Here is a 288,358-nt window from a genome sequence, read left to right as displayed (position 1 = left end):
CTATCTTTCACATACAGGGCCACCCCTCCCCCCTTCTTGCCTTCTCTGTCTTTCCTGTATAGAGAGAACCCTGGTATTGATATATCCCAGTCATTACTCCCCTTGAACCACGTCTCAGTAACAGCCACTACATCTATATTCTCAGATGCCATTATAGCCTCAAGTTCATTGATCTTATTCCCTAGACTGCGAGCATTTGTAGACAAGACTTTGAGCTTGTCATTTCTTAACCTTTGTGCTACTGGCCTCTTCTGGTATTGTTCCGGGGGGCAGTTGGACTGCTGGATAATCACTCTTCCCCCCCCCCCCTTTCCTAGTTTAAATGCTTCTTAGCAAATACTTGGAACTGTTCACCGAGGACATTCGTTCCCTTGAGAGAAAGATGCAAACCATCTTTCTTGTACAGTTATTTTCCATTCCAACAAGAGCTAACATGAGACACAAAGCCAAACCCTTGGTTCAGACACCATTCACCAAGCCATACATTGAATGCCTTAATGCGCATCATCCTGTCATGCTGAAGGTTATGCACAGGCAAAATTGCAGAGAATGAAACAGTTGATGCAACCTCCCGTATATCCTTTCCAAGTGTGTGAAAAGCTTCTTTCACCTTTGAAACCTCATTGCAAGCCAGATCATTTGTCCCAAGATGGAGAATAACATCCACTTCCCTTTCCTGCTTTGCTTGCCTAACAATATTAAGGATCCGTCGTCTATCCCTGCTAGCGGTAGCACCAGGGAGACATCTCACAACACCATTCTCCTCAAACTTCACACCTCTTATGATGGAATCGTACACCAACAGCTGCTTACTATCAATCCTCACCTTCTCCTTTTTGGTTTTGGCTGCAATCTTACATACTTTAGGCATGGGAGATGATTGTTTCTCACCCACTGTGCTTGAGCCATCCTCCATGTTGCTCTTGCACTCTGAAAGTGCTGCAAATGAATTATGGAGAGCCACCGACTGTGGGACATGCCTTCTATCCACAACTCTCAGTCTACCAGAACCTACAGTAACCCATCTTCCATTTCTAGGGGGCCTATGTGGCAGTGGCATTGCAATGTTCTCAGCCTGAGTTTGTTTAGTGGTTAATTTAAAAATCTCATATTTCAAAAAGGTAATTTCCTGCTGCATTATGGAGAGCTGTCTACAGATCAGACAGTATCCAAACCTCTGAAGAGTGGAACCTGAAATAAAAGCACAACAATTCCTGCACAGAACCAGGTCTGCCATTGTAAAGAGGGGAAAGATTTTAAACAAACAAATCTTACTTGTTTAGATTGTATCCACCTCCAAATTACCTCCTGAGTATCTCCAATGCTCTTGTAGATCAGCTCTTGGTAAAGCAGTCTTGGAAAAGCAGCAAGCTATAATTAGCAAGCTAATACTGTGTGGATATATATACACACACTCCCACAAAGGCTCCTCCCCCAACAGCAAATTAACACCTTACTCGCCTATGCTCATTTGCAATCAGACAATAGAGATACCGTGTCTAGCAAATTCCTTACCTCTTTTGAAACACAGTGTCTGAGTATCCACAAGAAACACCATTGAAGTTCTGCTACAGTGGAAAACCTCTGAGTTAGACTAAGTTAGTCTCCTGAATATCTCAATGCTCTTGTAGATCAGCTCTTGGTAAAGCAGTCTTGGAAAAGCAGCAAGCTACACGTCTACAGAGGAAGCTACACGTCTACTGATGGACACTCACATGGAGCCTCCAGCTCTCACTTACAATGAGGAACCAGCCGCATCTATGAAGAACAAGCCTGAAGCGGACCTCCTCAATAAGAGACTGCCATCAAATTATGAACAAGGATCACCATCGTCATCAACAAAAGAATTGGGTTGACAAACCGACTATTCAAGCTAATGGGTCAATAAGTATCTTTTTATAGCCCACAGGGTGGAGATAGTTATATGTTACTGTCATAGACAAGTTAATCTTACACTTATGATGATAGTCTATCTATTGTTAGAGGGATCCTCTAGGTTGTTGAAATTATGAGGGTGTTAAATGCTCTTAATTAGCGAGAGAGGGGGGTAATAATGATACTAGTCGATTGGTGGAACAAGGCAGATCTTTCTAAACATGTTAAGTTTTATATGTTCAACGGTGCAATGCGGGGGACGGAGTCTTTCGCTTTTGGATCATGACTTCCTCTCAGTTGGAAAAAAAAGAAGTCAGAACCATTAAGGTTAAAGGGATTCCTCCAGTAGTTGGTGTTAAAACTGGGGAAAGTTTGGGGATTTTGGGGGAATTAGGTGCTCTATTGCTCCTGTTTGCAGATTCTTACAACTTAACACAAGTCTTCCTTAATGGCTAGCCGGATAAAAATAGTGTCCTTTAATATCAAAGGTTTACGATCCCCCAACAAACGCAGGATGGTTCTAAAACACCTGAAACGGCTAGGGGTAGATATAGCTCTCCTACAGGAAACTCACCTGTACAATAAAAAGAAAACTGTTAAACAAAAAATAGCTAGCTTAAGCAAGAAGCTGAGAGAAGCTTATACGGCATTTCAAGTAACTCCTCTTTTGTTACAACAAAAATGGAGACAAGCTAAACAGGACTAAGAGATATGGCTGCAGAAAGGGGAAGCTCTTGCCCAATCGCTTTGGGAATCACACTTATATAGACATGGAAATAAAGCAGGTAAATTATTGGCTAGATTAGCTAAGGGACAAAGACCTCTTACCAATATTTTAGCACTTAAAGGGACACTGACAGGCCCAATAAGCATAAATATCTATATATATGCATGCACAGGTATTCTAATGTGTATTAAAAACATATAAGTATAACCCCTGTCCACCTTATAAATACAGCAAACTCATGTTTTATAACCTGATGTAATAGCTCTTCTTTCTGCCCAAGGGGTGGCGTTTCAGCTTCACTTGTGCCCAGCCAGCCGCGCCCCAACCGCCGTTTTGAAGCGCCGCCCAGCTCATCAATATTCACTTTTATGGGCGACTTCTGCTGTCCCCGACGTTCCGAGATCCCGCGCATGCCCAGTAGACAGCTATAGGATCTCGGAATGTCGGGAACAGCAGAAGCTGCTTCTGCTGTCCCCGATGTTCCGAGATCCCACGCATGCCCAGTAGAAAACTATAGGATCTCGGAAGAAGCCAATTGTTAAAAATGATGAGCATTTCAAAGCTTCTTTATCCCATGCAAACCATCCCTGTCCTACTAAGACATTCTGACATAGCAGCTTTAGAGACAGCATTTAGGTCCTTTCTATGGGGAGGAAAAAAAGTCAGGATCTCGCTAACCAAGCTTCAATTGCCAAAAAATATGGGGGGGGGGGGCTAAATTTCTCAGACTTCAGATGTTATAATCTGGCCAGCCTTATGAGGCACTGCTCGGATTGGATATTTGGAACGGAGTACTATTCAAATAGCACCTTTGAAGCGCAGTTGGTACATCCTTGGAGACTATCTGCTTTGCTACATACCAAAAATAGTTTAATTCCCCCTCCTGTAAAGCATAGTCTATTGGTTAAAGATACTATCGCCGCTTGGAAGGCGACACGTAAAATCTTTGATCTTCCTTTTATGCTTTCAAAGTATATGGACATTTGGGGAGTTCCCACCAGGTATAGACACTAAACACTTTACACATTGGAAAAACAGGAAGATTAAAACTGTGAGGGATATGTGGAACACACAGGACAAAAGATATTACTCTTGGGGTACTTTCACACTAGCATTTTTCTTTTCCGGCACTGAGTTCCGTCACAGGGACTCTATACCGGAAAAGAACTGATCAGGCATATCCCCATGCATTCTGAATGGAAAGTAATCCGTTCAGGATGCATCAGGATGTCTTCAGTTCAGTCGTTTTGACTGATCAGGCAAAAGATAAAACCGTAGCATGCTACGGTTTTATCGCCGGCGAAAAAAACTGAAGACTTGCCTGAATGCCAGATCCGGCATTTTTGCCCATAGGAATGTATTAGTGCTAGATCCGGCATTCAAAATACCGGCATGCCAGATCAGTCCTTCCGGCCTACGCAGACCGGTAAAAATGTGGAAAAAAAATACAAGACGGATCCGATGACAAGCGGAGAAACAGATCCGTTCTTGCAATGCATTTGTGAGACAGATTTCCGTCACATCCAAATTGGTGGATCCGGCAGGCAGTTCCGACAACGGAACTGCCTGCCGGATTACACTGCCGCAAGTGTGAAAGTAGCCTAACACGGAGATCACAGAAAAATACCATCTGCGAAAGGCAGATTTACAAACATTTACTGGCATATTTTCAGGTCCAGAGGTTTCTTAATCAAAGGGTGTTAAATCTTTCTGAAGAGATGAACAACATTGATTTTGACTATCTAATAGGCCACGATAGGAGGAAAAAAATCTCTATCAGAGTTCTATTTGGGAATTAGAGACAAAAAACATGCTCACTCTGAAGAACAATTATTTTCCCAATGAAGGAAGGATTTCCCATCCATAGATATTAGGAATACGATCCTACAGGGGTGGAATAAAATAAGACAAGTAACTCCTAATGAGACGTGGAAGGAAACTCATTTTAGGATGATACACAAAGCTATTTATAGGTTCCAATTTACTCCACACACTTTATCACAGGGCAGATTAAACAAATGTCCTAAATGTCACCTAAAGGGCTCTGATTTATTACACAGCATTTGGTCTTGTCCAGAAACTGAGAAATATTGGAGGATGATCAGACACCAAATTAAATACCATTTTTAGGTGTCGGTAGCACCGAATCCTGATTTACTATTATTGCATGTGGCTCCAGAGGGTTCCAAAATTTCTCCTCTAATACATATACTGATTCTGGCAGCCAAGAGGTGCCTCTTTAGAGAATGGCTAAACTCAGGTCAAATTATGTTTTGAAATGGAGAAAACAGAAGCGGAACGATTAAAAGGAAAACACATCAACACATTCTTTCACAGATGGGAAGATTTTATTAGAATTGTTTTTGCACACAATGAAATGAAGGAAGTAATGACGCCATTTATAAACTCAGAATGGTACCTGAAGAGAAAGATCGCAAACCAGCTAGGAAGGCTACAGGTTGACTAAGGGAAATTAGAGAACGAGCAGACAGGATAGGCACCTAAGGTAGGGAGGGAAGTTTCCTTGTTGCTTAATGGGTATAACCAGTTTGTATGTTAATTTTTGTATAGCACTTAACAAACTGTACTAAATAACATGTGCTGCATTGTACAGGAAATCATTGTAACACATTGCTATTATATACAAATATAAATGTATAAACTCCAATAAAGAGTATGTAAAAATAAAAAAAAGATTAAAACAGACAAATCGCCAGGATCGGATGGCATACACCCCCGTATCCTAAGGTAATTAAGTAATGTCATAGTGAGACCCTTATTTCTGATATTTGCGGACTCTATACTGACAGGGAATGTCCCACAGGATTGGCACATAGCAAATCTGGTGCCAATATTCAAAAAGGGTCCAAAAACAGAGCCTGGAAACTTTAGGCTGGTAAGTTTAACATCTGTCATGGGTAAACTGTTTGAAGGTTTTCTAAGAGATGCTATCTTAGAGTAGGCATCCTCAAACTGCGGCCCTCCAGCTGTTGCAAAACTACAACTCCCAGTATGCCCGAACAGCTTACAGGTATCTGCCTACAGCAGGGCATTTTGGAAGTTGTAGTTTTACAACAGCTAGAGGGCCGCAGTTTCAGGATGCCTGTCTTAGAGCATCTCAACGGAAAAAAGCAAATAACGCCATATCAGCATGGCTTCATGAGGGATCGGTCATGTCAAACTAATTTAATCAGTTTCTATGAGGAGGTAAGTTCTAGACTTCACAGTGGCGAATCAATGGATGTTGTATATCTGGACTTCTCCAAAGCATTTGACACTGTACCACATAAAAGGTTAGTATATAAAATGAGAATGCTCGGACTGGGAGAAAACGTCTGTAAGTGGGTAAGTAACTGGCTGAGTGATAGAAAACAGAGGGTGGTTATTAGTGGTACATACTCAGATTGGATCACTGTCACTAGTGGGGTACCTCAGGGGTCAGTATTGGGCCCTATTCTCTTCAATATATTTATTAATGATCTTGTAGAAGGCTTGCGCAGTAAAATATCAATTTTCACAGATGACACTAAACTGTGTAAAGTAATTTACACTGATGAAGACAGTATACTACTACAGAGGGATCTGGATAGATTGGAGGCTTGGGCAGATAAGTGGCAGATGAGGTTTAACACTGACAAATGTAAGGTTATTCACATGGGAAGGAATAATGCAAGTCACCCGTACATTACGATAACACTGACATGGAAAAGGATCTAGGAATTTTAATAAACAGCAAACTAAGCTGCAAAAAACAGTGTCAGGCAGCTGCTGTCAAGGCCAATAAGATAATGGTTTGCATCAAAAGGGGTATAGATGCCCATGATAAGAACATAGTCCTACCACTTTACAAATCGCTGTCATCAGACCGCACATGGAGTACTGTGTACAGTTCTGGGCTCCTCTGAACAAGGCAGACATAGCAGAGCTGGAGAGGGTCCAGAGGAGGGCAACTAAATTAATAACGAATGGGACAACTACAGTACTCTGAAAGATTATCAAAATTAGGGTTATTCACTTTAGAAAAAGACGACTGAGGGGAGATCTAATTACTATGTATAAATATATCAGGGGTCAGTACAGAGATCTATCCCATCATCTATTTATCCCCAGTACTGTGACTATGACGAGGGGGCATCCTCTGCGTCTGGAGGAAAGAAGGTTTGTACACAAACATAGAAGAGGATTCTTTACGGTAAGAGCAGTGAGACTATGGAACGCTCTGCCTGAGGAGGTGGTGATGGTGAGTACAATAAAGGAATTCAAGAGGGGCCTGGATGTATTTCTGGAGTGTAATAATATTACAGGCTATAGCTACTAGAGAGGGGTCATTGATCCAGGGAGTTATTCTGATTGCCTGATTGGAGTCGGGAAGGAATCTTTTATTCCCCTAAAGTGGGGAAAATTGGCTTCTACCTCACAGGGATTTTTTATTTTTTTTCCCTCTGGATCAACTTGCAGGATGACAGGCCGAACTAGATGGACAAATATCTTTTTTCGGTCTTATGTACTATGTTACTAGTTGAAGTGACCAAAAATTTCAAATTGGCTGTTTTTAATTTTTTTCCCGATACGCCATTTGCAGTAAGCCCTTAATATTGTTATATTTAATAGTATGGGCATTTGTGCAATTGGCGATGCCCATGATGTTTATTTTTTTATTGATTAAGTATTTTTATTTTAAGGAAAAGGGGGTGATTTGAACTTATGTTTTAAAAAAATAAAATGTATATTTGTAAAAATTTTGTTAAACTTTTTTTTTTTTTTACTTTTCTTAATTCACCTTGGGTGACAATAACTGGGAATCATTAAAAACAATCATTGAACACTTTAGTGGCCTGTATTGGTATATTTCTGAAATAGTCACTGAATCCTGCTTGAGGCTTCAGTGTATTTCAGTGAAGTAACAGGTTGTCACGACGGGGAGTGGGGAAAACCCCCCACCGTGCAATAGCTGAGGCTGCAACGCCAGATAGCAAGGAACAGGGAGCAGGTCACCTCCTAATGTAACCCTGAGCTCTCCCTAGACTCCTAGCGCATGAGCCGCCTCAGAAGGTAAGGGGGCTCATGCTCACCAACCTAGGACCCTGCTATCCCTGCTATGCCCTAGGCCTGATGACAGGGCAGAGAATACCTGTGCATCCACGACACGGATGGCAGGCATCTCCAGAGGCCCAGCACCTGACAGGATGCAAGGCTATGGGTGAAGCAGTACCGCAGGTAAGTCACACAGCAACATAACAATGCTATCTACACTTACCTGCCGCATCTGAGATGGACGGAGGCTCCAGGCTGGGAAACCCACAGTCTTGCCTTCCCTTAACCCCTCCCCTTCCGGAGCAGTCACACACCACAATCAAACCTCCAAGCAAAACCCACACCATAACTGCATACACCAGGTGGGGGGAGGAATGACAGAAACACACCAGAGGGGACAACAGACACAGCAAAGGAAATAGAATAATAAATAAGGGTGACTCACACAGACAATCACAAACAGCCCAGGAGCAGAGCTCCACACCAAGCTGACAACCAAAATCAAACTGACCTTCAGGCTCCACCACACCAACATATAAGGAGGCCTGAGGACACACCCACCACACCTACCAGACACCTTAACCCCGTGCATACCAAAATGGGGAAACACCACATCCAAGGAAGAGTGCCTCACATGCAAACCACGTTGCCAAAGGCAACCGCATGTGAAGACAGTCACGACTTAACCACGGGTCATGACACAGGTTCCCCGATCTCAGCCGGGGAACGCTGTTACCGGACCGGAAGTGCAACTTGCGCTTCCAGACTGATCACATGCCGTGGTCACATTTAACCACTGCATCTGAGGGGTAAAATGTATGCGATCAGCCTTATGGCTGATCGCATATATGTGCTGCGGGTCTCTGCAATTTAAAATTGAAGAAACCCTGCGGCTACTGCGCACGCGATCAGGTGCCATGTTTAAAGAGTGGACCGATGACGTACATGTGAAGGGATTAAAACACTGTTCTGGGATCCTCAGTGCTGCCTCCCATTGAAATGAAAGGGATGCAGGTGCCACACGGCTGCCAATGATATTTCTGCTGTGGATCTTGATGTGGATTTGCATGTTGGATAAATTGTATGTCACGGGTAGAGTCACGGGAATCAAGATAGAGCGGAGGTGCACCCTCTGAGCTGCCACCCGGTCCCTGCCTACTTGCACCATCCGCCCTAAGTGACAGAGCGGAACTGGGCGACAGTCCCTAATCTACTAAGTGCAAGCAGAGAGAAAGAGACAGCAGGGAAGAGGACAGCCACTGAGAAGTTACAATAAGCGGACAAGAGGTAGAACAAAAACGGAAGGCGAGGAGGGTCAACTAGCCGAGGTCAGTCCAGGAGGTCACGTCAGAACAAGGGAAGAGGCAAAGACAAATACGTAAACAAGCCAAGGTCAAAATCCGAGAAGTAGCGTCAAGGTACAGGGAGCAGGCGGAGGAGGTGTCAAGAGGCAGATCGAGGTTCAATTCCAGAGGTAGCTTAATAACAATAAAGTACACAGCCTATAGGACAAAAAACACAGGCAACCTGTAGCCAGCAGGCCGTTTGTATTTATAGTGGCGAGTGAGGGTCATGTGACGTGGCCAGCGTCACATGACCGACAGACAAGTCGAGCACCGAGTGATCAGCTCGGCGCTCAAGGCAGACCTAGGAGCAGGGAGCCTCCCAGCTAGCAAAGCTGCCCCGGGAACGAGGCCAAACACAGATCCTTGCTCCCAAAGCTAAGCAGCAGGTCTGCGGCTGATGGGAGACAGAGTGCGCCTTTGGCTCCCCGTTACCGTACCCCCCCATTTACAAGGGGCCACCGGACCCAATGTCATGGAACCATGAACCAGACGTACAACAAGAGATAAGTGGAAATAAGAAGGCTTTATTGAAAATCAAGCGGTCAGGCAAAAGTCCAAACGGATGGCTAAACCGAAGCAGGGTCTTGCGAAGCCAGAGGTCAGGAACCAGAAGGGTAGTCAGACGAAGCCTGGATCAGGAACCAGCAGGGTAGTCAGACGAAGCCAGGATCAGGAACCAGAAACAGCAGCAGTCTTAGAAGCATGTGAACACAGGAGGACCAAGCAAGGAACTAAAGCCACAGACCTCCTATATATATGAGCTAGGCATCCAGCTCCTCCCAGTGGGAAGGAGAAGCCGCAGGGTGGGAGGCTACAAGAAACCCAGAAACCAAGATGGCCGCCAGCACATGTCAAACGAAGGAGAACAGCAAGAAGGTAAGACCATGACACCCAAGCATTGTGGACGAGGTTTCTCAGGGTGTTCCTGGTGAAATTTAGTAATTAACCTGGAAGCATGCATCCTAGACATAGGTATCCAGGACCTCTCAGGTCCAAAACCTTTCCAGTGGACCAGGTATTGAAAGGAATTTCTAATCTTTCTGACATCTATTATTTTAGAAATAATGAATTCCTCCTGACCCTCAACCTCCACAGGTGGAGTTTTTTTTTTTAACCGGAACCACTGGTGACACATATTTCTTAAGTAACGACTTATGGAACACATCATGTATACGGAGGGAGTCGGGTAGCTTAAGTCTAAAAGATACTGGGTTAATAAGCTCAATAATATTGTATGGTCCAATGAAACGCGGCGAGAATTTCTTAGAACATTATTTCAAAGCTTTTTAGTCGACAAAAGATTTTTAGTCGACAACCACACCTTATCGCCGAGTACAAAATTTATCCCCTTGGAACGTCCCTTATTGGCATGCTTACACTGGGTTTCCTGGGCCTTTTCCAGGTTTGATTGAACCTGTGACCAGACTGTGCACACTCTAGAGGTAAAAGAATCTGTGGGTTGAGTGAGGATACAGAGGAATTAGAATTCTGCCAATAGGAGTTGAATATGCGATACATAGCACCTTAGAAAAAGCTCCACTGCCTGATTAAGGCTACTTTCACACTTGCGTTTGGGGTTCCGCTTGTGAGATCCGTTTGAGGGCTCTCACAAGCTGGCCCGAACGGATCCGTTCATCCCCAATGCATTCTGAATGGATAAAGATCCGTTCAGAATGCATCAGTTTGGCTCCGTTCCGCCTCCTTCCGCTCTGGAGGTGGACACCAAAACGCTGCTTGCAGCGGCCGTGCGGAATTAAACGGATCCGTCCTGACTTACAATGCAAGTCAATGGGGACGGATCCGTTTGACGTTGACACAATATGGTGCAATTGCAAACTGATCCGTCTCCCATTGACTTTCAATGTAAAGTCAGGAGTCCCTATTAATGTACCATCGGATCAGAGTTTTCTCCAATCCGATGGTATATTTTAACTTGAAGCTTTCCCCATCACCATGGGAACGCCTCTATGTTAGAATATACCATCGGATTTGACTTAGATCGTGAAAACTCTGCTCCGCCGAGCAGACAGCGCAGGTAAGTATAAGCTAAGTAACCATGGCAGCCAGGACTGCAGTAGCGTCCTGGCTGCCATGGTAACCGATCGGAGCCCCCGCGATTAAACTGGGACTCCGATCGAAAATGCCGCTCCGCTGCCACCAATGATGGGGGGGAGGGGGGTTGTTAGCCTGTGGCCACTGCCACCAATGCTTTTAATACTGGGGAGGGAGGGGGGGCACACTGGCCACCAATGCTTTTAATACTGGGGAGGAAGGGGGGCCGCACTGGCCACCGAAGCTTTTAATACTGGGGAAGGAGGGGGGTCTGGTCCCTGCTGCCCGGCAGCACCCGATCAGGGGGCTGAGATCCGCACAATTAACCCCTCAGGTGCCGCACATGAGGGGTTAATTGTGCGGATCACAGCCCCCTGTAAGAGATCGGGTGGTGCCAGGCAGCAGGGGGCAGTTATGTACACAGTTCTTAGTATATTCTAACTTGAAGCGTCCCCATCACCATGGGAACGCCTCTGTGTTAGAATATACTGTCGGGTCTGAGTTTTCACAACTGTGAAAACTCAGATCTGAAAAAGATGTTATGCAGACGGATCCGCACTGAACGGATACCATTGTTTGCATTTATAGGTGCGGATCCGTCTGTGCAGATACCAGACGGATCCGCACCTAGCGCCAGTGTGAAAATAGCCTTAACCGTTCCGTCTGCCCATTGGTCTGTGGAAGGAAAGCAGACGAAAAGGACAAAGAGATGTTGCATCTTCTACAAAAAGCCCTACAAAAGCTAGAAACAAACTGAACGCCTCTATCGGAGACGATATTCTCAGGGACACCATGCAGAAGTACTACATGTTCAATGAACAAGGACGCTAAGATCTTTGCGTTAGGGAGCTTACTTAAAGCGAACCTTTCACCTCATTTTCACTTTTTAAACTATCAACAGTACGTTATACTCCCGTCTTTCTTGCGGACACAAGCGCGACCATGTAAGAGAATAGCGCGTGCGCCGTACGCGATTCCTGCCTGCTTCTCTTCTCTACCTCCCGTGCTTCATGCTCCAAGTGCCCCACGTGATCACTGTAGACTTGTAACCAGATTGCAAGCCAGTGATCATCTGGAGCGGAGCTTGTGTCCGCAAGAAAGACGGGAGCGAGCGGCGAATGAGGAGGACGGCGCATGCGCAGGATTCAGAAGCGCCGTCCCTGCGAGTGAGCCTGCTGTCAATTACATGGCATAGAGGCGGCGTTAGGGCAGGGGCGGTACGGCCAGAGGAGAGGAAAGGGCTACCCCCTTGACTTGTTGCTTGACTGTTACAGCACAAAATTTGAACTTTATAAGCCGATTTCTGGATGAATAAAGAGCGCAGGAAAGCGCACCTAACATGGATAACAACACACTAAAGGTAATCTATAACGTACTGTTGATAGTTTAAAAAGTGAAAATGAGGTGAAAGGTTCGCTTTAAAGGAACAAAGTACACCATCTTGCTAAAACGGTCAACCACTACCCACACCACTGACTTGCCCTCAGAGAGGGGCAGAGCAGAAGTAAAATCCATGGAAATGTGAGATCATGGCTTACAGGGAATGGGTAGTGGTTGTAGTTCACCAGCGGTATGTGTTCTTGGGGTCTTAGACTGGGCACAAACATCACAAGCTAAAACATAAGACCGTACATCTTTAGACAAAGTGGGCCACCAGAAAGACCTTAGCAGCAATTCCTTAGTGGCAGCAATACCTGGATGACCACAGAGCATGAAGTCATGACATTCACCCAATAATTGAACACGAAAGCATTCAGGAACAAACCACTTATCTGCCGGTGTTTGTGGAGGAGCAAGTTGCTGACCCTGTTGAATCTCAGAGGAAAGATCTGCAGAAACTGCTGCCACAAAGATGTTTGTCGGCAAGATGGATTCCGGGGGGGAATCAGGAGGTTGGACGGCATTAAAACACTGGGACAAGACACTGCTTTAACATTTATACTTCCTGGTCTGAAAGTAACAGAAAAGTTAAAACGAGTAAAAAACAGGGCCCATCTGGCTTGTCTAGGATTAAGGCGTTTGGCCGCTTCAAGAAACACTAAGTTCTTATGATCAGTGAGAACATTAATACGGTGTCTAGCCCCTTCTAAAAAATGCCTCCACTCCTCAAATGCCCATTTAATGACCAGTAACTCGCTGTTTCCAATATCGTAATTTCTCTACGAAGGAGAGAACTTGCCAAAGAAGAAGGCGCATGGCCTTAAATTAGTGAGGTAAGAGGACCCCTGTGAAAGGACAGCCCCCACACCATCCTCTGAGGCATCAACCTCCACCACAAAAGGTTCCTCTGTATCTGGCTGAACCAAGACTGGAGCCATTTGAAAACAATTTTTTAGGGTATCAAAGGCTCGACAGGCCTGGACCAGTTAACCAGATCCGAACCTTTTTTAGTTTGATCCGTGAGGGGTTTGGCAATAACAGAAAAATTCTTTATGAATTTATGGTAAAAATTGGCGAATCCTAAAAAACGTTGGAGTGCCTTTAAGGAGGATGGTCTTACCCAGTATTAGATAGCCTGAACCTTACTGGGATCCATTTTAAATGAATGAGGAGTAAGAATATAACTAAGATAGGGGATATCTTGAACGCCAAATGCACATTTCTCTAATTTAACAGACAAATGGTTCTCCCTGAAGATTTTAAGAACCAGTCTGATGTGAGACACATGACAATCCCAGGCAGGTAAAAATACAAGAATATCATCGAGATAAACAATCATAACTTTGCCAATAAGTTCTCTAAAAATATCATTCATGAAATTCTGAAACACAGGTGGGGCATTTCAAAGACCGAATGGCATAACCAGATACTCAAAGTGTCCCTCTGGAGTATTAAAAGCAGATTTCCACTCATCTCCCTCCTTAATATGAACTAGGTTATAAGCTCCTCTAATCAAATTTATAAAACCAAAAAGCACCCAAAATCTGGTTAAACAAATCAGGAATCAACGGGATGAAATACTGATTCCTAATAGTAATTTAATTCAAATTTCTGTAGTCAATGGAGGGCCTGAGACCACCGTCTTTCTTTTTAACGAAAAAGCGAAAAAGAATCCTGCTCCCAGGGGAGAGGTGGAGGGCCTAATATGTCCCTTCTTGAGACTCTCCTGGATGTAGTCTTTCATGGACTTGCGCTCAGGACCGGATAGATTATAAATCCGTCCTTTAGGAAATTTGGACTCAGGTATCAAGTCAATAACACAGTCATAAGACCTATGGGGAGGGAGAGTATCTGTCTCAGTGGTGGAAAAAACATCTGAATAATCAGCAATAAAATGAGGAATATCTGATGAGACCCCAGCTTGAACCACGGTTATGCAAGAATTACAGTTAGGCCCCCACCTCTCTAACTCGCCCAAACTCAAGTTATTGACCGGATTGTGTTGCTGAAGCCAGGGCATATTAAGGACTACCTGAACCGGAAGATTCTCTAAAACATAAAAGGAACATTTCTCAGAGTGGCAGATCCCTACAGATAGGGTAACCTCCGGAGTACGGAATTTTACTGTGCCCCCTAGCAGGGGGGTAGAATCGATGGCGACAACCTGGATCGGGGTGGGTAATTCTAGTATAGGAATTCCCATCTGATCAACGAATTTGTAATCAATAAAACTAAAAGCTGACCCTGAATCCACAAAGGCATTTCCTGACCCTTTTAAGACCCCAAAGGTAATAGAAACCGGCAGCAATAGTTTACTTTTTACCACCCCCGGGAGTACCTTGTCCTTGAATCCGTCAGACTTGGATGATTTTCCAGAAGGCGGAGCTTTAGGACACTGACGGATCCAGTGTTCGGGATCCCCACAATAAAAACAAGAGCCGCGACGACGACATAGTTCTCTTCACGTCATCCCGAGTTGCATGGGCTCATCCGAGTGGGCTTCCATCCTGGGTTCAAGGCGGGAAGTCTCAGGTTGAAGAAGGGTATAAGGAGAAAACAAATGCTCCTGCTGTCTCTCTCTGATCCGTCTATCTAGTCTGATGGATAGCGTCATGGTCTCCTCTAAAGAGTCAGGACAGGGATAACAAACCAACATATCCTCTAACTTTTCAGTCAATCCTGCCCTAAATTTACATTTGAGCGCTGGTTCGTTCCAGCCCGAAGGAACGCACCACTTGCGCACCACGGGGCGATTTCCCTGAGTGCCTTAAGATTGGATTCTGCCACAGAGGCTCGGTCAGGTTCATTATAAAGAACCCCTAGCGCCTGGAAAAAGAGGTCCACAGAGCTAAGACAAGGGGAACCTGGTGGTAAAAAAAGGCCCATTCCTGGGTGTCCCCTTGAAGCAAGGAAATGATAATACTAATCCTCTGTGGGTCAGGGCCGGAGGAGTGGGGTCATAGTCGAAAATAAAGTTTACAGCTTTCCTTCAAAGCTAAAAAACGGGCGATTTAATGTGAGGTTCCACCTGAACGGTGGCAGGAGCAAGAATAGGGGGAGTTCGGACGGTCTCTTGAACTTGTAGTCTCTCCCCAAGTTCCTGTACTATTTGAGCAAGACCCTGCACATGTTCGGTGAGGTTCTGTATAGGGTCTATGCTGAATTTAGGCCTGTGATTCTGTCACGGGTAGAGTCACGGGAATCAAGATAGAGCGGAGGTGCACCCCCTGAGCTGCCACCTGATCCCCTGTCCCTGCCTACTTGCACCATCCGCCCTAGGTGACAGAGCGCAACTGGGCGACAGTCCCTAACCTACTAAGTGCAAGCAGAGAGAAAGAGACAGCAGGGAAGAGGACAGCCACTGAGAAGTTACAATAAGCGGACAAGAGGAAGACCAAAATCGGAAGGCGAGGAGGGTCAACTAGCCGAGGTCAGTCCAGGAGGTCACGTCAGAGCAAGGGAAGAGGCAAAGACAAATCCGTAAACAAGCCGAGGTCCAAATCCGAGAGGTAGCGTCAAGGTACAGGGAACAGGCAGAAGAGGTGTCAAGAGGCGGTTCGAGGTTCAATTCCAGAGGTAGCTTAATAACAATAAAGTACAGAGTCTATATAACGAAAATCACAGGCAACCTGTAGCCAGCAGGCCGCCTGTATTTATAGTGGGGAGTGAGGGTCATGTGACGTGGCCAGCGTCACATGACCGACAGACAGACAAGTCGAGTACCGAGTGATCAGCTCGGCGTTCGAGGCAGACCTAAGAGCAGGGAGCCTCCCAGCTAGCAAAGCCGTCTCGGGAACGTAGCCAAAAACAGATCCTCGCTCCCAAAGCTAAGCAGCAGGTCTGCGGCTGATGGGAGACCGAGTGCGCCTTTGGCTCCCAGTTACATTGTAAGTGTAAATTAACATACAGATCTAAAATCTATATCACATGTCAATTTATACTTCAATTATTATTTTTTTCACATTGGTTCACATTGGATTAGATTACAAGTACTGTAAAAGAGTGGATTTGCAGCATGCAATCCACAGTAGCAAATATGCAGCATATCCATCGTGAGTGGATAGACTGTAACAGTGAGCTGGCTATAATGTGATGGATATCAGATTTTATATTGCAAATCCCACACATTATATGATAAGATCTGTGGCTGTGCCGCAGGTGTGCGCAAGGATTTGCCACCTTAGGGCTCATGCACATGGCCATTGTCGCGCCGTTGTTGTATTGCGGCCCGCGGAAGCACGGATCGGAACCCCACGGAAGAACTACGGGTGCTTCTGTGGTGTTTCTGGCTATGGCTATGCCTCTGCACCGCTACTTTTTTGCAGTGCAGACTGTCGGATGCAGATCGCGGACCCCAGCACACGGTCGTGTGCATTAGCCCTTACCCTTCAGTTAACCACATTAGATCCTCTGCAGTTTCTTGTGAACATAGAACACTACTGATTTCTAGAGCACAGCTAATTATTTTCACAGACATTTTCTGTTGGAGGCAACATAGAAACTTGGTTTATAAGGCTGAAAAATACATAAAATGAGAATTCTTGGACTGGGGGAAAATGTCTGTATGTGGGTAAGTAACTGGCTCAGTGATAGAAAACAGAGGGTGTGTAATGCTGCAGAACCCCAAGCAACCAGGCAAAGATTTGTTGTGGATTTATTGAAAACACAGCAGTAAAGTCCAAGCCAGAAATCATACAGAAATAACGTAGTCCAAATAATAACCTCTGTGGGAAAACGTCAAAGAAAAGCCAGACCAGGCTAAAGTTCATACAGAAGAGTCAGAGAAACCAGGTACCTAAGGATGAGATGGTGAAGTATCCAGGGTCCTATCCTAAGCCATACATGGTGCAACTATTGAGCAGAGACGAGGTTTCCAGAGGCATTAACCCTTTCACGTCTGCAATCTGTATATATACGTGATAGCTGCACATACCCCGTGCAGCTACCACGTATATATACGTTCTGGCAGCTCTTTAATCCAAGCGCTGCAAAGCGCTTGGATTAAAGCTTCTGCCCCTGCCCTGTATGCTGTCACGGACAGCATACAGTGCAGTAATGCCGGCAAGGGACCAATCAGAGTGGCCCCTTGCCGGCAATCGATCCGATTGGTTAGTCTGTGCAGACTAACCAATCGGATCGCGGCAGCGTTAAAATGCCGGTTTCTGGCTCTGATCTGCGCTCTGCAGATCAGAGCCTGAAATCGGTAAGGTGTCCTCGTGCCCCCCGATCCTCCAAGCCTTTGGTGCCCCTCTGTGGTCCCCCCCATCTGTGCCCCGCTGACCTGTGCCACCTCTGCCACGCCGATCTGTGCCTGCTGCGCGCCGCTGATGTCCTTCCTGCCCGGATGCGGTCCGCCCCTTCCCCGCCCCCTGCATTAATTTTCTGGACGCCCCCCCCCCCCCCCCCCCCCCCCCCCCCAGCGCTGCCCCCGATTCCCCATTCTGTGTGCGATGGCGGCGGCTCCATTCCTGAGCCGCCGCCATCAGCAGAGAGTGTCAGCTCTATGCTGACACTCTCCTGTAACCCGATAGATGCTGCGGTTGCGGCATCCATCGGGTTAACAGAGGGAGGGGGCTCCCTCTCTCCACCATCGGGGCTGCAGCGCTGTGATTGCAGCACCCGATGGTTGCCATGGCAACCGGACGCTTTGCAAAAGCGTCCAGTTGCCATGGCAAAGGCGTCCAGTGCTGCCACCTACAGGCAGTCTGGAAGTATTATACTTTGCAATGCAAGAGCATTGCAAAGTATAGTACAACTATCAGCCCCACTGGATCTTCAAGATCCAAGAGGGAACTGATAAAAAAAAGTGAAAATAATAAAAGTAAAAATAAATCAATAAAAATGTAAATAAAAAAAAGACATTGCCTTTTCCTATAAAAAAATGAAAAAATAAAATAAAATACACATATTAGGTGTCACCGCGTCCGTAACGACCGTCTCTATAAATATATCACGTGATGGACCCCGTCCGATAAACACCATAAAAATTAATTTAAAAAAAAACAGTGCCAAAAAAGCTATTTTTGTCACCTTACATCACAAAAAGTGCAACAGCAAGCGATCAAAAAGGCTTATGACCCCCAAAATAGTACCAATCAAACCATCACTTCGTCCCGCAAAAAATGATACCCTATTTAAGACAATCGCCCAGAAAATAAAAAAGCTATGGCTCTCAGACTATATAGACACTAAAACATCATTTTTTTTGTTTCAGAAATGCTATTATTGTGTAAAACTTAAATAAATAAGAAAAAGTATACATATTAGGTATTGCCACGTCCGTAACGATCTTCTCTATAAAACTATCACATGACCTAACTCCTCAGATGAACGCTGTGAAAATAAATAAATGAAAACTATTCCAAAACAGCCAATTTTTGGGTCACCTTGCCCCATAAAGTGTAATAAAGAATGATCAAAAAATCCTATGTACCCAAAAATGATACCAATAAAAACCTCAACACTTTCTGCAAAAAACGAGCCCCTGCACAAGACGATCGGCAGAAAAATAAAAAACATATGGCGTTCAGAAAACCAATCCAGCACAATCTGCCTTCCAAAAACCGTATGGCATTCCTTTCCTTCTGCGCCCTGCCGTGTGCCCGTACAGCAGTTTACGACCACATGTGGGGTGTTTCTGTAAACCGCGGAATCAGGGTAATAAATATTGAGTTTTGTTTGGCTGTTAACCCTCAATGTGTTAAAGAAAAAAAATATATAAAATGGAAAATCTGCCAAAAAAGTGAAATTTTTAAATTTCATCTCCATTTTCCTTTAATTCTTGTGGAACGCCTAAAGGGTTAACAAAGTTTGTAAAATCAGTTTTGAGTAACTTGAGGGGTGTAGTTTCTATAATGGGGTCATTTATGGGGGTTTCCACTATGTAAGCCCCACAAAGGGACTTCAGACCTGAACTGGTCCTTGAAAAGTGGGTTTTGGAAATTTTCTTAAAAATTGTAAGAATTGCTTCTAAACTTCTAAGCCTTCTAACGCCCTAAAAAAATAAAATTACATTTCCAAAATGATGCCAACATAAAGTAGACATATGGGGAATGTTAAGTAATAAATATTTTATTAGGTATCACTTTCTGTTTTAGACGCAGAGAAATGGAAATTTGGAAAATTGAGAATTTTTCCTAATTTTTGGTAAATTTGGGATTTTTTCATAAATAAAGGTGAAATATATTGACTCAAATATATGACTATCATGAAGTACAATGTGTCACGAGAAAACAATCTCAGAATGGCGTGGATAAGTAAAAGTGTTCCAAAGCTATTACCACATAAAGTGACACATGTCAGATTTGTAAATTTTGACCTGGACACTGGGGCATCAATGACCCTTGGTCATGAAAGGGTTAACTAGATGAAGACACACAGAGTTCATGCATGGATCAAACTTAGTGAATATAAACCAGCATATTCCCAGGTTGTAGAGACAACAGTGAGAATTAATCAGCCAGGGAGATCACAGCCAGGGAGATCACCTTTTAAACACCTGCTGGCCAATCAAAGAGTGCTGCTTGTCAGAACCTTATAGGTCATGCGATGATCCTACTCATTAGTACCTGTGCAGCAAATCCATAATCAACTTTGAATTTGTGCACAGGTGCTTTACCTGCCAGTGGCCGATGTAGCGCATGAGATGCACGCACACTCGGACGTGCATTCCTTTGCGAATCCCCTTTCGGGCATGCAACCACGGACACCCAACCGACTCGGCACGGAATTGCGCCAGCATGGACACTGGAACGGAACCCTCAGGAGACACCGGAGGCAGGACTGGCCGCGATGTATTGCCATCAGCCGGCAAGTCTGCCTCCGGGATCCCCACGGCCCTTCCCTCCCGCGCCCATGCGGACTCTCCACCATATCTGCCTGCAAGGAAACCGGAACCAGGGTGGTTATTAATTGTACTGTACACACTCAGATTGGGTCATTGTCACTAGTGGGGTACCACAGGGGTCCACAGTATTGGGCCCTATTCTCTTTACTATATTTATTAACGATCTTGTAGAAGGCTTGCACAGTAAAATATCAATGTTTGCAGATGACACTAAACAGTGTAAAGTAATTAACACGGAAGAGGACAGTATACTACTACAGAGGGATCTGGATAGATTGGAGGTTTGGGCAGATAAGTGGCGGATGAGGTTTAACACTGACAAATGTAAGAATGGGAAGGAATAATGCAAGTCACCAGTACATACTAAATGGTAAAACACTGGGTAACACTGACATGGAAAAGTATCTAGGAATTTTCGTGAACAGCTAACTAAGCTGTAGAAACCAGTGTTAGGCAGCTGCTGCCAAGCTGCTACCACTTTACAAATCATTAGTCAGATCACACATGGAGTACGGTGTACATAGCAGAGCTGGAGAGGGTTCAGAGGAGGGAAACTAAAGTCATAACTGGAATGGGTGGACTACAGTACCCTGAAAGATTATCAAGATTAGGGCTATTCACTTTAGAAAAAAGACGACCAAGGGGAGATCTAATAACTATGTATAAATATATCAGGGGTCAGTAAAGAGATCTATCCCATCATCTATTTATCCCCAGGACTGTGACGAAGGGACATCCTCTGCGTCTGGAGGAAGGAAAGTTTCTACACAAACATAGAAGAGGATTCTTTACGGTAAGAGCGGTGAGAATATGGAACTCTCTGCCTGAGGAGGTGGTAATGGTAAGTTCACTAAAAGAGTTCAAGAGGGACCTGGATGTGTTTCTGGAGTGTAATAATATTACAGGCTATAGCTACTAGAGAGGGATCGTTGATTCAGGGAACTATTCTGATTGCCTGATTACCTGCGCTCCCTGGACTTTGTGTGGCTGTCATGGCCCATAAAAGGTAGGAACTAGTGTTAGGGACCACTCATTAAGGCGACCTTGACGTGGTGAGTGGCTTATTACGCTTTGGCCAAAATGTACACCAATGCCTTATTCAACATCCAGCATAAAGGCAGGGCAGAGTGCTGGTTTGCAGAGTGCGATTGCATTTTGTGTTTTTGCGTTTGTATCTGTATTTCGCCATAGCAATCTGCACCTGCTAGGGGTTGTGCGGGCTGAATCCCCCATATTTTTTCTTTGTAGTATGTATTGGAGGCGTGGCGATCTCCAAGCAGTCAAGCACACCTGACCAGCTAGTATACCCTGGAGGCTGGTTTTAAAGTCAGTATAAAACTGAGTCTGCTTATACAGCACCTACCAGTAGCCATTAGGCTCCAGGAGAAGTATATAGTGGGCTCAGCATGCATGTTGGTACTTGCATCCCTGGATCCGATGAAAGCTGTAATGGCACCGGACGGGGTTAAAAGCAGAGTGTGCTTGGCGTGCATGCTGTACCTGCACTCCCTGGACTTTGTGTGGCTGTCATGGCCCATAAAAGGTAGGAACTAGTGTTAGGAACCACTCATTAAGGCGACCTTGACGTGGTGAGTGGCTTATTACGCTTTGGCCAAAATGTACACCAATGCCTTATTCAACATCCAGCATAAAGGCAGGGCAGAGTGCTGGTTGCAGAGTGCGATTGCATTTGTGTTTTTGTGTTTGTATCTGTATTATCAAAATTAGGGCTATTCACTTTAGAAAAAAGACGACCAAGGGGAGATCTAATAACTATGTATAAATATATCAGGGGTCAGTACAGAGATCTCTCCCATCATCTATTTATCCCCAGAACTGTGACGAAGGGACATCCTCTGCGTCTGGAGGAAGTAAAGTTTGTACACAAACATAGAAGAGGATTCTTTACGGTAAGAGCAGTGAGACTATGGAACTCTCTGCCTGAGGAGGTGGTGATGGTGAGTTCACTAAAAGAGTTCAAAAGGGACCTGGATGTATTTCTGGAGTGTAATAATATTACAGGCTATAGTTACTAGAGAGGGATCGTTGATTCAGGGAGTTATTGTGATTGCCTGATTGGAGTCGGGAAGGAATTTTTTTCCCCTACAGTGGGGAAAATTGGCTTGTACCTCACATTTTTTATTTTTTTTTGCCTTGCTCAGTATCAACTTGCAGGATAACAGGCTGAACTGGATGGACAGATGTCTTTTTTCAGCCTTATAAACTATGTTACTATGTTTATTAGTGCCAATGATATCATCGGTCTCACTACTGGGCAGAAGCCTCTGCCTAGCAGTCCCTAGTGGTGAGCCCGGTACGTCACTGGATCTTAAAAAAATGCCTTTGCCCAGCACGATTCAGAACAGGGCAAAGGAGAGCATCATATTAGGAGGGTCGGTGGGGTGAAAATGGGGATATGTCTGGGTTCAGCTCTGAACCTGGACAACCCCTTTAACCACTTCAACCTCGCTAGCTGAAACCCCCTTCATGACCAGAGCATTTTTTACACTTCGGCACTACACTACTTTCACTGTTTATTGCTCGGTCATGCAACTTACCACCCAAATGAATTTTACCTCCTTTTCTTCTCACTAATAGAGCTTTCATTTGGTGGTGTTTTATTGCTGCTGACATTTTTACTTTTTTTGTTATTAATCAAAATGTAACGATTTTTTTGCAAAAAAATGACATTTTTCACTTTCAGCTGTAAAATTTTGCAAAAAAAACGACATCCATATATAAATTTTTCACCAAATTTATTGTTCTACATGTCTTTGATAAAAAAAAAATGTTTGGGCAAAAAAAAATGGTTTGGGTAAAAGTTATAGCGTTTACACACTATGGTACAAAAATGTGAATTTCCGCTTTTTGAAGCAGCTCTGACTTTCTGAGCACCTGTCATGATTCCTGAGGTTCTATAATGCCCAAACAGTAGAAAAACCCCACAAATGACCCCAATTCGGAAAGTAGACACCCTAAGGTATTCGCTGATGGGCATAGTGAGTTCATAGAACTTTTTATTTTTTGTCACAAGTTAGCGGAAAATGATGATGATTTTTATTTTTTATTTTTTTCTTACAAAGTCTCATATTCCACTAACTTGCGACAAAAAATAAAAAATTCTAGGAACTCACCATGCCCCTCACAGAATACCTTGGGGTGTCTTCTTTCCAAAATGGGGTCACTTGTGGCGTAGTTATACTGCCCTGGCAATTTAGGGGCCCATATGTGTGAGAAGTACTTTGCAATCAAAATGTGTAAAAAATGACCGGTGAAATCCGAAAGGTGCACTTTGGAATATGTGCCCCTTTGCCCACCTTGGCTGCAAAAAAGTGTGACACATCTGGTATCGCCGTACTCAGGAGAAGTTGGGGAATGTGTTTTGGGGTGTCATTTTACATATACCCATGCTGGGTGAGAGAAATATCTTGGCAAAAGACAACTTTTCCCATTTTTTTATACAAAGTTGGAATTTGACCAAGATATTTTTCTCACCCAGCATGGGTATATGTAAAATGACACCCCAAAACACATTCCCCAACTTCTCCTGAGTACGGCGATACCAGATGTGTCACACTTTTTTGCTGCCAAGGTGGGCAAAGGGGCACATATTCCAAAGTGCACCTTTCGGATTTTGCAGGCCATTTTTTACACATTTTGATTGCAAGGTACTTCTCACACATATGGGCCCCTAAATTGCCAGGGCAGTATAACTACGCCACAAGTGACCCCATTTTGGAAAGAAGACACCCCAAGGTATTCCGTGAGGGGCACGGCGAGTTCCTAGAATGTATTTTTTTTTGTCACAAGTTAGCGGAAAATGTTTTTTTTTTTTTTTTTTTCTCTTTTTTCCTTACAAAGTCTCATATTCCACTAACTTGCGACAAAAAATAAAAAATTCTAGGAACTCGCCATGCCCCTCACGGAATACCTTGGGGTGTCTTCTTTCCAAAATGTGGTCACTTGTGGCGTAGTTATACTGCCCTGGCAATTTAGGGGCCCATATGTGTGAGAAGTACTTTGCAATCAAAATCTGTAAAAAATGACCGGTGAAATCCGAAAGGTGCACTTTGGAATATGTGCCCCTTTGCCCACCTTGGCAGCAAAAAAGTGTCACACATCTGGTATCGCCGTACTCAGGAGAAGTTGGGGAATGTGTTTTGGGGTGTCATTTTACATATACCCATGCTGGGTGAGAGAAATATCTTGGCAAAAGACAACTTTTCCCATTTTTTTTTATACAAAGTTGGCATTTGACCAAGATATTTTTCTCACCCAGCATGGGTATATGTAAAATGACACCCCAAAACACATTCCCCAACTTCTCCTGAGTACGGCGATACCAGATGTATGACACTTTTTTTCAGCCTAGATGCGCAAAGGTGCCCAAATTCCTTTTAGGAGGGCATTTTTAGACATTTGGATCCCAGACTTCTTCTCACGCTTTCGGGCCCCTAAAAAGCCAGGGCAGTATAAATACCCCACATGTGACCCCACTTTGGAAAGAAGACACCCCAAGGTATCCAATGAGGGGCCTGGCAAGTTCATAGAATTTTTTTTTTTCGCATAAGTTAGTGGAAATTGATTTTTTATTTTATTTTTCTCACAAAGTCTCACTTTCCGCTAACTTAGGACAAAAATTTAAATCTTTCATGGACTCAATATGCCCCTCAGCAAATACCTTGGGGTGTCTTCTTTCCAAAATGGGGTCAGTTGTGGGGTGTTTGTACTGCCCTGGCATTTGAGGGTCTCCGCAATCATTACATGTATGGCCAGCATTAGGAGTTTCTGCTATTCTCCTTATATTGAGCATACAGGTAATGAGATTTTTTTTTCCGTTCAGCTTCTGGGCTGAAAGAAAAAAATGAACGGCACAGATTTCTTCATTCGCATCGATCAATGTGGATGAAAAAATCTCTGCCCAAAAAAAAAAATGGAGGGGAAAGGCGTCTGCCAGGACATAGGAGCTCCGCCCTACATCCATACCCACTTAGCTCGTATGCCCTGGCAAACCAGATTTCTCCATTCACATCAATCGATGTGGATGAATAAATCATTGCCGAGATTTTTATTTTTTTTATATATATACAGTGTTTGCCAAAGCATAGGAACACCGCCTCCTCCTCAGCTCGTATGCCTTGGCAAACGTATCTGTTACTGCAGAGTAGAAATCTCGTCTTGCAGCGCCGCATACACGACTTGCGTGTAATCTGACAGCAGCGCAATGCTTCTGTCAGAATGCACATCGGTGCTGCAGCTAATCGATCGGTTGGTCCACCTGGAAGGTAAAAAAAAAAAAAATGAAAAAACCAGGCCGCAACGCAATAATTTTATTAACTTTGGAACAGAATATATAAACTTTAACTTTTTTAACTGAACATTAACCTTTTTGCTTACTGGTGTTTTATTTTATTTTTTATTTTTACCTTTATAGAACAAACCTCTCCTTCCCCATGGGTCAATGTGCAAAGCGCAAATCGCCCAAAGATGTGGCAAAGTGCGTTATGCACTTTGTCCCAGGTGAAAGGAGACGTTTGCAGCAGCTGTGTGAGTGAATGGGCCCTAATAGCCCTGTGTGCCTGTCCTGGTGAGATGATCCCTATGCTAATAGTGTACCTGTGAGTGGTACTTCCGGAAACACTCTCCAAAGCATAGGGCAGGGTGGTCAGGACAGTCAGGACAGAAATAGCGGGTGTCACGCCTTATTCCACTCCTGCTACAGACACGACATCTTTTTCGGGGTGACGGTTGGGTTGAGGTACCAGGAACGACATTGGGGAAATGTCGCTCGTGTAGACGGCTAACTACACTGGTGGATGGGGCCACGGAACCTCCTGGGTACAGGAGGTTCTCGATGATCTCTTCCTGAAATTTGAGGAAGGATCCAGTTCTCCCAGCCTTACTGTAGAGAACAAAACTATTATACAGAGCCAATTGAATTAAATATACAGACACCTTCTTATACCAGCGTCTGGTTCTGCGGGAAACTAAATACGGAGACAACATCTGGTCATTAAAGTCCACCCCTCCCATGAGCAAATTATAGTCGTGGACTGAGAGGGGCTTTTCAATGACACGGGTTGCTCGCTCAATTTGTATTGTCGTGTCTGCGTGAATGGAGGAGAGCATGTAAACGTCACGCTTGTCTCTCCATTTCACCGCGAGCAGTTCTTCGTTACACAGTGCGGCCCTCTGCCCCCTTGCAAGACGGGTGGTAACGGGCGGGACTAGTTCGCGCGGTACCACAGGCGCCAATCCGTTCTAGAAACAAATGCCTAAAGAGGGCCACACTTGTGTAAAAATTGTCCACATAAAGATGGTACCCCTTACCGAATAAGGGTGACACCAAGTCCCAAACTGTCTTCCCACTGCTCCCCAGGTAGTCAGGGCAACCGACCGGCTCCAGGGTCTGATCTTTTCCCTCATAGATCTGAAATTTGTGGGTATAGCCTGTGGCCCTTTCACAGAGCTTATACAATTTGACCCCATACCGGGCGCGCTTGCTTGGGATGTATTGTTTGAAGCCAAGGCGCCCGGTAAAATGTATCAGGGACTCGTCTACGCAGATGTTTTGCTCTGGGGTATACAAATCTGCAAATTTCAGGTTGAAATGGTCTATGAGGGGCCGAATTTTGTGGAGCCGGTCAAAAGCAGGGTGGCCTCTGGGACGGGAGGCGGTGTTGTCACTAAAGTGCAGGAAACGCAGGATGGCCTCAAAACGTGCCCTGGACATAGCAGCAGAGAACATGGGCATGTGATGAATTGGGTTCGTGGACCAATATGACCGCAATTCATGCTTTTTAGTTAGACCCATGTTGAGGAGGAGGCCCAGAAAAGTTTTAATTTCGGAAACTTGGACTGGTTTCCACCGGAAAGGCTGGGCATAAAAGCTTCCCGGGTTAGCGGTGATAAATTGTGTGGCATACCTGTTTGTTTCGGCCACAACTATGTCTAAGAGCTCCGCAGTCAAGAACAGCTCAAAAAATCCCAGGGCCGAACCGATCTGAGCTGTCTCAACCCGAACTCCAGACTGGGCAGTGAAAGGGAAAACTACAGGTGCGGCTGAAGTTGGGGACTGCCAATCAGGGTTTGCCAGCACCTCAGGGATTCTAGGGGCTCTACGGGCACGTCTTTGCGGTGGCTGCGACGGGGTCACTACTGCACGTGCCACCGTACCAGCTTCAACTGCCCTTCTGGTGCTCGCTACTTCACCAGGTTGTACGGCAGTGCTGGTACTAGGTCCAGGGAGGGCTGGGCTGCTGGTGTATGCCTCACCACGTAATCCGACAGCACCAGCCCCACTCTGCTGCTCTTGAAGCGGATCCTGCGCAACCTGTGGTCTAGCAACACGGGGCCGGGTATGCCTGGTGCTATCAGGGACCTCAGCCTCCTCGTCCGAACTTTGGGTCAGAGAGCCACTGCTTTCTACAGGTTCGTATTCTGACCCGCTGGATTCATCAGATGAGGGTTCCCACTCCTCATCCGACTGGGTCAGAAGCCTGTAGGCCTCTTCAGAGGAATACCCCCTGTTTGACATTTTGGGCAACTAAATTTAGGGGTATTCCCTGAGACTACCCAAGAAAAAAAAAGCAAGCCTGTCTTACAAAGGGGAGGCTAGCGAAGTACCGGAGGCCGCTGCGGTTGATAAAAAATATCAAAACAGATTTTTTTATCGCCGCAGTGCATGTAAAGTGAATGTGCAGTGATCGAAAAAAAAATTTTTTTTGTCACTGCGGTGGGGCGGGCGTGGGTGAACGCACGTGTGGGCGACCGATCAGGCCTGATCGGGCAAACACTGCGTTTTGGGTGGAGGGCGAACTAAAGTGACACTAATACTATTATAGATCTGACCGTGATCAGTTTTGATCACTTCCAGATACTATAAAAGTACAAATGCTGATTAGCGATACGCTAATCAGCGAATAACGGACTGCGGTGCGGTGGGCTGGGCGCTAACTGATCGCTAACTACCTAACCAAGGGGCCTAAACTATACCTAAAACCTAACGGTCAATACCAGTGAAAAAAAAAAGTGACAGTTTACACTGATCACTTTTTTCCTTTCACTAGTGATTGACAAAGGGGTGATCAAAGGGTTAATTGGGGTTCAGGGGGGAGATCTGGGGCTAAAGTGTGCTGTTTGGTGTACTCACTGTGTAGCCTGCTCCTCTGCTGGATCCAACCGACGAAAAGAACCAGCAGAGGAGCAGGCAGCCATATAACAGATCATATTTACAAATATGATCTGTTATCTGGCTCTCTGATTGGATTTTTTGAAAATCATCAGCTTGCCAGCCGCGATCATTGGCTGGCAAGCTGATGACGAAATGGTCCTCTACGAAATGCCGGCCCAAACTGCGCATACGCGGGCCGCATAGCGCGTCATCTCGCGTCTCGCGAGATGACGCGTATATGCGTCGTTGTGCGCAGCGCTGCCGCCTCCGGACCGCACATCTGCGTTAGGCGGTCCGGAGGCGGTTAAAGGGGTTGTCCGGGTTCAGAGCTGAACCCGGACATACCCTTATTTTCACCCCGGCAGCCCCCCTGAGCCTAGCTCTTTTGTTTTCAATAATACACTGCCGGGCGGTAACTTCTGCCCGGCAGTGTGTTCGGTGACGTCACCGGCTCTGAGGGGCGGGCTTTAGCTCTGCCCTAGCCGTTTTACTGGCTAGGGCAGAGCCAAATACCGCCCATCAGTGCCGGTGACGTCACCGGGGTTCCTGTCAGCCCCATGGAGAGCCCCGGTACGTCACCGGAACTCTGAAAAATGCCTTTGCCCTGTGCAATTTAACGCAGGGCAAAGGAGAGCATCGGAGCATGAACTGCTCCGATGCTCATGTCAGGGGGGCTGCCAGGGTGAAAATGGGGATATGTCTGGGTTCAGCTCTGAACCTGGACAACCCCTTTAACTCTTTTCTTCCTGGACTGTTTTTCACAATAGCGAGTGAAGTTAAAGGTGATTGTTTAACCCCTTTGCAAATCTGACATGTCACTTTATGTGGTAATAACTTTGGAACACTTTTACTTATTCAAGCCATTCTGAGAATGTTTTCTCGTGACACATTTGGAAACATTTTCAATTTTAAAAATTTCAATTTCTCTGTTTTTAATACCGAAAGTGATTACTTAATATTTCACAAATGTCACATTTTAAAGGACCAATTCAGCTATGAAGTCACTTTGGGAGGATTACATAGTAGAAACCACCCATAAATTACCCCATTTTAGAAACTACACCCCTGAAGTAATTCAAAAGGGATTTTACAAACTTTGTTAACCCTCTAGGTCTTCCACAAGGAAAATGGAGATGACATTTTAAAATTTCACTTTTCTGTATTTTCCATTTTTAACTATTTTTTTCTGTAACACATCAAGGGTTAACAGCCAAATGAAACTCAATATCTATTACACCAATTCTGCAGTTTACAGAAACATCCCACATGTGGTGGTACACTACTGTATGTGCACATGACAGGGTGCAGAAGACAAGGAGCGTCATATGATTTCTGGAGGCAGATGTTGCTGGACTGGTTTTTAGACACTATGTCCCATCTGAAGCCCCCATAATGCATCCTACAGTAGAAACCCCCAAAAAGTGACCCCATTTTGCAAACTACAGGATAAGGTGACAGTTTTATTGATGCTATTATGGGGTACATATGATTTTTGGTCGGTCTATATTATTCTTTTTGTGAGGCAAAGTAACAAAAAAATGGCTGTTCTGTCACAGTTTTTATTTTTTGCTTTTTACAATTTTCATCTGACAGGTTAGATCATGTGCTATTTGTATAGAGCAGTTTGTTACGGACATGACAGTATCAAATATGTCTTTATTTGTTTTGGGTTTTTTCAGTTTTACATAAAGCATTTTTGAAAAACTATTATGTTTTTGTGTCTCTATTTTCTAAATGCCATTTTTTTTTCTGCCGATTCTCTTGTGCAGGGGCTTGTTTTTTTTGCAGGAAGAGTTGATGTTTTTATTTGTACCATTTTTGGGTACATGTGATTTTTTGATCATTCAATATTGCACTTTATGGGGCAAGGTGATCAAAAAATTGGTTGTTTTGGCACAGTTTTTATTTATCTTTTTTTACGGTGTTCACTTGAGGGGATAGATAATGTGATATTTTTATAGAGCAGATCATTATGGACATGGCAATACCTAATATGTGTACTTTTTAAAATTTAAGATTAAGACAGTAAAAGCATTTTTGAAACATAAAAAATGATGTTTTAGTGTCTCTATATTCTGAGAGCCATATTTTTTTGGGGCCGATTGTTTTATGTAGGGGTTCATTTTTTGCAGGATAAGGTGATGGTTAGATTGGTACTGTTTTGGGAGCATATAACTTTTTGATCGCTTGATATTACACTTTTTGTGAAGCACCTGAGGGGGGTAGGTAATGTGATATTTTTATAGAGGTGGTTGTTACGGATGAGGCGATACCTGATATGACTACTTTTTATTTATTTCACTTTAACATAATAAAAGCATTTTTTAAGCAAAAAAAAATCATGTTTTAGTATCTCTATTATCTGAAAGCCTTATTTTTATTATTTTTGGATGATTGTCTTATGTAGGGTCTAATTTTTTGCAGGATGACCTGATGGTTTGATTGGTACTATTTTAGGGTACATATAACTTTTTTTGCGCTTGTTATTGTACTTTTGATGTAATGTGAAAAACAATTGCTTTTTTTCCTTTCAAAGTTCTTTTTTTATCATCGTAAACAATATAAAAACCACGACTAGATAGAGGTTACAAAAAATTAGATATGCAGGTACAGAGGACAAATTAACCATATACAGTTAGGCCAAGGAAACAGTGAACTTCTCCAAATGAGAACAATCAATTGTTGTATAACATAGCAAGTAAAACCAGTTAGGTGGATGAGGCATAGGTCTAGTAAAAACAATAGCCTACTTAATTATTATTAGATTGTAATGGTAACCATAACCCAGTAATAGGCGAGAGGGATCGGGTACGTTAGGAAAGAAGGTGAGGGGGTAATGGCATGTCAGTATCTCAATATAGCAGCATATTTATGCTAATGCTAGATTTGTAGTCTAATAAAGGACGAGGAGTTAAGAGGTAAGTGTGAGAGGGCCAAAACTTTAAACTAAAACAACAATACGGGACCCCATATATATATACCTATAAGTGTATACAATGGAAGCTTCTAGGATTCAAAATGTCTATATTTTACACAGGGGGACCAAGCAATCTAAAAGAGGGTATGGAATCATGATTCCCAACCTGCCAGTTCTTATAGATGATATAAAGAGTCAACTTTCTATGTCCACTGCAGAAGTGTAGGTGGAGAGTCCGACTTCCAGAATGTGGGGATCATTATTCTAGCGGCTGCTAGAAGGTGTCTAGCTAGCTTTAGCTTACATTTGGGGATTTTGTTCAGGAATAAATGTAATAGGCAGAGCTCCGGGGTCAGAGGCAGTTGTAGGCCAGTGACTAAATTGATCTGAGATAGAACAGACCTCCAATATGGGATAATAATGGGACTAGTCCACCATAGGGTAAAGTAAGTGCCTGGATATTTTTTGCATCTCCAGCAGATAGGGTCATGATTAGGATTATATTTATGCAGTAGTACTAGAATGAGATGCCACCTGGTCAAAATTTTATAACCGCTCTCCTGCATCCTCATGCATCTAGAGGTCTGCCTGGGTATAAGGAATATTTTTTGTAAATCCTCTTTTGAGAATGTCTTCTCAAGATCATGTTCCCAGGCTTTAATGAAAGAATGCTCAATGTCTGAGGATGTGGAGAGAAGCAGTTTGCATAAAGTCGAGACCACTTTCTTAGGTGTTTTTGATTGAGTGAGAAAGGATTCAAACTGCGTTACTGTTCTGTTTAGGTCATTTGATGAAAATATCTGTTTGAAAGAGTGAATGAACTTATACAGTAGCTGTGAAAGTGCTGTGCATTTAAACAGTTTAGAGAGTGTATCTAGGGAAGGGATTAGTCCAGCTGAGATTAAGGAGTTGATAGTCGAGATGTCATTTTTGATTTCAATCGAAACAGTATTATTGTGGGTTCGGTCAGAGGTAAACAGTAAGTCTCTGACTTGTAGTAACGGAGATGGGGAGGGGGGACATTTTAAACAAACCTCACAGAGGATTCCAGATTCGTCCAGTGTCAGTTGTGAGCGGGTTGTGTGTTTTAATAGTTACAAAGCTGGGGTGGTCAGAGAACACAAAGGATCTGAGTATCCTTCCAGTTCCTCTTCCATGTCAACCCAGAGCTTGTCAGGTGGGCGCCTAATCCAGTCTACAATTCTGTTTAGGTGAACTGATCTAACAAACGTCTGCGGAGCGGGTATATCGATTCCTCCAAATTTAGATAGAAGTTGTAGCATTGAATATTTGATTCTGGGTTTCTTGTGGTCCCAAATGTATTTAGAGAAGATCTTATTGAGAGTAGAGTAGAAGACTTTGGGTATGTGTACGGGGAGAGCTTGTAAGATATATGTTATTTTGGGCCATATGAGGCATTTAGCTATGTTTTTACATCCGAACCATGAAATATACGGGGTAGGCCACGAGGATAGGATTTTGGTGATTTCCTCGGACCCTGCCCATCTATTTTTATATAGATGGGCAGGGTCCGAGGAGATTTTAATCCCTAAGAATTTTATTGTGGGTTGGGACCAGTCAAAGGGGGAATTAGAGGAAAGAGTTGTGCTAATATGTTTGGGTAGGGAGATGTTAAGAACTTGCGATTTACTCATATTCACTTTGAAGTTTGAGATCTGGCTGAATTCTTGAAAAAGTTTTCCTTTGATGGTTTTGGCGATTTCCTGTAAGAGTGGATGGAAGTAATTTTTATATGGATGGGCAGGGTCCGAGCAGATTTTAATCCCTAAGAATTTTATTGTGGGTTGGGACCAGTCAAAGGGGGAATTAGAGGAAAGAGTAGTGCTAATATGTTTGGGTAGGGAGATGTTAAGAACTTGCGATTTGCTCATATTCACTTTGAAGTTTGAGATCTTGCCGAATTCTTGAAAAAGTTTTCCTATGATGGAGAGAGAGACAGAAGGGTTGGTCAACATCAACAGAAGGTCGTCTGTATACGCCGTATCCTTGTGTTGCCTTCCGCCACAGTGAAAACCCTGTATATGTTTATCTAGTCAAATTTTTTGTAACAATGTTTCCATTGTGAGCACGAAAAGTAGAGGGGATAGAGGACATCCTTGGCGGGTACCATTTGAGATGGGGAACACAGGTGACAACGTATCATTGACCATCACTCCAGCGGTGGGGTCTGTGTACATTGTGAAGATAGCTTCTATGAATATTTGCGGGACTCCGAAGGCCGCTGGTGAGACTTTAAGATAACTCCAGTTCACTCGGTCGAATGCCTTTTCGACGTCTGTGCTTAGCAATATTAATGTCACCGCCAGTTCTGTGAGAAGGTCTGGCAGACGTTCTTCTCTACCTCTTGTATGATGTTCTTTGTTTTGGTTTTACTTTCTCATCTCCTTTCCCTCTGCCAGGTGTCACTTATTTCAACTAATCGTCTTCATTTATATTCCCTCCCATACTGCCTCACTTTGTGGTTTATACTACTTCCTGGATGAAGAGTTCACTGCTGGAGGCTGCTTCTGCTGTTTTTCAGATCTTTTACTTTATTGTGTTTCCTTGCTGGCTTGATTCTAGGTGACCCTGACTCCCTCTGTATTAAGTGCAGGGAGCCGGTGGTTGTGTCCCCTCACTATTATAGGGTTTTCAGGTGTCACACATTCTTAGGTACATGGGCATGCAATTGTCTACCATACAGACCCTTGCATGTGCATAGCAGTCAGGGAGAGCTCTTAGGGTTTTATAGGGCTCCCCTATAAGCTCCTTAGTTTGGGATTAAGCCAGTCGCTCGTTTATTTATATGTTCCAGCTATCTGCTAACTTCATCCGTGACAATTAAAGGTTTAGCCATGGATTTTGCATAGGTGGTAAGTTGTATGACTATATATTATCTTTCTCTTCCCTACCAGGCACAAATCCCACTTGGTCTGGAGAGATAAGAAAAGGAAGAATGTTTTGTAGTCTTTGGGCTAAAATCTTTGCAAAGAACTTGCAGTACATTGGGTCTTTGCCTTCTTTATAAATAATGGAGATCTGTGCCGCAAGTGTTTGTCTATGGAATGGGGTTCTAGATAACGCTGAATAATAAAGTTTGCAGAGGTATGGGAGTAAGATTTCTAAGCAAGTGGAATAATAGAAAGAGGACAGGCCATCAGGACCGGGACATTTATTTTTTGGCGAAGATTTTATTGCCTCTTTAATCTCCTGATCTGAGATAGGTGAGCAGAACTTCTGAGATTGGGTAGGGGTTAGTTGTGGGAGGGAGAAGAAAGAAAGGAAGTCAGATGTTAGGTTTGTGTGTCCCTGAGGATCAGAATCTGCATGGGGTGATTGTAGGTTATATAGTTGAGTATAAAAGGTGGTAAATTCTTTAACTATGTCTTCTGTTGTATTAAGCAAATTACCAGCAGAGTCCTTAAAGGGAACCTGTCACCTGCAAAACACATATTAAACCGACCACAGTACCTTACAGTATCCCCCAGTGTGTTGCTAATCATGTTTTTCTTTCCTCTTTGTGTTTCTTCATGCTTGTTAAAAACGCTGTTTTAATGTCGGTTGACGCCGTCTCCGAGTCAGGCTTGAAGTCAAGGGGGCAGTGGCCTCCTTGCTTCAAGTAAAGCTAAGCCCGCCCCTTACCCCTCCTCTCTACAATTAGATGGACATGCTGCCGTGATCACGCTCTTCTAGCGCATGCGCGGTACGCTGCCTGTTACAGCGTGACGGTCGGGTGCGCGTGCAATCGAACTGTCCGTCGCATCCGCAGTCAGCAAAATTCAGGCGGGTGAGTGAGGATCACTCTGTAACAGGCAGCGTACCGCACATGCGCTAGAAGAGCGCGATCCCGGCTTCACGGCAGCGCGATCCCGATACTGACGCCTTTCGCCGCACCGCTGTCTGAACCAAAAGCCATTAGAAAGCCTCTTAGACGGGAAGGTGTCACATATAGTATGTGGCATCATTATGTGGGAGACCCAACTAGTGTATAGTCATGGTATAAGAGTGTAAAAGGAGGAAAAGGAAGGGAGTATGTAAGAGGATAGTGATGCATGAAATAAAGTACTACAAGAGAGTAGATACAGTTAGAGATAGTTAAGGATTAGAGATATTATGGAGTTAGGGAACAGTGCCTAGCTAATAGAATAAAGAAAGCAATAGTTAAAGACGACCGTTTGATTCGAGGAACCTAGTGGAAGAAGGATACCTCCATCGGGTAAATTGATGATAGGATGGAGATGGAAGGAAAAGGTGAGAAGGGGATAGAAGGATAGTCTGGAGAGAATAAAAAGTACTACAAGAGAGTAGCGGAAAAATAGGAAAGTCGAGGGGAAGAAGGAGGAGTAGAAGAACTGTAAACCTTCAGTGTAAAAGGATTGTGACATAACATCATGTTGAACATATTATGAGAAAGAACCTCAGAGAGTAAGAGGAGGTTTAGACCTCCTCAAGGTTGGCTGAACATAACACAAAGTCTCTTTGTTACCAAGTGGATGAATTCAGGTATTGTCTGAGATTCCTAGGAGTCGGTCGTCCTGCCTTTTTCTTTTGCTTTGCACTGCGGTTGGAGTGGACCTATTCCTAGGGAGTTGGAGCATGGATGCGCGGTAGATTATCCAAGTCTTTCACTACTGCCCAGTCCAGAATTTGGAGGTCAGGTAGATCTAGCGCCATGTAGACTTCAGGGAGATCTGTTACTGAACGGATCAGAAATCACTTTCCTCCTGTTGAGAACATTAGGCCAAATGGGAACCTCCAGCTATACTGAATGTCCTTGGCTCTGAGAGCATCTGTTAGCGGTTTAAAGGTTCTTCTCTTCTGGAGTGTTTGGGGTGAGAGATCTTGGAAGATATGTAATCAAGCGTCTTCATATTCTATGTCGGTTGAAGACCTGGTGAGATGTAGGCTTTCCTCCTTAACTTTATAGTTCAGGAGGCGGCATATTACATCTCATGGTGATTCATTGTCTTTTGGTTTCCTCCTCAAGGCCCTATGAACACGTTCAATAATGACATTATCTGAAATAGAGTCTCCAAGGATGGATTGGAAAATTTGCTGGATGGTAGAATGTAAAGACGCGGGTAAGGGTACATTCAGATGACCGTATAATTTTATCCGCGTCCGATCCGCATCCGTTCCATATTTTGCGTAATAGATGCGGATCCATTCATTCCTATGGGTGAGTAAAATGTGCGAACAATGTTTAGCATGTTGTCAGCATCCATGTTTCTGCATTTATAGTCCGCAAAAATATAAAGCTTGTACTACTATTGTCCGCACAGATCGGTCCGCAGCCCCATTCAAGTCAATGGATCCGCAAATTGCGGATAACATAATGAATTGTTTCCGTATGTCATCTGTTTTTTGCGGATCCGTTTCCGTATTATTGAAGGCCATAATAATAATAATTTTTTTTTCCTCTTTCTCTTTTTTTTCTTCCATTTTTTTGCGGACTGTAAAAAACAGAAGACACACGGAACAAAAACGGAAGTCAATCGTCGATAAAATGCGGACACGCGATTCTGTTATTTGCAGAATGCAAAACGGAAAGGATTACACACGGTCGTATGAATGTACCCTAAAACACATTCAGGAAGACCTTTTATTCTCAGGTTATTTCTGCGGCCTCTGTTTTCTTGGTCTTCGACTGCATCAATGGCAGCATTAAGGTATTTCTGACATGGGGACATGTTTTCTGTTACTGCTGTGCTATATTCACAAATGGCTGCCTGAGTATTTTCTAGTTGCTCCACACGTGACCCTATTTGTTTCACATATGTTTTATGTCATGTAGATCTCTGGAAAGGGGGCTTAAAGCTTTGGCAAGAGCTTTATCTAAAGATTTTTGCAAAAAGGAGCGGGAGCTTGGGAGAGATTCGGTTTGAATAGAGGTATCAGCGTCACTGTCCGTCTCTTCTCCAGTGTCCACTTGGGCCATGGGGAAAGAATCTTTGGATGGTGATTTCATCTCGGAGATGACGGGGTTGGAGTTCTTTTTAGTCATATATTTATCAATTTCTCCTCGGGCAGAATTGGATTTTTGAGTGATTTTTGATGGAATTTCCTTTTTTTTTTTTAAATCAGATAATTTTTATTAAAGATTTTCCAATTTAACAACAGACAGAATACTGCCTACCAATCCCCCCCCCCCCCCCCCCCAACAGAACCCCTTGGGGCAAGAGCATTTGGATGAAGTCTCATCTTAAAGTCTGACATATCACCACATTAATCATATAAAGCATGATGCAGTAAGTCATATTAGTACACATTTGAACAATGGGGTACATCATTCAGGAATATACATTCACGTATCCAGGATATTAATTAATCTCAGGGGTAAACAATCCCCTTATATTTCTTTGCTCCCCCTTCCACCCCCTCCTACACATCCCCCATACACACACTCATTCATTCCCTTACACCTGCAGATTATAGTGTTGAATCCAGAGCGACCATATCTTTTCAAATTTTTTAAGACAGTTTCTTTTTTGGTAGACATATTTTTCAAGGCTTATCAGCATATGCACTTTATTCTCTAGTTCACACACCGATGGCGGTTGTCTATCCAACCAGTAAGATGCTATCGCCTTTCTTGCCTGGTATAGTACCCTAAGGATAGCCAATCGTTTCTCAGGCGTCAATTCTGGTATTTCCACACATCCCAATATACACGTCACAATCTCCACACTGAGCTCAACATCAAAGACAGTTCTCACTATCCCTACTACTCCCATCCAATACCTTCTCAGTCTGGGACAGTTCCACATTAAGTGTATGAGATCTGCATTCGCCACATCACACCTCGGACCGCAGTCATCTGTTCTTTACCCTATTTTTTTCAATAGGACCAGTGTTTTGTATACTCGGTGTAATAACAGGAGTTGAGACACCCTGTGAGCTTCGCTTACCGCTACCTGAGTAAATTCCTCTAGGACAGTGTCCCATTGCTCCTCAGTTAAATCAGGGGCATCCTTCCTCCATTTATCATATAGTGGGAACTCCTGCTTTTTAAACTGTGCTTCCATAAGACAGGTATAATTTAAAGATATCACTCCCGCTGTACCTCCACTAGACTTCACCAAGTCTATTACTAAGTGCTTCTGCGCAGGACATACTGCAGCTACCTGACCTTGAGCACGTAAAGCATGTCTGAGTTGCAAATATAAATAGAATTGGGACTTCTGCAACCCGAATTCCTGCTGTAACTGAGAGAATTATTTAAGGACAGAATTATCAAACAACTGACTCATATATTTAAGCCCAGAAGCTTCCCACACCTGAACTCCACTTTGTTCACCTCCGTGTACATAAAATTCGGCCAGATAGGAGTAAGATCAGAATATCCCTGTATAACCATGATTTCCCTGACTTTCCACCACGTGTTGTGAATGGAATGCAGTATCCGATGTGTACTGCCCATTGTATGGAATGTGCCCTCCTCCAGAGCCGTCCTCAAGTTTTGACCCCCCACCAGTTATTGAATAAGTCTTCTGGCAGTGCCCAAGCCATCTGTCGACTCCTATCCTCTCATATGCTGCAATTGTGCCTCCAGGTAATACATCCACGGATCCGGGACCCCCAGACCCCCATTGGTCTTAGGTCTACACAGAGTCGCCAACTTAATGCGAGGTGCGCCTTTCTTCCAGATAAGATCCCCGAATATTGCATTAACTACATAGAAGATCCTCAGGGGAAGTCATACAGGAGCATTGTGTAACAGATAAAGAAGCTGGGGCATCAATATAATTTAATCAGATTTGTCCTTCCTATAATAGATAATGGTAATTTTATCCAGGCGTTGACCTTCTGTTTGAACTTTTGCAGCAGAAATCTAGATCATTGCAGGAAATCTTAATGCCCAGGTATTTGAAAGAGTGGACAACCTGTAAGCCCTCCACACATGAGCTGATATTAGTAGTATCTCCCTTCAATGGCATCAGCACAGACTTAGTCCAATTGATGTGTAGACCCGACATTTTTCTGAACCTATTAATCACTTCCATTGCCGCCGGGAGGGACACCTTCCAATCATCCAGAAATAATAACAGGTCATCTGCATACAATGCTACTTTCTCCACCAGGGAGCCATATATGAAGCCTCTAATCCCCTCAGTGATCTGATAGCCCCCGCTAGAGGTTCGATTGCGATCGCAAATAGCAGAGGTGACAGAGGGCAGCCCTGCCTCGTCCCCCTGTGTAGTGCAAAGCTATCTGACAGTTTGCCATTTACTCTAATCCTAGCTGATGGGCCATCATACAGGAGTTGAATCCAGCCTATACAAGTTTGGCCAAACCCCAACTTCTGCAGTATCTTCCACAAGTATCTCCATTCCACATTATCAAATGCTTTGGCCGCATCAAGAGATGCGACCGCTGCATTCGGGGTGCGGACCTGGCCTTGAATATTTAGGAAGAGGCGTCTGATGTTAACTGCCGTTGACATATTCGGCATAAAGCCGGCCTGATCCGGGTGTATAAGCTTAGATATAATCGAGTTCAGACAATTAGCTAAGACTTTAGCAACTATTTTAATGTCTACCTGGAGTAGTGAAATAGGCCTATAAGACTCAGCCTCCAAAATATCTTTACCCGGCTTCAGAAGAACCACAATCGTCGCCTCAGTTATACTGGGTGGGCAGTTTTTTCTGTGTCTTTGCCTCCTTAAAAACCTCTAACAATTGGGGCAGCATCACTGAGGCAAATCGTCTGTAGATCTCCGCCGGTAATCCATCACTACCTGGGGCTTTATTGTTAGACATACTCGACAGCGCCGTCTCCATCTCGGTGACAGTTATAGGGGAGTTGAACTTAGCACGCTGATCAGTAGTGAGTATCGGCATGTGCAGACCCTTAAGGAAGGAATCTATTTCTTCGTCCGAAGCGAATAGTCGAGAGGCATACAGATTTGAATAAAATCCCATCATAATCTCCGCTCCGGAGCACTACATTGAACCCCAGATGTATCCCTTGCTACAGTTGCAAGAAAAAGTATGTGAACCCTTCGGAATGATATGGATTTCTGCACAAATTGGTCATAAAATGTGATCTGATCTTCATCTAAGTCACAACAATAGACAATCACAGTCTGATTAAACTAATAACACACAAAGAATTTAATTTTGCCATGTTTTTATTGAACACACCATGTAAACATTCACAGTGCAGGTGGAAAAAGTATGTGAACCCATAGACTAATGACATCTCCAAGAGCTAATTTGAGTGAGGTGTCAGCCAACTGGAGTCCAATCAATGAGATGAGATTGGAGGTGTGGGTTACAGCTGCCCTTCTCTATATAAAACACACACCAGTTCTGGGTTTGCATTTTACAAGAAGCAGTGCCTGATGTGAATGATGCCTCACACAAAAGAGCTCTCAAAGACCTACGATTAAGAATTGTTGACTTGCATAAAGCTGGAAAGGGTTATAAAAGTATCTCCAAAAGCCTTGCTGTTCATTGGTCCACAGTCCACAAATTGTCTATAAATGGAGAAAGTTCAGCACTGCTGCTACTCTCCCTAGTAGTAAACCTTTACACTACCTGTAAAGATGACTGCAAGAGCACAGCACAGCCTGTTCAATGAGGTGAAGAAGAATCCTAGAGTATCAGCTAAAGACTTACAAAAGTCTCTGGCATATGCTAACATCCCTGTTAGCGAATCTACGATATGTAAAACACTAAACAAGAATGGATTTCATGGGAGGATACCACAGAGGAAGCCACTGCTGTCCAAAAAAAAACATTGCTGCACGTTTACAGTTTGCACAAGTGCACCTGGATGTTCCACAGCAGTACTGGCAAAATATTCTTTGGACAGATGAAACCAAAGTTGAGTTGTTTGGAAGAAACACACAACACTATGTGTGGAGAAAAAGAGGCACAGCACACCAACATCAAAACCTCATCCCAACTGTGAAGTATTGTGGTGGGGGCATCATGGTTTGGGGCTGCATTGCTGCATCAGGGCCTGGATAGATTGCTATCATCGAAGGAAAAATGAATTCCCAAGTTTATCAAGACATTTTGCAGGAGAACTTAAGGCCATCTGTCCACCAGCTGAAGCTCAACAGAAGATGGGACCCAAAGCATAGAAGTAAATCAACAACAGAATGGCATAAACAGAAGAAAATACGCCTTCTGGAGTGGCCCAGTCAGAGTCCTGACCTCAACCCGATTGAGATGCTGTGGCATGACCTCAAGAAAGCGATTCACACAGACATCCCAAGAATATTGCTGAACTGAAACAGTTCTGTAAAGAGGAATGGTCAAGAATTACTCTGCAACTACAGGAAACATTTGGTTGAAGTTATTGCTGCCAAAGGAGGTTCAACCAGTTATTAAATCCAAGGGTTCACATACTTCTTCCACCTGCACTGTAAATGTTCACATGGTGTGTTCAATAAAAACATGGTCACATTTAATTATTTGTGTTATCAGTTTAAGCAGACTGTGATTGTCTATTGTTGTGACTTAGATGAAGATCAGATCACATTTTATGACCAATTTGCGCAGAAATCCATATCATTCCAAAGGGTTCACATACTTTTTCTTGCAACTGTATATAACTGGAGGATCGCTGTGCCCTAGATACCAAGGCCAGCATTCTTCCTGTCTTCTCTCCCTCTTCATGATAAACTTGTTTTTGGAAAAATTGTTTGTTCCTGGCGTTAAGCAATAGCCTATCATTTAACTCCTTTTGTGCCCCCTTTCATCTCTCTCTATGCCTATCAATTGGCTGTTCCACATAGTTAGCTTCAGCCGCTTCCACTGCCCGCCTTAAAGCCTGTACCTTAGCTCTAGTTTCACTTTTTTTCCTATTCACCTGTGCTATAAGCAACCCTCGCATGAAGGCTTTCATGGTATCCCAAACTATCAACCGTGAAACTGCGGGTAGGTTGATCCGAAAAAACTCTTCCAGTTGCCCCTTAATACTATCAGCATCAGGTAAAATAGATAACCAAAAGGGATTAAATGTCCACATCTTGCCTTTACCTACTCTAAGGGACCTAAAGCAGCGGAAACCAATAATGGGGAATGATCCGTCAGCTGTCGAGGAAGGTATGTAGCTTCTTGTATTAACCTGCCCATCTCCATATTCACTAGCGCTAAGTCAATTCTGGACAGCGAGCCAAACGTACTAGAGCAACATGAATATTGTTTCACTTGCGGGTTTCTTTCCCTCCATATGTCTATGAGCGATACCTCCTGTAAGAGTCTCCCAAATGTAGTATAGTCTCCCGATGGGTCCCTCACAGTCATCCCCATCCTATCAATGTTAGGGCTTATCACTTTATTGAAATCCCCAAGTATGAGAGCTGGCACCCCAGAGAAATCCGCCATGAAGGATAGAATCTTCCTAACCACAAGAGGGGAGTATGGTGGAGTATGGTGGTGGGATATACACTCCACATATAACACAAGACTGATTGTAAAGAGTACCATATAGGCACACATAACATCCACCTTGCTAGAGATACAACAAAACTGTATATCTTTATGTATCAAAATACTGACCCCACTAGCATATGTAGAATACGTGGAGTGAAACCCCACCCCCACCCACGATAGTCTGAGTAAGTGTACCTGCTCCAGCAACAAGTGTGTCTCCTGAAGGCAGCATATGAGAGGATGTAATGGTCGAATGCTTTCCAGAATCGCTCTCCTTTTGGTTGTTTCCTTGATCCCTCGCACATTCCAGCTAAGGAATTTAATGCAATTAGCCATTAATAACGGGAAAACATCTCCTGCACAGCACATGAGCCTTACCTAGTTCACTGACCATTCTTTCCCCTTGCTCTGGAGGACGGCACACCCCATTCCATTCCATACTCATCCAACCACACGTCCACACATAACAGAGACTGCTCTGCCCCACAACACACCCCAAAACCCCCCTAGTCCCCCCTAGTCTGAAACCTTGCCATTAATTGGCAAAAACTATAGAAAACTACAGTATACTGGGCTGACCGACTGGCCCCACACCACTCCCATACACTAGGCCTGTGGGAATATACTATACCCGTCGGTAAGGCCAGCAGTGATCCTCAGCTAACAAACGGTGTTAGCGAGAGGAACACAGCCAGAACCAAATTATAAAAACTCAATGTGAGAACGGGTAACTGTTAAACACACTACAATTGTAGCTGATCGCCAGTTAGTGTCCCGCACCTTACCCGGGAATATAGAATATATCGAGAACAAATATATCACCCTCTGTAAATGTAAGAGACATAGTGATCTATACGTAACATCTTAACCATCAGTCGATTTTTAACATGTTAAAGCCCCCATGTCTGCGCCTGTAACCCATATTAGCTCATGTGTATTCAATGTTATATACAGGACCCTCAGCATAACATAATAATTCCTCCCTCCTCTGTTAAACATCCAACAGGGACAAACAAGAGAGATTAAACGGGAGAGAATAATAAACATGAAAGGCATTCAAGCAGACAACTGTATAAGAGAGATTGTCCTCTTAAGCTGGAGGTTGATGTTCCATCCTGATCTGTCGTTCATTTCTGTCCAGCCACTTAGTCGCCTCCCTAGGATCCTCAAAGAAGCTGGTGGTGTTCAGAGCCACTACACGCAGCCTGGCTGGATATAACATAGAATAAGGGACTCCCAAACCTCTCAGCCGTTTTTTAACTTCCAGAAATCGGGCTCTCCTTTTCTGAACCTCCATAGAATAGTCCGGGAACAGCGAGATTCTGTGATCATCTATGGAGAGATCAGGCAGCTCTCTAGCCTTGCGAAGAAGAATATCCCGGTCTCTATAATGTAATAGCTTAGCCAGGACCGTTCTCGGAGGGGCTCCTGGAGGTAGAGGCCTTGTTGGCACCCTATGGGCAAACAGTGGAGTCAGAGTATCCTGTCCAACCTGCTCTTTCAGCCATGCTTCGAAGAATTCAGTGGGATTTCTTCCTTCCACTTTCTCAGGTACTCCAACTATGCGCACATTATTGCGGCGCAGACGGTTCTCCATATCGTCTTGCTTAGCCGTCAGTACACTCAGCATTCTGGCATGTTCTACTGCATCCCTCTTTAGAGGTTGTACCTCGTCCTCCACCTCTCCCACTCTGTCCTCTAGGGCAGTGGTACGCTCCGCCAGCTTTTTGAAATGGTGCCTTATAATAGAAATGTCCTCTTTAATGGCGCCTACCTGGACTGTTAGAGCATTTAGGGACTTGCCACATTTGGAGATGGCGTGCAGCACATCTTTGAGGGTGGGTTCCCTAGATTCAGAGTCACAGGTTTCACGATCCAACTCATCACCACTCGACTGCAGGGCCGCAAATCTGTTGGCGCTCCGACGAGTGGTTGCAGCGGGTTCCGGCCCTTCAGGTTCCGATTCGTCTCCTTGGTCCAAGGACACCGTGCCGTGAATCTCCTGATGCCGCCTGTTACTGGAAGCCTGCGAGTATTGTACAAACTGGCATAATTTCGCTGCCACTTCCTTCTGCATCTCTGCAGCGCGGTCCCGCCGCTTCGGCGTGCCCATCCCGGCGCTGCAGAGGAATCTTGGGATTCCTTGTCGGCACCTCTGCCGTCTCTTTTTCTCGACATGGCCACCTGTTTCACTTGCCGGAGCCTCAGCCTCGATTTAGTCGACTATCCCCAACTGCTTAGGCTGTATATTTTTGCAGAATCGAGGGTAAAACAGGATAAATAACCGGGTAAGTGCGGGAGCTCTCTCAGCGTGCGACCGCTCACATGCCTAGCTAGCCAGGCCCTTCGGAATTTCCTATTTTGACCATAGCGGTTATTTTTTTAATGAAGTAGTTGGGTCTCTTATGCATCGTATGCTGATTACATTAGAGACTGTAGCTTAGAGTGTGTTGAAGACTGAAGGCAGCGGGTGAAGTTAGGGGTATAGCAAGTACACCAGCAACAGTCCTGAAAAATTGTGGTATTATTTCCCCAGGGAGTAGCCCAGCAGATGAGAGGTGCTTGCTTGGTAGCACTAGAGAGCAGGGATCTGAGGCGTCTGACAGTTTATAACAGTGTAACTTTTAGGCCTGTAAGCCTACCTTATGCTGCAATATATAATACTTCTGCAGGTCCTGGAAGGTCACGTCAGGGCTACTGGTTCGCAGTGTTAAGGTCCAGATGAGTGTGTGGACCGCTGGCCCAAAAATCGGATGGGCTCCCTTTAGGCCTATGTTCTACGCGCCAGTGGGCCAAACGCAAATGCGGGTATTCAGAGAGCCGGACGGGCCTCGTGATCAACTCCATGCGGTCGCGACTAGGGCTCGCACTGATTTGTTCTTACTGTGTCTCCCGACACTATTCTCCATCCTAGTCGGTTCTGAAGAACACGCCAAAGTTCTGTAGCTTCTTAGAGAGCCCAGGTAGTAAGATGGCAGAATGGCGGCACGAGCTCCGCGTCTCTGTAGGCCTTGGCTGGAGTCCCGGAGAGGCCGCAATAAAGGCCCAGGGGTGGAATAAACTGTGGCTGGAACAGAATCCACCAAGTTTGGGTCAGATCCGAGCTAAATCTGTGCTGATGGCCAAGGATATAGCAGGTTTTATCAGAGAGCACTCTGAGGCATGTCTTGGCTGCTCAGCAGTAGGCCACACACCAAAAAACAATTACTTTTTGTGCATCATTTGTATTTATCTTTTTTTACGGCGTGCACCTGACGTGGTGGATTATGATATATTTTTATAAAGTCAATCGTTACAGATGCTGCAATACAAAATATGGCAACTTTTTTTATTTATTTCACTTTAACACAATAAAAACATTTTTGAAACAAAAAGAATCATGTTTTAGTGTTTCCATTTTCAGATTCTTTTGACCGATTGTCTTATGTAGGAGCACATTTTTTGTGGGATGAGGTGATGGTTTGATTGGTACTATTTTGGGGTACATAAGACTTTTTGATCGTCTGGTATTGCACTTTTCGTGGTGTAAGGTGACAAAAGATAAAATTTTAGGCTTTTTTTTTTTTTTTTTACAGTGTTTATCTAACAGGGTTGAATATGTGCTATATTTATAGAGCCGGTCATTACAGACACAGTGATACATAATATGTGTTTTGTTTTGTTTTCTATTTTTTATTCATTAAAATCAGGGGAAAGGGGCATTTTTTGTTTTTTACTTGAAACTGTATTTTTTTTATTACTACACTTTTTTTACTTTTCTTTTTTACTTTCTTTTTGTCCCACTCTGGGACTTCAACTTTTGCAATGCATTACAATACACCAGCCAGGTTAATACCCATTTTCCTGCTGACAGAAACCCTTTAAGGTCATGTGAGTTACATTAGCCTCTACAGCAACGTTGCCTATAGCAACCAATCAGAGCTCATATTATTGACCTGTAGCAAAATAGAAGCTGAGCTGTGATTGGTTTCTATACAGTGATGGTCAATTCGCAGTATTCGCCAGCATATGATATGATATGCATATGATCCACAGTGACTCAGTGGTTACTACTGGTACCTTGCAGTGCTGGTGTCCTAGGTTTGAAAACGACCAAGGACAACATCTGCATAGAGTTTGTATGTTCTCCACATGTTTGCATAGGTTTCCGTCGGGTCCTCTGTTTTTTTTCCCACACTCTAAAAACATACTGATAGGGAACTTAGAGTATGAGCCCCATTGGGGACAGCTTGATGCTAATGTCTGTAAAGCATTGTGGAATATGTCAGCGCTATATGAGTGCATAAAATAAATCCAGTCCGTGTGTTTTGTAATTTCCAATGATGTATGCTTATTGGCTGTCCCTGACTATATCTTTCTTTACCTCCAGAAAGAAATTATCCCACGTGGCCTAAGACTGCAGTTATTCCCTGCATTTGAGGTGGATGATCCATCATTTGTAGGAAAGTGGGAGGATACCCTTACCCGATGCTCTTGTACTTTTATTGAGCTCCTGATTGGGGCAGATCGAAAGTCACTTGAAGCAGTGGAAAAGGAAATCGATAACATACGTGAACAGATTCAGCAGGCGGTACCAAGGTCTTAAGGTGAAAAAATTCCATAGAGATTTAGTAGACTTCCAAAATAATAAGGTCTATCGCTGGCATATGACAAGAAGCCGTACACGTAACACATCTCTCTCTCTGTCTACATCTTTCACTAACAGCCAAGGATGTGGAGAGCATTTTTTAGACGAGCGCAGGGGATCCGGAGAGGGAGGCGGCGAGGAGAATTCGAGCTCCCGCCTAAGAACACCATCCACAAAGCGATAAACAAGGCAGAACTACTCCCTGGGGAAACGAGCAAAGAAGTATTAAAGGTAATAAACCTTTCAGATATTACTCTCACACAACCCCAATTATCTGTCTTGCGGAGGGGTCTGACTTTCTCACCGACGGGAAAATTAGATTTTTTCCTGTCGGTGAGGGACTTGGAACTCTTCGCAAGAAAGCTGTGTTTTAAGAAGTATTTTAGTAGGGGCGATGATCATTCTGACCTCTCCCCCCTAGAAATACACACCCTGAATGATCTCCAATCGCTATTAGACGAACAAGAATCGGATACGTCTAGATTCCCTATACATTTGAACCGCCGGTCCCAACATTGGCCCCCCACGACATCTTGTCCAGCAGTTGACATATTTGTTAAGTTGGTCAAACAAGACCTAGAAAAACTGTGATATCAGATCTCATGACAATTTAAGTAAAGGGTTACTGCTTGCATTGAAAGAACATAAGAACATGAAACTGTCATTATTAAACCTGCAGACAAGGGGGGCAATGTTGTGGTCTGGCCGGTGTGAATGTATGGAAAGGAGGTGTTCCGCCAATTAGGGGATGGGTCTTGCTACCGGAAATTGGACTGCAACCCTACGATACAATACAAACTGGAATTGGACGGAATACTTAGGAGTGCATATGAGAGTGGCATAATCAGTGTTAAAATGTGGGAGGGCCTGATTACAGATTTTCCAGTGCTCCCCACATTTGACTTACCACCTAAGGTACACAAAGACTAGAGTACCACCAGGAAGACCTATAGTATCCGGGATTGGGGGTTTGTGTGAGACTATCTGCCGCTTTGTGGATTTTTATCTACAGAGATGTGTAGAGACCTTACCCTTCTTTGTGCGTGACACCACCGATGTCCTTAAGAGTAGGATGCATTTGGACAGTGATATGCTCTTGGTCACGTGCGACGGCGAGTCCCTGTATATGTCTATCTGCCACGACCACGGACTACGGGCATCGCAATTCTTTTTGGAAACAACAAATTTGGATAGAGATTTAATTGATTTGGTCATGACATTATTAGAATTCGCATTGAAACATAATGCGTTCACGTTTAAAGATCCCTATTTCCTACAGCTCCAGGGAACGGCTATGGGGGCGACTTGTGCACCCTCATATGCACCCTCATATGTCTCTCGTGCTATACCCATTGGCCAATTTTGTAGGACTAGGCGGATATGCTCCAGTGAGGCCAATTTTGAGCGAGAGGCAGAGGATCTATCGAGAAGAATCCTGGAGAGGGGTTATAGTAAGAAAGTGATTAGGAAGGGATATATTAGGGCTAAGAACTCTTCCAGGGATAACCTGTTAAATCACTCTCCCCGCAAAAAAGAAAGAGATCATGGTTTCCCTAGATTCATTACCAACTTTAATGCTCAATGGAGACAATTGCAGGATATTCTCCAAATACACTGGCAGGTCCTTCGAACTGACAGGGACCTAAAAAAAAGTTATCTCTGAGAGACCACTGGTCACTTGGAAGAGAGCAAAAAATCTTAAGGATATGGTGACCAGGAGCCACTATGTGGCCCCCCAAAAAGCTGGTCTCTTTGGGGATAAGGGTCCACAGTGGGGATTTTTCCCATGTGGTGACTGCACTGCATGTCAGTATATGGCGAGAACGGACAAGTTTACTAACACAAGTAGGGAGAAGGAGTACAAAATTGTACATCATATTTCCTGTAAAACAGAGGCAGTGGTTTATCATGCTGAATGCCCTTGTGGTCTGATCTACATTGGGATGACCACAAGGGCACTCAAGACGAGAGTTTTGGAGCATATTCGTGATATTAAGGCGGCCGCTGAGATCACTGAATATGACAAACTTAAAAAACTGAAACCAGTGGCGAAACACTTTAGGGAAGCCCACAACTGTAATCCTAGAGGCATCTCCTTTAAAGGGATAGACCGTGTACGACTGGGGATTAGGGGGGGGGGGGGGCAACATAAAATGTTGTCTCCTCCAAAAAGAAACAAAATGGATGGTTCTGCTCAACACTGTGACTCTTCACAGATTGAATGAGGCATTGAGTTTCAAATCCTTTATTTAGTTAAGTTTTACTTTAATCCAGGATGCCCGCCCGCACCCCTCACCGTCTGGTGCCCAGCGCCGCCTTCCTCACCTCAGCGCCACCTCCGCAATCCTCCCGTCCCTCTGCCAGATCCAGGGCCTGCGCACTAGGCTCAGCCTGATGCGCCGAGGACCCCTGGCATCGGCTTCATCGAGCAAAGTGCGCATGCGCCGGCCTGATGCGCATGCGCACTTTGCTCAACTAAGCCGCTGCCAGGAGTCCGCGGCGCATCAGGTTGAGCCTAGTGCGCAGGCGCCGGATCTGGCAGAGGGAGGGGAGGATTGCGGAGGTGGCGAGGGCAGTTTAGGATTATAGGGCTCAAATCTCATGACAGAATTCCTTTAAATGATTAAGGAGAATTATTTTTGTATTTTTGTTGTTAATTATTATCTATGCACGTAGCACTTTATATGGGAGAATATATACTGCCGATCTAGGCAGGTTGACCACTTTGTTTTTGTTAATTCGGTTATGCTCTGCACCAAAATTATGAATTATGACATTTTCACTATGATATTAATCAAAAAGATTGTCTGTACTAGATCTTCATGTATTAAGTAATTAATCACTTCTGTTTGTTATGGGAAATATTATGCATTTTCTATTTTTCTATATTGGGGCTTGAGGATAGTAGGATACAATCATGATATGTGTGATTATATAGTGTATATTATGTATTTTTCACGCCACTGGTGCTCTTGATGATCATGTATGGTATTTATTCATATAACTTTTTGTATCATGATTATATTAATATGATATCATGTCTCTCGGCTAAATTATGTGATATTTATAGTGCTGATTGATATGTTAAGATAATTGTGATATTATGTACTTACTCTCTTTTAATAGTATTTATGCTTAGCTGTATTCAGATGTATTCAGCTCCGCAATAACCGCAATGTTGTATATCCATTCTCTCCTAATTGTATTTATGCCTAAATGTATTCAGATGTATTCAGCTTTCCACTTAGGCCCTCTGAACAATTGATATCCCCTATGTAGATTCTCCATACAGGGCCCCCCAGTGCGAAAGACTGTGGCTAATATATTAGATATAGTTCAGACACCTCTGTGATCGAATTGGCTGATACAGCGCTGTGCTGTGATGCGCTGTGCGCAGATTCATGTGGGAACACCGCTACATCTCCTTGGGAGGCGGGCTGGAGCGCATAGCTTGCGTTCCACCCCTCCTCCTGACGAGTGCGGAATCGCCATGATGTACTCGGCATGCATCATCAGGCATGGAGCGCTCGATAGTAAGTATCAGCTGTTGTAATTACCTATCACGATCATATGCCCTGGAGCTACATGGTTGATACAAAGAGGGGGTTATGGTCCCACTCTCACTTACCTCCTGACGAAGCTGAGGCGAAACACGCGTTGAGGTTCCTAGCCTGTCCAGTGCCTGCTGCATTTACCCTCCATCATGTCTTGGTATGCCTTAATCTTCTATCTGTTGTCCACAGATGAGCTTCCTCATATCCTTTATAATAAGGCTTGGTGTGTGTGGTCTCACTTATGTGAGGGCTCTACATATATTTTTATTCTTTACCTTTGCATTGCTAAACTCTAGTGGCTGAGATTCATCTGGCGGCTATGCACCAGAGTGACGATCACATTTACTAACATTAGAATAGTCATATTTTATGTGCTATTGTATTGTGAATCACCCTGCTGCATATTATTGGTATACTTGACATGTGTTCCATCTGTTGGCGGGTAGCAGAGACACTGGCCAGTGTATTGCGGCATCCGTTTTTTCTGCCCACTCTTCATATTCTTTTCTTGTTATCTCTAATATTTTAATAATCATGATATGTTTATTATAATTAAATAAAGTATATATTTTTTTTAATACATTGGGCATTCATTTGTTGTTTGTTTAACAACATTATAGGTTTATATATATGTATGTTGTTTAACTTTTTTTAAGGTCCCCCAAGTGGACAGTCGATAGGAATATTATCCATTGCCCTATACAAAGATCGATTAAATTACAATTCAGTCGGGCCACCTGCTGACCTGAATTGTAATGTAAAAGTAATAAGCCCAGAAGCTAAGAACAGACTCTGGCTAATTACTACAACAGAACGCCTTCACTCAATCTACACCTGGGGGTAGGCACTCCTACCTGGCAACCTCGTGTTTCTAGGTTTTTCGGCCTCTCAGATTCAGTGGTCGCATTTGACCACACTATCTGAGGGGTGAAAAGTCCTTGATCGGGATAACTGGTTTGCTTTGGCGCTCTCTACACACCGGAGCAGACGCCATCTTTACAGACCCTATATCTGCCATATTATTATGGCAGATGTCAGAAAAGGGTAAATGCTAGGGTTGAGCGAACCCGAACTGTAAAGTCCCCGGACCCGAACATTTCCGGAAAAGTTCAGGTTCGGTGTTCGGCGCTTTCTTGGCGCTTTTTGAAAGGCTGCGGAGCAGCCAATCAACAGGCGGTTAACTGTCTGACCTTAGAAGCCATCACAGCCATGCCTACTAATGGCATGGCTGTGATTAGCCAGCGCTGCACGTCACTCTGCTGTTAGAAGTGTAGGGAGAGGATGGTGCTGGACTTGTGATTTCAGGGAGAGAATAGAAGAGAGTCTAACTCAGCGATCTACAGACAAATAGTTGTGTGGGTGCAGGGCACTATCGTTTTACCCTGCCCTGAGCTCATTGACCAAAAATAAACAACTTTTATAATTCTGTTAGTTAGGTGGGCGGCAGTGGCGGCAATTTTATGCAAGCTCAGTGCACCAGCACTGCATCTAAGCTTTTGGGACATTGCAAATCACCATTTTTTTGCCAAACTACAACATCTTGATTTTTCAGTGTGCAATTTAAGCTAGAAATACACCCATCATTTTCTAGGGTTTAAAAAACACACTTTTTTCCTTCAAAAAACAGTATTTTCCTTATCTAGGCCCTGTGAGATACCCCCTCTAGAGACAGGGGTTTGATTCAGGCATTTGAAATACAGCCATTTTGGGCAAAGAAATATTTAATTTAGGCCTACACTGGTTCAGGCCCTGTGAGATACCCCCTCTACATACAGGGGTTTGATTCAGGCATTTGAAATACAGCCATTTGAAATACAGTCATTTTGGGCAAATAAAAATTTAATTTAGGCCTACACTGGTTAAGGCCCTGTGAGATACCCCCTCTACATAGAGGGGTTTGATTCAGGTATTTGAAATACAGTCATTTGAAATACAGCCATTTTAGGCAAAGAAATATTTAATTTAAAAAAAGTGTAATAGGAATAGCTTACTCCTATGCAAAATAAGGACCAGGTGCTCTAGGCCAGAAAAACTGTATCACCCATACAGACGAGTATTAAAAATAAATGGAAGTATTGGACTGGCACTCTGTATGTGTGGTAATATGGAATAAAATGGGCTAAATTACAATATAAAGTGATCACACTAATTTAATTTCAAGAACTCAAAATACAATAAAATACACACAATTGGATAAAATTTATACAATGACACAAAAAATTTATAGCAGCACTGTCGTATGTTGGTTAATTTGGTATTTCATAATATAAAGTTCATTTCATGTAGGAAACCAAACATAACTAGGATATCCTTTCTCTCACAAATAGCTGTATGGAGGGTGCAAAAGCGCTTGGTTTTAAACTAGTTTGTCCTGTGCGCAATTTGAACACAGATGCAATGTCTCTTAAATAGCAGTTTGCTTCAATCAAAGAAGTATTGTGTGTTCCGAGGTAAGAGATAATGGGTCTTACCTTAACCCGGCTAATAGTTGAAAGTCAGAGTAACTCACGCTTACTTGGCTTCTATGGTGCGCGTGGTCCCACGTTTGATGAGGATAGACGCCGGAATGATGCGGTCTGTGGCGTACTTCTGATTTGGTTGCATGTATCACAGAGTACGCGGCGTCTCATATAGTCTATGACGTATCTCTGGTCCGAGACTGTGGCAAGGTATCGTGAGACCTGGCGTGTTTCGGATCTGTAATCAGTGATGAAGAAAGACTCGAGAGCTATGCTCGGCAGATCTTAAATGAAGAAGATTTTCACTGGAGCGCTCCAGATTTTGACACAAAATGTTCACAGACTTTTATGTCATCTGTATCATCTAAAAAGGCCTTAGTCACAATAGGAGTATGTCAGCTGGTTACGCCAGACGCGTTTCGGGGACCTCTTACCCCTTCCTCAGTGGCAGCTGATCTCCCAAAGTTTGGACTGACTTTATATAGACCACACAGAGAGACCCAAAAAGCGGTTTGGATTTCAAATTCCAGTTTTTTGTTCTTTGTTTTATTTTCATTAGATACTCCTCTGTGCGGTTTTAATGCGTTATTTTCAACATTCTTGCATTTTTGTTAGATCGGATATAATATTTGATTAAAATTTGCTGGTGAAGGATAATAAATACTGCAAATATTTTTTGAAAAAGCGGCAATAGACCAATTAACGACATAAGATAAATATATGGACAAACAGAAAAACAAATAAAATTATCAAATGTTGCATTCAGTACATGACTAAAAACATTAAATCAATCAAACATATATAAGATATAAAATATATATGAATATAAATAATTAAAATGATGAAAGCATAATGTCGATACAACATAATCGATGTCTGAGTTAGTTTTAATATTTGGCGCTTTTGCACCCTCCATACAGCTATTTGTGAGAGAAAGGATATCCTAGTTATGTTTGGTTTCCTACATGAAATGAACTTTATATTATGAAATACCAAATGAACCAACAACAATAAATTGTTAGTGTCATTTTATACATTTTATCCAATTGTGTGTATTTTATTGTATTTTGAGTTCTTGAAATTAAATTAGTGTGATCACTTTATATTGTAATTTAGCCCCTTTTATTCCATATTACCACACATACAGAGTGCCAGTCCAATACTTCCATTTATTTTTAAATATTTAATTTAGGCCTACACTGGTTCAGGCCCTGTGAGATACCCTCTCTACATACAGGGTTTGATTCAGGCATTTGAAATACAGCCATTTGAAATACATCCATTTTGTGCAAAGAAATGTTTAATTTAGGCCTACACTGGTTCAGACCCTGTGAGATACCCCCTCTAGATACAGGGGTTTGATTCAAGCATTTGAAATACAGCCATTTGAAATACATCCATTTTGGGCAAATAAATATTTAATTTAGGCCTACACTGGTTCAGGCCCTGTGAGATACCCCCTCTACATACAGGGGTTTGATTTAGGCATTTGAAATACAGCCATTTGCAATACATCCATTTTGTGCAAATAAATATTTAATTTAGGCCTACACTGGTTCAGGCCCTGTGAGATACCCCCTCTAGATACAGGGGTTTGATTCAGCCATTTGAAATACAGCCATTTGAAATACAGCCATTTTGGGCAAAGAAATATTTAATTTAGGCCTATCTGGTTCAGGCCCTGTGAGATACCCCTCTACATACAGGGGTTTGATTCAGGCATTTGAAATACAGCCATTTGAAATACAGCCATTTTGGGCAAAGACATATTTAATTTAGGCCTATCTGGTTCAGGCCCTGTGAGATACCCCCTCTACATACAGGGGTTTGATTCAGCCATTTGAAATACAGCCATTTGAAATAAATCCATTTTGTGCAAATAAATATTTAATTTAGGCCTACACTGGTTCAGGCCCTGTGAGATATCCCCTCTACATACAGGGGTTTGATTCAGGCATTTGAAATACAGCCATTTTGGGCAAATAAATCTTTAATTGAGTCCTAGTCTGGTTCAGGCTGTGTGAGATACACCCTTTACATACTGTTGTTCTATTCTACTATTAATTAAACACCCATTTAGGGCAAGATCCTAAAGTTGAGAGAGCGGCAAATAAGGGACGTGGCCCAGGTCGTGGTGCTGATGGTGGAGCTCATGTTGCAGGGAGAGGACGTGGTCGATCTGTGCCAGCTACACGCACAAGTGAAACCCCTTCCTCAGGTGCGAGTAGGTGACAAAACCTGCAGCGGTATTTGGTCGGGCCTAATGCTGCTCTACGAATGGTGAGGCCTGAACAAGTACAGGCGATAGTAGATTGGGTTGCTGACAGTGGATCGAGTTCCTTCACATTGTCTCCCACCCAGCCGATGTCCATCAGTCTTTCACATCACCCCCTTGCAAATCAGCCAAGCAGTCTGAGCCCCAAGTGTCACCACCAGATCTTCAAGAAGTTCTGTTAGACGTTCTTCAGTACCTTCTGCATGATCTTCTTTTGTTTTGCTTTCGTTTTGAAATCTCTCCTCCCTCTCCCAGCTGTCATCTATTAGCAGTGATTGCCTCCCTATATATCTCCTCCCCATACTGCCTTACCTTGCAACTTATACAACTTCCTGGAGTGTGGTGATGCTAGAAGCTGTTACTGCTGCATCCACAAGATAAGTCTGTTTCTTTATTTTCCTGTGGGCTTGATCCTAGGTGACCCTGACTCCCTCCGTATTAAGTATAAGGAGCCGGTGGTCGTGTCCCCTCACTATTATAGGGTGTTCAGGTGTCATACAGTCGAGGAACGAGGGAGCTAGGGCTGTTACAGGGCTTACCCTTTTGTTCCTTAGTTTTGGATAAAGTCAGTCGGATCTTCATTTGTGTCTTCTAGTTTTCTGTAACACCATCCGTGACACCAAGTCATGCAGCAGTCTCTTCTGCTTTTTGATGACTCTGTTAGCAGGGTTTCCCAGGGCCATCCACCTAGCCCTGCCCCAGAAGTGGAAGAGATTGAGTACACCGATGCCCAAGCACTTATCTTTCAAGATAAGTACATGGGAGGACTATCGCAGCATGTCTCGGATGATGATGAAACACAGGTGTCAATTGCTGGGGCTTTCAAAAGTGTGCAGACCAACAAGGAAGGCAGGGGTGAAGACTGGGTGGAAGATGATGTGGAGGACGATGAGGTCCTCGACCCCACATGGAATCAAGGTCATGTGAGTGACCTATGTAGTTCGGAGAAAGAGGCGGTGGTCGCACAGAGCCACCAGCACAGCAGAAGAGGGAGCAGGGTGCAAAAGAGGAGCGGCCATCCTCTAGACAGTACGCCTCCTACTGCCCACCGCAGCAAGTGACTGAGCACACCAAAGTCAGCTCCAAGGAGTTCCCTGGCGTGGCAGTTCTTCAGACAATGTGCTCACGACAAGACACGAGTGGTTTGCACGCTGTGCAATCAGAGCCTGAAGCGAGGCATAAAGGTTCTCAACCTGACCACAACCTGCATGACCAGGCATTTAAGTGCAAAGCATGAGCTGCAGTGGGGTAGACACCTCAAAAACCAAGAAGGGTCTCTGGCTCCTCCTGCTTCCTCTTCTGCTGCAGTCTCGGCCTCTTCATCCACCTCTGGAGTGACAGTGCCACCTGCCACCCCGCAAACAGAGGATCTGCCAGCAACACCCACATCTGGGTCACCAAGCATCTCCACAATGTCCCACAGAAGCATTCAGCTCTCCATCTCCCAAATGCTGGAGAGGAAGAGGAAGTACCCCCCTACCCACCTGTGATCCCTAGCCCTCAGTGCCAGCATTTCTAAATTACTGGCCTTTGAAATGCTGTTATTCTGTCTGCTGGAGACGGATAGTTTTAAAGGCCTTATGGCAGTGGCTGTCCCACAGTACGTCATGCCCAGCCGCCACTACTTTTCCAGGCGAGCCATCCCTTCCCTGCACAACCAAGTAGGGGACAGAATCAGGTGTGCACTGCGCAACGCCATCTGTGGGAAGGTGCACCTGAATATGGATACGTGGACCAGTAAGCACTGTCAGGGCCGTTATATCTCCATAACAGCACACTGGGTAAATGCAGTGGTGGCTGGGCCTGAGGCGGATAGCAGTTTGGCACATGTCCTTTAACCACCGAGGATTGCAGGGCGCTTCAGATTGCCTCCTGTTGCTTCCTCATCCTCTACCAGCTCCTCATCCGGTCAGCGTAACACCTTCACCACCAACTTCAGCACAGCCAGGGGTAAATGACAGCAGGCAGTTTAAAACGTATCTGTTTGGGGGACAGACCCCACACCGCGCAGGAGCTGTGGACGGGCCTTGAACAACAGACCGATGAGTGGTTTGTGCCAGTCAGCCTCAAGCCTGGCCTGGTGGTGTGCGATAATGGGCGAAATCTCGTAGCAGCTCTGGGACTAGCCTGTTTGACGCACATCCCTTGCCTGGCGCATGTGCTGAATTTGGTGGTGCAGAGATTCCTTAAAAATTACCCCGATATTTCAGAGCTGCTGCATAAAGTGTTGGCCGTCTGTGCACGCTTTTGGCGTTCTCACCCTGCTGCTTGCCTGTCAGCGCTGCAGCGTAACTTCGGCCTTCCCGCTCACTGCCTCATATGCGACGTGCCCACAAGGTGGAATTCCACCTTACACATGCTGGCCAGACTGTGCGAGCAGCAGCAAGCGATAGTGGAGTTTCAGCTGCAGCACGCACGGGTGAGTCGCTCGGCGCAACAGCACCACTTCACCACCAATGACTGGGTCTCCATGCGAGACCTGTGTTCCTTGTTGCGCTGTTTCGAGTACTCCACCAACATGGCCAGTGCCAATAACGTCGTTGTCTGGGTTACTATCCTACTTCTATGTCTCCTTGAAAAAACGCTCCTGGCGATGATGGAAGCGGATGTGGCACAGGAGGAGGAGGAAGAGGGATCATTTTGTAGGGTTTCCGACCTGTCATTACCAAGTGTCTCTGAGGGTGGGTTCCTGCACCCACAAACCCAAGATCCCCGTTACAAGGACAACGTACAGTCCTTAATTCTGTCACTGGAGCGTGATCGTAAGATGCAGTGGGGGCACAGTGGAAGCACAAGGCGAAGACAGAGGATGAGGTAGAGGTCGCCAACGCAGGTGGTGCACAGCCAGCACCTCAGAAGGCAGAGTTAGCATGGCCGAAATGTGGAAAAGCTTTGTCAGCACGCCACAACAACCAGCACCACCAGCTGATATGGAACGTCTTAGCAGGAGGCAGCATTTCACCAACATGGTGGAGCAGTATGTGTACACACCTACACGTACTAAATGACGGGTCTGCCCCCTTCAACTTCTGGGTCTCCAAATTGGGCACATGGCCTGAGCTTGCCCTTTACGCCTTGGAGGTGCTGGCCTGCCATGCAGCCAGTGTATTATCTGAACGTGTGTTTAGCACGGCAGGGGGCATCATCACAGACAAGTGCAGCCGCCTGTCCACAGCCAATGTGGACAAGCTCACGTTCATTAAAATGAACCAGGCATGGATCCCACAGGACTTGTCTGTACCTCTTGCAGAATAGACATGTATACCGGCCTTAACCAGCCATTGTTTTACTACAGCGCAATTGCTCATTCTTGTATTTTGGATATTTCACACTCTTTTGGAGTGTACCCTAATAAAAAAAAAATAATTAAAACCAAAAACCAGTGTTGGCTACCTCGTCCTCCTCCACCGCCGATTCCACCTACACCGCTACGTCCACCGCCTCCTCAAACTCCTACTCCATATGGACCTCCACCTCATAAATCAAGTTTTTTTTATTTATTTGTACATATTTTATGTCATTTCACTACTTTTGGCTGTGATATACCACTACTATACCTAGTAGACAGGTAAAAAAAATCCCTAATTTGTCTGTTACATTTTCGGGTGAAATTCCCTAATTTTTGGCTGTGATATACAACTGCTATACATAGTAGACAGGTAAAAAAAAAATAATAAAAAAAAAATTTGGCTGTAATATACCCCTTCTCTATCTAGTTTTACAGCTTAATACATTTCACAAATTTTTCTGTTACATTCTTGGGTTGACATGTTACAATTTTGGACATTAATAAACCCCTTCTCTGCATAGGTGACAGGGACAGATTTTTTTTTAAATAATCTGTTCCATTGGTGGGTGACATTAACCTATTTCTGGTGATGAAAAAACCCTACTCTGCATAGGTGACAGGGACTTAAATTTCTAAAATTCGTCTTTAATTGGCCCTTTCATTCGATCCTTCTGCTTTAATAATTTGTCCCACATTTCCGCTTCATCCTATTGCAGCCATTGACCTCCCTTGGATGAGGTCTCCCTTTCTCACGTTCCCTCTCCCAGCGTGGAACCCTGATTCGCCGATAACCGTGATCAACATGGTAGGCTCAGAAAAGAACATCGAAAGTTGATAGAGAAGATATCTTAAATGGATGGTGGACATCACCTCTGCATAGGTGACAGGAACATAAATTTCAAAAAAATCGTCTGTTACATTGTCAGGTGACATTTTACTAATTTTGCCGGATAGAAACCCCTGCTCTGCATAGGTGACAGGGAATAAAATTTCAGAAATGCGCGCCACCTCCTTTCATTCAATGCTTAAACTTTAACAAGTTGTCCCACATTTGCTCTTCAATAATTTTTCCCACATTTCCACTCTAACATATTTAATTTGAAACAATTAACCTCCCTTGGATGTGGTCTCTCTATCTCACGCTCCCTCACCGGCGTGGAACCCTGATTCGCCGATAACCGTGATCAACATGGTAGGCTCAGAAAAGAACATCGAAAGTTGATAGAGAAGATATCCAAATGGATGGTGGAAGTCACAGGGACGTGCGATCAGGCAGAAGTTATCTAGAGTCAACAAAGCGGCAGCAAGGCCTCTCCTGGCTAACGTTTCCAAATCTAAAATACCCCAGTGACATTCCCTATAATTTTTTATTAATCATTCCAATAACAGGGCATTAAGAGTCCTCTATTGTTATTTATCGTCACTACCTCCCCGAGTTGGGAGTGGGTAATTGCCACGCGCCCCCTCCTTTCCTTCAATTCTTCAGTTTTAATAGCTTCTCCCACATTTCCGCTCGATCACAATTACATTTCATGCATTGATCTCCCTTGGATGGGATCTCTCTTTCTCATGCTCCCTGTCCGGGGTGGAACCCTGATTCGCCGCTAACCGTGATCAAGATGGTAGGCGCAACATCGAAAAGAACATTAAAAGTTGATAGAGCAGATATCCAATTGGATCGTGCACATCCCCGTCACACGCTTACACAAACTGACTAATGGTTCTGCCCCCTGCAGCTTCTGGGTCTCCAAATTGGGCACATGGCCTGAGCTTGCCCTTTACGGCTTGGAGGTGCTGGCCTGCCCTGCATCCAGTGTAATGTCTGAACGTGTGTTTAGCACGACTGGAGGGGTTTATCACAGGTTATATTTCCTAATGTTTTGGGGTGTACCCTAATTTAAAAAAATAAAAATACATTTTAAAACAAAAAGCAGTGTAGGCTACCTCCTCCTCCACCGCCGCTTCCACCTACACCCCACATCCACCGCCTCCTCAACCTCCTACTCCATATGGACCTCATCCTCCTAGATCAAGATTATTATTTTTTATGTATTTTATGTTATTTAAAGTCATTTCCCTATCCACTTTTGTTTGCAGAGCACTTGCCATGCTCTTAACCACATTTTGCTGTCATTTGCTGCCCTCTAGCCCTTTCCATGACATTTTTACAGCCATTTTAGTGCTCAAAAGTTCGGGTCCCCATTGACTTCAATAGGGTTTGGGGTCAAGTTCAGGCCCCGAACTCGAACTTTTTTGTGAAGTTTGGCCGAACCCGAACATCCAGGTGTCCGCTCAACTCTAGTTACATAGCATCATAAATAAATATGCTATGCGATCCAGTCAGTGCTGGGAGGTTAGGACGGGAGTTGTGCTGTGAGTCCGGAACATAACATTTGCTTGTCTGAAAGCGGCCTTAGGTGGCCAAGGCCCTTCAAAATGGATGACTCCAGCTCTAAGGTGTACTTAATCTAGTCACAGGACTGCCAATAGACGAGAGGGTGAAGAGATTCCACCTTACAGTGGCCAAGTGCCTTTGCAGTCAGTGATAAATCTACTTATTGCTAAATCTACTCATTGCTAAAATCTAGAGTTGAGCGAACACCTGGATGTTCGGGTTCGAGAAGTTCGGCCGAACATCCCGGAAATGTTCGGGTTCGGGATCCTAACCCGATCCGAACTTCGTCCCGAACCCGAACCCCATTGAAGTCAATGGGGACCCGAACTTTTCGGCACTAAAACGGCTGTAAAACAGCCCAGGAAATGGCTAGAGGGCTGCAAAAGGCAGCAACATGTAGGTAAATCCCCTGCAAACAAATGTGGATAGGGAAATTAATTAAAATAAAAATTAAATAAATAAAAATTAACCAAAATCAATTGGAGAGAGGTTCCATAGCAGAGAATCTGGCTTCCCGTCACCCACCACTGGAACAGTCCATTCTCAGATATTTAGGCCCAGCACCCAGGCAGAGGAGAGAGGTCCCGTAACAGAGGATCTGGCTTCATGTCAGCAGAGAATCAGTCTGCATGTCATAGCAGAGAATCAGGCTTCACGTCAGCCACCACTGCAACAGTCCATTGTCATAAATTTAGGCCCAGCACCCAGGCAGAGGAGAGAGGTCCCGTAACAGAGGATCTGGCTTCATGTCAGCAGAGAATCAGTCTGCATGTCATAGCAGAGAATCAGGCTTCACGTCAGCCACCACTGCAACAGTCCATTGTCATAAATTTAGGCCCAGCACCCAGGCAGAGGAGAGAGGTCCCGTAACAGACAATCTGGCTTCATGTCAGCAGAGAATTAGTCTGCATGTCATAGCAGAGAATGAGGCTTCACGTCAGCCACCACTGCAACAGTCCATTGGCATATATTTAGGCCTAGCACACAGGCAGAGGAGAGAGGTCCCGTAACAGACAATCTGGCTTCATGTCAGCAGAGAATCAGTCTGCATGTCATAGCAGAGAATGAGGCTTCACGTCACCCACCACTGCAACAGTCCATTGGCATATATTTAGGCCTAGCACACAGGCAGAGCAGAGAGGTCCCGTAACAGACAATCTGGCTTCATGACAGCAGAGAATCAGTCTGCATGTCATAGCAGAGAATGAGGCTTCACGTCACCCACCACTGCAACAGTCCATTGGCATATATTTAGGCCTAGCACACAGGCAGAGCAGAGAGGTCCCGTAACAGACAATCTGGCTTCATGTCAGCAGAGAATCAGTCTGCATGTCATAGCAGAGAATGAGGCTTCACGTCACCCACCACTGCAACAGTCCATTGGCATATATTTAGGCCTAGCACACAGGCAGAGCAGAGAGGTCCCGTAACAGACGATCTGGCTTCATGTCAGCAGAGAATCAGTCTGCATGTCATAGCAGAGAATGAGGCTTCACGTCACCCACCACTGCAACAGTCCATTGGCATATATTTAGGCCTAGCACACAGGCAGAGCAGAGAGGTCCCGTAACAGACAATCTGGCTTCATGACAGCAGAGAATCAGTCTGCATGTCATAGCAGAGAATGAGGCTTCACGTCACCCACCATGTCCGACCATGTCCACGACCATGTCCACGTCCGCGTCCCTTACTAGATGTTTTTCTCATTGTTATGGTTCACCACAACAACAAATATATTATTTGGCCCAATGTATTGTATTCAAATTCAGCGGGATATAAATTTGAGGCCTAGTATTTAGGCGCTGGGTGACCGGTATGGATTTAGTGACAGAATTAGACTTGGAAATGCACAGAAGCGTGTGTGTGTGAAGTTATTCTGAATGACCCAATGTGCACCTTGAATATTATATACCCTTTTAGGGATAGATTTCAAATAGCTCTGATATAGCAGAAACCACTAAATTATGAAATTGCTAAATTGGGAATTGTATTTCAACCCAGAACAAAAAATGTGCTTTGACGGACACTAAATAACTTTCCCAGCCACAACAGGACAGCGTTAACGAGAGATTTAGCAGGATATAAATTTGAGGCCTAGTATTTAGGCGCTGGGTGACAGGTATGGGTTTAGTGACAGAATTAGACTTGGAAATACACAGTAGCGGGTGTGTGTGAAGTTATTCTGAATGACCCAATGTGCACCTTGAATATTATATACCCTTTTAGGGATAGATTTCAAATAGCTCTGATATAGCAGAAACCACTAAATTATGAAATTGTTAAATTGGGAATTGTATTTAAACCCAGAACAAAAAATGTGCTTTGACGGACACTAAATAACTTTCCCAGCCACAACAGGACAGCGTTAACGAGAGATTTAGCAGGATATAAATTTGAGGCCTAGTATTTAGGCGCTGGGTGACAGGTATGGGTTTAGTGACAGAATTAGACTTAGAAATACACAGTAGCGGGTGTGTGTGAAGTTATTCTGAATGACCCAATGTGCACCTTGAATATTATATACCCTTTTAGGGATAGATTTCAAATAGCTCTGATATAGCAGAAACCACTAAATTATGAAATTGCTAAATTGGGAATTGTATTTCAACCCAGAACAAAAAATGTGCTTTGACGGACACTAAATAACTTTCCCAGCCACAACAGGACAGCGGTAACGAGAGATTTAGCAGGATATAAATTTGAGGCCTAGTATTTAGGCGCTGGGTGACAGGTATGGGTTTAGTGACAGAATTAGACTTGGAAATACACAGTAGCGGGTGTGTGTGAAGTTATTCTGAATGACCCAATGTGCACCTTGAATATTATATACCCTTTTAGGGATAGATTTCAAATAGCTCTGATATAGCAGAAACCACTAAATTATGAAATTGCTAAATTGGGAATTGTATTTCAACCCAGAACAAAAAATGTGCTTTGACGGACACTAAATAACTTTCCCAGCCACAACAGGACAGCGGTAACGAGAGATTTAGCAGGATATAAATTTGAGGCCTAGTATTTAGGCGCTGGGTGACAGGTATGGGTTTAGTGACAGAATTAGACTTGGAAATACACAGTAGCGGGTGTGTGTGAAGTTATTCTGAATGACCCAATGTGCACCTTGAATATTATATACCCTTTTAGGGATAGATTTCAAATAGCTCTGATATAGCAGAAACCACTAAATTATGAAATTGTTAAATTGGGAATTGTATTTCAACCCAGAACAAAAAATGTGCTTTGACGGACACTAAATAACTTTCCCAGCCACAACAGGACAGCGTTAACGAGAGATTTAGCAGGATATAAATTTGAGGCCTAGTATTTAGGCGCTGGGTGACAGGTATGGGTTTAGTGACAGAATTAGACTTGGAAATACACAGTAGCGGGTGTGTGTGAAGTTATTCTGAATGACCCAATGTGCACCTTGAATATTATATACCCTTTTAGGGATAGATTTCAAATAGCTCTGATATAGCAGAAACCACTAAATTATGAAATTGCTAAATTGGGAATTGTATTTCAACCCAGAACAAAAAATGTGCTTTGACGGACACTAAATAACTTTCCCAGCCACAACAGGACAGCGTTAACGAGAGATTTAGCAGGATATAAATTTGAGGCCTAGTATTTAGGCGCTGGGTGACAGGTATGGGTTTAGTGACAGAATTATACCACTAAATTATGAAATTGCTAAATTGGGAATTGTACTTCAACCCAGAACAAAAAATGTGCTTTGACGGACACTAAATAACTTTCCCAGCCACAACAGGACAGCGGTAACGAGAGATTTAGCGGGATATAAATTTGAGGCCTAGTATTTAGGCGCTGGGTGACCGGTATGGATTTAGTGACAGAATTAGACTGGGATATGGCCAAAAAATAACCACACTATTGCTGGTTAAATGCACTTGGTGACGGGCGCAGCTTGCCCCTGATTTAGTATATGGCCAAAAAATGAACAGACTATTGCTGGTTAAATGCACTTGGTGTCACAGCTTGACGCACCACACTACTGAGGGTTAAATGCACTTGGTGACGGGCGCAGCTTGCCCCTGATGTAGTATATGGCCAAAAAATGAACAGACTATTGCTGGTTAAATGCACTTGGTGTGACAGCTTCACCCTGATGTAGGCTTTAGCCAAAAAACAACCACACCATTGAGGGTTAAATGCACTTGGTGACAGGCGCAGCTTGCCCCTGATTTAGTATATGGCCAAAAAAATGAACAGACTATTGCTGGTTAAATGCACTTGGTGTGACAGCTTCACCCTGATGTAGGCTTTAGCCAAAAAACAACCACACCATTGAGGGTTAAATGCACTTGGTCGCAGCTTGGATGCACTTGGTCGCAGCACCGCACAAGACACAAAATGGCCGCCGATCACCCCAGAAAAAAGTGACTGACAAACAGTCTGGGCAGCCTAAAAACAGTGAGTGAGCATTTGAATTTCAGCAGCTCAATGATGCACAGCTGCAGATCGATCGATTAATCAAGTGAAGTCCTTTGGAGGAGTTAATCTGCCTAATCTCGCCCTACTGTCGCATCCGCAACCTCTCCCTACGCTAATCAGAGCAGAGTGACGGGCGGCGCTATGTGACTCCAGCTTAAATAGAGGCTGGGTCACATGGTGCTCTGGCCAATCACAGCCATGCCAATAGTAGGCATGGCTGTGACGGCCTCTTGGGGCAAGTAGTATGACGCTTGTTGATTGGCTGCTTTGCAGCCTTTCAAAAAGCGCCAAGAAAGCGTCACAAAAGCACCAAGAAAGCGACGAACACCGAACCCGAACCCGGACTTTTACGAAAATGTCCGGGTTCGGGTCCGTGTCACGGACACCCCAAAATTCGGTACGAACCCGAACTATACAGTTCGAGTTCGCTCATCCCTACTAAAATCTACTTAATCCAGTCAGTTGACTTGGGAAAAGGCCACAGTATGAACTGATGAGGTCCTTCCAGGGAAACTCAATGTTCTGGCCAACAGCCTAAGCAGATGCTTAACGGTGTGGGAGGAGAGGCCCCTTCACACTCCAAAGACATACTGTACAGATAGGGACCTTAGATTGTAAGACCCATTGAGGACAGTTGGATGCTAATGTCTGTAAAGCTCTGCGGAATATAGTAGCGCTATATAAGTGCATAAAATAAAAATCACTGAGAAGTAGGGAGTTCCAGTGGTGGATTTTATAGTGATTTGCAACAATGCCAAGCTTCTAGTCCTTCTGCTCCCTGTATAATGAACACGATTCCATAGAATTTTTCACTAGCATACACATTTCTGCTGGTAGCAATGTAGTCGAGGGTGATACTAAAACCCTTCAAAATCGGGCTTCTCTCATCACCATATTGCAAATAATACTACCAACCACACAACTCCCTGCCCTGGGTTTGGTATTATTATTATACTATTGCACTATATTTCATATTTATATATATTATATATGGTGAAGCAACAGCGTCCTAAGCAACAGGATGCAATGTTCTTTCTCCTCACAGTGGGTGTGTGCTGGAGGAGACTAGCAGTTGGCTGATTGCTCAGATGTTCTATTCCTGTGTGCTAGTGTTCTGACTAATAGAATGGCGAGTCATGACCTATCAGGTTCTGATCCTGGGACTCGGTGCTCTGTTTAGACCCCTTCCTGGCCATATACCACTGCCAGTGATAATCTTGTTTGAGCTCCTTAGCTAGGTTCCTAGTTCTTTGGTTAATTTGGATTTTTTCGTGATTTTGACCTTGGTTTGTCTTTTGACCACTCTGTCTCACGTGATTTGTATTGGGCATCTCGTCTGGTATTTGATCTTGGCTTGTCTTTTGACTACTCTCTATCTATCGTTTCTGTGTTGTCTGCCTGGTTCTGTCCCATTTTTGTATGACTACCCGTGTGTTGTTTTTGTCTCTGAACTTTAGTAGCATAGGGATTGTCGACCAGTTGCGGTCTTTTAAACTAGGGCTTGAATTGGAAGTAGGCAGAGAAAGAAGGCTAGGTTATAGGTTAAGGCTCACTGTCCATGTCTGTCATCTACCTACAGGCATTACAAACCATAATTGTACAGGCCTGCAGAATAAGCATGTCATGTCATTTTTAGCGCACAGTGAATGTCATAAAAACAAAACCATAAAAACATGGCGGAAATGCATTTTTTTTAATCTCACCCATTTTCAATACCAGATATAGTGAATCCACCCCGTCCAGCAAAAGCCAGTTTGGACTGAATGCTGAAGCCCTGTTTTTCAAATCTGACATGTCACTTCATTTGGTTACAATTCTGAAAGCTTTTACTAATCCAAGCGATTCTAAGAATGTTTTCGTGACACATCATACTTGTGTATTTGTACTCGTGAATTTGAGTTCATATGTTTTACTTTAATGAATTTGAAAAAAATATATACAGAAAATGTGGAAAAATTTTCTGAATTTTAATTTGTCAGATTTTAAGACAAATAGTGATACCTTGCAAAATGTCTACTTTATGTTGGCATCATTTTGTAAATTTATGTTTTTAGGATGTTTGAAGGCTTATAATTTTGGAAGCAAGTTTTGACATTTTCAAGAACCTCTTGACCAAACCCGGAATACAACAGCCACGATGGGACCGCAGATCCACAGCAGTCCAAGGAACAGTAATAAATGGCAAGGATCACAGCAGCATATCCAGTGCGTCTTTTTATTGGAAGCCTTGAATGCACACACAAGCAAAGTACGACGTTTCGGCTACGCAGTAGCCTTTATCAAGTATACTGCGTAGGCGAAACGTCGTACTTTGCTTGTGTGTGCACTCAAGGCTTCCAATAAAAAGACGCACTGGATATGCTGCTGTGATCCTTGCCATTTATTACTGTTCCTTGGACTGCTGTGGATCTGCGGTCCCATCGCGGCTGTTGCATTCCGAGTTTGGTCAAGAGGTTCGGTTGTGCTGCTCTACTACTTTTCTTTTGTGCAATTTAGTCCTGAAGTGACTTTAACCCCTTAAGGACGCAGGGCGTATCGGTACGCCCTATTTCCCGAGTCCTTAAGGACTCAGGGCGTACCGGTACGTCCTAACTTTAAATGCAGATTCCGGCGCCGCGGGGGTTAATGGAAACGGGATGCCGGCTGAAATCATTCAATCATTCAGCCGGCATCCTGTGACAACGCCAGGGGGGGTCATGTGACCCCCCCCCTATCGGCGATCGCCGCAAACCGCAGGTCAATTCAGACCTGCGGTTTGCTGCGCTTTTTGCAGTTTCTGATCCCCGCGGTCCCTGACCGCGGGGATCAGAAACTTTAGTGTACCTCAAATATAGATTTTACATCCCCCCTGCACCCCTGCATGATTTTTTTTGCCGGCGGGTGGTGCAGGGGGGGGAGTTGTGGGCGGTGCGGGAGGCGGGCGGTGCGGCAGGCGGGATCGCGATCCCCCGCCCGCCTCCCCTTGAAAATTCGTTGGTGTAGAGTGGGTATACCAGGGTGCCAGCACATTGCTGGCACCCTGGTATAAACGGCTGACATCGGTGATGCGATGTCAGCCGTTTAACCCTTTCCATACAGCAGTCCGTACGGACCGCTGTATGGAAAGAGTTAACAGTAAGAAGTAGCTCACTCCCTCTCCCATCGGGGGGCTGCAGTGCCTTTGCAGCCCCCCGAATGGAGAGGGAGAGAGCTCCCAGGCAGCCCCCCGAAGCCCCGTCCTTACCCTTCCCCGTCTGCGCAGTTCTGACCACTACTGAGCAGGCGGGGAAGGTTCCCATGGCAACAGGACGCCTTCTCAGGCATCCTGCTGTCCATGGTGCTGAACAGATCTGTGCTGAAGGCAGAGATCTGTTCAGACAAAGTGTAAGGTATATACAGTACTGTACAATATATATTGTACTGTACTGTATTATACAGACATCAGACCCACTGGATCTTCAAGAACCAAGTGGGTCTGGGTCAAAAAAAAGTGAAAAAAACAGTAAAAATAAAAAAACCACATTTATCACTGAATAAAAATGAAAAAAATAAAATTCCCTACACATGTTTGGTATCGCCGCGTCCGTAATGACCTGATCTATAAAACGGTCATGTTACTTTCCCCGCACGGTGAACGCCATAAAAAAAAAAAAAAAACTATTAGGAAATTGAAATTTTGCCCACCTTACTTCCCAAAAAAGGTAATAAAAGTGATCAAAAAAGTCGCATGTACGCCAAAATAGTACCAATCAAACCGTCATCTCATCCCACAAAAATCATACCCTACCCAAAATAATTGCCAAAAAACTGAAAAAACTATGGCTCTCAGACTATGGAAACACTAAAACATGATTTTTTTTGTTTCAAAAATAAAATCATTGTGTAAAACTTAAATAAATAAAACAAAGTATACATATTAGGTATCGCCGCGTCTGTATCGACCGGCTCTATAAAAATATGACATGACCTAACCCCTCAGGTGACCACCGTAAAAAAATAAAAATAAAAACGGTGTAAAAAAAGCCATTTTGTCATCTTACGTCACAATAAAGTGTAATAGCAAGCGATTAAAAAGTCATGTGCACCCCAAAATAGGGCCAATCAAACCGTCATCTCATCCCGCAAAAAATGAGACCCTACTTAAAATAATCGCCCAAAAACTGAAAAAACTATGGTTCTTAGACTATGGAGACACTAAAACATTTTTTTTGTTTTAAAAATGAAATCATTGTGTAAAACTTACATAAATAAAAAAAATTGTATACATATTAGGTATCGCCGCGTCCGTGACAACCTGCTCTATAAAATTACCACATGATCTAACCTGTCAGATGAATGTTGTAAATAACAAAAAAAAAAACGTGCCAAAAAATCTATTTCTTGTTACCTTGCCACACAAAAAAGTGTAATATAGAGCAACCAAAAATCATATGTACCCTAAACTAGTACCAACAAAACTGCCACCCTATCCCCTAGTTTCTAAAATGGGGTCACTTTTTTGGAGTTTCTACTCTAGGGGTGCATCAGGGGGGCTTCAAATGGGACTTGGTGTAAAAAAAAACAGTCCAGCAAAATCTGCCTTCCAAAAACCGTATGGCATTCCTTTCCTTCTGTGCCCTGCCGTGTGCCCGTACAGTTGTTTATGACCACATATGGGGTGTTTCTGTAAACTACAGAATCAGCGCCATAAATAATGAGTTTTGTTTGGCTGTTAACCCTTGCTTTGTAATTGGAAAAAAAATATTAAAATGGAAAATCTTCCAAAAAAGTGAAATTTTGAAATTGTATCTCTATTTTCCATTAAATCTTGTGCAACACCTAAAGGGTTAACAAAGTTTGTAAAATCAGTTTTGAATACCTTGAGGGGTGTAGTTTCTTAGATGGGGTCACTTTTATGGAGTTTCTACTCTAGGGGTGCATCAGGGGGGCTTCAAATGGGACATGGTGTCAAAAAACCAGTCCAGCAAAATCTGACTTCCAAAAACCATACGGCGCACCTCTCACTCTACGCCCCGCTGTGTGGCCGTACAGCAGTTTACGGCCACATATGGGGTGTTTCTGTAAACTACAGAATCCGGGCCATAAATAATGAGTTTTGTTTGGCTGTTAACCCTTGCTTTGTCACTGGAAAAAAAATATTAAAATAGAAAATCTGCCAAAAAAGTGAAATTTTGAAATTGTATCTCTATTTTCCATTAAATCTTGTGCAACATCTAAAGGGTTAACAAAGTTTCTAAAATCAGTTTTGAATACCTTGAGGGGTGTACTTTCTTAGATGGGGTCACTTTTATGGAGTTTCTACTCTAGGGGTGCATCAGGGGGCTTCAAATGGGACATGGTGTCAAAAAAACAGTCCAGCAAAATCTGCCTTCCAAAAACCATACGGCGCACCTTTCACTCTACGCCCCGCTGTGTGGCCGTACAGTAGTTTACAGCCACATATGGGGTGTTTCTGTAAACGGCAGAGTCAGGGCAATAAAGATACAGTCTTGTTTGGCTGTTAACCCTTGCTTTGTTAGTGGAAAAAATGGGTTAAAATGGAAAATTAGGCAAAAAATTAAATTCTCAAATTTCATCCCCATTTGCCAATAACTCTTGTGCAACACCTAAAGGGTTAACAAAGTTTGTAAAATCAGTTTTGAATACCTTGAGGGGTGTAGTTCATAGAATGGGGTCATTTTTGGGCGGTTTCTATTATGTAAGCCTCGCAAAGTGACTTCAGAGCTGTAGTGGTCCCTAAAAATTGGGTTTTTGTAAATTTCAGAAAAATTTCAAGATTTGCTACTAAACTTCTAAGCCTTGTAACATCCCCCAAAAATAAAATATCATTCCCAAAATGCTACAAACATGAAGTAGACATATGGGGAATGTAAAGTCATCACTATTTTTGGGGGTATTACTATGTATTACAGAAGTAGAGAAACTGAAACTTTGAAATTTGCTAATTTTTCTAAATTTTTGGTAAATATGGTATTTTTTTATGCAAAAAAATTTACTTTTTTGACCCAATTTTAGCAGTGTCATGAAGTACAATATGTGACGAAAAAACTATCTCAGAACGGCCTGGGTAAGTCAAAGCATTTTAAAGTTATCAGCACTTAAAGTGACACTGGTCAGATTTGCAAAAAATGGCCAAGTCCTTAAGGTGAAATAGGGCTGAGTCCTTAAGGGGTTAAGGAGCACACATAAAATAGAAACCACCCCAAAATGAACCCATTTTAGAAACTACACCGCTCAATTTATTCAAGACTGATTTTACAAACTTTGGTAACCCTTTAGGTGTTCCACAGGAATAAAAGCAAAATAGAGGTAAAATGAAAAAAATCATACTTTTTTTTACCAATGTAGCTGTGTGAAGGCTTGTTTTTTGTGGGAAGGGCTGTAGTTTTTATTGTTACCATTTTGCTGTACATATTGCCTTTTTGATCACTTAGGGCAACAACAGCTTCAAATTTGTCACTGGGCTCGGCGCATGCAGTCGCGCAGGCAGTCCATGGTACTGCGCCTGCTTGAGATTTCACCTAGCGGAGGGGGACGGCGGCAAAGAGTTCAGATGAGGGCAGTTACTTATGCTGGAAGAGGCGTGCTTGGGCTCTAAAGGAAGGCGGGCTGGGCACTGTACGGGGTAGGTTACTGGGCTCCAGAGAAGGATAATAACGCCCCTCTGGGCACCTTGGACACTCATTTGCATAACATAAAAAGTGGATTTTATCGCTAATGAAACCATGAAACAAAGAATGAAGACTACAGCAAGAAATAAGGTATTTTATTGTACATGGCAGTAGTAACACCTTAATATGCTCAAACCAGGTGACAGATTCCCTTTAAGGGGTTAATATTTGCTACAACCATTGAATTTCTATTTAGAATAATAATATAATACTTTACCTGGAAAAAAAAATCTAAACCAAATATTTAAACTTTCTGATACATTACTCTTGTAATTATCTTCTCCACATGTGAGTTGCAGCTGAATTTACAATGCTGCTTCCTACCACTGGAAATCCTTTAGTGCACTGGGACAGATTATGCTACATTGGGTTACTGTACAATGCACTGGCCCTTCTCAAAATGAAGCTAGGAAGCAATGCTTGGAGCTTTCACCTCTGAAGGCTACAAAGATTTGTCTCTGGAGTATGAGACGTGTAAAATATTTTCAAAGGTAGGCCTCTTGGACACGACTGCAAAAAACAGATCCGCACAAAATACGGATGACATCTGCATGGATTCCGTATTTTGCAGAACGAAACAGCTGGCTCCTAAATAGAACAGTACTATCCTTGTCCGTAATGCGGACAATAATAGGACATGTTCTATTTCTTTGCGGAACGGAAATGGAATGCACCTTCCGTTTTCTTTTGCGGACCCACTGAAATGAATGGTTCTGTATATGGTGCACAAAAAAAACGGAACGGAAAGCATATACTTTTGTGTGCAAGAGGGCGTACTCAACTTTTTTTTATTGTATTTATATTCAAACGTAGACGGGGCTCTATCAATGTAGTCAGCAGAAAAAAAATAGGGCTGGCATTTATGTTCGTTTTGTGGCTTAAAAAAGTCACGTTATGGCAACTGTGCCATTTTCTGTGATAGTTTGTCAATTTTTGCAACATTTGATTTTCCTTACCACTTTTTAATGTGGTCTATGTTTAAGAGCTAAACGTGAGATTACAAATGGATTATGGCACATTTACTATGTGAGACTTTTTCAAAAGTCCCAAAAAAGTAGCAACCTACGCCAGGCGACCTCCTGGTCTACTTTTACACATATAACTGTAAACCACATTGCACTCACACCAATTATTGCTGTGTGCCATTTCACAAATTTGGTGCAACCACACAATGCAAAACCAGACTTAAACGTGATATGAAATGTCCCCCAAAGTGTCTAAAAATTTTGATGTTTTTGTGAACAATTTATATCAAGTTGATGTATTTGCTATCGTCCTTGTGGGTAAATACATGCACCAGTGGCTAAAAGCATACAATCAAACATTTTCTTTGCTTGGGTTCTTTATTTCATAACAACCAGACTTCTTCATTCAGTCATCTATCAAATGAAAAATACATAAGCCATGATTTGCAAACCCATATTTAGAATAGCAATTACAAAACACACACTTGTTCTCTGTGTTCGTAGTAAATAACTAAAGGAGTTATTAAAATACCAAATCATTAAACAGCATAGTTTTCAGTTAAACAAGGTAACGTATGTGAAACATGATTAAGAAAATCTTTAGGGAAAAATGTGAATGTTTGTAATTTTATGTGTATTTAGCTAACTTAGTGTAACTTCTGTTATACCCTTTACATGGTAGCCTGTAGGATTTAAAATTAAGACTAGATTTGAACTACTACAAATATAGAAATAAATGTTTATTCAGTTGGTGTGGTCCTCACAAAAGGAATAACATATTTATACCGTTTATTGTTCTAATTTACACAGTTATGCCTGGCCGTACCGAGCAGCGGTTTCCAGTTCTGCTTCAAACACCTGTAAGACTGGAGCCATCAATCTTGAGATGAAGTTTCCTCCAAACCAAGCAACTCTCGAACGAGTCTGTCGCCAAAATGAGCACGACTATAGCGTTTATCACGGTAAGCATCAGACATTTTGTAGAGGATGTATGCATTATTTATTGCAATGCTTAAAGAATACCAAAATACTTGCTGCCATGTTTTGTTTGCCTTGTGTGAAATAAAGTATCTAAAAGAGAATAAAAAATGAATGACATTAATATATACTGGTATTATTCATATATTTTACATTAATATATACTGGTATTATTCATATATTTTACATTAATATATACTGGTATTATTCATATATTTTACATTAATATATACTGGTATTATTCATATATTTTACATTAATATATACTGGTATTATTCATATATTTTACATTTTAACTATAACCATAGCAACCATTTGTTTCTAAATATAACATTATATAATTGATTACAGATAACTACATTTTGATTCTGAGACAGTAACAGCTTCTAATTCATATGTAGTGTTACAACATGGTCAGATATCATAGTCAAATCAGAATCATGTCTTTTTGAGGCAAAATGCTCTCCCTGACCCCTGAATCTGATTCTGACAACAGACTTCGCCTTCTGACTCTGAGGTCTGAGTTTGACTTTGATGTCTGACTTTCTTCACGGGTCGGGGTCAAAGTCAGAATGAATAGGACGGCCCGTGTCTCTTAGCCCTTTACGGTCTCTGTTACACAGAGGGATGGCGCTGCCTTCAAAGAGAGCCAAGCACTGTTATCCTGTCTGTGTTTACAAGACTCTACATCTGAACGCCTATGTTTCCCAAATAACACCAATCACTAACAGTGGCGTCTCTAGCTTTCAAATTTTGGGGGGGCACACTGGGGGCCAGGACAAAAGTAGGGGGGGCAGCTATAACAACGATACATTTACACAAGTACACTTAGAAATGCTGCGATACTTTACCCAATACCTAAAACCGCAACAGGGAAGAAAAGTCCAGCTGTCTGTGGATGACACTGCTATGGGGGGGATCTGTGGATGCCACATACCGTGTAATGTATAGCATCTTATGCTATATGTGTCATCCACAGATCCACCCCATGACAGTGTCATCCCCATTTCCCCCTCCATAACAGTGTCATCCACAGATCCCCCTCCCTATAACAGTGTCATCCACAGATCCCCCTCCCCGCCACTCACAGGAGTGTACATTTGACATTTCTAAACCGTAATCCATATCCTGCAGTAACTTTAACTTTAAATCAGGATTAAGCGGCCGCTCATCTCTACTAGTACCTTAACCTTACACCACTCGGCTAGCTTCGGAAACAGGGCCAGGCTACAGCCTACAGGTACTGCCTGTTAGTTCTTATCGAGCGAGTGCTGATTTCTGCAGGTCAGAGGATACGGATTACAGTTTAGAACAGGCATGTCCAAACTGCGGCCCTCCAGCTGTTGCAAAACTACAACTCCCAGCATGCCCTAATAGCTGTAAGCTATCCAGGCATGCTGGGAGTTGTAGTTTTGCAACAGCTGGAGGGCCGCAGTTTGGACATGCCTGGTTTAGAAGAAATGTACACTCCTGGGAGCGGTCCAGACCAGTGGCGGATCCAGAGCCTGGTCTCGAGAGGGGCACTTCCAGATTATTTTCAGTCCACCGCCACAGAACAAGGGTGCTTATAGAACAGACTCCACAGTGTACCGGTATACTATATATTGTGGGGCACAGCGTGGCGGTATACTGTATATTGTGGGGCACAGTGTAGGCTATATGTGTATAACAAACATATTTGACATGAAGACTTACAGTTACTTGGCTTGGCCCTTGGGGGTCTCGGACGCCACTTCCACACTTTGGCCGGGGGCTCGGCGGAGCTGATGTGTTTTATCCTAATGAGAAAGATTTCATAATAAGGATTTGGAGAAGAGGCAGAGGAATAGCAGAGCAGGGAGAGGCTGGTGCTGCTACTAGGGGTCATACCATGTGGGAGTAATAAAGCCCACCATAATGCCCCCCGGTAGTAATAATTCTCCTTATAATGTGACAATGCAAAAAATACCCCCTTATGCCCCCAGTTGAGCTAATGTCCCCCATAATGTGCCAGTATAAAATACCCCTATATAGTGCCCCCAGTAAATGCCCCATAGTGCTCCTCTCCCCCTTCCTCCTAGTGCCCCCATAATGTACCAGTATAAAATGCCCCAGTAGATGCCCTCAATGTCCCCCATAATTTTGCAAGTATAAATTACCCCTTCTTAGTGCCCCCGTAGATGACTCCACGTGCCAGTAATAAGACCCACATTACGTGCCAGTAATAAGCCCCCCCATCATGTGCCAGTAATAAGCCCCCCATCATGTGCCAGTATTAGGTCCCCCCATCATGTGCCAGTATTAGGTCCCCCCCATCATGTGCCAGTATTAAGCCCCCCCATCATGTGCCAGTATTAAGGCCCCCCCATCATGTGCCATTATTAAGTAAGTACCCCCCCTTCATGTGCCATTATTAAGTAAGTCCCCCCCAATGTGCCATCATTAAGTAAGTCCCCCCCAATGTGCCATTATTAAGTAAGCCCCCCCATCATGTGCCATTATTAGGTAAGTCCCCCCCCCCCCCCAAGTATCACTATTGTAAAAAAAAAAAAATTATACTTACCTCAGTGTCAGCGATGCGATGCAGGCCTCTTCTGGCCTGTGTCCCACGCTGTATGGCTCAGGCGGCGCGATGACGTCATCGCGCGCCTGCGCCGGCCTCTGATAGGCTGCCGGTCTAGTGCCTGCAGCCTATCAGAGCAAGGGGAAGGGACACGCCTCTCCCTCCCCTGCACCGCCGCATTAGTGATGGGAAGTTCGGATCTTTTAGGTGAATCGGTTCATTTGAATCAGCTCATTCAAATGAACCAATTCATGAATCGGATATTCGGTTCACTTGGTGAGTCAGACTGCTGAGCTGACTCGCAAGTGAACCGAAGACTCTAGGTGCCGGTGCGCATGCGCAGATGCTTGATACATTCGATTCACTCACTACTTGCTGCGCTGCTGACTCAGTGCAGTCGGCCCGTCTTCTTCAGCTCTCTCTGAACTCTGATTACTAGTATTGAGTGAGTCAGGAAGAGTGATTTATTATAGTAAAGGGAAGCTGAGGCTGACGCCGGACAGGAGGAGTCAGGAGTCAGACAGGAGTCAGAAGCTGTCACTGTGGTGTGCAATGTGAATTGTTGTCTGTTGTGCATTGTTACCCACAGTGACAACAGTCTGACACTGACAGTACAATCCATAAAGGTGATGTGAACCCACCCTTAGGCCCCTTTCACACTTGCGTTGTCCGGATCCGGCATAGAGTTCCGTCGTCGGGGCTCTATGCCGGAAGAATCCTGATCAGGATTATACCCATGCATTCTGAATGGAGAGAAATCCATTCAGGATGCATCAGGAGGTCTTCCGTTCCGGAACGGAACGTTTTTTGGCTGGAGAAAATACCGCAGCATGCAGTACTTTTTGCTCCGGCCAAAAATCCTGAAGACTTGCTGCAAGGCCGGATCCGGAATTAATGCCCATTGAAAGGCATTGATCCGGATCCGGCCTTAAGCTAAACGTCGTTTCGGCGCATTGCCGGATACGACGTTTAGCTTTTTCTGAATGGTTACCATGGATGCCGGGACGCTAAAGTCCTGGCAGCCATGGTAAAGTGCAGCGGGGAGCGGCATACTTACCGTCCGTGCAGCTCCCGGGGCGCTCCAGAGTGACGTCAGGGCGCCCCAGGCGCATGGATGACGTGATCGCATGTACACATCATCCATGCGCATGGGGCGCTCTGACGTCATTCTGGAGCGCCCCGGGAGCCGCACGGACTGTAAGTATACCGCTCCCCCGCTCCTCACTACTACTATGGCAACCGGGACTTTAATAGCGTCCTGGCTGCCATAGTAACACTGAAAGCATTTTGAAGACGGATCCGTCTTCAAATGCTTTCAGCACACTTGCGTTTTTCCGGATCCGGCGTGTACCTCCGGCAAGTGGAGTACACGCCGGATCCGGACAACGCAAGTGTGAAAGGGCCCTTAGTTATATAGCTACTGAATGAGATGCCTTTAACATATATATCTCCTGAGAAGCCAATTTGATTCTAAAGGGTTAATTTAATTCAACCTGTAATCTAAACTCTTGTGTCATCTGTCACTTCTCCTGTCCCTTAATCTTATCACTGCTGCAACAAAAGCAGCCTCAGCCTCAGTGTAAGGCTACTTTCACACTAGCGTTCGTCGGTCCGCTCGTGAGCTCCGTTTGAAGGGGCTCACGAGCGGACCCGAACGCCTCCGTCCAGCCCTGATGCAGTCTGAATGGAGCGGATCCGCTCAGACTGCATCAGTCTGGCGGCGTTCAGCCTCCGCTCCGCTCGCCTCCGCACGGACAGGCGGACAGCTGAACGCTGCTTGCAGCGCTCAGCTGTCCGCCTGGCCGTGCGGAGGCGAGCGGATCCGTTCAGACTTACAATGTAAGTCAATGGGAACGGATCCGCTTGAAGAGGTCACCATATGGCTCAATCTTCAAGCGGATCCGTCCCCCATTGACTTTACATTGAAAGTCTGAACGGATCCGCTCAGGCTGCTTTCACACTTAGAATTTTTTCTAAGTTATTAATGCAGACGGATCCGTACTGAACGGAGCCTCCGTCTGCATTAATATGATCGGATCCGTTCAGAACGGATCCGATCAAGCGCAAGTGTGAAAGTAGCCTTAGGCTACTTTCACACTAGCGTTCGATCGGATCCGTTCTGAACGGATCCGATCGTAATAATGCAGACGGAGGCTCCGTTCAGAACGGATCCGTCTGCATTATATTAGCTAAAAAAAGCTAAGTGTGAAAATAGCCTGGGACGGATCCGTCCAGACTTTCAATGTAAAGTCAATGGGGGACGGATCCGCTTGAAGATTGAGCCATATTGTGGCATCTTCAAACGGATCCGTCCCCATTGACTTACATTGTAAGTCTGGACGGATCCGCACGCCTCCGCACGGCCAGGCGGACACCCGAACGCTGCAAGCAGCGTTCAGCTGTCCGCCTGTCCGTGCGGAGGCGAGCGGAGCGGAGGCTGAACGCCGCCAGACTGATGCAGTCTGAGCGGATCCGCTCCATTCAGACTGCATCAGGGCTGGACGGCTGCGTTCGGGTCCGCTCGTGAGCTCCTTCAAACGGAGCTCACGAGCGGACCAGCGAACGCTAGTGTGAAAGGAGCCTTACCTGTTCTACAGCTTGACTCACTGCGCATTTTAGTTGGGGGGGCACATGGGGGGGCCCAGCATGATGTTGGGGGGGCCGTGGCCCCCTCTGGCCCCCCCCTGGCGACGCCACTGATCACTAAGAATTACTAAAGCTGTGATGGTCTCTCCTGACGCTTGGTAAATGATAGGAGAATTTAAAGACAATCTGTCACCTATTTTGAGCCTATAAAAGCGTTAACATAGCAATGTGCAATAAAGTGTCTTCTTTCTTTTATTCAACTTTTCATTCAGATGAAAATACGATTTTTTTGATATGCAAATTAAGTCTCAAGGTGCCCAAAGGGGCGTTTATTACTCTCCTCTAGTGCCCGGTAACGCCCCGCTGCAGTGCCCAGCCTGCCTTTCTTCCAAGCCCAGCACGCCTCCTACGTCATACAGCGCTCTGATTACGTCACTGGGCTAGGCGCATGCCCAGTGACACTATTGAGGCTGTTGCCCTCAGGAGCAGGAGTATCGTACAGACGCAGGCACTCAGCGATACTGTGCCTGCGCGGGATTTTGGAGGCCAAGAGAGGAGGAAGTAAGGATGGTGCAGTGAATAAATTAAATGACGCAGTGGAGGGGGTGGCGCCGTTTGGCAAGGATGTAGGAGTACATTTATTTCTTAGGAGGCGTGCTGGGCTTGGAAGAAAGGCGGGCTGCAGGGGGGCGTTACTGGGCACTAGAGCAGAGTAATAACGCCCCTCTGGGCACCTTGGGGCTTAATTTGCATATCAGAAAAATCGCTTTTTCATCTGAATGAAAAGTTGAATAAAAGAAAGAGGACACATGCAGGAATGAAGGTACTTTATTGTACATTGCTATGTTAACGGTTTTATAGGCTCAAAATAGGTGACAGATTCCCTTTAAGGGAAAATAAATAAATCCTATATACTAGGACAGGTGCCTAGAGGTGGTTCAGACGTGGCATTATTAATAACTCTTCACACATGGGTGTTCTTTGTCTTGCCTATTTTAATTGATTAATGAAGACTTTGTTTTCAATCTCATGGCGTCATCTGCCACCGTGAGTTTGTTTTTACTTTGATGCAAACTACATCAACAGTCCTTCTGTCAAACAGTTTTTAATCAAAGTTCTAGATATACTGTGTATTTGCATGCTAATCACACATCCAAAGACAATCCCTATCTAAGAGTTCCTTAGCCCATAGCTCAATGGTAAGGTCCTGTCTCACAAGCAGTACCATTTGGGCTCAAGACCCAATAGCACACATAAAGGAATTACATTTTTAAAACCCTAACTAGGAGACAAATTCAGATGATGTTGGACTTTGAGGTCTTACTTTCCTTACAGGTCAGGGTCAAAGTCAGAATGAGTTTTAGTATGCTAGATGTATTTGTGTGCTAGATCACACAGCTAAATAAAATCCACAGCTAACAATGACTGAGCCCATAGCTCAATGATAAGGGTTCTGGCTCACAGACAGAAGCTTTTGTATTCAAGACCCAATAGAAACCTTTAACAAAATGAATAGTTGGGGCCATTTATCAAACTGGTGTGAAGTAGAACTGGCTTAGTTGCCCATAGCAACCATTCAGATTTCACTTTTTACAGGAGCTGTCAAAATGAAAGGTGAAATTTGATTGGTTGCTATTGGCCACTAAAGAAAATATAAAAAAGAGGATTAGGGAACAAAATATATAATATGGGTGGGTGACCCAGAATATATGAAGAAGTAGGTGACGGGCGCCAAGAGGGTGGAATGTATAAACAAGAAGAGTGTAGCGTTAGCTAACACACAACTATAAAAGGAAAAATACTTTGCCTCTATTGGAGTGTCTTTGGGCTGAAAAGAGAACAATAAAACTCCAGTAGACCAAAAAAAGATGACTCACAATCAGGCGCCACTCTTTAGCAGGTCAGATGTGGTAAAAATGATTGTCAAGATATTAGCAATTAAAACCAATGGTGGATTGTATTAGATAAATTAACTCAATGGTCAATAAATAGAAATAAAAACATATATTCAAATCATAACAAGAAGATGCATATTGGCAACTAAGGCAACTTTCACACTGGCGTTTTGGCTTTCCGTTTCTGAGATCCGTTTAGGGTTCTCACAAGCGGTCCGAAACTGATCAGTTTTGCCCTAATGCATTCTGAATGCAAAAGGATCCGCTCAGAATGCATCAGTTTGCCTCCGTTCCGTCTCCATTACGCTTTGGAGGCGGACACCAAAGCTCTGCCTGCAGTCTGACGAAACTGAGCCAAACGGATCCGTTCTGACACACAATGCAAGTCAATGGGGACGGATTCGTTTTCTATGACACAATCTGGCACAACAGAAAACGGATCCGTCCTCCATTGACTTTCAATGGTGTTCAAGACGGATCCGTCTTGGCTATGTTAAAGATAATACAAACGGATCCGTTCTGAACGGATGCAGACGGTTGTGTTATCTGAACGGATCCGTCTGTGCAGATCCATGAAGGATCCGCATCAAACGCCAGTGTAAAAGTAGCCTTAGCCAGTTCTACTTTACACCAGTTTGATAAATGACCCCAAGTATTTTTAAACCCTAGGTAGGATACATATTCTGATGTCTGACTTTCCTCACTGGTCAGAGTCAAATGAGTTTCAGATACACTGTATTTGCTGCCAAATTACAGCCAAAGATAAGCCCTAATGTAAGTAAACCCACTTTGCACCTTAAAGTATTTGCACTGCCAATATACCCTAAAGCAGTGATGGTGAACCTTTTAGAAACCGAGTGCCCAAACTGCAACCAAATACCCACTTATTTATCGCAAAGTGCCAGCACGGCAATTTAACCTGAATACCAATATAGCATATCTTCCATGAACTTTATCATTTAGCTAAAATAGCTTAATAGCCTACATTCAGTGCGCTGCCTGTGCTGTTCATAGTGCGTCCTGTGCTGATGAATGGCAGGAAAAGTCTAAGGCATATTGGTACGCCATAGACTTTTTCCAAGGCGCGGGTGCCCACAGAAAGGGCTCTGAGTGCCGCCTCTGGCACCCGTGCCATAGGTTCGCCATCACTGCCCTAAAGTAACTGAACCCATTTTGCACCTTTACGTGAACCTCTTTTTGCACCCTCAAGTAAGTAAATATCTTATGACACCCTAAAGTATTTGAACTCCATATTGCAACCTAAAAAAATGCTTTGCGCCCTAAAGTTAATCCCCTTTGCAGCCTAAATATATGAGGATAGAAGAAAATGCAGATCAAGGGGTGCTAATACCTATGATTTATTAAAGGAACTGATAGGAAAATTAAAACATTGCAACTCGTGCAATGCGTTTCGTCGGCATATGGCCACATTTTTCAGGCACACACTGTCTGTTTTATATACAGTTGCAAGAAAAAGTATGTGAACCCTTTGGAATTATATGGATTTCTGCACAAATTAGTCATAAAATGTGATCTGATCTTCATCTAAGTCACAACAATAGACAATCAGTCTGCTTAAACTAATAACACAAAGAATTAAATGTTACCATGCTTTTATTGAACACACCATGTAAACATTCACAGTGCAGGTGGAAAAAGTATGTGAACCCTTGGATTTAATAACTGGTTGAACCTCCTTTGGCAGCAATAACTTCAACCAAACATTTCCTGTAGTTGCAGATCGGACGTGCACAACGGTCAGGAGTAATTCTTGACCATTCCTCTTTACAGAACTGTTTCAGTTCAGCAATATTCTTGGGATGTCTGGTGTGAATCGCTTTCTTGAGGTCATGCCACAGCATCTCAATCAGGTTGAGGTCAGGACTCTGACTGGGCCACTCCAGAAGGCGTATTTTCTTCTGTTTAAGCCATTCTGTTGTTGATTTACTTCTATGCTTTGGGTCGTTGTCCTGTTGCAACACCCATCTTCTGTTGAGCTTCAGCTGGTGGACAGATGGCTTATGGCCACATTTTTCAGGCACATACTGTCCGATTCATATACAGTAGAATGCTATATGGCTTACAAACGGATGCTGAGTATGTGCCTGAAGAAGTTTAGGGTACTGACTTAAATGAGGATGCTGATACAGTATGGGGGGAGATTTATCATCTCCTTTGTGCCAAAAAAGTAACATGAAAAAGTTACAAAATGCTTGTTTGCGAGTTTTGAAAAAATATCACAAGTGGTGTATTTTATGCTGCCCTTACCACTTTTCTGAAAGGGGGCACGACAAGGGCAGGAAGGGGGCATGGTCAACAGCCGCAAAAAATTATCTTTATTTACACTAGTTTTCTGGGGCAAATGAAGCCAGAAGAAGTCAGCAATACGCTGATGATAACAAATTGAACGAGTTGCAATTTCTTAGGCTACTATCACACTAGCGTTTCTATTATCCGGTATTGAGATCCGTTATAGGGTCTCAATACCGGAAAAAAATGCTTCCGTTTTGTCCCCATTCATTGTCAATGGGGACAAAATGTAACTGAACAGAACGTAATGCTCCAAAATGCATTCCGTTCTCATACAGGAGAGCAAACCGCAGCATGCTGCGATTTGCTTTCCGTCCTGGGATGCGGAGCAAAACGGGTCCGTCATGACCCACAATGCAAGGCAATAGAAAACGGATCAGTCCCCCATTGACTTTCAATGGACTTCATGAAGTATCCGTCTTGGCTATGTTAAAGATAATACAACCAGATCTGTTCATAACTGATGCAGATGGTTATATTATCAGTAATGGAAGCATTTTTGCTGAACGCTGCCGGATCCAGCAAATAGGCAAATTAAGGCTACTTTCACACTAGCCTATCAGTTTTTAAATAAATTATTAGAGATTAGCACCCCTCAAGCTGCATTTTTGTCATGAACCAGCGAGTGTGAACCCACTGTGCCATGTGTCCTATCTTCACTAAGGGCGTAGTCTAAGTGAGCCCCTCGTTCTTCCAACTAACCCTGATGGTGGGGATAGACTTTCCCAAGGGGAACACCAGGTCACTCACTACCTCTTGAGGAGGATTGGCACACAAGGCATCTGGTCCAGACGGATCAGGAGTTACCTGAGCAATGTACCAGAGGTAAAGACATAGTCAGCAGGCTGAGTTGTAACCAGGAGAAACAGTGCAGGACCAAAGGATGAGGCACAGGCAAAGTCAAACAAGCAATAGGTCAGATCAGGAGGCACAGGTACAGGCCAAGCAATCACTGTCGGCAACCGGAGAGTCAAGACAAGCAGGCAGGGATTAAACACAAGGAGCTTGACGCTCAGGCACCGGGAAGAGGACTGAGCCACTTATGTACAAGAGGGCTAGGATTGTTCAAGCACATGAGCTAACCCATAGAGAGAACAAGCTGGAAGCATGCTGTGCTCAGGGCTGGAAGTAAACAGCGGAGCGGAGTCCAGGACAGATAATGCCTGTAAGGACAGAGCCCAGGACTAGTGTTGAGGGAAGTGAGCTTTGATGCTTCAAAAATCACTTTATATTTTGAAACCGAACTCGCGCGAATTTTAAAATAACTTACTTTGGCTCATCGGAGCCCATACATTCTAATACTGTACAGAGACGAATCTCTGTACAGTATTACTCTGACGTTTGGAACAAAGCGACTTCGGATGAAGCATCCGAAGCTCACTTCGCTCAACACTACCCAGGACTGAAGCGGTGAGTGGGGAAACACCAGCAGCAGATCACTGCTGAACACAGAGCCCAAAACAGCGGTGGTAAGCAGGGGAACATTGGAGAACAGCAGCCGATGTTACAATTTTTTCTATCCTTATGCATTATCTATGCAGGATCCTTCCAGGGCAGAAGGGAGCTGCAGTGATTTCCAGAGTCCTTTGTGTCTACATGCCTGAAACAGCACAACGTCCTCCGATGAGCGGCCCTAACCTGGGGGAAATCTTTTACATTTTAGTTGGATTTCACACATGAGAAGTGGCCCTCTGTTCTTTTATTACAACCTAAAGTAAATGAGCCCAATTTGCACCTAAAGTATGCAAACTATTTATTTCAAACTAAAGTATGTGAGCAGCTAATGCACCCTAAAATGAACCGACTTTGCACTCTAAAGTGTGTGAACCCCCTAGTGCACTCTAATGTATGTGAAACCCAATTGCAATCTAAAGTGATCCCACTTTACACTCTAAAGAATGTGAACCCCTTATTGCACCTTAAAGTATGTCAACCGCCGATACACTCAAAGTAGGTGAATCCACTTTGTACCCTAAAGTAAGTGAACCCACTACTTTACCCTTAAAGGTTTTGTCTCATCACAGAGAATGGGGGCATATCACTAGGATCGCACCTAGGGGCGTAACGATCGCGGTCGTGACGGTGCCCGGTGGGGGGAGTGCGCCGGCTGTGCTCTCATGTAATGGGAGCGCAGAGGCAAGGAGGGGAGGGGGCGGAGAGGCAAGGAGGGGAGGGGGGTGCACTCACCCGGCCCGGAAGTTCTTGTCACTACCGGGCTGTTCGTTTTCAGAGTGAAGCAGGGAGAGCTCTCCGCTCCCTACTTCACTGCTTCAGAGCTCAGGCGCTCCCCCTGCTGGCTGCACAGAGGAGCCAGAAGCGCGATGTGAGTGTGGGAGCGCGTCATCAGGGAAGAACGTGTTTATTTTTAATTTTTTTCATAAAGCAGTAAGGGATGGTGCACGCAGAGGCTGTGGCCCGGGGCGCGTTGAAACTGTGCCTGCTGCCAGAGCACAAGAAAAACAATCATCCATGATACCTAGCTTCATGTCCCAGTTTGCAGGGCGGCGCAGAACAACGCTCTTGAAGTCAGACCAGTGCGACCAGGTGGTCGGTTGGATTGCAGCAGATAATGCTTCCAGTCGGTTAAGCACCACCCTGTCTTCCACAAAGTCCAGTCTCAGTAGCCAAGAGTCTGGTCAACACAATTCTCACCCTGATCCTCCTTCCTCCCACCATAGAGAGTCTTGCCAAACAAGTGATCCCACACTCGGATATTCCGAGGAGCTCTTTTCAGCGCCATTCCTTCATTTCGGCCTCTCAACAAGCCTGCTTGACATGAGATCTTGTGCCCTGATTCCCAAACTCTTGAGCATCCACAGTCACAAGAAGAGGACGATGGGGAACGGCAATTAGTGTTTCACGAGGTGGTGAATGATGATGAGACACAGTTGCCAATAAATCAACGGTAATTAGTGTCTCAAGAGGTCGATGATGAGGATGAGACACAGTTGTCAATAATGGAGGTGGTTGTTAGGTAAACAAATTAGGAGGATGAGCAGAGTGCGGAAGTGGAAGAGGAGGTGGTGGACGAGGAAGTCACTGACCCAACCTGGGAAGGTGGCAAGCCGAGCAAGGACAGCAGTACAGAGGGGGAGGGATCTGCAGCAGCGCAACAGGCTGGATGAGGCAATGGGGTGGCAAAAGGGAGAAGGCGGGCCACACCAAACAGGCCCGCAACTGTTCCCCGGACCACACCCTTGCGGAAATCTCCCTTGCCAAGGGGTAGGTGTTCTGCAGTCTGGCGCTTTTTTGAGGAAAGGTCGGACAACAAAAGAATTGTAATGTGCAACCTGTGCCATACAAAAATGAGCAGGGGCATGAACACTAGCAACCTCACCACCACCAGCATGATCTGTCACATGGCATCCAAGCATAGGTGGGCCGAACGCCTGGGTCCACAATCTGTGTCTGTGGGTCACACCACTGCCTCCTCTTCCCGTGCTTTACGTGCTGGCCAATCCCCTGTCGAAGGCGCAGGACCGGATGCCTCCCACCCTGCACCTGGACCTTCGCAAGCACTATCAGCGACCACATCCACTTCCGTGTCCCAGTGCAGCATACAAATGTCCTTACCCCAGGTATTTTAACGCAAGTGCAAATACCCAGCCACCCACCCACAAGCCATAGCACGAAATGCGCAACTTTTCAAATTACTGGCCCTGGAAATGTTGCCATTTAGGTTTGTGGACACAGGCCTTCCGCAGCCTGATGTCGACGGCCGTCCCTCGTTACGCAGAACCCAACCGCCACTATTTTTCACAGTGTGCAGTGCCCGCCTTACACCAGCATGTGTCCCTTAACATCATGCGTGCCCTGACCAACGCAGTTACTAGGAAGGTCCACTTAACCACCGACACATGGACTAGTGCTTTCGGCCAGGGACGCTACATTTCCCCGGCGGCATACTGTGTGAACATTGTGGAGGCCGCGAGCGAGTCGTACCCTGGGAAGGCACAGGTGCTACCGACGCCAAGGATTGCGGGCCACAATTCCATCAGTGTTTTCGCCACCACTTACGTTAGTGACTCCAACCCCCACTTCTCCACCATCTCAGAAATATCCTCTTGCAGCACCATTTAGCCAACACCGATTGGTTGTTCACCCTTCTCGACCCCCGCTACAAAGAGAACCTCTCATGTCTCATTCCTGTGGTGGAGAGGATAAGCAAAATGGGCAATACCAGAAGGTCCTTGTTGAAAAATTGCTCCAAAAATTTCCAGCTGACAGCGCTAGCGGCAGAGTACTTAGTTCCTTGGGCAACCGAGGAGGGGAGACGAGGGGAACACACAGCAGTTCCAACAGAGGCAAGGCAACACTCTCCAAAGCCGGGGACAGTTTCATGACGCCCCAACTGCACCCTCACACTGATGCGCGGCCTATTGTTACAAGGAGGAAATATTTTGGAAGATGGTGAAGGAGTATGTAGCAGACTGTATCAGCATCCTCAATGATCCCTCTGTGCCTTACAACTATTGGGTATCCAAGCTGGACACGTGGCACGAACTGGCGCACTACACCTTGGAGGTGCTGGCCTGCCCTGTCGCAAGCGTTTTGTCAGAGCGGGTATTTAGTGCTGCTGGGGTCACAATAACTGATAAGCGCATCCGCCTGTCAACTGAAAATGCTGACAGGTTGACTCTTATAAAAATGAACAAGGCCTGGATTGCCCCGGAGTTCTCTACTCCACCAGAGGAAAGTGGCTGAACATAAAGGCACTTTAAATGTGTTTTTTATAATGTACGGAATACACTGTATTCCCATGCACCCCTTCCACCACAAAAAAGGGTATATGGTTCAATATTCCATTTCTCGTCCTCCTCCTGTTCCATTATATCAACATGCTTATTATTCTGCCCTCGCTCCTAATGTTGTAGAGGGTCAGCTCACCTGCAGGCCCTCGTGTATAATGTTTTAGGGGGTCAGCTCACCAGCAGGCCATCACCTACAATCTTTTAGAGGGTCAGCTCACCTGCAGGCCCTCGCATATAATGTTTTAGAGGGTCAGCTCACCAGCAGGCCCTCACCTACAATCTTTTAGAGAGTCAGCTCCCCTGCAGGCCCTCGCATATAATGTTTTTGAGGGTCAGCTCACCAGCAGGCCCTTAACTAGGGCTGCACGATATGGGAATTTTGTGCGATTACGATTAGGGCCCTAAAAATTGCAATAACGATATGCGATATGATATTTTAAGGGAATTGTGCTAGAGGTCTATTTGCTTGGCTTTTCAAGGCAAAATCACACACAAATTACTGATAATGCTGAAATGTAGTTATGCTTAACTCCAGAACTGAAATGCACAGTGTTTTTCAAAATAAAACATCTTTTACTAAATTAAATACCATATTTGCATTACTGCAAAAGTACAAAATACAAAACTTGTCATTTTCTTAATAGCACTGCACAGAACAGATAAATAAAATAGAATAAATAGAAGAACATTTGTTCATTAAAATAACGACCTGCCTCCAGCCCCTCCTCCCTCCCCGCACTGTAACTCATGTATCGCCGGCTGCGCTGTGCAGCATAGCAGCCGCCGATACATCTGTGTCAGCCACATAAAAAGTCAACCATCGCTTTTTTGGGGAAAAAGTTTGTCTTATAAAGCGAAAAATATGGTAAAATAATTGCAGCATTTATGGGTCGGCCAATTGGCGATTGCGATATGGCGATTTATTGCGATTGCTTTGGCGATATATTGTGCAGGCCTACCCTTAACCATACTGTTTTACAGGGTCAGCTCACCAGCAGGGATCAGCTAACCAGCAGGCCCTCGCCCATAATTTTTTCAATGGTCAGCTCAGCAGCAGCAGGCACTCGCCCCCTAATGTTTTAGAGAGTCAGCTCTGCAGCAGACCCTCACCCCTAATGTTTTAGATGGTCAGCCTAGAAGCAGGCCCTCGCCCGTAATGTTTTAGAAGGTCACCAGCAGGCCCTTGCTCCTAATGTTTTTGAGGGTCACCAGCAGGCCATCAATCATAATTTTTCAAGGGTGTATGATGCCATCCTTTAGGTGTAATAAAGGGTCTATTGTAGTGCCGGTTCCTTGTAATTTTTTGCAGCCCTTTCACTTAATGTATAGGCTTTATGAGTGTAGGAGTCCCACTACCTGAACAATTGTACCACAATGCTAATGAGGCCCTCCTTTATGTGATATACAGGTTGTATCGGAGAGCCTCCTTCCTTGTAAGTTTTGGCAGCACTTGCACTTTATATACAAGTAAATATACAGGAAAGCATGTTTCCTAAAAAAATTTCCTCTAAAATCTTTATCTTCGTTTTTTGTGTATTAGTGTCAGTCTGTATAAGTGGCGTACTACTTGGACAACATCGTTCCCAGCAGCGACCTGGGAGTCCAAGATGCATCCAGACATCTCTATGCTGTTCCTGAACCATTTCGGTGGTGTTTCCATCAATTTCTGACCTTTTCCTATGAACTAGACACCCTCCCCTCTTCAGAGCAGGGGGTGCCTGGTTTAATGCTTGGGTTCTCCCATTGACCTCCACTGTGCTTGCGTGCTCGGTAGAGCCCCCAAGCATCCCAAGATGTTTGACCCGAGCACTTTGGTGCTCAATCAACACTAGTTCTCTTAAAAACAGACATATATCAAGGGGAGAAAACAGAACTGGATCGCACATCCACAATGCTATGCTTAGATCAAATGAAACTCACTTCTCAGTGCAATATTAAGTGTACAGCCCCCATACTGCATGCTGTACAAGAGGCATTAGTGTACATTTTGATCAAAAGGCATAAGCCCACTCAACACGTCAAGGTTGCCTCTTAGAGTGAGACCTACTCTGACAAATGGGCGCAGCACAGTGCGGTGACAACGCGGCACTGCCCTAGTAGGCAGCAGGACCCAGGAGTCGAACAGAAAACCTGCTATCAGACAATGCCACCCACAGCACTGGGTCCCACTGACCCACCAGCACAGCACCACAAAAACAAAGGCCACCACGCAGTACTGCACCATATAAACAGTTGTCTAACACAACATGTCCTTTGCTATCAGGAACTGCAGGTCAATACCCACTTATCTGTAGACTTCTGCTAAATTAAAATCACCTGTGCCAAATGGGAGGAGTGTTGATACCAGTTATAAAGAAGGAAGATTCAACCTACATATATCAAGGGAAGAAAAACAGAACTGGATCGCACATCCACAATGCTATGCTTGGATCTAATTAAACTCACTTTTCAGCACAATATTAAGTGTACAACCCCCTATACTGCATGCTGTACAAGAGGCATTAGTGTACATTTTGATCAAAAGGCATAAGCCCACTTCACCATGTCAAGGTTGCCTCTTAGGCTTCTTTCACACGGGTGCGTCGTGGGAAATGCATATGCGTGACTTTTCCACACGAGTGCAAAGCGTTTTAATGCTTTTTGCATGCGTGTGAGAAATCTGCATGTTTGGTACCCAGACCCGAACTTCTGTGAAGATGTTGTGTAGATTTTATTATTTTCCTTTATAACATGTGTAACAGTCACGTACACACACACACACACACACACACACAGGGGGAAGGATAGTGAGCCCTGGGAATGAGGTCAAACACAGATCCTCGCTCCCGAAGCTAAGCAGCAGGTCTGCAGCTGATGGGAGACCGAGTGCGCCTTCGGCACCCCGTTACAGTACCCCCCCTTTTACGAGGGGCCACCGGACCCAAGACTTCAGGCGATGGCCTTTCAGGGTGTGAAATTTTCGAACAGGTCTAGGAGCATGAACCTCCCTGGCAGGTACCCAAGATCTCTCTTCAGGTCCATACCCCTTCCAGTGAATCAGGTACTGCAAGGAATTACGCACCATCCACTATTTTAGACACCACATACTCAACAGCATCATTAACAAGAACCGGCAGAGGCAAGGCTTTCGATGGTACTACCGATTCAAAATATTTTTTAAGTATAGATTTATGGAACGAATTATGAATGTGGAATGACTCGGGCAGCTCCAACCTAAATGATACCGGGTTAATTACCTCCGTGATCTTATATGGTCCAATAAAACGAGAAGCAAGTTTTCTAGAAGCTACCTTGAGAGATAGATTCTTGGAGGACAACCATACTTTATCCCCAACCTGAAAGTTCACCCCCTTTGAACGTCTCCTATCGGCCTTGAGTTTTTGAGAACTTTGAGCCTTTTCTAGGTTCGATTGAACCCGTGCCCAAACTGTGCACAGTTCGGAGGAGAGTTTATCCGCTTCAGGGTTAGAGGAGGAGACGGACGACCCAGAATGAAAACGGGGATGAAAACCATGGTTACAAAAGAAAGGGGAGACCCCAGCAGAAGAATTGACACGGTAATTCAAAGCAAATTCAGCCAACGGAAGGAATTTGACCCATAATTGCTGGTCATCAGCAACATACAACCTCAAGAATTGTTCCACAGACTGATTAAGGCGTTCAGTCTGCCCATTACTCTCAGGATGGTAGGCGGAAGAAAAAGACAATGAACTTTTACATCTTTGACAGAAGGCCCTCCAGAATTTGGACACAAACTGCACAAACTGTCAGAAACAAACTGCACAAACTGTCAGAAACAATATTTTCCGGGATGCCATGTAAACGAACAATCTCTCTCACAAAAATAGACGCCAGGGTTTTAGCATTCGGAAGTTTAGACAGGGGAATGAAATGAACCATCTTGCTAAACCTATCGACCACTACCCAAACCACAGTCTTACCCTCCGCCAGTGGTAGTTCAGTTATAAAGTCCATCGAGATATGGGACCAGGGTCTACTGGGAATGGGTAGGGGTCGTAGGTTACCAGCAGGGCGAGTCCTAGGTGTCTTAGACCTGGCACAAACCTCACAGGCTGACACGTAGGACTTGAAATCCCTGGTCAGAGTGGGCCACCAATAAGATCTAGAAACCAGATCCTCAAAACCCGGATGTCCACAAAAGGCAGACTCGTGACACTCCCCCAACAGCTGGAGTTGAAATTGTACGGGAACAAACAACTAATCTGTTGGGGTGGATGCCGGTGCCAGATGTTGTTCAGCCTTAATGCGAGCCGAGATATCCTGGGTTAGAGCCGCTAAGAAGATGTTTGCTGGTAGGATAGATTCAGGTGGTGCCTCAGTGGGTTGAAAAGCATGGAAGCTCCGAGATAATGCGTCTGCCTTCACATTTTTACTTCCTGGCCTGCACGTAATGGAGAAATCAAAATGGGTAAAAAACAGAGCCCATCGGGCTTGTCGGGGATTCAACCTCTTAGCAGACTCGAGAAACATTAGGTTTTTATGATCAGTGACAACAGTTACCCGATGCCTTGCCCCCTCCAAAAAATGCCTCCACTCCTCAAATGCCCATTTAATAGCCAGCAGCTCCCTATTCCCTATGTTGTAGTTTCTCTCCGTGGGAGAGAATTTCCTGGAGAAGAAGGCACACGGTCTTAGGTTAGTGAGGCTAGCAGGACCTTGTGAAAGGACTGCTCCTGTGCCATCCTCGGACGCATCCACCTCCACAATAAAGGGTCTCTCCTGATCAGGCTGGATCAGAATGGGAGCGCTACTAAATGCCTTTTTTAATGTTTCAAATGAAGAAATGGCCTTGGTAGACCAATTCTCCAAATCCGCCCCTTTCTTAGTAAGGTCGGTCAATGGTTTAGCAATTACAGAAAAATTCATGATAAATTTACAATAGTAATTAGCTCTCCTTAAAGGAGAGAAACCTCTTCCGGTCTCCAGAAAAGGGTTCTGGGAGCTTGATCTGGGGCTCAAAATGTGGACTGGAGGACTGAGGAGTGGAAGAACCTTGCCCTAACTCAAAAGAATGGAGTTTCTCTCCTAGCTCCTGCACCATCTCTGTCAGGTTAGAGACATGGTTAGGGGTACATCAGGGGGCATAAAGTGATAAAAAAAATTATATGTACCCCAATAGTACCAATCAAATCGTCACCTCTTTCAAAAAAAGACACAAGACAATCACCCCAAAAAAATAATCTGAAAATGGAGACACAAACATGATTTTCTTTTCAAAAATGCTTTTATTGTGTAAAACCAAAATAAAAAAAATACATATTGGGTATTGTCATGTCCGTAACAACCTGCTCTATAAAAATAGCACATGATTGAACCTGTCAGGTGAACATTTAAAAAACAAAATAAAAACTGTGCCAGAACATTTTGGGTTACCCTGCCTCACAAAAAGCGTAAAATAGAGTGCTAAAAAATCATATGTATCTCAAAATAGTACCAATAAAACTGGGGTCACTTTTGGGGATTTTCTACTATAGGGGTACATCAGGGGGCATTCAAATATGAAATGGGGCCTAAAATCTAGTCTAGCAAAATCTGCCTTTCAAAAATAATATGGCGCTTGTTTTCTTCTGAGCCCTGCTCTATGTCCAAACAGCAGTTTATGACCACATATAGGGTGTTTCTGTAAACTGCAGAATCAGGGTAATAAATAAATCTATATATATATATATATATATATATATATATATTAAGTTTAATTTGGCTGCAAACCCTTGCTGTGTTACAGGAAAAATGGTTAAAAAGGGAAAATCTAACAAAAAAAGGTGAAATTTGGAAATTTCAACTCCATTTTCTTTTAATTCTTGTGGAACACAAAGAGTTAACAAAGTTTGTAAAATCAGTTTTGAATAACTTGAGGGGTGTAATTTCTAAAATGGGGTCATTTATGGGTGGATTCTACTATGTAAGCCCCACAAAGTAATTTCAGAACTAAACTGGTCCTAAAAAAATTGGGTTTTGGAAAGTTTCTTAAACATTTTAAGAATTGCTTCTAAAATTCTAAGCCTTCTAATGTAATTATAAAATAAAACGATATTTACAAAATGATTCCAACATAAAGTAGACATATGTGAAATGTAAATTTAATAACTAATGTTGTTAGGTATCACTATCTGCCTTAAAAGCAGAAAAATTCAAATTTTGAAAATTACAAATTTTCTGTAAATTTAGGATGTTTTTATAAATAAAGGTGGTTTATATCGACTCAAATTTACCACTAACATGAAATACAATGTGTCACAAGAAAACAGTCTCAGAAAGGCTTGGATAAATAAAAGCATTCAAAAGTTATTATCACATAAAGTGACGTCCAGTGATTTCCAAAAATCAGTCTGGTCGCAAAGGTGCAAAATGACCCAGTCACACGCTGTCAGTTTTTCTTAGGCCCCTTTCACACGGGCGAGATTTCCGTGCGGGTGCGATGCGTGAGTTGAACGCATTGCACCCGCACTGAATCCTGACCCATTCATTTCTATGGGGCTGTTCACATGAGCGGTGATTTTCACGCAACACTTATGCGTTGCGTGAAAATCGCAGCATGTTCTATATTCTGCGTTTTTCACGTAACGCAGGTCCCATAGAAATGAATGGGGTTGCGTGAAAATCGCAAGCATCCGCAAGCAAGTGCGGATGCGGTGCGATTTTCACGCATGGGTTCTAGGTGACAGTCTATTCACTGTATTATTTTCCCTTATAACATGGTTATAAGGGAAAATAATAGCATTCTGACTACAGAATGCATAGTATAATAGTGCTGGGAGGGTTAAAAAAAAATAAAAAAGTTAACTCACCTTCTGCCCATGATCGCCTAGTTCCCGGTCGGTCTCTTCTTTAGCTGTGACTAAAGGACCTGTGGTGACGTCAGATCACATGCTCCATCACCATGGTGATGGACCATGTGATTGGAGCATGTGATCTGACATCACCAAAGGTCATTCAGCCCAAGCCCACAGCTAAAGAAGAGACCGACCGGGAACTAGGCGATCATGGGGATAAGGTGAGTTAACGTTTTTATTTTTTTTTAACCCTTCCAGCGCTATTATACTAAGCATTCTGTATTCAGAATGCTATTATTTTCCCTTATAACCATGTTATAAGGGAAAATAATAGAATCTTCAGAACATCAATCCCAAGCCCGAACTTCTATGAAGAAGTTCGGGTTTGGGTACCAAACATGCGCGATTTTTCTCACGCGAGTGCAAAACGCATGACAATGTTTTGCACTCGCGCGGAAAAATCGCGGGTGTTTCCGCAACGCACCCGCACATTTTTCCGCAACGCCCGTGTGAAACCAGCCTTAGCCATTTTGCATCCATTTTCTGGCTATCCATTTATAACAGCCATTTTACATCTGTTTTAATGGCCATTAAATGATTGGAGATTGGACTTCAAGGCTATGTACACCTTTTACAAAGGGGAAAAGAAGAAAGGGGACCACACAATTTGTTACCCATTTTCTCCTGAATACGGCAACACCCCATATGTAGTTGTACACGGCTGTTTTAGCACGCTGCAGAGTCCAGAACAGAAAGAGCACCATGTGTATTTGAGGTGTAGATTGAGGATTTATACATCACTGGTCGACAACTGCAGAGCCTATAGTTATCTATAACCCCCAAGAAGTGACCCCATTTTAGAAACCACATTCCTCACAGTATTTATGAAGGGGTGTAGTATACATTTTGACCAAATGTTTAGCAAAAATAATTTAAAAGCACGATGTGCAAACTGAAAATGGCATTTTTTAAAAACAGATATGCCATTTCCATGCCCATTTCATATTGTGCCTAGTGTATGCCACTGTGAAAAGCAAGCACTTCCTGGTTTTATAAACACCCTACATGTGGCCCCAATCTTTTGCCTGGACATACCAGAAGTAAAATAACACCAGGCACATTGAAGGCTCAATGTGGTGATTTACGCATCTTGTGCTGACAAGGGTTGGGTTGAAAAAAATTTATGGAACCCCAGAGAAGTGACCCTATATCGGAAAAAACACCGCAAGGTATTTATTAAGGGGTGTGCCTGCGCCGAAGGAAGGAAGCCGGCACCAGGAGCGCGTCCTTCACTCAGTGCGCCTTTGCCGAATACTAAAACGGGACGGCGCAGGATTTACGGGACTATGAGGAGAATTCAACAGTCAATCAATGGGACCTGGGCGTCCCAAAGGGTGAGTAAACCGAGCCTCTAGGTGCTGAAGAAACGCCCCAGTAGCACCTAGAGGCTCATTAGCATATTTTAAACATCTTTATTTTAAGAGAATTGCGGCAGGCAGGACGTTATAAAGCATACTGTTATGTACTGCTGACATTAGCACATCGCTAATGTCAGTCAGCTACATAAGGTTATTTCATATTGCTATTGAACAGCCTCTGGGGACGAGTACAGACATTTTCTGACAACCATACTTTTTTTTCCTGAACAGAGCTGCGTCAGGACTTTTTGCGGGATAAGTTGTCATCATCATTGGTTCTATTTTGGGGTACATACAACTGTTTGATAACTTTTTATTTAGCTTTTTGCGAAGCAGGATAAATAAATGGCAACAATTTAGCCATTGCTTTTTGGGTTTTATTAATGTGGCGTACACTGTAGGAAAAATGGCACATTATCTTTATTCTGCTGTTCAGTATGATTACAGAGATACCAATTTTACATTGGTTATTTTACATTTATAACAGAAAAGGCGGCTCTCGACTGGTTTTTCTGGTAGCAGGTGCTCTTGCCCAATTTGACTCACCCTCGTCAATAAGAAGTAGATTTAAAATATATATAAAAATAGCGGACAGGCACTCTATTTATGGGTTCATGGAAAGGCAGTTTTATTTAATAAATTTATAATAGATAAAAGCAATATAACAACAATTAATATCTATAGAATCTCAATATAGCAGCAATTAATAACAATATAACAGCAGTTAGTTAATAGCAGTTGATGAATATAGCAGCAATTAATAACAATATAACAGCAGTTAGTTAATAGCAGTTGATGAATATAGCAGCAATTAATAACAATGTAGCAGCAGTTAATGAATAACAGCAATGTTCGTATAGTTGCAATAAAGGGTGGATAGCAAAAAAGTTTTTATGTAGTCTCCCCTTATGTAGACCACTGATTAGTGGAAATATTGCAACAATCTTCTTAGTGGTTACAAAATTGCATTTGATCGTTTGGGTATAGCAACAATGTTCTTAGTAACAATGTTCTTGGTAGTTACAAAAATGCGTTTGATCATTAAATGTCTTATCTTTCTTTCATATATCGTGCAGGTAATCAAGTTTCGTTTTTATAAAGTCTCTATTATATGCATTCAATATTTCACTCACGATTAAACTGTTTTTCTGGTGCGGCGTCCCGCTCCTATTTTGAGAAACAGACTGACCTTTGTGATTCGGATCCTTCAGTTTCAGCTTGTTCAGAGGTCGGCGTGCCACATGCTATGGCGGCGTCTCTCTTAGTTGTTAGTTCCGCCCCTTCAATGTTCAGGTCGCCTTCTGACTTCTTTATTTCAGCTGTCCGGGTTCCGCTTTATAGGTAACAGGTCAGTTTCCGTGAGTGTCTTGAGTTCAATTCCTCTTAGAGCGCTCCAGTGATATAAATCCGTTCAGAGTATGCTTTTTCATTGTTATATATTGTTATTAATTGCTGCTATATTCATCAACTGCTATTAACTAACTGCTGTTATATTGTTATTAATTGCTGCTATATTGAGATTCTATAGATATTTATTGTTGTTATATTGCTTTTATCTATTATAAATTTATTAAATAAAACTGCCTTTCCATGAACCCATAAATAGAGTGCCTGTCCGCTATTTTTATATATATTTTAAATCTATTTTACATTTAACCACTTTAACACAAAGCATTTTTGTAAAGAAAAATCATGTTTTTGCATCACCATTTTATGAAAGCCATAATTTTTTTTATTTTTATGGCTGGATGAGATGACGATTTGATTTGAACCATTTTGAGGTACATACTCTTTTTTGTGATCGCTCAATACTACCCATTTTGTGAGGCGAGGTGACCAAAAATTGTCTGTTCTGGCCATGCTTTTTTTTTTTTTCTTTTTTTAACTGTGTTCACCTGACAGGGTAAATCATATGATATTCCTATAGAGCAGGTCATTACGGACATGACGATACCTAATGTGTATTCTTTTAGTTTTACACAGTAAAAGCATTTTTGAAAAGAAAAAAAATATTTTGTGCTATTTTCTGAAAGCCATATTTTTTTTAAATGTTTTGGCGATTGTCTTGTGTGGGGGCTTATTTTTTGCAGGATGAGGTTATTTTTTATTGGCACCATTTTGGGGTACATTGTACTTTTATATCGCACGCTACTATACTTTGTTAGGCAAGTTGAATTTTTTTTTTATATTTACGGCACATGTGACATTTTATATAGAGCCAGTTGGCAATACTTAACATGTCTGTTCTTTATTTTTATTTTCTATTCTACATGTGTAAGGGTTAAAGGGTGCTTTTTTCCTTGAAACTTAATTTTTTTTATTTAAAAAAACAAACACTTTTTCACTGTTTATTCTTATCCCACTATGGGACTTCAACTTTTCAGGGTTTGATCCCTGTTTCAATGCAGTACAATATATGCTGTATTGTGCTGCAATGACTGTCAGTGTAACACACTGACCATTGCCTAGGAAGCCCCCTGCCTCTGGAAACCCTGCACATGCCGCAGTCAATGCTGACTGCGGCATCTGAAGGGTTAATCCACCGGCATCTGCTTTTTCAGCGATGCTGGTGGATACAGCAGGGACCCACCTGTCAGTAACCACTAATCCCGTCCTGCTGATTAAGAGGCGCAGCTCCTGCACCCGGCTGATCAGAACATGTACATTTACATAGGGATGCGGAAAAAGACCACATTTCCCCACGTACATGTATGTGAGAATGCGTGAAGGGATTAATAAAGACCCGTTTAAAAACATGGAGGGTGGATCTGCTGAAGTTCCACGGGGGTGGACCTGCTGTGTCAGCACACTTTAGTCCTGGACTGGCACGCTGGTCAGATCCTACGTTGGGGACCCTCTGTTGATTCACCTGCTTATCGGAAGTCCGGCCTACTTCCTCGCCGCCAGTACCCGAAGACCTGCCTGGGCTTTCTCCTAAGCATGCCAGCTTCGCAGATGTCTTCAGCAAGCAGGCCAAGACCTTGCCTCCTCACCGTTCTTATCTTATGATTGTGCAACTAAGCTACCTGATGTCACTCTATCACGGTCGAATCTACCCACTATCGCTCCCTGAGATTGATGCAATGTCAGAGTACGTCAAGGGGTGTTTTTCTGGAAATCTACATCGCCATCCGGTGCTCGGTTCTTCTTTGTACAGATAAAAGATGGTTCCTTACGGCCCTGTATCGACTATCGAGGTCTGAATAAGGTCACAGTCAAGAATCGATACCCTCTACCGCTAATTTCTTACTCTTTGACAGGATCTAGGGAGCTAAGGTATGCTCTATGTCTGCGTGATAGTGTATCTTGACGATATTCTTATTTCTCACAGAAAACATGTGCGGTTAAGTGTTACAGCGACTAAGGTTGAAAAATGCATGTTTAAAGGGGTTGTCCAGGTTCAGAGCTGAACCTGGACATACCTCCATTTTCCCCCCGCCAGCCCCCCTGACATGAGCATCGGAGCAGTTCATGCTCCGATGCTCTCCTTTGCCCTGCGCTAAATCGCGCAGGGCAAAGGCATTTTTCTGAGTTCCGGTGACGTACCGGGCTCTCTATGGGGCTGACAGGCAGCCCGGTGACGTCACCAGCACTGATGGGCGGGATTTGGCTCTGCCCTAGCCAGTAAAACGGCTAGGGCAGAGCTAAAGCCCGCCCCTCAGAGCCGGTGACGTCACCGAACACACTGCTGGGCGGAAGTTACCGCCCGGCAGTGTGTTATTGAAAACAAAAGAGCCCGTGCCCTGCGCGATCTAGCGCAGGGCACTGGAGCGCATCGGAGCATGAGATGCTCCGATGCCAGGCTCAGGAGGGCTGCCGGGGTGAAAATAAGGGTATGTCCGGGTTCAGCTCTGAACCCGGACAACCCCTTTAAGAAATCATCTGTACTATTCCCGGGGTCATCTCTGATACTAGTTTGCAAATGGATACAGAGAAGATGAATGCAGTATTGAAGGGGCCCCACCCTTAGGGTCTTCGTACTATACAGTGATTACTGTTTTTTTCAAATTTTTATCTCCAGTTCATTCTAAATTTTTCATTCCTTTAAAGTCACACTCTCTGCTCTTACCAAAAAAGGGCAGAACGCCCGAGCCAGCACTACTGAGGTGGAAGCTGCCTTTATCCAATTTAAAAAATTATTTACATCTGCTACTATTGACCATCCTGACGTATCCAGACAGTTCTTCATACTGTATAAACTTCTGGCCATTAAACTGGTCCTGGAGGAGTGCCGTTATTTATTGGAAGGTGCCAAACATCATTTTAGGCATGAGCGAATCGACTTCAGATGAAACATGATTCGCTTAAAACTTTGAATGTATTGGCTCAGATGAGCCAAAGTTATTACTTCGCAAAGTCTCGAGAGACTTCGGGTAATAACTTCAAAAATGTATTTCTACTGTTAAAAACCCTTTTTCCGAACTCGGGTTAGGTTCGTACAGTATTCAAACAAAGTTTTATGCAAATCGACTTCGAATGTTTTATCTGAAGTCGATTCGCTCATCCCTAGTCATTTTCACTGACCTCAAGAATCTTACATATCTGCAAACAGCACAGCATCTAAATCCTCGCCAAGCCAGATGGGCACTCTTCTTGTTTTAATTTTGAGTTACGCTTCCATCCAGCCGACAAAAATATTCTCTATACTGGTCGTTGGATTCCTTGGACCAGCAAGAGGACGGCAATATAGTGTCGAGCCTGCTCACCTTAACACTGTTGCTCCTGTCTAGGTGAATGACATACTTCGCAGGAGGACCTCCTGCCAAAAAGAGATGCATACTAGCCTAGGGGCACGACTCCAAACTGGTCGGTCATCCAGCGATCCACAAGACTTTAGAACTTTTATCATGACACTACTGGTGGTCCACACTTCCAAAAAAATGTGCGTGATTATGTGTCTGCACTGTCTGTGCTCAGAGTAAAATCTCCAAGACCAAACCACCCGGGCTGTTGTTACCTCTTTCTGTCCCTGATGCCCAGTGGCAACACATTGCCATGGATTTTGTCACCAAGCTTTCACCCAGATGTACAGCTATTTGGGTGGTTGTGGACTGGTTCTCCAAGATGGCTCACTTAGTCCCTCAATCCGGATTGCCCTCAGCCTTGCCAAATTGTTCGTAAAGCACATATTCCGGTTACAAGGACTACCTTTGCACAGTTTTCGATTGTGGAATCCAGTTTACCTCCAAGCAATGGAGATCTCTTTGCCGGATGCTCAACATTGAATTATACTTCTCTTCGTGATATCATCCCCAGACCAACAGGCAGGTAGAGTAGGTCAATCAGATCAGAGAACTATCTCTGGCATTTTGTCCCGGTTCAACATGACAACTGGGTACAATTGTCCGTGTCTAGCTGAATTGTGGGGCAGGTACAGTATCTCACAAATCTGAGTACACCCCACACAGTTTTGTAAATATTTTATTATATCTTTTCATGGGATAACACTGTCGACATAACACTTTGATACAATGTAAAGTGGTCGGTGTACAGCTTGTATAACAGTGTAAATTTGGTGTGGCCAAAAAATAACTCAACACGCAGCCATTAATGTCTAAAACGCTGGCAATAAAAGTAAGTACAACCCTAAGTGAAAATGGCCAAATTTTGCCCAATTAGCCATTTTCCCTCCCCGGTGTCATGTGACTCGTTAGTATTACACGGCCTCAGGTGTGAATGGGGAGCAGGTGTTTTAAATTTGGTGTTATCGCTCTCACACTCTCTAATACTGGTCACTGGAAGTTCAACTTGGCACCTCATGGCAAAGAACTCTCTGAGGATCTGAAAAAAAGAATTGTTGCTCTACATAAAGATGGCCTAGGTCAGAGAAGGCGAACCTTTTGCAGAACGAGTGCCCGAACTGCAATCCAAAACCCACTTATTTATCACAAAGTGCCAACACGGCAATTTACCCTGAATATCAATACAGTATATCTTCCATGTACTTTATCATTTAGCTATAACATTTAATGCGCTGCCTGTGCTGTTCATAGTGCGCCCTGCGCTGATAAATGGCAGGATAAGTCTAAGGCATATTGGTACACCATAGACTTTTTCCAGGGTGTGGGTGCTGTGACACAGTGAGAGGTTTGGTCTGGAAAACAGATATTTTCCTCCCAGCATGTGCTGCTAGGCTGATTTACAGCCAGGTGATGTCAAATACCAGACCGGATTTTAAGTGCCGGTCTGGGTTTTGGCACTTGTTATTGCCTCTATACTGCGTCCGCTAATCCTGTCTACCAGAGCGAAACCCCACAATTAGTGGAGGATGCGGGTAAGAGCAGAATGCCGATATTTTAGGTTTCTGCATTTTTCAGGCACGGTTGTATGTCGTACATTAAACCAATTGTATTACAACCAGTTCCCCACGACAAAATGGAGGCTGTTGTGAAGGCCCTCATGGAGGCAAACCTGCAGCAACGCAAGGCTAATAAGCAGCGGCAGGAGACTAACCAGTTGCTATGTGATGGCTTTGCAGACAGCAGGAGTAACCCTGAGCATCCATGATGCTCGTAAAGCAATCCGTGCCGTGATTCCTAAGATGACCCCCGCAGATGACATCGAAACCTACCTGGTAATGTACGAGAAAGTGGCCATCAGAGAAAAGCTACCCCATGACCAGTGGGCTGAGGTTGTTGCTCCGTTCCTGGCTACAGCCTGACGTGCTGAGTCCCACTGCTATGCTGGATCGTCTGTTAGCTGATATGTTCTGGAGGGTTTTGCCATACCATCTCCAGCACTGGATCGGTCAGGTGTCTCCTGGGAATGCCCTTGAGATGGTGGACCTGGTGGAATGCTATGAAGCTACCAGGAATCTAAAGGAGGGTTCTGTCAGGAGGGGGGGTTGGCAAACCCTGGAAATCTCCACCCCAGGCCCAGAGATTTGAGCCGATAAAACCGCCTGGGATGTACCCACGGCGGACCTGGCTCCGATAGCCTGCTGCGGTGTCAGGAGCCTGGCCATGTAAGGGCTGACTGTCCTCATCGGGCTGAGCCCATGGACACTAACTATGGCTACCATCAGTCACTATACGCCAGGAGGCTGTGTGCAACAGGTACCCCAGAGTCTCTAGATCACTTGTGCCAGGTGGAAGTGGGAGACACTCCGGCGGAGGCTCTGTTGGGAGTCTGGTGACCCTAGTAAGGGCTACCCTGCTGCAATCCACTGAGTATACTGGCTGGAAAGTCGGGGTGATGTGCATCAATGGAGACGTAAAAGACTACCCCACCACGCTGGTGTCTCTAACCACAGTGGCTGGTAGATAGACGCATGAGGTTGCTGTCGCCACATATCTACATTATGAACTCATAAAAGGGAGAGACTTCCCGGCACTGTGGCCTGCTATGAGAGTGACTGATACCCATAAACAGGGGTAACCCTAGCAGAGTGGCCCGGCTCAGGGGGGAGAACAGAACGCTGGGAACCTGAGACCGAAGGGCCAGCGGTAGGGGTGACCGCCACTTCGGCGGAAGAGGGGGAGACAACCCAGCTAAGTGTGATGGTGGGAGACGTGGAGGACTTGCCGCCAGACCTCAATGTCTCCGGGGATAATTTTGGTACCACTCAATGTCAGGACCCAACCTTATCCCACGCCTGGGAAAATATGTTAATAGTAGACCGTGAACCATAACAACCTGGGGCAGAGTCAGTGTTTCCCCATTTTGTGGTTCATCAGGGTATGTTGTATCGGGTAAACCAACTGAGGGGTGGGCCTATTGAACAGTTGGTGGTCCCCAAGGTTTATCGCAAGCTTGTTTTAGATCTAGCCCACCAACACATTCTCGGGGGTCACCTGGGGATGCAGAAAACTCAGGATCATATTCTACAGCTGTTTTACTGGCCCAGCATATTAAAAGAAGTGGAAAAGTTTTGTAAGTCTTGCAAGACTTGCCAGATAACTAGCCCCCAGACACATTTTTCTGTAGTCCCCTAGTACCTCTCCCGATGATCAAAGTACCATTTGACCGAATAGCTATGGACCTCATAGGCCCAGTACCGAAGTCCGCCAGAGGGCATTAACACATCTTAGTCATTCTAGACTACGCCACTCGGTACCCAGAGGCGGTGCCACTGCGACATACCTCAGCCAAACTCATAGCTAAGGCGTTAATGGAGATGGTTTCGCCGAGTGGTACTACCTAAAGTTGTTCTGACTGACCAAGGGACCCCTTTTATGTCCAAGGTGATGAGGGAACTCTAAGTTGATGCGCATAAAACAACTACGGAGGTCTGTTTACCATCCGAAAACAGACGGTCTGATAGAATGGTTTAACCAAACATTAAACAATATGTTGAAAAAGTGTCTAAAGATGGTAAGGACTGGGACCTCCTTCTGCCCTATCTCATGTTCGCAGTGCGAGTGGTACCCCAGGCCTCTACTGGGTTCTCGCCCCTCAAACTGCTATATGGCAGACACCCTCACGGTCTCTTGGATGTGGCCAAAGAGGCGTGGGAACAACAACCCACTCCACATAAAAGTGTCATTGAGTACCTTACCCAGATGCAAGATCGGATAGAGACAATGTTTCCTCGTTAGGGAGCATATGGAGGCAGCTCAGCGAGCCCAGAGTCGGGTCTATAATCGGCAGGCTCTTTAACCCGGGTGACCGGGTTTTGGTTCTGGTGCCGACCGTGGACAGTAGGCTCCTGGCTAGGTGGCAGGGGCCCTACAAGGTACTCGAGAAAATTGGAGATGTAAACTACAAGGTGCACCAGCCAGGGTGGCAAAAGCCGGACAGGTTTACCATGTGAATTTACTCAAACCGTGTAAACATGAAGAAACCTGTACAGTAGACTGCCCACGGCCGGGTTTTCTAGGAGAAGAGGTACCGCCCCCTCTATCTGATGCAAGAGAGGCGGCTGCCACAGTAAAAATTGCTGACATTCTCTCCTCTAAACACACTCAGGAGACCAGGGATTTCGTTAGTTTGAACACGGATGTGTTCTCGGACCTCCCTGGACGCACTTCCATAATCCAGCATGACATTGTCACTGAGCCTCAGGCAGAAGTCTGATTAAAACGATACCGGGTACCCAAGGCTCAGCGACAAGCCATATCGGAGGAGGTACAGCTAATGTTGCAGCTAGACGTCATTGAGTCGTCAAAAAGTGAGTGGGCCGGGGGCGTGGCCGACTACCGGCATGTGAGTACGCATCTGAGAGCTGCTCGGATTCCCCGTCTCAATCCTGCCTAATCCTAGCAACCTGCCGACTCCTATCACCGAGTGGACGGTGTGCAAGCACAAGAGGAAACCCCGCACACCGAAAATGAGTCCCAACAAAGCGCAAACCGCAGCTGAAAAGCTCAAAGAATATGCAAAACAAGAGGCCCAACATGGCGCCACCGCGCCTTCACTATTAACCGTGGTCAGGCAGCGCAGCAAATGTAAGCAGAGAGCCCAAAGGAACTGTAGTTCACCCTGAAGACAGTCTATATACAGCTTATGTTGGCGATCTTACCTTATTGTGCATGCCTTGTCACTATTTGTGAACACATGTTTGTTGCTCATAATAATATGGGGTGGGAGCACTACCTGAATAGGTATTCCATCTAATTGCACTATGCAGGTCCCTGAAATATGAGCCCATATACTAGTTGGATCAGATTCCAATGACCATCTACTCACCTTGCTACTTAAATGTACTAAGTTATGTTCCTTTAGGATTAGTTTTTTTCAGGTATGGGTTTTTCTTCCAGCAGGGCTAGATAGTGGGATGACAGGACATTGGTGTCTAGTAACGGTTCGCATCTCTCCAGTGGAAAGAGTAGGAAGACCTATAAGATCAGAGATAAACCCAAAATGACCTCCATGAAAATCTTGTCGTGGAATGTAAGGGGATTGGGGGACCCAAAGAAAAAGATTGTGGTATTCTCACACATACGCTCCTTTAACCACTTCAGCCCCGCTAGGTGAAACCCCCTTCATGACCAGGCCACTTTTTACACTTCGGCACTACACTACTTTCACCGTTTATCGCTCGGTCATGCAACTTACCACCCAAATGAATTTTACCTCCTTTTCTTCTCACTAATGGAGCTTTCATTTGGTGGTATTTTATTGCTGCTGACATTTTTACTTTTTTTGTTATTAATCAAAATGTAACGATTTTTTTGCAAAAAAATGACATTTTTCACTTTCAGCTGTGAAATTTTGCAAAAAAAAAACGACATCCATATATAAATTTTTCACTAAATTTATAGTTCTACATGTCTTTGATAAAAAAAAAATGTTTGGGCAAAAAAAAAAATGGTTTGGGTAAAAGTTATAGCATTTACAAACTATGGTACAAAAATGTGAATTTCCGCTTTTTGAAACGGCTCTGATTTTCTGAGCACCTGTCATGTTTCCTGAGGTTCTACAATGCCCAAACAGTAGAAAAACCCCACAAATGACCCCATTTCGGAAAGTAGACACCCTAAGGTATTCGCTGATGGGCATAGTGAGTTCCTAGAATTTTTTATTTTTTGTCACAAGTTAGCGGAAAATGATGATTTTTTTTTCTTCTCTTTTTTCCTTACAAAGTCTCATATTCCACTAACTTGCGACAAAAAATAAAAAATTCTAGGAACTCGCCATGCCCCTCACGGAATACCTTGGGGTGTCTTCTTTCCAAAATGGGGTCACTTGTGGCGTAGTTATACTGCCCTGGCAATTTAGGGGCCCAAATGTGTGAGAAGTACTTTGCAATCAAAATCTGTAAAAAATGACCGGTGAAATCCGAAAGGTGCACTTTGGAATATGTGCCCCTTTGCCCACCTTGGCATCAAAAAAGTGTCACACATCTGGTATCGCCGTACTCAGGAGAAGTTGGGGAATGTGTTTTGGGCTGTCATTTTACATATACCCATGCTGGGTGAGAGAAATATCTTGGCAAAAGACAACTTTTCCCATTTTTTTATACAAAGTTGGCATTTGACCAAGATATTTTTCTCACCCAGCATGGGTATATGTAAAATGACACCCCAAAACACATTGCCCAACTTCTCCTGAGTACGGCGATACCAGATGTGTCACACTTTTTTGCTGCCAAGGTGGGCAAAGGGGCACATATTCCAAAGTGCACCTTTCGGATTTTGCAGGGCATTTTTTACACATTTTGATTGCAAAGTTCTTCTCACACATTTGGGCCCCTAAATTGCCAGGGCAGTATAAGTACCCCACAAGTGACCCCATTTTGGAAAGAAGACACCCTAAGGTATTCCGTGAGGGGCATGGCGAGTTCCTAGAATTTTTTCTTTTTTGTCGCAATTTTTTCTTTTTTGTCGCAAGTTAGTCTGTCAGCATAAGTTAGCGGATATTGATTTTTTTAGTTTTTTTTCTCACAAAGTCTCACTTTCCGCTAACTTAGGACGAAAATTTCAATCTTTCATGGACTCAATATGCCCCTCACGGAATACCTTGGGGTGTCTTCTTTCCGAAATGGGGTCACATGTGGGGTATTTATACTGCCCTGGCTTTTTAGGGGCCCTAAAGCGTGAGAAGAAGTCTGGAATATAAATGTCTAAAAATGTTTACGCATTTGGATTCCGTGAGGGGTATGGTGCGTCCATGTGAGATTTTATTTTTTGACACAAGTTAGTGGAATATGAGACTTTGTAAGAAAAAACAAAAACAAACAAAAAATGTCCGCTAACTTGTGCCAAAAAAAATGGCTGAATGGAGCCTTACCAGGGGGGGAGTGATCAATGACAGGGGGGTGATCAATGACAGGGGGGTGATCACCCATATAGACTCCCTGATCACCCCCCTGTCATTGATCACCCCCCCTGTAAGGCTCCATTCAGACGTCCGCATGATTTTTACGGATACATGGATACATGGATCGGATCCACAGAACGCATGCGGACGTCTGAATGGAGCCTTACAGGGGGGTTATCAATGACAGGGGGTGATCAGGGTAATCAGGGTGATCACCCCCCTGTCACTGATCACCCCCCCTGTAAGGCTCCATTCAGACATCCGCATGATTTTTTACGGATCCATGGATACATGGATCGGATCCACAAAACGCATGCGGACGTCTGAATGGAGCCTTACAGGGGGGTTATCAATGACAGGGGGTGATCAGGGTAATCAGGGTGATCACCCCCCTGTCACTGATCACCCCCCCTGTAAGGCTCCATTCAGACATCCGCATGATTTTTTACGGATCCATGGATACATGGATCGGATCCACAGAACGCATGCGGACGTCTGAATGGAGCCTTACAGGGGGGTTATCAATGACAGGGGGTGATCAGGGTAATCAGGGTGATCACCCCCCTGTCACTGATCACCCCCCCTGTAAGGCTCCATTCAGACGTCCGCATGATTTTTACGGATCCATGGATACATGGATCGGATCCACAGAACGCATGCGGACGTCTGAATGGAGCCTTACAGGGGGGTTATCAATGACAGGGGGTGATCAGGGTAATCAGGGTGATCACCCCCCTGTCACTGATCACCCCCCCTGTAAGGCTCCATTCAGACGTCCGCATGATTTTTACGGATCCATGGATACATGGATCGGATCCACAGAACGCATGCGGACGTCTGAATGGAGCCTTACAGGGGGGTGATCAATGACAGGGGGTGATCAGGGTAATCAGGGTGATCACCCCCCTGTCACTGATCACCCCCCCTGTAAGGCTCCATTCAGACATCCGCATGATTTTTTACGGATCCATGGATACATGGATCGGATCCACAGAACGCATGCGGACGTCTGAATGGAGCCTTACAGGGGGGTTATCAATGACAGGGGGTGATCAGGGTAATCAGGGTGATCACCCCCCTGTCACTGATCACCCCCCCTGTAAGGCTCCATTCAGACATCCGCATGATTTTTTACGGATCCATGGATACATGGATCGGATCCACAGAACGCATGCGGACGTCTGAATGGAGCCTTACAGGGGGGTTATCAATGACAGGGGGTGATCAGGGTAATCAGGGTGATCACCCCCCTGTCACTGATCACCCCCCCTGTAAGGCTCCATTCAGACGTCCGCATGATTTTTACGGATCCATGGATACATGGATCGGATCCGTAAAAATCATGCGGACGTCTGAATGGAGCCTGACAGGGCGGTGATCAATGACAGGGGGTGATCAGGGAGTGTATATGGGTGATCACCCGCCTGTCATTGATCACCCCCCTGTAAGGCTCCATTCAGACGTCCGCATGATTTTTACGGATCCATGGATACATGGATCGGATCCGTAAAAATCATGCGGACGTCTGAATGGAGCCTGACAGGGCGGTGATCAATGACAGGGGGTGATCAGGGAGTGTATATGGGTGATCACCCGCCTGTCATTGATCACCCCCCTGTAAGGCTCCATTCAGACGTCCGCATGATTTTTACGGATCCATGGATACATGGATCGGATCCGTAAAAATCATGCGGACGTCTGAACGGAGCCTGACAGGGGGGTGATCAATGACAGGGCGGTGATCAATGACAGGGGGGTGATCAGGGAGTTTATATGGGGTGATCAGGGGTTTATAAGGGGTTAATAAGTGACGGGGGGGGGGGGGGGTGTAGTGTAGTGTAGTGTGGTGTTTGGTGGGACTGTACTGACCTACCTGAGTGCTCTGGTGGTCGATCCTAACAAAAGGGACCACCAGAGGACCAGGTAGGAGGTATATTAGACGCTGTTATGAAAACAGCGTCTAATATACCTGTTAGGGGTTAAAAAATTCGGATCTCCAGCCTGCCAGCGAGCGATCGCCGCTGGCAGGCTGGAGATCCACTCGCTTACCTTCTGTTCCTGTGAGCGCGCGCGCGCGTTCACAGGAAATCTCGCGTCTCGCGAGAAGACGCGTATATGCGTCCAGGAGGAATAAAGCAACCACCTCCCGGACGCATATACGCGTACGGCGGTCGGGAGGTGGTTAACCTGCACATTATTGGTCTACAAGAAACTCACCTGACGCCAGAGACTGGGAGTAGACTTAAAAAACCCTGGGTTCAATACTTAGGGTACTTTCACACTTGCGTTTTTCTTTTCCGGCATAGAGTTCCGTCACAGGGGCTCTATACCGGAAAAAAACTGATCAGTTTTATCCCCATGCATTCTGAATGGAGAGTAATCCGTTCAGTTTGCATCAGGATGTCTTCAGTTCAGTCGTTTTGACTGATCAGGCAAAAGAGAAAACCGCAGCATGCTACGGTTTTCTCTCCGGCCAAAAAAACTGAATACATGCCTGAACGCCGGATCCGGCATTTTTTCCCATAGGAATGTATTAGCGCCGGATCCGGCATTCAGAATACCGGAATGCCGGATCAGTCGTTCCGGCATGCGCATGCGCAGATCGGCAAAAATGTGAAAAAATGTACAAGACGGATCCGTCGGTCCGCATGACAAGCGGAGAGACGGATCCGTCCTTGCAATGCATTTGTGAGACGGATCCGCATCCGGATCCGTCTCACAAATGCTTTCAGTCAGCGGCAGATCGGCGGCCAGTTCCGACGACGGAACTGCCCGCCGGATCACACTGCCGCAGGTGTGAAAGTAGCCTTAGCTAACGCATTTGGAAGCTCACACTCTAGGGGGGGTTGCTATTATGGTTCATAGTAGTCTTAGATGGGAGATGCATGAATTGGTTATTGATCCAGAGGGTCAATATATCTTCCTGTATGTGCATATTAACTGTGTCCCCTACGTAGTGATTAATGTATATAATTCGCCACCTGCTTCTACCTCCCTACTGCAAACTGTGATAGGATTTGTTGCACAATACCCCAATGTTAGACTGCTTTGCATGGGCGATTTTAATATGATAATGCATTGTGGGCTGGATAGATTTCACAGGGATTCTAGTGGGAATGATGATTCTCCTCCTGACACTGTTCTTTCCAGAGTAGCTGCTGAGATGGGGTGGCTGGATTTGTGGAGGATCAGACATCCACTTTTACAGGAATACTCATGCTTCACCCCTTCCAGGGGAGCTCTTTCCTTGATTGATTATATCTTAGGGAATGCTCTGGTTTATACCGATCTTAATGATGTGAGATATGGGCCCCAGGGCCCTTCGGACCATGCCCCGATATTGGCTGAGCTTGAACTCCCTGATGTTGCCAGACAGGGAAGAAAGATGTGCATCCACCCCTTCTGGTTATCTCTTCTCACCACCAATGACAGGGTTCCTGATCAGCTGCTGATGTTTTTAGAGGTCCAGGATGTTGAGACAGATGGCTTGTTGCTATGGGAAACGATGAAGGCGTATCTGAGAGGTTGCCTTAAATCATCAATATCCTTCATCAAGAAAGACACGCAGCGCAAATAGGTGGAATTAAACACTAGATGCAAGGAGGCAGAAAATGCATTCACATCCTCCCCAACTGAGATGAATAGACTAGAATGGCTTAACAGAGGCAGATTATACATGATACATTTGTCAGAAAAAAGTAACCGCAAATCATTCTCTCTCAAACAGCAGGCTTTTGAGAAGGGTAATCAGGCTGGCAAGCTCCTTGCGCACTTAGCGGGTGGCAGCAACATGTCCCCCCAGTTATCAGAATTAGGGTCCCTGATGGGCTAGTGAAGGAGTCAGCGGATGGTATCCTAGAATGCTTTGAGAGCTTTTACACAGATCTATATGATTCTGTTGTGACTTACACAGCGCACAAGATGGAGGAATACCTTCTTGAGGTGCCTCACCCTCGGTTGAGTGATCTGGATAAAGGTGTCTTGGAGGATGATATCACTTTGGATGAGATTAAACTAGCAATCACGGACCTCCCTGCTGGGAAGGCCCCTTGCCCAGATGGCATCCCAATAGAAGTATACTCCAGATACACTGACATATTAGGTGCACAACTCCACAAATTATATAAGACTGCTCATACCCGTGGATGTTTGTCGGATTCTATGTATGATGCCACAATTGTGGTTATTCTGAAGCCCGATAAAGACCCGTTGGAATGCAGATCATACCGTCCTATTTCCCTTTTGAATCCAGGTTATACGATTCTCACTAGAGTTCTGGCAACTCGTCTCAATAGAGTGGTCACTTCAGTAGTGCAGTGATCAGTCGGGCTTCATGCCGGGCAGGTCCACCTCTGACAACATCAGGAGGGCCTAAGTAATTGCACAGATAGGGGCAGCTGAGGGTGAGCACTGGGCTGTGGCCTCCTTGGACACTGCCAAGGCCTTCGATTCGATTGAGTGGACATTTCTGCTTACTGTGTTGAAGAGCTTTGGCTTTGGTCCGAAATTCATTAGATGGGTTGAGATATTATACAAACGACCGAGGGCAGATAATAAATGGCCATCACTCTGGCTCCTTCCCACTGAATAGAGGCACAAGGCAAGGATGCCCTTTTTCGCCTCTGCTATTCGCGGTAGCTATAGAACATCTAGCTCTAAGAATAAGGCAGGATCAGATATACATGGGGGTCTCCATGGGTTGCAGGGTGGATAAAATAGGACTCGATGCAGATGATTTGCTTCTGTTTATGTCTGACCCCGAGGCATCGCTCCCTAGAGCAATCGAGATTATTGAACAGTTTGGTAGATTCTCGGGGTTGCACATAAATTGGACCAAATCAGCTATTATGCCTCTCTGGGATCACACTTGGACATCTCACTACCACAGCCTACCTGTGGTGGATCGTTTTAAGTACCTAGGGATAGTAATCACTAGAAATGCGCAACTATCATACACTTTGAACATTGAACCCCTGTTGGCTCTCTTTATAGACAAATTCAAGTCGTGGCGATCCCTCCCCCTTTCCATTATGGGCAGATTGAATCTAGTTAAAATGATATTACTTCCCAAGGGCCTATACATCCTAGCTCCTACTTGCGCTCCCATATCTAAAGGCTTCTTTGATCGTGTTCATGCCATGATTGCCTCATTTGTGTGGGATGGAGTTAGAAGGAAACTTTCCTTGGCTGTGCTTCAGAGGCCTAAGATGCAAGGGGGTGCCTCTCTCCTGAACTTCTTTCTCTACTTCTTGGCTGGTCAGTTGAAGTTCCTGAGATCTTGGGTGTTATCAGCTGATTTGCCTAATGCTGAGTATTTTTTACAGGAATACTTGCATTTGGGTACTCTTTGGCCAGTCCTGGAGAATTCACACTGCCCTCGCGGTCGCCTGCTGCCCCTTCAAAGGTTAGCACATCAAGTATGGCAGGCTTCTAAATTACATTCATATAAGGATGCAGGCCCAGCTTAGAGAGGCGGGATATCTCAAAATACCCTTTGATAGGAGTGCTGAGATCGCAGGGCCCGAGAGGGATTATCTCCATCCTGTACACCCACTTGCTATGCAACCGTATGACAGTGAACCCTCTTGCCATTGAGAACAAATGGAAGCTGTCCATACCCTCCCTGAAGCTGTCCATACCCTCCCTGACGGAAGATGATTGGAGTGAGGCGCTTCTTACTCCGACCAGGGTTTCACCCTCTATTAATAGATTGATTCAGATGTTTATTCTGCATAGGAGCTACCTCACTCCAACCAGGCTACACAAGATGGGAAGGAATTCCTATAGTAGGTGCCACAGATGCTCGACAGATTGGTCTTGGGGGTGCTATCTACAATGGTTCCTGTCGCGATCCCTTTCTGTCCCAAACTGTGTATACTGGGTGTACTGGATGAGGAGTCGTGGTCCCGTTACAACAGAATATTTTTAGGTGAAGCATTATTCCTAGCCAGGAAGGCTATTGCGCTCCGATGGATGGGAGACAGACCACCATCTCTGGGTCAGTGGAAGTCCCTAGTTAATCATGCAGTGTCCATGGAAAACATTGTCTTTAAACACAGGAAGTGTCAGCAAAAATTCCAGAAAGTTTGGGGAGAGTGGTGTTCCTCCACGTTAACCTTGCAAAATTCACATATGTACTCTGCGATTGATAATCTAAACTTGTGTTAAAGGAGATGTTATTAGACTCTAATCATTGCATGAAGCTGTATGCACCTACTCTCAGTCCTCTTCCACATGGTTTATTTTAATTCAAACTGTATGCCCTGTATCTTGCCTAAGGCTACTTTCACACTTGCGTTCAGAGCGGATCCGTCTGGTGTCTGCACAGACGGATCCGCTCCTATAGTGCAGACGATGGGATCCGTTCAGAACAGATCCGTCTGCATTATAGTTTAGAAAAAATTCTAAGTATGAAAAGTTGCTCAGATGGATCCGTCCAGACTTTACATTGAAAGTCAATGGGGGACGGATCCATTTGAAAATTAAGCCATATTGTGTCAACTTCAAACAGATCCGTCCCAATTGACTTACATTGTAAGTCTGGACGGATCCGCTTGCCTCCGCACGGCCAGGCGGAGCAGAGGACAAACGGTGCCAGACTGATGCATTCTGAGCGGATCCGCATCCACTCAGAATGCATTAGGGCAGTACGGATGTGTTCGGGGCCGCTTGTGAGAGCCTTCAAAGGGAACTCACAAGCGGAGCCCCGAACGCTAGTGTGAAAGTAGCCTAACTCTGTGATTATATCATGTCATGTTACTCCCCTGCGTGGGAAATTACTGTGCATTATTCTACTTGATTCATACCTGAATGGTTAATCTTTAATAAGTAAAAAAAAAAAAAGTGAGTGGGCCAGTCCTATAGTATTGATACCCAAGCCGGATGGGACGTTGCAGTTTTGTAACGACTTTCGAAAACTTAACGAGGTTTCCAAGTGCGATGCGTATCCCATGCCCCAGGTGGATGAGCTCATCGAGAGGTTAGGACAAGCCCGGTATTTTTCTGTTTCTGACCTCACGAAAGGATACTGGCAGGTGCCCTTAATGGAGGCTGCCAAAGAGAAAACTGCCTTCATCATGCCTGAGGGGCTGTATCAATATAAGGTCTTACCCTTTGGTCTTCATAGCGCCCCCGCCACTTTTCAGCGACTAATGGACAATGTGCTTCGTCCACATCGTCTGTACGCTTTGGCTTACCTGGACGATATTGTCATCCACAGTACCGACTGGGAAAGTCACCTACCCAAAGTGCAGGCTGTAGTGGACTCCCTTCGGAAAGCTGGCCTAACCGCTAACCCCCAAAAATGTGCGATAGGGTTATGTACCTGGGGTATGTCATTGGGTGCGGAGTCATCAAAACCCAAGTGAACAAAATAGAGGCAATATGGAATTGGCCCCGACCTGTCACCACTAGGCAAAAAAAGTCATTCCTGTGTTCCCCACTTTGCTACTCTAGCCGCTCCCTTGACAGGGCTCTTGAAGGGACGAAAATCAGTGATGGTTCGCTGGGATGATCGGGCAGAAGAGACTTTTGCCGCTTTGAAGTCGGCCCTGTGTGGGTCACCGGTTTTGGTGACGCACGACTTCAAGAGAGAGTTCATGGTACAAACGGATGGCTCCGAAGTAGGCCTCGGTGCTGTACTGTCTCAGGAAGTCAACGGGGAGGAGCATCCCGTTGTCTTCCTAAGCCGCAAGCTAACCCCATCCGAAGCCAGGTACAGTATAATGGAGAGAGAGTGCCTGGCTATCAGGTGGGCACTCGAGTTTCTCCGCTACTATTTGTTGGGGAGAAAGTTCTGTTGGACCGACCACTTCCCTCTCAAGTGGATGAGCCAGGCCAAAGACAGGAATGCTCGGGTCATCAGATGTTTTTTGTCTCTGCAGAACTTTAAGTTCTCGGTAGAACACAGAGCAGGTGGGGTGCAGGGAAACTCGGATGCCCTGTCCCGGGTACACTGTTTGGTGTGTGTTCACCCCCTCAGGGTTGAACAAAGGGGGTGGGGGGGATATGTGACACAGTGAGAGGTTTGGTCTGAAAAACTGTTATTTCCCTCCCAGCATGTGCTGCTGAGCTGATTTAGCCAGGTGAGGTCAAATACTGGACCGGATTTTAAGTGCCGGTGCGGGTTTTGGCAGCACCTGGCTGTTCTTAAATAGGAAGCTGGGCTAAAGAAACTTAGGGTAAAGGTACTGGACTGGCTAAGCATGTCCTCCAGACCTAAGCCCTATTGAGCATCTGTGGGGCATCCTCAAACCGAAGGTGGAGGGGCACATGGCCTCTAACACCCACCAGTTCTGTGATGTTGTCATGTGGAGGAGTGGAAGAGGATTCCAGTGGCAACCTGTGAAGCTCTAGTGAACTCCCAAGAGAGTTAAGGCATTGCTGGAAAATAATGGTGGCCACACAAAATATTGACACTTTGGCAATTTTCATTTAGGGGTGTACTCACTTTTGTTGCCAGCGGTTTAGACATTAATGGCTGTCTGTTGAGTTATTTTGAGGGCATACCAAATTTACACTGTTATACAAACTGTAAACTGACTACTTTACATTGTATCAAACTGTCATATCTTCAGTGGTGTCCCATGAAAAATATAATAAAATATTTACAAAAATGTTAGGGGTGTACTCACTTTTGTGATATACTGTAGGTCCTGGGCTCTGTCCTTCCTGGAAATCATCCAAGGTTTCATTCTAGCCCTGGACACAGGATGTCTTCCAGCCTGTTCCCTGAGAACCTTGTTAAGGGCCGGCACATGTCACTTCCTGTAATTTAAGGGTTTTGCACATGTGACCTGTGCGAACAATCTCAGCCATCCTGCACCTATATAAGTGGTCCAGCCCCATTCCCAGGTGCCTGAGCATCAAAGGTCCTTGTGTCCTGAAAAGGTTGCAGTTTGTGTCTGTGTTCCTGCATTCCTGACCCGTGAATGGATTCTGGACTTCGCTTCCTGTTTGATCCTTATCTGTCCTGTCTCATCTGTAGTGGACCCAGATTGCCTAACCTATACCTCAGCCGCCTGCCCTGACCCATTGCTGGTATGACTTTGCCTCTGCCTCATCCTTCGGTCCAGCACTGTTGCTCCTGGTTATGAATCGGCCTGCTAACCAGCTGCCTTGTGTGCCAATCCACCTCAAGAAGTAGCGACCTGGTGTTCCCCTCAGGAAAGCCTATCCCCACCATCAGGGGTACTGTGAAGAACAAGGGGTTCAAATAGACAACCTCCTTAGAGGAGGTTGGTCATGTGGCATAGTGGGTTCACACTCGCTGGTTTGTGACAGAGGCCTTAAGCGATAAGGGAGTCAACCGGTGGTGTTTAATGCGTGTCCTCCAACTTGGTGCACTGACATTATTAAATGTTGGCTACTGTGTCTGTAACTACTAAGCACAGTGCCTCCCGCTGGAGTAAAGTCTATGTCACGGCTGAGGATGGGGAAAACCCTAAGCCGTGCGATGCCAGAAGGTGTAAAGCGCTGCTTGGCCAGGACGACAGTATTAGGGAGCAGGTCAACTCCTATCGCGTCCCTAAACTGACCCTGACTCCTAACCATATGAGTCAACCCTGAAGGTGGGAGGACTCATACACCGGATGCCTTGGGGTCCCTGCTAGCCCTCAGGATTGCCCTGGAACAAGGAGCAGGGTAAGACGACCTGTTCCTCCTAGGCACGGAGGAACAGGAGTCTCACTAGCCAAGCTGCAAAGGGAAGAGGACATAAACGGCCTATGGATATGGCAGGAGGATGAAAAGCACTTCCACACCTAACTGCCACAGACACACAGACTGGATCCCGTGCAATACAGCAAGTGTCCACACCCAAACACCAGTGGACACAGCACACACACAAACACACAGGAACCCAGATCCATAGGTGCATAACATCACAAAGGAAAACATCAACAGAACATTGTGTATACAAATATATAACAATAATTTTATGACCACAAGGGTGGCCCCCACTGGCAGGTGGAAATACCAGGAGGGTGTCTCCAGCAAAGCATGGCTGAAGAACCCCTCAGCTACTGAACTCCAAAGAGGCTTTATAGCCCAAAGTGGCCACACCCACACAGACACACAAGGAGAGGGAATTAACCCTTCCAACACTTACAGGGAGTGAAACCACTTAAAGGGGAAGTGTCCAAATGCACATCACACTGCGGCTGTTACCGCTGGCAACGACATGGGTGGCAACCATGTCCTGGAAGTCAGCCCGAAGGCCGAGACACTGCCACCACATGTACATCATACCAAACGTTGCCACGGACAGCCACAGTGAAGGGAAATGTCACACTGCACACCTAACATGAGACCTCGTGCACACCAGACATACAAAGTGAATACAATAAACACACACCTAACAGAGAGGTTGCTAGGTGTAACCGCATGCCATTGCAGCAAGCTGCCTAGCACCAGCTCAGGCTGCTATACTACGACAATACAACACTTGTTGCCCGCGGCAACCACAAGTGAGGCAGCACACTAGCGGCCCTCACCTGTGGTTGAACCACCAAACCAAAACCGCAGGCAACCGCATGCGGAACAGGAGTCACGACCATGACCATGGCCGTGACAGTCTAGTTGCAAATTCACCCAAAAGGTTCCAGAACCAGGTCATGGGCACAGGACCCTCTTACAAGCATATGCATCTCCCAGGTGTGCTTTCCAATCAGCTTTTGTTAACTCCCCTGCATAGAAAATAGCCCCTCATACATAGCCCTAATGATTCCACAAATAAATAGCTCTAGTGTGTAATGCTAAAGATAAAGGCGATCAAAATACACAGACGCATTTATTCACTTAAGTGGGATCAGTTCTGCCTTAACCACTTCAACCCCGCTAGCTAAAACCCCCTTAATGACCAGGCCACTTTTTACACTTCTGCACTACACTACTTTCACCGTTTATCGCTCGGTCATGCAACTTACCACCCAAATGAATTTTACCTCCTTTTCTTCTCACTAATAGAGCTTTCATTTGGTGGTATTTTATTGCTGCTGACATTTTTACTTTTTTTGTTATTAATCAAAATGTAACGATTTTTTTGCAAAAAAATGACATTTTTCACTTTCAGCTGTAAAATTTTGCAAAAAAAACGACATCCATATATACATTTTTCGCTAAATTTATTGTTCTACATGTCTTTGATAAAAAAAAGAATGTTTGGGCAAAAAAGAAAATGGTTTGGGTAAAAGTTATAGCGTTTACAAACTATGGTACAAAAATGTGAATTTCCGCTTTTTGAAGCAGCTCTGACTTTCTGAGCACCTGTCATGTTTCCTGAGGTTCTACAATGCCCAAACAGTAGAAAAACCCCACAAATGACCCCATTTCGGAAAGTAGACACCCTAAGGTATTCGCTGATGGGCATACTGAGTTCATAGAACTTTTTATTTTTTGTCACAAGTTAGCGGAAAATGATGATTTTTTTTTTTTTTTTTCTTACAAAGTCTCATATTCCACTAACTTGCGACAAAAAATAAAAAATTCTAGGAACTCGCCATGCCTCTCACGGAATACCCTGGGGTGTCTTCTTTCCAAAATGGGGTCACTTGTGGCGTAGTTATACTGCCCTGGCAATTTAGGGGCCCAAATGTGTGAGAAGTACTTTGCAATCAAAATGTGTAAAAAATGGCCTGAAAAATCCGAAAGGTGCACTTTGGAATATGTGCCCCTTTGCCCACCTTGGCTGCAAAAAAGTGTCATACATCTGGTATCGCCGTACTCAGGAGAAGTTGGGGAATGTGTTTTGGGGTGTCATTTTACATATACCCATGCTGGGTGAGATAAATATCTTGGTCAAATGCCAACTTTGTATACAAAAAAATTGAAAAGTTGTCTTTTGCCAAGATATTTCTCTCACCCAGCATGGTTATATGTAAAATTACACCCCAAAACACATTCCCCAACTTCTCCTGAGTACGGCGATACCAGATGTGTGACACTTTTTTGCAGCCTAGGTGGGCAAAGTGCACCTTTCGGATTTCACCGGTCATTTTTTACAGATTTTGATTGCAAAGTACTTCTCACACATTTGGGCCCCTAAATTGCCAGGGCAGTATAACTACGCCACAAGTGACCCCATTTTGGAAAGTAGACACCCCAAGGTATTCCGTGAGGGGCACGGCGAGTTCCTAGAATTTTGTATTTTTTGTCACAAGTTAGCGGAAAATGATGATTTTTTTTTCTTTTTTCCTTACAAAGTCTCATATTCCACTAACTTGCGACAAAAAATAAAAAACTCTAGTAACTCGCCATGCCCCTCACGGAATACCTTGGGGCGTCTTCTTTCCAAAATGGGGTCACTTGTGGCGTAGTTATACTGCCCTGGCAATTTAGGGGCCCATATGTGTGAGAGGTAGTTTGCAATCAAAATCTGTAAAAAATGACCGGTGAAATCCGAAAGGTGCACTTTGGAATGTGGGTCCCTTTGCCCACCTAGGCTGCAAAAAAGTGTCACACATCTGGTATCGCCGTACTCAGGAGAAGTTGGGGAATGTGTTTTTGGGTGTCATTTTACATATAACCATGCTGGGTGAGAGAAATATCTTGGCAAAAGACAACTTTTCCAATTTTTTTTATACAAAGTTGGCATTTGACCAAGATATTTATCTCACCCAGCATGGGTATATGTAAAATGACACCCCAAAACACATTCCCCAACTTCTCCTGAGTACGGCGATACCAGATGTGTGACACTTTTTTGCAGCCAAGGTGGGCAAAGGGGCACATATTCCAAAGTGCACCTTTCGGATTTTGCAGGCCATTTTTTACACATTTTGATTGCAAAGTACTTCTCACACATTTGGGCCCCTAAATTGCCAGGGCAGTATAACTACGCCACAAGTGACCCCATTTTGGAAAGAAGACACCCCAAGGTATTCCGTGAGGGGCACGGCGAGTTCCTAGAATTTTTTATTTTTTGTCACAAGTTAGCGGAAAATGATGATTTTTTTTTTCTTTTTTCCTTACAAAGTCTCATATTCCAGGGCAACCCGGAGATAAGGCAGGGACAGTGCCCAAGTGTCCCTGCCTTCTAGATCGCTGCAGACACAGCGCTCACCGAGCGCTGTGTCTGCAGAGCAGGAAGCGCTGTGCGCTTCCTGTTCCGGCCCGGCGGTCATGTGACCGCCGGGACCGGAGCGTGCAGGAGCTGTGTGAGGTCTCTCAGAGACCTCGATCAGCCCTGCTATGAGGCTGTACAGCGCAGAATCATGCTGTACAGCCTCTCTGGGGGGTGCATTTCTTCTGTAACTGGGGCTACTATGTCAGCCCCAGTTACAGGAGAAATCAACAGTGAAAAAAAGAAGAAAAAGTGAAGCAAATGTCCCCCAGAGGTCTTGTATGACCTTATGGGGGACGAAAAGTGTAAAAAAAAAAAAAAAAAAAAAAAAAGTTTCACATGTAAAAAAAAAAGGTCCCCAAGTAAGGAATAAAAAAAAAAAATTAAAAATTGAAAAAATAAAATAAAATAGACATATTTGGTATTGCCACGTCCGTAAAAACCAGCTCTATAAAAATATCACATGAGCTAACCCCTCGGGTGAACACCGTAAAAAAAAACAACCAAAAAACTGTGTCAAAACAAGCAATTTTTGTCACCTTGCATCACAAAAGGTGCAACACCAAGTGATCAAAAATGCGTATGTCCCACAAAATGGTACCAATAAAACCGTCACCTCATCCCGCAAAAAATGAGCCCCTACATAAGAAAATCTCTCAAAAAATAAAAAAACTATAGCTCTTAGAACATGGAGACACTAAAACATCATTTTTTGGTTTCAAAAATGCTATTATTGTGTTAAAGTGAAACAAATAAAAAAAAGTATACATATTAGGTATTGCCGCGTCCGTAAAAACCAGCTCTATAAAAATATCACATGAGTTAACCCCTCAGATGAACACCGTAAAAAAATAAAAAATAAAAACTGTGTCAAAACAAGCAATTTTTGTCACCTTGCATCACAAAAGGTGCAACACCAAGTGATCAAAAACGCGTATGTCCCATAAAATGGTACCAATAAAACCGTCACCTCATCCCGCAAAAATTGAGCCCCTACATAAGAAAATCTCTCAAAAAATTAAAAAACTATAGCTATCAGAACATGGACACATTAAAACATAATTTTTTTGTTTCAAAAATGCGATTATTGTGTAAAACTTTAATAAATGAGAAAAAGTATACATATTAGGTATCGCCACGTCCGTAACAATCTGCTCTATAAAAATGTCACTTGACTGAACCCCTCAGGTGAACGCTGTAAAAATAAATAAATAGAAACTGTGCTAAAACAACCAATTTTTTGGTCACCTTGCCCCATAAAGTGTTATAATGAATGATCAAAAAATCATATGTACCCAAAAATAGTACTAATAAAACTGGCACCTTATCCCCTAATTTCCAAAATGGGGTCACTTCTTGGGAGTTTCTACTGTAAGGGTGCATCAGGGGGCTTCAAATGGGACATGGCATCTAAAAACCATGTGGAGTTCCTTTTCTTCTGCGCCCTGCCGTGTGCCCATACAGCAGTTTACGACCACATGTGGGGTGTTTCTGTAAACCGCAGAATCTGGGTAATAAATATTGAGTTTTGTTTGGCTGTTAACCATCGATGTGTTAAAGAAAAAATTGGATTAAAATGGAAAATCTGCCCAAAAAGTGAAATTTAAAAATTTGATCTCCATTTTCCTTTAATTCTTGTGGAACGCATAAAGGGTTAACAAAGTTTGTAAAATCAGTTTTGAGTAACTTGAGGGGTGTAGTTTCTACAATGGGGTCATTTATGGGGGTATCCACTATGTAGGCCCCACAAAGTGACTTCAGACCTGAACTGGTCCTTATAAAGTGGGTTTTGGCAATTTTCTTAAAAATTTGAAGAATTTCTTCTAAACTTCTAAGCCTTCTAACGTCCTAAAAAAATAAAATGACATTTCCAAAATGATGCCAACATAAAGTAGTCATATGGGGAATGTTAAATAATAAATATTTTATGAGGTATCACTTTCTGTTTTAAAAGCAGAGAAATTTAAATGTAGAAAATTGCAAATTTTTCACATTTTTGGGTAAATTTGGGATGTTTTCATAAATAAAGGTGAAATATTTTGACTCAAATTTATGACGATCATGAAGTACAATGTGTCACGAGAAAACAATCTCTGAATGACTTGGATAAATAAAGGCGTTCCAAAGTTATTACCACATAAAGTGAGATATGTCAGTTTTGCAAAATTAGGCCTGGTCAGGAAGGGGGCAAATGGCCCAGATGGGAAGTGGTTAAAAAAACCAGCAACCTGCCAGCCGCGATCATTGGCCGGCAGGTTGCTGACGAAATGCTCCTTGAACTTTTGCCAGCCCGCGATGCGCATGCGCGGGCCGGATGTGACCGAAATCTCGCGTCTCGCAAGATGACGCACGGATGCATCCAGGAGGAGTAAATCAACCACCTCCCGGACGCATCCATGCGTTAGGCGGTCGGGAGGTGGTTAACCATCTCCGTCCACTACACAATGGATGGAGCAGTTTAGTTTTACCGCCTACTTTTAATGCCTACAGCTGATTGTCAAGGGTGTAGCCTGTCAAACCTGTGCTACTCAGATATTGATGGCTTATCTCTCCTGATTTTATGGCAGTGGTCCGTGCCTGACACCATCTCCCTTCTCTCAGTGGGCATGGCTGCCACATTGCTCACCTGCCCATCTCACCAGTGGCTCATGCATGCAAATGTCCTGTCTATTCTTCCTGGTGGCTGCCAGGACAGCACAGTTCTCCTCACTCCTTGCAGGCTGAGTGCCTGTAGTATGGGGTTCAGTGGCTAGTAATGGTGCCTTGCAGCACAGGGTCCTAGGTTTGACATACAACCAAGGACATCTGCATGGAGTTTGTATGCTCTCTCCGTGATAGGGAATTTAGATTGTGAGCTCCACTGTGGGACAGCAAGTGGAGATAATGTCTGTAAATTGCTGCAGGATATGTTAGTGCTATATAAGTAAGATAATTAAATACTGCCCCTCAGTGCCGTAGGGTACATGCTCGCTTATTGTGGCACCTAAAGTGCCAGCATGCACCCAAATTTACCACAGTCAGTGGCCAGTTACCTTAGGGTGGAAGGTGCCTGAGCAATAGGTTTGAGCTATTTAAGTGTCTAGCTAAGGTGAGCTGTTATTTTGTTTGATTGCCCATGTACCAACCTCTGCCTTTTTTGGGATTTGACCCCTCTCTGCCTTACCTGAACTTTGCCTGTTTGTTGTATTGACCCTGTGCTGCCCGCCCTGATCTCAGACTGTTTACCAAATTGTAAGTATTCCACCTGTCCTGATCTTGGCCTGTCCCTGACTACAGTTTTGCCTGAACCGTAGAGGTTACAGACCAGTGTCTCTTGACCCCCATGGGTCAGTAGTTTACTGAACAGAGACTACTCCAGGAGCTAGTGGCCTGGTGGTTCCTCAGTAGCAGAGTATATATCTATGTACCGGGGTTAAAGAGTGAAGACCAAGGAGCTGTCTGGATAATGCCCTTAATAGTATACCTAAGTAAGATATGTTCAGTAGGCACATCAGATTCACATCCACTTTGCAACCCTCACCCTCTTTTCAAAGATGTTCATAGAAAGCAAATATTGGTTGCTAGGGTTTTTGACTGTTTTGGCTCTCTATAAACCTAAACCTACACATGTATAAGAGATACTTAGCTACATTTGTAACATGCGTTGTTTTCTGCCATTTCTCGAGTTCTTTAGAGGGGCCCTGGCAGCAAAAACACCCCCTCATGCTGCGTACTGATTGAACAAAAATACTTTGAAAGTTTGTTGTATATGTCAGCAAAAACTTTACATGGTGACTCTATTTTGCATAAATCAAATCAATTGTATAGATAATATAAGAAACTTTTTAATATAACTTATTGTTCTCCCCTTGATATATGCATGTTTAATCTTTCTTCTTTATTACTGGTATCAGCATTCCTCCCATTCGGCACAGGTGGTTTTAATTTAGCTGGAGTGTGCATATAAGTGGGAATTGACATGCAGTTCCTGATAGCAAAGGGCAGGTTGTGTTAGACAACTGTTCAGATGGTGCAATACTGTGTGGTGGCCTTTTTTTTCGTGGCGCTGTGCTGGTGGGTTGGTGGGACCCAGTGCCATGGGTGGCATTGTCAGATAGCAGGTTTGCTGTTCGGCTCCTGGGTCCTGCCGCCCACTAGGGCAGTGCCGCGTTGTCACCGCACTGCGCTGAACCCATTTGTCAAAGTAGGTCCCACTCTAAGAGGCGACCTTGGCGAGGTCAGTGGGCTTATGCCCTTTGATCAAAATGTACACTAATGCCTCTTGTACAGCATGCAGTATGGGGGCTGTACACTTTATATTGCGTTAAGAAGAGAATTTAATTAGATCTAAGCATAGCATTGTGGATGTGCGATCCAGTTCTGTTTTTCTCCCCTATATATATTCATTGCTTCAATCTCTGTTCCCTTAGGACAGGCACTCGCTCACCTGTGGCCTCTTAAACGGGTTTATCGACAAATCCTTTTCTTGCCAATGGCTGGGGTTCCCTTGATATATAAGGCAGTCTCCCTTGAGGTTTTCTAGTCTCTACCAAAGGTGTGATCTCTTGTCTTGACTACCCATGTACCGTACCTTACCTGTTTACAGATTCTGATCCTTACTGCCTGCCCTGAACTTGGACTGTGTTCATACTTCACCTTGCTTGATCCCTTGGTGATTTAGCCTTCTCCTGCATTTGGCCTGTGTTATCTCCACTTTATCCCCCACCGGTGTCCCTGTTTGTTCTCCAGTGTATACCAGCTCCACCCATATGTTCCAGTACCTCAAGTTTTCAGTGCCAAGTTCTGTTTACTTAGTTCGTCTGTATTGTTCGTGCTCTTGCCCAGTATCCAGCCTGTTTGCCTTGCTTATGTCTGCTCACCACCCTGCCTGCAAGTTTCTACCCGTGTCTTTCTTTACATCTAGAACTCAAAAGTTACCAAAAACCTAAGTGCCTGTTTACGCATACCTGCGATTTTGATGCAATTTCTGCATTCTGAGAATCCTGGTGTTTGCACCAGAGTCCCTAACCCCAATGGGTCAGCTGCCGACCACACTGGGACTATTCCAGGAAGTAGTCGGCTGGTTGTTTCCCTGCAGCGAAGTCCAGATCTCTGTATAGGGGTTAACCCTTTTGCTACCAGCGCCGTACATATTGATTTTGCCACTTAAAAAGTAACTGGAATGAAATATTTAATTGCACATGACCGACACCTTGTTACTTACTTGCTATACTTATCATCATATTTACAGATGTAGCTGAGATGAGCAGCGAAAGCTTCAACTGCCAATGGACATGGGATCTCACTTTTTCTTTTTATGATGATGCCTACAAGGAGGAGGAGAGAATATAGGTATTGAAAACAGCATATTGATACCAAAATAAAGAAACTGCACAATAATATCCAATAACATCACTAAATTTAAGAAAATGTAGACATTCATTTAAAGAGAACCTGACAGCTCTCCTGATAGGGTTAGTTACTATTTGCATTTCCCATGTGATAACAATTCTGGAGAATCTATTCTTTTGGCTCTATATTGTGCCTGAATTATTCCTGCTAGAAGTTAAAAGGTAGTGCCGGGTGTTACCATTAACACGTGGGTCTGACTGTGCCCAATCAGTGCTGCCAGCATGTGCAGGGACACACCCCACTTGGTAACATCCATCTGTACCTTTACTGCAAGCTGTTGGCAAATAATTCATAAACTTCTAGTAGAAATAACAAAAAGGAATGGCATAACAGTCATAAGAATAGATATTACATGGAGAATGCAAGTAGTTACTACAACAGAGATGTGTCTGTCGTGAAGAGGTGACATGCCCTTTTTAACATGTAGATATACTGATCATCTGTACTAGGCCAGGGGTAGGCAACCTCCGGCACTCCAGCTGTTGTGAAACTACAACTCCCAGCATGCATACTTCCTCTACTCTTCTTATAACGCTCATAGAAATTAATGGAGCATGCTGGGAATTGTAGTTTCACAACAGCTGGAGTGCCGAAGGCTGCTGACCCCTGTACTAGGCTGTGAAAGCATGTGATTTTTATTTATTTTTTTAATATAAAGACGCTAACAGTATAACATACACCACATCTATCACCCACTACAGAGTTCCAGACAGCTTCTGAAAATGACATCCGCAGAAGAATTGTGTGTCAGGAACTTGAATTGGATAGCCATGGTTAGGAAGCTGAACACAAGCCTAAGATCACAATGCGCAATACCAGCGATCAGTGGAAGTAGTATAAAGTAAGCCATTACTGCACTCTAGAGCAGTGGAGAAGTAGTCTCTGGGTCATGTTGCACTATGTAGCAGTAGAAGAATGTCTGAAGGAATGGTACTGTAACATTTGATGGAGGAGAGATAATAGCATGCATCTATTTGTCAGAGTTTCGGCTCACCCTGAAGAAAGGTAGTGGCAATGTTGTAGCACACAAATACTGTACATTTTAGACAATTGTATGAAGACATCTGTTCAAACATGCCTGTACACTTGTGCAGAGATTGAGATTCACAAAGAAGGTTTGATGAGTTTGGTGTGGAGGAACTTGAGTTCAACACCACTTTTAGGGCTCATGCACACAAACGTATTTTCTTTCCATGTCCGTTCTGCAAAAAAAACGGAGGTTACTCCGTGTGGATTCCATTTCCGTATGTCCGTACTGCAAAAAAATAGAACATGTCCTATTATTGTCCGCATTATGGACAAGGATAGTACTGTTCTATTAGGGGCCAGCTGTTCTGTTCCGCAAAATACTGAATGTACACGGACGTCATCCGTATTTTTTGCTGACCACAAAATACATAGGGTCGTGTGCATGAGCCCTTAGTATTAACAGGAATGCCTACTGAGATCCAAACCTTCTCGTCTAACATTGATCTCTGATCTACCAAAATGCTATTTTGGGGAATGGAAACAAATTCCCAAAGACATAATGCTTCAGTTACTGTGATTTTTTTTATCACGTCCATTTTTATCATGTCCCTTTCCATTATGTTTCGCTTGTATCTTGCTGAACTTGACTGTCTATTAATTACCATTCGTTCGATTAACTTTTTATCCATTATTTACCATCATGTTGTAAATATTTATCCATTATCATTTTTTATTCACTTACTTATCATCTAGCTGCAACACATTTAATCACAAACCTACTGTCACCATGCACACAGATATGTCACCACATATTTTTCGCCTATTTTAGTCCCCCACTTCTAAGGGTACTTTCACACTTCATCAGTTTTATCCTAATGCATTTTGAATGGAAAGCAATCCGTTCAGTATGCATCAGGATGTCTTCCGTTCCGTCCCTTTATGGTATTTGACTTGAGAAAATTCCAGAACACTTGCCGGAATCCGGTATTTTCCATTGAAATGTACTAATGCCGGATCCAGTACTAAGTGTTCTGGAAATTGCCGCAGTGACGGATCCGGTTTTCCGGCCTGTGCCGGGATATAGGAGGAGCTGGTTGCGCAGCTTCCTGTTTGCTTCTTTGCTCCAGCCTGCGAGGGAGTCGGCAGCACACCATTGAAAGTAAGTATAAAGTTTTTACTTTTTTTTGTTGTGCAACAATAGAAACATTTAATATAAGCAGCTCCTATGTACTTATACAGAGGAGCTGTATGTTATAAGTAAATAGGTGAAGCTAGGAGTAGTAGTCCTAGGTACTACTACTCCTATCCACCCCATCCCCCTTCCCATACCTGATCCCAGTCCCAAGCTCCCGAGCTATTTTCTCACCACTTTTCTCCCTTTCCTCCTCATTACTATTCTCCAACCTCTTTCCCTACTCCCTTTACCCTAGCTCGGGAAACTCCATCTCATGCCCAATTTTCAACTTTAAATACTCCCTCTGTCGCACTTCCCCCAACACGCACTTATTTGTCCACAGTGGCAGAAGAACAGGACAGAGGGGTCCCAAACCGTCCACTGCCCTCTATTTCCCACTCTTCTAGTTCCCACAGGCCTTTTTATAGGCAAATTTAAATAAGTAAAAAAAAAAAAAAAAAAAATTATATATATTTATTTTATAAATATTTTTATTGTTTTTATTAGTTTTTGAAAATGTATTTGTTTTTTGTTTACAGGGTTTTTAAAGTTGTGGATTGAAAATGGGTTCTTTTGGACATGGTATTTGTCGCTCCTCCAGCGTGGGGCGGGTATGTTGACAAGCAGTAGTGTGTAGAAGAGAGGCCTGACATAATAGCCCAGCGCTGGCAGAGCGACACCAGTATTTGTCGCTCCTCCAGTGTGGGGTGATCAATATATGCAACAGACTAATTTTACAAAACAGGTTTTGAAAATCAATACACACTATTGTATCCACCCACCAGAGGTGTCTCATTCTGGAAACTGCTACAGTGGTCCGCCGTCCAAAACTTTCAATACTGGCCAACTCGCTGTCTTCAGGGATCTGCTCGACATGTAGCGGTTCTTTTATGAGGAGGTAGTTGTGTAACACCACACATGCCTTTACTACCTCATCAACAGTTTCTATTTTCAGTTGAATGGGTTTGGAGAAAATCCGCCATTTAGCTACCAGAATGCCAAATGTGCATTCCACCATTCTTGGATCCCTAGTCAGGCGGTAGTTAAATACGCGTTTGCTCAGGTTTAATCTGCGGCTGGAATAAGGTTTAATTAGATTGCCACACATCTGAAACGCCTCATCACCAACAAACACAAAGGGCATGGGGGGAGTATCAGTACCTGGTAAAGGTTAAGGTGGTGGAAAATCAAATTGTCTATTGTATAGCCTTCGCCCCATGTCAGAACTTTTAAAGACCATGGAATCATTGGTTCGGCCATAAGCCACAACATTGATTGCCATAAAACGGTACTGGGCATCAGCGATGGCCATTAATATAATTTAAAAATATTTTTTGTAGTTAAAGTACTCAGACCCAGTAATAATGATAATACATATATGTGTCCCATCTACTGACCCAAGACAGTTTGGAAACTGGCACACCTCCCAACATTTTTCTGAAATTTGATCCACTGTTGCCTACATGCAACTGCTCCCACAAAGCACGGCACCTATTCTTAACAATCAAGGAAACTGTGGATATTCCGAGACGAAACTGATAATGGAGGGACGTCAAATTTTCTCAGAATAAAAAAATAAAAATAAAAGTGTAAATAAAAATTAGCAAATATGTAAAAAATAAAAATAAATCACCGCAAAATAAATAAATAATACAAGCTATATAATTTGTATGGCCTTGTATGCACCAGGTCCGCACCTCCCTCCGAACACTTCGGACACTAATCATCATTCCTGACTCCAATTTTTCGTAAAAATACCGGAGTTTTGTACACTCTGTGTATGATGAAAAGCTGCGATAATTTAGCCTGTTCACTTAAAGACACTCTGGGAACAGCTTCCAGGATATCCTCCCACTGATCCTTAGACACGACACCCAAATCACCCTCCCATTTCATCATCCGTGTCAGAGGGAACCCATCCAAAAACTTATCTAGCAATAAAGTATACACCTGCGATATCAATCCTCTCTTCCCCCCTTTCGGAAGGATACGTTTTTGTACCACATCCATTTTAGTTATAATACATCCTTTCCTCACCGTTACCTCATAGGCATGCCTCAGTTGCAGAAACTGATAAAACCACACCTTGGGGACGTTAAATTCTTGCTGGATACCCTGAAAAGATTTGAATACACTACCCTCCGTCAGTTGACCGATCCTCATTACCTCATGAGATTCCCAGTTCCTGAGTCCTGACAAAGACGTGAATTCTGGCAATAGAATATTATTCCATATTGGGGAAAGCTCCCCAACTCCTCCCACACCTCTAAGCTGCTTCACCTTTGCCCATACCTTCTTCATAAGTTCAACAAGTAGGACCTTCTCTCTCCCCGCATGCATTCCCGCCCCTTCTAGTATACACATGAGGTCCCGACTATCCAACCAGTGCCGCAGTATGTTACCTGTCACATCCGGCGACTGAAAGTCAATCCAGCCCTTAAAGTGCTGGCACTGGGAGGCCAAAAAATAAATCCAGGCATTCGGGACTGCCAAACCCCCCTCAGTTTTCGGGTACTGCAATGTCTCTAGTTTGATTCTCGCTTGGCCGTATTTCCAAATGAGGTCCCTGAACATAGAGTGAATTCTCTTAAACCTATCTAAAAGGGATCCACACGGGGGCATTATTGAGTACATAGAGCAGCTGAGGCATCATTACCATTTTTAACAGATTCACTCTGCCCACTACGGATAGAAAGAGCCTACACCAAGCCCTAACTTTGATTCTAAAAGCAACAAGCAAAGGAGTTAAGACCTTCAAAATCCGACAATCTAGGTGTTATGTACAATCCTAAATATTTGAACTTATCCACCCAAGGAATCCTACAATGAACTCGCCCAGCTGACCAGACCCGTCCGTCTACCGGCATCAGAGCAGACTTCTGCCAATTAATTCTAAGTCCAGAGAAGCCCCCAAACCTATCTATCAGTGACATGGCCGCATCCAGAGATGCCCCAGTATCGCCCAGAAAAAGCAGGGTATCATCAGCATACATAGTTACCTTGTTCTGTATCCCGACATATCTGAACCCCACAATATGCGGTGACAGGCCTATTAAAGCTGCTAGTGGCTCAATAGCTAATGCAAATAATAAGGGTGACAAAGGGCATCCCTGCCTGGTGCCCCTAGCCAGAGTAAAATTGTCTGATAGCCCCCCGTTGGCTCTAATGCGTGCCCTAGGACTTGAGTATAGCACCCGTACCCACTGTATAAACCGTGCACCGAAGCCCATAGCTCTCAAGACTCCCCACAAATAATTCCACTCTACACTATCAAACGCCTTAGCGGCGTCAAGAATAAGTAAGGCCCTGTCCCCACAATTATCTGCCGGGATACTCAAGCTAGCATCTGCTAGCGTCTGATCAGGGTGCACAATGGTCAGAATCACTCTGGACAATCTGTTCGCCAACACCTTCGCCAGGAGCTTTACATCAGCCGTTAAAAGAGAAATCGGCCTATAAGAGTCTGGTAATTTGGGATCCTTCCCAGGCTTGGGAATAACCACGATTATAGCCTCCTGCATGGAGTTTTTACCGCCAAAGATCGTTTGAGGAGGGTGAGAAGGTAGGTCACCTGCTGTCTGTTGTTTCTAAGGCTCAACAGGGATCTTCATGTATACAGGAACTGCGGGATGTATATGGAAATAGTAGGAGTGACACAAAAGGAATATTGGATATACTGAAAGGTTTTTATGTGTCACTTTACACATCTACAGCCTCTGGCTTAAGAACGCCTTCATAGCATCCCAGACACTGTGTACTGATGCCGTTCCCACATTAATACTGAAGTATTCCCTGACCGCCAGAGAAATCTCAGACAGATCACCCAGCACATTAAGCCAATACGGGTTGCATTTCCACAACCTCGGTCCCTGTCCGAGCGCCCCAGGCACAAGTCAATCTGCACCAAGGAATGGTCAGACAACGCCAGAGGGTCATAGACAAAGCCCCAGATCAGAGGTAACATTACATCATTAACAAGAGCCAGATCTATACGTGATAGTGAATGATGCGTAGCAGATCTGCACGAGTACTCGCGCCTATTAGGATTGCGTACTCTCCACACATCCAACAGACCAGTTTCAGTCATAATATTCTTTGAGGCTAGGTCTACACGACGACATTTGTTGCGCGACATTTTGTTGCACCAATGTCGCGCGACAATTTTTATAATGGCAGTCTATGGTGTCGCACTGCAACATGCGACATGCTGCGACTGTGACGCGACAGTCGCAGAAAATCCATTCAAGATGGATTTTTCTGCGACTGTCGCGTCGCAGTCGCAACATGTCGCATGTTGCAGTGCGACACCATAGACTGCCATTATAAAAATTGTCGCGCGACATTAGTGCAACAAAATGACGCGCGACAACTGTTGCGCCCTATCTGTCGCGCGACTTTTTGTCGCGCAACAAATGTCGTCGTGTAGACCTAGCCTAAAGCAGCACTACCCGGCGAACCACCTGACCCCTCTACCCGACATCTATCCAAGGAATCATCCGGCGTGCAGTTAAAATCTCCCACTAATAGCCATGGCAACCCAGGGAAGTCCGCCACGAAGGTCATAATTGCACGCATCAGAGGAGAAGCAAACGGAGGAGGCACGTACACTGACACCAACACCACCTGGATCCCATCAATGTTACACACAACACAGACATACCTACCCTCTGCATCCACACACTGCTGCACATGCTCATATCTGATACTGTTATGCACTAACACACATACTCCCCTAGAATGTGAGGAATGTATCGCGTGTACCACATGTCCCACCCAGTTTCTACTAAGCCATTGTACAGTATCACTAGTCAAATGTGTTTCCTGCAGGCAGCAGATGGCAGGCTGAAAATGCCTCAAGTAATGAAAAATACAGTCTTTTCCGTACATCCACCATACCCCTCACATTCCAGCTCAAAACTTTAATCACCTGTGTCATGGTAAAACTGTTTGATATACCTACACCTCACACCCCACTCATACCACATCCATTCAGAGTTCTCCCCCCAGCACCTGCCCCTAGGGTTGCAACAGGGGGTCTTCATATGTGACATGGCAAGTTAAAATTATTCCAGTGAAATCTGCCCTCCAAAAACCCTGCGTACAGCAGTTTACGACCACATATGGGGTGTTTCTGTAAACTACAGAATCAGGGCCATAAATAATGAGTTTTGTTTGGCTGTTTACCCTTGCTTTGTTAGCAGAAAAAAAAAAAAAATGATTAAAATGGAAAATCTGCCCAAAAAGTGAAATTCAGAAATTTCATATCCATTTTTAATGAATTCTTGTGGAACCCCTAAAGGTTTAACAAAGTTTGTAAAATCAGTTTTGAATACCTTGAGGGGGGTAGTTTCTAAAATCGGGTCACTTTTTTGGAGTTTCTACTATAGAGGTGCATCGGGGGGGAAGGTGGGTTCAAATGGGACATAGTGTCAGAAAACCAGTCCATCAAAATCTGCTTTCCAAAAACCATATGGCATTCCTTCCCTTCTGCGCCCTGGCGTGTGGCCATACAGCAGTTTACAACCACATATGGGGTGTTTCTGTAACCTACAGAATCAGGGCAATACATATTGAGTTTTGTTTGGCTTTTAACCCTTGCTTTGTTAGCAGAAAAAAAAAAATTAAAATGGAAAATCTGCCAAAAAAGTGAAATTCATCTCCATTTTCCATTAATTCTTGTGGAACACCTAAAGGGTTAACAACGTTTGTAAAATCTGTTTTTAACACCTTGAGGGGTGTCGTTTCTAAAATGGGGTCATTTTTGGGTGGTTTCTATTATGTAAGCCTCACAAAGTGACTGCAGGCCTGAACTGGTCCTTAAAAAGTGGGTTTTGGAAATTTTCGGAAAAATATCAAGATTTGCTTCTAAACTTATAAGCCTTCTAACGTCACCAAAAATAAAATGGCATTCACAAAATGATCCAAACATGAAGCACACGTATGGGAAATATAAAGTAATAACTATTATATGAGGTATCACTATCTGTTTTAACCACTTAAGGACCACAGGTTTATACCCCCTAGTGACCAGGCCCTTTTTTACAAATCGGCACTTCACAACTTTAACGGTTTATTGCTCGGTCATGATACTTGGCACCCAAATTAATTTTACCTCCTTTTCTTCTCACAAATACAGCTTTATTTTGGTGGTATTTCATTGCTGCTGAGATTTTTCATTTTTCTGATATTAATCAAAAAAGACTGCAATTTTCTCAAAAAAGTGAATTTTTAACTTTTTCTGGTAAAATTGTTCAAATATACTGTATTTTCCGGCGTATAAGACGACTGGGCGTATAAGACGACCCCCAACTTTTCCAGTTGAAATATAGGGTTTGGGCTATACTCTCCGTATAAGACTACCCCTCCAACAACATTTACTTTGGCATCAAGATCTGCAGTTATTGTTGTGCAATTTTCGTCTTTTGCCTCAGTACCATAATATGCCTTTCCAGGAATCTAGTACACCAGGATACAGTGGCCTTAAATCTGTTGCTGTGATCTGGGTTAGATTTGGCCCACTGAAGTGCAAACAAACGTATTTTATTTTGTGTCACTACATAACCGTTTTGGCGATGCTCATTCACCATGTCTGCTACATGTTTTTCGAGTTCTGGCCAATGTGGGGTGCCTCTTCTTAATGCACACTTACCCCTTGGCATACTCTTTAATGCTTTTTCATTTGCTTTCCAGTCGCAAACCATCTTTTCTGTTACTCCATATTGTCTTGCAGCAGCGCAGTTATTATGTTCCATGGCAAAGTTTACAACTTTAAGTTTGAAACTGGCTTCATATTTCTTTCTTCTTGCTGGAAGAGCCATGATGGGGTCTTGACTGTTAGCCATTTGTATACTGTACTGTATGAACTGGTGCTGTACTGTATGAACAGGTACAGATACTGGTGCTGTACTGTATGTACAGGTACAGATATTGGTGCTGTACTGTATGTACAGATACAGGTGCTGTACTGTATGTGCAGATACAGATACTGGTGCTGTACTGTATGAACAGGTACAGATACAGGTGCTGTACTGTATGAGCAGGTACAGATATTGGTGCTGTACTGTATGTACAGATACTGGTGCTGTACTGTATGTGCAGATACAGATACTGGTGCTGTACTGTATGAACAGGTACAGATACTAGTGCTGTACTGTATGAACAGATTCTGGTGCTGTACTGTATGTACTGGTGCTGTACTGTATGAACAGGTACAGATACTGGTGCTGTACTGTATGTACAGATACTGGTGCGGTACTGTATGAACAGGTACAGATACTGGTGCTGTACTGTATGTACAGATACTGGTGCTGTACTGTATGAACAGGTACAGATACTGGTGCTGTACTGTATTCACCACATGTATCTGCTCCCCAGATAGTCTCTGTTTTTCACCCCAGATAAGATGCACACCAAACTTCATTAGAGATCCGCCAACATTAGAATGCCTTCCCTCAGAATCGCCAATCCAACCCAGTATACAACAACCAGCCAATCACAGCAAGCGATGTACCGGTATTTTCTGTGCACACTGCATACAAAGCCTGCTTGGATTGGGAGGGTCAGCTCTCCCTGCCTGCCCAGCCCTTCCTGTCTTCAAGACGATCTGAGCGGTAGTACTCAACGTGATACTGCCGGCATGAGAAAACCACTGAGAGCAGGAAGAGGGGGCTGCTTCAGGAGCGGCTGGCCGGGATGCAGCACACGGTGGCTCAGCTAGAGGGCGCCTGTCCCTGAAGCTGGAGAAGGACAGCTTCTCCAGTCTTGCTAGGAAGTAAGTTTAAGCATGCCGTATACCGGCATATGAGACGACACCCGGCGTATAAGACGACCCCCGACTTTTGAGAAGATTTTAATGTGTTAAAAAGTAGTCTTATACGCAGGAATATACAGTAATTACATTTCTATACAAGTTTGTGTCAGAATTTATTGTGCTACATGTCTTTGATAAAACAAAAAAAATAAGTGTATATTTATTGGTTTGCGCAAAAGTTATAGCGTTTACAAATTATGGTACAAAAATTTGAATTTCCGCATTTTGAAGCAGCTCTGACTTTCTGAGCACCTGTCATGTTTCTTGAGGTGCTAGAATGCCAGGATAGTATAAATACCCCCCAAATGACCCCATTTCAGAAAGAAGACCCCCAAAGTATTCGCGGAGGGGCATGGTGAATTCATGTATGATTTAAAAAAAATTCACAAGTTAGCGGAAAATTACACTTTGAGGGAAAAAATAATAAAGTTTCCATTTCTGCTAACTTCTGGCAAAAAAAATAAATCTCCCACGGACTCACTATGCCCCTCAGTGAATACCTTGGGGTGTCTACTTTCCGAAATGGGGTCATTTGTGGGGTGTGTTTACTGTTCTGGCATTTTGGGCGGGGCTAAATTGTGAGCAACCCTGTAAAGCCTAAGGCCCCTTTCACATGGGCGAGTATTCCACGCGCATGCGATGCGCGAGTTGAATGCATTGCACCCGCACTGAATCCGGACCCATTCATTTCTATGGGGCTGTTCACATGAGCAGTGATTTTCATGCATCACTTGTGCGTTGCATAAAAATCGCAGCATGCTCTATATTGTGCGTTTATCACGTAGCGCAGGCCCCATAGAAATGAATGGGGTTACGTGAAAATCGCAAGCATCCGCAAGCAAGTTCGGATGCGGTGCTATTTTCACGCACGGTTGCTAGGAGATGATCGGGATGGAGACCCTATCATTATTATTTTCCCTTATAACATGGTTATAAGGGAAAATAATAGCATTCTGAATACAGAATGCATAGTAAAATAGTGCTGGAGGGGTTAAAAAAAATAAAAAATAAATAAATAAGTGTAACTCACCTTAATCCACTTGATCGCGCAGCCAGCATCTCCTTCTGTCTTCATCTTAGCTGTGTGCAGCAACAGGACCTAAGGTGACGTCACTCCGGTCATCACATGGTCCGTCACCATGGTAAAAGATCATGTGATGGATCATGTGATGACCGGAGTGATGTCACCACAGGTCCTGTTATTGCACACAGCTAAGATGAAGACAGAAGGAGATGCCGGCTGCACGATCAAGTGGATTAAGGCGAGTTAAATTATTTTATTTATTTTTTTAACCCCTCCAGCGCTATTTTACTATGTATTCTGTATTCAGAATGCTATTATTTTCCCTTATAATCATGTTAAAAGGGAAAATAATACAATCTACAGAACACCGATCCCAAGCCCGAACTTCTGTTAAGAAGTTCGGGTTTAGGTACCAAACATGCGCGATTTTTCTCACGCAAGTGCAAAACGCATTACAATGTTTTGCACTCGCGCGTAAAAATCGCGCCTGTTCCCGCAACGCACCCGCACTTTTTCCCGCAACGCCCGTGTGAAACCAGCCTAAAGGTACTCGTTGGACTTTCGGCCCCTTTACGCACCTAGGCTGCAAAAAAATTTCACACATGTGGTATCGCCGTACTCAGAAGAAGTTGGGCAATGTGTTTTGGGGTGTATTTTTACATATACCCATGCTGGGTGAGAGAAATATCTCTGTAAATTGACAACTTTGTATAATTTTTTTTTTTTAAGTTGTCATTTACAGAGATATTTATCTCACTCAGCATGGTTATATGTAAAAATACACCCCAAAACACATTGCCATACTTCTTCTGAGTACGGCGATACCACATGTGTGACACTTTTTTCCAATTAGTACCTTTAGGATTTCACAGGGCATTTTTACGCATTTGTATTCCGTGAGGGGTATGGTGAGTTCATGTAAGATTTAATTTTTTGTCACAAGTTAGTGGACAAATTTTTTTTAAATAAAAATACATTTCCACTTCCGCTAACTTGTGCCAAAAAAATAAATCTATGAACTCGCCATGCCCCTCAAAAGTGATCTTTATAGCGCCGCAGTGATTTTACGGTGTTTTTTGCGGTGGGGTGGACTGAACGCAAGTGTGGGCACAAGATCAGGCCTGATCGGGCGAACACTGCGTTTTTTGTAGAGCCTAAGGTCACCGTAATGTACTGATATAGATCTGATTGCGATCAATCTTGATCACTTACACATACTATATAGTACTAGTGCTGATTAGCGACAGCGATGACGCTAATCAGTGACTAATCAGTGACTGCGGTGGGCTGGGCGCTAAGTACCTAGCAAGTAGCTATCTAACTGGCGGTGATAAGGGACCCTTACAGGGGGGTGATCAATGACAGGGGGGTGATCAGGGAGTCTATATGGGGTGATCAGGGGTTAATAAGTAGTTAATAAGTGACGGGGGGTGTAATGTGTGTGTGGTGCTTGGTGCTACTTACAGAGCTGCCTGTGTCCTCTGGTGGTCGATCCAAGCAAAAGGGACCACCAGAGGACCAGGTAGCAGGTATATCGGACGCTATTTACAAAATTTGATTGGTTCTTTTCAAAATCTACAGCCTGCCAGCCAATGATCAGCGCTGGCAAGCTGTAGTTAAACTTGAATACTGAGCAATCCTGTGAGCGCGCGCTCCTGTGAGCGCGCGTTCACAGGAAATCTCAGGTCCCACGAGATGACGCCAATAGGCGTCACTGAGACCTGAGAGCGCTGCTGTCCTATTGGCGTTACCGTGACGGCAAGTGGTTAAAAGCAGAGAAATTGAAATTTGCAACGTTGTGAATTTTTCCTAATTTTTGGTAAATTTGGTATTTATTTTTTTCATAAAAATGAAATATTTTGATTCAAATTTACCACTGTCATTAAGTACAATATGTGACAAGAAAACAATCTCAGAATGGCCTGGATAAGTAAAAGTGTTTTAAAGTTATCACCACATAAAGTGACAAATGTCAGATTTGCAAAAATCTGTCTGATCCTTAACGTGAAAAATGACTGGGTCCTTAAGGGGTTAGTTTTCTACCGCTTTGAACAGGACCTGTCACCACAAAATGCAGTACAATCTGAAAGCAGCATGTCATAGAGCAGGAGAAGCTGAGCAGTTTGATATGTATTTTTGTGGGAAAAGATTCAGTAAAAACGAATGAATACTTTTTTGCAGTGCTGTGACAAACTATTGAGACAGGAGGGAGGGGTTATCCGTGACTGACAGCTATCTCTTATGCCCAGGGATAACCCTCCCCCCTGTACTGAGATAAATGTGCACCCTGTTCCCAATTATAATGCAAATTCTATTTAAGTGTCACAAAGATTAAATATTTCGTTTTTCAGTTTAACTCATGGATGACATTGTGTCTCAGGGCTCTTTTGATCACTGAAAACAATCTCGGACATCTGTGATAAGTAGATCGGCAGTTGAGCCCAATTTAAGGAAAAACTACTACAGGAGGGTGTTCCACCTTATTAAGTAGAGCACCATTTTCAAGCAATATGGGGAGGAAAAAGGATCTCTCTGCTGCCGAAAAGAGTGAAATAGTTCAATGCCTTGGACGAGGTATGAAAACATTAGATATTTCACGAAAACTTAAGCGTGATCGTCGCACTATTAAGATATTTGTGGCTGATTCAGAGCGCAGACAGGTTCGTGCAGATAAAGGCACATTGAGGAAGATCTCTGCCAGATCCATGCATCGGATCAAGAGAGCAGCTGCTAAAACACCATTACATAGCAGCCAACAGATATTTGAAGCTGCTGGTGCCTCTGGAGTCCCACGGACATCAAGGTGTAGAGTCCTCCAGAGTCTTGTAACTGTGCATAAACCTTCTATTCGGACACCACCAACCAATGCTCACAAGCAGAAACGGCTGCATTGGGCAGAAAAATACATGAAGACTAATTTTCAAACAGTCCTATTCACTGATGAGTGCTGTGCAACCCTGGATGGTCCAGATGGATGGAGTAGTGGATGTTTGGTGAACGTCCACCCTGTTCCAACAAGGCTGCAATGTCAGCAAGGCGGTGGTGGAGTCATGTTTTGGGACGGAATCATGGGAAGAGAGCTGGTCGGCCCCTTTAGGGTCCCCGAAGGTGTAAAGATGACCTCTGCAAAGTATGTGGAGTTTCTGACTGACCACTTTCTTCCTTGCTACAGAAGGACGAACTATGCTTTCCGTAATAAAATCATCTTCATTGATGACAATGCACCATCTCATGCTGCAAAGAATACCTCTGCATCAATGGCTGCTATGGGGATAAAAGGAGAGAAAGTCATGGTGTGGCCTCCATCCTCCCCTGACCTCAATCCTATTGAGAACCTTTGGAGCATCCTCAAGCAAAAGGTCTATGAGGGTGGGAGGCAGTTTACATCCAAACAGCAGCTCTGGGAGGCTATTCTGACAGCTTGCAAACAGATTCAAGCAGAAACTGTCCAAAAACAACCAGGTCTATTAAAATATCACATGACCTAACACCTCAGATGAACACAGTAAAAAAAAAAAAAACTAATAATAATTTTAACGGTATCAAAAAAGCAATTTTTTTACACCTTACATAACAAAAATTATAAATATACCATAAAAAATACCAAGCAAACAAAAAAAACGGCATCTCATCCCACAAAAAATGAGACCGTACATAAGACAGTCACCAAAAAAAAAAAAAGGAAAAAAAAACACAAAAACCTATGGCTTTCAGAATATGGAGACACAAAAAAAAAAAATTCTATTGTCAATTGTCATATTTGGCATTGTCACGTCCGTAACAACCTGCTCTATAAAAATAGCACATAGATTAACCTGTCAGATGTAAATAACAAAAAATAAAAACAGTGCCAAAAAAGCTATTTCTTTTTACCTTGCCTCACAAAATGTGTAATATAGAGCAACCAAAAATCATATGTACCCTTAAATAGTACCAACAAAACTGCCATCTTATCCCGTAGTTTCCAAAATGGGGTCACTTTTTTGGAGCTTCTACTCTAGGGGTGCATCAGGGGTTCTTTAAATGTGACATGGGAACTTGGCAAATCTGCCCTTTCAAAAACATGGCGCGCCTTTCCTTCTGCGCCCTGCCGTGTGCCCGTACAGCAGTTTACGATCACAAATGGGTTGTTTCTGTAAACTACTGAAACAACCCTTGCTTTGTTAACGGGCTTTGTTAACGGGCTGTTAACCCTTGCTTTGTTAACGGAAAAAAAAAGAATTAAAATGGAAAATCAGAGATGCTCTGGAAATCCCCTTTTTCAGCTTGCAGCGCACATGGATGGAGAAGACACACCAAGAGCAAGAAACGTACACACAGACCAACAACGGACACTTCACTTCAATCTTCACCAATGAACAATGACTTTCTTGTCATTGTTGTCATCACAAACAAAGACATGTGAAAGAGGACTAGTTCCTTAAAACAGGGAAATAAAATACTTACCCTGCTGAATAGGAGAGTATGCATTATTCAAAAAACGAAAGTGTCCTTTATTGTACCAACAAATAAGAGACATTTTCCCCTTCATCTTGATTCTATATTGTCCTCGAGCCAGTGGTACTTCTGGGTTACTCATCATTGATAGTGGTAATCCGGTACAGTCACTTTTACGGGAGCTCAGCAGCCCACAGCAGTAAATATCTGAAAATAAAAGCAAAGTTTACAATCAATGAAGTCTTTTTGACATATTAAAATGGGTGATATTTATCAATACTGCTGCAAAGGAAAACTAAACTAGTTACCAATAGCAACCAGATTCCACCTTTCAATTTTCAGAACTCCTTTGGAAATAAAGGGATTAACCCCTCAGTTTTGGCCTTTAATGACCAGGCCATTTTTTTTCATTGCTTCAGGCCTCATGCACACGACCGTTGTGTGCACTCGTGGCCGTTGTTCCGTTGTTGACTTTCAATGGGTCCGTTGAAAACTCTGAAAATGCACCGTTTGTCATCCGCCTCCGTGATCCGTGTATCCTGTCCGTCAAAAAAATATGACCTGTCCTATTTTTTTTGACGGACAACGGTTCACGGACCCATTCAAGTCAATGGGTCCGTGAAAGAACACGGATGCACATAAGATTGGCATCTGTGATCCGTGGCCGTAGGTTACTTTCATAAAGACGGATCCGAAGATCCGTCTGCATAAAAGCTTTTTCAGAGCTGAGTTTTCACTTTGTGAAAACTCAGATCCGACAGTATATTCTAACACAGAGGCGTTCCCATAGTGATGGGGACGCTTCTAGTTAGAATATACAACGAACTGTGTACATGACTGCCCCCTGGCAGCACCCGATCTCTTACAGGGGGCTGTGATCCGTACAATTAACCCCTCAGGTGCTGCACCTGAAGGGGTTAATTGTGCGTATCATAGCCCCCTGTAAGAGATCCGGGGCTGCCAGGCAGCAGGGGGCAGACCCCCCTCCCTCCCCAGTTTAAATTTCATTGGTGGCCAGTGCGGCCCCCCCTCCCTCCCTCTATTGTATTAATAACATTGGTGGCACAGTGTGCGCCCCATCCGCCCCCCCCCCCCGCCCTTCCTCCCTCTATTGTAATAAGAACATTGGTGGCAGTGTGCTGCCTCCCCCGGCCCCCTCTCCCTCCCTCTATTGTAATTAGAACATTGGTGGCAGTGTGCGGCCTCCCTCCCTCCCTCTATTGTAATAAGAACATTGGTGGCAGTGTGCGGCCTCCCCCGGCCCCCCCCCCCCCCGATCATTGGTGGCAGCAGAGTTCCGATTGGAGTCCCAGTTTAACCGCTGGGGCTCCGATCGGTAACCATGGCAACCAGGATGCTACTGCAGTCCTGGTTGCCATGGTTACTTAGCAATAGTAGAAGCATCATACTTACCTGCTGCGATGTCTGTGTCCGGCCGGGAGCTCCTCCTACTGGTAAGTGACAGTTCGCCACACAGACCTGTCACTTACCAGTAGGAGGAGCTCCCGGCCGGACACAGACATCGCAGCAGCCAGCAGGTAAGTATGATGCTTCTACTTTTGCTAAGTAACCATGGCAACCAGGACTGCAGTAGCGTCCTGGTTGCCATGGTTACCGATCGGAGCCCCAGCGATTAAACTGGGACTCTGATCGGAACTCCGCTGCCACCAATGATCGGGGGAGTGGGGGTGTGGGGCGCACACTGCCACCAATGTTCTTATTACAATAGAGGGAGGGAGGGGGGCCGGGGAAGGCCACACACTGCCACCAATGTTCTAATTACAAAAGAGGGAGGGAGGGGGGCCGGGGGAGGCCGCACACTGCCACCAATGTTCTAATTACAATAGAGGGAGGGAGGGGGGCCCGGTGGAGGCCGCACGCTGCCACCAATGTTCTTATTACAATAGAGGGAGGGAGGGGGGCCGGGGGAGGCCGCACACTGCCACCAATGTTCTAATTACAATAGAGGGAGGGAGGGGGGCCGGGGGAGGCCGCACACTGCCACCAATGTTCTTATTACAATAGAGAGACGGAGAGAGGGGGGGCCGGGGGAGGCCGCACACTGCCACCAATGTTCTTATTACAATAGAGGGAGGGAGGGAGGGGGGCCGGGGGAGGCCGCACACTGTCACCAATGTTCTTATTACAATAGAGGGAGGGATGGAGGGGGGGCCGGGGGAGGCCGCACACTGGCCACTAATGTTATTAATACAATAGAGGGAGGGAGGGGGGGCCGCACTGGCCACCAATGATATTCAAACTGGGAAGGGGGGGGTCTGCCCCCTGCTGCCGGGCAGCCCTGATCTCTTACAGGGGGCTATGATACGCAAAATTAACCCCTTCAGGTGCGGCACCTGAGGGGTTAATTGTGCTGATCACGGCCCCCTTTAAGAGATCGGGTGCTGCCAGGCAGCAGGGGGCAGTCATTTACACAGTTTGTAGTATATTCTAACTAGAAGCGTCCCCATCACCATGGGAACGCCTCTGTGTTAGAATATACTGCTGGATACGATGTAACTCATATCCGACAGTATATTCTAACATAGAGGCGTTCCCATGGTGATGGGGACGCTTCAAGTTAAAATATACCATCGGATTGGAGAAAACTCCGATCCGATGGTATAAAAGAGACTCCAGACTTTACATTGAAAGTCAATGGAGACGGATCCGTTTGCAGTTGCACCATATTGTGTCAACGTCAAACGGATCCGTCCCCATTGACTTGCATTGTAATTCAGGATGGATCCGTTTGGCTCCGCATGGCCAGGCGGACACCAAAACGACTTTTTTTTCATGTCCGTGGATCCTCCAAAAATCAAGGAAGACCCACGGACGAAAAAACGGTCATGGATCACGGACCAACGGAACCCCGTTTTGCGGACAGTGAAAAAATACTGTCGTGTGCATGAGGCCTCATTGTCACCTTCCAAGAGCTATAACTTTTTAATGTTTCTATGTAGCCATATGAGGACTTGTTTTTTGCAGGACAAGTTGTAGTTTTTAATGGTGCCCTTTTAGGGTACACATAACTTACTGATTACCTTTTATTAACCGTTTCTGGGAGGGAGATGGGAAAAACAAATACTGCCACTGTGTTATTACATTATAAATTCTGCGGTGTTCATTATTTGACATAAATAACACAATAACTTTACTCTCTGGGTCAATATGATCACAACAATACCAAATACACACACACACACAGATATATATAAATATATATGTATATACACACACACACCGTATTTTCCGGCGTAATTTTTCCATTTAAAATATAGGGTTTGGGCTATACGCACCGTATAAGACTACCCCTGAATGCCCAGCCCTCCCTGTCTTCAAGACAATTTTCTCCAGTCCAGGGAACTGACTGGGATTTGTGGATGGCACTGTTATGGTGAGGGGGATCTGTGGATGGCATTGTTATTTGTTATTGGGGGGGGGGGGGAATCAATGGGTGACACTGCTATGGGGAGGGGGATCAGTGGATGACACTATATAGCATCTTATGCTACGGTATATGTGTCATCCACAGATCTACCCCATGACAGTGCCATCCACAGATCCAACCCCTAAACAGTGCCATCCACAGATCCCCCTCCCCATAACAGTGCCATCCACAGATCCAACCCCTAAACAGTGCCATCCACAGATCCCCCTCCCCATAACAGTGCCATCCACAGATCCCCCTCCCCGACGCTCAGCGGAGTATACATTTATTAACTGTAATTCGTAACTTTAACTTTAATCAGCGCTCATCTATTTACTAGGGTATCTTACTCTCAGCTCCGGTAACAGGCAGTGTGGGCGGTACAACACCACACAACTTGGTTCCTGGAATTCCTCACACTACCAACACCTCCACCATGGTTCCAACAGCTCTGACAGTGACATCCCAACACCATTTCCCAACCAACCTTTTTTTAATACACAGAGGATTAAGAGGAAACTTACGAGGATGGTTGGCAAGAAGTCATGACCCCAACAGGGATGCCTGGATCCAGACCCACTCTCAGGTAGGGGCTTGAATCTAGTCATGATATATTTCATATTTCATCATACACGCTTACACCCATTAAACTTAAAAAGGTGACCCCTCCACGGGCACTCTCGGAGCTAAACCTAAATTCATGTCTGACTGGGAATCGGAACTGGGATCCACCTTCTCAGCTGACCAATGGTCTAGATCTCTTCTCTTTACTCATAAGGTAACTATATCCTGTAATCTACAGGAGCTTAGTTATAAAATCTTAACTAGATGGTATAGGACCCCAGTACGATTACACCAGTTTTACCCACAGGTATCTGATGCATGTTGGAGGTGTCTTGTTGCGAAAGGCACAATGGCACATATCTGGTGGGATTGTCCCGGTGTGGCCCCCCTGTGGCGGGATGTTTTCATTTTATACAACCACTTATATAAAGCTACTGTGGTGCCCTCACCAGCGATAGCTCTCTTGTCTATGTTCTCAGGGAGGATTTCTCAGACTAAGAAAGGTGCGTTGTGTCTCTTTATTTTAGCCATGAGACAGATAATCCCCCGCCAATGGAGGTCTACTGAGAGTCTGTTGAGAGTGACCTGGTCTAACGCTTTGGATGCCTTAGTACATATGGAGGAACTGAGTGCTTCAGACAATGAATCGACTTCGGCCTTCTGGGTGGTTTGGGATCCATGGAGCCAGTTCCGCGCTTCCGCATCATTTCCTAGCTGGTTGTCAACTGGTACCATTCAGAATAGTGGTTTATAAAAATGTTATACACGGTGGGGCTGACCCATCTTCTATCCTTTCTTCCCCTTCCTTGTGTTTGTGTCATGTCTTGGTTTGTCGAGTCTTGTCATGTTCGTTTTTGTTCCTTGTATTTGAGTGTAAGGTAATTGGAGTCTGTTACCCTAGTATCTCTCACTCTTAATTCGGGTAGTTTTTTAATGGCTTGTCAGTCAACAACCATGTTATATCTGGATGTTTCTGGATTGTACTACTTTTGAATTACCTGTGAGGCCAGTGTTGGCCATTCTGTATTCCCTTGTATGGGTATTTGGATGTGCTTATTATATCACTTACTTATATGCTTCAATAAAATACTGATTGAACCGTAAACTTAAAAAGGTGTTGTCTGGGTTCAGAGCTGAACCCGGACATACCTCGATTTTCACCCGGCGGCAGCCCCCCTGACTTGAGCATCGGAGCAGTTCATGCTCCGATGCTCTCCTTTGCCCTGTGCTAAATCGAGCAGGAAAAAGGCATTTTTAGGAGTTCCGGTGACGAACTGGGCTCTCCATGGGGCTGCCAGGAAGCCCAGTGACGTCACCGGCACCAATGGGCGGGCCGTTTCACTGGCTAGGGCAGCGCTAAAGCCCGTCCATGAGAGCCGGTGACGTCACCGAACACACTGCCGGGGCGGAAGTTTCCGCCCGGCAGTGTGTTATGATAAACAAAAGAGCCCAAGCCCTGCGTGATCTAGCGCAGGGCAAGGGAGAGCATCGGAGCATGAGATGCTCCGATGCTAGCCTCAGGGATGCTGCCGGGGTGAAAATAAGGGTATGTCCGGGTATAGCTCTGAACCCGGACAACCCCTTTAAATTACTACAGAGAGGACTCACATTTTACCACACACCTCAACTCAACGGTTTTTATCTGGAACAAGAACTCCAGTGGTTGTACTGTCCTATTCTATTAAAAACCCATTTCAGCACCCGGAAGCCACTCTCATCAATTCCTCTACCATGATTGTGGATTCCCCTTCCCCAGCTTCTCCATAGACCAACTGGCACTCCACAAGACCAGTAACTTTAACCCCCCTAAAACCCATCATGCGGTTGAAACCACCACTGACTTCTTTACTTGAAACTGCAACAAACTACTTTTGGACTACCAATGTGGTTATTACCCCACTGTATTATAAGGGTATTTTTTAAGTACTGATTGGTTCTGACACTTTAATTCTGTTCCCTTTTATTATTACCATTCTGTGTAGTGATGTGCCTTGCACTCTGTAACCCCCAGATCCTGAGTGATCTCAAAGACATGTGTGATGCACACTGGAGGAGGTGCTGATGGGAATAACTGTGGTCTGCACTAACAATTAATTGGGATTCCACCTGGAACTTCATCCTAGGTAGGATATAAATATTGATTTGACCTATCTCTTGTACACCCTGGGGTGTCGGTCATGTGTTATAACGTGGTAGACAGCCATGTGTTATAGCATGATTGACGGAGTCTCCACCCCTAGTGATGTATTTACTTTTTACTATTCAGTATGTGATTTGTTTGGGTTATCTTATATTTAATCACACTTAGTAAATATATTTATTCACTTACAACCATAGAATGCCCAATGTATTCAAAAATATATGCTTTATTTTATCATTACTAGATCATGATTATACAGATATAAAACATAAGGCCTCATGCACACGACAGTATTTTTTCACGGTCCGCAAAAATGGGGTCCGTAGGTCCGTGATCCGTGACCGCCTGGCCGTGCGGAGCCAAACGGATCCGTCCTGAATTACAATGCAAGTCAATGGGGACAGATCCGTTTGACGTTGACACAATATGGTGCCATTTCAAACGGATCCGTCCCCCATTGACTTTCAATGTAAAGTCTGGAGTCCCTTTTATACCATCTGATCCGAATTTTCTCCAATCCGATGGTATATTTTAACTTGAAGCGTCCCCATCACCATGGGAACGCCTCTATGTTAGAATATACTGTCGGATATGAGTTACATCGTGAAAACTCATTTCTGACAGTATATTCTAACACAGAGGCGTTCCCATGGTGATGGGGACGCTTCTTGTTCGAATATACTACAAACTGTGTACATTCCTGCTCCCTGCTGCCTGGCAGCACCCGATCTCTTACAGGGGGCCGTGATCAGCACAATTAACCCCGCCAGTTTGAATATCACTTACCCCTCCTACTGGTAAGTGACAGGTCTGTGCGGCGCATTGCTGTCACTTACCAGTAGGTGGAGCTCCCGGCCGGACACAGACATCGCAGCTCCCAGGTAAGTATGAATCTTTTACTATTGTACTATTGCTAAGTAGCCATGGCAACCAGGGCTGCAGTAGCGTCCTGGTTGCCATGGTTACCGATCGGAGCCCCAGCGATTAAACTGGAACTCCGATCGGAACTCCGCTGCCACCAATGATTGGGGAAAAGGGGGGGGGTCGATGGGGGGCGCACACTGTGCCACCAACGAATAATTATTACAATACAGGGAGGAAGGGGGGGGGCGATGGGGGGCGCACAATGTGCCATCAACGAATAATTATTACAATACAGGGAGGAAGGGGGGGGGGGCGATGGGGGGTGCACACTGTGCCACCAACGAATAATTATTACAATACAGGGAGGAAGCGGGGGGGGGGGGGCGCACACTGTGCCACCAACGAATTATTACAATTACAATTACCTGATCTCTTACAGGGGGATATGATAGTACAATTAACCCCTTCAGGCGCCGCACCTGAAGGGGTTAATTGTGCTGATCACGGCCCCCTGTAAGAGATCGGGTGCTGCCAGGCAGCAGGGGGCAGTCTTGTACACAGTTTGTAGTGTATTCTAACTAGAAGCGTCCCCATCACCATGGAAACGCCTCTGTGTTAGAATATACTGTCAGATATGAGTTAGATCTGAAAAAGCTTTTATGCAGAAAAAACTTAGATCTGAAAAAGCTTTTATGCAGACGGATCTTTGGATCCGTCTGTATGAAAGTAACCTACGGCCACGGATCACGGACAGGGATGCCAATCTTGTGTGCATCCATGTTCTTTCACGGACCGATTGACTTGAATGGGTCCGTGAACTGTTGTCAGTCAAAAAAATAGGACAGGTCTTATTTTTATGACGGACAGGATACACGGATCACGGTCCCGGCTGCAAAACGGTGCATTTTCCGATTTTTCCATGGACCTATTGAAAGTCAATGGGTCCGCGAAAAAAAACGGAAAACGGCACAACGGCCACGGATGCACACAACGGTCGTGTGCATGAGGCCTAACACAAAAAAAGTTTTGAAAAAATCTGCAACAGACTCGGATACCGCAGTCCCGCAGTGTCTCTGTAGCCCGCCAAAGACATGATGGAGGGCAGAAACAGCAGGCACAAGGACAGGCTGACGAAGCTGAGGTGAAACACGCGTCAGGGTTTTCAGCCTGTCCTTGTGCCTGCTGTTTCTGCCCTCCATCATGTCTCATGGTATGTTATAATTTCCCACCAGATGTCCACAGGCGAGCTTTTGTTATAGCCTGTATTAGATGGCTTGATGTATGGGGTCCTGTTCACTTGAGTACTTCAGATAGATATTACTTTACTTTTGCTGCCATTTGTGTATCATAAAGGATCCAACATAGATATACTCGTCTAGTGGCTATGCATTGGAGTGATGATCACAGGTATTATTTAAGTGGTTAGTACTATATACCACTTCTCTGTGAATCACCCCACTGCATACTATACATACACATGACATGTGTTCCACCTCTTTGGCGGGCTACAGAGACACCGGCCGGGGGACTGCGGTATCCGGGTCTGTTGCTGATTTTTTTCAAAACGTTTTTTGTATATATATATATATATATATATATATATATATATTTTTTTTTTTTTTTTTTTTTTAATACATTGGGCATTCTCTGGTTGTTTGTTTAGCAAAATTTTTAGGTTTATACGGTTGTTTTTCCGTTTGCCCTACCCTACGGTATCATAGTGAGGCTTTCTTTTTTGGTTCTATATTTATTTACTTAGCCTATAAAAGCTTATTAATTCAAAAATCTTTTAAATTCACGTTACATTACACCCATGCACAATAACCTCACGGTGGAAGAAAAACAAGCCCTACAGAACCTTAAAAACAATGGAGAGATCACCATCAAACCGGCGGACAAAGGTGGAGTAATTGTCATACTGAACACTAGCAATAACCAGGACAAGCTTGAACACCAACTAGCCACTACAAAAACATATGCTATCCTATGGGACAATCCCACACCCACCATCCGTAATAAGAATACAACACATACTTGACAAATACAAACACAAGACACCTTAGTTAAAAAAAATAAAAATAAAAAAAAAGCTGATTTCCTCACTAACCACCATCCAATTACTCTGGTCATATACTGTCACGGACAGTGTATATTTCACTATATACCTAAAAATCAGGAGGAGGAATTGGGGTCGGTGGTCGCTAAGCCAGGTATACACCTTCTACTGATGTCGGTAAAAAAGTCTCTCTTACGACACTGGTTGGAACGGGAAGTTCCAGTGTGGGAGGAGGTTATTGGGACGATGAAAAAGGTTCTTTACCTGGAAAGATTGGAGGTGGAACAGGATAAGGAACGTCTGATTGAGAGGTTCATCAAAAAGTGGAGGAGGTTCATAGAGCAAAGACTGTCCGATATTGAAATCCAGGAGCTTATAGCCCCATTTAAACAGACTGGCTGGTATCTGGAGGCTCAGCTTGCAAATAGGTTAGGGAAACTGCGAATGTAACTTGGCACTTGGGTGAGCAAACCACTGGAGGTGAGGGGCGCTGTTTTGCGCCGACACCACTTCATGGGGGGGTTGGGATGGGGACACAAATAGAGGGTTGGGGAGGGAGTGGGGGCATAAAATTGTAAAATTGTGATTTGAGAAATCAAGCCTTTACAACTGCCTGTACAATATGCTTTGATGCAATTCTTGTATGATGTACTGTGCTTATTGCTGTGCATGTGATTTCTCACTTCCATAAAGAGATCTTTAAAAATAAATAAATAAATAAAAAAGAATGCTATTATTTTCCTTTATAACCATGTTATAAGGGAAAATAAAACAGTGAATAGACTTTCATCCTAGAACCCATGCGTGAAAATCACACCGCATCCGCACTTGCTAGCGAATGCTCTAGATTTTCATGCAGCCCCATTCATTTCTATGGGACCTGCGCTGCATGAAAAACGCACAATATAGAGCATGCTGCGATTTTCACGCAACACACAAGTGATGCGTGAAAATCACCGCTTATGTGCACAGCCCCATAGAAATGAATGGGTCCGGATTTAGTGCGGGTGCAATACGTTCACCTCACGCATTGCACCCGCGTGGAAAACTCGCCCGTGTGAAAGGGGCATAAGACTTCGAGCAAGATTAACAAAAGATACATACCTTGTTTTTCAAATTCTTCAAATAAATTCAAGCTTGTAATACTTGGGCCCGTAAATATGATGTAATTCTTTCCACAGGAATACTGACATAAGTTCTTGGCTACAATACTGTGCAGTTGTGGCTTGTTTTTCAATGTGTCAAGACCATCTGTACCACTTCCTTCCTTCAAATGAACAAATATCTAATAAAAAAAATAAAAAAAATGACACAATTAGCACCTAAAGTCAAAAAATATTGTGTTGCAATAGAAAACAGACGAACGTGTAATAAAAAGCACAATTGTTAAAGGGATTCTGTCATCAGATTTAACCCCTCTAACCTAAACATATGCTCATGTCCAGACTAATAAGAAGAATCCTAAGCTGGCCTTATTAAGCCTCACTGTGGCTCTATTTGCCCAAAAAACTGGTTTTTATAACTTGTCAATCACTTACTTAAGGTGCCCAAGGGGAGGTCCGTTAATACAGGGTGCCCGGCTGCACCCCTTGCCATCCAGTGCCCAGCGCCACCTTCCCTTTCTTCAGCGCCGCCTCCTACAGCTCAGCGCCGCCTCTGCAATCCTCCCCGTCCCTCTGTCAGATCCCGCGCCTGCACACTAGGCTCAGCCTTATGCGCCCCCACGGACTCCTGGCAGCGGCTTCGTTTAGCGAAGTGCTGGCCTGATGCGCACTTCACTCAACCCTGATATGACCTGCAGAATGGCTGAGCCTAGTGCACAGGCGCGGGATCTGGCAGAGGGATGGGGAGGATTGCGGATGCGGCACTGAGCTGTAGAAGGCGGCGCTGAAGACAGGGAAGGCGGCGCTTGGCACCGGGCGGCGAGGGGTGCGGCCGGGCACCCTTTATTAAGGGACCTCCCCTTGGGCCCCTTAAGTAAGTGATTGACAGGTTATAAAAACCTGTTTTGGGGGCAAATAGAGCCACAGTGAGGTTTAATAAGGCCACAGATACACACAAAATACATATATGTAAATACATTTGCCAACTTTCCGAAAATGTCTGGGAAACTCCTGCAAAAAGGGCAAAAGGGGGAATTCTCCCAAAAGTTCAGGGAGCCTCTTTAAAATATACTTACCTTTCCCATTCCTGTAGTCTAGGAACCTATTTACCACTAATCCACTGCCTAGAACTGTACTTTGTCGGGTTGGCCCCAACCGCTAGTATTACTCACCTATGAAACTGGCGTAAAGTAGAACTGGCTTAGTTGCCCACAGCAACCAGTCAGATTCCACCTTTCATTTTGGACAGCTGCTTTGGAAAATAAAAGGTGGAATCTGATTGGTTGCTATGGGCAACTAAGCCACTTCTACTTTACACCAATATTTTTTTACAACCCTGCCCAGTTATATTTGTACAGGGGAGAGAGTTCATGATGGTCTGCATATGGACATTACTTGGAATATTGAGGAATTTAATTGATCCCTCTGGATGTTTTTTCAGTTTTTCTAAGTTTTCAATTTTTTCCTAATGAGAATGTTTATTTGGTCGTCGCGGTTACGTGACGTCATTTTGAGGTTGTTGGGCGGGTTATTTAACTGTGTTTGTATTAGGGAGTCTTCACTGCTTGACTAAGACATGGGTTGTGTCGAAACGGGTCACAGAATGAATATGTGGCAATAAAGAAATACTTCACAAGACGCTACATGTGAGTGCCAGTCCTTTTCTATCGTTATTGCCGTGTGGGACGCCGACCCTACGACATGTGCATTTTGCCCGCAGTGCCGACTGATTCGAATATATGATTCATTGGCCTTCAAGTGCGAGCACGCAAGACTGATTGAAGTGAGAGACCAGATGGATACCTTCGCCTACAATGAGGATCAAGCAAGAGAGGTTGTGGCACAAGTCATTGCTTCAACAGATTTCCCGAAAACTCCCTCCAGTGAATTTAGGAGCAGAAATTTGGAAAAAGGAATCAAAGCATTTAATAGCCTTGGAATTACATGCAGCTACTTTGGCTGAATATCATTGCACACAGCGTATACTGCGAGGTTTACGGGTGAACCTGAGACCAACGCTTTTTGGTGATAATTTGTATTATTGTACTTGATTTGCCAGCATATTGAACAAATGCTTATTGGATCTTATTGTTTTAATAATTGAGCACTTATCTGCTGCCATTGATGAATGTAAGATCAAAATATCCACTATAGAAAATCAACTAAAGTATTGCCTGAAACGTGAAGATTTAAAAAATCTTAAAGGGTTTCTACCACCAGAAATACTGTTACGTAGCTGACTGACATCAGCGATGCGCCCATGTCAGCACTAGATAACAGTATGTTTCTTACCTTTCTCCCTGCAGCCGTTCTGATAAAATAAGCACTTTTATAATATGCTAATGAGCCTCTAGGTGCTATGTGGGAGTAAAATCAGCACCCAGAGGCTCCGTCTACTCACCCTTTATCCCGCCCCGCTCCTCTTGATTGATGTGACGGTTCGCAGCAGCGTTGACGAAAATCCCGCGCCTGCGCCGTTCACTTCTGTCTTTGGCGCAAGCGCAGTGAGTGAATGATGCGCTCCTGGTGCAGAATTCCTCACGGCGCCTGCGCCGACTACGTCACAGTGAGGAAGCCGGCACTAGGAGAGCAGCCTTCACTCACTGCGCCAAAGAAAGAAGTGAAAGGCGCAGCCGCGGGATTTCGTCAACGCTGCTGCGAACCGTGACATCAATCAAGAGGAGCGGGGCGGGCAGAACAGGGGACCTGGGCGGGATAAAGGGTGAGTAGACGGAGCCTCTAGGTACTGATTTTACGCCCACATAGCACCTAGAGGTCCATTAGCATATTATAAAAGTGTTTTTTTTTTTACCAGAACGGCTGCAGGGAGAAAGGTAAGAAACATACTGTTGTGTAGTGCTGACATTAGAGCATCGCTGATGTCAGTCAGCTACGTAACAGTATTTCTGGTGGTAGAAACCCTTTAAACAAAAGATCGATAAACATTGTTCTGATCTTATTAATAATAATAATAATAATAAGAGCACTAAACGTGCAAAATATATCAGGGATTCAGAAGACCAACTAATACATTGCATCTATAAATGGCAGGACGCATTGGGCACAGCTATTCCAGAAACGCGACCAATTGGCCGCAGGACAGGTTCCGTATCCTCTGGCTCTGGAAGCGACACTACAAGTGGCCAACGAGGAGCTTTTTTAGGAATACGCAACTATCTGAAAAAAATCACATCAGGAGAGCAGGCTGCCATCATCCTAGGGGCAGATGCACCACGGATGATACGATCGCAGGTACCGCAGAGACATTAGTGTTGAATCTTTCCTCCAAAAGTTTAAGTCCAGCACAAATTGATGCATTACAAAGGAGCTTATTGTGTAGCCCGATGGGGTGGAATTGGCACATTTAGTCTGGACATGGTCTTGCAGAGATTTCTTCGCATTGTGCCTTTTAAAGCCCATTTTTCTAATGATCAGTGTACATCTGTTCCGGGGGGGAGGGGAACGGGATTTTTTTTCTTTCACTTTTGACTATTGTATTGGAGCAAAATGACTTTCCGTTTCAGGATACATTTTGTCAGCAGCAGTGTGGGACCGCGATGGGTTCGAACGTCGCTCCGCCGTAGGCAAATTGTTACATGGCTTATTTTGAGGGAAAAAAAACATTTATTCCAATTACTTTTACCAGCAATATTGTCTTTTTTGGCGTCATTATATTGATGATGTTTTTCGCGTGTGGCGAGGCGACGTTTGAACCATCACGGAATTTACTACGTACATTAACTCTGTATGGTCAGAGCTTCAATTTACTTTACATTATGATATGCAACAGATTCCTTTTTTAGACACTTGGATCGTGAAGGGAGAAGAGGGAAAACTTAAAAGCGATCTGTACACTAAGATCACAGACCGGAATAGCCTACCTACATATACCAGCAATCACCCTGTATCTACAAAGAAATCCCTCCTTTACTCCCAATATCAGAGAATAACACGGATAGTGAGTGATCCTGTCATTAGTGAAACCAGATTGAATGAAATGACCACTAAATTCAGAGTAAGGGGATACCCTTCACATGTGCTACAGGAACAAAGGGATAAAATGAATGTTTCTTTGAATGTAGGAAAAAGAGATGAAAACAAGAAATCCTGCATACCGTTTATAGTGAAATATCATCCATGGGTTAACAAAGTGAGGGCAGGCATTAATAAACATTGGGGCATGGTCACTAAATCCTATACGCAGCTCGAGGAGTTCCAGTCTACCTATGATTTGCTATAAAAGAGCAGAAAACATCAGGTAAAAGATTATTCGGGCCGGTATTGGGAGTAATAGCGCGGAAGGGCCCACTTTACCCCTGTGGGCCAGTCCGAGCCCGTCTGCTTGGCAGAAACAGAAAGGGAGGCCAGTAAGGAATGTTTGGTGGAACAGCTATTAGCATAGGCTTCTGTCAACTGCTCCACAAATGAGCATACCTGGACAGAAAAACAGCTGCACCTCGAAGAACTGGTGACTCATGTATGGCATTGCTCTCATTGCCATCCTCTGAGCGCCTCTCGGCAGAGTATTCATATTTACATAAATTATCCGGAAAAATCACAGGCTGAAGGATCGCTTTTTGTTCACACAACGAAGATGTGAGCAGCCTACTGCAGGGGTCTGAAAACACACAGCCTGTAGCATCTAAGGCAGTTATTTGGGGCCCCCAAGGGTTCCCTTTATAAGCTGCCCTCAGGTTCTAAAGTGCATTGTTAAAGGGGTTTTCTGGGAGTTTAATATAGGTCATCAATATCAGATGGGCGGGGGTCCGACACCTGGCACCCCTGCTTATCAGCTGTTTGAAGAGAAGGCTGCGCTATACACTTGAATAGGAACGAGCAGTGCCATAAAAGTGAATGGGGCGGCTTGTAATTACACCTGCTCACCAATGTGATGTTGAGGACAAGCAGAAAAACCAACTGATCAGCAGAGATACGGACCCCCGCCGATCTGATATTGATGACCTATTCCGAGGATAGGTCATCAATATTCAATTCCTGGAAAACCCCTTAAACTAATAAGCCCTTCCATTGGGGAACCCTCATTAGTACAGGAGAGGAGCTGCAGTGTTCATTGATTTTGTGTTCTAGTCTGGAGGTCTGTATGAGTTTTGGGGTGTGTCTGGATGTCTGTATGAATTTTGGGGTCTGTATTAATTTTAGGGTCTGGTCTGATAGCCTGTATTAAATCTGGGGTCTGGTTTGGCAGTCTGTATTAATTTTAGGGTCTCATCTCAGGTCTGCATTAAGAAGGGGTTGTCCAGCCACATGAAATTTATTTTTGAAAACGGATTAGAATGCCACCAAAAAGTTGTGAAACTACTATCATCCCACTGTTCTCACCACTAGGGAAGCTCTTGGGGTCATTCAGGGACGGTGAGTGTGACACACAAATGTGCTGTATGTGTTGTATATGCGGATATTACATTCCTGTAACATAGACGAGCAGGGATACTGTGTAGACGGTAAGTACTGTATTTCATTGTCTTAAAATTAATGTGGTCTGTGAAGTGTGGCCCGTATGGCTGGCCGACTTTGAGACCCTGGTCCTGCTACACGATCTTACCACGGTGTCTGGCTGTCTGCTGCACTCTGTGGTTCACTGTGGCCAATACAGTTGTAAGAAAAAGTATGTGAACCCTTTGGAATTATATGGATTTCTGTACAAATTGGTCATAAAATATGATCTGATCTTCATCTAAGTCACAACAATAGACAATCACAGTCTGCTTAAAGGAATAACACAAAATTAATTAAATGTTACCATGCTTTTATTGAACACACCATGTAAATATTCACAGTGCAGGTGGAAAAAGTATGTGAACCCCTAGACTAATGACATCTCTAAGAGCTAATTGGAGTGAGGTGTCAGCCAACTGGAGTCCAATCAATGAGATGAGATTGGAAGTGTGGGTAACAGCTGCCCTGTCCTATGAAAAACCCACACCAGTTCTGGGTTTGCTTTTCACAAGAACCATTGCCTGATATGAATGATGCCTCGCACAAAAAAGCTCTCAGAAGACCTACGATTAAGAATTGTTGACTTGCATAAAGCTGGAAAGGGCTATAAAAGTATCTCCAAAAGCCTTGCTGTTCATCAGTCCACAGTAAGACAAACTGTCTATAAATGGAGAAAGTTCAGCACTGCTGCTACTCTCCCTAGGAGTGGCCGTCCTGTAAAGATGACTGCGAGAGCACAGCGCAGACTGCTCAATAAAGTGAAGAAGACTCCTAGAGTGTCAGCTAAAGACTTACAAAAGTCTCTGGCATGTGCTAACATCCCTGTTAGCGAATCTACAATATGTAAAACACTAAACAAGAATGGATTTCATGGGAGGATACCACAGAGGAAGCCACTGCTGTCCAAAAAAACATTGCTGCACGTTTACAGTTTGCACAAGAGCACCTGGATGTTCCACAGCAGTACTGTCAATATATTCTGTGGACAGAAGAAACCAAAGTTGAGTTGTTTGGAAGAAACATACAACACTATGTGTGGAGAAAAAGAGGCACAGCACACCAACATGAAAACCTCATCCCAACTGTGAAGTATGGTGGTGGGGGCATCATGGTTTGGGGCTGCTTTGCTGCCTCAGGGCGTGGATGGAGAAAATGAATTCCCAAGTTTATCAAGACATTTTGCAGGAGAACTTCAGGTCATCTGTCCACCAGCTGAAGCTCAACAGAAGATGGGTGTTGCAACAGGACAACGACCCAAAGCATAGAAGTAAATCAACAACAGAATGGCTTAACACCTTCAGGACCTTGGACGAGTATACTCGTCCTGGAGCAAGGGTACTTAGCGCTCCAGGACGAGTATACGCCTCCTGGCATTAAACTGTCCTGTGACCCCCCCCCATATCGGTGATCGCTGCAAACCGCAGGTCAATTCAGACCTGCGGTTTGCAGCGCTTTATGTAGTTTCTGATCCCTGCGGTCCCTGACCAGTTGCGGGAGGTGCGGCAGGCGGGATCGCGATCCCCCGCCCGCCTCCCGCTAAATTTTCATTGGTGTCCAGTGGTACCAGAGTGTCAGCACATTGCTGACACTCTGGAATAAACGGCTGACATCGCTGTGATGTCAGCCGTTTAGCCGTTTCACCCTTTCCATACCGCGGTCCGTACGGACCGCGGTATGGAAAGGGTTAAGTCAGGGAGCTCCCCCCCTCTGCCATCGGGGATTGCTGTGCCTTTGCAGCCCCCAGATAGATAGGGGGACAGAGGGAGGGAGCTCCCCTCCTTCCCCTTCCCCGTCTGCTCAGTTGTGGCAGACGGGGAAGGTTCCCATGGCAACAGGACACCGCGGGAAGAAAACATTTGGAATTTTTGTTACCACTTCACACTACATTGTATTCCATAATGAATGGTGGCATTAGAAAGTACAGCTTGTCCCGCAAAAAAACAGCCCTCATACAGCTATGAATTAAAAAGATAAAAACCTCCAAAAGTGAAGGGGTGAAGAAGAGCCCTTTTGGTAAAGGTGTCTTCACCCAGAAAAGATTTTGATTCTGTATGGCCAATAATGTCCGTTCAATGTTCAAATGTGGTGAACAGGAAGGGTTAGCTAGTTGAAACCATTTGACTAGATGTGTGGCCTGATGGCAGGTGTGCAAGTGACAAGCGTCCTTGAGATTTTGCTTTGAAAGTAGATCATAATTTAATCTTGGACGTCTAGAAAATAAGAGAACATGGATCTAAATCAGGAGTTAAAAGGAGAGTGGTATCCCTATGGGGAGAGACTGTATGACATATAGGAATCATAGTTACACTGATGAGCAAAAGGGTAACAATGTTTTAGAATTTTTGTCTTTCAGGCTCCATATCTTACCATCCACTACAGCTTCGAACGTATGACTCATCTTGGTTATCTCATACAAAAAATTGACTCACTTGCAACTATTTAGCACATGATTAGTTTTGCAAATTCTTGTCATTTAACTGCATTGTTACTGTTTTGCTCCTAAAATTTTAAATTTTTATTATTTTGTAAATCCACCTTTGGCTTTCAACACTGCCTTAACCTTTCTGGGCATGCTCTTGATCAGATTGAAGCATGTCTCGACCGAAATATGTTCCAGGTCTCTTCTACACGTTCCCAATGTTGGTGAACATTGGTCAACTTACACGCGTACAAATACAGCTTTTTGTTCAACTCTACCCACAAGTGTCCGATTGAGTTGAGGTCTGGGCACTGTGGGGGCCAATCCAGCACCAATACTTCATTGTCATTGAACTATTTCTCTGCCAATCTCGACGTATGCTTCAGGTTGTTGTCCCGCTGGAACACTATGTGGTCCTTTTTCATACCCACAGTACTTGAGTGTATGAAGTAACTAGTCTTATAGGATACTCACATATAGCTCAGCACGCCTTTGGCTGTGAAACAACCCCATAGCATCAGGCTTCCTCCACTGAACTTGACGGTTCTTTCAATTTCTCGCTCTGTTAGCCCCCTTTTCCCTTGTTTCTTCCAGACCCATTTGCACCCACCAGAGCCCAGTGGGGTCACCAAATCACCATTTCCAATCTTCTACTGTCCGTAATTTTTTGCAAACTCGAGCCTATGCTTCTTATGATGATATTGAATTTCAGGCTTTTTCTCCATTTTTCAGGCCACCATTCCAGACTTGAGTAATGCACAATGCTTGCATGGACGTCTGTGATCTTACTATTACGAAGCATACTGCTGTGTTTGTAGCATCAGAACTGATAGACCTTGTGATGAGCCGACTTGCTCATCATTTTGCCTGTTGGCTTTGGAATGGATGGACTTAATTTCGTATTCTTTCAACTGTCATAGCATTCACATGATGCAGTATGGCAATTTTCTTGGCCGAGATACCGGATGATGCTGTTTCTCTTGGAAAATCTTCTTCATGGCTGCTCCTGGATTCGAACTAGTGACCTTTTGCTTGGTAATAAACCTAATAACACACTGAGCTATTAGGGTCCATTCACACGTCCATTTTTTCTTTCCTGATCTGTTCCTTTTTTTGCGGAACAGATCAGGACCAGATCTGGACCCATTCATTTTCAATAGGTCCTGAAAAAAAACGGACAGCACAATGTCAGATTTTTTTCAGGACCCATTGAAAATGAATGGGTACAGATCTGGTCCAGATCTGTTCAGCAAAAAACGGAACAGATCAGGAAAGAAACAACGGACGTGTGAATGGACCCTTAGGGAATGTGAGAACAGGTTGTAGTTTGTACTATACAAGAATAAAAAGATTGTTTCACCACCAGGAGCAAAACAGTAACAATGTAGTTACCTGACAAGAAGCTGTATAACTAATTATTGCTAAATAGTTGCAAGTCCAAAAAAAAAAAAAAAGAAATATTTACCTCACCTTAATCCACTTGTTCGCGCAGCCCGGCTTCTCTTCTGTCTTCATCTTTGCTGTGCACAAGAAAAGGACCTGTGGTGACGTCACTACGCTCATCACATGGTCCGTCACATGCCCCATCTCCATGGTAAAGGCTCATGTGAAGACAGAAGAGAAGTCGGGCTGCGCGAACAAGTGGATTAAGGTGAGTTAAATTATTTTATATATTTTTTTTAACCCCTTCAGCACTATTGTACTAAGCATTCTGTAATAAGAATGCTATTATTTTCCCTTATAACCATGTTATAATGAAAAATAATACAATCTACACAACAACACCTAACCCAAACCCGAACTTCTGTGAAGAAGTTCGGGTTTGGGTACCAAACATGCCGATTTTTCTCACGCACGTGCAAAACGCATTACAATGTTTTGCAATCACGCATGTTCCCGCAACACAGCCGCATCTTTTTCCGCAACGCCGTGTGAAACCAAACTTACAGCGATGTCGGGGAATTAACCCCTTCTATGCCGCGGTCAGCGCTGACCGCGACATAGAAGTTGTTTACCTTGGGTTAAGGAGCGCATCGGGTCCCCGCGTTGTTGTGGCAGTGACCCGATGTGTGACAAGGCAGCCCGATGCCGTGCGGAGGCTGCCTAATGCCTTGCACTAACAGGCAATGCATTACAATACAGGTATATTGTAATGCATTGCAAAGGGGAACAGACCCCCAAAAGTTGTGGGACAGAAATAAAGTAAAAAAAGAAAAGTAAAAAATAAATAAAATAAAGGGTTTTCAATAAAAAAAAATCGTTTCAAGTTAACAAAAAAAACAAAAAAAAAAAAGCCCCTTTCCCCTGATTTTATAATTTAAAAAAAACACAAATATTAGGTATCGCCATGTCCGTAACGACCGACTCTATAAATATATCACATTAACCAGCCTGTCCAATAGACACCATAAAAAATAAACAATTTTTGTCAATTTACATCACAAAAAGGGCAACACCAAGTGATCAAAGACGTATGCCCCCCAAAATAGTACCAATCTAACAGTCACCTCATCCCGCAAAAAATAAGCCCCTACATAGGACAATTGCCCAAAAAATAAAAAAAGATGGCTCTCAGACTATTGAGAAACTAAAACAGGATTTTTTATTGTTTCAAAAAATATATTATTGTGTAAAATAAATACAAAAAAATATACATATTAGGTATTGCCACGTCTGTAACGACCTGCTCTATACAAATATCACATGACCTAACCCTGTTAACAGCGTTAAAAAATAACAAAACGGTGTCCAAAAAGCTATTTTTTGTCACCTTACATTACAAAAAGTGTAATACCAAGCGATCAAAAAGTCATATGCACCCTAAAATAGTATCAATAAAACAGTCATCTCATACCCAAAAAAAAAAGAGCCCCTACATAAGACAGTCGCCCAAAAAATAAAAACTATGACTTTCAGAATATGAGACACTAAAAATTTTTTTTTTTTTTAAATGCTTTATTATGTAAAACTGAAACCAACAAGCAAAAAAGTCATATTTGGTATTATCGCGTCGGTAACAACCTGCTCTATAAAAATAGCATATGATCTAACCTGTCAGATGAACATTGTAAAAAAAAATAATAATAATACCAGTGCCAAAACAGCTATTTTTTGCTACCTTGCCTCACAAAAAGTATAGTATAGAGCAAACAAAAATCATATGTACACAAAAATACCTAAAAAAAAAACTGCCACCTTATCCTGTAGTTTCCAAAATGGGGTCAATTGTTTGGAGTTTCTACTCTAGGGTAGCATCAAGGGGTCTTCAAATGTGACATGGCAACTTAAAATTATCCCAGTGAAATCTGCCCTCCAAAAACCATAAGGCGTTCCTTTCCTTCTGCACCCCGCCGTGTGCCCGTACAGCAGTTTACAACCACACACGGGGTGTTTCTGTAAACTACAGAATCAAGGCAGAATATTTTTTTTTATAAAAATGGAAAATCTGCCAAAAAAGTTAAATTCAGAAATTTCATAATTTTCCATTAATTCTTGTGGAACACCTAAAGGGTTAACAATGTTTTTAAAATCAGTTTTTAATACCTTGAGGTGTGTAGCTTCTTAAATGGAGTAATTTTTGGCTGGTTTCTATTATGTAAGCCTCACAGTGACTTCAGACCTGAACTGGTCCTTAAAAAGTGGGTTTTGGAAATTTTCTGAAAAATTTAAAGATTTGCTTCTAAACTTCTAAGGCTACTTTCACACTCGTGTTTGGTGCAGATCCATCATGGATCTGCACAGACTGATCCATTTAGATAATACAAATGTCTGCATCCGTTTGTATTATCTTTAAAGGGGTTGTCCAAGTTATATTTATTGATGACCTATCCTCAGGATAGGTCATCAATATCAGATCGGCGGGGGTCCGCCCGCGCCGCCTCCTCTTCACTGTTTACCTTCTTGCCGTTGCATCTGCAGCGGTGAGCAGGTGTAATTACACCTAACCGTCCCATTCATTTCAATGGGACAGATAGTTCCCATACACTTGTATAGGAGCGATCCGTACCATTGAAATGAATAGGACTGCTTGGGTGTAATTACACCTGCTCACCTCTGCAGATGCAACAGCGAGAAGGTAAACAGTGAAGATGAGGCGGCGCTGGCAGCCCTTCTCTTCAAACAGCTGATCGGTGAGGGTGCAGGGTGTCGGACCCCCGCTAATAAATATAAAACTTGGCCAACCCCTTTAACATAGCCAAGACGGATCCGTCTTGAACACCCTTGAAAGTCAATGGAGGACGGATCAGTTTTCTATTGTGTCATAGAAAACGTATCCGTCCCCATTGACTTACATTGTGTGTCAGAACGGATCCGTTTGGCTCCGTTTCGTCAGACGGACACTATTCATTTCTATGGTGCCTGCGTTGCTTGAAAAACGCAGAATGCAGAACATGCTGCGATTTTCACGCAACGCACAAGTGATGTGTGAAAATCACTGCTCATCTGAACAGCCCTATTGAAGTGAATGGGTCTGGATATAGTGCGGGTGCAATGCGTTCACCTCACGCATTGCACCCGTGCGGCATGCTCGCCCGTTTGAAAGGGGTCTTTATGTAGTGATAACTTTAAAACGCTTTTACTTATCCAGGCCATTCTGAGATTGTTTTCTCGTCACATATTGTACTTCATGACAGTGGTAAATACGAATCAAAATATTTATAAGGGAAAATAATAAAATGAATAGAGAAGTGAAGAAGTCCGGGATCGGGTCTGGGTACCACATTTAGTTTTTTCTCACGAGCTTGCAAAACGCATTGCACTCGTGCGGAAAAAACTAAACATTGGAACGCAAATCGCAAGTTTCCCGCAATGCACACACAATGCATCCGGAGCAAATCCGGGATGCCCGTGTGAAAGAGGCCTAAGGTGAAAATTGGCCCGGTCCTTATATAATCATTCCCCACATACTAGCCCTGCTTATCTGACCTCTGAATTGTAAAAATCACCTGTACAGATCCGCCCAATCATTTTGCCGTTTGCTTCATTGGAGTTTGCTTGTTCATTGGAAGAAGCAAACGGCTACATGTATGTTGGAGTGCATTTTCATTCTCTCTCAGTTATATGCCAAATGCAGGACTTCTGATATTTCCGTTCGGTCTATGTCAGAGCAGAACAGAATTTTGTAGTGCTGATGTGACTGGCCTTACCTGAGAAATGAACCCTGTTGAAGAACACTGCCTCACCCACAGAGTGAATTTTCTCTTCTTCCTTTTCCGTAATTCTCGCTCTGTACAAGAGGCAATAAATGCTGGATCTTCATCAATTAACGGCTCGTGAAGCACCTATAAAAGAAAATAACGCTGTTAATATTGAGCTAGGAGTCTGTAATAAGTTGACAAAAATGTATCTAAATTTGTCAGCTTTAGGCTACTTTCATGTCTGCATTTTTAATTCAGGTTTTGAGATCCAGCAGAGCATCTCAAAAGCTGAATAATAATCTGTTCACTACATCCTCATGGCTCCATTTACTTTCACACTAGCGGCACGGACCTCCGGCAGGCTGTTCGGTCGGGTGAACAGCCTGTCGGATCCGTCCTGCCGCTAGTGACCGCGTGCCTCCGGACTGCCGCTCCGTCCCCATCGACTATAACCTCCAGATTTGACAGAAATAGAGCAGCATGTAGCACACGAATCCTCCAGTCAAAATGACACCACACCATTATGGAAGACTATTACTCTCAGTGCTACCAAACATACAGGAGAATACAGCAGAACATACCTATTACAGTGTGCCATAAACATAATTGTGCTAAGCTGATACTGTGCCAGGGTGCCCACAGCAATAGTGGTCCCAAAAGTCGCACCAATAGTGAACATTTTCTACCACAGTGCCCTTAGAAGTAATAGTGCACTTACAGTCCCACCATTAGTAAGAATTAGTGTTCAGCGAAGCATCCTAAGTGGAATTTGATTAGAAGTTTAGGAAAAATTCAATTTGCCACCTATCCGAATTTCCTCACGCTTGGTTGTAACAAATAGTTTTTTTTTTCTTATAACGACTACTGCCCTTGTTACAAAGTGAAACGTAAGAAACCCGAGAATGTGATATGACCCATAGTACTGAGCAGCCAGTCAATCCACAGAAAGTGATGTGAAAGCCCCATAAAAGCCTCATCACGCGGTCTCTGCCATTTTACTGTGAGCTGAGCTAAGGGAGAGACTTGACAAGCACTTATACGGTAGGGACAGTGTTGTCGAAAGCTATTAATATTTATTAATAATAATTATATCTACAATGGATAGAAAAAGTCTACACACCCCTGTTAAGGTGGAGGGAAGAAAAAATATAAAAATAAAATAATATGGTTGCATAAGTGTGCACACCCTTAAACTAATACTTTGTTGAAGCACCTTTTGATTTTATTACAGCACTCAGTCTTTCTGGGTATGAGTCTATCAGCATGGCACATATTGACTTGGCAAAATCTGCCCACTCTTCTTTGCAGAAATACAATACAATAGAAGCTCCAAAGGTATATGGGCTTCACCAGTACTCCAATATCAATCAGCAAAAAGGGGGGAGTATCATTAACTAAAATATAACTTTTAATTCAATGTGCAGCTAAAACACACCACTAAGATGCATCATCATAAAGACAGATGGGGTCCAAACCTGGTACCCCAGTACTGGTAGAAAAGTAATTAAAGCTGCGCCACCTGGTGAAAGGAGCGAGCAGTCTTACCAGACCAAAAGAGCTACTGGGATCAGCGAGAATTTCCTGGAGGGTCTGTCCAAGGATATCAGAAGTAGGGATCGACTGATTATCGGTTTTACCGATATTATCGGCCGATATTGAGGATTTTGACTGTTATCGGTATTTATCTTGCTGATATTCCGATAACGTATTGGGAACACAGATCGCGCTGCTGTCAGCGTTCTCCGTGTTCCCTCAGCAGCACAGGGGAGAAGGAAGCAGTGTCTCCTTCCCCCCTGTGCTGCTGCTGCAGCCAATGGGAGCACAGGGGACAAGAGAAGGGGAGGGGCTATGGCCACTGCGCCACCAATGAAGATAACTCATTTATTCATATACAGGAGGCGGGAGCTGGCTTCAGAATCACATAGCCGGCTCCCGACCTCTATGAGCAATAGCTGCGATCTGCGGTAGTTAACCCCTAAGGTGCCGCGGATCGCAGCTACCGCTCATAGAGGTCGGGAGCCGGCTATGTTATTCTGCAGCCAGCTTCCGCTTCCTGTATATGAATAAATGAGAGATTAGTGCGCCCCTCCCAAGGCCTCCAGTATTAATCATTGGTGGCGCAGTGCGCCCCCCCAAGCCCCCCAGTATTAAAAACATTGGTGGCGCAGTGCGCCCCCCCACCCCCCTAGTATTAATCATTGGTGGCAGTGGCCACAGGGTCCCCTCCTCCTCCGATCGGAGCCCCAGCATTGTAAGCCTGGAGCTCCGATCGGTTACCATGGCAGCCAGGACGCTATTGAAGCCCTGGCTGCCATGGTAAGCTCCATGCTGCTGTGTGCACAAAGCACAGGGCAGCAGGGACAGTGTGAGATCCTATTCACCCTGATATAGATCTATCAGGGTGAATAGGACAAGGGTTCTAGTCCCCAAGGGGGCTAAAAGTTATTAAAAAAAAAAAATATATATATGTGTTAAAAAAAAAAACACCAAAATATTAAGTATAAATGAAAAAGAAAGATAAAAAAAAAAAATACACGTTAACAATAAACATTCATTTTCAGCAGGAATTTATTTATTTTCAAAAATAAAAATTCACATAATATCGGTATAAATTATTGGCTATTGGCCTAAAAGTTCACAAATTATCGGTATCGGTCCTAAAAAATCAATATTGGTCGATCCCTAATCAGAAGTATGCCGGAGGTCACTCGATGGGTGTGGTGTCTGTAAAAGCGATGCAGAACTGTGCCCTATATAACCCTATGAAAGGGGAAGGGGGCTAGTTTCATTCTGCTTATCTACACAGAGCACCCACCCCAATAGGGGCGACTCCACCTGTATACCTGTCCCTATCCCGGACCTGATCCCTAGTGCTAGTAAATAATCAATGTGGCCAGTTAATAATTCCTTATGACCTCCTCAGTGCTTGGTAATGTCACTGTTGTGCCATATTTTCTCCACTTGATAATGACTGTCTTTACTGTGTTCCATGGTATATCTAATGCCTTGGAAATTCTGTTGTTCCCTTCTCCTGACTGATACCTTTTAACAATGAGATCCCTCTGATGCTTTGGAAGCTCTCTGTGGACCATGGCTTTTGCTAAGGGATGCAACTAAGAAAATTTCAGGAAAGACCAACTAGAGCAGCTGAACTTTATTTGGGGTAAATCAGTGGCACTTTAAAAGATGGCAGGTGTATGCCGACTCCTATTTAACATGATTTTGAATGTTATTGCTTAATTCTGAACACAGCTACATCCCCAGTTATAAGAGGGTGTGCACACTTATGCAACCACATTATTTTAGGTTTGTTTTGTTTTGTTTTCCTCCCTCCACCTAAAAGATTTCAGTTTGTTTTTCAATTGTGTGTGTGTGTGTGTATATATATATATATATATATATATATATATAAAAGATGAAAAAGGGCAGCACTCCAATGGATAAAAACTTGAGGAAGGCTCTTGTATTGGAGCCGAAACGTCGCTACAGCCCTATGGGTGAATAAAGTTATTTTCATTTTTATCCATTGGAGTGCTGCCCTTTTTCATCTTTTATATTTTACTGGATTGGCTTATATCCATGCTGGGCCTGTGCACCCTTCATTCATTTTTTCTACTGTGACGGTGCTGCCATCTCTTTTTTCTTTTCTATATATATATATATACAATGCAAAGAGAGAGCAGCAGCACTTGTGGATGTAGTCGGGTGCAAAAAATCCTCTGACCTTAGGCCACTTGGTCAAGTATGGTTATAAGATTTTCAAAGAAGAGGCAGCACTCCAGAATATCGGTAAAACGACCCACTTTAATTTCCCCTGTGCAACGTTTCAACTGCTCCTTGCAGTCTTTTTCAAGCATAGCAATCAGTGTCACAGCATATATTTATACCCACAATCCTTAGTGGGTTCAATTAACAGAGTGATTTAACAATAACATGATCAATTTCATATAAAAAAGACAAATAACATATAAATTCCTTTCAAATTCATCTTGTGAAAACCTGACTTCAATTCATGTACCGAAGCAGCAATTTTATACATAGTAAAATATCCTAGGTCATATATAAATATATATAGACATTAACATATTAATAAAGTGCCTCGTGCTTTCAATCAATGTGGTCACCTGTATGTGCTAATTATGCGGTCAATAGGCCGCGTGGTTTAAAAATTACAGCAAGAGGTAAGATGATGGCGGCAGCCGTCTCCGCGTCCCCCTATCTCCACTGCGCATGCTCCATGTCTTGGCAACCAAGTCCAGACTCTCAGGCCGCGCTCCATAGTGACGTCAGCCATGACGTTCGCACCAGCCGCCAAGTCCCGCCCCTGAATCGTGACGATGCGGGAGAACGCCTCCACGTCTGGCCCCCGGGTCACATGACAAGTCATGGGAACCGTAGCCTGGCAACAGGAAAGCGCTCACCCTCACTTATCACAATCTCCAGGGCCGGAAAGAAACAGGCAGTGAGGCATACAGGGGGAACGGAAGCCCCATATAGGGAGCAATCGGGTTGTAAATCAATCCGAGTTCGAATCTTCCTAGGTGATTATTGTGAATATAGGGATATCAAGCCATAAATATCGGAGGATATAGTCCTAATATAGGATGTATTTATCTATTTATCCAGGAGAATAAGGGGTGTGGCCTACATGGACATCTCACAAAGTGATATTCCATGCAGACCCGCAGAACCCTGGTGCCGAGTGTTTCCACACCCTTCACCCCTGTGGTCTACATCCACCCCCTCATCCCCATAACATATGATTTCCTCCATTCACGACTCATCCATTTTGTTAGGTGTAAAATCATAACTCCAACCCTATTCTCCTATGGGACCTCTTTAAGCGATCGCCATCATCCTCCTCCGCCGCATAATGTACTTGAAATATAATAGAATCCCTTTCAGAGTTGAATCCTTCTGAAAAAAAAGGGAAAGTAGAAAAGACAATTAGTATAATGCCAGACACCAAAGGTGATCACATAACCAAAAGAACCAGAGGAAAGAAAACCCCAGGGGGTCATATACAATGAAAAAAAGGGGGGAGAAACTCCAACATTCTACATTATATTCCATTTAAAGTCCACATTTAGGCCCTGTGGTTTAAGTGACTGTAGGCGATGAATCCATTGCAATTCCCGTTGTTTAAGGGTCAATGTGCGGTCACCCCCTCGTCTGCCTCTTTGGACCTGATCTAGGATCATGCATTTTAGATCTTTTTCCGTATGACCACGTTCTACAAAATGTTTCGGAACCGGTAAATCCAATCTTTTACGTCTTATTGAGAAACTATGATTATTCAGACGCGTTTTCATGTCACATGTGGTCTCCCCCACATAGAGGAGGCCACATGGACATTTGAGCACGTATATGACAAATGTGCTATCACATGTAAGATAATGGCGGATATCATAGTAAAATGGCCAATGGCAGGGAGAGGAGGGAAAGAAATCAAAATTGAAAGCTAAACAGATTCCATTTGTATCAACATATTCGGAACAGAGTAAGGATATAGTGAATATACTGAGAAAAAATTGGCCTATTTTGCAGAGCAATCTTCCTAAGATCGAATTACTAGCTAGACCTCCGCTTTTTTCATATAGACGGCCAACCAACCTACGTGATAGGCTGGTGAAGGCCGATGTCCCTACCAAAAAGAAGGTACAAACATTTCTCGGCACAAGGAGAACGGGATGTTTCCCGTGCCTTACGTGCGTGAATTGTACATATATGATGAAGGGTAATGTGTTTATACATCCAGATACTGGGGTTCAGTATGATATCCGCCATTATCTTACATGTGATAGCACATTTGTCATATACGTGCTCAAATGTCCATGTGGCCTCCTCTATGTGGGGGAGACCACATGTGACATGAAAACGCGTCTGAATAATCATAGTTTCTCAATAAGACGTAAAAGATTGGATTTACCGGTTCCGAAACATTTTGTAGAACGTGGTCATACGGAAAAAGATCTAAAATGCATGATCCTAGATCAGGTCCAAAGAGGCAGACGAGGGGGTGACCGCACATTGACCCTTAAACAACGGGAATTGCAATGGATTCATCGCCTACAGTCACTTAAACCACAGGGCCTAAATGTGGACTTTAAATGGAATATAATGTAGAATGTTGGAGTTTCTCCCCCCTTTTTTTCATTGTATATGACCCCCTGGGGTTTTCTTTCCTCTGGTTCTTTTGGTTATGTGATCACCTTTGGTGTCTGGCATTTTACTAATTGTCTTTTCTACTTTCCCTTTTTTTCAGAAGGATTCAACTCTGAAAGGGATTCTATTATATTTCAAGTACATTATGCGGCGGAGGAGGATGATGGCGATCGCTTAAAGAGGTCCCATAGGAGAATAGGGTTGGAGTTATGATTTTACACCTAACAAAATGGATGAGTCGTGAATGGAGGAAATCATATGTTATGGGGATGAGGGGGTGGATGTAGACCACAGGGGTGGGGGTGGATGTAGACTACAGGGGTGAAGGGTGTGGAAACACTCGGCACCAGGGTTCTGCGGGTCTGCATGGAATATCACTTTGTGAGATGTCCATGTAGGCCACACCCCTTATTCTCCTGGATAAATAGATAAATACATCCTATATTAGGACTATATCCTCCGATATTTATGGCTTGATATCCCTATATTCACAATAATCACCTAGGAAGATTCGAATTTGGATTGATTTACAACCCGATTGCTCCCTATATGGGGCTTCCGTTCCCCCTGTATGCCTCACTGCCTGTTTCTTTCCGGCCCTGGAGATTGTGATAAGTGAGGGTGAGCGCTTTCCTGTTGCCAGGCTACGGTTCCCATGACTTGTCATGTGACCCGGGGGCCGGACATGGAGGCGTTCTCCCGCATCGTCACAATTCAGGGGCGGGACTTGGCGGCTGGTGCGAACGTCATGGCTGACGTCACTATGGAGCGCGGCCTGAGAGTCTGGACTTGGTTGCCAAGACATGGAGCATGCGCAGTGGAGATAGGGGGACGCGGAGACGGCTGCCGCCATCATCTTACCTCTTGCTGTAATTTTTAAACCACGCGGCCTATTGACCGCATAATTAGCACATACAGGTGACCACATTGATTGAAAGCACGAGGCACTTTATTAATATGTTAATGTCTATATATATTTATATATGACCTAGGATATTTTACTATGTATAAAATTGCTGCTTCGGTACATGAATTGAAGTCAGGTTTTCACAGATGAATTTGAAAGGAATTTATATGTTATTTGTCTTTTTTATATGAAATTGATCATGTTATTGTTAAATCACTCTGTTAATTGAACCCACTAAGGATTGTGGGTATAAATATATGCTGTGACACTGATTGCTATGCTTGAAAAAGACTGCAAGGAGCAGTTGAAACGTTGCACAGGGGAAATTAAAGTGGGTCGTTTTACCGATATTCTGGAGTGCTGCCTCTTCTTTGAAAATCTTATATATATATATATATATATATATATATATACACACACACACACTTAAGAACATCGGATAGAGAGAGCGCAGGGACAGTGCAGGGAAATCGTTGGGAGAGCTTTTTGAGACTGTAGGGAGACAGCAGGGACAGTGCAGGTTTAGTGTAAATGCCATAAGCATCTTGTTGAACTGCTGCTGCCTGAGGAGGTGGTGATGGTGAATTCACTAAAAGAGTTCAAGAAGGGCCTGGATGTATTTCTGGAGTGTAAGAATATTACAGGCTATAGCTACTAGAGAGGGGTTGTTGATCCAGTTATTCTGATTGCCTGATTGGAGTCGGGAAGGAAGTTTTTCCCACTAAAGTGATTAAAATTGGTTTCTACCTCACAGTTTTTTTGCCATCCTCTGATTCAACTTGCAGGATAGCAGACTGAACTGGAAGGACAGATGTATTTTTCAGCCTTATAAACAATGTTAGTAACATAGTAACATAGTTCATAAGGCCGAAAAAAAAGACATCTGTCCGTCCAGTTCAGCCTGTTATCCTGCAAGTTGATCCAGAGGAAGGGGAAAAAAACCTGTGAGGTAGAAGCCAATTTTCCCCACTTAAGGGGGGGAAAAATTCCTTCCTGGCTCCAATCAGAAGAACTCCCTGGATCAACGACCCCTCTCTAGTAGCTATAGCCTGTAATATTATTACGCTCCAGAAATACATCCAGGCCCCTCCTGAACTCTTTTAGTGAACTCACCATCACCACCTCCTCAGGCAGAGAGTTCCATAGTCTCACTGCTCTTACCGTAAAGAATCCTCTTCTATGTTTGTGTACAAACCTTCTTTCCTCCAGACGCAGAGGATGTCCCCGTGTCACAGTCCTGGGATAAATAAATGATGGGAGAGATCTTTGAACTGACCCCTGATATATTTATACAAACCGGATTCCCAAAAAGTTGGGACACTAAACAAATTGTGAATAAAAACTGAATGCAATGATGTGGAGTTGGCAAATGTCAATATTTTATTTGTAATAGAACGTAGATGACAGATCAAACGTTTAATCCGAGTAAATGTATCATTTTAAAGGAAAAATACGTTGATTCAAATTTTCAATGTTTCAACAAATCCCCAAAAAGTTGGGACAAGTAGCAATAAGAGGCTGGAAAAAGTAAATTTGAGCAGAACGAAGAGCTGGAAGACCAATTAACACTAATTAGGTCAATTGGCAACATGATTGGGTATAAAAAGAGCTTCTCAGAGTGGCAGTGTCTCTCAGAAGCCAAGATGGGTAGAGGATCACCAATTCCCATAATGTTGCGCAGAAAGATGGTGGAGCAATATCAGAAAGGTGTTACCCAGCGAAAAATTGCAAAGACTTTGCATCCATCATCATCAACTGTGCATAACATCATGCGAAGATTCAGAGAATCTGGAACAATCTCTGTGCGTAAGGGTCAAGGCCGTAAAACCATACTGGATGCCCGTGATCTCCGGGCCCTTAAACGACACTGCACAACAAACAGGAATGCTACTGTAAAGGAAATCACAGAATGGGCTCAGGAATACTTCCAGAAACCATTGTCAGTGAACACAATCCACCGTGCCATCCGCCGTTGCCAGCTGAAACTCTACAGTGCAAAGAAGAAGCCATTTCTAAGCAAGATCCACAAGCTCAGGCGTTTTCACTGGGCCAGGGATCATTTAAAATGGAGTGTGGCAAAATGGAAGACTGTTCTGTGGTCAGACGAGTCACGATTCAAAGTTCTTTTTGGAAATCTGGGACGCCATGTCACCCGGACCAAAGAGGACAAGGACAACCCAAGTTGTTATCAACGCTCAGTTCAGAAGCCTGCATCTCTGATGGTATGGGGTTGCATGAGTGCGTGTGGCATGGGCAGCTTGCATGTCTGGAAAGGCACCATCAATGCAGAAAAATATATTCAGGTTCTAGAACAACATATGCTCCCATCCAGACGTCATCTCTTTCAGGGAAGACCCTGCATTTTTCAACAAGATAATGCCAGACCACATTCTGCATCAATCACAGCATCATGGCTGCGTAGGAGAAGGATCCGGGTACTGAAATGGCCAGTCTGCAGTCCAGATCTTTCACCTATAGAGAACATTTGGTGCATCATAAAGAGGAAGGTGCAACAAAGAAGGCCCAAGACGATTGAACAGTTAGAGGCCTGTATTAGACAAGAATGGTTGCTTATATTTGTGCTCTTGATAAAGGGGACTTGGTTGTAATCCCCGAAACGCGTCAAGCTTTTTTTTTTAAATAACCTTGGTCGAAGCCCTCAAATTTTCTTCCATCACGTGGACGGGGTGTGTATCCATCTTACAGGCGACCTCGAGGGAGGTAAGGAGGACAGGTGTCTTAAGTTTATCCTGTTCATCCTCCTCCCTGGTGAAGTACAGTCATGTGAAAAAATTAGGACACCCTTTGAAAGCATGTGGTTTTTTGTAACATTTTTAATAAAAGGTTATTTCATCTCCGTTTCAACAATACAGAGATATTAAAGTAATCCAACTAAACAAAGAAAACTGAAGAAAAGTATTTTCAAGATCTTCTGTAAATGTCATTCTACAAAAATGCCTATTCTAACTGAGGAAAAAGATAGGACACCCTTGCCCCTAATAGCGAGTGTTACCTCCTTTGGCTGAAATAACTGCAGTGAGACGGTTCTTGTAGCCATCTACCAGTCTTCGACATCGGTCTGAGGAAATTTTACCCCACTCCTCAATGCAGAACTTTTTCAGCTGTGAGATGTTTGAGGGGTTTCTTGCACGTACAGCCCTTTTCAAGTCACCCCACAGCATCTCAATGGGATTCAAATCTGGACTTTGACTTGGCCATTCCAGGACTCTCCATTTCTTCTTTTTCAGCCAATCTTTGGTTGATTTACTAGTATGTTTTGGGTCATTGTCATGTTGCATGGTCCAGTTCCGCTTCAGCTTTAATTTTCTAACTGATGGTCTCACATGTTCTTCAAGCACCTTCTGATACACAGTAGAATTCATCGTGGATTCTATGATGGTGAGCTGACCAGGTCCTGCTGCAGCAAAGCAGCCCCAAACCATGACACTTCCACCTCCATGCTTCACAGTTGGTATGAGGTTCTTTTCTTGGAATGCTGTGTTTGGTTTACGCCAAACATGTCCTCTGCTGTCCTCTCCAAATAATTCAATTTTGGACTCATCTGTCCAAAGAACATTATTCCAGAAGTCCTGGTCTTTGTCAACTTTATCTCTGGCAAATGTCAGTCTGGCCTCGATGTTTCTCTTGGAAAGCAAAGGTTTCCTCCTTGCACACCTCCCATGCAAGTTAAACTTGTACAGTCTCTTTCTGATTGTAGAGGCATGTACTTCTACATCAACAGTAGCCAGAGCCTGCTGTAGTTCTCGAGATGACACTTTAGGGTTTTTGGAGACCTCTTTTAGCATCTTGCGGTCTGCTCTTGGGGTGAACTTGCTGGGGCGACCAGTCCTGGGCATGTTGGCAGTTGTTTTGAAAGCCCTCCACTTGTAGACTATCTTCCGGACAGTGGAATGGCTGATTTCAAAATCTTTTGAGATCTTTTTAAATCCCTTCCCAGACTCATAGGCTGCTACAATCTTTTTTCTGAAGTCCTCTGACAGCTCTTTTGCTCTCACCATGGTGCTCACTCTCACTTCAACAGTCAGGAGCACACCAAACTAAATGTCTGAGGTTTAAATAGGGCAAGCCTCATTCAACATGCAGAGTAACGATCTACTAATTATGTGCACCTGGTGTGATATACCTGTGTGAGATCTGAGCCAATTTAAGAGGGAATACATGTGAGGGTGTCCTATCTTTTTCCTCAGTTAGAATAGGCATTTTTGTAGAATGACATTTACAGAAGATCTTGAAAAGACTTTTCTTCAGTTTTCTTTGTTTAGTTGGATTACTTTAATCTCTCTGTATTGTTGAAACGGAGATGAAATAACCTTTTATTAAAAATGTTACAAAAAAACACATGCTTTCAAAGGGTGTCCTAATTTTTTCACATGACTGTAAGTCCCCTGACTCAACTTATTTCTTATTTTAATATTATTTCACTATTGTTATGGCATACCTCTCTATATTGCTTTGACATAATATCAATAGACCCGCCATCTGAGCGTTTTTAGATAAACTGTATATTGTATTATATACATATATTTCTCTACTGCTACCCTTGTAACACCGGTCACATGTAACTGGCGCCCCACTATACTGTTATATGTTTTCTTGCATATGTTACACTGCTAGTGTTCCTGTGCTGTGTTTCTTTCCAAGTGGGTAGCTGCCTCGCACTGTGGCCAGTCCTACACAAGCTGGTAATCTGACACCAATCTCGAGTTCTCCTCTGGCGCTTTACCCCTCCTATTCTCCTTTCCCTGTCTCATTTCCCCTTTCCACACATCCACTCAAATTTTTTTCTTTTATCTTCTACGTATATTAGACAAGAATGGGAGAGCATTCCTATTTCTAAACTTGAGAAACTGGTCTCCTCGGTCCCCAGACGTCTGTTGAGTGTTGTAAGAAGAAGGGGAGATGCCACACAGTGGTGAAAATGGCCTTGTCCCAACTTTTGGGGGATTTGTTGACACCATGAAATTCTGATTCAACATATTTTTCCCTTAAAATGGTATATTTTCTCAGTTTAAACTTTTGTTCCGTGATTTATGTTCTATTCTGAATAAAATATTAGAAGTTGGAACCTCCACATCATTGCATTCAATTTTTATTCACGATTTGTATAGTGTCCCAACTTTTTGGAATCCGGTTTGTACATAGTAATTAGATCTCCCCTCAGTCGTCTTTTTTCTAAAGTGAATGACCCTAATTTTGATAATCTTTCAGGATACTGTAGTTGCCCCATTCCAGTTATTACTTTAGTTGCCCTCCTCTGGACCCTCTCCAGCTCTGCCATGTCTGCCTTGTTCACAGGAGCCCAGAACTGTACACAGTACTCCATGTGTGGTCTGACTAATGATTTGTAAAGTGGCAGGACTATGTTCTCATCACGGGCATCTATGCCCCTTTTGATACAACCCATTATCTTATCGGCCTTGGCAGCAGCTGCCTGACGCTGGTTATTACAGCTTAGTTTGCGGTTCACCAAAATTCCTAGGTCCTTTTCCATGTCAGTGTTACCCAGTGTTTTACCATTTAGTATGTACTGGTGACTTGCATTATTCCTTCCCAAATGCATAACCTTACATTTGTCAGCATTAAACCTGATCTGCCACTTCTCTGCCCAAGCCTCCAATCTATCCAGATCCCTCTGTAGCAGTATACTGTCCTCATCCATTTTAATTACTTCACACAGTTTAGTGTCATCTGTAAAACGTGATATTTTACTGTGCAAGTTTACAAGATCATTAATAAATATATAGAAGAGAATAGGGCCCAATACTGACCCCCTGAGGTACCCCACTAGTGACAGTGACCCAATCTGAGTGTGTACCATTAATAACCACCCTCTGTTTTCTATCACTGAGCCAGTTACTTACCCACTTACAGACGTTTTCTCCCAGTCCGAGCATTCTCATTTTATATACTAACCTTTTATGTGGTACAGTGTCAAATGCTTTGGAGAAGTCCAGATATACGACATCCATTGATTCGCCGCTGTCAAGTCTAGAACTTACCTCCTCATAGAAACTGGTAAAAATAGTTTGACATGATAGCATCTCTTAGAAAACCTTCAAACTATTTATGTTACTTTCACACCCACGTTAGGTGCGGACCCGTCATGGATCTGCACAGATGAATCCATTCAGATAATACAACCGTCTGCATCCGTTCAGAAAGGATTCATTTGTATTATCTTTAACATAGCCAAGACGGATCAGTCTTGAACACCATTGAAAGTCAATGGAGGACGGATCAGTTTTCTATTGTGCCATTGAATTACATTGTGTGTCAGAACGGATCAGTTTGTCTCAGTTTTGTCAGACGTACACCAAAACGCTGCAAGCAGTGTTTTGGTGTCCGCCTCCAAAGCTAAATGGAGACGGAACGGAGGCGAACGGAGGCAAACTGAGCGGATCCTTTTCCATTCTGAATGCATTAGGTCAAAACTGATCTGTTTTGGACCGCTTGTGAGAGCCCTGAACGGTAATGGTAGCCGCTGAATCTGCTCCTCTTTCCAGCAATCATGAGCTTTGTGAGTACAGTCACCTGTTACAGGGCTTCTCTAGGCGTGCAACTATTGATGACTGTCGGGTGGAAGCACATGTTGCGAGAGGTCAGGGATGTGTGCAAGAGACAGATGAGGGTGACACAAGTGACGACTAAACAGATGATGATGATGTAGCCGATCGCATGTGGGTGCCGGGTGAAGAGGGGGCATTGTCGTCATCATCAGGGGGCCAGGGTGGCAGTGTGCCTGTGAGACAGCAGGGTGGAAGCAGAGGGAGATCTGCAGCCAAATGCAGGAGAGATACACAGTCTGCTACTTTGTCAGATTATTTAAAGAGACTGGCAATTGCAGGAGGTATAATAACATTATAATATCCTTAGATAGACATTTGTACTATCTAGCCACTTAAATGTAGAGGCGGGTTAACACTTGCATTAGGGTATTCCGTTAGAGGGTCCGTTTATAATGGAATTTTCAGACGGAATGCAAAAGGGAAGCCTTTAAGAGGCATTCTATTTTGAGCCGTCATAATAGCAGTCTATGGGCAAGCATAACGGACCTGTCTGACTTATTATGACGGATATAAACGGAATGCCTCTTAAAGGCTTCTGTTTTGCATTCCGTCCACAAATTCTGCTATATTTCGTTATAAACGGAACCTCTAACCCTAAGTTCACACCTGAGCGTTTTACAGCGCGTTCAAACGCGCTGTAAAACGCTCAACACGTGAAAACCAATGCTTCCCTATGGCCCTGGTTCACACTTGAGCGTTTTACAGCGCGTTTGAACGCGCTGTAAAACGCCCGACGCATAAACAAGTTCTTGAGCTTTTTTGGGGCGTTTGTCGCGCGTTTTGGCCATAGACTCATTGGACAACACTGCAGTCAATCACACAAACGCGCGTCAAACGCGCGTTTACTATTGCAAAAACGTGCATAAAAACGCGCGTCTCAGAAACGCTCAGGTGTGAACCCAGGGTTATGGAATACCCTAACGTTTTACTGGCTAGGGCAGCGCTAAATCCCGCCCATCAGTGCCGGTGACGTCACCTGGGTTCCTGGCAGCCCCTCAGTACGTCACAGGAACTCTTGAAAATGCCTTTGCCCTGCACGATGCTCATGTCAGGGGGGCTGCCAGGGTGAAAATGGAGATATGTCCGGGTTCAGCTCTGAACCCGGACAATCTATTTAAAAGGTGAAACTAACATATGAGAGAGACTCATTAAATGCAAAGCGAGATATTTTAAGCCTTTGTTTGTTATAATTTGGATGATTATGGCTTATAGCTCATCAAACCCCAGTCACAATTCTGAGGTTCCCTTTGCTCAGGGGGATGGATTAATTAGCTGACTAGTGTGACACAGCCTAGAATATTGAACCTTTTCACAAAATTCTAATTTTAAGCTGCATTAATGCAATTCCTTTTAATTTGCATTAGGCCTTATGCACACGACTGTTCCGTTTTTTGCGGACCGCCCATTGTAGAAATGCCTATTCTTGTCCGCAAAACGGACAAGAATAGGACATGTTCTATTTTTTTGCGGGGCCACGGAATGAAGCAACGGATGCGGAAAGCCCACGGAGTGCTGTCCGCATTTTTTGCGGCCCCATTGAAGTGAATGGGTCCGCATCCGAGCCGCAAAAACAGCGGCTCGGATGCGGACCCAAACAACGGCTGTGTGCATGAGGCCTTACTGAAATAAATGGACTTTTGCACGATAATTTTTCAAGTTTCACCTGTATATAGCTTTCAGAAAATTGCAACGCAAAAACAAGATATATTTTTTTTAATGATTTATGTAAAAGTGGTAAATTTTTTATATATATATATAATTGGTATATCTTATTGTACTGACCAGCAGAATAAAGATAACACATTTTTCTGCACAGTGTACGCTGGAATAACAAAACCTAAAAAGCTATGGCATTGATGCCATCTCTTTATCCTGCTTTGCAAAAGGCAAAATAAAAAGTGATCAAAATGTTGTATGTAACCAAAAATAGAACCAATGACGACAACTCAACCTGCAAAAAACATAAGCCCTCACACAGCGCTGTCAAGAGAAAAATAAACATATCGTTCGCAGAAAATGGCTGTTCTGGTGCCTCAGAGGCTGTTCAGTAGCAACTTTGCTCCCATAAACCAATCTATCTAAATCTGCGCTGCTAGATGCAAACTGTGGTGCTTCCCTTTTGAACCCTGCAGCATACCCAAACAGCAGTGTACTTATGGCATTTCAGTAATCAGTGGAATCGGCCTAATCATTTGAAGGGCATGGTGTGTCTCAGATGGCATGAGCTGTGCACAGCATATTGGGACCTGAAATGCCATGTGTGTGGAAAACTAGTAATTTTCATTTTGCACAGTCCCAGCTTTTTAACCCCTTAACGCAAAACGCTGTGCATGTAAGGCAGGGATGCATTGCCAGAATGCATTCCGCCGTACATGCACAGCGGACTGATCATTGCAGGGGTCTGGCAGTCCCCGATAGCCGGACCCCTGCTGTAGCCACCGACATCGCTGTTTACAGCGATGCCGGCGGATTAACCCCTTCTATGCCGTGGTCAGCGCTGACCGAGACATAGAAGTGGTTTCCGGCGGGTGAAGGAGCGCATTGGGTCCCCGATGTGTGACACGGCAGCCCGATGCCGTGCAGAGGCTGCCCAATGCCTTGCACAGCATCAGGACCTGCCTTCTACGGGTGCCAAGGAGATCCAGCCGCAGGATGCGTCTCCTAAGCAACCTGTTAGTGTATTACTCTGTGTAATACACTAACAGGCAATGCATTACAATAAAGATGTATTGTAATGCATTGCAGAGGGGATCAGACCCCCAAAAGTTGAAGTCCCAGAGTGGGACAGAAATAAAGTTTACAAAAAAAAAGTCAGGTATCACCACGTCCGTAACGACCAGCTCCATAAATATATCACATGATTCACCCCTTCGAGAGACACCATAAAAATAAAACAATGTGTCAAAAAGCCATTTTTGTCATCGTACATCACTAAAAGTGGAACACCAAGCGATCAAAAAGGCGTATGCCCCCAAAAATAGTACCAATATACCTGTCACCTCATCCCGCAAAAAATGAGCCCAAAAAAATTAAAAAACTATGGCTCTTAGACTATGGAGACACTAAAACATGATTTGTTTTGTTTCAAAAATGCTTTTATTTTGTTAAATGTAAAAAAAATAATAAAAAAAATAAATATACATATTAGGTATTGCCGCGTCCGTAACAATCTTCTCTATAAAAATATCACATGACCTAACCCCTCAGATGAACACCGTAGTTAACAAAAATAAAATAAAAATAAAAAATGATGTCCAAAAAGCTATTTTTTGTCACCTTACATCACAAAAAGTGTAATAGCAAGCGGATACCCTACCTAAGACAAAGAGTGGAGATACTTGCTCGAAGGTTCTGCGGTTCAGGTTCTCATTCTTACCGACCGTAAGAATCTGATGTATCTCTCGGAGGCCAAGAGGCTTACACCCCGTCAGGCTAGATGGACTTTATTCTTGTCTCGTTTTAACTATGTGGTCTCCTATTTGCCCGGCTTCAAGAATGTTAAGGCTGATGCCTTGTCTCGCCAATATTCTGAGTTGTCCAGAAGGGACTCCATGCCGACGCCTGTCATACCTTCCAATCATATCCTGGCTGCTATCTGCACTAACTTTACACCTATTCTTGAGGAACGGATCTTAGCTACTCAGTCCAATGCACCCATGGTGAGACCTGCTGGCAAATGTTTTGTGCATCAAGCTGCTGCGCACGTACCACAATTCAAGGACTGCCTGTCATCCTGGCAAGAACTAGATGTCCTGGGCTGTTTCCCGTCAGTTCTGGTGGCCGTCTCTCCGCACTGATGTTGCTGCATATGTGGCTGCGTGTTCTGTCTGTGCGCAGAACAAATCTTCCCACCGCCTACCCTTGGGTCTACTGCATCCCATTCCCAATGGGGAGCGTCCCTGGTCTCACCTGGCCATGGAATTTATTGTGGAACTTCCTGCATCCCGAGGTTACACGGTTATCCTCATGGTTGTCGATCGGTTCTTCAAGATGTGCCACTGTGTTCCATTTAAGAAGCTGTCTACCGCTCAGGAGCTGGCCTCTGTGTTTGCCAGGGAGGTCTTCCGTTTACACGGGTTGCCTAAGGAGATTGTCTCTAGGTTCTGGTGTGCCTTTTGTTCTCTTGGTTTATCTCTCCTTCTCCTCCAACCAAGCCCTGGAGCAATTTCTCTGCTGCTATACAGTCAGATCCATAAATATTGGGACATCGACACAATTCTAACATTTTTAGCTCTTTACACCACCACAATGGATTTGAAATGAAACAAACAAGATGTGCTTTAATTGCAGACTGTCAGCTTTAATTTGAGGGTATTTACATCCAAATCAGGTGAACGGTGTAAGAATTATAACAGTTTGCATAGGTGCCTCCCACTTGTTAAGGAACCAAAAGTAATGGGACATAATAATAATCATAAATCAAACTTTCACTTTTTAATACTTGGTTGCAATCCTTTGCAGTCAATTTGAGCCTGAAGTCTGGAACGCATAGACATCACCAGACGCTGGGTTTCATCCCTGGTGATGCTCTACTGCAACTGTCTTCAGTTCTTGGGGCAATTTCTCTTCAGTTTTGTCTTCAGCAAGTGAAATGTATGCTCAACCATATTCAGGTCAAGTGATTGACTTGGCCATTGCATAACATTCCACTTCTTTCCCTTAAAAAAACTCTTTGGTTGCTTTTTTCAGTTTGGGTCATTGTCCATCTGCACTGTGCAGCGCCGTCCAATGAGTTCTAAAGCATTTGGCTGACTATGAGAAGACAATATTGCCCGAAACACTTCAGAATTCCTCCTGCTGCTTTTGTCAGCAGTCAAATCATCAATAAATACAAGAGAACCAGTTCCATTGGCAGCCATACATGCCCACACTATGACACTACCACCACCATGCTTCACTGATGAGGTGGTATGCTTAGGATCATGAGCAGTTCTTTTCCTTCTCTATACGCTTCTCTTCCCATCACTCTGGTACAAGTTGATCTTGGTCTTATCTGTCCATAGGATGTTGTTCCAGAACTGTGAAGGCTTTTTTAGATGTCGTTTGGCAAACTCTAATCTGGCCCTGTTTTTGAGGTTCACCAATGGTTTACATCTTGTGGGGAACCCTCTTTATGCACTCTGGTGAAGTCTTCTCTTGATTGTTGACTTTGACACACATACAACTACCTCCTGGAGAGTGTTCTTGATCTGGCCAAATGTTGTGAAGGGTGTATTCTTCACCAAGGAAAAAATTATTCGGTCATCCACCACAGTTGTTTTCTGTGGTCTTCCGGGTCTTTTGGTGTTGAAGAGCTCACCTGTTTTCCAGCCCTCTGTATTGCCTGAGTCATTCCTGCCACAGGACATTACGGCTGTGGAGGATCATCTTCGTGCCCTCCGTACATCTTGGGTGCGGATTCAAGAGTCGTTACGGCTTTCTACTCAGTGTCAGAAGCTCCAGGCTGACCGGAGGCGTTTGCCTGCTCCTTCGTACCGAGATGGGGAGAGGGTGTGGTTATCGACTCGTAAGCTCAACCTCAAGGTGCCTGCTCCTAAACTGGCCCCTTGTTTTGTTGGACTTTTTCGCATCCTCCGTAAGGTGAACCCAGTTGCCTATGCCCTTGAACTTCCTCCTGGCATGCGCATCTCTAACGTCTTCCACGTGTCGCTTTTGAAGCCACTGGTTTGCAATCGCTCTACCGCCTCACTTCCTTGCCCTCGTCCCATTCCTGTGGGTAATCATGAGGAGTATGAGATTAGCAGCATCATGGATTCCCGTCTGCTCCGAGTTCGAGTCCAATTCCTGGTTAACTGGAGAAGTTATGGTCCCGAGGAGCGCTCCTGAGTTTCCTCCGCTGATGTTCGGGCGCCCACCCTTCTCCGTGCTTTCCATGCTAGCTTTCCGCAGAAACCGATTTTTGTTCCGTGGAGGAGGGGCCATTGAGGGGAGGGTACTGTCAAGGTTATACTTTGTCCTCATGGTGGCGCCATTAAGGACATGTGCAGACTGCAGTCTCTGTGGCATCATCACTTGCCTGCTGCCTGGGTGTCGCACAGTGATGATGTGGCAACACCTGACTATATCAGTCTGCTCAGGCTTCAGCTTGATTGCCCTTGCGTTTCTCAAAGGTGCATCTCTGGCAGTCTGAGCTCCTTGTGTGTTCCTGTGTATGATCCGGCCTGGCTGATGTTTCCTCTGGCTCTTAACCCTGCATGACGTACCCGCTTTGGACGACTACCCGCTTTGGACCTGATTCCGGCTTGGACGACTACCTGCATTGGACATGACCGGTTTCTTCCTAACCTCGCTGACCCTGATGAATGTTTATTTATGCTCCTTTAGGCCTCATGCACACTACGTTTTTTTTTCACGGTCCGCAAAAACGGGGTCCGTGGGTCCGTGATCCGTGACCGTTTTTTCGTCCGTGGGTCTTCCTTGATTTTTGGAGGATCCACGGACATGAAAAAAAAGTCGTTTTGGCGTCCGCCTGGCCGTGCGGAGCCAAACGGATCCGTCCTGAATTACAATGCAAGTCAATGGGGACGGATCCGTTTGACGTTGACACAATATGGTGCAATTGCAAACGGATCCGTCCCCATTGACTTTCAATTTAAAGTCAGGAGTCCCTTTACTTTCACACTTGTGTTCATAATGCAGACGGTGGCTCCGTTCAGAGCGGATCCGTCTGCATTATATTGTTAAAACATTTCTAAAGTGTGAAAATAGCCTCAGACGGATCCGTCCAGACTTTACATTGAAAGTCAATGGGGGACGGATCCGTTTGAAAATTGAGCCACAGTGTGTCATCTTCAAACGGATCCGTCCCCATTGACTTACATTATAAGTCTGGACGGATCCGCTTGCCTCCGCACGGCCAGGCGGACACCCGAACATAACTTGAAGCGTCCCCATCACCATGGGAACTCCTCTATGTTAGAATATACTGTCGGATATGAGCTACATCGTGAAACTCATTTCCGACAGTATATTCTAACACAGAGGCGTTCCCATGGTGATGGGGACGCTTCAGGTTAGAATACACTGAAAAACTGTGTACATGACTGCCCCCTGCTGCCTGGCAGCACCCGATCTCTTACAGGGGGCCGTGATCAGCACAATTAACTCCTCAGGTGCCGCACCTGAAGGGGTTAATTGTACTATCATATCCCCCTGTAAGAGATCAGGGCTGCCAGGCAGCAGGGGGCAGCCCCCCCCCCTCCCCAGTTGGAATATCGTTGGTGGCACAGTGTGCGCCCACCATCGGCCCCCCTCTCCCTATAGTAGTAACAACCATTGGTGGCATACTTACCTGCTTGCTGCTGCGATGTCTGTGACCGGCCGGGAGCTCCACCTACTGGTAAGTGAAAGGTCTGTGTGGCGCATTGCTAAAGAACTGTCACTTACCAGTAGGAGGAGCTCCCGGCCGGTCACAGACATCGCAGCAGCAAGCAGGTAAGTATGAATCTTCTACTGTGGTGGGGGGGGGGGGAATGGGAGGCCGCACACTGCCACCAATGGTTGTTACTACTATAGAGAGAGGGGGGCCGATGGTGGGCGCACACTGTGCCACCAACGAATTTTAACTATAGAGGGAGGAAGGGGGGATGGTGGGCGCACACTGTGCCACCAACGATTTTTAACTATAGAGGGAGGAAGGGGGGGGGGGGTCTGCCCCCTGCTGCCGGGCAGCCCTGATCTCTTACAGGGGAATATGATAGTACAATTAACCCCTTTAGGTGCCGCACCTGAAGGGGTTAATTGTGCTATCATATCCCCCTGTAAGAGATCGGGTGCTGCCAGGCAGCAGGGGGCAGTCTTGTACAAAGTTTGCAGTGTATTCTAACTAGAAGCGTCCCCATCACCATGGGAACGCTTCTGTGTTAGAATATACTGTCGGAAATGAGTTTTCACGAAGTGAAAACTTAGATCAGAAAAAGCTTTTATGCAGACGGATCTTCGGATCCGTCTGTATGAAAGCAACCTACGGCCACGGATCACGGACACGGATGCCAATCTTGTGTGCATCCGTGTTCTTTCACGGACCCATTGACTTGAATGGGTCCGTGAACCGTTGTCCGTCAAAAAAATAGGACAGGTCATATTTTTTTGACGGACAGGATACACGGATCACGGCCTCGGCTGCAAAACGGTGCATTTTCCGATTTTTCCACGGACCCATTGAAAGTCAATGGGTCCGCGAAAAAAAACGGAAAACGGCACAACGGCCACGGATGCACACAACGGTCGTGTGCATGAGGCCTTAAATAAACGACTTTATTTTACCTGCGTTTGCATGTGGTCTGGTTTCCCAGCTCCCGTGACACTGGCTCTATAAAAATATCACATGATCTACCTCAGATGAACGCCATAAAAAAAATGAAATAAAAACTGTGTCAAAACATCATTTTTTTGGGTTACCCTGCCACAAAAAAGTGTGATATTGAACGATCAAAAAATCTATATCTGTAAGTACTGAACTATTATGTAATGTAACATGAAATTGTATGCCATCTATTACATCCCTTCCCCATACAATATCCATTCGGTGTCTGCAGAGTAGGGCTGCACGATATGAGAATTTTGTGCGATTACGATTAGGGCCCTAAAAATTGCCATAACGATATGCGATATTTTAAGGGAATTGTGCTTGAGGTCTATTTGCTTCGATTTTCCCGTATGAGCTGCTGACGCCGCCTCAGGAGCCCCTGCCGTGACCCGTCACCCAGGTACCGTATTTTCTGCTTTATAAAACGAACCTGATTATAAAACGCACCTAGGTTTTTGAGGAGGAAAAATAAGGAAAAAAAAGATTTTGAACCAGAAGGTGTGCTTTTGGTGGATGTTGAACTAATGGTGATCTGTGGATGGCACTGTTATGGGGGATCTGTGGATGGCACTGTTATGGGGGATCTGTGGATGGCACTGTTATGGGGGATCTGTGGATGGCACTGTTATGGGGGATCTGTGGATGGCACTGTTATGGGGGATCTGTGGTTGGTACTGTTATGGGGGATCTGTGGTTGGTACTGTTATGGGGGATTCTTTAGATGGCACTGTTATGAGGGACCTATGGATAACGCACTGTTATGGGGGGGGGGGATCTGTGGATGATGCACCGTTATGGGGGATGTGTGCTATGACACATAGGGCCATGAATGACACACATATAGCATATTGTGCTGGTCCCCCTCCTGTGTCCTAAACCGCACACATAACTGTCTTTGTATGCAGAGTCTTTCTTTACTGCTGAAACAATCGCTCTCCTATTGATAAACTCCTATTGATAAATCACCAGCCTCTGTACTCCCTATGAATGCACTGCAGCGAGGGGGCCAGCCGGCACATGACTGACGTCACTCAGTCACGCTCCTCCCACTTCATTAATGAAGCAGGAGTGCGACTGACTGAAGTCATGCGCCGGCCGCCCCGTTCGTTGCAGTGCATTCACAGTGAGTACAGAGGCTGGTGATTTTATCAATAGGAGTGAGATTGCTTCAGCAGTAAAGAAAGACTTTGCATACAAAGATAGTTATGTGCGCGGGGCCTGCCGCGACTTGCCTCCAGCCCCGGAGGTGAGAGGCACACAAGTGTCATGTCAGAGCATTCAAAACCGTTTACATCAGCGTGGTCTGTGTGCTAGGCAACTTGCAAGGGTACCTGACCACACCAGAAGACACAGGCGTCATGGTCTTGCTTGGGCCAGGGAGCATCTACACTGGACGAGGGGCCAGTGAGCCTCAGTGCTGTTCACTGATGAAAGTAGATTCACACTAAGCAATAATGATGGCCACCAACCAACGTCAAAAAGAGCGCTATGCATCAGCCTTTGTTGTCACTAGACGAGGCTCTGGTGGTAGTGTTGTTACAGTGTTACAGGCACTGAAACCAGGAACAAGAGTGGATTTAAAATACAGAAGTTGTATATGTCCTTTTTACTTTCTCTACTTTTATGATCGAAACCTGATTTTACCCTCAAAAACTGTATTAAAAAAACCTGAATTTGTGGCTGATCCCGAACAGCTCTACTTGAAGGTGATATCAAGCGCATGCAGGTTCATCTAGAGGAAGCACTGAAAGAAAACAGGAGCTTAGGAGACAATTCTATTCAGAAAACCATCCACCCATTTTCATTAAAAAATTACATAAAGGTTGTTATTATGTGATAAAAATTGTTTGATGTGTCACTTTAACCATCCTATTAAAGAAAAGGACTTGTCCATAAATGGAATCCAGACAGTTGCTCCATGCAGCTACTAGTGGTTCTGAACTGGCAAAGAAGCCCAGCAACATGACATTGTGTACTCCATCTCATATTTCATTCTAATGCTGACTGGCATCAGGTCGTTGTGTGTGGTGGCACTGAGTTTTCTAACTTCTGGTGGCACTGGTCTGAGGTCTGAAATTGGTGGTCTGACATAATTTTCTTTACATATTACCACTGAAGGGATTTTCCCATATGAGACAAATGGGGTCATATCGCTAGGATATGTCCCCATTGTCTCATAGGTGCGGGTCCCACACCTATTTCAAGAACAGAGGGGGGAAGATGGTGGGTTTCCTAGGGTCCAGCCACCACTAAGCGCTCTCCATATAGAAGTGAATGGGAGCGAACAGTGCTGCGCGGCCACCACTCCGATTCATTTCTATGGGGCAGACGGAAATAGCTGAGCCAGCGGTCAGCTATTTTCGGCGGCCCCATAGAAATTAATGGAGGTTGGCTGCACATGCGTCCTCTACCACTGTAGGTGTGGGTCCCAGCTGTACTTATTAGACAATGGGGGCATATCTCAGCAAAATGCCCCAATTGTCTGAGATGAAAAAAAAACTTTAAGCCTAAAATATGTACATTGATGTATATGTAGTTTCCAATTATTTGTTGTAGCCTTTATTCTATTTATTTTGAGAATTTTATTTTCAGTGGTTCCCCAAAGCTAGAAAAGGTTGGGAAACCTAGCTATACACTGATGCTACCAGGGTAATCTCTCCCTGTAGATCCTGCTATGGGTTCTCGCTTCTTCCTATAGTGATGGTGTCGGCATGATCTCTCCCCTTAATTTCTGCAGATTCTGATATGGGATCTTCCCCCTGTAATCTGGGTGCTCTCATTCCTCCTAAGGATAGTGTTGCTGTCTACAACTTTTTCCACTCCCTGCTGAAATCTCTAACAATGAACATGGCAATTGCAGGAGACACTTGCTTAGCTAGTGGAATACCATGTAGGTGAGAGGATCCTCACTTGGTCACACAATTATGGTGTTATTCATGCTTTCAAACATTTATACACACATCTCTTGAAAGATTTACCTGTGTTTGCGAAGGTCTGAAAGAGGAATCAAAACTATTCTGCAAAGAGTTAAGGAAGGGTTGAATCTTGTAAAGTCCATGGGTAGTCTGGCTAGAGCGGAAAGCCACAATATGGAAGAATTTAAGAATTTTCTCAAATCGGGATTGTGTCATAACAAGTGAAATGCTCTTGTTGCTATAAAATCCACCACTCCATATGCTGAGCACAGATTCACAATGATGGGTACTAGTTGATATCATGTAGCCCAGAAATGCTTTCATTTCAGCAAGAGTGACATCTATCCATGCGTCATCATATCCAAATCTTTCTTGGAACTTCTTAGCATACATATTGGTCTGAGTCACCATGCTTTTAATCACATTATCAGGGACAAACAGTTGAAAAAAATCTATTGCACTGGAGTTGGATGGCATTATGCGGGTAGGCCCTGCAAACAAACAGAAACATTATATATATATTTTTTTAAATCAGATCATTTTTATTGTAGAAATGCACAACAATAAAGCATTTTTACAAATATAAACATGTTGTATCACATAATTTGATATACATCAATTCCACTGGACAATATGATACATAACAAATGTCCATGTGGACTATAAAACTACCGCAACATACCCTTCCCACCCCTCCTTCCCCCCAACTCCCACTTCAGCACTTTGCGGACTTATCCAAGTATTGTTCGGTGCTAATCATCCAGCGGCCCCACCATTTTTCATATTTTTGAAGACATCCCTTCTTCTTGAACACAATTTTCTCTTAAAATAACATTTTGTTTACTTTCCTTCTGAATTACTCAATGACTGGAGGACATGACTGAATCCAATGTAAGGCAATCAGTTTTCTTGCCACATACAGTAATCGGCCAACTACAATCCTATGTGTTGTTTTTTGTTTTTCTGATAGTGTATACTAGGAGAAAGCAAATAATTCAATTTCTTGATTAAGTCCCCCTGGTACAAGAGTGTCCAGGTTAAGATCCATTTTGTTTCATTCCTTGACATTAATCTAATGTAATCTCCACCGCTTTAGTCAGGTCTGATGTGTTCTAATGCTCCGAATATTGCTAAATTATATGTGGGCAGAACAAAAAGAACCTTACAGACCAGAATAAGGGAACATATGGGTAACATTAACAAAAAATTTGACGGCCATCCACTCTCTCGCCATTTTGCAGATAAACATAGAGGGAACTTTGGGGGGTCAATATTCGGAGCATTAGAACACAGACCTGACTAAAGAGGTGGAGATTGCATTAGATTAATGTCAATGAATGAAACAAAATGGATCTTTAACCTGGACACTCTTGTACCAGGGGGACTTAATCAAAATTTTATTATTTGCTTTCTCCTAGTATACACTATCAGAAAACTTCTGATAGTAGTTCAGCTAACAAATTTCAACATACCCTCGGTATACCTCCTTGTCTTTTGCTAAAACATCAGTAAATAGAATCCTAAATTTGGTCTAATAAGAACAGAAGACATTTGATACGTCGGTAGTCTGCGACTGAGAATGACTGGAGAACTTGTAACCATGGGAATGGATGACTACTTATTTCCAGATAGCAGAACCAACAACCATCCCTGAGGAAGGAATTTGTTAATTCTGAAACGCGTCTGAGGTTTTTTGGTTCGAGAAGGCACCCATCCTAAGTGTGACGTCACTACACGGAACTATCGCTCTGGAGGATTACCAGCTTGGTATCCGTCACCAGCCGGTACCGCGCACGCTTGTAGAGGAAACCTGAAGACTCGAACACTCCAGCAGTACTACTGAGAATTACAGCGGGGATCCCGTACACCAGCCCAGCACAGGCAAATTGCTATTTCTTGCAGCATCAACCACAAACTTTTCTCCTACTAGGTTGATTATCACGGATTAGGAGTGTACGCGGATTCGGTGAACATTGGTGTGTACTTACCTGGTTGATTGCGGGACTCACCACTTGACACTGTGTAGTCAGTGCGGTCTACCTTCATGTGACTTTATCACAGTGAGGGGACAGCACTCAGGATGAAGTCACTCCTCACTTTACAATTTACACAGTGTCACAACTTTTTTGAATTGGGGTTGTAGGTCATTTAAACCCTTCCTGCCACAGACAGTTTTAGATTTTGTAACAGTCCCATTTTCAAAATCAAACACATTTCACTTTTTTCCCTGACTTGCTCGAAAAGGGGATGTGGCCAAGTCTACTTTAACATTAGCGTTTTTTTGCGGATTCGACATGGATCCGCAAAAACGCTTCAGTTACAATAATACAATCGCATGCATCCGTCATGAACGGATCCGGTTGTATTATGTGTTCTATAGCCATTACGGATCCGTCTTGAACACTATTGAAAGTCAATGGGGGACGGATCCATTTTCTATTGTGTCAGAGAAAACGGATCCATCCCCATTGACTTAGATTGTGTCTCAGGACGGATCCGTCTTGCTCTGCACCACATCGCAGACAGAAAAATGCCGCTTGCAGCGTTATTCTGTCCACGATGGAAGCACAACTAAACGGAACAGAATGCATTTTGATGCATTCCGTTTCGTTCAGTTATGCCCCCATTGACAATGAATGGGGACAAAACTGAAGCGTTTTCTTCCGCTATTGAGATCCGATGATGGCTCTCAATAGCGGAAATTGAAAACACTAGTGTGAAAGTAGCCTTAGAGGGTAGGGATCAGACTTTATGGGAAAAGGGCATGGTCTAAAATGTGCCATTATTTGACAAAAATTTCCCCACAATTGTGGCATAAAAGTTTGTCTCTAATGGTCCCTTTACACGGGACGACGATCTATCAGGAGGAAGATGCTGATTGCTAGCGAAGGAGCCAGAGTATGGGGAGGCGCGATCGCTAATGCCATCGCTCTTCCGCATACTGACTTGTTTCCTGGCAGTATAGCATGCTTACACAGCACAATCTGCCACTGGGAAACTAAGATTTTTATTTTTGTGCCTCACAAACGATACAATTGCCCAATGAAAGAGTTTTACTTGTTCAGCGGGTAATCGTCGGTGCCTTTACACCACCAGATCATCGCTAACGAGTGTTACTAGTAACACTGATTAGCGATCATCTGTTCAATTGTCAGCCCTTAAGCCAATCAATTAGTAGAAACACTCTAATCTTTAGATGCAGAGAAAGCATTTGATAGGGTGAACTGGGAATTCCTTCGAGCAGTTGTAAAGAAATACTACTTAGTCTGTATCCTAGGCCTAATGCCCTGGTACGGCACAATGGGTGCACGTCTAATGTATTTGATATTTTAAATGGAACAAGGCAAGGATGCCTGCTTTCAACAGTGATTTTTTATTTCGTTATTGAACCCTTAAAGGGGTTGACTCACGTCAACAATTGGCATTTATTATGCAGAGTAAGTTAATACAAGCCACTTACTATGGTATTGTGTTCTCCATATTGTCTACTTTGCCGACACTCCAGAGAACTTCCATCCTCTTCTTCCCGCACTGCACTGGGATCTAACGTCACAACATCAGGTCATAGTGCGCGCTTATGTGCACCAGGTCCTGATGCGATGTGCGGGCAGGCAGGTGACCAAGGAGCGCAAGTAATAGCAAGCTCTTCATTCATACTCCGTGGTCACATGGCAAAAACGAATCATCGATGCATAAAATTTGCATTGAGGATTTTTTGGTGTTGAGTTAATTGATTAATTTGAGTAATAGTTTCAGCCATACTTACAACCACCCTGCAATCCAGCAGTGCTGGGCGTGCTTGCACACTATAGGAAAAAGCGCCAGTCTAAGCGAACTTCAAAGGTCCTGGCCACCAGAGAGGCCAATGCTTTTTCCTATAGTGTGAAACATGAGTCTCACAAAGGATTTTAAGGCAGAGGACTGGGACTTCTGAATATAAAGGATTATCTAATAGTGAGATGGTTAAAGGGGTTTTGCACTTTCAATTAACTGATGATCTATCCTCTGGATAGATCATCAGCTTCTGATCGGTGGGGGTCCGACACCCGGGACCCCCGCCGTTCAGCTGTTTGAGAAGGCAGCGGCGCTCCAGCAGCGCCGCGGCCTTCTCACTGTTTACCGCCGGGCTGCCCGCCCACTGACGTCACGACTTGTATCAACTAGAGTGGGCACGGCTAAGCTCTGTTCACTTGAATGGAGCTTAGTCGCGCCCACTCTAGTTGATACAAGTCGTGACGTCAGTGGGCAGGCAGCCTGGCGGTAAACAGTGAGAAGGCTGCGGCGCTGCTGGAGCGCCGCTGCCTTCTCAAACAGCTGATCGGCGGGGGTCCTGGGTGTCGGACCCCCCCGATCAGAAGCTGATGATCTATCCAGAGGATAGATCATCAGTTAATTGAAAGTGCAGAAACCCTTTAAGTTTTGATGGCTAATGGTCCAACAAAGCCCCTAGGTACAACTGGAAGAAGAGTCACTACCAAAGAACTGGATATTGGAATAACTGCTGATCTTTATACTTTGGAACCTCCAAACCCCTCGTGCCTGCTTGATACTGTGGCCAAAATAGTCAGGGCCAACAGTAAAGCCAAATATCAACTTTATAAGGATTCAGTTATTAAGCTATCGTTTTTTCAATTCCTTAAAGGGGATTTCCAATTTTATTGTATGTTTCTAACTAAGCAAATGTAAGGGGTTTTCAATTCACTTCATCAACAATGGCCATGTTCTCCTAGTTAGCTGAGCTTCACATGACCTGTGATGTCAGCTTCTTTCCATGCATAAGCCTGAGGAAGCAGGAGGAGCCTCTGTGCACAGAACCTCACTGTGAAGGTAGTAAACGCCTGTCTTAATAAATGACCCCAAAGTGTGTAAATTTGGGTTGTATCGGTGTCGAATTATTGATGCCCATTCGATACTATTGTACCGGTATGGATTCGATACCTGGATTTGCCTTTTACCGATACTCGGCTGCGCTACTGCGCAGCCTAGTATCACAGAACATGGACTCGCTGCTCTCAGCGCACTCCATGTTCCCTCATCAGCACAGGAGAGAAGGAAGCAGTCTCTCCCCCCTGTGCCGCTGCTGCCACCATTGAGGAGAGGGGGGGGGAGGAGAGGAACTGTGGCCGCTGCGACACCAATGAAGATAACTAACGTTTAACACAAATACAGGAGGCGGGTGCCGGCGGCAGAATCACATGGCCGGCACCCGACCTCTATGACAAGGCGCTACGATCCGCGGCAATTAACTCTTCAGGCGCCGCACCCCGTGCCAATGCTGCAGACCGCAATGCATGGGCACTGGCCGTGTGCCCGCAGTTTGTGGGCCATGATCCGCAAGATTCAGTCTGTACCGCAAAAAAAAAAAAAATAGAATATGTCAGATCCCCACCAATCAGTAACCGAACCCTTTTAAGTAATTGTAACTATTGTTGTGCATAAGCCTCTGTATAATATTTTTTTCTTTGCCGTTCCACTATCTCTCCATATATACGTATCAATAGTAATAATTGTAATATCAATTTTCCCCACTGTAAAATACACCTTTTTATTTTATACACCCATGTCATTTATTACATCCAACCTTCAAATCTGACCCAGTTAAAGGGTATATAATATAATATATAGAACATATTTAATATACGCATATTTATATATAATCATTTATTACACTGGACACCCCAATGGAAACAAGACAGACCCTATTACAGCAAACAGGGTGTCTCTTGTGTGCTTGGTGTGCTTTAATGATGTTATCTCACATGTTAGTTTCACCTTTTAGGTTGCATTACTGAAATAAATGAACTTTGCACAATATTCTAATTTTCCGAGTTTCACCTGTATGTTGCAATTGTGTTTTTATCCCAATTCCACCCCATTTGGAATTTTCCTCCAACTTCCCACTACACAGTATGCAATATTAAATGGTGACCTAGAAAGTACAAAAAACCCTCATGTGAAATGATTAAAAGAAAAAAAGTTATGGCTCTGGAAAGGCAGGGAGCAAAAAAAAAAAATGCAGAAAATTGCCACGTCCTCATAGGGTTACTTTATGGCCCTTTACACGGGCGTCGCGGGTGAGGGCCAGATGTGTTCAGGGTGCATTGCGGGAAACCAGCGCGAGTAGGCACACAATTGCAGTCAGTTTTGTCTGCGATCGCATTCCGATGTCCAGTTTTTACCGCGCGAGTAAAATGCGTTTTGCGCGCCCGTGAGAAAAAACTGAAAGTGGTACCCAGACCTGAACCCAGACTTCTTCACTGAAGTTCGGGTTTGGGTTAGGTGTTCTGTAGATTTTATTATTTTCCATTATAACATGGTTATAATAGAAAATAGAATTTTTTAACCCCTTCACGACACACTACTACGTCATGGAAGCCACTGTGTTGCCGCAATTTGACGAAATAGTACGTCATGTGATCGGACGAGCACCGGAGCAGTGCGCGCACGATCACTGCAGGGGCCCGGCAGTCCCTGGTAGCCCCTGCAGTGGGCCCCTGCTGTATCCACCGGCATCGTTGTAAAAGCCGATGCTGGCGGTTTAACCCCTTCTATGCCGCGGTCCGTGCTGATTGCGACATAGAAGGGGTTTGTGTCGGCTGAGGCAGTGCATCGAGTCCCCGCGCTGCTGTGGCGGGGACTCGATGTGTCAGAAGGCAGACCGATGTTCAGGTGAACACTGTAAAAAAATAAAAATGGTATAAAAATAAAAAGCTATTTTTTGTCACCTTACATCACAAAAATTACAACACAACGCGATCAAAAAAGGCATATACCACCCAAAATAGTACCAATCAAACCGTCACCTCCCTCATCCCGCAAAAAAAATTGTCCTTACCTAAGATAATTGGTCAAAAAAAAAAGCTATGGCTCTCAGACTATGGATACACAAAAATATCATTATTTCAGTGTCAAAAATGCTATTATTGTGTAAAACTTTAGAAATAAGAAAAAGTATACATATTAGGTATTGCCACATCCGTAATGATCTGCTCTATAAAAACAAACAGTCACATGACCTAACCCCTCAGGTAAAGGCTGTAAAAAATAAATAAAAACTGCACCAAAACAGACAATTTTTTGGTCATCTTGTCCAATAAAGTGTAATAATGAATGATCAAAAAATCATATGTACCCAAAAATCATACCAATAAAAACATCAACTCTTCCTGCAAAAAATGAGCCCCTACACAAGACGATCGGCAGAAAATTAAAAAAAAAAATAGGGCGTTCAGAAAATGGAGATACAAAAACCAAATTTTTGGTTTCAAAAATGCTTTATTATGTAAAACTGAAACAAACATCATAGAAAGTAGACATATTTGATATCATTGTGTCCGTACCAACCTGCTCTATAAAAATAGAGCATGATCTAACCTGTCAAATGAATGTTGTTAAAAAGAAAATCTAAAAACTGTGCCAAAACATCCATTTTTTGGTTACCTTGCCTCACAAAAAACGTAATATAGAGTAGGGCTGCACGATATGGGAATTTTGTGCGATTGCGATTAGGGCCCTAAAAATTGCGATAACAGTATGCGATGCGATGCTAAATTTTAAGGGAATTGTGCTAGAGGTCTATTTGCTTGGATTTTCAAGGCAAAAGCACGCAAATTACTGATAATGCTGAAATGTAGTTATGCTTAACTCAAGAGCTGAAACGCACAGCGTTTTTTAAAAATAAAACATCTTTTACTAAATTAAATAACATTTACATTACTGCAAAAGTACAAAATACAAAACTTGCCATTTTCTTAGTAGCACTGCACAGAACAGAGAAATAAAATAGAATAAATAAAAGAACATTTGTTCATTAAAATAACGACTTGCCTCCAGCCCCTCCTCCCTCCCCGCACTGTAACTGATGCATCGCCGGCCGCGCTGTGCAGCATAGCGGCCGGCCATACATCCGTGTCAGCCACGTAAAAAGTCAACCATTGCTTTATAAGGCGCACTGCCATTTTCCCCCCACTTTTGGGGGGGAAAAAGTTTGTCTTATAAAGCGAAAAATATGGTAATATAATTGCAGCATTTTTGGGTCGGCCAATTGGCGATTGCGATATGGCGATTAATTGCGATTGCTTTGGCGATATATTGTGCAGGCCTAATATAGAGCAATTAAAAATCATATGTAGACCAAAAAAGTACCAACAAAACTGTCACCTTATCACGTAGTTTCCAAAATGTGGTCACTTTTTTGAGTTTCTACTGCAGGGGTGCATCACGGGGGCTTGAAATGGGACATGGCATCTAAAAACCAGTTTAGCTAAATCTGCCTTCCAAAAACCATATGGCGTTCCTTTTCTTCTGCGCCCTGCCGTGTTCTCTTACATCAGTTTACGACCACATGTGGGGTGTTTCTGTGAACCACAGAATCAGGGTAATAAATATTGAGTTTAGTTCGGCTGTTAATCCTTGATTTGCTACTGGAAAAAAAATGAATTAAAATGTAAAATCTGACAAAAAAGGGAAATTCTGAAATGTAATCTCCATTTTCCCATTAATGGATCTTGTGGAACACCTAAAGGGTTAACAAAGTTTGTAAAATCAGTTTTGTATACCTTGAGAAGTGTAGTTTCTAAAATGGGGTCATTTTTGGGTTGTTTCTATTATGTAAGCCCCACAAAGTGACTTCAGAACTGAACAGGTCCTTTAAAAAGTGGGTTTTGGAAATTTTCCAAAATATTTCAAGATTTGCTTCCAAACTTCTAAGGCCTCTTTCACATGGGCGTCGCGTGTGAGGGTCGGACAGGATGCGGGTGCGTTGCGGGAAAATGCACACGAGTGCAAAGCGCTTTAATGCATTTTGCATGCGGGTGAGAAAAATCGGCATGTTTGGTACCCAGATCCGAACCCGGACTTCTTCACTGAAGTTCGGGTTTTGGTTAGGTGTTCTGTAGATTTTATTATTTTCCCTTATAACATGGTTATAAAGAAAAATAATAGCATTCTTAACCTCCTCCCGTCTCGCTAACGCCGAAAGGCGTCAATGCTGCGGCGCTGCCAGGTCACACTAACGCCGATTGGCGTCATCTCGCGTGAGCCGAGATTTCCTGTGAACGCGCGCACACAGGCGCGCGCGCTCACAGGAACGGAAGGTAAGCGAGTGGCTCTCCAGCATGCCAGCGGCGATCGCTCGCTGGCAGGCTGGAGATCCGAATTTTTTAACCCCTAACAGGTATATTAGACGCTGTTTTCATAACAGCGTCTAATATACCTCCTACCTGGTCCTCTGGTGGTCCCTTTTGTTAGGATCGACCACCAGAGGACTCAGGTAGGTCAGTACAGTCGCACCAAACACTACACTACACCCCCCCCCCCCCGTCACTTATTAACCCCTTATAAACCCCTGATCACCCCATATAAACTCCCTGATCACCCCCCTGTCATTGATCACCGCCCTGTCATTGATCACCCCCCCTGTCAGGCTCCGTTCAGACGTCCGTATGATTTTTACGGATCCACGGATACATGGATCGGATCCGCAAAAAGCATACGGACGTCTGAATGGAGCCTTACAGGGGGGTGATCAATGACAGGCGGGTGATCACCCATATACACTCCCTGATCACCCCCTGTCATTGATCACTTCCCTGTAAGGCTCCATTCAGACGTCCGCATGATTTTTACGGATCCATGGATACATGGATCGGATCCGCAAAACACATGCGGACGTCTGAATGGAGCCTTACAGGGGGTGATCAATGACAGGCGGGTGATCACCCATATACACTCCCTGATCACCCCCCTGTCATTGATAACCCCCCTGTAAGGCTCCATTCAGACGTCCGCATGCGTTTTGTGGATCCGATCCATGGATCCGTAAAAAATCATGCGGATGTCTGAATGGAGCCTTACAGGGGGGGTGATCAGTGACAGGGGGGTGATCACCCTGATTACCCTGATCACCCCCTGTCATTGATAACCCCCCTGTAAGGCTCCATTCAGACGTCAGCATGCGTTTTGTGGATCCGATCCATGTATCCATGGATCCGTAAAAAATCATGCGGATGTCTGAATGGAGCCTTACAGGGGGGGTGATCAGTGACAGGGGGGTGATTACCCTGATCACCCCCTGTCATTGATAACCCCCCTGTAAGGCTCCATTCAGACGTCCGCATGCGTTTTGTGGATCCGATCCATGTATCCATGGATCCGTAAAAAATCATGCGGATGTCTGAATGGAGCCTTACAGGGGGGTGATCAATGACAGGGGGGTGATCACCCATATACACTCCCTGATCACCCCCTGTCATTGATCACCCCCCCTGTAAGGCTCCATTCAGACATCCGCATGATTTTTTACGGATCCATGGATACATGGATCGGATCCACAAAACACATGCGGATGTCTGAATGGAGCCTTACAGGGGGGGTGATCAGTGACAGGGGGGTGATTACCCTGATCACCCCCTGTCATTGATAACCCCCCTGTAAGGCTCCATTCAGACGTCCGCATGCGTTCTGTGGATCCGATACATGTATCCATGGATCCGTAAAAAATCATGCGGATGTCTGAATGGAGCTTTACAGGGGGGGTGATCAGTGACAGGGGGGTGATTACCCTGATCACCCCCTGTCATTGATAACCCCCCTGTAAGGCTCCATTCAGACGTCCGCATGCGTTTTGTGGATCCGATACATGTATCCATGGATCCGTAAAAAATCATGCGGATGTCTGAATGGAGCCTTACAGGGGGGGTGATCAGTGACAGGGGGGTGATTACCCTGATCACCCCCTGTCATTGATAACCCCCCTGTAAGGCTCCATTCAGACGTCCGCATGCGTTTTGTGGATCCGATCCATGTATCCATGGATCCGTAAAAAATCATGCGGATGTCTGAATGGAGCCTTACAGGGGGGTGATCAATGACAGGCGGGTGATCACCCATATACACTCCCTGATCACCCCCTGTCATTGATCACCCCCCCTGTAAGGCTCCATTCAGACATCCGCATGATTTTTTACGGATCCATGGATACATGGATCGGATCCACAAAACACATGCGGATGTCTGAATGGAGCCTTACAGGGGGGGTGATCAGTGACAGGGGGGTGATTACCCTGATCACCCCCTGTCATTGATAACCCCCCTGTAAGGCTCCATTCAGACGTCCGCATGCGTTCTGTGGATCCGATACATGTATCCATGGATCCGTAAAAAATCATGCGGATGTCTGAATGGAGCTTTACAGGGGGGGTGATCAGTGACAGGGGGGTGATTACCCTGATCACCCCCTGTCATTGATAACCCCCCTGTAAGGCTCCATTCAGACGTCCGCATGCGTTCTGTGGATCCGATACATGTATCCATGGATCCGTAAAAAATCATGCGGATGTCTGAATGGAGCTTTACAGGGGGGGTGATCAGTGACAGGGGGGTGATCACCCTGATTACCCTGATCACCCCCTGTCATTGATAACCCCCCTGTAAGGCTCCATTCAGACGTCCGCATGCGTTCTGTGGATCCGATACATGTATCCATGGATCCGTAAAAAATCATGCGGATGTCTGAATGGAGCCTTACAGGGGGGGTGATCAGTGACAGCGGGGTGATCAGGGAGTCTATATGGGTGATCACCCCCCTGTCATTGATCACCCCCCCCCCCCCCCCTGGTAAGGCTCCATTCAGACTTTTTTTTGGCACAAGTTAGCGGAAATTTTTTGTTTGTTTTTGTTTTTTCTTACAAAGTCTCATATTCCACTAACTTGTGTCAAAAAATAAAATCTCCCATGGACGCACCATACCCCTCACGGAATCCAAATGCGTAAACATTTTTAGACATTTATATTCCAGACTTCTTCTCACGCTTTAGGGCCCCTAAAAAGCCAGGGCAGTATAAATACCCCACATGTGACCCCATTTCGGAAAGAAGACACCCCAAGGTATTCCGTGAGGGGCATATTGAGTCCATGAAAGATTGAAATTTTTGTCCTAAGTTAGCGGAAAGTGAGACTTTGTGAGGAAAAAAACAAAAAAAAAATCAATATCCGCTAACTTATGCAAAAAAAAAAAAAAATTCTAGGAACTCGCCAGGCCCCTCATTGAATACCTTGGGGTGTCTTCTTTCCAAAGTGGGGTCACATGTGGGGTATTTATACTGCCCTGGCTTTTTAGGGGCCCGAAAGTGTGAGAAGAAGTCTGGGATCCAAATGTCTAAAAATGCCCTCCTAAAAGGAATTTGGGCCCCTTTGCGCATCTAGGCTGCAAAAAAGTGTCACACATCTGGTATCGCCGTACTCAGGAGAAGTTGGGGAATGTGTTTTGGGGTGTCATTTTACATATACCCATGCTGGGTGAGAAAAATATCTTGGTCAAATGCCAACTTTGTATAAAAAAATGGGAAAAGTTGTCTTTTGCCAAGATATTTCTCTCACCCAGCATGGGTATATGTAAAATGACACCCCAAAACACATTCCCCAACTTCTCCTGAGTACGGCGATACCACATGTGTGACACTTTTTTGCTGCCAAGGTGGGCAAAGGGGCACATATTCCAAAGTGCACCTTTCGGATTTCACCGGCCATTTTTTACAGATTTTGATTGCAAGGTACTTCTTACACATTTGGGCCCCTAAATTGCCAGGGCAGTATAACTACACCACAAGTGACCCCATTTTGGAAAGAAGACACCCCAAGGTATTCCGTGAGGGGCACGGCGAGTTCCTAGAATTTTTTATTTTTTGTCACAAGTTAGCGGAAAATGATGATTTTTCTTTTTTTTTCTTTTTTCCTTACAAAGTCTCATATTCCACTAACTTGCGACAAAAAATAAAAAATTCTAGGAACTCGCCATGCCCCTCACGGAATACCTTGGGGTGTCTTCTTTCCAAAATGGGGTCACTTGTGGCGTAGTTATACTGCCCTGGCAATTTAGGGGCCCAAATGTGTGAGAAGAACTTTGCAATCAAAATGTGTAAAAAATGCCCTGCAAAATCCGAAAGGTGCACTTTGGAATATGTGCCCCTTTGCCCACCTTGGCAGCAAAAAAGTGTGACACATCTGGTATCGCCGTACTCAGGAGAAGTTGGGGAATGTGTTTTGGGGTGTCATTTTACATATACCCATGCTGGGTGACAAAAATATCTTGGTCAAATGCCAACTTTGTATAAAAAAATGGGAAAAGTTGTCTTTTGCCAAGATATTTCTCTCACCCAGCATGGGTATATGTAAAATGATACCCCAAAACACATTCCCCAACTTCTCCTGAGTACGGCGATACCAGATGTGTGACACTTTTTTGATGCCAAGGTGGGCAAAGGGGCACATATTCCAAAGTGCACCTTTCGGATTTCACCGGCCATTTTTTACACATTTTGATTGCAAAGTACTTCTCACACATTTGGGCCCCTAAATTGCCAGGGCAGTATAACTACGCCACAAGTGACCCCATTTTGGAAAGAAGACACCCCAAGGTATTCCGTGAGGGGCATGGCGAGTTCCTAGAATTTTTTATTTTTTGTCGCAAGTTAGTGGAATATGAGACTTTGTAAGGAAAAAAGATAAAAAATAAAAAATCATCATTTTCCGCTAACTTGTGACAAAAAATAAAAAATTCTAGGAACTCGCCATGCCCCTCACGGAATACCTTGGGGTGTCTTCTTTCCAAAATGGGGTCACTTGTGGCGTAGTTATACTGCCCTGGCAATTTAGGGGCCCAAATGTGTGAGAAGTACCTTGCAATCAAAATGTGTAAAAAATGGCCTGCAAAATCTGAAAGGTGCACTTTGGAATATGTGCCCCTTTGCCCACCTTGGCAGCAAAAAAGTGTCACACATGTGGTATCGCCGTACTCAGGAGAAGTTGGGGAATGTGTTTTGGGGTGTCATTTTACATATACCCATGCTGGGTGAGAGAAATATCTTGGCAAAAGACAACTTTTCCCATTTTTTTATACAAAGTTGGCATTTGACCAAGATATTTTTCTCACCCAGCATGGGTATATGTAAAATGACACCCCAAAACACATTCCCCAACTTCTCCTGAGTACGGCGATACCAGATGTGTGACACTTTTTTGCAGCCAAGGTGGGCAAAGGGGCACATATTCCAAAGTGCACCTTTTGGATTTCACCGGTCATTTTTTACACATTTTGATTGCAAAGTTCTTCTCACACATTTGGGCCCCTAAATTGCCAGGGCAGTATAACTACCCCACAAGTGACCCCATTTTGGAAAGAAGACACCCCAAGGTATTCCGTGAGGGGCATGGCAAGTTTTTAGAATTTTTTATTTTTTGTCGCAAGTTAGTGGAATATGAGACTTTGTAAGAAAAAAAAAAAAAATAAAATCATCATCATTTTCCGCTAACTTGTGACAAAAAATAAAAAGTTCTATGAACTCACTATGCCCATCAGCGAATACCTTAGGGTGTCTACTTTCCGAAATGGGGTCATTTGTGGGGGTTTTCTACTGTTTGGGCATTGTAGAACCTCAGGAAACATGACAGGTGCTCAGAAAGTCAGAGCTGTTTCAAAAAGCGGAAATTCACATTTTTGTACCATAGTTTGCAAATGCTATAACTTTTACCCAAACCATTTTTTTTTTTGCCCAAACATTTTTTTTTTATCAAAGACATGTAGAACAATAAATTTGGCGAAAAATGTATATATGGATGTCGTTTTTTTTGCAAAATTTTACAGCTGAAAGTGAAAAATGTCATTTTTTTGCAAAAAAATCGTTAAATTTCGATTAATAACAAAAAAAGTAAAAATGTCAGCGGCAATAAAATACCACCAAATGAAAGCTCCATTAGTGAGAAGAAAAGGAGGTAAAATTCATTTGGGTGGTAAGTTGCATGACCGAGCAATAAACCGCTAAAGTTGTGGAGTGCCGATTTGTAAAAAAGGGCCTGGTCACTAGGGGGGTATAAACCTGTGGTCCTTAAGTGGTTAATACAGAAATTAGGGATGGAGGGGTTAAAAAAATAAACTCACCTTATCCACTTGTTCGCGCTGCCTGGCTTCTCTTCTTCTTTGATGACCTGGGAGAAAAGGACCTTTGGTGATGTCACTGCGCTCATCACATGGTCCGTCACATGGCTGCTTGTGCGTTCCGATTTTCACGCAACGCACAAGCGATGTGGGAAAATCACTGCTCATCTGCACAGCCCCATTGAAGTGAATGGGTCTGGAGTCAGTGCAGGTGCAATGGGTTCACCTCACACATTGCACCCGTGTGGAAACGTGTGGAAACGTGTGAAAGGGGCCTATCTGATCCTCTGGTGGAGAAGAAGAAGGTAAGTAAGAACACAGATGTAAACTCCACCAAAGCTACTGAAAATCAGTAAAAATTGTGCTCACTTTGATAGCAGCTTTTTTATACCCAGAATCCTCAGGGTGGGAGTCAAGCCTGCGGCTGATCCGCTGTGTGGAGGGAATGCAGCGCCCCTGTGAGCACTGCGTTGTCTTCACCCGCTCGCTATCAACATGGCAGTGGCAGAGCAGTGTATTTACAGCCACTCCGGCCCATTCTCTTCAGACAGCTGGTGCTAGGAATGGGTGCTGATCTGATATACCCCTTTAACCCTCTGAATGCTGGCAGTGTGGAATCAGTGGCCCCTCGTTATATTTAACCTTTACAAACAACATTTACTTATTCAAATCAGCAAACTGTGGCCCACTTTGATGTCAGTCCTATGCCCAGGATATGTTCAGGCCAGACTGAGCTCAACTGTATTTTATATGGGACATCGTCCTCTGTATGTTGGCAGTATTGGAGATTGGTGGCCCAAAGTAATTTAACCATTTAAAGGGGTTGTCCTGGTTCAGCCTCTATTTTCACCCAGGCAGACCCCCTGACTTGAGCATTGGATGCACTCCTTTGCCCTGTGCTAAATCGCCCAGGGCAAAGTTTTTTTTATTTATTTACAATAACACACTGCCGGGTGGAGGCTTCCGCCCGGCAGTGTGTTCAGTGACGTCACCGGGCTCCTTGAGCAGCCCGAAGAAGAGACGTCGGCACTCCTGCAAGAGACCAGGTACGTCACAGAGTCTAAGATAAGTTCACTTCCGCCAAAGAATTTCCTATCAGAAAACGGGGCTTCAGAATCATGTGGAAAAGGTAGGACATCGATGTATGTTACATGTATGTCTGTCTTGTACTAATGGAACAAAGTCCTCAATCCCGGACAACCCCTTTAAAGGGACACTGACAGGCCCTATAAACATATTTAGTTATTCCTATGCAGTCATAGGTCTATTAAAGTGTATTCCAATGATATAAGAGTACCGCTTGTCCGCATTGTAAACCATGTAAAACAACTTTATATTCATCTGTCAATCACCTTCCTTTATGCCCAAGGGGCGGTTTTACTCCTACCTTTGTGCCCAGCTGTCGCTTCCTAGCGCCGCCCAGCTCATTATTATTCACTGCGCTGGGCGGCTCTTACAGTCCCCGATCCTGCCGAGCCGGCACAGCAGGAGACGCTGCCATTGAATAAGGAACGCAGGTGCACTGCGAGTGAGGGTGCCGGGCAAGTTATCCGGCGCACGCGCAGAAGGTACAAGTGAGTTCAATGCCAGCGTCTCCTGCTGCGCCTGCGCCGGCTCGGCAGGATCGGGGACTGTAAAAGCCGCCCAGCGCAGTGAATAATAATGAGCTGGGCTGCGCTAGGAAGCAACAGTTGGGGCGCGGCTGGGCACAAAGGTAGGAGTAAAAACGCCCCTTGGGCACAAAGGAAGGTGATTGACAGATGAATATAAAGTTGTTTTTACATGGTTTACAATGCGGACAAGCAGTACTCTTATATCATTGGAATACACTTTAATAGACCTATGACTGCATAGGAATAACTAAATATGTTTATAGGGCCTGTCAGTGTCCCTTTAAGGCTACTTTCACATCTCCGTTTTCCTTTCCGATATGGAGTTCTCCCACAGGATCTCAATACCAGAGGAAAGCAGCGGGGTTTTTTTGTGCGCCATAGGAAAGCGATCAAGACGGATCTGTCATGAAACACAATGTAGGTCAATGGTGCAGGATCTGTTTTCTCAGACACAAAAGACCGTCTTGGGCTACTTTCACACTTGCGGCAGGACAGATCCGGCAGGCTGGTCTCCCTGTCGGATCCGTCCTTCCGCTGTTTCGCCGGACCGCCGCTCCGTCCCCATTGACGATAATGGGGACGGGGGCTGAGCTCCGGCGCAGAACGGCGAAAGCCGCTGGACTAAAAAGTCGGACATGCAGGACGGAGTGGCGGTCCGGCGAAACAGCGGAAGGACGGATCCGACAGGGAGACCAGCCTGCCGAATCCGTCCTGCCACAAGTGTGAAAGTACCCTAGGTCATTTTAGAGATGATATTACCAGATCCGTTCAGGACGGACGCAGACGGTTGTATTATATACCGGATGCGTTTTTTTCTGATCCCCTGACAGATCCAGCAAAAAACGCAGATGTGAAAGTAGCCTAATTCCCAGTCCTAAGATTTTTCACACGGCTTTGAACTTCTAACACCTTAGGACAGCTCAGAGCAACACCTGTTATTAAGGAGATAGTTCTCCTGATTGATACAGATTATGTAAACAAGATAGAAAGAGACAATGGAGGCCGGGCACAACCTACAAGGAGACATCCCAGGCAGTGGCATGTGTCCACCTGATGAGGGGTTCCTTACCAGTAGTCTCCTTGAATCTAGGGCTGGGTACATGCTGAAGGGTGGAGGACCAGCCATCCTCATCATCCACGGCGTCTCCGGGCGTCCTCTGGCAGCCAGCATCACACATAGTCCCCTGTCCACCTTCCTGCTCCTTGTCACAAGGGTGGACGACGTCTTGGGCTGGATCTCTCCTCATGTCAGGCCTCATGTCACCGGCCATGTCCGGCCGATCTCCTGGCGGATAGCTTGCTGGCTTTTCTGCAGCATCATCTTCCTCGGAGGAGCTCGCCTCAGCAGATGAATCCGGGGACGTGGTGTAGAACGGATTGCCACTGCTGTCCTCAGAGTCCCCGAAGAGGTCGTCGGAGATCTGCAGGCTCTCATAGCGGCTGCGGGCGGCCTCCAGCAGAGACACCTTGTTCTTCGCGGTTTCTGGAACATCAGCCGGCATCATCGTAATTGGATTCCTGCTAGTGGAGAAGAGGATGGAGCTGCGGGTGACTGGTGAGAGCGCGGAGCACTTCCGCTCTCCTCCCCTCATCTGCCTCTTTTCCATTTATCCTTTGGGTGGTGCCTAAACTCCATGCGCCGTATGGTACATACCTGGTCCTCACCAGTGATGGGCAGTAGCTCCTTCTACAGCAGCTGCCTATTACACATCACTGGGAAGGACCATATAGCCCCCTAGTGTTCAGCTCCAGAATAGAGGTAGCGTCTAGCCCACCACAGTGATTGGGATAAACCTCATCCTCCAGAAGGACCTGGTCCTCACCAGTGATGGGCAATAGCTGCTCTCTCTACAGCAGCTGCCTATTCCCCATCACTGGGAAAGACCATATAGCCCCCTAGTGTTCAGGTCCAGAATAGAGGTAGCATCTAGCCCACCACAGTGATTGGGATAAACCTCATCCTCCAGAAGGACCTGGTCCTCAACAGTGATGGGCAATAGCTCTCTCTACAGCAGCTGCCTATTCCCCATCACTGGGAAAGACCATATAGCCCCCTAGTGTTCAGCTCCAGAATAGAGGTAGCGTCTAGCCCACCACAGTGATTAGGCTAAACTTCATCCTCCAGAAGGACCATTTAGCCCCCTAGTGTTCAGCTCCAGAATAGAGGTAGCATCTAGCCCACCACAGTGATTGGGATAAACCTCATCCTCCAGAAGGACCTGGTCCTCACCAGTGATGGGCAATAGCTCTCTCTACAGCAGCTGCCTATTCCCCATCACTGGGAAGGACCATATAGCCCCCTAGTGTTCAGGTCCAGAATAGAGGTAGCATCTAGCCCACCACAGTGATTGAGATAAACCTCATCTCATCCTCCAGAAGGACCATTTAGCCCCCTAGTGTTCAGGTCCAGAATAGAGGTAGCATCTAGCCCACCACAGTGATTGGGATAAACCTCATCCTCCAGAAGGACCTGGTCCTCAACAGTGACGGGCAATAGCTGCTCTCTCTACAGCAGCTGCCTATTCCCCATCACTCAGTTTTTCTTGTTGCTATTAAGTTTTAATTTCACATTTTTTTTCTTTTCACATTTTTTCACATGATTAGAGTTCCGTTTCAATATTCACAGCAATGAGAATAGAAGGAAAAACTACCAGACGTTTCGGCCTTTCACGGCCTTCTGCAGTGGTCTTAAATCTATAAAGATAATGTATATTCGTATGAGTTATATAATATATGCATTGGTACCTTCGTTACATGAGGAAAAAAATTGCACACTAATCACTCTAGACGTGAACAGCTTGTACACATCAATCGAACATGAAAAGGGAATTCAAGCCACAGCCAGATTATTATGTACTCATTCAAATCTGGAAATGATACATCAGGAATTCTGTATAGAACTATTAACAACTATACTGACCAAAAACTACTTCATGTTTGGGGACACATATTACGGTCAGAAAAGAGGTACCGCTATGGGATCAAATGTGGCCCCACCATATGCAAATGCCTACATGATAGCCTTTGAGGAAGATCACGTATATACCCATCCTTTGTTCAATCAATTTTCAATCACGTGGCTACGATTCATCAATGATATTTTTTGCATATGGGGGGGCCCCATAACCACTATTGACAAATTTGTTCAGGACCTCAATTCTGTCTATCCAGAATTATGCTTCACCATACAGTCAAGCAAAGAAAAAATAAGCTTCCTAGACACAATAGTCAAACTTGACTTAGCAGGCAACATAACATTGGATCTATACAATAAACCCACCGACCGTAACAGTCTTCTTCACTATAACAGCTGCCACCCTAGGGCCACTAAAAACTCTCTGCCCAAATCTCAGTTTATAAGAGTTAACCGTATTGTTACCGACACTGATGTGAGAGAAATCAGATTGAAGGAGATGACAGAGAAATTCCAGACAAGAGGTTCCCCACAAACACTCCTTAATTCCACATTAAATAATATTACTGAGAAAGTCCAACCACGTAAAAAGGAACTCAAAAGGCTAGCCTGCGTTACAACATACCACCCCTTGATACCTAAAATCCACCAGGCATTGAGAAAACACTGGCCAGTACTCATAAAAGCATACCCTAATATTCCGGAATTCAGTGAACCTCCAATCACGTGTTATAAGAGACCCCACAATGTCAGAGACAAATTGGTCAAGGCTGACATAGGTAGCCTCACTAAGCTACCAAAACAAACTTTCCTAAGGAGTCAACGACAAGAGACATTTCCTTGTTTACATTGCGCACAATGTTCAAGCGTCACTAGAGGTGAAAACGTTACCCACCCAAGAACTGGACGACCATACCAGATTAAGGGATTTTTTACATGTGATTCCAGCTTTGTAGTTTATGTACTGAAATGCCCATGCGGACTGGCGTATGTGGGCGAGACAACTCAACATGTGCGCGACCGTGTAAGTAAACACAAATCCACCATTAGACTCGGACACACCCTGCTACCCGTCCCATACCATTTTAACGAGAAAAACCATCGGGTATCCCAATTACGGTTCCAGGTATTAGAACAAGTCGACTCTCCGAGACGCGGCGGAAACCAGATCCTACATTTAAAACAAAGAGAAGCGTATTGGATCCACACACTCGGGACTCTCTCACCACATGGTCTCAATCGAGAATGTGATTTTTCTATTAATGTCTAATGTAACGGTTAAATGACAACTTCTATGTGTGATTAACAAACTTTTATTTTCCCTTACAGACCCATTGATATTACGACCTGCGAGGGTGAGATAACCAAACCCCCCCCCCCTTTTTTCCCCCAACCCTATTTTCCCTCTTCCCTCCCCCCTCCCTCCCCTTCCTTCCCCCTCCTCAGCTCTTCCCTATCCTCCTTTCCCGTTATCCACCCCACCAATTATCCATTACGTTAGGGACATTATAGATTTACCATATACCAATAGGTCTTTATCTTGAATCAAGTTCTACAAAAGTATGCTCTGGTATTATATGTGGTGCTTTGCCGTGTATTTCAATGTGCCAATTCATCCCCTGTCACTGATTTCACCTAGGATCTGCATTATAATATATATTTGGCCCCACTATCCAGACACTCAAGGGTGTCTAGCACAACCCTGGCGCATAATATACTACTATGTCACATTACATAAAATTCCTGCCCCTTGTCTGCCATATAGACGCACGAGTAACACGCAGGTGGAATGCAGGACAGTTCCGCCCTGCTTGCGCATGCGCACTGCAGCATAGTGAACGGCCAATCTGCGTGCCTGACACGCAAGTGGAACTCACGCACGCCCCAACAAGGTCACATGACCGGATACACCCCATGATTCAGAGCGCAGGGGCGTCCCCCGCAACTTTAAAAGGCAGCTGGCGCGCATACAGTCGCGCATACAGTGCATCCGGCGCTTAACCCCTGACACACAGCATCCAAGGTAATTACTGCATTTCTACATTATTTTGGCTCGTTACTTCATATGTTGTTGGCTGTCTATATGTTCCTATGAGACTTGTATATGCTTAATCAGTAGGTTGGGGATATAGCCGGCAGCAACAATAACTAGTGAATGATCTCTTGATTATGGACTAAATTATATGCACTCATGGGGCTGCCCAGTCATAGACACATTGCACTGACCCCATATACCTCTCCATATTTATATATAAATATTCCACAAGATCCCTTGCCTTCTTGATGGATCATCTATACGAAATGCCTGTACATTAGTGCAAATGTGTCCCACGTTGGGCAGAACCGCCATGTGTGCAACTATGACACTGTAATGCACCACATACACTAATCCACTTACCAACAGTAGCATACTAAACTTCATTGACTTAAACTATAATCGCTGATAAAATCATGTTTACTCACAGATGACAACGAGCTGTCTATTGTTTTTATACTATATCCTTTGTATATAATTTTTCCCTTATGTTCAATTGTGTGTGTGTGTATATATATATATATATATATACTAGAAAACTTTTTCTAAACAATTTTTTTCCTCATGTAACGAAGGTACCAATGCATATATTATATAATTCATACGACTATACATTATCTTTATAGATTTAAGACCACTGAGGAAGGCCGTGAAAGGCCGAAACGTCTGGTCGTTTTTCTTCTATTCTCATTGCTGTGAATATTGCACCGGAACTCTAATCATGTGAAAAAATGTGAAATTAAAACTTAATAGCAACAAGAAAAACTGTGTGCTGCAATCTTCTTACTATTATAGTGCGACTGAATAAGTCCTTGCAGGCACCAGTGAACTAAACAGGTGTGCGGTACTCCAAAACTCAACACTATTCCCCATCACTAAGAAGGGCCATATAGCCCCCTAGTGTTCAGCTCCAGAATAGAGGTAGCATCTAGCCCACCACAGTGATTGGGATAAACCTCATCCTCCAGAAGGACCTGGTCCTCAACAGTGATGGGCAATAGCTGCTCTCTCTACAGCAGCTGCCTATTCCCCATCACTAAGAAGGGCCATATAGCCCCCTAGTGTTCAGCTCCAGAATAGAGGTAGCATCTAGCCCACCACAGTGATTGGGATAAACCTCATCCTCCAGAAGGACCTGGTCCTCACCAGTGATGGGGACTAGCTCCTTCTACTGCAGCTGCCTATTACACATCACTGGGAAGGACCATATAGCCCCCTAGTGTTCAGCTCCAGAATAGAGGTAGCATCTAGCCCACCACAGTGATTGGGATAAACCTCAACCTCCAGAAGGACCTGGTCCTCAACAGTGATGGGCAATAGCTGCTCTCTCTACAGCAGCTGCCTATTCCCCATCACTAAGAAGGGCCATATAGCCCCCTAGTGTTCAGGTCCAGAATATAGATAGCATCTAGCCCACCACAGTGATTGGGATAAACCTCATCCTACAGAAGGACCTGGTCCTTACCAGTGATGGGCAATAGCTCTCTCTACAGCAGCTGCCTATTCCCCATCACTGGGAAGGACCATATAGCCCCCTAGTGTTCAGGTCCAGAATAGAGGTAGCATCTAGCCCACCACAGTGATTGGGCTAAACCTCATCTCATCCTCCAGAAGGACCATTTAGCCCCCTAGTGTTCAGGTCCAGAATAGAGGTAGCATCTAGCCCACCACAGTGATTGGGATAAACCTCATCCTCCAGAAGGACCTGGTCCTCAACAGTGATGGGCAATAGCTGCTCTCTCTACAGCAGCTGCCTATTCCCCATCACTAAGAAGGGCCATATAGCCCCCTAGTGTTCAGCTCCAGAATAGAGGTAGCATCTAGCCCACCACAGTGATTGGGATAAACCTCATCCTCCAGAAGGACCTGGTCCTCACCAGTGATGGGGACTAGCTCCTTCTACTGCAGCTGCCTATTACACATCACTGGGAAGGACCATATAGCCCCCTAGTGTTCAGCTCCAGAATAGAGGTAGCATCTAGCCCACCACAGTGATTGGGATAAACCTCAACCTCCAGAAGGACCTGGTCCTCAACAGTGATGGGCAATAGCTGCTCTCTCTACAGCAGCTGCCTATTCCCCATCACTAAGAAGGGCCATATAGCCCCCTAGTGTTCAGGTCCAGAATATAGATAGCATCTAGCCCACCACAGTGATTGGGATAAACCTCATCCTACAGAAGGACCTGGTCCTTACCAGTGATGGGCAATAGCTCTCTCTACAGCAGCTGCCTATTCCCCATCACTGGGAAGGACCATATAGCCCCCTAGTGTTCAGGTCCAGAATAGAGGTAGCATCTAGCCCACCACAGTGATTGGGCTAAACCTCATCTCATCCTCCAGAAGGACCATTTAGCCCCCTAGTGTTCAGGTCCAGAATAGAGGTAGCATCTAGCCCACCACAGTGATTGGGATAAACCTCATCCTCCAGAAGGACCTGGTCCTCAACAGTGATGGGCAATAGCTGCTCTCTCTACAGCAGCTGCCTATTCCCCATCACTAAGAAGGGCCATATAGCCCCCTAGTGTTCAGCTCCAGAATAGAGGTAGCATCTAGCCCACCACAGTGATTGGGATAAACCTCATCCTCCAGAAGGACCTGGTCCTCACCAGTGATGGGGACTAGCTCCTTCTACTGCAGCTGCCTATTACACATCACTGGGAAGGACCATATAGCCCCCTAGTGTTCAGCTCCAGAATAGAGGTAGCATCTAGCCCACCACAGTGATTGGGATAAACCTCAACCTCCAGAAGGACCTGGTCCTCAACAGTGATGGGCAATAGCTGCTCTCTCTACAGCAGCTGCCTATTCCCCATCACTAAGAAGGGCCATATAGCCCCCTAGTGTTCAGGTCCAGAATATAGATAGCATCTAGCCCACCACAGTGATTGGGATAAACCTCATCCTACAGAAGGACCTGGTCCTTACCAGTGATGGGCAATAGCTCTCTCTACAGCAGCTGCCTATTCCCCATCACTGGGAAGGACCATATAGCCCCCTAGTGTTCAGGTCCAGAATAGAGGTAGCATCTAGCCCACCACAGTGATTGGGCTAAACCTCATCTCATCCTCCAGAAGGACCATTTAGCCCCCTAGTGTTCAGGTCCAGAATAGAGGTAGCATCTAGCCCACCACAGTGATTGGGATAAACCTCATCCTCCAGAAGGACCTGGTCCTCAACAGTGATGGGCAATAGCTGCTCTCTCTACAGCAGCTGCCTATTCCCCATCACTAAGAAGGGCCATATAGCCCCCTAGTGTTCAGCTCCAGAATAGAGGTAGCATCTAGCCCACCACAGTGATTGGGATAAACCTCATCCTCCAGAAGGACCTGGTCCTTACCAGTAATGGGCAATAGCTCTCTCTACAGCAGCTGCCTATTCCCCATCACTGGGAAGGACCATTTAGCCCCCTAGTGTTCAGGTCCAGAATAGAGGTAGCATCTAGCCCACCACAGTGATTGGGATAAACCTCATCCTCCAGAAGGACCTGGTCCTCACCAGTGATGGGCAATAGCTGCTCTCTCAACAGCAGCTGTCTATTCCCCATCACTGGGAAGGACCATTTAGCCCCCTAGTGTTCAGGTCCAGAATAGAGGTAGCATCTAGCCCACCACAGTGATTGGGATAAACCTCATCTCATCCTCCAGAAGGACCATTTAGCCCCTTAGTGTTCAGGTCCAGAATAGAGGTAGCATCTAGCCCACCACAGTGATTGGGATAAACCTCATCCTCCAGAAGGACCTGGTCCTTACCAGTGATGGGAAATAGCTCTCTCTACAGCAGCTGTCTATTCCCCATCACTGGGAAGGACCATTTAGCCCCCTAGTGTTCAGCTCCAGAATAGAGGTAGCATCTAGCCCACCACAGTGATTGGGATAAACCTCATCCTCCAGAAGGACCTGGTCCTCAACAGTGATGGGCAATAGCTGCTCTCTCTACAGCAGCTGCCTATTCCCCATCACTAAGAAGGGCCATATAGCCCCCTAGTGTTCAGCTCTAGAATAGAGGTAGCATCTAGCCCACCACAGTGATTGGGATAAACCTCATCCTCCAGAAGGACCTGGTCCTCAACAGTGATGGGCAGTAGCTGCTCTCTCTACAGCAGCTGCCTATTCCCCATCACTAAGAAGGGCCATATAGCCCCCTAGTGTTCAGCTCCAGAATAGAGGTAGCATCTAGCCCACCACAGTGATTGGGATAAACCTCAACCTCCAGAAGGACCTGGTCCTTACCAGTAATGGGCAATAGCTCTCTCTACAGCAGCTGCCTATTCCCCATCACTGGGAAGGACCATTTAGCCCCCTAGTGTTCAGGTCCAGAATAGAGGTAGCATCTAGCCCACCACAGTGATTGGGCTAAACTTCATCCTCCAGGAAGGACCTGGTCCTTACCAGTGATGGGCAATAGCTCTCTCTACAGCAGCTGCCTATTCCCCATCACTGGGAAGGACCATTTAGCCCCCTAGTGTTCAGGTCCAGAATAGAGGTAGCATCTAGCCCACCACAGTGATTGGGCCAAACTTCATCCTCCAGAAGGACCTGGTCCTTACCAGTGATGGGCAGTAGCTCTCTCTACAGCAGCTGCCTATTACCTATCACTGGGAAGGACCATATAGCCCCCTAGTGTTAAGGTCCAGAATAGAGGTAGCATCTAGCCCACCACAGTGATTGGGCTAAACTTCATCCTCCAGAAGGACCGTGTCCTTACCAGGGATGGGCAATAGCTCTCTCTACAGCAGCTGCCTATTCCCCATCACTGGGAAGGACCATTTAGCCCCCTAATATTCAGGTCCAGAATAGAGGTAGCATCTAGCCCACCACAGTGATTGGTCTAAACTTCATCCTCCAGAAGGGCCTGTTTTTTACCAGTGATGGCCAATAGCTCTTTCTACAGCAGCTGTCTATTCCCTATCACTGGGAAGGGCCATTTAGCTCCCTAGTGTTAAGGTCCAGAATAGAGGTAGCATCTAGCCCACCATAGTGATTAGGCTAAACTTCATCCTCCAGGAAGGACCTGGTCCTTACCAGTGATGGGCAATAGCTCTCTCTACAACAGCTGCCTATTCCCCATCACTGGGAAGGACTTTTTACCCGACTAGTGGTCAGGACCTGAACAGAAGTAGTATCTAGCTTGCTCACAGTGATTGGCTGTGCTGGATCATAATAGGGGCTTTTGGGTCAGTAGCCTTGGCCCGACATCTCTGCCCATATTACGGAATACATTCAGCAGCACTGAGTGCTGGAGTGCCCCCCTAAGCTGTGCAGTCGCACAGGTACTATTCCCACTATCCGCTGCAGTCCCCACCTCCTCCCTCTTGCTGCGCTGCTGTGTCCTCCTGCGTACCAAGAACGGCAGTGTCCATTTGACAAGGGTTTCTCTTGGTATAGAAGCTCAGCCCAATTCACTGGGATGGGACTGAGCTTCTCCTAGGCCATGTGACTTACATGGCATAAAAAAAGGTAGCCATCACGGAGCATCACAACCTCTTCATACAGGAAAAAAAAAGTATTGGTTGGCATACAGAAGGGGGGATGTCAGAGGAAAATGGAGGGAGGGGGCACAAGTTGGTTAGACCACCCCAGGCCTATGATGCATTTAATCTGCCCCTGGTGATTGGGCTATACTCCATCCTCCAGAAGAACCTGGTCCTTACCATTTATGGTCAATAGCTCACTCTACAGCAGCTGTCTATTCCCAATCATCTGTAGTGACCATTTTTGCCCTGTGTTAGTCAGATCCTGAACGATGATGATATTTAGTTGCTTCAAAGTATATATGTAGTAATGTGCCGACTTGATTACAGCCTCTCCAACATAGATTGAGGGAATATTTATATATTTTAGATCCTGTATGGAGTGTAATACCATCTGAAGATTAGTTTGGAATAAGCCTCATGATGATCTGCGCATGATGTGCTGCACATTGAAATGAAATAGGCTTTTTTCCATTTTGTCATAGGGATGCTTGTGTTCAATTCTCTTTACTACTTTCAAATGTGAGAAATGTGTAAATCCAGATAGGGTTCTGCTAATTGTAGATAAAAGTTTTTTTTCCCTTTCAATGATTTATTTATTTGATTATTTAATAATATATATACTTGGGGAGGGATTTTAGTGGGTGAGAACTCGTTTTTATTCACAAAGGTAACGTATTTGCAGACATTTATATAAATCTGATTTATCTAGTCCGTATTTATTGCTCAAGAATAGAAAATTATAATGTATTGGGCCATTGTAAAGATCTTGTATGGTCTTAATACCTGATTATAACCATGAAGAGACTAATATTTCTGGGATGACAATATCTGTTTTAAGGATTGGTAGATTTGAACATACTTTGATGTAAGATTTCCATGTTTGGAGAGTGGATTTGGCCGTTGGCATTGTTTATATTGCCCACATTAGAGGCCAGTAAGAGAACATCTAGTCTGACTAGTATGTTTCTCTATGTTTACCCACAGTTTGTCAGATTGGGGAGTCCACCCAAAAATTTGCATATCATGAAAAGGTTCTCTAAACAAGCTATTGACCTAATCATCTGAATCAACTAATTAACTCTAAACACCTGCAAAAGATTCCTGAGGCTTTTAAAAACTCCGAGCCTGGTTCATTACTCAAAACCGCAATCATGGGTAAGACTGCCGACCTGACTGCTGTCCAGAAAGCTATCATTGACACCCTCAAGCAAGAGGGTAAGACACAGAAAGACCTTTCTGAATGAATAGGCTGTTCCCAGAGTGCTGTATCAAGGCACCTCAGTGGGAAGTCTGTGGGAAGGAAAAAGTGTGGCAGAAAACGCTGCACAACGAGAAGAGGTGACCGGACCCTGAGGAAGGAAGATTATGGAGAAGGACCGATTCCAGACCTTGGGGGACCTGCGGAAGCAGTGGACTGAGTCTGGAGTAGAAACATCCAGAGCCACCGTGTACAGGCGTGTGCAGGAAATAGGCTACAGGTGCCGCATTCCCCAGAAACAGTGGCAGAAGCGCCTGACCTGGGCTACAGAGAAGCAGCACTGGACTGTTGCTCAGTGGTCCAAAGTACTTTTTTTGGATGAAAGCAAATTTTGCATGTCATTCGGAAATCAAGGTGCCAGAGTCTGGAGGAAGACTGGGGAGAGGGAAATGCCAAAATGCCTGAAGTCCAGTGTCAAGTACCCACAGTCAGTGATGGTCTGGGGTGCCATGTCAGCTGCTGGTGTTGATCCACTGTGTTTTATCAAGGGCAGGGTCAATGCAGCTAGCTATCAGGAGATTTTGGAGCACTTCATGCTTTCATCTGCTTAAAAGCTTTATGGAGGTGAATATGTCATTTTTCAGCACGACCTGGCACCTGCTCACAGTGCCAAAACCACTGGTAAATGGTCTACTGACCATGGTATTACTGTGCTCGATTGGCCTGCCAACTCTCCTGACCTGAACCCCATAGAGAATCTGTGGGATATTGGGAAGAGAAAGTTGAGAGACACAAGACCCAACACTCTGGATGAGCTTAAGGCCGCTATCGAAGCATCCTGGGCCGCCATAACACCTCAGCAGTGCCACAGGCTGATTGCCTCCATGCCACGCCGCATTGAAGCAGTCATTTCTGCAAAAGGATTCCCGACCAAGTATTGAGTCCATAACTGAACATAATTATTTGAAGGTTGACTTTTTTTGTATTAAAAACTCTTTTCTTTTATTGGTCGGATGAAATATGCAAATTTTTTTATATAGGAATTTGGGGTTTTCATGAGCTGTGCCAAAATCATCAATATTAAAACAATAAAAGGCTTGAACTACTTCAGTTGTGTGTAATGAATCTAAAATATATGAAAGTCTAATGTTTATCAGTACATTACAGAAAATAATGAACTTTATCACAATATGTAAATTTTTTTAGAAGGACCTGTATATGCCTCATGAATGACGGCTACTAATATACGATTAATACCAAGCCGCTAAAGAAGAGACTTTTGTTCTGTTTTTATCTGCCTCAGTATTTCCAGCGTTCTTACACAAGGTGCTATATAAAAACATAATGGACATTAAGCTGTACGTTCATTATAACATCTATCAGCATTTACTGATGGACTCCTAAAAAGCTAATTTTATTTCATTATCTTAAGAAAGACCCGTATGTGAGGGTCTATAGATATAACTGTGAACTTAACTCAATATAAGATACAATGCACATATACATAAAACGGTGGACTAATTGTCCAGACTGAGTGGATAGGGGCATAGAGGGTACTAAGGAGGAAAATCTTTCCCTACATATGCTCTATGTACCCCTCACCCCGGGCGTGTCCCCTAGTGGTAGGGACCCTCCGTCCTCGTTCCTGGCCTGTATTCCCCTAGTTCACCCTAAACAAATAAAGGTACTTATTTCTTAAACTCCGACGCATTTCCCCAAAGAGGTTCTTTAGGGGGCCCATATAAGAGGCGGCTAAAATGTGCCTGTTATTAGTAATGGGTGGAAAAGAGATAACTAGATTTAACAAGTGATAAAAGGATAGACGGACTTTGGCAGTTGGCTTCAAGGAAAAGATGCAAACGATACCATCTGGAGATCCACAAAGTTAATGGAACCTGAGTCGTCCCTCAGCCGCAGCTTGCCCATGTCCTTTTTAGGAGTCCTTTTGATTTAAGTCAGTACATACTATTTTGAGAATAGGACCCTGGGTGATAATTCACCATAGTATCAAAACACCTTCAGATAACATCTATCAGCATATGCATCAACGGAGCCTCTCACACAAGGAGTCATAAGAACTATATTGGATAATAAGTTGCAAGTTTGATACAACTATATGAGTGACCTAAGCTCCTTGATGAATAGCTACTATCACCATATGAGGAATACTATGCTGTTAAAAAGTGTGTCTTTCATTCCAATTCCAGGACACTTCATTTTGTTTGATTCCATATACAGTATTAGTATACAAATATACTTGTATATTCAAACACAATATATGGGCACTAGTGAACTCTCATATTAAATATCTGGCAGCCGGATGGATGCTGCCCACTATAATTGATAATCAGTGTTTGGATTGATATTCAGCACTGAGGTGTGTTGAATTCACACGTGTATCAACATCCATACTAATGCCCTATATGCCATATATTATATTTCATTTTTATTTGATTACATACATTATTTTATCTTAGAATTGGAAGAATTTCCATATAGGATTTGTATGTTGCACATGTAGATTTGCAACCTCATAGAAAACCAAGGTACCTGACTAACAAAAGTAAATCGACTATGAGGCTGTAAATCATTCATTTTTGGGTATTTGTATTCTCATTTTTTTTTAGCAATTTTATATTTTTATTCTTGGCAATAAATATTTGTATATTCATCAATATTTGTGTAATTCTGTTCAACACCAGATAACCGAATGCCCGCCAATATATTTGTATGTTATAAAAGATGGTTTAGATAATAATCAGTCAGAGTAAACCCTAGCTGTAGGGTTGAGGTATAAAGCTTTAATACTTTTTAGGATAGGACCAGTGAAACTGAATTTTTCGAGCGTGTTGAACATATAATCCCAATGTATTCTGTCAAATGTCTTCTCTGTGTCCAAAGATAGGAGCAGAGAAGGCATTTTTTACATTTCTATCCATTTTAAGATATTTAGAAATGTACATGTGCTATCGGGGCCTTGCCTTCTGGTGACAAACCCAACCTGATCTGGTTTTACAAGAAGCGGGATGATATTTTCTAATCTGCAAGAAATTATTTATGCATAGATCTTTATATCTAGATAAGAGAGATTGGGCGATAATTAGTTACTAATGAGGGGACCTTATCTGGCTTGGGGATCGTGATAATTGTTGCTTGCAACATTTCTGTAGGAAAATCACCATCTACCATTGCTTGGTTGTTGAATATATTCTGTAAGTGTGGGTTTAGAATATATGAAAAATATTCATTAGAGAAGCCGTCTGGGCCTGTTGTTTTTTTTTTTTTGTTTAAGTGAGTTAATTGTTTCTGTTATTTCCCTAGTAGAGAAAGGTGTGTTATGGGTTTCTAGTTGAATAGTGGATAAAGTAGATAAGTTGATGGATTCTAAGAAAGCTTTTATTGTATCTTGTTTGGGTTGTGTTGTTGAATTGTCATCTTTTAAGTTACTGTATATAATGAGTTATAATAATCCCTAATAAGTGTAAAGTGGTTTGCTATATGTAGGGGGTTCAGTAATTTACTATTGGTTGTTATATCTGTGAGGTGAGCGATTTTAGTTAACTTTTTTATATTTTTCACATTAGCCAAAACAAAAGGTCTTATCCCTCATGGCCATAGTAATATGTAGATTAAGTTTTACAAGGTTGCGTTCATAGTCATTTAGGAGTAGTGACCTAATTTTGTCTCTTAATTTTATTATATGGTCTAAATTTTGTGAGTAGCTAGATGTTTTGTAATCTTTTTTAGCTTTATTCAATTAAGGCTACTTTCACACTTGCGGCAGTGTGATCCGGCGGGCAGTTCCGTCGTCGGAACTGGCCACTGGATCCGCCGATCTGCCGCTGACTGAAAGCATTTGTGAGACGGATCCGGATGCGGATCCGTCTCACAAATGCATTGCAAGAACTGATCCATCTCTCTGCTTGTCATGCCGGAAACGACGGATCCGGCATTCCGGTATTCTGAATGCCGGATCCGGCACTAGTACATTCCTATGGGAAAAAATGCCGGATCTGGCGTTCAGGCAAGTCTTTTTTCACCGGAGAGAAAACCGTAGCATCCTGCGGTTTTCTCTTTTGCCTGATCAGTCAAAACGACTGAACTGAAGACATCCTGATGCAAACTGAACGAATAAGGACTCTTTCACACTTGCGTTGTCCGGATCCGGAATTACACGCCGGATCCGGAAAAACGCAAGTGTACTGAAAGCATTTGAAGACGGATCCATCTTCAAAATGCGTTCAGTGTTACTATGGCAGCCAGGACGCTATTAAAGTCCTGGTTGCCATAGTAGAAGCGGGGGAGCGGCATACTTACAGTCAGTGCGGCTCCCGGGGCGCTCCAGAATGATGTCAGAGCGCCCCATGCGCATGGATGACGTGCCATGCGATCACGTGATCCATGCGCTTGGGGCGCCCTGACGTCACTCTGGAGCGCCCCGGGAGCCGCACGGACGGTAAGTATGCCGCTCCCCACTACACTTTACCATGGCTTCCAGGACTTTAGCGTCCCGGCAGCCATGGTAACCATTCAGAAAAAGCTAAACGTCGGATCCAGCAATGCGCCGAAACGACGTTTAGCTTAAGGCCGGATCCGGATCAATGCCTTTCAATGGGCATTAATTCCGGATCCAGCCTTGCGGCAAGTCTTCAGGATTATTGGCCGGAGCAAAAAGCGCAGCATGCTGCAGTATTTTCTCCGGCCAAAAAACGTTCCGTTCCGGAACTGAAGACATCCTGATGCATCCTGAACGGATTTCACTCCATTCAGAATGCATTAGGATAAAACTGATCAGGATTCTTCCGGCATAGAGCCCCGACGACGGAACTCTATGCCGGAAGAAATGAACGCAGATGTGAAAGAGCCCTTACTCTCCATTCAGAATGCATGGGGATATGCCTGATCAGTTCTTATTCGGTATAGAGTCCCTGTGACGGAACTCAGCGCCGGAAAAGAAAAACGCAAGTGTGAAAGTACCCTTATCCAGTTTGTCGTTTCGTTTTATTTTAGTTTTTTTATACTGAGAACCATATTAGATTAAAAGACCCCTAGTGAATGCCTTGTGGGCGTTCCAAAGAGTAAACTTGTTAGTTTCAGGAACGTCATTGTTCTGGAAATATTCCTGAATATCTTTTTCTAGTTTACGTTGTAACTCTTTATTGGCAATAAGGTAATTATTAATACGCCAAGCGTATTGTGGATTGGGTATGTTGGTTTCTTTTATAATAGTGATTAGCGGGGCCTGGTCTGACCATGTGATTTGTCCTATTTGTAAATTAGATATTAGTTGAAGATAGTGTCTATTAGCTAAACAGTAATCTATTCTTGTATATATCATGACATGTTGAACAGAAAGTTTAATCTCTTTAGTTTGCATTGATGTAGCGCCAAGAATTTTATAAATTCTACTCAAATAACCATGAGTTCAATGAAGGGGTAGGTCTCTTGTTCTGGCTAGTAGTGTCTAAGGCTGGATTAGCTATAATGTTGAAGCCACCAAATATGAATAGATGACCCTTTTGAACTTTTGCAAATTTTTGGTAAAGTTATGTAAAAAAAAAATCTGCGAAGCATTGGGGCCATATAAATTACCTATTGTATATGTTTTATTATTCAGCTTACATACCAAGACAAGAAACCTTCCCCTATTATCTTTCAATAGACATAGTTTCTCAAATGCGATAGTCTCTAATTGCATACACACGCCTTTTTTGTGGTTGAGCATGAGTGGTAAATATGGGGGAAACGTTTATGCTTCATTCTAGACATATTTTCTAGTAGTAGATGGGATTCTTGAATGCAGATAACGTCTGCTCCATAGTTTTTTTTCTTCCCTCCAGAGAGAATGGCATTTATATGGATAATTAAGTCCTTTTACATTTAAGGAGAATACTTTAATAGTGATTTTGTGTTATTGTGAATAGATTACGATTGTCATAGATCCATGGGAATGGACTGTAAGTCTTTGGTTTGGCTTGACTGGCATAAATCAGTTCTTCTGGTTGGAAGTTCTGAGGACGAGTTGTTGTTGTTGGGTTGGTTATCTGGTTGTCATCTGATGTTGGTTGTAATAAGGACCTAAAAGAAACAAAGCAAAAACGCAAACAAAAACAGTAGAACTATTCTTGCGGGATTAGAGTAACAGAGCATGATCTGGGCGATCAACAAGTGTATGGGGACAGTCATTTTGGACTTGTTAACCTCATGTGTTGTGAGGTTCAGGCCTCCTGAATATTCGTTGTTCGCTTTTTCCTGCTGTTTTCTTCAGGTTCTGTGATTTTAAGTTGCTACTGAGTAAGTAGCTTCTTCCCTTGTTCCAAATTTAGTATGACATGGGTTTTCCCTTTTTTATGGAAAATTTGATAGGTCCTTCTCCTTTTACTCTGCCCCACATGGTTCACACACCCGTATTGATTACCTCTTTGGTACCAGCTCGACCCTCAGGTTATTGGAAGGAGCGGACATGGGCCAAATCACCTGGTCAGACCATGCTCCTGTACTAGTGGACATTAGTAGTGAGTCGGGCCATGTTCGCCATTGCCACTGGAGACTTAATGACTCCCTCTTGAAGCAGCCTATCATTAGGGAGGAACTCCGCAAACACCTGAAAACGTACTGAATATTCGTTGTTCGCTTTTTCCTGCTGTTATCCTCAGGTTCTGTGATTTTAAGTTGCTACTGAGTAAGTAGCTTCTTCCCTTGTTCCAAATTTAGTATGACATGGGTTTTCCCTTTTTTATGGAAAATTTGATTGGTGGGGAAGCCCCATTTGTAAAGGAATTTTGTTTTTGCTCAAACATGTTGTGATAGAGTTATATTTTTTCCTTTCTAATATAGTCACTTGTAAAAGGTCTGTAAAAAGCGCTGCTTGGTCATAGGGCTCTGGTAGATTGTGTATTTTTCTTGCCGCTGTCATCATTTCTTGGATGTGGTCTAGGACATCTCTAGGTTTGTTTTCAGGTATAGAGTTAGGTTTAGGGAGTCTGTGTGCCCTGTCCACTGTGAGATCTAAGGGTGTGGCCTCTGGGAGAAGGGTTTTCATTATATTCTGAACATATTTAGGCAGATCACTGGGGGGAATTGTTTCAGAAATCCCTCTGAACTTGACATTATTTCTTCTGGAGCAATCTTCTAAATCTGCTATCTTTGCTTTAATGTTTGCAATTAAATCGTTCAAGGACTTATGTATGTCAATTAATGTGTTATGTGCTCCAGACATTTCGATTTCATCCATCATCCAGTCATTTTGATTTCAATATGATCTACCCTGTCTTCCTGTTCCTCTATATTCGCTGAAAGATTCCTATACATTTTAGTGATATCTTCTTTAATTGAGCTTTTTAGGACTAAGAACATCTCCCTCATAAGTTCCATTGTGATAACCTCATTAGAGGTGGGAATGTGGGTAAAGACTGCCAAAGTATAAGGGAAGATAGAAACAGAATTTACTACCTCAGGATCAGAGGCTGGCACCATTCTTGGTTTTTGTTTAGCTGGGCTCTTGACTAAAGAGGAGTCTGACTGTGCTGCCTCGTCATCTTCCTCCGCTGTTTCATGCTGTAATAAATAGTATGCTGAGCTCACAGAGACACTTCTAGGTGTTTTGAATGTTTTGTGGCTGGCATGGTAAGATCTATTAGTATTAGAACTTGCTTTTTTTGCATGCTGTCTTGGGCATCTCAAACACCCAGAGGCAATGTCTGTGATTGGATATTGAAGGTCCCGAGGACTGCCACAGCAATATTCCTATGGAAAAAAATAAAAATATCACTAGCATCCCCACATCCCCAAATATAAAAATATAAACAACTATGAGTGAGCACAAGGAGGGCAAAACAACTATGAGTGGGCATGAGGAGGGCAAAACTGCAATGAAGGGGGCACAAGGAGGGCAAAACTACTATGAGGGGTCACAATGAGAGCAAAACTACTGTGAGGGGGACACAATGAGGGCAATACTACTGTGAAGGGAACACAATGAGGGCAATACTACTGTGAGGGGGCACAATGAGGGCAAACCAACTGTGAAGGGGGCACAATGAGGGGAAAACTACCGTGATGTGGGCACAATGAGGTCAAAACAACTATGAAGGGGCACAAGAAGGGCAAAACTATGAAGGGGCACAAGAAGGGCAAAACTACTATGAGAGGGCACAAGGATGGCAAAACTACTGTGAAGGGGACACAAGAAGGGCAAAACAACTATGAATGTACACAATTAGGGCAAAACAACTATGAAGGGGGCCACAATGAGGGCAAAACAACTATGAGGGGGCAAAAGGAGGGCAAGACTACTGTGAAGGGGGCACAAGGAGGCCAAAACTACTGTGAGGGGCCACATAAAATATGAATGGGGCAAATGTGTTGCAGTGCAAATATCTGCCTCTACCACTAAAGGGGGAACATGTACTGTACATTTCCTGCAACCTCTTCTCCACGGTCTCCCCCATCATGAGTACATCGTCCATCTGCCTGACCGCCAATGGCTTGGAGGACTTGGTCGTCCTGAACTTTGCCCTTAATTCTTCACGCCCTCAGGATTGACGGTCTCTGATGGGCCCCCATATTGGTCGTTTATTACTGTTAAGCCAGTTATTGCTTTCTTATTGCTGCATTATGGTGCAGGCTATCTGAAGGGCCCACCTCGTTGTTAATTGTTTTCTTTTCTTTCAGATACTTGTAGTTGGCTCCTTGGCCAGCCTCAATTTGTTGGTCTCCCACACTTACACCCCCAAAGCGGCTTTTTATTTGCCCCTCGCAGGGATTATATCCCTGGGAATAGTTGTTTACTGCTATCTGTCTTTGTGTTGTCTCGTCCTGCCTCTCCCCCCCCCTTGTGTTCTTTCTCCTGTTGTAGGTGCCTGAACTTCCTTGCCTGTAGAGATCGTGTACCTCAGTTTTGCCTTTGATCCGCTGTTCAACTAGTGCGAAGCCACTGACGTATACGGACTCTCTCGGTTAGCTGTACACTGCATATATTATATATCATCACATACTCATATGTTGCGGTGCATAACTTTCAATGTCAAGGGGCTCAACTCCAACGCCAAGAGGAAACTCTTGCTTTTGGAACTGAAATCCCTTAAAGCGGACATTGTGTTTTTATAAGAAACACATTTTTATGGCAACTCCTCCTTTCGTTTTGCCTCTCACCTGTATCCTATTGCTTATTCGGCTACTCATAGCCGTCGGAAGGCGGGGGTTGCCATTTTGGTATCTGCATGATTTCCCCTCAAGATTGAATCCTCAATTATAGACCCACAGGGGAGTTATATTATTCTCTGCGGCCATTTAGCAGATAAACCCATCACCTTATGTAACATTTATGCCCCAAACACTTCCCAGATCTGCTTTCTTGGCGGAATCTTCCACAAGGTTTTTGTTGAGGGAGTGGACTCTTCGGAGCCCCTGGGCCTTCTAGGTGGGGACTTTAATGCAGTGTTCTCTGAATCGATGGATCGCCTGGCTCTCCCGGGCAGACCAATACATTCGACACAGCAGCGCTTAGCCAGGGACTTTCGTAAACTGGTGTGGAAATACTCCCTGTATGACCTCTGGCGTCTCACTTATCCCACTGATAGGTCCTTCTCCTTTTACTCTGCCCCACATGGTTCACACACCCGTATTGATTACCTCTTTGGTACCAGCTTGACCCTCAGGTTATTGGAAGGAGCGGACATGGGCCAAATCACCTGGTCAGACCATGCTCCTGTACTAGTGGACATTAGTAGTGAGTCGGGCCATGTTCGCCATTGCCACTGGAGACTTAATGACTCCCTCTTAAAGCAGCCTATCATTAGGGAGGAACTCCGCAAACACCTGAAAACGTACTTTGAGCTAAATGAGGGATCGGTAGAGGATATCCGTCCTTTGTGGGAGGCGCATAAAGCAGTCATGAGGGGACATTGTATTGCAATAAGCTCAAAATTAAAGAGGGACTCGATTGCTTTGGTCAAGACCATTACGCCTCGCTTGCGAACATTTTTTAAATTAAGTAATTTTTTATTAGCATTTTAATAATACAAACATAAGGCCCCAACCCCCACATACACTCCCCCCACAAACCATCATTGTGATGCCCTCCATCTTCCATAGCTTCAACATTTGGTTACACCAGCACAACCGCATAATAATTACACAAGCACAAGCCCCATCCCTACAACAATCCCACAAAATCTTGAAAGAAAAATTGTGGTCTTATAATTGGAATATACATTTGTTATCGGCCATAACCTCCCCACATTACATTACATATCGTAGAAACATTCCATGCCTCCTGTAAGAAATCAACAATCACCGAGCCATATATGTACAATAAGCGATAGTACCCTCACACTAATCCCAGACGGTATCGCTGAAGTTCCCTGGACGCCAGCCCAGGGGCATCAATCCAAGGAGTCCAGAGCTTTTCAAATTTGGCCATGGCACCCCTCTTCCTATAGACCCCTCGTTCCAGATTAAGTAACCAATTAATCTTGGCTATAAATTCGGTTTTACTAGGACTACCCTCATCCTGCCAATGTTGAGCAATAAGCTTACGAGCCATATACAACATTCTGGCCACTGCTATCTTCCCGGGTTCAGTGATTGGCAAGTCCTCCACATACCCCAATATACAGACAAATGGAGTCACATCCAGTGTAACTACATACAAAGAATTAATGAGATGCAGCACCGCGCGCCAAAAACCTTCCAGTGCCGAACACGACCACAGCATGTGCAGCATACCCGCATCCTCCCCGCATCGCGGGCATTTGGAGTCCAACCGAAGTCCAATATTAAACAGAAACTGAGGAGTTCTATAAACCCTATGTATTAGATATACAGTACAGACCAAAAGTGACTATGAAAAGTGTAGATTCACACTGAAGGCATCAAAACTATTAATTAACGCATGTGGAATTATATACATAACAAAAAAGCGTGAAACAACTGAAAATATGTCATATTCTAGGTAGCTACCTTTTGCTTTGATTACTGCTTTGCACACTCTTGGCATTCTCTTGATGAGCTTCAAGAGGTAGTCACCTGAAATGGTTTTCACTTCACAGGTATGCCCTGTCAGGTTTAATAAGTGGGATTTCTTGCCTTATAAATGGGGTTGGGACCATCAGTTGCGTTGTGGAGAAGTCCACAACGCTGATAGTCCTACTGAATAGACTGTTAGAATTTGTATTATGGCAAGACAAAAGCAGCTAAGTAAACGAAAAACGAGTGGCCATCATTACTTTAAGAAATGAAGGTCAGTCAGTCCGAAAAATTGGGAAAACTTTGAAAGTGTCCCTAAGTGCAGTCACAAAAACCATCAAGCGCTACAAATAAACTGGCTCACATGCGGACCACCCCAGGAAAGGAAGACCAAGAGTCACCTCTGCTGCAGAGGATAAGTTCATCCGAGTCACCAGCCTCAGAAATCGCAGGTTAACAGCAGCTCAGATTAGAGAACAGGTCAATGCCACACAGAGTTCTAGCAGCAGACACATCTCTAGAACAACTGTTAAGAGGAGACTGTGTGAATCAGGCCTTCATGGTAGAATATCTGCTAGGAAACCACTGCTAAGGACAGGCAACAAGCAGAAGAGACTTGTTTGGGCTAAAGAACACAAGGAATGGACATTAGACCAGTGGAAATCTGTGCTTTGGTCTGATGAGTCCAAATTTGAGATCTTTGGTTCCAACCACCGTGTCTTTGTGCGACGCAGAAAAGGTGAACGGATGGACTCTACATGCCTGGTTCCCACCGTGAAGCATGGATGAGGAGGTGTGATGGTGTGGGGGTGCTTTGCTGGTGACACTGTTGGGGATTTATTCAAAATTGAAGGCATACTGAACCAGCATGGCTACCACAGCATCTTACAGCGGCATGCTATTCCATCCGGTTTGCGTCTAGTTGGACCATCATTTATTTTTCAACAGGACAATGACCCCAAACACACCTCCAGGCTGTGTAAGGGCTATTTGACCATGAAGGAGAGTGATGGGGTGCTGTGCCAGATGACCTGGCCTCCACAGTCACCAGACCTGAACCCAATCGAGATGGTTTGGGGTGAGCTGGACCGCAGATTGAAGGCAAAAGGGCCAACAAGTGCTAAGCATCTCTGGGAACTCCTTCAAGACTGTTGGAAGACCATTTCAGGTGACTACCTCTTGAAGCTCATCAAGAGAATGCCAAGAGTGTGCAAAGCAGTAATCAAAGCAAAAGGTGGCTACTTTGAAGAACCTAGAATATGACATATTTTCAGTTGTTTCACACTTTTTTGTTATGTATATCATTCCACATGTGTTAATTCATAGTTTTGATGCCTTCAGTGTGAAGCTACAATTTTCATAGTCATGAAAATAAAGAAAACTCTTTGAATGAGAAGGTGTGTCCAAACTTTTGGTCTGTACTGTAGGTGCGACAGCCTATAGGCCTCGCTGAGAGAGAGCTGCGGACTCCTCTCCAATATCTCCTGCCACTGGGTTTCCTCTAACGGCCCCATCTCCGCTTCCCATTTTGTCCTACTATTTATCGGGTGGTCTTGCAGAAATAGATCCAGCAATGTCTTACAGAGCAAAGAAATAACTCCAGAGGAGGAATCCCTCTTCTCTACAAGCGCAATAATCTTGTTTTAGAGTACCGTGCTTAACACACCGCCGTCCTGGTCAGCCCAGAAGGCTGTACCTATAGAAATCGGAGGACGGCAATCCAGTTTCCGTCTGAAGTTGCTCATAAGATTTGAGACACCAGTATTATCAATAAGTTGGTGGACTCTAATAATGCCTCTGTTACGCCAACCCCCCATTCCCTGCAAAGAGCCTAAATGAGGCAACCATGGGGTGTCCCATATAGAAGTATACTACGTTACGCCCTTAATGCCCTGCATGTCCCTCACTTTCCACCACGTTTTATGCAAGAGGCGCAGTGTAGGGAACACCATACCCGACAGCTTTAACTTATCTGCCTCTAACGCCTCAGAGATTTGATACCACCAAAAAGTCTCAGTAGCCTATGTTGAGTATCTCCCTCTCCCCTTTCCCAGCCCCTCATATGCTGAAGTTGGGAAGCTAGGAAATACACCCACGGGTTTGGAAGAGCCAATCCCCCATCAGTTTTACCTCTCTGCAGTATTTCCAGCCGCAGTCGTGCTGAGCCCCCCCTCCATATAAGCTCCCTAAACAGCCTATTAATTGAGTGAAAAAACCTGAGCGGTAACCATATGGGGGAATTATGTAGTAAGTAAAGCAGCTGTGGCATCCAGATCATCTTGATGAGATTAATCCGTCTTACTACTGACAGCGGCAGCTTAGACCAGACATGAAGTTTTTGTTTGAATCTGCCAATGAGGGGAGACAAATTTAGTTTCTCATAATCAGTAAGCTTCCTAGACACCACCACCCCCCAGATACTTGAATTCACTCAACACCTGTAATCCTGACTGAGCATAATCCGCCGAGTGATCTACCTGATCTATAGGAAGGAGGGACGATTTACTCCAATTGATAACCAGGCCAGAGTATTGCCCAAAAGTGCCAATCACATCCATAACTACTGGAAGGGATTCTCTAGCCTCGGCCAAGAACAGTAAGGCATCGTCCGCATACAATGCTAATTTCTCCTGAAACCCGCCCCGCTTAAACCCAATGATGCCAGCATGACTCCAAATCATAGCCGCCAATGGCTCTATAGCCAGGGCAAATAGCAACAGAGATAGGGGGCAGCCCTGCCTAGTTCCCTTATAAAGCCGAAACCCTTCTGATAAACAGCCATTCACCCGTACTTGAGCTGTAGGCCCACCATATAACAACCGTACCCATGCTATGAAGTTATCCCCCAAACCAAACCTCTCCAGTACCTCCTCCCACAAATATTCCTACTCTATACTATCGAACGCCTTAGTGGCATCTAAGGAACAAATGACTATCCCCTGGGTTATCTACCTGGATCTGCATATTAAGATAAAGGCGTCGGATGTTAATCGCTGTAGATCTGTGTAATGAACAATTGGAGAAAAAAAAAAAAAGGAAATGGATCGCACATCCACTGCAAATGCTATGATCTCATCTCATCCCTGCAAATCTGCAGGAGACAGCACTAAATAGCGCATGTGTACCACCTCCATGCTACACGCTAAATGAGGCATTAGTGTACATTTTGATCAAAGGGCATAAGCCCACTCACCACGCCAAGGTCGCCTCAATGAGTGGGTCCTAACCTAAAATTGGCGCGGCGCTGCACGGTGACCACCAGCACTGTGGCGCCATCCCGGCTGGCGGCGGGACCCAGTGGCCAAACAGCACCCATGCTGTCTGACCATGCCAAACCTAGCTCTGGGCCCCACCAACCAGCCAGTGGCCCCTGTGCAGCACCGCACCATGTGAACAGTTGTCAAAGCTCACCTGCTCTGAAGCTCACAGGAACTCTGACTGAGAGCACGATAGGCTAATTTAACCCCTGCTACAGAATACTAGGCTAATTAAAATCACCTGGCTAGTGGAAGGAGTGCTGATCCAGGGACAGAAACTCTATGTAATGAACAATTGGGGAAAAAAAAGGAAATGGATCGCACATCCACTGCAAATGCTATGATCTCATCCCTGCAAATCTGCAGGAGACAGAACTAAATAGCACATGGGTACTACCTCCATGCTATACGCTAAATGAGGCATTAGTGTACATTTTGATCAAAAGGCATAAGCCCACTCACCACGCCAAGGAGAAAAAAATCCTGACTGATCCATATGTACAATGGAAGAGATAACCTTAGAAAGGCGCAGAGCTAGCACCTTGGCCAATATCTTTATATCTGTGGGTAACAATGAGATTGGCCGGTAGGAATCCGGAAGAAGTGGATCCTCCCCTGGTTTAGGAAGAACCACAATAATAGCCTCTTGCATTGACGCAGGAAGCGACCCAGTCTCTGAGGCCTCCTGGTAAACCTTCAGCAGCTGGGGCAATAAGATGTCTCCAAACTTCTTATAGATTTCCACCGGCAGCCCATCAGTACCTGGGGACTTATTATTTGCCATAGAGGCTACTGCCTCCTCGATTTCCTGCAATCGTAGCGCGCCATTTAGATATGCACTATCTGAGTCTGACAACTTAGGCAAGGATACCCCCTGCAAATACAGTGATATATCTTCCCTAGTATAATCTAGACGCGATTGGTACAAATCAGCATAAAAAGCATGAAACACCGACACTATGGCCTGACTATCCACTATGTCCCTTCCGTCCTCCCCTGTAAAGCTGTAACATATGCTGACGCAGACTGCACCCTAGCCACAATAGCCAGTAGGTGGCCCGCCTTCTCTCCCTCATCATAATACTTCTGTCGCTGAAAAGATTGTTTTGTACGTGCAAGCTCCACAACATGTGAGTTATATGCGTCCTGCGCCTCCTTCCAGACGGATAGAGACAACTGATCACCCTTATTCACATACTGCGCCTCCGTCACCCCCACCCGATCCCTCAAAAACTCTCCAAATTGTCTGCTTTTAAGTTTGGCCCTACTAATGCCTTGAATAAGCATACCCCTTAGACAGGCCTTAATGGAGTCCCACACCACCCCGCTTACAGCTGAGCCTACATTTAAAGTAAAATATTCCTGTATAGTGGAGCTAACATGGGGACAATCAATCACCTGCAGCCAAAAAGAGTTAAATGTCCACAACTGTTAAGAGATCGGAACCGCGGGTGCGGTGGACAATCGCAAAGGCAGAGGGGAATGGTCAGACAAATCCCTAGCCAGGTATTTCACCTCCTCCACCTGCCTACACACACACTGAAAGTAGCCTAACACACAACCTCTTAACTCAAATTTCTTAACTCATCACGTAATCTTGAAACACAAAGTATTTTTTTAAATATCTTAACGTATTTAATTGCATTAAGTTTACACAACACGTCTCATAAAGCATGTGTGTTACTACATCCGTGTTTCATCCCTTTGCAAATGATTACTTAATACCTGTTGTGACATGTACAAAATCTTCCGGTTACATCCTACATCTCTACCTCGCTGAGATTGTATATATATATATTGCTATATACACAGCGCAATACTGATGTATCATGTCACCGGATGATTTCATACGTTTCACACGTTTATATCTACATAAACTGCAAACATCATTCAGCATTCCGGTCAATGTTCCCGACCATTACATACATCCCCCACTTAATTTGCATGGGATTCAAGATTATATATATCTATATACTGTATGTGTGTATGTATGTTCCGCAAAAACTCAAAAACGCAACCATCGATTTAAACGAAACTTGGTATACACATCCCTTGCTACCTGGAAAGAAATCTTGCAGGGTCTCGGCTCTCTACGACGTACACGAGATATTCCCAAAAAATGACCTGTATTATCCAATACAAGCCTGCCAGCCTTTCACTTAAAGGGAACCTGTCACCAGGATTTTGCGCATAGAGCTGGGGACATGGGCTGCTAGATGGCCACTAGCACATCTGCAATACCCAGTCCCCATAGCTCTCTGCGCTTTTATTGTGTTAAAAAACAGTTTTGATCCATATGCAAATGACCTGATATGAGTCCTGTATCCGGAGAGGAGTCAAGTGGAAAGGAGCCCAGCACCGCCCCGCGTCCTCCGAATCTCCTCCTTGCTGGCTGACGTCACAGAGCTGGAGCGCCGAAATCTCGCGATGCGCGAGCTAGCGCATGCGCAGTGTCGGCATCATGTTCATTCCCCGTACTGGCATCAGCACAGGGAACGAACTACGCATGCGCTAGCTCGTGCATCGCGAGATTTCGGAGATTCGGAGGACGCGGGGCGGTGCTGGGCTCCTTTCCGCTTGACTCATCTCCGGCTACAGGACTCATATCAGGTCATTTGCATATCAATCAAAACGGTTTTTTAACACAATAAAAGCGCAGAGAGCTATGGGGACTGGGTACTGCAGATGTGCTAGAGGCCATCTAGCAGCCCATGTCCCCAGCTCTATGCGCAAAATCCTGGTGACAGGTTCCCTTTAAATCCTAACTGCCAATTGACGGGAGCTGTGGAGTTCACAGTTAAAGGGGCGTTCACCGTGAAAGTCACTGTGTATTAGGGCCGGTCACCATCAAAGTCACTGTTAAAGGGGTGGTCACCGTCAAAGTGACACTTAAAGGGGAGACTTTAAGCCTCCTTCTAATTATAAAGTTACCTTGACAACTAAATCAACAGGGAGGGAGGGCGGTTTGGCAGCAGATCTTCAAAATGCGGCTTAGCCAGTGGCGTAGCGTGGGTTGCCAGCACCCGGGGCAAGCCAAAAATTGCGCCCCCCCCGCGCCTACCCCAGGCACGCCACTTTTAACAGATACTGTAGTAGATCACTAGCAGTCCTATGTTACACCTCAGATAACACAGAGATAACTCTCTGAGTACAGATAATGTAGTAGATGGGTGTGAGGCCCCAGAATTCTGAACACGTACAGTGTGACCTGAAGTCTGGGGCCAGAATGCGGCAGGGTGGGCCAAATTCTCAATCTTCTCCCCCAACCCTACCATGAAACAGATATGTGGATGGACATTATTATTACAGTAGAATACCGCACCATACCTGTTACATCCAGTGACGTCTCCTGTGATGTAGACTCTCCTCGACGTCTTCATTCAGAGATAAGACCGCCATGATAACTTCTTTCAGCCGCTTCTTGTCTCTGCAGAGTTTCACCGAAAAAAATTTAGGTTCCTCACTTTACTATCATGCTCTCCTTCCTTCAACACTGTCATCCTGCTGCCCCCCAATACTGAGCTAGAGCCAGACAGATAGCTTTCATTCCCCCTGTATATTATAATGGCCCCCTCTTTATTATTAATGTACTGGCCCCCTCTTTATTATTAATGTACTGGCCCCCTCTTTAATAACAAAGAGGGGGCCATTATATTAGCAAAGAGGGGGTCATTACATTAATAATAAAGAGGGGGTCATTACATTCATAACAAAGATGGGGTCATTATATTAATAATGAAGAGGGGCCATTACATTAATAATAAAGAGGGGCCATTACATTATTAATAAAAAGGGGGCCAGTACATTAATAATAAAAAGGGGGCCAGTACATTAATAATAAAGAGGGGGCCATTATATTAATAATAAAGAGGGGGTCATTACATTAATAATGAAGAGGGGGTCATTACATTAATAATAATAATGTACTGGCCCCCTCTTTATTATTAATATAATGGCCCTCTTTTTATTAATAATGTACTGGCCCCCTCTTTGCTAATATAATGTCCCCCTCTTTGTTATTAATGTACTGGCCCCTCTGTTATTAATGTACTGGCCCCTCTGTTATTAATGTACTGGCCCCCCTCTTTGCTAATATAATCGCCCCTCTTATTGCTGTGCCAATGCCTGTGAAGCCTTTCTGCTCCAGTCCTCTCTTCTCTTCTCCTCTCCTTTCCCACCCCCCATACTGCCGCCAGAGCCTCTGCAATTAGGTAAGTTAACATAAAAAAAAATACTTACCTATCTCCATCCCCGCTTGTTCCCGCCGCAGGCGGTCACGAACGCCTCACTGTGCCTTCCTGCGCCGCGTCATCGCGTCATCTCGCGAGACCCGACGCAGGAGGTCACAGTGAGGTTATCGTGACCGAGTCCTGCGTCGCTCGCCTCTACTGCCTTATAGGCTTCAGGCCTAGTGGCCTGAAGCCTATGGGGCATAACGGAGGGGACGGGAGCCATAGGCTCCCGTAGCCCTCATTGAAATTTCGGATGCCTGGCGCCCCCTGCAATTTGGCGCCCGGGGCAACGGCCCCTCCGGCCCCCCCCACGCTACGCCCCTGGGCTTAGCAGACAGTCTAACGCTGGCAGCCACAAAAAATTATATACCCAACATAACACCATCCAATAACCCCTTATCTAATTTCCAAACTGTTGTTTGGTTTACCTAAACATCCATTACCCAGTCACAATACCCTATAGGGCACCTTCCGCCACCACAAAAAAAAAAAAAAAAAAAAAAAAAAAAGTGAACGAGGAGGAGGGAGAAAATGTGGAGGTGGCCATAGAGGAGGAGGGAGAAAAAGTGCAGGCTACTTCACCCCAGATGTTGCAGAGACAGAGGCCACTGAGGAGGAGGCCGGACCTTCCCAGCCACCTGATTCCGCCCCCCCCAGCTCCAGAAGAGGAGGAAGAGGTGGTCTACACCCCCCACCGGGAGGGTAAATATGTGCACACATTACTATAATTTGATATACATAACATATTCACAAGCATCCCACGATCCCCACAACACGCTGCATCTCCGGAGCTGTAATGCACATGTGTAATGAATCTGACAAATAGCAGCCCTTAGTTAACATGGCTGCCTGTTTAGCTGAGTTGCATTTGCACCCCAGTTCACAAACGATTATGCCTGGGGACAGGGTGTTTGTTGGACCGTAATAGACTGTCCCTCTGCATCAAGTCACGTTCCGCTGAGGCCTACGCTTAATGGCCGGTCGTGAAGTGGTTAAAAGTGGTAACAGTGAGGGGACAACAGAAACTAGTGTTATATTAAAATTTTAAAAAATACACTATTTGTCTTATAAGTAACCCTCATTTTAATTATAATATTTTTTTTTCCAGTAGTGAACATGGCCATAAGAGAATTGGAGGCCACCAAAAAGGAATTTAGTAAAGATGTTGCGGAGCTCAAGAAAATGCAGCATCGCTTTAATAAGAGGATGCAGCAAATGGAGGGAAAAAACCTTCACCAGCTCCGAAAACTTAACAAAATATTATTGGAGCTGAAAAAGTTGCCATTAGAGGCTTGCTTTATTATTTTTGTTATAATAAATAAATTTTTTACAGTTTGATAACGTGTGTTGTTTTTTTTTTTTTTAATGTAATGTTATGGTGTAATTTTAGACATTTGTTGTAAGGCCCCTTTATTCCAGGGTCAGGACAGACAGCAGTACAGACAGCATTAGGTACATAGTAACACTATAGTATACGACCCACACATAACTCAGCAGTGTCAGGACCTACAACAGCAAGTATCGGTAACGGTGGAGTATAAGGCCCACACATAGGTAATCAGGGTCAGGACAGACTTCAGCATCAGCAGCAGGTAGATGTTAAGGTACAGTATAAGGCCTACACATAGCTCGGCCTAACTCAGCACGACAGTCAGCAGCACGTTCGAAGTGTGCAGCAGGAATTTGTTCCCAGGAATGCGCCCCTACCCGACCAGGACAACACCAAAAATAAACCAAGACACCTCTGACAGCATCATGTTGTAAGTGTGCAGCAGGAATGGGCCAACATGAAAAAAATTACACTATTTGACTATCAAAAAATTTTGCTTAAATAAAAAATATTTTTTTTAACAAAAAGAAGTACAAAATTAGCTACACACGACACAACGCATTCCTCTGACAGAGAACTTTCAAGAATGGACACATCAAGTCTGTGGCAGATAAATGTTTTAAATAACATTTTAACAATATCAAATATTTTAACAATAACAGTCATTTTTGGCTTATTTTTAATTTTTTTCTCATGAAATGCATATGTTTTATTATTTTACGGTTCCTCTGATCCATCCTCCGAACCTTTATTGGAAACCCGCCGCAGCAGCTTATGTAGAGCCAATGTATCCTTTTCTTGCTCCTTCTGGTACTTGGCCATTCGTTTATGGCATTTATTGATTACTGTATGTTTAAAAGAAAATATTAATGCAATTTAGTTTATCAGACAATTAGTGCATTGTGTGGAGTAGGTGTATAAACACGTAAGATTTACATCTAAATCCAAAAGTTACACATGTTTATGGTCATTATAGTGTTTTTTAGATTAGAGATAGTTCGGATACAGTTTAATGTTATTTTTTTGGGTAGTTATATTTATTTGCTACTTTAGACACTTACGCCACATGCACACGACCGTATGCCCTACGAGACATACAGTCCAAAAAATAAAATCGTATCAATATAGATAATAATCGCATCTACGAATATTTCAGAATTCGTGATCTACAGAACAATCATTGTGCTGCATGCAATATCTACACAAACAACATATATGCTTTAAGAGAATATTACTTACAGTTAATATGATGTCGTCCTCATCTTTCTCAAATATGTGTCTGAACTTTGACGTACTTCCAGTAGCCATTGTAGTCATTCACTTGTAAAGTTCAAATAGTGATGATGAATGCTTTATAGACACTGGTCACAGTCACTGGGCGGTTCTAGTACTGTAAATTACGTCATACGCTTTTTCACGCACGTTTAGGTTACCCGCTTTATATAAATTAGGCACAGCGATCTAAAAAAAAATTATAATAAAAATCCAATATTATTTGGAACAAAAAAAAAAAATCTAAATCAAGATTTCGATTATTTCACGAATATTTTAAAAAACGAATACATAGCAATATAGTGAATATATTCGTTATTTAATCAACTTCGGCATACACCTCCCCGACAAGCGTCCCGTCACCATGGGAACGCCTGTGGGTTAGAAAATACCATCGGATCTGAGTTTTCCCTGAGATCGTGAAAACTCAAATCCGATGGTATATTCTAATTCACAGGCGTTGCCATGGTTTACGGGGACACTTGTCGGGGAGCAGTATGCCAAAGTGGAATAACTACACATTGGAAAAAAAAAAAAAAAGACGAATATTCTAAATAACGAATGTATTCTTAATATTGCTCTAACTTCGTCTTTTAGAATATTCGTAATATTGCTCTAAATTCGTCTTTTAGAATATTACGAATATTCTAAAAGACGAAGTTAAAGCAATATTAAGAATATTCCTAAAATACACATATAGACTGCAATTTAGCTAATATAGTGCTATAGTAATTTTTTTTAATGGTGTACATATTTTCCAAAACTGAAGTTCAGAAGAGGCGATAAATGGAATAATGACGAATATTCGATTTCGACGAATATTCAATCGAATATTCGCAAAATATTGCGAAATCGAATATGGCACCCCCCCTGCTCATCACTAGTAGGCTTCAGGGTCAACTAGGGGTACCAGATCTGTCCAAATATTACTGGGCGGCCCAGCTACGTTCTTTCACAGCCTGGGCTTCCTTGCACCCATACTCTGTCTGGATGCAAGTATAAATACTCTGGCTAGCTCCTGTACATCCTAACTCCATGCTATGGTCCGGATCTGACAAGACTCTACTAGCCAAGGATCTCCTAGGGCCCATGGCTTGTACCAGATGCATCTGGCAGCAGTGCAGTGGAAAACTCCCTCTGGTTTCCAATCACTCCGTCATGACCTCCTTTTTGTATCACCCTATGCTTCCTGCTAGTCTTACCACGTCCACAACGAGACCATGGTTTCAACGGGGGGTGTTTCGGTTTGCAGATATTGTGGACCCCTTCACTAGGGACCTTTTGCCGTTTTCTACCCTCCAGACCAAATATGATCCCCCCCCTCCTCAAATTACTTTTATATCCAGATTAGTCACTTCGCTCAATCCATTTTTTCAGGGATCACAGTCTCCCTCCTGACTCCCTTTGAACGCCTTTGCAGGGAAGAGGCACATGCGAAAGGTCAAATTTCTGAGATTTACTCCATATTGCCGACTCCCTTCCCCGATTGGGTTCAAAGGCATTCCTACATGGTGCGGTGGGAGGAGTATCTGGGGAGGGCCTTACCGGACACACTCTGGCACCTTATATGGAGGAGGGAAGCGAAATCCTCTATGTCGGTACTTAATCAGGAGAACCAATATAAAATTTTAATGTACTAGTACCACACTCCTGACCTCCTCCATAGAATGAACCCAGTAGTCCCGGGAGACTGTTGGAGATGCGGCTTACATAGGGGTACATTGCCTCATATTTTCTGGGACTGCCCCAAGATACCCCTCTACTGGGCCGGAGTAGGCACCCTCCCGAGTGATATTTTTGCAGTGGAAATCCGACCTGATCCTATGTCCTTCCTGCTTAATGTGGTCCCCATTCAAGTTAAAAAACACTCACTCAAGTTATTACTATTGATACTAACATCAGCTCGTTGTCTGATCTCCCGCGCTTGGAAAAGCCCCGAGCCGCCACGGGTTTCTGATTTGTATGCTAGAGTGATGGAGGTCCGAACAATGGAATATTCCACTGCTGTTTCAGAACAAAATAGAACTCTTCAACGCTATATGGGACCTGTGGGATAATTACTGGGCCACAAGGCAACCATAACGACCTCATGCAAAAGAGGTGTTCCATCACCCATCGCCCCCCCCCCCCCCCCTTATGTCTCTGTCTATGTCTATGTTATTTGTCCTGTCTTTTGGTTATTTGTTAGGTAAAGCATTACTAGCTGAGAAGCTGGGCTTTTGGGTTTTTAAGACTCTTCCGCTACTACCTGATGTCGTCTCGTCTAGGATACAACGCTAAGTAGTCCTTCTTTGGACTGATTACAGATAGACACAGTCTCCCTTAGTACACTTTATTGTTTTAATTCTGCTTGGTGTCTCATTTTTCATCACTGATTATTATCGAGTGTTACAAGTGCTCAATCAATATGAATGTGATGTATTTCATGTTTCATCCTTTACCTTGTACTATTGTGCATTAATCTATTGTAAATGTGCATTTTCATTTCCATATTATTTAATAAATATACAATTATAAAAAATATATATATATTGCTACGGGAAGGCAAGGATTAAAAACAAAAAAAATAATAATGAAAATTGTCCTTAAGGAGTTAAACATTTTTATTAAGGCATATTGGCATAAATATTATGTACATCAATCAGCCATATTAAAGAAAAAAAGACAGGTGAAGTGCACAAAACTATTATATACAATGGCATCTGTCAATGGTGGAGATAATAGACAGCAAGTGAAGTCAGATCTTGAAGATAATGTGATGGCAGGAAAGATGGTCAAGGATAAGTCTGAGCCAGTTTTGTTCATTGTTAAATAATGCTGGTAGATCTCCAATAGTCATGGGTACCAAGACTCATTGATATGCAAGGGGGTCGAATGCTAACCTGTCTGTAGTTGAATTGGTCCATGCCTCGAGGGAGTCAGAGCTGTTTTGGTGACATGACAAGGACCTACACAGTAAAGAATGTTTTAGTGTTATGGCTGATTGGTATATATTGTGCTTGTTAAGAAGTATGCACATCTCCACTATATAGAATCCCAGAGAATTTAGGGTCACCTAGTATGTATTAGCACTGGTGATGACCGAGCATGCTCGGCCAAACACCTTCTTGCCTCGAGCATCTTGATGCTTGGCACATGGTGGTACTCGGCCGAGTACCGCATGTGCTTGAGCGCCATGTTAGAGTCTCCTCCCCGCACGTTTCTTGGCTGCTACGCAGCCAATAAACGTGCAGTGGGTATTGCCCTCACTGTAATTCCTGTCATTACAATGAATGGCTGGCCGGAACGCGTCATCGGGTTCTATATAGCACCCGATTACGCATGTTCGGCTCATTTGTAGTCAGGTAGAGCTGAGCATAGGAAGGGACAGAGAGTGTAGAGAGTGCAACTGAATATATTTTTTTTTACAAAAATGTTTCAGAGACAAAAAAGTCCTAGTAAGGACTATTGTGTGTGACCGCAGCAATATATATATTTTTAGTGCCTCCTGCGCTAAATACCGCGTAATAGGCCGCTGCGGACAGTTAAATTATTCATGCCACATCTCCTGTGTAAAGTGTGTGCATACCTAAAATATCTGTGACATACAGCGTACCTTTTTCCATAGACACTGCGATCAGTGACATTACCTGTGGTACCTGTCCTGTATAACGTTTCCTAATCACAAATACCTTTGTAAATTTATTTGCGCATAGACTTCAAAATCCTACGCTACTGTACGTGTGACATACTTTCAAGCATATATTTAAAATAAAGAAGGTGAGCAGTAAGGGACGGGGAAGTGGCCGTGATGCTGATGGTGCACGCAGAGGCCGTGGCACTGGGCACGGAGAAACCGTGCCTGCTGCCAGAGAGCAAGAAAAACAAACAATCATCCATGATACCTAGCTTCATGTCCCAAGGTTGCAGGGTGGCGCAGGACACCACTCTTGAAGTCAGACCAGTGCGACCAGGTGGTCGGTTGGATTGCAGCAGATAATGCTTCCAGTCGGTTAAGCACCACCCTGTCTTCCACCAAGTCCAGTCTCAGTAGCCAGGAGTCGAGTCAACACAATCCTCACCCCGATCCTCCTTCCTCCCAACATGTAGTCTGGCCAAACAAGTGATCCCACACATATTCCGGGGACCTCTTTTCAATCGCCATTACTTGATTTGGCCCTCTCGCCAAGCACGCTTGAAGGGGGACATGAGATCTTGTGCCCCGATTCCCAACCTCATGAGCATCCACAGTCACAAGAACATAATGGTGGGGAACGGCAATTAGTGTTTAATGAGGTGGATGATGAACAGACACAGTTGCCAATGAGTCAACCGCAATTACGGTCTCAAGAGGTTGATTAAGAGGATAAAGACACAGTTGTCAATCACTGAGGTTGTGGTTAGGTCAATAAAATCAGGAGGATAATCAGAGTGAGGAAGTGGAAGGGGAGGTGGTAAACTATGAGGTCACTGACCCAACGTGGGAAGGTGGAAAGCCGAGTGAAAAACAGCAGTACAGATGGGGAGGGATCTGCAGCACCGCAACAGGCTGGAAGAGGCAGTGGGGTGCCAAAAGGGAGAAGGCAGGCCACACCAAACGGGCCCGCAACTGTTCCATGGAGCACCCCCTTGCAGAAATCTCCCTTGCCAAGGGGTAGATGTTCCACAATCTGGTGCTTTTTTGAGGAAAGTGAGGACAACAAAAGAATAGTAGTTTGCAGACTGTGCCATATGTAAATGAGCCAGGGCGTGAACACTAGCAACCTCACCACCACCAGCATGATCTGCCACATGGCATCAAAGCACCGTAATAAGTGGGACGAACGCCTGAGTCCACAATCTGAGTCTGCGGGTCACAACACTGCCTCCTCTTTCTCTATGTTATGTGCTGGCTAATCCCCTGTCGAAGGCGCAGGCCCGGATGCCTCCCGCCCTGCACCTGGACCTTTGCAAGCATCAGCGACCACATCCACTTCCGTGTCCCAGCGCAGTGTCCAAATGTCCTTACCCCAGGCCTTTGAACGCAAACGAAAATACCCAGCCACAGGCCATAGCACTAAATGCACAGCTTTCCAAATTACTGGCCCTGGAAATGTTGCCATTTAGGCTTGTGGACACTGAGGCCTTCCTCAGGCCTGATGTTGGCGGACGTCCCGTGTTACGCAGTCCCCAGCCGCCACTATTTTTCAAGGTGTGCTGTGTCCACCGTACACCAACATGGGTCCCATAACATCACACATGCCCTGACCAACGCAGTTACTGGGAAGGGCCACTTAACTACAGACACATGGCCAAGTGCATTCGGCCAGGGACACTACATTTCCCTGACTGCACTCTGGGTGAATGTTGTGGAGTCTGGGAGTGAGTCGTACCCTGGGATGGCACAGGTGCTACTGACGCCAAGAATTGTAGGCCCTACGTCGATCAGGGTTTCCGCCAGCACCTACGTTAGTGGCTCCAAACCCCACTTCTCCTCCTCCGCCACTTCCACCTCCGATTTATCCATGTACAGTACCAGTGAGTCATCAGTCGGTAGCTGGAAGCAGTGTAGCACTGCAGTGGGGAAGCGGCTGCAGGCCGTGCTGAAGCTGATATGCTTAGGGGACAAACAGCACACCGCCACAGAACTGTGGCAGGGGATAAGAGACCAGACTGAGCTGTGGCTTTCGCCACTCAACCTACAACCTGGCATGGATGTGTCTGATACTGGCCATATCTTGGTGGAGGCTTTGGCGCTCGGCAAGCTCAGACACATCCCATCCCTAGCCCACATGTTCAACCTTGTGGTTCAGCGGTTTCTCAAAAACTACCCCAATTTGCCTGAGCTACTGGTCAAGGTGCGTCACGTGTGTGCACATTTCCGCAAGTCGACAGCTTCACCCGGTCTGTCAACGCTGCAGCAGCGCTTAAAACTGCCAGCTCACCGGCTGTTGTGAGACATGAGCACGCGCTGGAATTCCACGTTCCACATGTTGGCTAGGCTTTGTGAGCAGCAGACGGCAGTAGTGAATACCAGCTGCAACATGGTAGTCGCCTTTCCAGTTAGCTTCCGCTATTCACAAGCAAGGAGTGGGCATGGAGGTCTGACCTCTGTGAGGTTTTAAGATACTTTGAGGAATCAACACAGATAGTGAGCGGCGATAGCGCCATTATCAGCGTAACCATCCCACTTCTGTGTCTACTCAAATGCTCGCTGCTCACAATTAAGGACGACACTTTGCACGTGGAAGAGGTGGAAATGAGGGAAGACATTACACAGGATGATAGCCAGACCACCCTCAGTTCGTCATCTCAGCGCGAATTGGACGGTGAAGAGGAGGAGGAGACGGTTGCCTCCGCTACAGAGGGTAGTACCCATGGAAGTTTAATTCCATCTGTTCAGCACGGGTGGGCAGAAGAGGATGAGGAGGTTGAGAGTGATCCGCCTCCTGATGACAGCGAAGTCTTGCCTGTTGATACTCTGGCACACATGGCTGACTTCATGTTAGACTGCCTTTCCCACGACCAGTGGCGGATTACAATAGGGACATTCGGGTCGGCAGCCCCAGGCCCAGCAACGCTGGGGGGCCCAACACCGACCCGAACACCCACATACTGCGGCGGGGCATGGGAGCACATAGCTTCCTGTCCCGTCGCAGATCACAGTCATAGGCCTGAGGCCTATGCGGTAGTGAAATCCCGGCGCAGGCAGGCGTGATGATGTCATTGCGCGCCTGTGCCGGGACGCAGCATTGCGACGTGTGCATGCCTGCCTCATCCTGCCTTCCTCTGCGAGCAAGCGCCTGGCCCTGGACATAGGGGAGTATTTAGCTTTTAATTATTTTTTTATTTCATGTGCCTACTTTGGGGGACATGTGGGGGGGGGGGGGGGGGGGGGGGACACAGGAGGACATTAGTGAAGAGACAGCAAGTACATCAGGGGGGGGGGGGGATGTGAGGGCCAAATTATTATGGGAGGGACTACTATGTGGGGGCAAATTACTATATGGGGCAGATTACAGTGTGGGGGAAATTGCTATGTGGGGGGAAATTGCTATGTGGGGGGAAGTGCTATGTGGGGGGTAGTGGGTGGGGAAATTACTGTGTGGGGACGAACTACTATATGGGGGCAGTTTGGGGGAAATTACCGTGTGGGGGCAAATTACTATGGGGGGATTACTATATGGGGGTGTTGCTATTGGGGAGGCACTGTAGGGGACACTATACAGGGATTATTGCCTGGAGCACAATAGAGGGTGTTATTACTGGGGGAACACTAGGGGACATTATAGCTGCTGTGGACACTATAGGAACATGTGGGGTAATTTATCAAACTGGTGTAAAGTAGAACTGGCTTAGTTGCCCATAGCAGCCAATCAGGTTCCACCATTTATTTTTGACAGCTCTTTTGGAAATCCAGTTCTACTTTACACCAGTTTGATAAAAGGAATCCAATTATGTCTATTAAGGTCACTATTTTTTTCAGCAGTATAGTACCTCGGGCATTGGGGAGCACTACGGGCAAAGTATTGGGGGTGGCAGCAGGATGACACTGTGGGGACACCAGGATGGGGAGGTTGTTCGAAAAATTGAGAAATCTAACGTGTCTGTGTTACAAACTGTAGAGATGAGGCTGAAAGAATTTGCCATGGTGGTCTGGGTCAAACGGAGAAGAGGAAAGAGAAGGTCTACATGACAGGTGATGTCACTGGATGTAAGAGGTACGTGGTGCTGTATTCTCCTCCATGTTTTTTTATTATAATTATATGTATTTTAAATTTGGCAACCAAATTTCTTAGTTTAGGACCCAATTTGGGGTAATTTTTATTTTTTTTTTGTCTGAAGATGTCATGGCCTAGGAAAACTGTGGTGCTAATGAAGCACCGCAGCCTCTTCATACAAAAAGAAAAACTAAACTAAAATGGAGGGAGGGGCCCAAGTTGGGTAGACAGCCTCGGGCCTTTCATGCACTTAATCCGCCCCTGCCCACGACCCACGCGTTATACACATTTTAGACAGTACGGATTACTGGTTGTTCAGCCTTCTCAACCCCCCGCTACAAAGAGAACTTCTCATCTCTCAGTCCTCTGGTTGAGAGAATGAGCAAAAGGGTGCAATACCAGAAGATCCTTGATGAAAATTTGCTCCAAAACGTTCCATTTGACAACGCTGGCGGCAGAGTCCGTAGTTCCTTGGCCAACCGAGGAGGGGAGACAAGGGGAACACACAGCAATTCCATCAGAGGCAGGGCAACACCCTCCAAAGCCTGGGACAGTTTCATGACACCACGCCGCGGCCTAGGAGAGAAAGAAATTTGGAAGATGGTGGAGTACATAGACAGTGTCAGCATCCTCAATGATCCCTCAGTGCCTTACAACTACTGGGTGTCCAAACTGGACATGTGGCATGAAATGGTGTTCTACGCCTTGGAGGTGCTGGCCTACTCTGCCGCCAGCATTTTGTCTGAGCGGGTATTTAGTGTTGCTGGTGGCATTATAACAGATAAGCATATCCGGCTGTCAACTGAAAATGCTGAGAGGATGACTCTCGACTCCATGGATTGACCATGACTTCTCGACTCCACCAGAGGAAAGCTGATGAACATAAAAGGCACTTTAAATGTGTTGTTTATAATGTACTAAATACACTTGTACTCCCATGCACCCCCAGTATTAAAGTCATGGGTGGCAGTGGCCACAGAGTCCCCTCCCCTTCATTGGTGGCTAAAATAAAATTAACACACACCAAAGTATAAATTACCCCCTTTGCCAATTTTACATATAAAATATATATAATAAATAAACATATCACATATTGCCACATCTGAAAAGTCCACTTTTAAAATATAGAAAAAAAAAAAATCTCCTTTGTGGTGAACGCTGTAACAGAACTAAATTCTCAAAAATGAAAACGCACAGAATACCGGCATAAGTTATCGGACTGAAGGTTCACAGGTTATTGGCTCAAAAAAATAACAAAATAAATAGGTTGACCCTAGTTGTTCATCCTTGGGGTGACCAGACCTGTGGAGGGAATCACAATGACCTAGTCTCCCCTTATCAGCGTTTGATGTGGATCATGTGGCTGCTGCAGCCAATAAAATGGCTGCAGTGATGTGTGCCCCATGTGTCACATGACATGAAGCACGTGTCACCATGACAATGATTGGCTGCAGCAGCCACTTGACCCCTATCAAACTGGGTGACATGGGAGAAGAGAGATCATAGCTGTGGAGGGGGCTAAGGAGCTGGAACCCAATGGCAGGGGATCAGTTAAGTATGATTCTCTCACACAGGGCCAAACTAAAGACCTCTGAAAGTGAATCTGTTATGTTGAACATTGGGGGTAAAATATCCTTATGTTTCTGAAGAGTTAATTGTAATTTCCAAATTCATAAAATGTCCTTTTATATTGACAGAGGAGACTGAGTATCTTATGGAAAGAAGACGTTCCTTCCTGACAATCTGGTGCTCATCAGTGGATGCATGCAGTGATCTCCATCGCTCATCCCCATACAGAATCCTAGTTTGCTGGCAGCAGTCACACGTTTACACAGGATGATCTGCCGGCAAACAATTTACGTGACTGCACCGACGATCTTATTACCTGATGAAGGAGCAATCGATGGTAGATTTACACCAACAAATGCTAATGATAGCGATAATCTGACCGAACATCGGGCAGTGTAAAAGGCCCTTAACGCCTTTGTCCATAAATGCTACTCCAGAATTCTGGCGTGATAAATTCCCAATCTGTGGGCAGTATCCTACACAGGAGAAGGCACTCTGCAGCCTGAAATGTGTCTGTGGGAAAGTTTCAACAAAAGATCTCTCATTGTATGTCATTTAACCCTCTGGTTCCATGCTTAGGACGGGTCTTATTCAGCAATTACAGCCTTTACTGTATTACTGGATGAAGAGATAACTGTCAATCAGTAAATAGGAGCACCCACATGACTTCAAAATATAGAAAGAACAGGGATTAAAATATATGTAACCCCCATGCATCACAAGAACTGGGGTCCTGGCGCCCTGAAAGGAGCACCAGATCAGGCATATGCGCGGTCACTAGATTAACTCTTTATGGGACTGCCAGATATAGCCTAGCACTGTTCTCTGCCATCTCTGGTAGTCCTATAGAAAGTGAATGGAGTGTCCTCTTGCATGTTAAACCTGCCACACCATTCATTTAGGAAAACAGGACCCCATTCTTGTGGGGCTCCAGGCAGTTCAACCTCTATAATTAGACATTTAGCCCCTATCCTTTGGATGGATATGTTTGTATGCAGAGAAAACCCTTTAAATACAAGTGGTTTTCTATGTGGTCATCATACAAAAAGTTCCACTGCTTAGGGGTTCTCTGGGAAAGGAAAAAAAACAAAAAAAACAATGAAAAACCATGTCATCATAAATAAACTCTTAAATGCCTTTATAATGTCTAGGGGACAATACGTGAAGGAATTAAAATGGCCGCTGTCAGATGACATGGAATCTGTCCTCCTAATGACACTGCAGGATGGCCTGTGTGAGAACGCAGAGCAGGATCCTGGTTCTTTGCCTGTATGAGCACTGACGAGGACAGCCGAGATGTCACCTGACCTGGAACACAGAAGCTGAAGTGCTTTCTAATGACTCCTCCACACAGCGGTGCCATCTGGTCCTCATCCCGACACTTGAGGTGACCAGCTCATTTTAGTCCCTGGACAAAATGAGCCATTATAATTAAAGGCATTTAAGAGTTTATTTAAAATATGCTTTCTTCAGTATTTTCTTTCCCAGAGAACCACTTTAAGAACCCTCCTTCTGTAACACATGTCAAACCTGCAGCCCTCCAGCTGTTGCAAAGCTACAACCCCAGCATGCTCTGATAGATGTAGGCTGTAGTATTGCAGCTTTGACATCTTTGCTCTATAAGTTAGAATCCTATAAGGGGTTGTCCAGTCCTTTACGAGACCTGTGGGGGTCTTTCAAACCACCACCCCGCTGAATTAACAGTAGCTCTGGCACTACACCGCTCGGAGCTGGTTACTGCAGTGCTGACCAGCAGGGGTGCGGGGTGTGACTGAAAGTGATGCCTAGCTGATTGGCTGCAAAGAAATGGAAATCCCCTTTAATGGCTAGAACATCACATACATTTTAATTTATGATATATCTTTTTCTTACTGCTAATAGACCATTTGGATTTACAGACAACTGCTTTTTTATTTCTAATGGGAATCTGTCACCGCCATCTTGGATAATTATCTGTAGTGGTTATTACTACAGATAAGGAGTCCAGGAGGCCATTTTTTTTTTTCTTTGCACAAGCAAGGAACTCCTCTTCATTAGGTTAGTAAAGCACTACAGCAGGGGTCAGCAACCTGCGGCACACCTCTACTGTACCTCGCTGCTGCGCATCTCCATAGGACCGCCAGAGGTATCTAAATGTACTAAGAATTTGAGTGTGAACAGATTGGGGGCGGGGAGATGAGGGAGCCAGCAAGTGACCTGATTGAGACTGGGGGGGGGGGGGGGGGGGGGGGTGAACAAGCATGAGACTGGATTGGGGGTAGGATTGTGAGTTGAGGGAGATGAGCAAATGAGCACTGTGACCGGATTGAGGGAGGGGGAGGTTGGTACACCTAAACAAGAGATTGCTGGGGGGATGGGGGAACAAGCATGTGACCGGATTGGGTTGGGGTAGGATTGTGAGTTGAGTGAGATGGGCAAATGAGCACTGTGACCAGATTGAGGGAGGGGGAGGTTGGTGAGCCTAAACAAGATTGCTGGAGGGATGGGGAGGCTGGTTATGAAAGGAAAACAAACAGCTTTCTGATTACTTTGAGGGAAGGAGTGATGAGCCTGAAAACAGGGGGGGGGGGGGGGGGTGAGGTGGGGAAGGCCAGAATGTGATTAATCTGTGGTGGGGGGGTGGGTGTAATCTAAGAGTGATTGGTGCAGCTCTGTGGGGGTCACCAGTATATGGGGTACCAATGTATTTCGGACAGTGGTGGGGGAGGGCAGCCACTTAAAATGAGGGCTGCTCTTCCTGACTATCCCCCCCACTGTACGGTTGGTGGGAGGGTGCTCCCCATATATTGGTCCCTTAGGAGGATTTCAAGGAGCAGTGACAATCTTTACCATCTACTTTTCAGAAAAGTTGTAAACCTCTTTAAGCTGGACTATGCATCTTCACAGAGTAGCATAAATCCAATAAAAATAAACTGTGATCCGAACCCCTTATCTGCAATACTACTCATGTAGTAGTGCAGATAATAGTCCAAGAACATGGTGACAGATTCCTTTAATTTTGTGGTTTGGGCTACAAGTCACAACAATAAAAAACAAACAAAAAAAAAAACACACACACAAATGTTTTAAGCTCTGGAAATACATTTAAAAATGCTTTCATTCACATTTTTCTGCCTAAAATAAAAATCTAATATTCCTGATTTCCTAAAGCCGTCCCAATTACCATTAACAGATTACAAGCCATAAATTGCACACTCAAAACATTATTTGTCTGCCCTGTGTACACTCCAACTAATTCACTGGAAGAGCCATCAGAAAGAGCACTGCAATATGGATTTCTAATATCCCATAAACGAACAGAGTTGTCCATGGATGCAGAGGCAATCAAACTACTATCTGGGCTAAACGCAAGACTGTTGACATTGTCCGTATGCCCTCTTAGTTCCTTAAATAGTGTACCTGATCCCAGATCCCATAATTTAAGTCGATGGTCTTCCCCAGCTGAGGCCAAGTACTTTCCATTAGGTGAAAAAGCAAGAGCAAGTACAGGCCCTCGGTGGCCGGTAAAAAGCCTCACAGAGTTCCCCTGCTGACTGCTCCACAGACGAACTGTTTTATCCATAGATCCTGTGGCAATGTAATTGGAATTGGGATGGAACTTTACACAGTCTACATCTGCTAAATGTCCAGAAAATATCCGGAGAGGAAATGTTCGGTCAAATGACCAGAGTCTGGCTGTGCAATCATGGGAGCCACTGGCGAAAAACAAGCTACAAGTGCTGACATCTAGATCCCATATTGGGTATGCATGACCCTCATACAGGACTGTGTTCGTAAAACTGTTTAAATCCCAGTAACGAATGGAAGCGTCTTCAGAGCACGACAAAAGGCCTGCACTGTTGGACAGGTATCGTGTACTATAAACTGGTCCACCATGGCCTCTTAATATCTTCATTTCCGTTCCTGCCTGGTCATCCATTTCGTCCTGTTGAAAAAAAAAATATATATATAAAAATAAATAAAAGATTTCATAAAAAAAAAAATGTGTGTTGCACCTTTAATCCGCTTATACTTTTTTCTGAAGTGGAAAGCTAACGAAGGTAAGAAAAACTGCACAGCCCGCCAAATGCCCAGGCTTTCAACAGGCCGTTTTAGATCTCCTTATTAGTTTGCATAGACCCATAGCTGTGGCTTACCCGATTAAAACATTTTTCTTTTGCCGATCAGAGGCTCCGTTCCAAAGTTATACCTTCTTAATTTTGCTCGTTAACCCTTGATGTTCCGTGGTCAGCGCTGACCGCGGCACGTGCGATGTGTGGAGGGAACGAGCTTCCATCGGGTCCCCGCACTGCTGTGACCGGGACACGACAGCAGCAGGATGCCTTCCTTAGGCATCGTCAGGGTGGATTTTATTTAAATCAAAATTATTTAAAATCACGATTAAATCACTAGTCAGTAAGGCTTGATTTAAATCATAGTTTTCTACATAAAGACTAATTCTTGCTGGTATAACTTAATACATAATATGCAAGAGATGAAGATTTTTAGAACAACTTTTCATATTCGTTTGATTAGGTTGATTCTGTATTCATAGGTTTGTAGAAGTTAGGATTAAGGTATTTTTCTCAACTCTGTTCATGTTATAACATTTTTGCTGTGAAGAAGAGGCATGTGATCTCTGCAGAGTCAAATTCAGTTTTGAGAACTGCAAAAGTAAAGCATCTGTGATAATATCTTGTAGGCAGAGAAACTGCCCAATAATCAGTACAAAAACCTCTGGAAGAGCATGACATTGTGAATGGATTAATGGCATTTTTTTACCAAAAAAATTTAAACATACAGCCTTATTCTACATAATTAAAAAAAATAATCTTTATTTCATGATTTAATAACTTTTGGATGGTAATATTTTCCTCAAAAAGCAATATAAATATATTATATATATATATATATATATATATATATATATATATATTTATATTTTTTTTTATGTAAATCATTGTATTACAGTGTGTAGTACACTTACAGCCAATGCATCACAATACAGAAGTATTGCGATGCTTAGTAAAGGGGATCAGACCCCCAAAAGTTGAAGTCCCAGAGTGGGACAAAAAAATTAAATTAAAAAAAAAGCTGTGGGTCAACTTACATCACAAAGTGCAACACCAAGCGCCCCCCCAAAATATTACCAATCTAACTGTTACCTTATCCCACAAAAAATGAGCCCCTACCTAAAACAATCGCTCCACAAAATAAAAAGCTATGGCTCTCAGACAGACACTAAAACATGATTAGTCATATTTGGTATCGCTGCATCCGTAAAACAAACTGCTCTATAAAAAAAAAAAAAACACCACATGACCTAACCCTTCAGGTGAGCACCGTAAAAAGGATTAAATAAAAACTGTCCAAAAAAAAAAGCTATGGCTCTCAGACTATGGAGACACTAAAACATGCTTTTTTTTTGTTCTACACAAGGAATATCTTTTTTGTAACAAAAATAAAAAAAAAAGTATACATATTAGGTATCGCTGTGTCCGTAACAACCTGCTGTATAAAAATATCACATGACCTAACCCCCCTCAGGTGTGCTAATGTCAGCTGAACATAACTATTACTTACACCTCCCTATGTGCCGACGTTATTGCTAAATAATGACTTTTACATTATGTAAATAAGCCTCTAGGAGAGGGGCGGACGGACGTTGCTCCTGCTCCTAGAGGCTCTGTTCTCTCACCACTTGACACACCCTGGTAAACTTGATTGACATCCTTGGTCTCCTGCAGCCCTGCAAATCCCTTGCTGTCCCGTTTACGGGCAGTGAGGAAGCCGGCGAGCATCCTTGACTCACTGCGAATACTAAACGGGACGGCGCGGGATTTGCGGGGCTGGAGGAGACCAGGGATGTCAATCAAGTTTACCATAGTGTGTCAAGTGGTGAGAAAACAGAGCCTCTAGGAGCGGAAGCAATGCCCCCCTTGCTCCTAGAGGCTCATTTACATATTATAAAAGTAATTATTTAGCAATAACGGCGGCACGCAGGGAGGTGTAATTAATAGTAAAAAAGGTATTTTACAAAATGATCCAAACATGAAGTAGACAAAATGGGGAAAGTAATAACTATTTTGGGAGTTATTGCCATCTATTGTAAAAGTAGAGAAATTGAAATTTGCTAATTTTTCCAAATTGTAAATTTGTTTAGAAATAAATTATTTTTTTTGACTCAATTTTACCACTGTCATGAAGTACAATATGTGACCAAAAAAATAAAACAATCTCAGAATGGCCTGGATAAGTAAAAGCGTTTCAAAGTTATTACCACATAAAGCGACACAGATTTGCAAAAAATGGCCTGAGCAGGAAGGTGAAAACTGGCCCGGGTTGAAAGGGTTAATATAAGGAACAATTTATACAGTCATGTGAAAAAATTAGGACACCCTTTGAAAGCATGTGGTTTTTTGTAACATTTTTAATAAAAGGTTATTTCATCTCCGTTTCAACAATACAGAGAGATTAAAGTAATCCAACTAAACAGAAAATTTAGAAAATTAAAGCTGAAGCGGAACTTGACCATGCAACATGACAATGACCCAAAATATACTAGTAAATCAACCAAAGATTGGCTGAAAAAGAAGAAATGGAGAGTCCTGGAATGGCCAAGTCAAAGTCCAGATTTGAATCCCATTGAGATGCTGTGGGGTGACTTGAAAAGGGCTGTACGTGCAAGAAACCCCTCAAACATCTCACAGCTGAAAAAGTTCTGCATTGAGGAGTGGGGTAAAATTTCCTCAGACCGATGTCGAAGACTGGTAGATGGCTACAAGAACCGTCTCACTGCAGTTATTTCAGCCAAAGGAGGTAACACTCGCTATTAGGGGCAAGGGTGTCCTATCTTTTTCCTCAGTTAGAATAGGCATTTTTGTAGAATGACATTTACAGAACATCTTGAAAAGACTTTTCTTCAGTTTTCTTTGTTTAGTTGGATTACTTTAATCTCTCTGTATTGTTGAAACGGAGATGAAATAACCTTTTATTAAAAATGTTACAAAAAACCACATGCTTTCAAAGGGTGTCCTAATTTTTTCACATGACTGTATATATAACACATAAGGGTCATGTGCCCACCAGGCTGTGAAGGAGCAGGGCAACGTTTTCCCTAAATAAAGTCTATTACAAAAATGTGCCCCGTCACTGTCCCTACACATTAGAGTTGTTTCGATACCAAAATCGAATTGCGCATTTTTCCTTTTGACGGCGTTCCCCGCATAGCAGATTTTAAAAATATTTTAATAGTTTGGACTTTTTGGACGTGGCGATATGTAATAGGTTTATTTATTGTTTATATATTTTAGGCTCCTTTCACACTAGCGTTCGTCGGTCCGCTCGTGAGCTCCGTTTGAAGGAGCTCACGAGCGGACCCGAACGCCTCCGTCCAGCCCTGATGCAGTCTGAATGGAGCGGATCCGCTCAGACTGCATCAGTCTGGCGGCGTTCAGCCTCCGCTCACCTCCGCACGGCCAGGCGGACAGCTGAACGCTGCTTGCAGCGTTCAGCTGTCCGCCTGGCCGTGCGGAGGCGAGCGGATCCGTTCAGACTTACAATGTAAGTCAATGGGAACGGATCCGCTTGAAGATGTCACCCTATGGCTCAATCTTCAAGCGGATCCGTCCCCCATTGACTTTACATTGAAAGTCTGAACGGATCCGCTCAGGCTGCTTTCACACTTAGATTTTTTTCTAAGTTATTAATGCAGACGGATCCGTACTGAACGGAGCATCCGTCTGCATTAATATGATCGGATCCGTTCAGAACGGATCCGATCAAACGCTAGTGTGAAAGTAGCCTTACATGTAAAATTGGGATTTTTTTTTTTTACTTTTTATTTTCTTATAACTATTTCCCCCTTAAGGGCTAGAACCTGGGATCTTTTAATCCCTTGTCCTATTCACCCTAATAGAGCTCAATTAGGGTGAATAGGATCTTACACTGTCCCTGCTGCCCTGTGCATACAGCAGGAGGGAGCTGACTATGGTAGCCAAGGCTTCAGTAGCGCCCTGGCTGCCATGGTAACCGATGATCGGAGCCCCAGGATTACACAGCTGGGGCTCCGATCAGAAGCTGCCGCTGCCACTGCGGAGGAGGTGGGGGGGGGTGGGGAGGGAGGGCGCACTGCGCCACCAATGATAATTAACGTTTTATACAGATACAGCCGGCGGCAGAAACACATTGCCAGCATCTGACCTCTGACAGGGAGCTGCGATCAGCGGCAGTCAGTGGCGCACCTACCAGAACAACCAGCCCAAATTTTATTTATTTTTTATCCTTCAGGGCCGCACCGCCGATCACCACAGGCGGCGCGGCCCTGGATGTAATTGCGGGCATTTGCGGCGGTGGTCGTGGGGGGCGGGGCAGTAGGAGATGAGCGCTCATCTCCATATCTAATCCATCTGTATCGCTATCCTAAGGACAGCGATACAGATGCCTGTGCTGCAGAGCAGGGGAGGGAGGGGTGTGTCCCTCCCCTGTTCTTCCGATAGGCCGCAGGCACAAATGCCTGCAGCCTATCAGAGGCCGGCTCAGGCGGCACAATGACATCATCGCGCCGCCTGAGCCGGGCAGCACACAGCAGGGACACAGGCCGGAAGATGTACTTAATGTAAAAGCCATTTTTTATTCTCTGCTTTTTAACTACATAGTAATAGCTTGTTAAATAGCCATTAACCCCTTAATGACTGGGACATTTTGCACCTTTGTGTCCAGGCTGAATTTCGGAAATCTGACGTGTCACTTTTACCTAACCAAGCCATTCTGAGTGTTTTCTTGTGACATATTGTACTTCATGTTACTGGTAAATTTGAGTTGCTATAAACCACCTTTATTTTTAAAAACATCCCAAATTTGTCCATTTTTTTTATTATTTAACATTCTCCAATATTGATTACCCGAACCTGCAGTTTACAGAAACGCCCTATATGTGGTCGTAAAGTGCTGTATGGGAGCCCAGCAGGGTTCAGAAGGGATAAAGCACCATAGGCTTTTTTTTTTAGGGCAGATTTTGCAGATTGACCACCTACAAGAATTTCATAAAACTGAGAAACTGCGAAAATGAAAGATAACAGGAGTGTAACCGGAGAAAAAACCCTCTATGTGGTTGTAAACTGCTACTGTGGGCAGATCATTGTTCAGAACAGAACAAGCACCATGTGCATTATAGGCCAAGCTGGCAATTAGTGTTGAGCGAACTTGTGTTTTAAGTTTGGTGTCTAAAGTTCGGGTAATTGAAGAATCGTGTTGTGGATTCCACTTCCACGGACCATAACAGAATTTAAAATCCATAACGCGATTCTTCGATAACCCGAACCTTAGACGCAGAACTTAAAACACAAGTTCGCTCAACACTGCTGGTGATGTATACTGCACTGGACGACAACTGCAGCAAACCCCCCCCCCATTGGTGTAGTGAGCATTTCAACCTGATATGTTGTGTGAAAAGTAAGCCGTCTTATGTCATTCTTCCTGGTTTTATAAACACTACATTTGGCCCTAATCTTTTGTCTGGACAATTGTAGAGGCTCTGGGGTGAAATTATACATAAAACCCCTGAGTGTCAGGATAAGGAGACTACCGTCACACTCAGATAAGAACCGTGTAGCCCTAGAATTTCCCAAACCCACTACCGCTACTTACTTGCACAGTCACCATAGGCAGTGACCCCACAACTGGGCGGTAGTCCTTAAGGGCTCTTTCACACCTGCGTTCTTTTCTTCTGGCATAAAGTTCCGTTGTCGGGGCTCTATGCCGGAAGAATCCTGATCAGTTTTATCCTAATGCATTCTGAATGGAGAGAAATCCGTTCAGGATGCATCAGGATGTCTTCAGTTCCGGAACGGAACGTTTTTTGGCCGGAGAAAATACCGCAGCATGCTGCGCTTTTTGCTCCGGCCAAAAATCCGGAAGACTTGCCGCGAGGCCGGATCCGGAATTAATGCCCATTGAAAGGCATTGATCCGGATCCGGCCTTAAGCTAAACGTTGTTTCGGCGCATTGCCGGATCCGACATTTCGCTTTTTCTGAATGGTTACCATGGCTGCCAAGACGCTAAAGTCCTGGCAGCCATGGTAAAGTGTAGCGGGGGAGCAGCATACTTACCGTCTGTGCGGCTCCCGGGGCGCTCCAGAGTGACGTCAGAGCGCCCCACGCGCATGGATGACGTGATCGCATGGCACGTCATCCATGCGCATGGGGCGCTCTGACGTCACTCTGGAGCGCCCCGGGAGCCGCACGGAATGTAAGTATACTGCTCCCCCGCTCCTACTATGGCAACCAGGACTTTAATAGCGTCCTGGCTGCCATAGTAACACTAAAAGCATTTTGAAGACGGATCAGTCTTCAAATGCTTTCAGTTCACTTGCGTTTTTCCAGATCCGGCGTGTAATTCCGGCAAGTGGAGTACACGCCGGATCCGGACAACGCAAGTGTGAAAGAGGCCTAAGCTGGAATACATGTGAGGGTGACCCACAAACGGGGAACAAAACAGACTAACAGTAATCGTACAGTAAAGGGTCAACATGTCAGACAGACAATGAAGTACTAAAACGCCAGAGGCAAACGAGAAAACCAATATGCCAGAAAGTAAAAAAACCTGGAAGATCAAAAAAAACATAGTCACAATACCAATCCAAAAGACAGGAGTTTTCAAAACCACAAGGGAAAAAGAAATTCAATGGCATCTGCACATGCAGGGGTCAGACTTTCATACTGACTAGGGAACAGCTCACGCCAGTGTCGCTGTACGCTGGCTGGAGCTGCTAGCTGAACGCTCTGGAGTGTCGGCACGCCACATCATTGGCCCAGGGCTCTGATGTCAGAGCGGACCACCCAGCTGAGGCAGTGGCGGCTGGGAAAATTGTAACACCAAGAAGTGAGCCTATATATCGGAAACTACACCCCTCTAGGTATTTAATTAAGCGGTGTACTGAGCATTTTGACCAAAACAGGTGCTCTGCAGAAATTAACATTGGACTGTGCAAGATGAAAATTGCAAGTTTTCCACAGATTGGCCACTTCAGTGTCCAATATGCTATGCCCAGCTGGTGCCATCTAAGACACACCCTTTAAATTGTGAGGTAGGTTCTACCAGATACTGAAAAGCCATAAATTTGGACGTAAACACAGTTCAGAAGGAAAAGACCACCATTTAGCTTTTGCAGCCCAGATTTTGATTGATTGGTTTACTGGCACCATATTGCTTTTGAGCAGTTTTAAAGGGGTTACAGTACAGTCTTTTTCTGAGCACTAAGGGGGTCATTTTGGACAACCCCTTTGGAAAATGAAAAGAGGAATCTGGTAGGTTGCTATGGGTAACTAAGCCAGTTCTACATACATACTAAAAATATAATATATATATACACACACTCACCTAAAGAATTATTAGGAACACCTGTTCTATTTCTCATTAATGCGATTATCTAGTCAACCAATCACATAGCAGTTGCTTCAATGCATGTAGGGTTGTGGTCCTGGTCAAGACAATCTCCTGAACTCCAAACTGAATGTCAGAATGGGAAAGAAAGGTAGGCTACAACAGCAGAAGACCCCACCGGGTACCACTCATCTCCACTACAAATAGGAAAAAGAGGCTACAATTTGCACGAGCTCACCAAAATTGGGCTATTGAAGACTGGGAAAATGTTGCCTGGTCTGACGAGTCTCGATGTCTGTTGAGACATTCAAATGGTAGAGTCCGAATTTGGCGTAAACAGAATGAGAACATGTATCCATCATGCCTTGTTACCACTGTGCAGGCTGGTGGTGGTGTAATGGTGTGGGGGATGTTTTCTGGGCACACTTTAGGCCCCTTAGTGCCAATTGGCCATCGTTTAAATGCCACGGGCTACCTGAGCATTGTTTCTGACCATGTCAATCCCTTCATGACCACCATGTACCCATCCTCTGATGGCTACTTCCAGCAGGATAATGCACCATGTCACAAAACTCAAATCATTTCAAATTGATTTCTTGAACATGACAATGAGATCACTGTACTAAAATGCCCCCCACAGTCACCAGATCTCAACCCAATAGAGCATCTTTGGGATGTGGTGGAATGGGAGCTTTGTGCCCTACATGTGCATCCCTCAAATCTCCAACTGCAAGATGCTATCCTATCAATATGGGCCAACATTTCTAAAGAATGCTATCAGCACCTTGTTGAATCAATGCCACGTAGAATTAAGGCAGTTCTGAAGGCAAAACGGGGTCCAACACCATATTAGCATGGTGTTCCGAATAATTCTTTAGGTGAGTGTATATACACACACTTTATTTTCTTTACAGTGTTTTGTGATATTTTTATAGCGCTGGTCATAGGCGATACCTAGTGTCTTTAGTTTCTACAATCAGCCATTTTTTAGTTTTTTCAGGCAATTTGACCAAACAATGGCTGTTTGGCATGTTCCACCTGACGGGGTAGATCATGTGATATTTTATAGAGCCAGTTGGTACTGATGCAGCAATGCCCAATTTTATTTTATTTTTTTGAGAAAAAACCTAAGGCTTGACATGGGGGAAAAAGATTTTTGTATAACTTACCAGTAAAATCTCTTTCTCACTCTTTATTGGGGGAGACAGGAACCGTAAGTATAGCTATGTCCTCTAGGAGGTGTTGGCACCAGTAAAAGCTGTTAGCTCCTCCCCTGGCAGCTATACCCCCTACAGCCTGGAGAGAGAGCTTCAGTTTGTGTACAAGCAGCAGGAGAAGCAAGCCAACCAAGAAAAAAAACTAAAACAAAAAAAGGAACATCAATCATGGCATAAAAAAAAAAACTACGGGTTCTAACCAGAAAAGCCACAGCTGTGGTTGAACAACAATACTGGGTGGGTGCTATGTCCCCCAATGAAGAGAAAGAGATTTTACTGGTAAGTCAAACAAAATTTCCTCCTTATCAAGACTGGAGAGTGCTGCGGTTTTTCACTATTGCATCTAAAGTTGGGGGGAGTATGAGACTGACTTCCAACACGACAGGCACCACCACAATAAGGAACGGTATTTACCCCTGTTTTCCGTTGTGCTGCTACATTTTACATTGGCCCTAGGCTGTGGGAGATGGGTGCTCTTGCCTCCCGTGTCCTCAGAAATAATTTCATCCAGACAAGAACCAGAGACTGGTTCCGGCAAAGGGGAGACCGACTAATGAATGCTTGGAAGTAGTGTCCGCTGCCCACACCTTCAGCCAAAGTTTGCGGCATAAGGTGACCGCAAGCACTGAAGAGCGCACCATGAGGGCTCCAGCGTCTAATAATGCCTCGCAGAGGAACTTCCCCTCCTGGGTTAGCAACTGCTCTAAGGAGCTGAGATCCTGAGCAGGAACCTCAGAAAACAAGTCCTGGTCCAGCTGGCTGCCCCATTCAGATTGCCTTTGCCACCCACACGGAGGCGAATACGGGCCTAAGGGCTAAACTCTTAGCTGCGAAGAGGGACTTCGTCAAGGATTCCATCCAACGATCTTCAGCGGACTAAAGAGAGGATCCATTGGCTATAGGAATAGCCATATTTTTGGCTAGGTGTGCCACTGGGGGGTCCACTTGGAAACCACCGCCAAAAAATAATTATAGCGAGGAAACAGCCTTGAGGCCTGTTTAGGACGGAAGGAGGATACGCCCTGTTGGTCAGTGGGGGGGGGGGGGAGGAGGATCATCCTGCACCTGGAAGAGGGATGGAGAGGGAGACGCTTCAGAGGAAGAAACGTGGTCTACTCTGAAAACGTTTGTGTGAATGCTGTGCACCGACGGAATCACCAGAGGGAAGTGACCTGGGGGGTTGGCCCAAGCAAGAAGCCCTGGAGGGTGCATCCGAGGGGAGGTGCAGCCTGTGCTGGTGGCGGATTCTCAACCAAGTGACCCACTTGGGAGATAGGGTGGATTGGGAGATTTTAGCGAGGTTTTCCACCGCCTGAGAGAGAGTTCTGGCCCAATCAGGTAACTCAGTGGGTGGAAGGGGAGGCAGGATGACGGGCTGAAGGGGGGCACCCTGCCTAGGCATCTGACAAGCAGAGCAGACCGAATCCGGTTGCCCGCAGGGGAATTTTGACTGACATATAGAGCAGGCATAGTGAACAGTTATTGGTAGCCGAGGCAGAACCCCAGAGGGATCGGACATGATGGTGGTGACCTGGGGGGGTTGGTAATCTGAGCTGGAGAGAGTACAGCGACCCGAGGAGAGGAGCACAGTTCCTACCAGAGCCAGGAGCAGAAGCAGTCCAGAGGAGGATGTCTCACAGTGAATACTTCCTGAAGCTGTGGCAGGAAGAGTAAGCCCCACCCCCTCAGGTCCTGCATCTCCCGCTCATTAACCCCTTTAGTGCTATGGCCGTAGAGAACCCCATTATCGCACTCTTAGATCAAATAGGTCAGTCGCCGCTGACTTAATATCTTTATAAAAACAAAAAACTTGAGTTTTATCCCAGGTGTTCCTTGTAAAATCACCTCAAATGACAAGGGTGAACTCCCACTGTCTAGAGAGAAACCGAGGTAATAAGGCTCCTTCACCATAAGAGCTGTATCAGTCTACCTCAGGACATGGTGACAGCTGTAACAAAAAGTCTTACATACTTTTTTAGAACAAAACATTGATTTGGGGGGGGGGGGGGGGGGGGGAATTAAAATCTGTGACAAGCCCTGCAGTAGCAAAAAATAAAATAAAAATAAAATCTTATGCTCCTGCCGCTAGTGCTCGGCATGTGATCGCTGCAGCAAATCATTGACCTAAGCAGTCTAACTCTGAGGACAGAGATTGGCTGCAGAGCTGGTGTGCCGCACACTCACTTATGACATCACTGCTGCTGGAGTTCCCACTGATCACGAGGGTCCAGTTGTTTTGATGGAGTGGCAGGTCCTGCACCCACTCCATTCATTCTCTATGCGAGTGCCAGAGATAGCCAAGTACAGCACTGAGCCATCTCCTGTGCTCCCATAGAGAATGAATGGAGCAGCGGTGTGCATGCATCTATCAAAGTGGGGGAACGGGAGCCCCAGTTTTTGTAATTGGTGGGGGTCCCAGCGATCAGCTAGTCATCTCCTATCCCGTGGATATAGGATAACAAAGTTGGCACAACCCTTTTAATGCTTATGGAAATGTATAAAAACACTTGTTTCCCACAAATCCTTCACTTCAGCCACATGGATTCTCATGCTTTGATTAAACGTGGACATACCTTTGACTGGTACCATGTAACACAAAAACATACCTCTTCTAGGATATCACTGGCTAGTTGTATGCGCGAAACATCCACTCTGTTCGTTTCTGCTCTAAGTTTTTTCGTCCTCAGGCTCCACAATTTTATAGAAGAGTTATCAAACCCAGCAACCAGGAGTTTGCCATTGGGGGAAATATCAGCCGTGTTCAACAAACTGTCAGTGTTGTAAAATGCATAGAAACATACAGTCGTACATGAAGGTGGGCCATCTTTTACACGTTTTATACAGTCCTGCAGCTGCTCAAGTGCTGCTTCATTTTGGAGAATAGGAGGCGGTACGTCCTGTGGCTCAAGATTGCCATTCCCCCCTCTGGTGGAAAAAGTATTACTTGCATATAGTTGGTACTCGGTTCTCTTCTTTGGCTGAACATCTAAGTGCACGTGTAATGTCAGAGCCTTGAGCAGGGCGACGTTGTTGTCACTTTGCAGGTAGCGGAGCAGATAATTATAGCCGTCTTCCTGCAGGCGGACAACATACTTGTTATCGAGAAAAGCTTGCAGCTTAAAGTTTGAGTGTATGTCTTGCATGGTCATTGTTGTCTGAAGCAGCTGAATTATCTCCCTCTGCGCGGGATTCTGAAGAAACATCCCATGGAAACGACTGTAGAAGCTATCCACCATACTCTTAAGGCAATTCTGAACCATGTCAAGATGGAGGTAAACAAATAAAGGGTAGAGTACGGCAGCCACCTCCTGGCTTTCAGGACAATCCTCATCTGTTTAAGAAAGAAGAAGAAGAATTAGGTAACATTTCTCTCTTCAGAACGCAGCTTGGCATTTTTATAATCTTTATCTTGACTGAATCGCCTTCAGGGTTTTCTGCCAATGAGGTTTTGGGCACAGTTCTGACCAGGTTATGTGGTAAGGCAATCTGACGACACCCTGCAGGGCCCAAGTTACCTTACCGATACAATCATGATTAGACTTCATACTCATGTGGTGTCTGACTGCCAGCGATGGCGCCACTTCTCATTCCTATTTTATGTAATTTTGATTGTGCCAGTTAAAGATTTTCATATTTTCCCTTATATTTTTGGTACATTGCGTGTCATTTTTTGCCTTTGGTATTGCCTCACCCATTTCATCCATCCTCGGTTCAGAGCTACGATAAACCTTCCCCCCGATCAGCGTTTTTCAAGCAGAAAAGACCAATCAACAAAGTTCAGGCTGTACAAAGCTGTATTACAGTCGACAAGCCGCATATAAAAAAATAAAAAAAAATAAAAATAAAACACACAACTGTTCAAGAGCCCACAGACAAGGTTCAGAAATTTGAAGTAGACCCAAATTAGAAATGCATTAAGTCCTGTTTTTTGTTTGCAGCCAAAAGGCATTGTCAGATTTACTTTAACCAGGATCCATCATCTCTCCTGACTGTTAGCCAACCTTCCCATGAAATAATTCTATAGCATCTTTTCTTCTGATGTGTTATGCATTTCTATTATTCCTACTATAAATTTATGAATAGACTGCCGACTGTTACCATTCCCCTTGTGAAAGAGGTGTGTCCCTACAGAGTCTGTCACTACCTGGACAGTGTCAGACTGTGCAAGCACACACTACCAACTGGTAACACCCAGTTGGCAATTTATTCAAACCTATAGCAGGAATAATAGAGGAACTGTACACAGAGTTACAAGAAAAGATGCTCCAGAGTTATTCGCCAAAACATACATGTCAACAGTACAGGTCCCTTTAACTGACGCTCCGCCTTCCCATAGTCCTAACTTCGTTTTCCATTCACAGACTTATGAGGGCTTATTTTTTGCGGGACAGGTTGTACTTTCTAATGGCACTATTTATGGTTGCATACCATGTAGTAGGAAGCGGAAAAAAAATAAAATAAAAAATCCAAATTGAGTAGAATTGTGCGTTTTAAGAGCTCAGTCACACGAACGTGTGCTGCCGTTGCCACATTACGAAACACGGATGCGGATCCATTCACTTCAATGGGTCCGCAAATCTGGAGATGCGGAACGGAACACTACGGAGGGACTCCGTTCCGTGCCCCCGCACTGCAAATAGATAACACTTGCTCTTTTTACGGAACGGACAGATCGCAGACCCATTCAAGTGAATGGGTCCACGATCCCCATGCGGCTGGGATCAAGCCCTAATACTGGAAAAATAAAAAAATTATTAAAACTTATTTTTTATATAACCATATTCTGACCCCTATAACTTGTTTGTAGTTGTGGCTGTGCAAGGGCTCATTTTTGCAGTTTTTTTTCTCATTATACCATTAATATTGTTATATTTTAATTGCATGGGCATTTTTGCACGAGCCGATGCCATGATGTTTAAGTATTTTTATTTTAAGGAAAGGAGGGCGATTTGAACTTTTTTTTTTTTTTATATATTTGTAAAAACGATTTTTTGTTACTTTTTTTTACCTCGGTTGACAATGACTAGCAGTCATTAGATTGCCCATTGTGTTAATTGAAATCTATATAGACATCATTGAACACTTCCTTTACACTATACCAATACAATGCTGCCACCTAGTGGCCTGTATTGGTATATTCCCGAAATAAGCACCGAAGCCTCAAGCAGGCTTTGGGCTATTTCGGCAATGTAACAGGTTCACTGATCTCAGTCAAGTAAAGGTACTTTGTCGGATCCGTCCTTCCGCTATTTCGCTGTTCCGTCCCCATTGACTATAATGGGGACGGGGGCAGAGCTCCGGCGCAGTACGGCAGTGCACGGCAAAAGGCCGCCGGACTAAAAGTCCTGCATGCCCGACTTTAGTCCGGCGGCCTCTGACCGCGAACTGCGCCAGATCGCCGCCCCGTCCCCATTAGTCAATGGGGACGATGCGGTAGTCCGGCGGCACGGCGAAATAGCGGAAGGACGGATCAGACATGGTGAACAGCCTGTCTGATCCATCCTGCCGCAAGTGTGAAAGTACCCTAACGCTGTTACCGGACCAGAAGCGTGACTTCCGCTTCTGGACTGATCAGATGTCGTGGTCACATTTGACAATGGCATCTGAAGGGTAAAATGTATGCAATCAGCCTTATGGCTGTTCGCTTACATGTGACGCGGGTCTCTGCTATTTCAAATAGCAGAAACCTGGCGGCTATGGTGTCCGTTGCACGTGCGAGCGAGAGCCATGTTTAGGGATCAGACTGTACATGAACGGTGGAGGTCCTTGAGGAGTTAACTGTGCTGTCCAGGTTCGACATATCCCCATTTTCACCCAGGCAGCCCCCCTGATATGAGCTGTTGTGCTTTTCACAAGTGTATAAAACATTTATCTAAATATTATAGTTATTGTGGATTTGATTATATATACACACCTATAAGAGGCCGTATGTATGTATTATTTTAAAGATGGCCGAGAGAGGGTCATGGGAAGGACGCTGTTAATGAGCTTTCTTCTCATGGATGTACCAGTCTAAAAAAAGGCCTTCTTATGGATTTATTATGGCTGAGTATAGTATATAGTTATTATTAAGGACGTTCCAGAGGTCGTGTGTATAGAATGCGAGAAAGTCATACTTGGATATTTAACCCTTAATAGAATGATACTAATAGTTTAGGTAATAGTGTCACCTAGGGGTAAATGAGTAACATTACACTACTAGCAGAAGTGCATTTTGGGTAATACAATGACATCACAGTCCTTATATGTACACGCCTAGCCGACAAGGATTGGGAAAACTCCAAGCTAGGAAGGTGCGTTTAAATGATAAGTTTGTGATCATAAAACACACGCACACACACGGGAGAACAAACAGAACAGCAACAAAAAGAACAAGAAAAAACACAGAAACAGAACACTGCTACATGCACCCTGTACACACACAGCTCTGCTACATGCTGTAGCAGAGCAGGAAGTCTGGTAGGGACTCGGTGACAATTCTTTTAACTAAAACTCTCAATTATCACAGTCTGCTCCACTGCAGCAGAGCTGTGTTTGCCAGAGCCAGTCCCTCCTGACCTTCGGTTCACTTGAGAGCCGACTCAGCAAGTGAACCGAAGATTCGATGAGCTGAACATGCGCATTGATCTTCAGTTCACTTGCTTCTACCGGCTCAGGAAGTGAACCGAAGATCCGATTCATGAATCGGTTCATTTGAATGAGCTGATTCAAATGAACCGATTCATTTGAAAGATCCGAACTTCCCATCACTAGTTGACAGGGACTATTTACCTTGCAAGCTATATCATTCTGGGTATATGGCTGTTGGTCACAGCAGGACCGGTGGGTTAATTGCCGAGTCAGACATTTCCTCCTCACACCCCACAATAATTGATAGAGGGTGTTTATGAAGGAGGAGTAACTGACTTTGGCATATACCTGTTGCCAACCTAGTTATTTCTATAGCTTAGCAAGGGTCTGTCCCAACTGTTATTTTTGCAATAGTGATTCACTCTCTTCCCAATATTTTAATGTGAATTAATAAAGTTTAGTACCAGATTCAGTACCATGTGACTTTGGCCCCGCCTCCAAAATGGACGGGGCCCACAGGAGCTCTCAGTGCAACCATGCAGGAGCACAGGACCCCTCCTTCATTCCACCAGCAGACCGCTGTGAACCTCTGCTGAAGCGGTGTGTCACAAAATTGCTGCAGCCCCTCCCGCACTACGAGCATGCCGCGGCGCTGGCGAGGAGCGAGCAGGAGGCGGGCGGCAAGTACAAAAGATCTGCAGCTGGGGGTGAAAGAACCAGCTCCACACCGGGAGCCATACGGCGGACCTAGCTACCCTGAACTACCCTTCCCAGGTCCCCCAGCCAGATACTTTACACAGCCAACCAGGCTATAGAATCACTCCAGGCTTCCTAGGGACAGGAAACCACTGATGAAGCGGAAGGAAGTGCTTCCTTTTGTGCTCTAGGTTTCCTGCCCCTGGGGGAGGAGTCCATCTCTCTGGTGGCGCTGTCCTGACAAGGGGGAAATATAAAATTCGCTCATCTCTAGTTATCATACCTCTATATGGCGTGATTTCGATCATGTAACAGATGATAACCTGTGCTGCAGGTGTTGTGAGTAGGTTGGCGCACTTTCACATTTAAGGGGGGGGGGGGGGATTGCCCCAAAAATAAGACTTTTTTGGCAACAATTTGACGCCTTGATTAGGAGGGTCTAATTGATCAACGTTTCTCTTCTAGTAGACTTATAGTATTAACTTGGCTGGTTTCGGGTCACACACCCTGTAAGGTAAATGTAATTAGAAGTTTACCAGGTACTGGATATATTTCCTCCTACAAACTGCATTCACCATCTTGGAATACTGCCTGAAAAAATTCATTTTCAGCCATTTCTTTTATTCATGTGGTACATGCACAACTTCCCCACCCCACCCCACCCCACCCTGGTTTTTCTATTAATGAACAGCAAAGTGTTCTGCTTTATGTCAATTAGCTGTTTACTGTCATTCATATGATAGTGTATTTCTAAACCGTTAAAGAATGGATAAAAATTCACTTCAGTACTTGGCACAATCTATTTAAATCTAATGAAACTACAATTAAAGACACAAGAAATGTCCTTTATATCACTGACCTGAAAGAAACTTCCGAAGACGTGCAAACTGCAGTTCGTATTGCTGTGGTTCTACTTGACACGGTGCGGAAGATACAATATTTGAAAAGCTAGACTCTGCCTGTACTGAATAGGAGATAAAAGGAGAAAAAATAAAAATCACAAGATTTTAGAAACATTAGGGGATTAAAGGTGTTCTTCGGACTTTTCATAAAATCAGAATTTTTTTTTTCTGTGTAGAAAAGAGTACTTACCTTTCTGCCGTGCCACTGATGCCGCCGTGATCACATTCGCGGCAGGCTCTTCCAGTCAAGTCCTAACGCGATATGTTCCCAAGTCTTCCTGTTCAGCTGCATACACTGTACATCCAGCTGAACAGGAAGGCTCAGTCTGGACCTGGGTGGAAGAGCCCAGATTAGACCGCAGCACTCTGGACAGCCAAGTACACACTAAGCTAGCTTTTCTACACAGGACAGAACATGCCAGGATTTTAGGAAAAGCTCGGAGAAGCCCTTTCAATGGGCATATATGAAAAATATCTCATGCAAGAATGACAGTCATGTCCAGAAACTCAACGTGTAAAAATTCTGCTGCACATTTTTTCCAGCTTCCTAAAATTATATATACAGGTGAAACTAAAAATAAAAAAAATAGAATATCATGCAAAAGTTCATTTATTTCAGTAATGCAGCTTAAAAGGTGAAACTAACATATGAGATAGACTCATTACATGCAAAGCGAGACATCTCAAGCCTGTATTTGTTATAATTTGGAGGATTATGGCACACACACACACACACACACACACACACAAACGTGAAAGACAATTTTCAGAATAACTCCCTAGTAACTAACCTGTAATATCACACTCCAGAAATACCATGACCACATGCTCAGACAGATATATGCATCATATAAATGTATTTATTACACATATTCTTAGAGTTCACCTCAGTCTTTTTTCTAAAGTGAATAACCCTAATTTTGATAATCTTTCAGGGTACTGTAGTTGCCCCATTCCAGTTATTACTTTAGTTGCCCTCCTCTGGACCCTCTCCAGCTCTGCTATGTCTGCCTTGTTCACAGGAGCCCAGAACTGTACACAGTACTCCATGTGTGGGCTGACCAGTGATTTGTAAAGTGGTAGGACTATGTTCTTATCACGGGCATCTATGCCCCTTCTGATACAACCCATTATCTTATTGGCCTTGGCAGCAGCTGCCTGACACTGGTTTCTAGTGTTAAGTTTGCTGTCCAATAAAATTATACGTTACTTTTTTAGCAGATTTCTAAGGCTACGGCTACACAGCAATCTCGGTAAAGCAGGCGAAGACCACACAGTAACCATACTAAATAGCAGCAGAGTAAAAATGGACAGATTCACAGGTTGCCATGACAATACAGTCGCAAGAAATCCAGCAGAGATGGAGGTCTTGTAACCATAATGTTGTAGCAACCAGTGAGTCACAATAGGACTCAATTCACTTTCACTATGTTGCCAAGGAGCATCAATAACCCCTTCCGTACCAAGCCATTTTTCACCTTAAAGGGGTTGTCTCACTTCAGTAAATAGCATTTATCATGTAGAGAAAGTTAATACAAGGCACTTACTAATGTATTGTTATTCTCCATATTGCCTCCTTTGCCGGTTGGATTAATTTTTCCATCACATTATCACTGCTCGTTTCCATGGTTAAAACCACCCTGTCACCCAGCAGCGGTTGTGCTTTCACACTATAGGAATAAGTGCCAGCCTCTCTGGTGGCCGAGACCATGAGAGCTCACATAGGCTGGTACTTTTTCCCCATATTGTGCAAGCACGACCACCACTGATGGATTGCAGGGTGGCTGTAACCATGGAAACGAACAATGTATAATGTGATGAAAATGAATCCAACCAGCAAAGGATGCAATATGGACAATCACAATATATTAAGTAAGTGCCTTGTACTAACTTACTCTACATGATATATTCTATTTGCTGAAGTGACAGAACCCTTTTAAAGGAACAGGCCAAATTTTGGAACTCTGACGTGGCACTTTGTGTGGTAATAAGGGCTCCTTCACACTTGCGGCAGGACGGATCCGGTAGGCTGGACTCCCTGTTGGATCAGTCCTTCCGCTGTTTCGCCGCTCCGTCCCCATTGACTATAATGGGGACGGGGGCTGAGCTCCGGCGCAGCACGGCAAAAGCCACCGGACTAAAAAGTCAGACATGCAGGACTTTTTAGTCCGGCGGCTTTTGCCGTGCACTGCCGTAGCTCAGCCACCGTCCCCATTATAGTCAATGGGGATGGAGCGGGGGTCCGGCGAAACAGCGGAAGGACGGATCCGACAGGGAGACCAGCCTGCCGGATCCGTCCTGCCGCAAGTGTGAAGGAGCCCTAACTTTGGAACGCTTTTACTTATCCAAGCTATTCCTGACACATTGTACTTCATGACAGTGGTAAATTTGTGTCGATATAAAAACACCTTGATTTATATAGAATAAAAAAATAATATATAATTTCTTTGCTTTTAAAGAGGACCTTTCATCTGGAAAAAACATTGTGAACTAAGCGTCATGATCTGTACAGCGGCGCCCAGGGATCTCACTGCATTTACTATTATCCCTGGGCGCCGCTCCGTTCTCCCGCTATGTCCTCCGGTATGTTCGTGGACTTCGTTAAAGTAGGAGGAGTCTGCCCTTGTTCTGCTGGGTGTCTTTCTCCTAGGCTGTAGCGCTGGCCAATCGCAGCGCAGTTCTCACAGCCTGGGAGGTTTTTTTCTCCCCGGCTGTGAGCTGTGCACTGCGATTGGCCAGCGCTACAGCCTAGAAGGAGACGCCCAGCAGAACAAGGGCAGACTCCGCCTACTATAACCAAGTCCACGAACATACCGGAGAACATAACGGGAGAACGGAGCGGCGCCCAGGGATAATAGTAAGTGCAGTGAGATCCCTGGGCGCCGCTGTATACGTCAGTATACTTAGTTCACAATGTTTGTCCGATGAAAGGTCCTCTAAGGCAGATTGTGAAACCTCACAAAATAATTACTTTAGTATTTTCTATATCTCTACTTATGGTGATATTTTGTAAAACTAATATATATTTTTTTTTTTTTAAGGGCTCTTTTACACCTGCGTTCTTTGTCTTCCAGCATAGAGTTCCGTCGTGGGGGCTCTATGCCGGAACAATCCTGATCAGTTTTATCCTAATGCATTCTGAATGGAGTGAAATCCGTTCAGGATGCATCAGGATGTCTTCAGTTCCGGAACAGAACGTTTTTTGGCCGGAGAAAATACCGCAGCATGCTGCGCTTTTTGCTCCGGCCAAAAATCCTGAAGACTTGCCGCAAGGCCGGATCCGGAATGAATGCCCATTGAAAGGCATTGATCCGGATCCGGCCTTAAGCTAAACGTCGTTTCGGCGCATTGCCGGATCCGACGTTTAGTTTTTTCTCAATGGTTACCATGGCTGCCAAGACGCTAAAGTCCTGGCAGCCATGGTAAAGTGTTGCGGGGAGCAGCATACTTACCATCCGTGCGGCTCCCGGGGCGCTCCAGAGTGATGTCAGGGCGCCCCAAGCTCATGGATCACATGATCGCATGGCACGTCATCCATGCGCATGGGGCGCTCTGACGTCACTCTGGAGCGCCCCGGGAGCCGCACGGACTGTAGGTATACCGCTCCCCCGCTCCTACTATGGCAACCAGGACTTTAATAGCGTCCTGGCTGCCATAGTAACACTGAAAGCATTTTGAAGACGGATCCGTCTTCAAATGCTTTCAGTACACTTGCGTTTTTCCGGATCCGGCGTTTAATTCAACTACTGACATGATGATCTGGGGAGCTATTACATAAAACAGACGGTCATCCCTAGTAGTGATACGAGGGACACTAACAGCTCAGCAATATGTGAAGGACATTCTGCGACATGCGTTTCCTCTAATGAGAGGGCTTTTAACTGCATTTTTCAGCCGGGTAATGTTTGGTCACACACAGTTAAGCCTTGCCAGGGAGGCATGTGCCAGATTGCAACACTTCATGGCCTGCCCGATTGCAAGAGTTATTGCTAATCAAGCATTTATGGAGCCAGCTTCATCAAACCTGTGGGCAAATGTGCGGCAGGATACCATAAAGAACCTGTATGCCCCCATGCCCAACTGTATCATCTTGTATTCAGGCTACAGTTGGCCCAACAAGGTACAAGGGACTCCTTTCAATTGTAGTTTTCCGCAATAAACTTTTGGTCTAATATTGTAATCACTGTGATGAGTGTATGTAGCATGCAAAAGCACCACATAGCCCAGCTTCTCCACCTACCAGTTAGATTAGTTGCCATTTCTTCTGCAGTCTGGCAAAGTCGAAGACCTTGCTTTAGAGATCCATCTACATCTATGTAATGACGGCGTTTGAGATAGCAGGTCACGGCCAACTGAATTTGTTCTGCGCGTACTCGCTTCATGGTCTTCAAGTGGCAATATAATAAGGCAAAAAAAAATATCAAATTATATTTTAGACAGGCATTTCAGTTTCCGCATACAGTATCGATGTCATACAAGTTTCAAAATGTAAAATTTTCGTCTTAAAGGGATTGTAGCATCTCCGACATTAGGGGCATATCCTAGCAATGTGCCCCTAATGTTTATAGGTGCTGGTACCACCCACAAAGTGGCGGAGGGCGGACTGAGCAAGCATTCCTAAGGGAGTGCTGAAAATAGCCGATCGGTGGCTCCTTTACTTCGTAGGCTCTGTTCTAAAGACGGTGGCAGACTTTGGTGGCATATCCTAGCGATATACCCCCAATGTCTGAGATGAAACAACCCCTTTAATAGAATACAAAATACATGTACATAATGGATTTGAAGGCATCATACCTTAGATGTAGGTCATGCTGATGGCAAACTCAGAGTCTGTGCTTTTGCGACCCAAAAGCTGCTGCAATGTCAAGAATCAGAGAAACCCTATTCCTGCCCTTTAACCCCTATAATGTGTGCATTCTAAAAGCGCATAAAACCGTAATTAGTCTTACCGGTAATTCAGTTTCCATGAATCCACCATTACTGCCACAATGAGATGACCATTGACCTCTGTAAGGGCAGGAACACAGAGTTTAAATAGCCGCCACCCCTCCACCCCCTCAGTCTTTTACAATATTCCAAGGTAGGTGACCTATAGTATGTGTACTTTGAGTATTTCTTCATACCCAATATATTTTCCATAAACTATGGTGGATTCAAGTATACGGAATTACCGGTAAGACTAATTACGGTTTTCCCCCATTTAATCCACCATGATGGCCACAATGAGAACTAACAAATATTAAGTAGGGTGAGATATCGCCTGCAGAACTTTTTGGCCAAACTGTAGGTCTGCAGAGGCGGTTAGGCTAAGGCAATAGTGTTCAACAAAAGTATTTAGACTGGACAAAGTTTCAGCTCTGAAAATTTGGTCCAACGATACGCCTTCCTTCTCAGCCCAAGAAGAGGCGGTGGCTCTGGTAGAATGAACCCTAATACTCCCCGGGCATGACCGTTCCTGGAGGGAGTAGCAGAATTGTATAGTGGATCTTATCCACCTAGCTATAAAGGATTTTAATAGCTTCTTTCCTTTATTCTTGTCTGAAGACTGAATCAAGAGGTTATCTTCCTTGAAAAAAATATTTGCAGGGCACTAAGTATCGTAAGACAGTACTTCTTACATCTAGGAATTTCATCTTTCCCTCAATCTCCTTCTCCTGAAAGCTGGAGACTGAAGGCAAAACAATCTCCTGTTCACGATAAACGTCAGACTACTTTAGCTAAGAACCCTGGATCTAGCCTTAGTCTAATATGATCCTCAAGAATCTGGAGGAAGGGCTCTCTACAGGAAAGAGCCTGAATCTCCCCTATACGTCTTGCGGAAGTGATGGCTATCAAGAAGGCTGTTTTGAAAGAAAGATGTTTGATTGAAATTTCAAATAAGGAAACAAAGGGAGGTTTTGTTAGACCCTCTAGCACTAGGTTTAGGTCCCACTGAGGAATCCTGGACTTTAACGTTGGTCTTAACCTAGTGGCAGCTCTAAGGAATCTTTTTATCCATCTATGTTCTGCAAGACGTACATCATAGAAGGTGCTTAAAGCAGATATCTGTACTCTAAGAGTACTAGGCCATAAACCTAACTCTAAGCCCCTTTGCAAAAAATCTAAGATCTTATTAATTGGAGGAGAAGTATCAGGATGCTCTTCTAGCCAACTGCAGAATTTTTTCCATACTTTGAGATATATGGCTGATGCTACTTTTTTCTGTTCGCTTTCAAGGTAAGAATTACTTTGTCTGATAGACCCTGCTTACTAAGTGTTTCGTCCTCAGGATCCAAACAGCTAGTCTGAAAAATCTGAGGATCTGGATGCTGTATGGGGCCCTGCAGCAACATGTCCTTCTGAAACAGGATCTCCCATGGTTCTTCTAATGCCAATTGTTTTAGGGTAGAGAACCAACTTCTTTTTGGCCAGTGTGGGGCTACTACTAATAATTACTTTTGTCTCTTCTGTATAATACGGAGAATTAGAGGGATTGGAGGAAATGCATAGACCAGAGTCCAATACCAACATAGATAGGGCGTCCACCACCCATGGTCTGTCCCTTGGGTCTAGTGAACAAAGTAGATCCACCCGAGTATTTTTTCTTGAGAAGAGAGCCATTTCTGGCTGACCCCACCTGGATGTGATCTTCTGAAAGATGTCCTTGTTTAAGGGCCATTCTCCAACTTAGAAAATCCGCCTCTATGATTTCGGATCCCTTTAAAAAGGGGTTGTCCGGGTTCAGAGCTGAACCTGGACATCCCTTCATTTTCCCCCCGGCAGCCCCCCTGACTTGAACATCGGAGCAGTTCATGCTCCGATGCTCTCCTTTGCCCTGCGCTAAATCACGCAGGGCAAAGGCATTTTTTGGAGATCCGGTGACTTACCAGGGCTCTCCATGGGGCTGCTAGAAACCCTGGTGAAGTCACCGGCACTAATGGCGGGATTTAGCGCTGCACTAGCCAGTAAAGTGGCTAGGGAAGTGCTAAAGCCCGCCCATCAGAGCCAGTGATGTCACCGTACACACTGCTGGGCGGAAGTTTCCACCCGGCAGTGTATTATCGAAAACAAAAGAACCCGTGACCTGCGCGATCTAGTGCAGGGCAAGGGAGCGCATCGGAGCATTCAGCTCTGAACGTTGACAACCCCTTTAAGTGGACTGCTGTTAATGAAAGGATATTTTCTTCTGCCCATGAGAATTTTTTTCTTGCCACTTCCCCCAATAGGTTGGATTTTGTTCCTCCCTGATGTTTCAGGTATGCTATAGTTGTGACGTTGTCATTTTTAGTGCACAGTGAAGGCTGTGATGTTAAAACCCCAAAAACCTTGGCAGAGCCCGGGGGTCTGATTGAGTCAGAGGGAGCCCCTCCCCTCAGTAAACTCCGTACACACCACGGTCAGCTCTGCCTGCAGCATGTGAAGGGTTAACCCACTGGAAGCTCATAATCATATATTGGACAAATTAACAAATAAAAAAAAGCGTTTGAATAGATGAACGATTCATTTCCCAAAATGCCAATAATATATTATCTCCTAAAGATACACAAGGGCACCACGACCTCCGATATTTTCAGGAATTGGTCCCATCATATGAGTAGACCTTCTGAGTTAATTGATTTTCTCCAAGTCTACTTTTACACTGGCATTTTGGCTTTCCGTTTGTGAGATCCGTTCATGGCTCTCACAAGCGGTCCAAAACTGATCAGTTAGCATTCTAATGCATTTTGAATGGAAAAGGATCCGCTCAGAATGCCTCAGTTCAGTCTCCGTTCCGCTTTGGAGACGGACACCAAAACACTGCTTGTAGCGTTTTGGTGCCAGTCTGATGAAACTGAACCTCTAGGAGCAGGAACAACGCCGCCGCCCTCCCCCTACTCCTAGAGGCTAATTAGCATATTATAAAAGTTAGATTTCTGGCATGACAGGGGCATAGATAATAGTAATAGGCTAGTTAGGCTTAGCTGACATTAGCACATCGCTAAGATTGTGTCATAGAAAACGGATCCGTCCCCATTGACTTTCAATGGTGTTCAAGACGTCTTGGCTATATTAAAAGATAATACAACCATCGGCATCCGTTTGTATCATCTGAATGGATATGTCCATGATGGATCCGCACAAAACACTAGTGTGAAAGATGAAGATTACTCTTACCGGTAATTGGATTTTCCGTATAGCCTCCACAACGGCACTAAGCAGGAGGGTACCCCGCCTCCCAGGGACAGGAAACAATGTAGAGAACAAAGTTTAAAAGCCTCCTCCCCTTTACCTTCTCCAGTAAATACCCAAGAACTCAGGATGATGCTGAAGAAAATAAGATTTATTTTGGGAGAGAATTTTCTTCCATTCATTAGCACATAACATAATCGAAACAGTATCAGGATGGGAAAAACCCAGAGCCGTTGTTGAGGCTATATCTTAAAATCCAATTACCGGTAAGAGTAATCATCTTTTCCGTACGCCTCCCCAACGGCACTAAGCAGGAGGTTTAACAAAGTAATCAGGATAGGGAGGGACTATGGCAGACAGAACTTTTCGTCCGAAGTACAAGTCCCTGTTAGACTGTATGTCCAGCCTATAGTGATTGAAAAAGGTTGATGGACTAGACCAGGTTGCTGCCTGGCAGATTTGAGATAAAGATGCTGAGGCATTTTCTGCCCAAGAGGTCGATACTGCACTTGTGGAATGGGCTTTTAATTCAGCTGGTGGAGAGTCCTTTATCTTTATATGCCATGCTGATAGTCATCTTAATCCAGCGGGCGATGGTAGCTTTTGAAGCTGCCTGTCCCTTATTTTGACCTGCGTACTGGACCAGTAAACGATCTGTTTTCCTTCGTTCTTTTGTAGAATCTAGATAAGACAGTACACACCTACGCACATCCAAATGATGAAACTTCAATTCCTGATTTTGCCTGGGTGCAGAATGTAGGCAACGAGATTTCCTGTTGACAGTAAAATTTCGAGAGCACTTTTGGTAAAAAAGAAGGCTCATGTCTTAACACTATTCTGTCTTCCAAAATATTAAGATATGGGGGCCTACAGGACAAGGCCTGAATCTCTCCGATTCTCCTGGCCGAGGTGAATGCTATAAGAAAGGCCGTTTTTAGAGATAGGAGTCAGAGAGATTCCGTGAAGAGGCTTAAAAGGATGATCCATTAGGACAGAAAGGACAAGGTTAAGATCCCAGGGAGTGGCAGGACGAAAGTTAGTTTGGTTTGGGGGAGGGGGAGGAGGGCTCTTAATAAGAAAATTGATTTTGAGGGTCAAATGGTCTGAATCTTTTACTTTTTTTTTTTTTTTTTTTTTTTGTGATTTTTATGTTTTTCAAAACCCCATTTATTTTTTTTTATTTATTTATTTTATTTTTTTTGAGTTTCAAAATATTTTTATTCTGAATCATGAGCAGAAAATACAAAAGGTACATAAACCCCACACTGGGGTACTTGCCATACAGCCAAAAATGAAAACACCGTTAAGTACCATCAATATAGGGGGAAGGGGAAGGAAAAGTAAGAAGGTAGGTAAGTAGTGGGAAAGGGTAGGGGGGGGGGGGGGGGGGGAGAAAAAAAACCTACGACCCAGATACAAATACTGTATAGCCCTAAGCACTATTAGGACGAAAAGCCTCTAAATTTTTTCCATGGGGACCATGTGGCTTCAAACACATGTGATCTCTTGGTTTCCCACCCAGCAATTTGCTCCAATCTGTAGAGCGCATCACATTTCGCAGTCCACTGGGAGATAGAAGGGGCTCTGCTACTCTTCCAGTTGAAGGCTATGAGAACCCTAGCAGCGGCAAATAGTTGACCCAGCAAAGCGGTGATATGTCTATTCCCTTTAAAGTCACCCATCAACCCCAACAGACACCCTTTAGCTGAAGGTAAAAACTGCATCCCACTAATCTGTGAACATATAGTACATATCCTTTTCCAGTACTTGACAATATCAGGACACGTCCACCATATATGCACTAGCGAACCTTCTGCGTTAAAACATCTCCAACATCTGGAGTCACATTCTGGGTATATAAGATGCAATCTACGGGGTGTGAAGTACCATCTTGTAATCACCTTGTAAAGGTTCTCCTGCAATTTGACACATCTAGATACCTTTGGTGTGATTGAGCATATCTGTCTCACCTCTCTATCTGAGAAATGTATATTTAGATCTTTCTCCCATTTGCTAATGAAACCATATGCGGCAGGTCTGATCTGGGAGACCAACACAGCATATAGCCGCAAGACTTTTTTCAAAGGAGGGACCTTAGCGAGGACCATTTGCTCAAATTGAGTTGTAGAGGCTGACGCGGAAATTTTCTTCTTTCCCAAATACTGTTTAATGTATAATTTGTGAATAAATGATAACTTTTGTAATTTAGGATGGCTGTCCCAACCCTCTATTAAATGACCTGTCGGATCCAATAGGTCAACCAATGGGAATGACAACTCTGTAAGATCCCCTGGCAAAGTAGAGCCAAATAGATCTCCAGAGCTCCATAGGATGTCTCTAATCTGAAGCACCGGCGACACCTCGTGGTTTGAAAGTAGCACCCCCGACAGATCGGAGCGCCACAGGTTCAAAGTGTTCTTTGTCGTGAGGCTAAGTGTTCTAATCTGCTGAGGCATATCTCTAGGGGGAGAGAGAAGAAATGATCTCAGAGGGAGTTTCCTATCACCTGCTTCTGCTAGGATGTCAAGTCTATTTTCCGGGCCTCTAATCCATTCCAAGCATCTCATCCCTTGAATCGCCCTATAATATTCTGCCATATCCGGCAATCCCATACCCCCCATCCTATTAGGCTGAATCATCGTCGCATGTGGAATACGAGGTCTAGATTTTTTCCAAAGAAATCTGGAAAAACATTGTCTCAGCTGGACAAAAAAGGATTTTGGCAAGTGAATTGGGAGTACTAGCATGTGATACAGGATTTTGGGAACTAACACCGATTTTATCAATGTGCGTCTTCCAAACCACGAGGTGAAGGGAATACACCACGCATCTATAGTGTCTGATATTGATCTATGGAGATTACTGAAATTCTCCTCAAATAGTGCCTCAGGATCCGAGGTCAAGTTTACTCCTAAAAATTTTATAGAACGTGTTGTCCAGCCATATGCATATTGCCTTTCCAATGTCAACTGTAAGTCACTACCAGCCGTAACATTTAAAGCTTGGGATTTCGAGGGATTGATAAGGAAATTAGACAAATTCCCAAACCTCTGGAATAGCTCCTGTACTGCAGGAAACGCCTCCAAAGGATTGGTTATTATGACCAAAAGGTCATCGGTGAAAGCCGCCAACTGGTGAGAGGTATTTCCCACCCTCATACCCTGGATTCTATCCTCCTGACGGATCGCCTGAAATAAGCATTCCACCACAAGGATAAAGAGCAGGGGAGACAAGGGGCATCCTTGCCGTGTGCCGTTGCCAATGGTAAAGCTGGGAGATAGGGTGCCGTTAACCATCACTCTAGCTGTGGGGGAAGCATACATAGCCATTGTGGCAGCAATGAACTGGGGCGGAATCCCAAACTTAGCCAAGGCCAGACGCATAAAAAGCCAATCAATACGATCAAACGCTTTTTCTGCGTCTGTCCCCAGGAGAACCAAAGGGATGGATTTCTCCCTAGCTTGATGTATAACATTCACAATCCTAACAGTGTTCATCCTTCCCTCCCTGCCAGCCACAAAACCCACCTGTTCAGCATTAATTAAGTTGGGTAAGAAAGGTTGCAACCTGAGAGCCAGCATCTTGGCATATAGCTTCAGGTCTGCATTCAAAAGCGAGGTAGGCCTGTAGCTGGCACAGGAGGAAGGATCCTTACCCTCTTTTGGCAAGATAGTTATAAGGGCCGACAACATTTGTGATGGTAGCGGATTACCCTTGTACACCTCATTGTATACAGCCAGCATCCTAGGTATCTTTTACCTTCTGACCAGACATCAATGTATGTTTTATGAAAATGATTTGTAACCAACAAGCATTGCTTTGAATTTTACTTTGTACATGTCTTTCTTGAAAAATAAAGAAAAATTTTGCTTTAAAAAAAAAAAAAAAAAAAAAAAAAAAAAAAAAGATCCCAGGGAGGGATCGTGGATCTATGAACAGAATGCAGTCTACTTGCCCCTTTAATGAACCTCTTGATCAAATCAACCCGGCCAACCTGACCGCCTCAAAGGCACTAAGGGACGCTATCTGGTCCTTGATGGTGCTAATGCGGAGTCATTTGTCAAGAAATTTTTGCAAAAAGTCTAAAATTACCTGGAGAAGGGGGAGGAGGCTTTTAAACTTTGTTCTCTACGTTGTTTCCTGTCCCTGGGAGGCGGGGTACCCTCCTGCTTAGTGCCGTTGGGGAGGCATACGGAAAAGTAGCCTTAGGCCCCATGCACACGGCCGTTGTTCACAGCCGTGTGCGGGCCGTGGAACCGCGGCCTGGATCCCTCCTGAGAGCAGGAGCGCACGGCGTCACTGGTTGCTATGACGCCGTGCGCCCCCTGCTGCCGGCACAGTACAGTAATACACTGGTATAGATCGTACCAGTGTATTACTGTACTGTGCCGGCAGCAGGGAGTGCACGGCGTCATAGCAACCAGTGACGCCGTGCGCTCCTGCTCTCAGGAGGGATCCAGGCCGCGGTTCCACGGCCCGCACACGGCTGTGAACAACGGCCGTGTGCATGGGGCCTTACAGAGATAAAACTATGCATTCTTATTTGAGAGATTCCCGACACCTGAACAAATTACTGAATCACGGAGGGGGGGGGGGAGGTCCTGATTGACAGGGCCAGGCAGCGCTCGCATCTGTCTGCCAGCCATGTGCTCTGGTGAAATCTCACGATGTTCAGCATTCGGCGCAGGCACGGTGAGGAAGCTGGCTGCCTGCGAGAGTCTTTCCTTTTTTACTAATTACTTTTGGTTTGATGGCCAATTTTCTGTTCAGCGTGCAGGTGTGGCGATGGGGGCAAAATTCGTACAGCACTGGGAAGAAAACACACTTGTCTCATTTCTATCACTTTTGTCTAATCTTATTTTGTAAAAGATATATTGATGACTGCATAAGGCTGGGTTCACACTTCAGTCATTCGGAGCCAAAACCAGTCGTGAATCCTACGCAGAGATCAGTTGTAATGGGAAGAACTGAACCTGTTCTGTGTCTTTGACCCACACCTAGTTTTGGCTCACAATCACTGATCAAATAACTGAAGTGTGAACTCAGCCTAAGGGCTCATGCACACACGACTGTTTTTCAGAGATCCGTTGTTCTGTATCAGTTTTTTTTCACTCTGATTTAAGTCCTCTTCCGTTCCGTTATTCCCGAAAACATATCCGTAAGCGATCCGTTTTTTGCGGATCGGAAACAGTAACTTATTATTCACTGGGCATAGCATTTCTACAGTATGGATTCACAAAATATGGATGACACACGGTTGTGTTCCGTATTTTTGGCGGACCCATTGACGAATGGGGCCTCGGACCGCAATTTGCGGACAATAATAGGACATGCACTACTTTTTTGTGGAATGGAAACTGAAAGCACATGGGTGGAAATAAAATATGTTTGTGTGCATAAGCCCTAATATGGAGGGGGGAGCTAGAACTCCTTGGTCAGTTTATGAAATACTAAAAGGAAATGTGTCACCAAAAAACATTATCTGCCAGTTAAAACCAGACTAACTTTTTTTTTTCTAATCTGTTTTTAATCGTCTGATTGTAGATATTTTTTTTTCCTGAACATTATTATGGGAGCGGCCATCTTGCCTGAGCTGTTCTTAACATTAAAATTGCTTCACGGCATCCCCATGGGCGATAGCCACAATTCTCAGGAGGGGACCTCATTGTCTTCTATGGGAGAGTTTTCTAGGTAAGCTCTGGCCTGTGCAGACGTAAGTGTACAAGGAAAGAATAGATCAGCTTTGACAATCACCTATTGTAAATGGTGGATCCTGTCTTGGGTAACTTTCACACTTGTGTTTTGTGCCTGATCGTCTGCATGCGTTATGAACGGATCTAGTTGTATTGTCTTTAAAATAGCAATGACGCACTAAAGCCATTGTAAGTCAATGGGTGCCGGATCAGTTTTCTATTGTGTCTGAGAAAACGGACCTGACACCATTGACTTACATTGTGTGTCATGTAGAACCTGTTTTACTCTGCATCCCATGCCGGTTTTCTGTCCGGTATGGGAACGTAATTCATTTTGGAGCGTTCCGTTCAGTTTTGTCCCCATTGACAATGAACGGGGGCAAAACTGAAGTGTTTTATCTTCATTATTGAGCCCCTATGATGGATCCCAACAGTGGAAGAGAGAAATGCATATGTGAAAGGGGCCGCATCTATACACAGATATCATTAAGGCAGGATTAGAATGAGTTAACTGCAGTAAAGTGATCTGTACGGACCAAGAAGTGGCGCCAATTATTAGACATAGTGCCCAGTGCAAAAACGGCACTACGAGAAATTATTTTACACCCTACCTGCTAGTTTGTAGCATGCTCCATGGAGGACAATTTAAAGGGGTTTTCTGGGAGTTTATTATTGATGACCGATCCTCAGGACCATACCTGCTGTATGAGGAGACGACGCATGCAGCGCACACCGCCTTCTCCCTTCCGGTCTGTGGTCTTTGCCATGGACAGGAGAAGGGAGAATGATAGGGAGGAGCGCTGGTGGGAACCTGAGGGACACATCCCCCGGCCCTGGTGATCTATTCTGGTTTTCCCATGTGTAAGCTGAAAGAGCGAAAAAATTAAAATAAAAGTCTGATTTTTGTAGTCGCTCAGAAAAATCCGGTTGGTAAGCCTGCCACCCAGCAAGCAGTGGGCAGGAGGGCACCGGACAAGGAGGCCTACAGAGGGGGCACTAGCCACTCACTTAGGCCTCTTTCACACTTGCGCTGTCCGGATCTGGCGTGTACTCCACTTGCCGGAATTACACGCTGGATCCAGAAAAACGCAAGTGTACTGAAAGCATTTGAAGACGGATCCGTCTTCAAAATGCTTTCAGTGTTACTATGGCACCCAGGACGCTATTAAAGTCCTGGTTGCCATAGTAGTAGTGGGGAGTGGTATACTTATAGTCCGTGCGGCTCCCAGGGCGGCTCCAATGACGTCAGATCGCCCCATGCGATCACGTCATCCATGCGCCTGGGGCGCCCTGACGTCACTCTGGAGCGCCCCGGGAGCCGCACGGACAGCAAGTATGCTGCACCCCCGCTCCCCGCTACACTTTACCATGGCTGCCAGGACCTTAGCGTCCTGGCAGCCATGGTAACCCCTCTAAAAAAGCTAAACGTTGGCAATGCGCCGAAACGACGTTTAGCTTAAGGCCGGATCCGGATCAATGCCTTTCAATGGGCATCCGTTCCGGATCCGGCCTTGCGGCAAGACTTCAGTTTTTTTGGCCGGAGCAAAAAAGCGCAGCATGCTGCAGTATTTTCTCCGGCCAAAAAAAATTCCGTTCCGGAACTGAAGACATCCTCAACGGATTTCACTCCATTCAGAATGCATCAGGATTCTTCCGGCATAGAGCCCCGACGACGGAACTCTATGCCGGAAGACAATAAGGCAGCCAGGTGTGAAAGAGCCCTTACCGACCATCGCAGGGAAAGTCACTCACAACAAGCGTCTATACTCCATGCGCGGAAAGGGGCACATGGGGGGGGGGGGGTTGGGGTGGTGCCAGAAGGGTAACATCTACACCCCGTGGTAATAGAGATCAGTAAATCAGTAATAACTAGCCCTAATGACGAGGATTGGGCGGACGCTCATGGTCACTTTGAAATTGAGGCTTGGAATATCATATGACCCAGTGACGTCAGAAAGCCCTTACTGCGCATGGAGTTCAGACACCGCCATATTACCTGAGCGGTAGAAAATAGCCATGCGCGAAAGTCTCTTGTCGCAGCCCCGCCGTCTCGGTGCCCGCCATTTGAAGAGTGACTGAAATCCTGTAGCTGCGCTTGTACCAAAATGCAAAGAATCAAAATCCCGTTAACAGCCTCACCTGCAGAAAGCTGCGGCCCACACGCCCCTCGCGCTGATAGGTCTGGTAAAGAGGCCCCGGGTGTCTTTACCGCACCCTTACTCGCTAGATCCTAGTAACTTCGGTTTACATTAGCTAGTGCGCTCTGCCTACAAATCCCGTTTCGCGCTCTCATACGCCATCTTGAACATGTCCTGCTTATTCCTCACACCGCGGCGCGTCCTGGCCCTTTAACTGCAAGTCCCAAGCTTCCCTTCGGTATGACGAATGCAGGGGCGGAGTCCTGGCCCTATAACTACAAGTCCCAAACTTCCCTTCGGTATGACGACTGCAGGGGCGGAGTCGTGGCCCTTTAACTACAAGTCCCAAGCTTCTCTTCGGTATGACGACTGCAGGGGCGGAGTCCTGGCCCTTTAACTACAAGTCCCAAGCTTCCCTTCGGCTATGACGACTGCAGGGGCGGAGCTACTGCGCTGAACCACAGCAAAGGACGGAGGTTACTACAGCTGATGTGGTGTGCGCACAGCCTGGTCCGAGGTGTACAGACAGTGCGGGGAGATTTAGAGTCCATCTTTAATTTTGAGAGCTCTTTTGGAAAGTGAAAAGTAAAATCTGGTTGTTATGGGCAATTGAGCCAGTTTGATAAATCGCCCCCAGTATGTGCTGACTGAGGCATCATCTGTCTGACTGTTATGCTGCAATCCCACGTCTGCTGTGGCTCTGTGCTGTTAAGGGTCCACATCCGTTCTGCAATTTCGCCAAACGGTTGCGGACGCATTCATTTCAATGGCCCTGCCTTCATTTCGCAGCCTCGCAAAAAAATAGAGCACATCTTAGGCTACTTTCACATTAGCGGTTTTTGTGAATTCGTCAAGAACGGATCCGGTTGTATTATGTCTTCTATAGCCATGACAGATCTGTCATGAACACCATTGAAAGTCAATGGGGGACGGATCCGTTTTCTATTGTGTCCGAGAAAATGGATCCGTTTGGCTCCACTTCGTCAGGCGGACAGCAAAATGCTGCAGGCAGCGTTTTGGTGTCCGCCTCCAGAGCGGAATGGCGACTGATCGGAGGCAAACTGATGCATTCTGAGCGGATCCTTTTCCATTCAGAATGCATTAGGGCAAAACTGATCCGTTTTGGATCGCTTGTGAGAGCCCTGAACGGATCTCACAAACGGAAAGCCAAAACGCCAGTGTGAAAGTGGCAATTGCTGACTAGAATAGGCATTTCTATCATAGGGCCGGACATGTGAGATCCGCAAAATGCGGAACGCACATGGCTGGTATCCGTGTTTTGCGGACACTTGCAGACGTGTGAATGTACCCTTCCCAGACATTGGGGGCATATCTAGGATGTCACCTCTGGGATCCACACCGAGTGCCAGGACGAGGTAAATTATGCCAGCCCAGTTAGGGGCAGATCCAGTGACTTACAGGTGACCTCTCCATGGATTTCCGTTCTTCACATTTTTTTCTCCTTTTGGTCTAGATAGACCTTCACACGCAGACATTTTTGGTCAGAAGTGTGTAGCCCTCTCTTCCAAATAAGAATTTTTGAAATCCGCCCCCAAATTCATACAGACCTCAGAACAGACCATACATTTATACAGGCCACTGTCATCCTGCTGCTGTCCCCAATGCTGTTCTCCCCCATGCCCACAAACACTATACTGTCAGAAAAAACAGTGCCATACAGATAGTCCCCTCATAGTAAGGGTCCATTCACACATCAGCAAAATGGGTCCACATCCGTTCCCCAATTTTTAATGGGTCCGCAAAAGATGCGGACAGCACACCGTGTTCTGTCCGCATCCGCACTTCCGTTCCGCGGCCCTGCAAAAAAATTGAGCATGTCCTAGTCTTGTCTGCAGCCGCAGACAAGAAAAGGCATTTTTATTATAGTGCCGGCCATGTGCGGTCCGCAAAATGCGGAACGCACATGGCCGGTGTCCGTGTTTTGCCGATCCGCAATTTGCAGACGTGTAAATGGACCCTTATAGTGCTCCTAGACTGCCCTCATTAACACTAGTGCCCACAATAGTCATAATAATGCCCTGTAAGCACCCGTACACTTTTATATGGGGGACTTAGGCTGGGCCACCACTTTTTCACGGTGGACCACAGGTCCTCCGTGTAGCGGGGTCTTGGTTCTCAAGTGAGAGCCACGCTTCTGCTCTAACAACCAAGACTAGCAGGAGTGCCGATCCGGGCTGTTTAATGCTTTACATGCAGCGGGCACATTGCATTGTACAGCGGTAACAGAGGGAGGAACTCTGTGTGTAAAGGCTGGATGGGGTCTTATATAGGCCCCAAGCCAGCCTTGAGTATTTTCCATCAGGCTGTGCCTCTCTGACACAGCCTGCTGGTCAATGTCAGTAAAGCACTGACCTTAAAATGCAATGCACTATAGGGATAGTGCATTGTATTTTAATAGTGATCAAAATGTCTGTTATACTCCCCTTATGGGACTATTAAAGGGGTTGTCCGGAATTGGGGACATTGGTCTAATTCTTTAACAAGGACATAAATATCTCCTACATGACTGTCCTACCTTTCCCATACTTTTCTGATGCCCCCCGTTCATTACACAAATTCTCAGCCGGAAGTGAGTCTTTTCTCTTATTCAGTGACGTAGCAGGTCCCCTCTGCAGAGCTGCAGGCATTAGGCAGAGCGCTCGGAGGGGCAGTACCTCGGCGGCAACAGATCACGATAAGCCGCAACCCTCTGGTCCGGTGACGTCATCGGGCAGGGTGTGCTTACAGTGAAGGAGTCAAGGGAATTATGCTAATTAGCATAGTAAACGCCTCCAATGCAGGCAAATGGGGTGGCAGGCTGGCGATAGAAGCAATACTCGGACCTAATCACGTTTCAAAGGAC

General features: G+C 44.5%; 2 protein-coding genes across 6 annotated transcripts; both read right to left on the bottom strand.

Moving 5' to 3' along the window:
• Positions 1-73,152: 73,152 nt before the first annotated feature.
• PGBD5 (piggyBac transposable element derived 5) lies at positions 73,153-208,403 on the bottom strand. 3 transcript variants are annotated; one of them, XM_044291427.1, is made up of 8 exons: positions 207,910-208,403; positions 190,359-190,786; positions 165,423-165,557; positions 152,401-152,581; positions 142,255-142,452; positions 126,644-126,746; positions 74,233-74,477; positions 73,153-73,820 (listed from the first exon to the last, which is right to left on the bottom strand). In XM_044291427.1, the coding sequence occupies exons 1-7, from the start codon at positions 208,343-208,345 to the stop codon at positions 74,282-74,284; spliced, it is 1,677 nt and encodes a 558-aa protein (XP_044147362.1). In that variant the 5' UTR covers positions 208,346-208,403; the 3' UTR covers positions 73,153-73,820; positions 74,233-74,281. The 3 variants fall into 3 exon arrangements, with proteins under 3 accessions (XP_044147362.1, XP_044147361.1, XP_044147363.1); XM_044291426.1 differs by lacking the exon at positions 73,153-73,820 and having other exon boundaries at positions 73,837-74,477; XM_044291428.1 differs by lacking the exons at positions 73,153-73,820; positions 74,233-74,477 and adding an exon at positions 117,032-117,146.
• Positions 208,404-251,389: 42,986 nt separating this feature from the next.
• TAF5L (TATA-box binding protein associated factor 5 like) lies at positions 251,390-286,017 on the bottom strand. 3 transcript variants are annotated; one of them, XM_044290092.1, is made up of 5 exons: positions 285,497-286,017; positions 273,757-273,901; positions 269,474-269,578; positions 263,922-264,679; positions 251,390-252,694 (listed from the first exon to the last, which is right to left on the bottom strand). In XM_044290092.1, the coding sequence occupies exons 2-5, from the start codon at positions 273,896-273,898 to the stop codon at positions 251,897-251,899; spliced, it is 1,803 nt and encodes a 600-aa protein (XP_044146027.1). In that variant the 5' UTR covers positions 273,899-273,901; positions 285,497-286,017; the 3' UTR covers positions 251,390-251,896. The 3 variants fall into 3 exon arrangements, with proteins under 3 accessions (XP_044146027.1, XP_044146029.1, XP_044146028.1); XM_044290094.1 differs by having other exon boundaries at positions 263,955-264,679; XM_044290093.1 differs by lacking the exon at positions 285,497-286,017 and adding an exon at positions 285,084-285,119.
• Between the last annotated feature and the right edge of the window lie 2,341 nt (positions 286,018-288,358).

The sequence above is a fragment of the Bufo gargarizans genome, chromosome 4 (assembly GCF_014858855.1).
Source record: "Bufo gargarizans isolate SCDJY-AF-19 chromosome 4, ASM1485885v1, whole genome shotgun sequence".
NCBI lineage: Eukaryota > Metazoa > Chordata > Amphibia > Anura > Bufonidae > Bufo > Bufo gargarizans.
This window is presented reverse-complemented; position numbering and strand designations above follow the sequence as displayed.

Bases quoted from the DNA above. Each gene is read 5' to 3' on its own strand.
- PGBD5 (XM_044291427.1), bottom strand. From the start codon at position 208,345: ATGATGCCGGCTGATGTTCCAGAAACCGCGAAGAACAAGGTGTCTCTG. The intron at 190,787-207,909 runs GTAAGGAACCCC...GTTTGTTTGCAG, and splicing joins TAGATTCAAGGAGACTACTG to GGCCTACCCGCATAATGCCA. The intron at 152,582-165,422 runs GTAAGGCCAGTC...TTTTTTTATTAG, and splicing joins CAACAGGGTTCATTTCTCAG to ATATTTGTTCATTTGAAGGA.
- TAF5L (XM_044290092.1), bottom strand. From the start codon at position 273,898: ATGAAGCGAGTACGCGCAGAACAAATTCAGTTGGCCGTGACCTGCTAT. The intron at 269,579-273,756 runs GTAGGTGGAGAA...TCTCCTATTCAG, and splicing joins AATGGCAACTAATCTAACTG to TACAGGCAGAGTCTAGCTTT. The intron at 264,680-269,473 runs GTCAGTGATATA...TTTCTTAAACAG, and splicing joins TCTTCGGAAGTTTCTTTCAG to ATGAGGATTGTCCTGAAAGC.